Genomic DNA, 260,271 nt, shown 5'->3' on the forward strand with positions numbered 1-260,271 from the left:
ATTTGTATTTAAGTCTGTGATTGCATCTTTGTGGTCATTCTTAAACAGGTTACAAATACAAGGGTCTAAATGAATCAGGCCATGACTAATATTAAAATTACAATGGGAAGTAATTTGTATAATGGCAGATTTCAAAGATTTTGTGATAAGACATCTTTTGATCTTGCAATTACTGAACTACCAATCCAATTTATCCCGTGGTTGTTTTCACTTTAATGAATGAATATTGCATTAGATGTTTGCCCTGTTTTGACAGAATATTTATGCTGTTTGATTCTCACTTCTAGGTCTTTGCTCGATTGTCCGAGATAAAAGGAGCGGCAGTCCATACATGGAATTTTATATATTATGATGTTGCTTTCCCTGGGGCCATTTTTTATTAACATTCCTTTTAGTGTGTTATTATAGGAAAAAATGAGGTTGACCTTAAAGGATTTTAACAATGATTTAATGGTTTCAAATCTGTTAAAATAAGGCAAACTGAGAATGTTCTTAGAAGTTTCTTTCTCCGTGTTACTCACACTATAAAACTTTTTGTGGGCTTTATTATAGCAAATATCTAATATATGTGAAGGATAACATAAATCTTTCCCTATTTTTCTTATGTATTCAATTTCTTGATCCAAATATTGGGGACTGACAATGTGCAATGCTCGTAAAAACGTAGAAGAAAAAATTTATATTTTGATGTTAAGACGGCCTGAATAGAAATGAACGTAAGTTGTTGGTTGGTTTTCTTATAAATGCTGAATTTACATTGAAATGGTTCTCTATGTATCAAAAAATCCAAGAAAGGGAGGCAATTGTCTTTTTCCAATTCTAGAGTAAACTTAATTGATGGTACCTGGTTATTTAATTGAGTGGTGTAACATTTGAGAGAATTTACTTTTAAGGCAAAGTTATGTAGTAATTATGAATATTTTAATACATTACTACTGTCTTATGAACGTAACCCATTGTTCGATTCCTAACAGCATATGTACTATAGCTATATACAGTGGATGGAACCTTGGTTTTCTTATGTTTTGTCTTTTGTAGAATTTTTCTGACAATATTTTGTCTCATGTTTCATACATATCATTCATGTTTCATACATATCATCGTATTTCGTACACTGGGAAACACTCCTTCCAGGGCCCACTGCGTGACTAGGCCCCTTACTGAGCGCCCAAACAGCGCATCCCATGTTCTCTCGTGACCCAGTCTACTTTCGTGTTGGTTGTTTTTATACTTTTTGTGCTTTTTATTCAAGTGCAACTGCTAAATAAACCATCATGGGGCCAAAGAAAGTTCCAAGTGCAAGCCTTCTGCAAAAAAGGGTGAGAAACACCATAGAATTTAAGAAAGAACTAGTAGCAATGTGTTGGAGGTTGTTGCATGCTGATCTCAGTGAGAAAATACCTACAATAAGCGCTGCTGTCATTGAATTTAAGGCCAGCAGAGGCTGGTTTGAAAAGTCCAGAAAACGAATGGGCATACACAATGTGCCCACTTCAGGGATTAAGGACATGTATGTAAAGTGGAATGATGTAAAAAATTTTGTGGAGAATTATCATCCCAACAAAGCAATTGTAATGTGTGTCTCCAACATGTTTAATGACAATGCCATGTTTAACTTTAGGCAAATTTTAAAGAAACGCCAGAACAAATGTCTCTGGACAGTTTTGTTGTGCGACAGGGGTCCATTGACTCTCAAGCTGGTCCTAGTGCCAGTAAAAAACAAAGAGGGGAAGTAACCTCAGATAGTGCCAGTAAAAAACGAAGAGAAGTAACCCAAAATAGGTCCTTGATACCTGAAGTCCTTCTGGAGGGAGATTCCCCTTCCAAACAGTAACCTCTCCTCCTCCCTCTGTCTTGGCACAATCAGATCATGCAGGCATTCCTAATAGGAAAATCCTGCTTTCTGTACTTGCTGAACACCGGGAGGAAATTATGAGCAATCTCAAGGATATTCTCACTACTGGGTGTCAATGCACAGTATCAGAGACACTATCCATGATTCAAGAGAAAATCAAGTCAGTCCTAGATACTGAATTAGATGTAATGCCCCTGTAGTGAATAATGATACACAGGATGCCACCGAGTCGGTCGACGGGCCAGATTGAGATTCTCGTAATCTAGAGGCATAAGGTCCTCTCTCTCTCGATGCAGACAACCAAGAACTAAGTACTCACACAGAAGTTGTGGAACTGTACAGAGTGGAATAGTATACAATTTTTGCCAATGGCCCAGTGCTGGGACTTTGAGGTCATTCAATGCTTAGATAGAAATTGAGAGTAGAAGGGTTTGAAATTTGTCACAAGAAGAAACTGAATGGAGGTACAGTAAAGGTAATGAAAGGTGTTGCAACTAGGGGCCAAAGGGATGATGTAAAAAACCGTAAGTGATACCTACAGTGCACCGCATGTGGTTTTCTTACTGGCCTTAGCCTCAACAAAATGTCAAACACTCAAGTGGTTAGGGGCCAATAGCCTTCAAATTTGTCCCAGAATTCATAGCTAAGGCTTAAAATCCTTTGGATCCTGATAACAGATTAAATTTTTTTTTCATCTCCTCCCTGAGAGATTTTGTTGACTTTTATGTTCTGTTAGAGTTCTGCAAAGCTATCTGAAAAGGACTCGGTATCTCAGACCTGAGTGTCGAAGACTCTGTTAGTATGGGGTGGAACAAGAAAGAAGTGTCTAAGAACACCTTCTCTTTTGACTTTGTGAAGTAATTAGACGTGCATATGTACAGCAATTCTTCTGATGCAGATACCAATATATACAGTGCATGCTCTGGCCCTTCCATTGCCTTTAAAAAGAACCTGTTGGTTCAGAGTCTTGAAGGCTGGTAAGTGCGTTTGTCAAACGTCCTTCACCTCCTGCCTACAGGACATTGCCCATAGGTCCTTGGACACCGTTTCCTTGAGTCCGTTGGTAGCTGCTTAACAAGTTGTAGCTGATCCAGTGCCTCTAGCGGGACAGGTTGTATCTTGCCTAAGATGTTGGTTGTGTTGTGAAAATGAGAGTGAATGGGTTGACTGGCCTTCTTTTCTTTCTTCTTTGCCTCTTTTGTTGGGAAGGGGAGAGATTTGAGCCTTCATTTGCTGGAATGGCTAGATACAGGTGAGTGAACACTCACTCTATTTTCTATTTTATGATTGTTCCTACACAATACAAATTCTGAAAATAGAAGGGGAGAGAGGGATCGACAATAGAAACAAGGTTGTTGGCTACCCTTGGTTTTTTTGTCTCCGACAATTACAGGTTCTTTTCTTCTTAGACACAATGTAGACTGGAGTTCCCATCGTGTCAAAGCCTGGATGTCTGACTGTTGAGTAATCTTTCGCTTAACAGATCAGAGGTATATGACTCCTTCCTATGCTCTAACAATTGACCAGGAAGTGAACCCAGTTGAGCCAAACCTCCAGTTGTTCTAAAGCTTACTATATCCTTCCACCTGATGTCTCCCTATACATAAAGACCGAAGAGCTGTTCCATATATGGAAAAATGACCAATTTTTAATCTATTTATGTTTTTCATAACTAACAAACCCGAGATCTTTACATAAATGGCCTACCTCAAGCCACCCCTCATACAGTTACATGGGCTGGAAGATAACTGGAGACTCACAATTTATGTGAAGGGGAGAAGTCAGGCCTTGCCTACTCTCTCTCCCGATTGGCTGATATATACTGATGCCACCAAACCTTGAACTATTTTCAACTGGATCCAGCTGCATTAGAACAATTTTCTGAATAAGTAAAGACCTCAGGTTTGTTAATTATGGAAAATTACAAATCTTTAATTCATTTGTATTTTTCCTAGTTATCTAACCTGAGGTCATAACAATAGGATAAATCTGATGCCAGCTGGAAACTTGTTAAAATCAATGTAGGTAGGCATCTAAAGCATAGATGAGGAAGTGTATACTGTACCTTTAAACTTCTTAATAATGTCTGAGTTTGAAATGTAAAACTTTCATTGGAGTAGTACGTTCATAAATTAAGTTGGCGAAGTTTTGCAAAAAGCTAGGCATCTACCTGTTTGTGCTGTAATTCCTTGTATGATTAGCTTCTGTTGGGAATGTTATTCCTTCACCAATGCAGGCATTGTGGTTGTTATATGGTTCGACTTGGACCTTTTCACCTTTGTCATTACAATACTGTTCTTCACCACTGGGGGTAAAGGATGGTAATTTTGTACTTTTTTAAAGGTATTGTTCTCTAAACTATGTCAGTGGAGAACCCTGGCTTTCTCAGGATTTTTTTTACCGTAATTAAAATAGATTGGCTTTGATTGCATTTCTCGAGTCTCTTGGGCAAAAAAACAAAAACTTGTTACTGTCATAAGACTCATTGATATGGTAATCAATCATCATATAAAAATGACAAATTTTTATTTAATTTGTATTTTTCATAGCTAACAAACCTGAGGTCTTAATATTAGGATAAATCTTGTGGTGCCAGCTGGAAACTAGTTAAAACAATATAAAATTTTAAATGCAAGGAACCTGTGGCATCTGGCATCTGATATTCAGTTGAGGTGGAAGTGAGTCAGCTGTTTCAAACCAGCAATTTTCTTATTGTACAAGACACTTTGGCTTCTACCCCTCATGTTTTCACAGGGATTGCTCTTTGTATATGGATGAAAAGAAACATTGCTGGGTAATATGAGTTTTAGTGCTTGTCATTAGGTTTATCAGGATTTTTGCACTATATTTTACCTATTTGTATTGAGTGGTTGAATAATACTGTACGATTGATGTTTACAGACCTAACCTACAATGCTAGTAACTGAACAAAGTTCAAAGTAGCTCACTGAATTCTGGAAGTTGTGAAAGTTACACAATTGCAAAAGACATAAAAGTTCCTATTTGAAAATTTCAATCTTAACCCTTTAATGCCGAAGGGGTATAATAAAAATCATCTCCTGTATGCCGAGGGGGTCTCGGAGTGAGCGCTGAAGCGGAAAAAATACTTTTTAAAAAAATCACAGCGCGCTTAGTTTTCAAGATTAAGTGTTCATTTTTGGCTCCTTTTTTTGTCATTGCCTGAAGTTTAATATGCAACCATCAGAAATGAAAAAAATATCATTATCATATATAAATAATGCGATATATGATAGCACGAAAACCAAATTTCATATATAATTGTATTCAAATCATGCTGTGAGCAAAACGGTTAAAGCTAACGAGTTAATTTTTTTCGTTGTATTGTACACTAAATTGCAATCATTTTGGTATATAACACATTGTAAAATGATCAAAGCAACAAAGAGAATATTATCACAAAATGATGCATGAATTCGTAAGGCGCGGACTTAAAAAAATGTTTTTTTTTTTAAATTCACCATAAATCTAAATATTGTTCTAATTTGCTTCAAAATGAAGATAAATGATTGAATATTACTATACTGTAAGAGTTTTAGCTTATAATTGCAGTTTTCGACCATTTGTATTCTAAATGAAATTGTGCACATTTTCATATATAAAACTTTATGAAACGGAGCAAATATTATGAGAAGGCGACGTACGCATTTCGGAGAATCCGCGCGCGGAGGGAAGGAAAGTTTTTTTTTTAAAATTCACCATAAATCTAAATATTGTGCTAGAGACTTCGAGTTTGTTTCAAAATTAAGATAAATGTCTGAATATTACTAGACTGTAAGAGTTTTAGCTTAAAATTGCGTTTTTCTACCATTTTGGTAGTCAAAGTTGACCGAACGTGGTTTTTTCTATTTATCGTGAATTATATGCAAATATTTTGAAAATGAGAAAAGCTACAACCTACAATTATTTTTTTTGTATTCTACATGAAATTGCGCACATTTTCATATATAAAACTTTATGTAACAGCTAATTTAAAATGGTGTAAACATTACAACAATCGGATGTAAGGAAAATTTTTTTTTTTTCATAAATTCACCATAAATCGATATATTGTGCTAGAGACTTCCAATTTAATGAAGGTAAATGATTGAATATTACTAGAATATAAGCGTTTTAGCTTACAATTGCGTTTTTCGACTATTTCGGTAGAGTCAAAGTTGACTGAAGGTTGAAATTTTGGGCACTTATCGTTATTTATATGAAAATATTTCAAAACTGATAAAAGCTACAACCATGGGTTGTTTTTAGTTGTATTGTGCATGAAATTGCGCACATTTCCATATATAAAACTTTATGTAACTGCTAATTTAAAATGGTGCAAACACGATAATCGCACAAAAAAAGTTATGATTTTTTCGGAAGAGTTACTGCGCGGACGTAAGGAATTTTTTTTTTTTTCATAAATTCACCATAAATCGAAATATTGTGCTAGAGACTTCCAATTTGTTGCAAAATGAAGGTAAATGATTGAATATTACTAGAATATAAGAGTTTTAGCTTACAATTGCGTTTTTCAACTATTTTGGTAGAGTCAAAGTTGACCGAAGGTTGAAATTTTGGCACGTATCGTTATTTATATGAAAATATTTCAAAACTGATAAAAGCTACAATCATGAGTATTTTATTGATGTATTCTACATGAAATTGCGCACATTTTCATATATAATACTCCATGTAATATCTAATTTAAAATGGTGCAAAAATTATGTCAGTGACAAAATAATTTCTGAGATGTGTCACTGATACTTTTTAGTGCGATAAGAAAGAAATTCGCGCTTGCGTGCCTGGGTAATGATTGTAAACAAAACAACGCCTTGATCCGTGAGCTCTCAGCATCCCCCAAGGCGCATGATTCAAAAGTTTTTGCCTGGTAGGCCTATAAGTATTTTTCCGCGAATTTTTAAAAACTTTTTTTATCGACATACCATACATCCAATCGGCACCTGACAGATGTATACTATAAGTAAATGTGTAGTTTGGTTTTCACTAAATATATGTATACAAGGGACATTTACTGACATTCTTACTTTTTGTATTGTTCTTGATTTTAAAAACTTATATTTTATATTGTAGACTACATATCTGTACTTTGTCCAATATATTAGACAGTTTATTGTAATACACATTGCATGAATGCAGTATCATGTTTGCCAGGAACTGTGTCCTACGTCATTAGTGAAATGACATTTTTATAATAAAATAAAGTTTTAATTATACTTACCCTGTATAATTATATAGCTAAGAGTTTCACTTGCTGGCAGTTAAAATCCCGAAAATCGTGGGTTGTGCTAATTTTTCTGCTTTGTTTTGGGTAGGTAACAATGGCCCACCCACTTTCGGGGTAAGAGAGAGGAACAACTTTGCAAAGAGCTCAGTTTGTTTAATGCTGTTCAAAATAAATCCATGCTAGGGAATATTATAAAAATGTCATTTTTAATTATGTAACCTACCCAGTAATTATATAGCTGATTCCCACATTGAGGGAAGGTGGGAAGCATGGATAATTCTACCACAACACTTTTATAAATAGATCAAGAATAGAAAGCTTTGCCAAAATTAAATAAAATAATTGTTAATTCTTTACCTGATAAGAGAGTTGTTACAGGATAATACTGCCCCTTGTCACATGTCCTATCATGTAAAGGCGTGGCGGTAAAGCCGTGTAGCGCCTATTACTTTAGTGGGACCTTTGTAGCGAAGGACAATTCCGATGGCTAACAAAGGATCAAAATAATTGCCCTTGACCAGGGCTCTGTACCAACAAATCACCAGAAAATTGTTATCTATATCCAAAACAATTTCTAAATAACCACTAGCATCCTACCAAAGGTACTTTGCACCTCCAGGCTTTCCATAAAAAACATCATACCTTGGGCTAAGGAGAATAACCATTTAGGAACGGTTGCTTCCTACACTTCCTTTCCCAACACCACAACAGATGCAAGAAAAGGACCCAGGATAGTGCAGTCTTCATACATGGTCTCCACATCACGGAGATAATACAATGTAAACAGTGATTTGCATTTCCAAAATGTTGAATTAATAATAGTCGAGAGATAAATTTCTCTTAAAAGCTAATGAAGTGGCTATTGCTCAAATTTCATGAGCTTTAGCCTTGCACAGCAGGAAAACGTCTTCCTGAACAGGCGAGTACGGTTCTTGGATGATGTCCCTTAAGAAGAATGTTACGGCATTCTTCGACAATGGTCTCGATGGGTTTTTAACAGAGCACCAAAGACCACCAAAACCTCCCCAAATGTCTTTGGTCTGTGAAGGTAATACTTTAAGGACCTCACGGGGCATAGGGTCCTTACCACATCATCTTTTCCCAGGACTTCTGTCAAACTAGAGATCGAAAAGAATGAGGTCATGGGTTAGAGGTGGACTTGTTCGTAGCTAAAAACCAAGGGAATAGGAACAAATAACATTCCCTTTCAAAAAGCCCGCTTTCTTATCTAGGGCATGAACCTTGCTAAATCCTTTTAGAGTTGCCAAGGACACTAGGAAGAGGGTTTTCCTAGTTAAGTCCCTCAGACTAATTTCATGCATAGGCTCAAAACGAAGCCCAGACAACCACTTCAACCCCTTATCCAGATTCCTTGGCACCATTAGGGAAACTACGCTTGGAGGTATCAAACGATCTAACCAGATCCAAAATGTGTGAGTTGGACAATAAGTCTAAACCTCTGCAACGAAAAACCAAGGCCAACGTGGTAGAGATTGAGAGGTTCTTTGCTGACCTCAAATGGAACAAAGAATCAGCTATTTGTGTCAGTGGTTTTAGAAAAAGAGACATTGGAATTCTTACACCACTCTCTGAAGATTCTCTGCTTGTCCTGATATACGTTGTTTGAGGACTTTCTTCTACACATGGTGATAGCGTCTGAAGCTTCCTTAGAAAATCTTTTCTTTCTAAGAGTTTCTTGATGGTTTGAATCCTGTCAGGGCCAGAGAAGACAGATGTGGTTGTTTGGGTAGCTGCTTCTTTTGAGGAAGCAGCCTCAGGAAGTCCACTAAAAGATCTACGAGATTGGGGAACCATTCCTTCGATGGCCAGAAGGGGGCCACTAGAATCAGTGAGACATTGCTGTGCACAAGGAACTTGTTCAATACTTGCCTTATAAAGTTGAAAGGTGGAAAGGCATACAGCTCCTTGTTTGACTAGTCCAGAAGAAAAGCATCCACTGCCCACACCTATGGGTCTGGAGCTGGCAAGCAAAACAGAGGGAGACAATGGTTTCCAGAAGTGGCAAACAAGTCTATCATCAGTTTTTCCCACAGTCTCCAAAGGTCCAGGCAGACCAGAGGATCCAATGTCCATTCTGTTGGAAGGACCTGTTTCTGATGACTTAGCTCATCCACTAAAACATTGAGCTTCCTTTGGATGAATCTTGTGACTAAACGAGTATTGTTCTATTCTGCCCAGAGGAGATCTCTTGCCACTTCCTATAGAGAGAAAGACCGATCCCCTTCTTGATTCTTAACACACAAGAGAGCTTTTGCGTTGTCTGCATAGACTGCTATCATTTTGTTCTTTACTTCTGATATGAAGGACTGAAGACCTAAATGTATTATTGCCATTAGCTCCTTCACATTTACTATATGCAAGGACCTTTGTTCTGGGGCCCAAACTCTGAGTTCCACCAAAGAAGGTCCTCTTTAATTTCATGAGTTATTGGAAATGCACATGAGTTTGGAAGCACCTTCCTGTTCCAGCTCACTTTTAAAAAATACCTCAGGGGTCTGAGATGTAGCCTGCTGAGAGAGAAACTGTTCTATCTATGATAGAAACCCCAGCAGACTCCGCCAACTGTTGGCTGAAGACTTGTTTAACAAAAGCACCTCTTCTATCTCCTTTAGGCATGAAGCTACTCTTTTCAATGTCTGAAAAACCTGAAAATTCTGAGAGACTATGATCATTCCGAAATATTGAATCTTCTGACTGAGTCACCTGAGATTTTTGGAAGTTTACAAGGACTCCTGACTCTGAACTAACAGGAGTCTTTCAGAGGGCTTCTGCACAATGACTCTCTGACTGGGCTCTGAGAAGCCAATTGTCTAGATACAATGATATTTGTATCCCCTGAAGATGGAGCCACTTTGCTATGGGAGCCATCATCCTGGTAAATACCTGTGGCGCTGTCATCAGTCCAAAGCAAAGGGTGTGAAATAGATAAACCCTGTCTTTAAAAAACAAACCTGAGATTCTTTCCTTGACTTGGGATGTATGGGAATATGGAAGTAAGCGTTCTGTAGATCTATGGATGTCATCCAATCTCCTGGGCTAATGGACAACAGGACTGACTGGTTTGTTTCCATCCTGAACTTTGTCTTCACAACAAAGACATTCAAGGTGCTGACATCCAGGACGGCCCTCCAGGCCCACTGTTCTATGAAGAAATAGTTGTAGAAACCTGTAAAGTAAAGACCCTGAACAGGCTCTACTATTGCTCCCTTTGCTATAAGAGAGGTTACTTTGTCCGCAAGAGCCGAAAACCTCTCTGATCCTTTTGAATAAGCTGTCTGGTGTTCTAACTAAGGGAGGCTTCCTGACGAAGGGGATAATGTAACCTTCTTTCAGAACTTTCATAATCCATGGTTCTGCCCGTTTCTTTTGCCAAACTTCCCAAAACATGAGAAATCTGGCACCTACAAGCATGCGGAGAATGTTGTCCTCACTTGTGACAGGAACCTTTCGTAGACATTTTCTCGATGGCTCTTGTAGGGAACCTCGTACTTCCTCTAGATTTGGAGAGGGATCTCTGTCTGGCCCGAAAGGGCTGAACTCTTGAAGGAAGAGGTTACCTCAAAACTACCCTTGGAGGAACTCTAGGCCTTTTGGAGGACTGGGCGAGAAGATCCTGCATACTTTTCTTTTCAAGATATGAGGCAATGCTGAAAACCGTTGCTTGAGGGAATAAATGTCGCTTGTCCAAGGGGAAGTACAACAGAGCTGACCTCTGAGAGGCAGTAACCATTTTAGAAGTGTAAGAACACCAGACTCCTTCTTGAGTGTTCCCATTGTGTAGAGAGAGGCCAACTCGTGGGAACCATCCTTAATTCTGTCAATACACAAGAGAACCCCCATCCAATCTGCCAAGAGGTTCTCCAGAAGCAAAGAGCAAGACCTAATCTTGCGGGCCAAGGCACCAACTGACCAGTCAAGAAAGTTAAAGACCTCAAAAACTTTAAAGATGCTCTTTACAAGATACTCCAACTCAGAAGAAGAAGAAAAAATTTTCGCCGAAGAAAAAGCCAAGCACCTGGTTGCATCCACAAGACCAGAAAAGTCTCCTTGTGAAGATGCACAAATACCCAAGGATGGGGCCTCTGTCGTAGCATAAGGCAGATTTCTCCACCTTGAAATTTTACAAGGTATAAAACTAAAAGTGGTCCTACCCTCCCCCTCTTATCTGTAAGCCAACTGTCAATCTCTTTAAAGGCCCTCTTAGCTGAAGAAGGCAAATCCATGATGAACGTCGATTCTGGAGACGGAGGAGTGGTTGGCGTGAAAATAGTCGGATATGTGGCCTGTAGAAACTTTGTTAAAGCCACATATACTGAAGAAGAGGCCTCTTGATCCTCTGCTTCTTCATCCTCTGATGAAACAGGAGAAAGGTCCGCATCTGCATGAGCTTGAGGCGTAATTACCTCCACCAGAGTCTGAGTTGACACAGCCTCTGCAGGAGCTTGTGGTGCCAACGCATCTCCAGGCCCCCAAGGAGTCATGACAGTGGGAGCTTCAACCACCACTGGCGCTAGCTGAACTGTTGTGGGCGTTTGCTGCACTGTCGTGGGTGCTTGAACTGAAGTAGGAGGTTCATTCATTAAGGGGGCCGGCCGGCTAATGCCATTCTTTAAGGACAGGACTTTGATATTCATACCACTTAATAAGGTGACTTGGGACATCTCCAAACCACATATGATTTTTGCCTCTGACCTTCGGTTTTGTGACGCCAGGGCGATTTATCCCGAAAATAACCATTTTTCAAATTCTATCTTCTCCCTTGATATTTAATATTAAGACCTGGGATTACTACCATATATAGACCTGATGTAGACCTCCATTCGAATGAGGAGTTTTTTTTCTAAAAGTAATTTTTTTGATAGATATGAATTTTTCATTATGGTAAAAAAAATAAGCCCTATAAATTAGGAAAACAAAATTTATAAAAAAAAAGACGTAACAAAAATAGGAAAAAAGGGCTTCATTTGATTGTTCTATAATGTCTTTCTGAGTTATATACCAAATTCAAATGTTATAGCTTTAAAACTAAGTGAGAAGATAGATTTTGAAGATCAATAACTATAGTTTTGAGATACGGGCGTTCAAAGTTTTTCCTTGTGTATTTATGACGACAATTTTAATAAATAATGCTTATTATGAATTTATATTTCTTTTTTGTGTATTAATAAACCAAAACTATTTTATTTATCATAATATAATCATAAATGGTGATCCCTTTGCTCATATATCGTAGCTTGGGGGCAATGCGTCAGGCAAGACGGGGTACTCCTTCCTACGCAACTCTCTCTCTCTCTCTCTCTCCCTCACTAACTCGGCTTATTACAGCGAATTTTCTTCTTCTGTGTGTTAGCTAGATGTTTTCCTAGTATTTTCCGTTTTGGCATGATGAAATTCTTGCCGAAACAAAAATACTAAACAAACGTAAATGCAAGAGAATGTCAAGAGGTGAAATTCGAAGTTGTACTCTTTTTTTACAAAGACAATGTTAATAAATCATGATTATTATGAATTTCATATTCCTTTTTGGGTATTAATAAACCAAAACTATGTTATTTATCATAAATTAAGATCCCTTTGCTCAAAGATCGTAGCCTGGGGGACAGTGTAACGTGTGCTTCAGGCAAGACGGGGGCGTTTATTTACTATGCAACCCTCCCTCTTTCTCTCTTCACTAACTACGTTAATATCGCATATATTATGATATTCTGTAATCATATTAGAGCGAATTTTCTTCGTCTTTATGTTAGCAAGATGTTTTCCTTGTCTTTTCCTCAGAAGGATGATGAAATTCTTGCCGAAACATAGAGAAACATATGTAAAAGCAAGCGAATGTCAGAGGTGGAACTCGAATGTGTAGACTACTTGAAGTCTGTGCTCGCACTGAATCATGGTTCAACTTGATACTCCCCTCTGTGACCCAGGGAATCTCTACAGATGCCATTTCTCACAATTTCTTTGACAATAATTATCAAAATTTACGATAACAGAAGAAAAATGTTTTAGGCTTATTGAGTTATGTTTACTAATTACCCTGTAACTACGAAAGTAAGGAATTTTGAGGGAATATTTCATATGTGTATTCTCAATTGCCATATGAAGCTCCATGAATTTTTTCATGACTTTGCATTTTTTGCCCTATACCCCCATATATAAGGGTTCCGGCCGGCCCCCTTAAAAGCAAAATATTGTCCAGCTTTGACTGTATAGGGTCCACTGGTACAGCAGCAGAAGCTGCAGGCACTGAGGGTGCCGATGGGCACTCCTGCACAACAGATGACTGAGGCGGAACTAAGCAAGCAGGCACTTCTTGGTGCTTGACTGAAACCGGTAGCTGGTTTTGAATTAGACCTAAGCAAAGCCTTTCTTTGCTGTTTCTCTCAAACTTCTTTAAATGAGACTTTAAACTCTTCCACTTTCTCTCGTCCCAATCAACACATTCTTTACATCTCATATCAAAGAAACATACTTGCCCTCGACATATGTGCATCATAAGATTCCTTGGTTAGCCTAGTCTTGCAACCTTTATCGCAATATCTAAAGCTAGAAGAACCTATGTTCGACATTGCCAACAACACTAACACCTGTCGATCACCCAAGGATAAAAGCAAAGTCTAGTTCTTTATCCAAAATCAAAATAGCACCTAACTGTTTGCCAAATCAGCTAACACAAGAAAAGAGTACTTCACCAATTGCGATAGCACAATAAGGTAGTCCAAGAAATTCCAGGAATAAGTGCAACCAACAACCATCTACAGCTGTCGGCCGGCAGAAACAAACTGAACTTTTTGCCAAATTGTTTCTCTCTTTCACCCCTAAATTGGGCAGGCCATTGTTACCTAGCCAAAACAAAACAGAAAAATTAGCGCGACCCACGAATTTTGGTATTTAAACTGCCAGTGAGTGACACTCTTAGCTGTATAATTACTGGGTAAGTTACATAAAAACCTATTTCTGATATTATGATTTATGAATTTATTTTAGATTTGTGCAACTATTAAGCGTATATTGTTCATACATGAACAAATCTTTGGTCTTAACAATAGGATAATTTCTAGCGCCTAGCTGCACCCAGTTAAAAAGCAGATGAAAGCAAGGAATCTTGTGATATCTGGCAAAGCAAGTGTAGCTCGGGTGAGGATTGGTCAAGGATGACGCCGCTACGCCAGTCTTTTCTTTGACCGCCTGGGCAAGCGTCCTGTTAACCTCTCTTGGCCTTTTCCCAGTTCATTGCCCGTTTCGCTTGTGTTTAGCGTGTGTGTGTGTGTTTGGCTGATATTATGGCTTCTTCTGCTCCTTCTCGGCATCAGCGTATGTTTTCCATGTTCTCGTTTTCTGGCTTCGACAGCAATTGACCCTCACATAACAGTAGGTGTTGTTCTAATTTTTGTACTATCACGAATCCTTGCACGGAATGCCGGGCATGGCCTAAGGAGCAGTGGAGGTCGTTTTATGGCAAAAGAGAACATCGGAGGGCTTCGACTCTTCCTACTTGGGGAGGTTTTTTGCCTCTTCCCGATGTTTCGTCTCCTACAGTAGTCAACCCCCATAATAGTGTTGTTCCTGCATCTCCTTCCTTTTCTTCCATTGATTCGTCGATGGAAGTATCGGGAGGCCACCAGGCTAATGTCTCCTCTGATCCACCTTTCTCAGCCATGACGTCATCCCTGCTGCCCAGTTTGCTACATCTCCCTTCCTTGTCATTGGAGCCTTCTCTGGCACATCAGTCTGAGGTCATATGCCAGGCAGTACTTCAGAGGTTGGACTCTGTATTGGATGTGAAGTTGGCTGCCTTATCGGTTGGGAAGACTGGTAGGAAACGTGTTGCTTTGTCCCCGCTCCTGAGAAGAGTGCGCATAAGAAATCAGTGCTGTCTTCCTCTCCCTCTTCCCCCTCTACGCCCCGTTGGCATATCAAGCGTTGGAAGGCTAAGGACTTTGCCCTTCCTTCGCCTACGAGGGAAGAACAACATGGGCGTGTTCCTGAGAGTGCTGTTGTTTCGGGCAGTGTTAGTGCTCCTTCCCGTGTGCGATCTGCAGGGGATGCTTCGTCCTCTGCCTTAAATCATGGGCGTGTTAACCTCCCCCCCGTCCGTGCGCATCGCCAGCATATTGCAACCTCCCCCGTCCATGCACATGCGAGCGAGTTGCAACCTCCCCCGCCCGTGCACATGATGTAAGTGCTCCTTCTTCTCCAAGGTGTATTCATCGCTGTAAGGATCTCGAGGTGCCTGTCAAGAGGTCAAAGGTAGTGAGCGCTTAGTTGGTGCAGCAGGAATGTTTTCCTGCCTCTCTCACTGGTGCTTCCAAGAGTTCGACTCTAGGGGATTCTCCTTCGATCTCGAGTGTTTGGTTTCCCCCCCCATCTCACGTACGTACGTCTGCCATGCCCATGACCATTCATGGACATGTTATGGAGGAGTAATGATAGTTTATATTCGACAACATCTCCAAAGGTTGTGTGAGAGAGAGAGAGAGAGAGAGAGAGAGAGAGAGAGAGAGAGAGAGAGATTGGTGGAAGAATGAATGGGAGTGGTTAAATGGCGGTCGGAAGCATGTCCATTGTGGCGCTCTGTGGTAAGTCAGTGGAAGTCTGTTACAAGAGTCGTAAGCAGTGAGGCGTCTGGTGAAGTTAGTGTCGGTTTGGTGTTTAGTTGTTTTGGTGTTATTTGATAGATATTTTTGGGTGGTGAAGTTGTTGTGCGTGTGTCTGTCTGGTTGTGGTAAGGTTGAAGAGGTTTATGGTGCATTTTCGGTGTCTGTGAGTGGTGGTTGGGGCAGTGTTGGTTTTGGCGGGTTGTTGTGCTGGGGGAAGTCGTGTGGTTGTCATGTTCTTTCAGGCTGTTGGTGTTCGTCTGCAGTGATTTGTCGGGTTATTGAGTTTTTGTGGGGTTGTGGGTCCGGGTGGTTGGTTTGTGTTTGGTTGTCAGCGGTGATTGTGTGTCAGCTAGCCTATAGCCTATATCCAGTGGACAGCACAGCCTAGCCCTGAGTAGCAGAAGCCAGAGGTGAGTACCTGTTTGTGTTTTTTTGTTCTGTATGTAGGTATGGGTCAATTGTCCTGCTGTATTTTGTAGTGTTAAGAGGAAAGTGTGATTGAGGGTGGGTTTGGTAGCCAGACAGGTTAAGTTTATGTGGGGGAGATTTGCTGCTTTCTCATAAGCTTGTTATCCCGCCACATTATTTTTTTGGCGCCCGAACAGGGACTGCTGGTGTGGCAGCTGCAGGACGATTGGTCTAGGCCAGTGTGTATGAGTGGTGAGAAAGTTTGGGATGGAAGGATTGAGTGAGGTGGAGAGGCTGAAGGAGGAGTTGAGGTTGGAGAGGGAAGTAAGAGGACAATTGGAAGTGGATAATGAGAGGTTAAGGGTAGAGTGTGAGGAGCTGAAGAGTGAGTTAGAGGAAATGAGAGGAATGCTAAGGAGTGCAAAAGTGGAAATGAAAGAAGAAGTGAAAGAAGCGGAAGAGAGAATGGTTGAGATAATGGACGAAAAATTCTTACTGATGATGAATGGGGTTCATGGGAGAGGGAGCTGTAGGAGGTAGGCCTACTAGGTCTTGTGATTGGCCAGAAGTGGTAAAGACAGTGACCTTACCTTACAGACCTTACATCTTGTTCGGGTTGCCCCAGGACCCTCAGTGTGAGGCACCTCTAATGTCTACCAGAGAGTTGCTAGTACATCTTCCGGTATATTTTGCATCTTCCAATCTTGGATGGTCTGGGATGCAGTTTAGATATTTGTCGAGCTTATTCTTAAACACATCTACGCTCACTCCTGATATATTCCTCAGATGAGCTGGCAACGCATTGAATAGACGCTGCATTATCGATGCTGGTGCGTAGTGGATTAATGTCCTGTGTGCTTTCCTTATTTTTCCTGGTATAGTTTTGGGCACTATTAATCTACCTCTGCTTGCTCTTTCTGATATTTTTAGTTCATTAATCTACCTCTGCTTGCTCTTTCTGATATTTTTAGTTCCATGATATTTTCTGCTATTCCTTCTATCTGTTTCCATGCCTGAATTATCATGTAGCGTTCTCTTCTCCTTTCTAGACTATATAATTTTAAGGATTGTAGTCTTTCCCAGTAGTCAAGGTCTTTAACTTCTTCTATTCTAGCTGTAAAGGACCTTTGTACACTCTCTATTTGTGCAATATCCTTTTGATAGTGTGGGTACCATATCATATTGCAATATTCAAGTGGACTACGAACATATGTTTTATAAAGCATAATCATGTGTTCAGCTTTTCTTGTTTTGAAGTGCCGTAACAACATTACCATTTTTGCTTTACATTTTGCCAACAGAATTGCTACTTGATCATTGCATAACATGTTCCTATTCATCATCACACCAAGGTCTTTAACTGCTTCCTTATTTGTGATTGTCTCATTATTAGGTCCCCTATATGCATATAGCTTTCTTTCTCTGTCTCCATAATTTATTGATTCAAATTTATCAGAGTTAAATACCATCCTATTTACCTCTGCCCAATCATATACTTTGTTAAGGTCTCTTTGTAGAGCGTTCCTATCTTCATCACAAGTAATTTCTCTACTTATTCTTGTGTCATCTGCGAAACTACTCACTACCGAATCCTTAACTTTACTGTCTATGTCTTCAATCATAATAACAAACAGTATTGCAGCTAACACCGTACCTTGCGGCACACCGGATATTACCTTGGCTTCATCCGATTTCTCGTCGTTTGCAATAACTATCTGTTTTCTGTTGTGTAAAAATTCTTTTAACCATCTTCCTACTTTATCCACGATATTGTGTTTTCTAATTTTCTTCGCTAATATATTATGGTCTACTTTGTCAAAAGCTTTTGCAAAGTCTAAATAAACCACATCTGTTTCATTTCCGCTTTTCATATTTTTGAATATGTTCTCACGGTGGACTAACAGTTGGGTTTGTGTACTTTTTCCGGGTACGAAACCATGTTGTCCTTTATTAAACAAATTATTTTTTATTAAATGTTTCATAATATTTTTCTTCATTACCCTTTCATACACTTTCATAATATGTGATGTTAGACTCACAGGCCTATAATTACTTGCCTCTAGTCTTGATCCACTTTTGAAAGTAGGGGTAATATATGCTAATTTATGCTCATCATAAATCTTGCCTGTATCTACACTTTGTCTTAATAATATTGCAAGTGGCTTTGCGATAGAATGAACTACTTTCTTTAACAAAATAGCAGGCACTCCATCAGGCCCTGCAGCAGCTCCATTTTTAATTTCATTAATAGCCTGCACAATATCAGCTTCATTAATATCTATGTCAGCTAAATATTCACTATTTTCATCCCTTACTTCTATATCATTATCTTCATTATCTATTCTAGGGGTGAATTCTCTATTATATCGTTCTGCCAATATGTTGCAAATTTCCTTTTTTTCATTCGTTAATCTCCCTTCAATTCTTAGAGGGCCTATTTCTATTCTTCTTTTATTCATCTTCTTTGCATATGAGTATAATAGTTTGGGATTTTGCTTGATATTTAATAGGGTTTTTTTCTTCCAAGTCCCGTTTTTCATTTTCTTTTGATTGTATAATCTTTTGTTCTGCATTTTCTATCTTACTTTTTAGTTCTATAACTTTCCATGCATTTTTTTCTTTTGCAAGACCTTTTTTCCACTTTCTGATTTTCTGGAACAAGATCCTTCTGTCTCTTGGTATGCATGACTGATGTTTACTTTTCTTCTTCGGTATATATTTATCCACTATTTTCTCTAATATTTTATATAATATCTCCGTATTTACCTTTATGTCATCACTTAAGAAAATGTTATCCCAATCTTTGTTTAATTTTTCATTTATTTCTGACCATTTTATAAGTTTTTACTGTAGAAAGTTGTATGGTTTTCCATATCCTTCCCACTTTTTCATTTCTTGCTTATCTCTGTTTTCACTTGCTTTGGAATGGACTGTTAATTCTATGACATTATGGTCTGAAATTGAAATACTCGCATTATAAACTATTATTTCTTTAACATAATTCATCTCGTTCACAAATACTAGGTCTAAAGTATTTTCCTTTCTTGTTGGCAGGTGATTTATTTGTTGAATGTTGTATTCTAGTAGCATATCTAATAGCTTTTCGAATTGCCTCTTATCTTCTGCACTACTATTACTCTCTTTTTTATATGTATAAGTACATCCACAATCTCCTATTCGTTCTTCCAGTCTACGAAAGGAAAGTTGAAGTCTCCAGATAGGAGAATAGTCCAGTCCTTGTGATTTCTACATATATCATCCAATTTTTCAATTATTAAGTCAAACTCTTTAGTATTAGGAGGTCTATATATTACTATGTTCATTAATTTTTCAGATTCAAATTCTACCGCTATTAGTTCACATTCTGAGTTACTATATTTCTCATATATTTTTCCTTGTTTTTTGTCTTTCCCATATATTGCGGTTCCCCCTTGATTCCTATTTTTTCTATCTGATCTATAAGTTTGGAACCCTTTTATTTGATCATCATTCCCAGTCTCTTGGGAATACCAGGTTTCACTTATATTCATTATATCTATTTTCTTTTCAATTTGGGTTAGTTCTTCTAAGTACTCTATTTTTCTTTTTGAGTTACTCGTAACTAAACCCTGCGCATTCATCACTATGATGGTTTGCGTGTTTTCTCCTTCATTTAATATTGGTAATAATAAGGAAGGATTTTTCCCATGTCTCTTTCCTGTTCTGGTATGTTGTTCTTTTTTTCATTTCCAGAAATTCTGACATTAAAAAATCCAACTTTTCCATAATATTTGTTCTTCCTTCATCATAATTATTCATTTTGTGTCTGATCTGCAATTTTCTCCATATCTGCAATATCCTCTTGCATAATAAAAACAGTTATTATCTCTTGAGTAGAATCTTGGAGCTGATGCATTGAAATTTTTTGCTGACACCTCTGCATATCTCGTTGATGGCTTGCTTTTTTCTTTACCTGATATTCTTCATTCCTCTCTTTATTTGTTTCTTTCTTATTTTGGATTTTATTACTTGATTGGTTATTTATTTGATTATTTTTCATGGCTACAGGGTGCATATATTTACATTTTTTTGTCGAACTTACATCCTTTTCCTTCTTTTAGGTTTTTGCATATTTTTGGATGTAGATCTCTGCAATCATCCTCATATCCATCTAGGTATGCACATTTACCATATATTTCATAGTTGTGACATATCTTAGGATGTTTGTAGTAACATTTTTCTCCAAATCTGCAATTCCCTCTTTTCAAAAGGTTGCAGACTTTGTCTTTTTTGTATATTTTTTCCTCTTTCCCGTCATTGTGTAGATCTGGGTAGAGCCTCTTCGGCATTTTCTTTTGTGTTGTCATATCGTAATTTATTTCTTCGTAGGTATGCTGCTTTATAGCCTCATATGTAGTATCAATGAGTATCTCTGCATCCATACTTTTATCTTGTTCTTTGTTTTCCTTATCTTTTTCTGTCATTTCAGTTTTGTTTACTTCTCTTACGTTTTCCTCTTCTTCTTCTTCTTCTTCTTCTTCCTCTTCTTCTTCTTCTTCTTCATCCTCAACTATTTGTACATTCAATCTTGATTTAATAACATTGGAAGAGCGAGTGGATGAAACTACGAATGACGAAGGTGACTTGTTTGTGATAGGTAAAGGAAAGAAGGGAAAGAGACAGGATAAGGATAAACCTGAGGACAAGAATAAGAAGGGGGCTGAGGAAAAGAAGACGACTTAGGGAAAGAAGGGTAGTATGGATGACGGACAGGATGAGACTAGGACTGAATACATTGGGGGAAGGGCTGAGAGTGATTTGGATAGCGGTGAGTGGAAACAGGTGGGTAGAAAGAAGGGTAAGAAGAGCGTCATCAAGAGCAAGGATGTTTTAGAAGTTGATTCGCTGTATTCGGACGAGGTTAAGAGGGATCAGAATGTTAATAGTGAAAGTGAGAGTTGTGGTGCTCTGTGGCAAGTCAGTGTGATTGAGGGTGGGTTTGGTAGCCAGACAGGTTAAGTTTATGTGGGGGAGATTTGCTGCTTTCTCATAAGCTTGTTATCCCACCACAATGTTGAGTCATCTGTTGAGGTAAGTGATGTTCCTAGTGTTGTAGTGGGTTTGTCTCGGAAGCCGACGCATGGACCCAGCCCAGACAGGTTAGTTGGGTTTCGGGCTGTTTGGCTGCTAACCCTTCCGTTAATTTTGGTGGGGAAGGAGCCTACACATCCTTCTCATCATCAGTCTCCGTTGCCGGAGCAGGAGGAGGGAGACATGCAAGAGTTTTTGTCTTCCTTTTCAGAAGTTGTTGATCTCATTCGTGGGTTTAACAATTTGGAAAGTAGGACTCAGGCTCGGTCGTCTTACACTCCATCTTGCTTGGAAGCCTTGGTGGGAGCTACTTATGACCCCAAATCATCTCTTCAGTTTTCTTTGTCGGGCCATGTTCAGTCGGTCTTGCAGAAGGTTAACACCGCTCTACCAAACTACTACCTCTGCCTTTCACGAGACATAGGAAGTACTATGCTACGAGCTCTGTTTTTTTGTTGTCACTCCATCTTAACCCAGACATCATTCGCCTGAAGCCGGGATTGACTTTGGAACAGGTGAGGCCGGTGGCTCCGTCTTTGTCTCCACAAGATGCCTCAGCATTGGAATCTACGGTGGCCTCCATGTTGCAGACGGTTTCTTGGCTGGACTTCTGGTCTGTGGTTATTGCCAAGATAGCTTCCGAAAGGTTCCTGGAAGGGTTGGTGAGTGCATCCTCGCTTGCCAGTCTGTTGCAGTCCGGGGGCAAGGCGTTTTCATATTTGGCTCACCTCAGTGCTAATTTATGGGCAAATCTTCTTCTGATTAGAAGGGACGTGGCTTTGTCTAGGATGGAGAGATCGCTCGACACCGAGTCCTTGCTGGCATTGAGGAACGGAGATCTGTTGGAGTCCCAATTTTTGTTTCCTTGGACAGAGCTCGAGAATGCAATAGACCGGTGCCGGGCTGACACCAAAGACAGATTGGTGCACCAGGCTGTGTCTAAGTAAGAGTCTCGTCCTCGGAGACGTCCGGCTCCTCCTTCTCCCCCTGTCCAGAAGCAGTCAAGGAGATCATCGCCTGGTAGGCCGTCGAGGACCTCAAGTTCGGCAGGGCCTTCCCGTTCGACACAGCCTAAGTCAGAAGATCAACGCCCTTTTCGCTCTCGTTCCTTCAAGCCAAGAAGAAGGGGCCCAAGGGGCAGAGGTAAAGGGGGCCGTCAGTAGGTTAGGTGCCTCTCCCTCTCCTGCGCCACGGGTGGGGGGTGCCTGGCGCGCCATTGGGCCAAGTGGCAGAGTTATGGGGTGGAGAAGTGGGTGGTAGATGTCCTTCGGGTGGGATACCTACTGCCATTCGACTTCTCTCCTCCTCTGTTGGACAAGCCGCAGCTCAGGAAGGCATATCCCCCAGATTCTCTGAAGTTCTTGGCTCTTTGGGAGGAAGTGCAGAAAATGCTGGACAAGGATGCGATAGAGGAAGTAGTGCGTCCGTCCCCGGGGTTTTACAGTCACATCTTCTTGGTGCCCAAGGCATCGGGAGGATGGAGGCCTGTGATTGACTTATCCACCTTGAATCACTTCATCAGAAAGACACTGTTCAAGATGGAGACCCAGAGCTGAGTGTTGGCAGCCGTGAGGGAAGGCGACTTCATGCTGTCGATAGACTTAAGGGACGCATACTTCCAAATCTCTGTTCATCCCCCATCCAGGAAGTTCCTTCACTTCTCTCTTGGGGACAAGGTCTTCGAGTTCAGAGTCTTGTGCTTCGGGCTGATGACAGCCCCTCAAGTGTTCACAAGGGTCTTCTCTCTTGTGTCAAGTTGGGCCCATGCTCAGGGGATCCGTTTGCTGAGGTACCTCGACGATTGGTTAGTCTTGGTAATTTCCAGGGAAAAGCTGCTGCAGGACAGGGATCGTCTACTTCTGTTCTGTCTGTAACTGGGCATATTAGTCAAACAAGAAAAGTCGAACCTTGTACCCACTCAAAGGATTCTCTACCTGGGCATGGTCATCGATACAACAGTGGCAAAAGTTTTCCTGTCGGATCAGAGATTGGAGAAGTTGTGGGTGGTGGCGCGCAACTTCCTGTTAGAGTCACATCAGTCAGCTCATCTGTGGCAGGTTCTTCTGGGAGTGTTGTCTTCCCTGGAGAAGCTGGTCCCTCATGGGCATCTTCATCTTCGGTCTCTGCAATGGAGACTGGGAGAATTCTGGTCTCCGGCAGGGGACTCTCCCCTGTTAATGGTTCCTCTGTCTCTGGAAGTGAGAGAAGACCTTCATTGGTGGTTGGATGACCAGAATCTGTTGAAGGGTGTCCCTCTGCGTTCTCTTCCAGCGGACTTCCTTCTGTTCATGGACGCCTCCCTCGCAGGTTGGGGGGCTCATTTAGGCAGCCTCATCGCTTCAGCCGTTTGGAGTTAGGAGGACAAGCAGCAACATATCGTCTTGGAGTTGAAGGCCTCTTTCCTGGGTCTAAAGGAGTTTCGGGGGAAGGTAGAGGGTCATTCTGTCGTTCTTGTGTTGGACAACACCACGGTGGTAGCCTATGCGAACAAACAGGGAGGCCTGGTTTCACGTCAACTTCACGCCTTGACCGTCGAGCTTCACCAGTGGGTGGTCAGCAATTGGGTAGAGCTCTCACCCAGGTATATTCCAGGGAAACGGAACGTGGTCGCAGACAAACTCAGTCGCTGGGATCAGATCCTAGGCACAGAGTGGTCCCTTCATCAAGTGGTGGCAGACAACCTTTTCCAGATTTGGGGGAGACCCATGCTGGACCTTTTTGTGACACACTTCAACAGGAAGCTGGAGGTGTTCTGTTCAGTGGTTCCAGATCCTTTAGCATTGGCAGAGGACGCATTCCAACATCCCTGGGACAACCTGGAGGTGTATGTCTTCCCTCCGTTTTCTGATCCATCAGGTTCTGAACAGGCTGATGAGTTCACAGGGTCTCAGGATGACTTCGGTAGCCCCTCTGTGGCCTCAGGCAGAATGGTTCCCAGATCTGCTGTTGTTGTTGTCAGAGGTTCTGAGGGAGATTCCCCCTTGGTGACATCTGTGTCAGCCCCATGCGGAAAGGTTCCACCAGTCAGTAGAATCCCTGTCTCTTCACGGTTGGAGGCTATCAAGTATGTCCTCTGAGTGAGAGGCTTTTCTCAGAGAACAACTGGGCATATGTCCAGAAGTCATAGAAAGTCGACCTCCGTGGTTTACCAAGGCAAATGGGCGATCTGTGATTGGTGTTGTAAACGGGGTTTTTCTCCACTCGCGACCTCTATTCAGCGAATAACAGACTTTTTAACCTTAGATATGAGAAATGTTTGTCCGTTTCTGCCATTAGAGGCTACAGCGCGGCCCTGAGTTTGGTGTTACGCCTTAGGGTGTTGACATCTCCTCTTCCTGGGAACTTTCCCTGCTAGTTAAGGGGTTTGAGCAGCCAAGTTCTCCTAGAGAGCTCAAGCCTCCGACGTGGGATGTTTCCTTGGTTCTAAAGAGTCCATATGAGTGAGCCCTTGTATTGCTCACCTGACAGGAACCTGACGCTCAAGACAGTTTTTCTTCTGGCTTTGGCATCTTCCAAGAGGGTAGGAGAGCTCCACGGTCTGAGCTATAAGGTGAAGCACACCAGGGGTTGGGGGTCGATGTCCTTCGAATTTGTCCCAGAATTCATGGCCAAGACCCAAAATCCCACTGTGCATGATGACAGGTTCACTTAGTTTTCCTTCATTCTTACTGACTGGACTTTGGGTGGGTGAGCTCAAGAGCTTTTGTTGTGCCCTGTCCAGGCCCTGCGTTGCTATCTTAAAAGGACTCAGCACCTTAGACCAGGCTGCCGCAGTCTTTTTGTTAGTACAGGCTGTACAAAGAAAGAGGTGTCTAAGAATACTATCTCTTTTTGGATACAGGAAGCCATCAGACAGGCATACTTGACTCTTGATGATTCCACCACCACATCTGTGCAAGGTAGAGCACATGACATTAGAGAGAGGTATTGGTCCCTCTCTGGCTTCCAAAAAGAACTTGGCTGTACATAGAGCGCTGAGTGCTGGTACTTGGTTACATCAGTCCATGTTCGCCTCCCTCTATCTTAAGGATGTTGCCCACAGATCTGGGGACACATTTTCCCTGGGTCCTGTGGTGGCTGACCAACAGATTGTGTAATTCATGGTTGCGCTTAACAGGGCACCTTTGTATTTTACCTAAGATGATTGTGTAGATGAGAGAATGAGTGAGTTGGCTGGTCTCCTTCTTTCTCTTGTACCTTTTCTTCTTCCTTCGGGCGGTTTAAGGAACAGACACGTCATTCGCTGGACTGGTCTGATACAGGTGAGTAAGGTAGTCATACTGATAGTGTGGTCGTGCAATATACAAATATCTTACCCACTATTTGGTAGCATATGCTCCACTTCTTGGCAAGGAGGGGTTTGGGTAATACAAACCCAGGTGTCTTGATTTGTTATTGGACAGTCAAAGATTCTCTTTGGTTCCCTATACAATGGTTATGCCATATATCATTGTATGTCACTCAGGTTCTGAGGGGTTAGATATAAATTTATCTAGCTTCTCAACGGGCTTCAGTCCCTCTCCAAAATCCATTCCTTTTGAGAGCTGGACTGGTGGGTAGTCTAGGATGTCTTATACCTCCCTCCAAGTATGAGTCTATCCTATTGTTAAGACCGGAGGTTTGTTCGCGTATGAGCAAATGAAAAATTTTCTAAGACAATTTGTATTTTTCTGGGCTCAGCTCGTGTCGCTGCGCGAAATATCCTTTAATCTATTATTTCTAGGTAAATGTACTAACACATACCAGAGAATAAATAAAATAAAGAAAAAGGTCAGTATAACTGACTCGCTCACACTCCAGGAGGGTGTCGGTATGAACACTAGGCGAGTGAGACCACTACCACGAGCCAAATGCCAATAGAAATCTCCCACTACAAAATCCCTCCAAGAGGGAGCCGACCCACAGAGTGAGCAGCTCGTACTACTACTACTACTCCATCCCATGCTGCCGACTGCTGCGCCTCTGGTGGCCATCCTTTCAAGTTAGCACCCACGAGTCGGTTGTGATATTTTTCCTCTCTGTGTTTTTTTTGTGCCCTTTCATTGGATTTTCTATTATGGAGCGTGCAGCTATCTGCAGCAGCTAAGTTAAGTACTCAGTATTTACGGTTAGTTGTTTTTCCCGGCCCTGAGACAGTATTTGCCGTTTTTTAGGTATAAATACGATCTCGGGGTCGGAAGCATGGCAGCATGTTCTGCCTCGTTATGGGTTCGTTCTTGGGTCTCCCATACCTAGAACATCCCCTTATTTATCTTCGCTCTTTATGATTATCCGCTTTACTTAGGGTACGGTCTACTCAGGTTTGTCATGCATGCATATTTACCTTACGTAGGCTTCTTCTATCCAGACCACCCTAGTCCAGGTTCTTAGTATCGGCCTCTGACTAGCTTTGAGTGGTAGACTTGCCTTCGGGTTAGTCGTACACTCCTGGATTTTTTCTCCTGCTATATTGTTTTCTTTCTTTCATTTAGTTTATTTATATAACTGTGTATTTTATTATTGTTAGGTTAGTTAGGCGTCTGGCTTAGCCTAGGACCTGGCTCTTTGAGCCCATACTACCGCTCATCAGTTCGGTTGCTTCCCTATAGCATCTCTCTGATCAGTTGTTCGGGGCCAGTGGGCTTTATTTGCCTCCGCTTTTCAGTTCTGTATGCTTCCCGATAGCATTTCCTGATCAGTGGTTGTCCCTAGGCTTAGTTGTCGTGTTTGGTCTTACCGCCTCGTGTCACTTCGTGATCACGGGGCCAGCCAGACGCCTGTCCAGTCATTCTTCCCCCCCCTCCCGCTCTTCCATAGAGTCGGGCGGGGGCGGGTCGGTCTGCCCATGCTCGCTCCTCATACCCGAGCCTGCCCCCTCCCTCTCTCCCCTCAGCGGAGGGGTTAGGGAGTCGGGACAGACCCAGACTGGTCTCGACCTCTCCGGCTTCTCGGTCCGGCCGGTTGGTGCGGAGTGGGGGGTACTGGCCTTGCCCAGCCCTCCGCGCTACCTTGTCGCTCCGGGCTAGCTTGAGCCTGTATGTCTTCTCGCTCTTTCCCATCTTACTAGGGCTCCTTCCTGATCGGAGTCCTGGTATCCAGCGGAAAAGTTGTTAGTCCACCCAGTAGGGTGGACCGGAGCATACAGTGGGTCTCTTACTAACCTTACCGTTTTGCTGAGTTACTACACTCCGCTACGCACTGGACTTAGTCCGGTTTGCTTGGGTGTTAGGTTTAAGTTATCTTTTAAGTTTATCTTAAGAACCTTAAACCATCCCCTCCCTTACATATCTTACCGATCTCTCCGGATTATAGCCTATTCAGGCGATGCAGGGAGGGGTTATGCCCAAATTTTTTCCGAGCTCCGGCATGCATCGGAGCTCTTCTGTCCTTTAGACTGTAAGTGATGTTTTTTTTAAGATACTCATGTGTCCTCCCCACTTACAGGCCACCACTGTGAGCATCCGGGATGTTCCGCCACACTTCAGGCCACCCTTGTGGACACGGAAAAAAAGAAAAAAAGTTTGCCGGTCCCATGATCCATGCGCGACTCCGCTCGGGGACATCCAGGTCTGGTACCATGAGACGTGTACCATATGTTACGATCTGGTGGGAGCCAGCTTTTGGAAGGGGTAAGTTTTACATCTCCAGTAGCTGCTCCGCTCCCTTTTAGCGCTTAAGTTTTCATCATATTAACTTAAGGCGATTATTTTAAGTTATACTTTTAAGTTTTAGTTTTAAGTGATTCTTGAAATCTAAACTACGCCTCTCTTCCAGGCTCCGGCGGTAAGAGATACCGCACTGGCTACCCTGCGGGCCTGGGTCGGCGGTTTTTGGGAAAAACGCCGCCAAAGGACAGCCCTACATCCTAGAGAAGCGTTGGCAATTACTAATCTTCCCCGGAGCAAGGCGACAGGATACGTCGACCCGGTAGAAGCGGATCCGACTATCGCCTTCATCCAACAACAGCTGGCCACCTCATTAACTGATCAGACCAGGATATCTCTACGGATGTCGCGACCCTAGATATTAATGTAGAACCTATGGTAGGTATAGACGACCTGTTTGGTCGAGGTAGGTACGGTGGACACCCAAGGGTCACCCTTGGGCGTAACTGTTTTCTTCTACTCCTGCAACCTCTCCATCCTTCCAAGGCTTTACGGTGACGATATATATTCTCCTCCTGGCGCTTCGGTTAGACCTAAGGTCAAGTCTAAGGTGATGACTTTGACTAAGACGTCGTCGTCGTTTAAGAAGACGACTTCGGCTTCATCCTCCTCCCTAAGAATCCTCCGGCTGGGAATCCCGGAGCATCCAGGTCTAAAGCTTCTAGCTCCGGCTCTAAGTCCTCGAGGAGTAAATCCTCCAGAGAGAGTCTCGCACTCCGGCAGAATCACCAGCTCCGCTACCTTTGGTTCCGATTCAGAGCCTCCCCTCCACCTCCGCAGCAGCTCCGGCTTTGGACTCCAATGCTGGCCTGTTGCACAGGTGGGTGACCTGGTTGGGTCCTTAAAGAGTAGCATGGAGCAAATGATCTCTCGTCTGTCGGACAGGATTACTTCCCAGATCATCCATTATAGCCGGGCTAAGAGAAGCTCCTCTAGCCTCTCCTCCACTGTCCAAACACGTGGATCCCAACTTCCTCCGTATGACTCACTACCTCAGTTCTCTATGAACAATCCGTGGAGAGTAGCGTCATACGCCCCCTTCCAGGACGGTCTCATCTCTATACCGGAATTTGGGACTCGAAGAATAGAGGACTTCGAGTTCTTCCCGGAAGACCTCCAGCCTCCGTTCATAGGCTACGCAAGGCTTACGCCGTCGGCTATGGTGCGGGACGATAAGGTACCTAAGGAGACAGTCCTCTACTCACGAGACCAGGCTCAGAGAGAATGGCTCAGGTGTTTAGAGACATGGATTGTTCTAACACCAAGATACAACCATTTAAGAGTCCCTTTACCATTTTTACAATGGATGAGAGTACCCCGCTCCCGTTCCTAACCAAGATCGCGAGGTCGACCATCCCAGCGGCCCAGAAGGGGGAACCTATACCGCAGTTGAAGGAAGCGGATCCCACTTCTCCGTTGCTCCCCTCAGTTGGAGAATTGTGGGAAGACTTGCCGAATACATTCTCAGCTGGCAAACTCAAACCGGACTGTGCTATGGAGCATTTGGTGAAAAGCTACCCAGGCTCCCAGATAGCCTTATTCAGGCTGAGTTTGATGCAAAATCGCGTCTAGCCAGATCCATCAATTCTATGGCTATGTCTGAGGTAGCTACCATGGCTTATGGATCAGAACCGATTTTAAGCTCATGACCAAAGCCCTGACTCAAACGGTACAGTCAGATATGTTTGAGTTTGCCACTGCTCGGACGAATTGTAGGAAGCATGTCCTACAGAGGCAACCATTCGGCATGAACCGAATAGGTTACTCTCGTCTAGCATCTGGGAGCTGATCTCTTCCCAGAAGCTATGGTTTAAGGAGGTCCAGTCAGAGGCTACCAGGTTAAACCAGAGCCTTAAGGATCGTTGGGGCCTTTCGGCTAAGAGGAGGCAAGACCTGACTCCTAAAGGTAAGGGACAAAAGAAACCCAAAGGCCCAGGGCGTTTCCGGAACCTTACCAGAAGAAGCAACTACGCTTTCCTCAACAAGTTCAACAGTACCGTTAGTGCAGACAGCCCAACCCTCCACTTCTAAAGGTCAATCACAGCCAATTTATGTGATATCCCCTCAGCCTCAGCCCTCCACCTCTTACGCCATCTCTCCAGCTTACAATCAAAGCCTTCGAGAGTCAAGCTTCTCGAAGTAATGACCGCTCGGGTAAGGGAGGTAGAGGTAAGCGTTCCTTTCGTGGGAGAGGATCGGGAGGCCCCTTTAACAGGGGGACAAAAGCACTTCAGAGGAGGCCGAGGCGGTTACCAGAACCAATGAAGAACTTCAGGTAGGAGGGAGGGGGCTGTTTCACCTTCGCCACCGTGGAACTTCAGCCAATGGGCTCAGAGCATAGTGTCAAAAAGGTCTGGGGTTGGAGCTGGTTGACGAACCCACCTCCATCCAGACCTTTCCGTCACTTCCTTCCAAGGAATTGACAGAGTACGCAGACGATCTCCTTCAAAAGGAGCTATAGCGAGAGTCAAGAGATTAAAATTTCAAGGTCGCTTGTTCAGCGTGCCAAAGAAAGGCTCACAAAAAGAAGGGTAATCTTAGACTTGTCCCGCTTAAACTTAGCCATCCGCTGCGACAAGTTCAAGATGCTCACGATCTCACAGGTGCGGACCCTACTTCCCGTGGGGCCGTCACCACCTCTATCGATCTTACAGACGCTTACTATCATATCCCTATTGCAAAAACACTTCCGTCCGTATCTGGGTTTCAAGATAGGAGACCAGACATTCTCCTTCAAGGTAGTTTCCATTCGGACTCAACGTGGCACCCAGAGTGTTCACGAAGCTAGCGGAAGTGGTAGTGCAACAACTCAGATCGCAAGGGATCATGGTAGTAGCGTATCTCGACGATTGGTTGATCTGGGCCCCAACAGTCGAGGAATGCAACAGAGCTACTCTGAAAGTGATTCAGTTCCTGGAATATCTAGGCTTCAAAATAAACAGGACCAAATCAAGACTCACTCCAGAGTCAAACTTTCAGTGGCTGGGCATTCAATGGAATCTAGCATCCCACCACTCTGTCGATTCCATCAATCAAAAGGAAAGAAATAGCAAAGTCAGTCAAGCAATTTCTAAGTCACAAAACTAGCGTCAAGGAGAGCCCAGGAAAGGATCCTGGGTTCTCTCCAGTTTGCATCAGTGACAAACGTCTTAATGAAAGCCAACTGAAAGACCTAACCAGAATCTGGCGCTCCGCGACGCAAACGTCAGGTCCAGGGACAAACTATCCTCAGTGCCTCTGATTCTAAAGAATCGACTTCGGCCATGGGCGAGAGTCAAGAATTTATCAATGTCAGTACCCCTTCAGTTCCCTCCACCAGGGGTCACCATCCACACAGACGCGTCCTTAAGCGGCTGGGGGGGAGGGTATTCCCAGGTCAAAAGTTCAAGGGACTTGGTCACCTCAGTTCCGTCAGTTCCATATAAACGTACTGGAGGCAATGGCAGTGTTCTTGACTCTAAAAAGATTACGCCCACCCAAGTACTCCCACATAAAGCTAGTCCTGGACAGCGCAGTGGTAGTACATTGTTATAAACAGAGGAGGCTCCAAGTCACGTCATCTAAATCACGTCATGATAGCCATCTTCTCCCTGGCAGACAAGTTCAGTTGGCATCTTTCCTCCACTCACATAGCTGGAGTAAGAAACGTCATAGCAGACGCCCTATCCCGATCAGTACCCCTAGAGTCGGAATGGTCACTGGACAACAGTTCGTTCCAATGGATCCTTCAAAGAGTCCCAGGGCTACAGGTGGACCTCTTCGCATCACAAGCGAACCACAACAATACCGTGTTATGTAGCCCCCAACCTGGACCCTCTGGCCTATGCCACGGACGCCCTGGCTCTAGGACTGGAACAACTGGGAGAAGATTTTACGTCTTCCCTCCAGTGAATCTCCTCATGAAAGTATTGAACAAAACTCAGGTCATTCAAGGGTCAAGTGGCTCTAGTAGCCCCACCCCAGACTGGCCGAAGAGCAACTGGTATCCTCTAATTTTGGAGCTGGGCCTTCGTCCTCTTCAGATCCCCAGTCCCAAGCTCTCCCAGTCAGTGCAAATGAAGACTGTGTTCGCTTCCTCAGGGATTCTCAAAACCCTAACTTTATGGATTTCATGAAGTTTGCGGCAAAAAGAGATGCGAATATTGACCCTCAGAATATTCTATTCTTGGAATCCGATAAAAGGGATTCGACTTTGAGGCAGTATGATGCTGCTGTCAAAAAGTTAGCAACCTTCCTGAGAGATTCGGATATTAGAATCATGACAGTTAATTCAGCTATATCCTTTTTCAGATCCTTATTTGAAAAAGGTTTAGCAGCTAGCACGATTACGACAAACAAGTCGGCTTGAAAAAGATATTTCAATTTGGATTTAACATAGACTGACGGATTCCTACTTCTCGTCTATCCCTAAGGCATGTGCTAGGCTTAGGCCTTCTGTAAGGCCTACGTCAGTTTCATGGTTCTTAAACGATGTCCTAAAACTGGCTTTCCGAAACCGATAATGAGCCACATGCTTCGTTTATAATGCTCTTAAGAAAAACCCCAAAAACCCTATTGCTTATTAAGCTTAAGCTTCAGGAGCAAGAATTTCAGAACTGTCGGCTCTATCCAGAGACCCGGATCATATTCAGTTCCTTCCCACAGGAGAAGTCCTACTTTCTCCGGAACGTAGCTTTTTAGCAAAGAATGAAGATCCTTTGATGAGGTGGGAACCTTGGAAGGTACTACCCCTTCCACAAGATGTATCTCTTTGCCCAGTTACAACCTTACGAGCCTTTCTGTCTAGGACCTCCTCATCTTCTCGGGTCCCCTCTTTAGGAGGGAAAAAGGTGGAACTTTATCCATTAAAGGCATCAGGCAACAAATCCTGTACTTTATTAAGCAAGCCAATCCTGACTCTTTACCCGAAAGCACATGATGTCAGGGCAGTAGCCACCTCAATTAATTATTTCCAAACATATGAACTTCGATGAGTGAAAAAGTATACTGGATGGAAATCGCCGACAGTGTTCAACGTCCACTACCTTAAGTCCTTGGAAGCTCTGAAATTCCCCAGCAGTAGCAGCGGTAACATAGTTTCCCGACTCTAGCTAGTTTGTAGTAGAAGATTCAGTCCGCCTCCTTTACACCTGCCTCACCCAAAGTTCGTCTATTCCTACCTGGTTCATTTGCATTCACCTTGTGTCTTAGCTGCTTTTTGTGATAGTGGTAGTGGGTGCCCCTTATTGTCTGAATAGGGACACTCACAAATGATTATAAACATTGATCTCATGGATGTTTCCCCTTATTTTATGCTAGGGGATACATCATATTATAATGATTACGGGTTTTGTATATTAAGTCATATACATTCCTTTATATATTATTATTGTTGATTGTTTTTATTAATTGCTATTATACTTTTGATACATGCTGTTACACAGATAACATTGATACATGTAAATAATTTTACCTGTACATATGTAATTACCTTATGTTTAACAAACATGATTAGATTAAGGGTATTTAAGCATATTTCTATTTTTATACCCCTGTGTAATGTATCTTTTAGCAATTAATAGTCTATTCATATATATTTTATCTTTTATTTGAGACCTATTCTGATTTATTTTATTTTTATTATCATTTTATTACTTTTGTTTACAATCTTGTGCTATTTCTCTGGTACGATTTCGCGCAGCGACACGAGCTGAGCCCAGAGGAAAAGGGATTTTGAACGTAAGGAAAAATCTATTTCTGGGCGATTGGCTCGTGTCGCCAGCGAAATCCCACCCTACCCATCCCTTCGCCCAAGATTGTCTGCTAACTTCAGGATGGCCACCAGAGGCAGCAGCAGTCGGCAGCATGGGATGGAGTAGTATAGTACGAGCTGCTCACTGTGGGTCGGCTCCCCTCTTGGAGGGATTTTGTAGTGGGAGATTTCTATTGGCATTTGGCTCGTGGTAGTGGTCTCACTCGCCTAGTGTTCATACCGACCGACCCTCCTGGAGGGTGAGCGAGTCAGTTATACTGACCTTTTTCTTTATTTTATTTATTCTCTGGTATGTGTTAGTACATTTACCCTAGAAATATAGATTAAAGGATATTTCGCTGGCGACAACGAGCCAATCGCCCAGAAATAAGATTTTTCCTTGACGTCAAAATCCTTTAATAGTTACAAACCTGAGGTCTTAACGTTATACTGCCCGCCTCTAGCCGCCCCTCTTTTTGTTAAGTCATCCCGAGTTGGGAAAGACGGGTGTAGCGGTGTCGTCCTTGACCAATCCTCACTCGAGCTATGCATGCATTGCCAGATATCACGAGATTCCTTGCTTTCATCTGCTTTTTAACCGAATCCAGCGAGGCGCTAGAAATTATCCTTGTTAAGACCCCAGGTTTGTAGCTATGAAAAATGCAAATTGTCTTAGACAATTTGTCATTTTAACAAGAGTACAGAAGCCTAGCAGTCTGAGGCTCAGCATGATGAATTGTATATTTTATTTATAAAGAAGTCACAACAGGATGGGAAAAAAGTACCTCCTCTTTTTTTTCTTATAAGACATTTGACATAGAATTAGTAAGGGTTATGAAAATTATAACCTCTGCACTTTCATTGACTTCCTTCTGAAATTTGTATAGATTATTAATTTTAGGATGTGTTTATATGCTTGATTCACTGCAGATCCATGAAATGTTTGTTAAGCATTGTAGACAAGGAACTGTGATTTTTTTACTACAGGATGATGGGTCCTAATTTTGGATTATATACCTAACTAATAAAATGTACATTTTAATTATGTTTATTTCAAGGATGGATATTCACATGAGTCTGAATTTCATGTTGCAATTTAATTGTGCTTTATTTGCACTATTTTTGGCAAAAAGTAGCTCTGGATTATTATTGCAACGCTTTCATTGTGGTGATTATTATTCCAAGTACTAGTTAAACTAGACCACCGAGTCATTCACACAAAGTTCAGTGCACACTTTGAACAGTACCCCCTGCAGTCATGTAAATAATGTACCACAGGTACTTTTAATTTAGTGTTGTAAAAGAATCATAATTGAGTTTACCCTAAAATGTTCAGTAAGTCAAGTTTGTATTTTATAAATCACAGTACAGTATATGCTAGATCTCAGCCTTGAAAAATTAACAGGAAATGTTAACAAAATGTCAGCTATGGCCATATCAAACCATTGCCCAAGATTTCTTATTATCACTGAAGCCCATCTTCTGGACAGCTTCACATGAAGAGCTATTACAGACTGGCAAATGTGTGTGAGCTGGATTAAGCCTATTTTAATTTCTTTTAAACTAGACCTTGACATTAGACATCAGAAGGTTTTTTAATTTATAAATGAACTAGATATTGCAAATTACATTTAAACTTCTTGGCAGGTATGCAAAATGTGGTAGTTTTAAAAATGTCTTGATGAGTTTTACTTACTCTTAGTTGCTGTTGAGCTTTTACACAGTAATTTGTATGGTTATATATTGATCACCATTGCTGTACATTGTTGTGAAAGATAGTCATGCAAACAGACAAGTTGCTTCATCTCATGTTTTATAGTTCTCTCTAATAGTTAATCTCTGTGATGGTAAATCCCCTCCCTCACATAGAAACATACAGAAACTGCCACTCTCCAACTGGTTTTACTTTTTCCAACATCCTTTATATGCTGTTTTTCTAAACTGACAAACTTCAATTATATGCACCCGAAGACTAAGTGGGAATACACTTTTTTGTGCTTTTACTTTCACATTTTTCATGAAACTGCTTCATTTTGTATGGTGAGGGTGGCTCATTACTTCAGTGTTTCTTAAGAGTTAGCATATGGGATAGGATTGTGTGATATCTATTGTTCATGTGTAATTTATTTGTATTTCTTGTAATCAGTCTTCACAGAAGCAGGTAGTATATATCACTTCTGCTGTGATAGTATATATCACTTCTGTGTACATACCAACTTTATATATTTTTTTCAACTTATGTAGTGTCTTGGCAGAAAAAGACCGCTAGTATAGGTATTGATGGATGGATGGATGTATGAGTTTTAGGGCAAAAGCCCAGGCACTGGGGAGTATAGGTATTGATATATTAATGTAGGTGTTATGCATTTGCTCAGTCTTGATTAGGTTGCAGGGCTAAGAGTATTTGAGAGAGTACCTTATTAGCGTTTGGCTTGTCCAGTGGTGCTCGGTCCAAGTATGAGAAACTTATGATGCATATATGTTTAAGGAGAAAGCCCAAGCCAAGCACTTAGGCCAAGATGACCATTCAATGCTAAGTTTCAGTAGGTAAGGAAAAAGATCCAGGTCAGAGATCCCAGTCTTTGCTTCTTAGTCCAGGAAGATTGGTTATAAATCAATTGGTATCCGAATCTTTAGATTCTCCCATTCCTCGCAGACAAGACTGGACAGAATTGGCCCAACCTGTGCAATGCTTGAAAATTGAAAGTGTCCGGAATTTTCTCTAAAACTTCATGATAGAGGGAAGATTGCCAGGACCATGTCAAGCTTGCTGGTTACCTACTCTTAGACCAGTGTTCAGCATAACTGGTTCTGCAGAGGTTCACATTTGGAAGTCACTTCAAGAGGAGAATGAGATTCTACAAAGCCAGAGGCTTTCAAGGAGGACTTGGCAATACCATTTCTTCATAGTGCAGCTGCTGGTCATCCTGAAAGGAGTTACTCTTTTTGGCCCTCTAGGGCTCCATAAGACAGACTAACCAATAACAAAGACCCCTGTCTGACTACTCTTGCAAAGGCTTGTATGGTGCAAGAGTCAGGCTCTTTAAGAAAGTCACATCCCATGCAGGGGGCCTGAGTTACCAGGGAGGGCAAGAGCTTTCGAAGCCTCTCATCAGTAAAGCAGTCTCCAGCTAGGAGGAGATATCATCATCTTTCAAGTGCAGGACTAGGCCCAGAGCAGCCCTGTAGCCCTTAACTGCTGAGACAGAGAGAAGCTTCTCTCAGCAAAGAAAGACAAGAAAGTCAACTACTTACTGAATAGTAGCTCCAACGAGAGACTGTCTATGACACCAACCACGGAAGATGGCCCATTTCCCCTGGTACACAGACACCGAGGATTGACATAGTTATCCAGACATCTATGTTGCTATGCGGCAAGAAAAACCTCTCACTCATAAGAGATGCTGGATAGTCTCCAGCCATGAAGTGAAAGGGACTCCCCTGACTGGTGGTTCCGTTGTACTTGTGGTTGGCACAGAAGGTTGTGCCAGGGGGATTCTCTTTCGGTGCCTTGGAGAGCAGAGCTAGCAGGTTCAGATACCATATGGCATGTGGCCATTTTGGAATCACCAGGGTCATTCTGAGATTCGGGGTGATCATTGCCCTATTGATCACCTTGTGAATCAGACAAAATGGAGGAAAAGTAGACAAAATGGAGGAAACATGTACACATTAAGTTTGTCCCATGGGTGCTGGGAGGTGTCCTGTGCTGCAGCCTGTGGTCTGGCATGACAACAAAAAACCTGCTGCTTTCTGTTGTGCCATGTGGCAAACAGATTGAGAGGTCAACCCCAAAGGTTGAACAGTCTCTCCGTAATGTCCGGGTGAAAGGACCACTCTGTCCCTTTCACCTGACCCTGGCAGCTAAGCTTGTCTGTCACTACATTCCTCTTGCCTGGAATGTATCCAGCTGACAGCTCTACAGAGTATGCTACTGACCACTCATGCACCTGGACTGTCAACAAGTGTAGCAGAAGAGACACTAGGCCTCCTTGCTTGTTGACATATGCCACTATTAAGGTGTCGCTCATCAACACCAGAGTGCCCCGTCACTTGATCCTGAAACTCTTGGCTACCTTGAGCTCCAGAATATTGTGCCTGTTGTTTCAGCTCCACAAACCTGAAATCAGCAACTCTTTCAGGTGTGCACCCCATCCCTCGGTTGATGCATTCAAGAAGAGAAGCATCTGTCCCACTTCCTCTGAGAGAGGAATGGGGAGTTTCTTGCTGGAGACCAGAACTCCTTCATTCTCCAGTGAAGGAAATGAAGGTGAAGCCGCCCACGAGAGACCAGCTTCCCAAACGGTGGCAGGTAACATAACAACTTGCCACTGGTTGCTTCTGTTGATACAAGAACAACTGAACCTGCTGATATGCAACGTCTTTGAAGAGAAGGAGTGTCATCTACGAATTCACATGCTCAGTGGATGGATGCCACCACTCTTATATAGGGATGACCACCACCAGACTCTCCAAGCGTCTCTCCTGCCACCTTCAAGAAGGGGCCATTTTCATTCATTATAGGGAAAAACATAACAGGAGACCAGAAAGAGCTGAGCTTATAACAAACATAGAAATTATTGACCATGCACCGGACCGGAAACGCCTACGTTATCTGGAAGCATTACACATATTAGCGAAAAAACAAACTATCAACACAGTAAACGAAACAGAATTTCTTCCCACCATCATAAGAAGAAATAGCACAAGAAACCAACCAACTCCGTATACCGCCACAAGAGAGAGAGGAGAGATCGAGGGGGGAGAGACAGAGAGAGAAAGAGAGAGAGAGAGAGAGGAACAAGCAGAGAGAGAAAGAGAGGAACAAGCAGAGAGAGAAAGAGAGAGTGAGAAGGAGCGAACGAGAAAGAGAGAGAGAGTAAGAGAGAGAGAAAGAGAGAAAGAAGCAGAAAGAGAAAGCGGGAGAGAACAACCAGAAGATATGTCAACTGCACAGCCTGCCGCCCAGGAGGTGGGTACCCCAACCAACACCCAACCGACGCTAATAACTCCATCCAGACCACGCAGATCTGATCGCCTCGGGGAGAGATTTCATTATCATCCAACGACCAATTACAATCCCTGCCCACCGATTGTACACGACCTTGCTTGCTATGAATACTTGTAAAACGTATCTTAATTCACTTTACTGTAAACTCTCATAGATGACTGCCTGTGCGCTGTCGACTCGTTAGAGGAATAAACCTAAGACAAATGAAAATCTTTACATGTCCTTAGGAAACTTAATACATCAGCTACATGCTGACGAGAAAAAGATAATAAGAAGAATTGAGAAGATTCTATATAAATTAAATGCCGTTGAAACAGCTATTGTATTCAATGCTACTGCCCTCAGAGAAGGCCTTCTTCCTAATAATAATAATAATAATAATAATAAAACTGTAATTACAAAATTTGTATGTGGTAGTATTTTAAGAGATAAAAATAACCTTTCCATTTCACTTACGTGAGGATAATTCCTCTCTCTTACTGAAATGAATAATAATAATAATAATATAACAACAAAATTCTTCCCTTCGTCTTTTTCTGTATATATTTAAGCAATGTGACGGGAGGGGAGAGAAACAGTGCCATATAATGGTCACCGATTTTAATGGTTTTTATGCAATTTCTCTCTCTCTCTCTTACTGAGATGAGATCATTTTTATGGTATATGTATGTAATAAGTTTATTATTAATATTTTCCAATAATAATACTATATGTATAATAATAATACTAGTAGTATAACTGTAATTACAAAGTTCATGTGAGAGTATTTTAAATACAATAATCTTTCCATTTCACTCTTAAATACTGTAGGACAACCCCTCTCTCTCTCTCTCGTCTGCTCTCAGGGCTCAGTCTCTTCTCGTCTCTCTCGTCTCTCGCTCTCCTCTCTCCTCTCTCTCTCTCTCTCTCTCTCTCTCTCTCTCTCTCTCTCTCTCTCTCTCTCTCTCTCTCTCTCTCTCTCTCTCTCTCTCTCTCTCTCTGCTGCAAGTTTTACAAGTACGTATGTAATTATGTAAGTGTTTACATATATATATGTGGAATATATGTGTTATTCCACATATAAAAACTAAAAACTATGATGTTAATTAAAACAATGACCCAAGGGGTCATATAGGTGCTTGCAGGAGTGTGATAGGCAAAGATAAGATAATGTAGGCTAAGCCTTGACGTGTCGTATCAATCAGCATCCTGGTTTGTAAGTCATCTGTGGTCATCAAATCTATTGTTGTGTGAACTGTTGACAAAGCTTTCTGCTTGAGAAACCGTAAGACCTATAACCACAGACCGTCTGACATGACTTGTAATCTATGTCATCTGTGTGAATGTTCGTATGTCGACCTATTGTCTGCTCACCTATGATCTGTAAACCAAATTGTATGTCAGACTTCAGTTAGCATTCTCCATTGGAGGACCTGACAAACCTTATCCACACTTCACGATATAAGATAGAAGAATACACCTATTTTTGCACTCTGCATTTCAAACACTACAACCTTACATCAGAAAGAAGATACTGAATGAACTTAAAATTATCATCGAAGTCCAGGATACTCCAACAAGGATGGGGAGTCATACCGACCTTTAAGGGTACTAATGTTTAGGATTACTTTGAAATTATATTAATACAATCTCTAAGATTAATACAGTACTATGATAATAATTTAAGGTAAATTTGATGTAGGATGTGTTTGTATTTATTAATTCTTTTATCTCTCTCTTTCAGCAAAAGAATTGATAGACAGACAAACAGATAATTGTTCAGTCCTCTCTTTCCCTCTTCTCTGGAAAATATATATGTATTTATGGGAGGTGAAGGAGTGTTGCCTATAGAAGTTCATTTCAATCTTTTGATATCGTAAGGCGTTATTCTCTCTCTCTCTCTGTTATTGGCTGTTTATATATTTCTAAAGATAAAATGTTTCAGATGACTTTGAAATGATAATACCAATTCAATGGTATAGTTGATGTAATATGATACTTTAAGTATACATTTGGTATTTGAACTTTCAAGATAGGCAGATATAGGCATTTTTAGAGGGGAGTTCTAACTATTTGCGGGTTTGAGCTATTCGTGGGGATGCCTGGTACCCATCCCCCGCAAATACGGGGGGACACTGTGCTGGTATTGGAGAATGCGAACAGGTGAGTAGATTGTACATTTGTGTAAAGAAAGCAGGATTAGGCCAGGTTAAAATTCAAAACCACTGCCATAGCAGTGGTTCTTGATCCAGTTGACATGGTTACTGTGACAGTAGTGACAGTGACCAAAGTAGTGACTGACCGAAGCAGCAGTCACTGGAGTAGCTTGAGAGGCCCCCTGGTGGCTGAGCAAACTCCACACCGTAGCCACACCTGAGAACCTAGAGTGCAAAGTCTCTTGAAGCTCCTTAGTCCCTCCAGCACCTGCCAAAGTCAGGTAAGTAGAGGAAGCCTCTCTTCGCTCCAAAGAAATTACCCCACCTACAGACGAACAGAGATCGTCCTGGTCGCCTGTCCTCCCAACAACAGCTCCCCCTTGATGAAACAAGCAAAGACAACAAGGAGAAAACACTCCCATAGGAGTGACAACAACGCGTGGGAATTTCGCAGTTAGTAGAAATGAACAAGAAGGATCGGCAACTACAGGAATTGTCAGGACTGTGTTACCACCAGACAAAGCCTTGGAAGCCTTGTCTTTTTTTAACTTTCTCTGCAAAAAACCCTCACTGCACAAAAGACCAGTCACAAAACTTGTCACAAGTACTTTCAGGGTTACAGTCATGCTCTCTGCAACTTGTGCAAAGAACATAAGGGTCCAGATCAAAGGATGAGCAGTAATGATTACAAGGTACTGGCTTTCCACTTATCAGGCTTATCACTTGGTTTATTGGTTTGCATAATTTTTCACAAAAACACAAATATACACACAGAAAAATAAGAAACAATCCCATTGGGAATGTAGAAAAAACCAAGCAAAATAGCAGGCAGGGCAGAGGCTAAAGAAGAGTTCTGCATCGCACAATAGCCAAAGGCAAAGTAAATGCTTACCATCTGGGTGTGCAAGACTCCTGCAGTTGGACGGTAGTTAACTACATAAGCACCTTGTTTCAAAGTTAGCTGTGCTGAAGTAAATTTCTTATGTAAAGACTGATAGTTATATATTGTGTAGGAACAAATATGTTGTATCTTTCAACAGCCAGCAAAATTTGCCACTTTCTTGGAATACATTAGCAAAAATAGTACAGTACTAGGATGGTGACTGTATGGTTAGTGGGCATATAAAAATCTAATATGGTGTTAGGCTTTAATTCATATTAGAAGGCAAAAAAAGGCACATCAATATTGCGTAAAAATCTTCACATATATCAATATGAAAGTTTGATTGCTGGAAGAAACTTATTACTCTATACTATAGTACTAGTGCTCAGGACAAAATTTGTTCATGTGCCTTTTCAAATTTAATAAAAACAGAACCCCTCAACTCTGATTTCATCAATATCTATGTAAAGTAATGAAATGCAATACAAATATTGTACCTCTACGTATATAACTTGATCATAAGGCAATACAAATACTGTACCTGTACGTATATAACTTGATCATAAGGCATTACAAATACTGTACCTGTGCGTACATAACTTGATCATAAAGAAGATATTTTCAATATCTTCAGAATTTAGTTCTCAACTACAAACCTACCTAGAGAGCTCAAAAATATTATTTAACTAGCCTCAAGAATTTACTGGAAGAATGAATCTCCAGTTAATAGAATTATACTAAGAGATACAACTTCCCAGTTCTATGATACAAATTACTGTATATATATGAATATGCAAAAGCAAAACACTTCCAAAAGAATACTACTGACCAAATACATTCTTGACTGGTTTGTCTACTCAACTACATATATGATTCCATTCTATATTTTCTCTTGACTAAAGGCGCAATGCATTTTCTGTAAGAAGTCTTACCTTTAATTGTAATTTTGTCCTGCAATAAAAGGGCACTTGTTACTGACATGGTAGCTGATACAATTCTGGACCAAACCAGCTTATTGTGATGCCAAAACAACAGTACCTCTAACTTCTTATGGCAGTCCATGAAAAGGTTATTTTCTCAAGTTTAATGATTACATAAAGAATACTCAACTATGCTGTGATTGCATTGTATTACATGATTAACAATATTAAAAATATCACAAAAGCTCTCATTACTACTGCCCACTAGAATTTCTAAAACACACTTAACTGTACCATGGACTTTGGTACATTGTTAATGCAGTGGAGCTAGACCATTCGGCACCATGCACAGTTACTGAAAATAGTTTTCTATCTGTTCAATCATTTTCAAAAGCACATTATTATGTACATATCAGTCATTGAGATGAAGTCCATTCGTACTAAGCAAAGGCAGATGCTACAAAATGTATTTTCGAATAATTGAAACCTATTATTTGGTTTCTTAAATCAGACTGAATCTGCTTAAAAAAAATCTACTTGTTTACCACAACCACATAACTTCTGTTTCTACCAGAAAAATTAAAAATGTCAAATGTAGTAGGTTAACATTTGTGCTGTGTAACATTTTGACAATTATAAAGAAACAGTATAAATCTTGTACTTTATACATTTGTTAAACATAAATGCTATTGAAAAACATCTTTATTACTGTTCAGTGTTTCATCTTAATTAAAATAAAACCTTATTGCTTATTATATTTTGAACACAGTTTTCCCTTATGTCTAGTGCTTCACTATTATTTATAGTAAGGCACACATTTCTTTTTGGCACAAATAGGTAAAAGTATACTTTCTCTTCACTTTCTTACCTGCTTACAACTACATTATAGTATCTCATGAGACTTCTTAACTTCAAATATTTTGATAAATCAAAAGTAATATTTTTATATTATTGTAAGGTACTAAACTTCTATAGGTTTATATACTATTAGTAAGAAATTTGTTAGAATAAAATATAACTATGTATGTATCAAGTTTTTCATCTTGTAAAAAAAAGAAAAAAAGTGATCATGCGCACTTCTCAACATTATGTAAGGAAAACAAATTAGTAAAACCCTGACAGTTAAAAACCATAATTGCTCTAGTACATTCAATTGTCATAACAAAACACTATACAGCAACTTTTTAAAAATATTTAAGACTATGATTTTAAGAACCCATGCTGTTCAGTAGAATCTGTAATAACAATCATTTCTTCCAAGTGGATGGTTTTTTGGCACTGTCATTTATAAATTTACAGATTGAGATTATACAGACACAATGTCACTTAAAGATTCTAGATATTTGATATAATGCACTGATCTTTCACTTACATGTGCTTTCTAGTAGCATATAAATTGGGTAATAAAAGGAACACACTTAAATTATGAGACACAAGGATCCACACAATTTACTGTACATCAATATCGTCATGATTTGTAATCAGCTGGTACTTGGTATTTAAAAGCTGCCACATTAAATTTATGATCCTTGTAATCTCAGCAGTGTTAAAGCTTCATAACTGTGGCTTAAATGCTGACTGAAAAGAAAGGACATACCACAATAATTTGATTTAACAAAAAAATGATGTATTCTTACACTTAATACTGTATAGATAATTTGTTCAGTATTTAAATTTAGTAAAACTCTAGATGACAAGACAATTAAAATACACAGATGGAAAGCTGACAGCTTCTTCAGTTTGTATTCTTGTATCGTGTGAACAGGTTGTATAGGACCCGTAATGTGGACTTCAGATCAGCATTTACTATATCTGAAAACAAGATTGAAAAAAATATAACAAATCAAACCAATACACAAAGAATTCTGTGTTACAAATATCTCAGTTTATAAAGTAGTTTTCATGAAACCAAAGGGTCACAATTCTAAAGTACAAGGGCTCTCCCAACAGATTTTTTTACAAGGTGAAAATTTGGGCATGGTCTGCTGAAGAGGTTGGAGAGTAAGATATGAAACAAAATAGAATGGATAAAAATTAAAAGGCACAAAGGAATGCAACTTGGGCATATAGACACTGCAGGGAACCTTGGATATAATCTAAATTTTGCTCAACGAAGCACCCACTGCAAAGATATCTACCATAAAACAACAGAAAATCTATAGTTTGCTTCCATGCACATCTCATATCTTAATGCCTATGTCCATGATCCTACCACAGTAAGGGAAGAGGCACCAAAACACTACTTTAATGTGCAGCTACTTAGTTGTATCTCATGACAATAAAAAAAATGCCAGTCTGTAGAACAAATATAAGCAAAGAACAATATCATGTCCCGAACAAAATAGTCCGTGCTGATCTAAGTCCAGTACATGTACAAATCCCTAACCAATTACAACTATTAATTACCCCAAAATTCAGCATTTGTACTTAGAGGTTTTCAACATACATTCTGATGAGAAACTAATGTATTTATCAGAGAACTTTCTTGTCTGTTTCCTTCAATAATTTCCTTGCAATATATTAATGATAATTTTATTTATCAGTGTACAAACAACTATAAATCAACTGGGAAAAGTGGGTGACAATTTTGTCTTGCGTATCTTTATAGCTGCACTGAAGTCCTCAATATCCTCTGTGATTTTAAACACCAAGCATTCCCCATAACTGAATACTGTAAATGTTGTTTGAGTAGTTCCATCCAATAATGCGAAAATGACAATTTTTTTTATTAATTTGCATTTTTCATAGCTAACAAACCTGCGGTCTTAAGATTAGGGTAAGTTCTGGTGCCACCTGAAAACTGGCAAAAAACAACATAAAATTTTATATGCAAGGAATCTGTGGTATCTGGCATCTGATACATAGCTGAGGTGGGAGTGAGTCAGAGACCACGCTTGAACCTAGAGATGTATTTCTTCCTTCCAACCCAGGATAAGACAAGAGGGATAGCTAGAGGTGGGCAGTCAATGTTGAGAACCTCAGGTTTGTTAGCTATGAAAAATATAAATTAATTAAAAATTTGTCATTTCTTCATACGTGGAACAAACCTTCGGTCTTAGCATTAGGATAGACTCACACTTGGAGGGAGGTATGAGAATCCTGAACTGACTGGAGGTTCAGCACGCCTGATCGCTCTTCTTAGAAATGAGGATTCTAAGGAAGAGGACCTAAACCTCTGAGATGTTAGATATGTGGGTATCTACCACTCGGTCCACTGGGTTTAAACACTACAGTGTAACATGTTCAGATTCATGGAAGTCAAAGAGAACTATTAACTGTTCAAGCAACAAACCATGTCAGCCACATGAAATGTGTTTGTCACCACTCCTCACTCCCCTTGCTGGAGAGAGGAGTAGGAGCTACTGAGAAGCAGATTTGTATGTTGTATGGAACATAAAAAGTGTTGTAACAGTATGAATGCAATGCTCACCTACATCAAGCCAGTTCTAGCATATGAACTGTCTATTCTTTAAACAGCCTGTAGGCATTGAAGAAAGGAAAAAAAGAGAAAGAAAGAGACCATCCATCTCACTCATTCTCTCATCCACACTATCATCTTGGGCAAGATACAAACTGCCCCACACCAGTGGCACTGAATGAGGTATACAACTTGTTGAGCAGCCATCACTGGACCAAAGGAAAAAAAGTTTCCAAGGACCTATGGGAAATATTCTTCAAGTAGAAGGAAGTGAATGTGGTCTGACAAAGCCAACAACCAGCATTCAAAATCCTATGAACAGACAAGTTCTTAAATGCCAAGGAGGAACTTATTTCTCTCATGTCGTGCACTTCTGCATGCACAGTATTGGTGACAGAACTTGACGATGAGAAGTAGGCTTGCCTAATCATCTCGTGTAGATAAATGAAATGGTATTCTTGGGCACTCCTTTCTTGGCTTGGTTCCTGCTAACAATAAGTCTATGACACCTAGGTCTTAGGTGACGAGTCCTTTTTACAATACAATACAATGCAGTGCTCTGATGGAGCAAAGCAGTAACTCTTGAGGGTCATTGTTAAACTCCTTAAGGGAAGGAATGGAAAATGAGATAAAACTGTCATGAACCAAGGGATTTTGGGTCTAGCCACGAATTCCAGGATAAATTTGAAAGCTAAAGACCCCCAACCCTTAGTGTGTTTAAGTCATAATTCAGACCATGGAGCTCTCCAACTCTTTTTGAGGAAGCCAAGGCCAAAAGGAAAACTGTTTTCAAGTCAGTTCCCTGTCTGATGATTGATGCAGGGGCTCTAAAATAGCAAGAGTGAGACTATTCAGCATGAGAGTAAGGTCCCACATAGGAGGTTTTGTTTGAGTTCTCTAGGTGAATAAGACTGCTCAATGCTCTTGAACAACAGAGAATTCTCAGGATGAAGTGATGTCTACATCTTTCAGACGAAGAACTAGTCCTAAGGCAGCCCTGTAGGCCTTGACAGACAGAAGTTTCTCTGCTCTGAGAAAGATCAGGAAGTTCACTATCTGCTGAACAGAAGTTCCAAGCGGAAAGAAACACCGTCGATGACACCAACCACAGCAGATGGCCCATTTGCCATTGTACACAGCTTATGAAGATCTCCTGAGGTAGTCGGACATCTGAGTAGCTGCTCTGTGAGAAAGATCTCTCACTTGTAGGAGAAACTGGACGGTCTCCAGATGTGAAGACATAAGGACCCTAACAATTGGTGGTAGCTCTCCAAAAGAGGCTGGCAGAAAAGGTTGTGCTAAGGGGGGAATCTCTCTCGGCACTGCGGAGAGAAGAGATGAAAGATCTGGGAACCACTCTGCCTTGGGCCACCAAGGAGTTACTAGGGTCATCCTGAGATTCTTGGAACCCATTACTACTTTGTTCAGGACAAGATGGATCAGGCAGAATGGAGGGAAAGCATAAACTTCCAGGTTGTCCCAAGTATGCTGAAGGGTGTCTTCCACCCTAGCGAATGGATCTGGGACCACCTGACAGTAGACCTCTAGCTTTCTGTTGAACCATGTTGCAAAGAGGTCTAACATGAATCTTTCCCAAGTAGACAGAGATGATAGGATAGCCCTAGGGGATGTCCTATGAAAAGATGCCCAATGCAGATGCATGCTAAATACTTTACTGTCAACGTGTGCACTGTCAAAGAAATTCGTACCGTAGACAGAAGAGATGTCCCCGCACTGCCAATGGAATGTACATTACCAAAAGAGATGTCCTATGATGATAGGACACCAAACACAAACCCCAACCCTCTTCCTTGACTAAGGAACCACCATGGTGACGTTCCTGAGCAACATAACGCAAAGCTTAAAGACAGATCTATATTCACGTAGAGACAAGAACTTGGATATACAGTTGGGCCCTGCTATTTGCGGACTCTCCTATTTTCAGATTTTTCTATGGACTGCACATACTAATTATTCACAGAAAACTCACCTTTTCACAGTATTTTTCACTGGGAAATATTCACAAATTACTGTATTTCTGGGCCTAACCTGTGTCGCCCCGTGAAATATTCCTATAGCACTCATTTCTAATGTATAAATATTGCTAAATATACAAGAGAAAAAAGCTATATGGTTATGCCAGTTTCCTGGCTCGCTCACCCTTATTTAAGGGTGTCGGTATGGAAACTGGGGCGTGTGAAACCACTATCAGAGGTCCCCTGCCATTTAGTCTCTTCCTTTCTCAATATCCCTCGTCTGCAGAGGAGCCGTTCCAGGCCATCTACCGCCCGCTACTGATACAACTAGCGTCTTGTTTATCATTCCTTCGATAGCACTGTTAACGTTTGCACGTGTTGTGTTTTCGCCTTGCGAATTTGCATTTATCTCAAGATGTCTGAGCGTCAAGAAACTGATGTATCCAAGTTGAGTACTGCAATTAATGTTTTGTCATATTCTAGGGTAGCGATGGTCATTATAAGTATGTTTACTTTGGTTATTTAGCAGGAGCCTACATGATGCCGCTCCTAGGTCAGCCATTTTGCGCATCGCTACTAGCAAATTTCTTACGCTCATGACGACCCCCAATTGGTCTCCCATACTAATTGGTGTCGCCCTTTTGGATAGATTAGCAGTTCCTCAGATGTTAATACATATTTATCCTGATGTTATATATTATGTCCTGAATGTGGGGGATACTAGCCTACCGAGCCGACCCGCATGCTCTCGGAAGGTAGCCTAGGTCTGGGATTCCTGTTATCCATCCTTATGTTGGTCTTCCAACCAATGAATTGGTTTGACACGGTGTATTTATATTCTACTTAATAAATTAGCCTCATGACAGTACGTGAGCCACCCTGGTCTGCCTGGCCAATTACGGTTATAAAAGCCGATTTGGCGGGTTAGGCTAGCTGCTCAGAGCCTTCCTGACCGACCTGATCAGATCGTTTCTATTTGCGAAGGTTAGGCCAGCCACTCGAGAGGACTCATTGCCCCCCCCCCCCCCCCCTCTCTCTCTCTCGTCTCTCTCTCCTTTTCCACTACCCTCTCCCGTCCCACTCGCGTCAGGACTATTTGCATTACATATTATTTTAGTAATACTGAATTATGTATTGTTTTTTGCGCGTATTACATGATACAGGAGGCCTATACGCCTTCTGTCCCTGATCAGTTGGGCCAAGACTTATCGCGTGGTTGTCCCATCTCGCCGGTAGTGTCACCAATTGATCGCGAGTGGGCCACCCCTCTAGTCGACCTCCCTCCCCCTGTACCCACCTCGGTGGGGTGACACGGCTCGTCTCACGCTACTCCATGTAGCCGACCCGAGCTTCTCATATATGGGGGGGGGTAGGGAGTACGGTCGGGGGGAAGGTCCACTGCGTCATACTCAGGGTGGATGGTACGGAGGGGGTGCCCATCCTGGCGAGCCTTGGTTGGCCACCTGGCTCGTCGGGATGGTATACTCCGCGTGCCACTAGCGTTTCCTAGCCGCAGTCCTCTATCCCCAGACCTATCTTCCCGCCCCGGCGGGACCGGGACCCCGACTAGATGGTATCGGGTATGCGAATAGCCACGATCCTTTATCCGATCAGATACAGGCTTAGGTTTACCTATTTTCCCTGATCTGTTCTCATGGAGTCGGACCAAGAAATAGAAGATAGCTTGGAGGAAGGAGATACAGTAGTACCTCGAGATACGAAATTAATCCGTTCCGAGGCGCCCTTCGTATCATGAGGTTTTCGTATCTTGGACCACATTTACATGTAAAATGGCTAATCCGTTCCAAGCCCTCCAAAAACACCCCATTAAATTTCATAATAAAAGCTAAATCGACCTATAAACAATGAAATACTACAACAATTTGGACCATTCAATACCTAAATTAAGACTAAAAATGCAAAACCTGTAAATAAAGTGTATATTGTTCTAAAGGGTCAATAATACAAAGTGTAAAAAGTCTGTGGACCCTTTAGAACATTATATATACTCTCGTGATAGAGAGTTTTTCCCTACTAAAGTGTATATTAGTGTACAAGAAATATTATTATTGTAACGTAAAATGTGGAAGCTTACCTTTCGAGTGAGACTACGTACATACGTAACTATCCAAGGAAGATTGCTTCTGCCTACGTAACTTTTTTCACAATGTTCCTGTGTGAGCCTTTTCGGGGGGGTGTCTTCTACAAATGATTGCACTTTATGAAAAGTGGCTTTAATTTCTGCCGTTTTGTTTTTCTTTTGTATGTATGTACGTACGTACGTACTTTAAAAAAAAATTTCACAATGTTCCTGTGAGCCTTTTCGGAGGGTGTCTTCTACAAATGATTGCACTTTATGAAAAGCTGCTTTAATTTCTGCCATTTTTTTCTTCTTTTTTTTATTTCTAACTTTTTTTTTTAACTTTTTTTACTTTACTTAGTTTCAACTTTAGTTTTTTGCACCTCATGACTCTGTTGGCCCTGGTGTCCATCAAAACCCTGTTCAACCAAATGCTCTCTCTGCAACTGATTTGGGTACTGAATGTTCGGCTGCTGACCTTCAACATAAACTGAAGTGCCTTGATTATATATGTACACTACACACATTGACGATCCCGAAAACGAATACCGGGTGCACACTAATGCTGGTACCGAGTGGTCAAGCCACACCACCACATTTACATAGTAGATGTATGATGGGAGGGACGCTGGCCAATAGGAGAGAAGGATTTCATGGCCACGACTAGCATCAGGAACCAATGGGAGAGCAGGAGGATGGTGGCGAGTCTACTAGTATACTAAGATGGCGGCGCGTGGCGCGATTTTCAAAATTGTTATCCGGGCGAATCTCGGACTTTTCAGAAACCTTTCGTATCTTGAAAACTTTTCGTATGTAGAGCCGTTAAATTTTTTGTATTGGCTTTCGTATATCGAGTTTTTCGTAAGTTGAGCCTTTCGTATCTCGAGGTACTACTACTGTACTGCGCTAGGATGTTCGACAACGGATAGAACATTTTTAGTTTCGCGCATGTATGACTATTTAGTAGTTTTAATTACTTTAAGCTTAAGATAATTTTAACTCATTACACTTCGGGTTCATTTACTACGTCGGGCATATTCACCCCGCTGGGTATTCAGAACCGAAGTACCATGTTATTATCACTAGCTCCCTCCCCCGGGTTTCAACCTCCTTGGTTTTTTACTCCGTCCCGCACCCCGGTGGGGACGGAGAGTGGGCTTGAGACTCAATCTTAATTGACTAGATAACGCGTCTCCGGTGCCAGCGGAGCCAGGCCGGGTTCATCCTTCCTCTGCTCTGTCTGTACCAGGCCTAAACCTTTAGTTTCATGACAAAAACAAGAACTAGGGCCCGGAGCTGGTGAGATAAGAGTATTTATAAAATCCTAGTAGTAGAAATGCATTCCACTGGAGTCGACTCCGGTGACAGTAGAGTTGCGTTGCATGCCCCTCCGGATACATCTCCGGTGGGTTTAAATAGTGATACTCATGTATCATTCAACTTACAGATGGTACGTTGCCTGGAGACGGCATGCACGGCCATTCTCCAAGAGCCGTGCGGAAATGAGGTGTGCCGGTCCCATGCCGGATGTGCGGTCCTGGTGGACTCCCTGCTGGTGTGGCACCCATCCGGGTGCGAGATATGCTACGGGCTAGTGAGAGATCTCACTACTGAGTCGGTATGTACCACTCTCAGAGTGATACAATGAGAATTATATCGAATAAAATCATATTGATACATACTAGACTAAGTAGGTAGTATCCAGGTTAGTCATTGATATAACTATCTCTTACAGAACCCTCAAGCCGTCAAGGATACGGCTTTGGCAACCCTCAAGGTCTGGGTCGGTGGCTTTGGCAGGAATGTCAAAGCCAAGCAGCCCTACATGCTGTCCGAGGCGATGGCCTCACTCATCTACCCCCAGGCGAAGAGGTCAGCAGCTGTAGCAGCGGAGTTGGCGGCCCCCATCATTGCCAAGATCCGGGAGGAAACCCAGGCCTTACCAGAAGACGTGGAGGGCTTCGGCGAAGAAGTGTTGGGAGAAGTGGTGGCCATGAATCTGGACCGCGAGCCCATGGTTGTTGACAGCCAGGGTGAAGGTAAGAATGTAGGTGAGGCAGGTAGTGTAGGGGCTAAAGGCTTGTCCTTTAGCCCATCTCAATCTTCTAATTCTTCCTTCCAGGGATTCACCGGGAAGCCCAAGACTGTTAGGGACCAGTCGGGCTCGGTGATCCCTAAGATCAAACATTCAAAACACTTTATTGGCTATTAAGAAGTCTTTGCCGAAGCCAAAGTCTAAGACTAGCTGCGCCAGTACGCCATCGGTTCCCAAACCAGTGGCGGACTCAGCAAGAGCTACTCCCCCTCAACAGGGGTCGAGAGCGAGAGGTCCAAGAGCTAGACCCCAGGAACCTACCTTCGACCCGGCGTTTTTCTCCTCTGTGACGATGGAGCAGATGGGGAACTCGGTGCAAACCAAGTTCCAAGTAATTGTATCTCGGCTGTCCTCCAGTCTTGAGGCGTCGGGACAACTGATTCAGTCCCTGACGGAGAGAATGATGAATCAGGAGACCCTAGTGGCGGGTATCCAGGAAAACCTGGCGGCAGGACAACCCCAGTCCAGATAGGCTAGACAATCCCTGGTAATGCCGGACTCCTCAAAGCTGCCCCCATTTAATAATAACAATCCTTGGAGGCCAGCGGCTTACGCCCCGTTCTTGGAGGGTATGCTAACAATAGAAGGATGTGGAACCCGGCTGTTAGAAGATTTCGAATTCTACCCACCGGATCTCCAGTTCCCCTTCATGGGCTATGCCCGATTGACGGATGAGGCAATGGTAAGGGAGTGTGTCAACACGAAGTTGACACCCCACAAGAGCCCCTTCACAATGTTCGTAGTGAGTGATAACACTCACTACGAAGTGGCCGAACTAACGCTGCAAGCGGCCACAGACGATAAGCCTATGCCACAACTCCGGGAGACAGATTTACCTTCCCTTCTGCTCCCCGGAGGCACAGAGTGTTGGGCAGACGCTCCAGCAACTTTCTCGGTGGGCAAACTTAGTCCGGACTGTGCTACAACACAGTTCAGTGAGCGGCTACCCAGACTTCCAGACACCTTAGTCAAGGCTGAATATGACGCGAGGTGCAGGCTAAGCAGGTCCCTCAACTCCGCCACCATGACAGAGATGACGTCCCTCGTATACGCGGATGAGCCACTTTTCAAGGTTCTGACGAAGTCATATCTTCACGCTGTACAGTGCGATCTTTATGACTTCGCAGTGGCTAGACGGAACTGCAGGAAGCACATCTTGGCGGATGCTTCCATTAGGCATGAGCCCAATAAGCTCATCAAATCCTCGATCTGGAGATCGAAGCTATTCCCTGAGTCCGTCGTTAATGAAGTTCTCAGGGAAGCAGCAAGAGTGAACCAGAGCCTGAAGATACGCTGGGGACTCATCATGAAGAGGAAGTTTGAGTCCTCCGGAACACATCCTAGGGGCAGGAAGAGGACAAAGAAGTTCCAGTCCTTCCAGACCACCCAACCCCAAACGGTGGTTCAGGCTGTCCCGGTGGCCCAGATGAACCAGCCTTCCACCTCAAAAGCACAACCGCAACAGCGATTTGTGCTACTGAGCCAACCCACTCAGCAGCCCCAAACCTCGACTACCTTTGAAACCCAAGGGGTACTTCAAGGGTATAATAGATTCGCCAGAGGTAGCCGAGTTAGATGTGCTTTCCGGCACAGGGCTGGCGGAAGGGCCTCTGCCCGAGGCAAAGGCTTTCGGGGAGGCCGGGGAAGCCGCCCATCTACCAACCAGTGAGGCTCCCCAGGTAGGAAGGAGGCTGTACCTCTTCCGGAACCGTTGGAGTTTCAGCACTTTGGCCCACAGCATTGTATCAAAGGGTCTGGGATGGAGTTGAAAAGAAGGGCCTCCTCCATCAACCATATTTTACCAGAACCCAACGGCAGACTTAATAGAATACACCCAAGATCTGCTTCGAAAGAAGGTAGTGTAAGAAGCCAAACATTTGAAATTTCAAGGGCGCTTGTTCAGCGTTCCAAAGAAAGACTCACACAAGCCAAGAATAATCCTAGACTTGTCCCATCTAAACTCATTCATTCATTGCGACAAGTTCCGTATGCTGACCGTTTCGCAGGTGCGGACCTTACTTCCCCGTGGGGCCATCACCACCTCTATAGATCTTACAGATGCCTACTATCATGTCCCAGTAGCAAGACACTTCCTCCCCTTCCTAGGCTTCAGACTAGGAAAGCAGGCCTATGCCTTCAAAGTAATGCCATTCGGGCTCAACATAGCGCCCAGAATATTTACAAAGATAGCGGAAACGGTAGTCCAAGAATTAAGGACCCAAGGGATAATGCTAGTAGCCTATCTAGATGATTGGCTCATTTGGGCCCCGGACGCCGAAGAATGCCGGAAAGCAACAGCCAAAGTGATAAGTTTTTTGGAATACCTGGGATTCCAGAGAAACAGGAACAAATCCCGGCTGACTCCGGCACCACGCTTTCAGTGGTTGGGGATACAATGGGACCTAAACGCATACAACTTATCAATTCCGCCAGCGAAACGCAGAGAAATAGCGAAGGCTACAAGACAATTCCTCAAGGGCAAACAGACGTCCCGGCGGAACCAAGAAAGGATTCTAGGTTCACTCCAATTTGCATCAATTACGGACGTGCTGTTGAAAGCCAAACTAAAAGATATAAACCGGGTCTGGCGATCCAGAGCAAACAGGAAATCTTGGGACAAAGTATCCCAGATCCTGCCAATCTTACGGAAGAGACTCCGTCCTTGGACAGAAGTCAAGAGCCTGTCAAAATCAGTACCATTACAGTTTCCTCCCCCAGCCCTGGTAGTTCACACGGATGCCTCCCTAAGCGGCTGGGGGGGGATACTCCCAGTACAAAAAAGTACTAGGGACTTGGTCAGTAACATTTCACCAGATGCATATCAATGTACTGGAGGTCATGGCAGTGTTTCTGACCCTGAAGAAACTCTCGCCAGCGAAGAAAATCAACATCAAACTAGTACTAAACAGTGCGGTGGTAGTCCACTGCATAAACAGAGGAGGCTCCAAATCGAGTCATATAAATCACGTAATGATAGCAAGTTTTGCTTTAGCAGCAAGGAACCAATGGCACCTGTCGGCCATGCACCTAGCGGGAGTAAGGAATGTGGTGGCAGACGCATTGTCAAGGACAACTCTGCTGGAATCAGATTGGTCCCTAGACAGAAAATCATTCAAATGGATCTGCCAAAAGGTGCCAGGGCTTCAGGTAGACCTTTTTGCCACAGAATCCAACCACAAACTGGCATGTTATGTGGCTCCCAATCTGGACCCTCTGGTATATGCCACGGACACTATGGCAATAGACTGGAATACTTGGAAGAGAATTTATCTTTTCCCCCCGATAAATTTACTGCTGAAAGTTCTGAACAAACTCAGATCCTTCAAAGGACAGATTGCACTAGTAGCTCCCAACTGGCCCAAGAGCAATTGGTTCCCACTTCTAGTGGAATTGGAACTCCGACTCCGGCCCCGGCGGATCCCCAATCCAAGACTAACACAGTTGGTACAAACGCGACTGTGTCCGCTTCCTCAGGAATTCACAAAGCCCTAACTTTATGGACTTCATGAAGTTTGCGGCGCAGAAAGATGCCAACATTGATCCTCAAAACACCCTGTTCCCGGAATCAGACAAACGAGAATCTACACTGCGTCAATACGATTCAGCAGTTATGAAGCTAGCCACCTTTTTGAAAGACTCAAAGGTACAGATTATGACCGCAAATCTGGCAGTTACCTTTTTCAGAACCTTGTTCGAAAAAGGCCTAGCAGCTAGTACTGTTACTACAACCAAATCTGCCGTAAAGAAAATATTCCAATTTGGATTTAATATTGACCTGACAGATTCGTATTTTTCTTCTATCCCCAGAGCTTGTGCTAGACTTAGACCAATAAATAGACCTCAAACGGTCTCTTGGTTTTTGAATGATGTACTCAAGCTAGCTTCAGATACGGTTAACGAATCATGTTCTTATATAACCCTTCTCAGGAACACGTTATTCTTAGTAAGTCTGGCATCAGGAGCCAGAATATCTGAACTGTCGGCTCTCTCCAGAGAACCAAATCACATTGAATTCCTCCCGTCTGGAGAAGTACTGATTTTACCAGATCGTAAATTCTTGGCTAAGAATGAGGATCCACAAAATAGGTGGTCCCCATGGAAGATTGTCCCACTTCCACAGGACTATCTCTTTGTCCAGTAAACACGCTAAGATCCTACCTAAACAGAACTGCCAAGAAGTCTTCAGGCCCTTTATTTATTAAAGAGAATGGTGGGACCATCTCCTTAAAAGGAATCAGACAAAAAATTATCTATTTTATCAAACAAGCCAATCCGGAATCAATTCCGCATGTACATGATATCAGAGTGGTAGCTACTTCAGTTAATTACTTTCATCATATGAACTTTGATGATCTCAAAAAGTATATGGGTTGGAAGTCGCCGACAGTATTTAAACGCCACTACTTAAAATCCTTAGAGGCCCTTAAATTCCCGGCAGTGGCAGCAGGGAACATAGTTTCCCCTGACACGGCCTAGCATAGTAAATATCTAGTCTTAATATCCTATATTAGCCTATATCTCTCCTTAGTTCTTTCTCTCCTACCTGCCTCGTTAGCATTCTTGACCTTTGCTTTGGTTGTTTACCGGGTTGCACAGATTGACCTTGTCTTCACCTGGACTGCACTTATGATCACTCTTGATTGTAAATATTGTTATCTAATTGTATGTATGTATGTATGTATGTATGTATGTATATATATATATATATATATATATATATATATATATATATATATATATATATATATATATATATATATATATATATATATATATATATATATATATATATAAAATTCCTGTATCGGGGTTTGGGATTGATCTAATCCTATCAGATTTGGATTGTATAACCTTCATTATTTATATAAAGACAGTAGACTTAAGGATATTATTGAAATCTCTGTAGGATTAAGAACTTTTATTAAATCTGTAGAATTAACCCTCTTACACCGAAGCCCTAAAAATCAAAACCTCTCCCGTATGCCGGCGCCAGTTTGGAGTGAAGCCGGAAGCGGAAAAAATATTTTTTCAAAAAATCACAGCGCGCTTAGTTTTGAAGATTAAGAGTTCATTTTTGGCTCATTTTTTTGTCATTGCCTGAAATTTAGTATGCAATCATCAGAAATGAAAAATAATATCATTATCATATGTAAATAATGCGATATATGTTAGCAAAAAAAATAAAATTCATAGATAATTGTATTCAAATCACGCTGTGCAAAAAACGGTCAAAGCTAACGAGTTACTTTTTTTTTCGTTGTATTGTACACTAAATTGCAATCATTTTGATATATAATACATCATAAAACAATAATAGCAACACCGGAAAAATATTATCACAAAATGATGTACGAATTCGTAACACGCTGACGTAAAAAAATTTTATTTTCAAAAAATCACCGTAATTCTAAATATTATTCTAGAGACTTCCAATTTGTTTCAAAATTAAGACAAATGATTGAATATTACGATACTGTAAGAGTTTTAGATTAGAATTTCAGATTTCGACCATTTCGGACGAGTTAAATTTGACCGAATGTCAAAATTTTTATATATATATTTTTTTATATGCACATATTTCGGAGATGGAAAAAGCTACAACCTTCAATTATTTTTTATTGTATTCTTCATGAATTTGCACACATTTTGATATATGAAACTCTATAAAATGGCTAATATGAAAAGGAGCAAATATTAGGATAATGCGATGTACGTATTTCGGAGACTTGCGGCCGCGAATCGGCGTGCGGAGTAAAGGTAAATATATTTTTCAAAAATTCACCATAAATCACAATATTGCTCTAGAGACTTCAAATTTGTTTCAAAATGAAGAAAAATGACGGAATATTACTAGGCCGTAAGAGTTTTAGCTTACAATTGCGTTTTTCAACTATCTCGGTAGAGTCAAATTTGACCGAACGTGGTTTTTTTTCTATTTATCGTGATTTATATGCAAATATTTTGAAAAAAGAGAAAAGCTACAACCTTCAATCATTTTTAGTTGTATTCTACATGAAATTGTGCACATTTTCATATATAAAACTTTATGTAACAGCTAATTTTAAATGGTGCAAACATTTCGACAATCGCACAAAAAAAATTCTGATTTTTTCGGAAGAGTTACCGCGCGGACGTAAGGAAAATGTTTTTTTTTTTTTTTAATAAATTCACCATAAATCGAAATACTGTGCTAGAGACTTCCAAGTCATTGCAAAATGAAGGTAAATGATTGAATATTACTAGAATATAAGAATTTTAGCTTACAATTGCATTTTTCGACCATTTCGGTAGTCAAAGTTGACCGAAAGTTGAAATTTTTGCACTTAACGTTATTTATATGAAAATATTTCGAAACTGATAAAAGCTACAACCATGGGTTGTTTTTTGTTGTATTGTGCATGAAATTGCGCACATTTCCATATATAAAACTTTATGTAACGGCAAATTTAAAAGGGTGCAAACATTAGGACAATCGCACGAAAAGATTTATCGGAAGAGTTATCGCACGAACGTAAGGAAAAAGTTTTTTCATAAATTCACCATATATCGAAATATTGTGCTAGAGACGTCCAATTTGTTGCAAAATGAAGGCAAATGATTGAATATTACTATAAGAATTTTAGCTTACAATTGCGTTTCTCGACCATTTCGGTAGAGTCAAAGTTGACCGAAGGTTGACATTTATGCACTTATCGTTATTCATATGAAAATATTTCAAAACTGATAAAAGCTACAATCATGAGTATTTTTTTGTTGTATTTTACATGAAATTGCGCACATTTTCATATATAATAATTCATGTAAAGGATAATTTAAAATGGTGCAAAAATTATGTCAAAGTGACGAAATAATTTTTGAGATGTGTCACTGATACTTTTTAGTGCGATAAGAAAGAAATTCGCGCTTGCGCGCCTGCGTAGCGATTGTAAACAAAACAACGCCTTGATCCGTGAACTTCCAGCATCCCCCAAGGCGCGTCATTCAAAAGTTTTCGGCTGGTAGGCCTATAAGTATTTTTCCGCGAATTTTTAAAAAAACTTTTTTGAGCCGACGTATGATACGTCCAATCGGCATACGGGAGACATTTTGACTCGACGTTTAATACGTCCAATCGGCGTAAGAGGGTTAAGAAACTTTTATTAAAAAGTACCTTAGAAGTAATTATATAATTTTAATTTTCCTAATTATATAATTTTAATTTTCCTTCCAGTAACTGGTTTACTCTAGATTTCCAAGCTGGTGGGGCCAATTCTCTGTTACTATTTCACGGGGTGACACAGGTTAGGCCCAGAAAAGGGATTTTGACAAAGGAAACCTGTGTCGCCCAGTGAAACCCACCTTCTATCTTCCACACCCTAACTGGCCCAAGCTTGGGTGCTATCTACAGGAATGATAAACAAGACGCTAGCTGTAGCAGTAGCGGGCGGTAGATGGCCTGGAACGGCTCCTCTGCAGACGAGGGATATTGAGAAGGGAAGAGACTAAATGGCAGGGGACCTCTGTTAGTGGTTTCACACGCCCCAGTTTCCATAGCAACACCCTTAAATAAGGGTGAGCGAGCCAGAAAACTCTGGCATAACCATATAGCTTTTTTCTCTAATATATTTAGCAATATTGACACCTTAGAAATGAGTGCTATAGGAACATTTCACTGGGCGACACAGGTCACTGCCCAGAAATAGATTTTTCCTTTGTCAAAATCCCTTTTTCATATCATTTTCATTACTAAAATGCACTTTTTGTGATAAAACTAAAAAACTTGGGTATAAACAATTTTAGAGTTTTTTTGTTTTAACTATCAAAATAGACAGCACTAAGCATTTTTTGAGGGGTTTCACATATTTGCAGATTTTAGGCTATGGTGGAGGGTCTGGTATCCATCCCCCACAATTACGGAGGTCTACTATATATAGCTAGGCTAGGTTAGGAACTGTACCCAACCTAACCTAATCCCAAACAAATGAAGAATGGGAAAATCGTTCTCTTGTAGAAGTCATGAACCAGAAGAACGTGCTCCAGGATATTGAAGAGCAAGTTTGATAAAGATAGGTTCGAACTAGCTAGGCTAGGCTAAGAACTCAACTACTTAGGCTAGGCCAAGTAAGTCACCCATCCTAATCCCACTAAGTTCCTGAAAAACAGGAGATACTTCCTCGTCCTTCTTTAGCCGAGAATATCCAGAGGTGTTCTCGGAGCCTTTCTTGATCTAGACTCTAGTACCTAACCAGATCTAACTCTGAGAAGTAGATCAATGGAGTTATAAAATAATTCCAAGTTAACCAGGAAAACACCATGTACGATCAGAATTAATTGATTCCTGCTTCCTAAGAGTAGGGTGGATGGGTTCTACAGAACTTCACTGTAAATGAACCATATTGATTAACGTTAACTACCTTGGCACAGGGAATTAAAGGTTAATAGTCATGTAGGTACAATCCAAATTTGAATATTAACAATAAAACAAGAGAATTCTTCCTACCTGAGAAGGGTTGAAGTCTTTGGTTGGACACAAAGACTGTCAATTCCCACAATGGGTCTAATTGAATGAATTCATTCCACTTACAGAAAAACCTCACCAACCTACATTATGAAGGACATAAAAGTTGGAAGATCAATTCTGTATATAGATGACATAGGACGTCCATCAGCCAATCAGCCGTTACTATGGTAACATCCATTGGCCGTTACCTACATGACCAAAAGGCACTACACAGACACGTTGTATAGAAGTAGGCAATAATTTATACTAAGAACAAAACAACCATGTGCTTATGCATCCTTTGTCTGATGTTTGGTGGAACCTGTGATCTCCTTTTGTTGTGCAAAGTGAAAATGCTTGAGAAAAATGACTCAGTCTTGTCTCTGCATGACCAAATAGCCAGATTTGATGCACAAGATTGATTCTGGATGGACTATGACATACACCAAGAAAATACTGAAACATGAGAGACAACAGTGACTAAGGAACAGTCAGAGTCCTGACACCATTCTGCTGATGTAAAACTTCAAACTGTACATGTCACTCATTACATAACATATAATGTATAAGTGATTTACTTAGCAGAGTAACCAAGGAATTGTTGTTGTCACAAAAAACATTTATTATTATTATTATTATTATTATTATTTTTTTTTTTGCTCTTATCACAGTCCTCCAATTCGACTGGGTGGTATTTATAGTATGGGGTTCCGGGTTGCATCCTGCCTCCTTAGGAGTCCATCACTTTTCTTACTATGTGTGCCGTTTCTAGGATCACACTCTTCTGCATGAGTCCTGGAGCCACTTCAGCGTCTAGTTTTTCTAGATTCCTTTTCAGGGATCTTGGGATCGTGCCTAGTGCTCCTATGATTATGGGTACGATTTCCACTGGCATATCCCATATCCTTCTTATTTCTATTTTCAGATCTTGATACTTATCCATTTTTTCCCTCTCTTTCTCTTCAACTCTGGTGTCCCATGGTATTGCAACATCAATGAGTGATACTTTCTTCTTGACTTTGTCAATCAACATCACGTCTGGTCTGTTTGCACGTATCACCCTATCTGTTCTGATACCATAGTCCCAGAGGATCTTTGCGTGATCGTTTTCTATCACTCCCTCAGGTTGGTGCTCTAACCACTTATTACTGCAAGGTAGCTGATGTTTCTTGCACAGGCTCCAGTGGAGGGCTTTTGCCACTGAATCATGCCTCTTTTTGTACTGGTTCTCTGCAAGTGCCGGGCATTCGCTTGCTATGTGGTTTATGGTTTCATTTTTCGTATTGCACTTCCTACATATGGGAGAGATGTTATTTCCGTCTATCGTTCTTTGAACATATCTGGTTCTTAGGGCCTGATCTTGTGCCGCTGTTATCATTCCTTCAGTTTCCTTCTTGAGCTCTCCCCTCTGTAGCTATTGTCATGTGTCATCGCTGGCTAGTTCTTTAGTCTGTCTCATTTATTGTCCGTGCATTGGTTTGTTGTGCCAGTCCTCAAGTTTAACCAGATCACTGAGTTAACACTGTGAATAATTGTACTAGACTTTATAATATTGCAACTTCTTAAAATATAACAACTGGATAATGTGTGCACACTGAATAAAACTTACCTTCAGGACGAGCCTTTGGTTTAGCTAAACCTGCATCCATCATAAGCTCAAATGATTGAACTACATTGTGCAATTTCTCTTCAAATGTCTGAAATATACAAGTAATATGTAACAGTTTCCATTAAGTTAAAATGTTAAAAAAGAAAGTTATGGAAGTTGTATATATGTAATTCCAACTAAATGTCTCATCTAACTTCTCAAATGCCGTAGGAATAAACAAATTAATGAGGCAGATGAAAAGATTTTCCTCCTATAATCCAATGTTTTCACCCATACAGTACATGACTAATAACTGAACTTTAAACCAGTAGGCTCAATTTAATTTCTACTAAAGATGTTATTTATACTGGTACTCTGCACACACAATCAGTACTTTTATCTAGGATAGGAATGAGTATTTGGAGTACATCCTCACATCTTACCTTTGGTGTTAAGAAGAAGTGATGCAAAGGCACAAAGTAGCCCTCTAACAGGCCCATCAAGAGACAAAGATACACTCCATCACTAAACTCTGTCTCTAGCTCCCCAACCTCAAGATTGATCTTGTTCAACTGCTTATTGACAAAGGTGATAAGTGACTGGAAATGAAGACATAATGAATTATTATTGGTGAAAGACATTTCTATAGTTTGCAAAATTTTATTAGGATCAGAAATTTGTACCAAACATGCTACTTCTACTGTAGATCCATAGCTTAATTCCTTCCGTTCAGGCTAAAAATACCTAGCAGAAATAATTTACAGTAACCCTCCAAAGCTCTCAGAAGTATTGTACGTACTATTATACAAACAATCAGTCCTGCAGCTTCCAATATTTTAAAAGTGACTATTTACACATGATTCTCCTACAACACCATACACTAATAAAGCAGTAATGTGGTGTGGTATAATGTTGGCAATATTACTGGTTATTTCTCTAGTCAATTCTGCTGATGTATTTCCTTTATTTATAACAAGAAATATTTTACCATAAAATATTTTCAATAAATCCATTCTTTCTGACATTTGCATTCTCATTTTTTATGATGACTACAGAACTGAGTTATTTAGTATGTTCTGTAAATTACCATTCTCAGATCTGAAAAGCTGTATTAAGAATTACGTACTTGCCCTTCATATTTCAAAACTACAAAGTACTGCAATATTAACCAAAAATTTCAAGATCTTGGTTATCTGTGTTTCATTTCCTAGACCTTAATATTCAGGATACTGACTTTTAGAACTGTTCCCATTTGACTTTCACATACTTAGAGTTGAAAGCCCATTCTGATTTCCTTTCTTATGTCTAAAGACAGTCCAATGCTTCTTGTAGATCTGCTAAAATTACTTTGCTTACTATTGCATCAATCCCTACATTATGTCAGGTTCGGGTTGTGTGTATCATTCCGGACTTACAGCGCTTGACTCATGGCACTGTTAACTACAATTTTTCAGCTCAATAAGTGGATTTATGGTGCCATTACCTACTTTATGGCACTGTAACCAGGACTTACAGTGCTATAAGTGTTGTAATTGCTATTCATTCTCATTATAATTATGATGATTCGGGTTAAGACAATTTTCATCATACAACACCCTGCTGGGAACAGAAACCCCGTTGTAACCTGGGGTCTGCCTGTAATCTACATTGCTTACCATTTGCTAACATAATTTTTCCTTCTTATTACAGCTTCTTTTAACCATCTACTACTTGTGTCTCCTAGAAAAAATTGTGGCTTGTTTATCAAAAGCTTTAGTAAAGTCTGAATGAACAGCATCCTTAATCTCAAGTACCATTTGCCAATAAGTTTTAAATATGTCAATGGTGTCTGATATTTAGAAAAAAATCCACATTATTATATAATACGTAATTACATAATTTCATGACTTAAACAACACAAAACCATCACTACACTTTGCAGCTTGACCAAGGAGTCACAGTATAAATGCAGACCCAAATGATTCATGGATTGTATGTACTCAACAGTCCCTACAGCAATCCCTATGAAAATAGGGATCAATTTTGCTATCAAATATAATGAAAATAAAGCACAGTAATTGTTACACTTACTCTTTTGACAACCTGGAGTTTGTCTGGGGCATGATCAAACAGTGTATCAAAAGCATCACGTTCACATCTTTGACCCAAGTCATCATAAGTGCCAGTCAGTTCTTCATTCACTATGCGATGATTAAGTTGGCCATCACGTTTCTGTCATTAGAAGATAACTGCATGAGTTAAAAATATAAAACTGAAAATCTTCTATAAGGAAAGTAGAATTTAGTATTAGCTGAACTAATAATGTTATATTAACATTTTTTTAAAATTATGAAGTACACTGTAGAATACACCAATAAGCCCCAAAGTAGGGGTGAAGCTCTGAAAAAAGGAGAACTGGGCAAGGAATGCTCTATGACCCCAAAGATACCCTAATATGCATTTTTTAAAAATCAAAATAAATTTTACCCAACAACTGTGGTACTCTAAAGTCCAAATGCATCAATTCACATTAAAAGAAAACTGTTGTTATCCTGCAGTACTGTCACTTGAACATCCATGTCTCATGTAAGAAAAACTTGTTCTTTTGTGTTATCTGATCAATGAACAAGAAAGTCACCTTGGGAGGAAGGCACTCCTATTATAAGAGATGGATTTATATGACACCATTAATTTCTATCAAATTATCGTATGGGCTGGTGTATAAGCTGATTTGGGTTAAAAGTTAACCCTCAAAATTCTAGTGTAATTCTGGTTTTGCATATATTTCCCATTTAAGACAACCCCAAAAAGTAATGCAGCACCACCACATGACAAATGCATAACGAACACAATATTGGCAGATTTGCAGTTTAACTTTTTGATAATAAAAGATTAGCCCACATAATTAGTCCAAATAAATTTATGTAGTACCTTACCTGTCGGTATCACTCAAACACTACACGATAAACATGCATCATGTAGCAAAACCATGAGGCCAAACCCTTCTGAAAATGCAATTCTCATGATACATGAGATATGAAGTTATGTTATGGGGATAAAATTTTAAGGGTCGCATTATCACAAGTATTTACAGTCCTTTTGATGCAGTATATTTTTTGAGTTTACAGAAAATTTTTGTCGGAAATAAAACATGCTAGTATATTTATAGTGCAAGCTTCAGTTCCGCAAGTTTTCAGTCTGAAAACCCTAAGGATTTTGGATAAGAGACTGAGAATCTGTACTGAGGCAATATAATCTCTATGTTACACAGATTTACTAAATATGAGTTCAGAAGGAAATTATTGTGGTAGGCTGTGAGAGCTATGACAGGTGATCTGCAACAGGTTTTAGGGAGGCAGTTTCCCTTGTTTCCCCATCAAAGATAAAGGTTCACATTTTACATTTGCCATACAAATCGACCCCTAGTTTTGGAGGGATATTTTTTAAACTTCAAATCTTGACTTACTCACTGATATATATGGTACATTTATTTCACAATAAACCCATTACAGATAGGCTTTGACTTACAACATGTGCAATTTATGGCAATCATTAATTATGAAAGAAACAAAGAAAAAAGAAAAAACTATTAAAAAAAGTTATACAAATTTGCTAAACATCATGAAGCTGGCAGCACTTATGAGCAGCAGTCCCAACCATGCATGTAAAGCAGGCCAAACACTATCAATCATGTACATATATCCAATATAGTGCTCCCCCACTTTTACACGGTGGAAATAGGTTCCAGAATCTGCTGCAGTAATGCAATAAATGTGGAAATGCAAAATTCCCCTCTGATAATGCTTATACACCAAATACCTAGTACCCTTTAAACTAAAATGTTTGTAACTGTCTATTTTAACATTTCATTGCTTTATTTGATAGTTAAAACAAAAATTTACCTTAAATTATCATACTCAAACAATTTCATCTCTCAAATAAATTATTAATACACATTAAGCCATCATCCCTAAGAGCCCTAAGTAACCTTATATTACAGTACTCTCCTATTACTGTTACTAAGTAGGCTATATTTTAACAGTTCATTGCCAAATTTGACAATTCCAACAAAAATGTACTACCTCAAAGTATCATCCCAGAACACTCTAATATCATTTCAAAGTCATGTTGCAAAATTACGTATCAGTCGACAACTGTCATTCTTAATTATCCCCTACCATTCAGACACATTTTCTTTAGCCTACTTAACTTTGCGCATCGCTCTGTGCCTACATTTTATGTGCGTATATTGATATTTTCCGGTGTAGCAAGACGATTTTGAAATTATATTTATGGTGCAGGTACCTATTTTAGGATAGTACTATTGTGTACAGCATATCTTAAATACATGGGTGGTTTAGAACGACAGGACCCGACCTCCACAGAGCATGCTACGTTCGTACGTCTTATTACTTTCGTGATTAATACATACAAATACATTTATGATTAAAAAAGGGATTTTGACGAAGGAAAAATCTATTTCTGGGTGATTGGCTCGTGTCGCCCTATGAAACCCACCCTATATTGTTTTCCCCCCCCATGCAGGACAAGATGTTTTTAGATTAAGGATGTCCGCTAGGGGCGCTGCTGTCCGTGGCGTCCTCTAGTAGTAGTAGTAGCGGCTGCATCGCCCGTTGGTATCAGCTCTCTCTTACGGGGATTCTGATTGGAAGTTCTAATTGGTGAATGTCTCGTGGTAGTGATTCCCACTCGCCCCTATTACCATACCGACACTTCTTTTTAAGAGTGAGCGAGTCAGTTTTACTGACATTTTCTTAATTTTGTTTTTCTCTGGTAATTTTAGATTAATTTTACCTAGAAAGAATGATATTAAGGATCCTTTCATAGGGCGACACGAGCCAATCACCCAGAAATAGATTTTTCCTTCGTCAAAATCCCTTTTCTGGGCTCAGCTCGTGTCGGCCTATGAAAGAGTACCAGAGAAACAGACAAGATGGGAAAAAAGGACAAATGAAAAGCAGTTGCAAAACGATGGATATAATATAAGTAAATCAATTACAGCATACAAACTAAGTACTTAAACTAACTTATTCTAAACAGTAATATAAAAGAACGTTAGTAATGTAAAGTACTTAAAATACAGTAACCACAGTAAAATACAATGATGCAGTGTAATATAAACAAAAGGGATTTACTTAGAAAATTATTTACAAAATATACAAACACATTGTGTCCTACCCTAGCATAAAAATAAGGGTAGGTACACTGAAGTACACCATCAGTACAAGTGTGGATGTCCCTAGCAAAAAAATAAGGGACAATCCACTATTATGATTCAGCGGCTAAGGCTAGGATATCCGAGTAGCATGGCGATAGGGTGAGGCATGTTGGATGAGGTAGGTAGAAAGGAGACCTGGATCTGTACTACGACTACTATACAGTATCAGGAGAAACAATGTTTCCCGCTGCTACTGCTGAAAATTTTAAAGATTCCAAGGACTTTAGATAATGACGTTTAAAGACTGTCGGGGATTTCCATCCAGTATACTTTTTAAGATCCTCAAAGTTCATATGTTGAAAGTAATTAATTGAGGTGGCTACTCCCCTGATGTCATGTGCTTTTGGAAATGAATCAGGATTGGCTTGTTTAATGAAGTAAAGGATTTGTTGCCTAATACCTTTTACTGATAAAGTACCACCTTTTTCTCTCATGAAGAGAGCACCTGAGGATCTTGAGGAAGTACGAGATAGAAAGGCTCTTAAAGTTGATACTGGGCAGAGAGAAGGATCTTGGGGAAGTGGGATAACTTTCCAAGGGGCCCACCTTGCAAGAGGATCCTCATTTTTGGCTAAAAAGCTACGATCCAGAGCAAGTAGAACTTCTCCTGATGGGAGGAATTCCACATGACCCGCATCCCTGGATAGAGCCGACAGTTCTGAAATTCTAACTCCTGAAGCTAGGCTTAATAAGAATAATGTCTTTCTAAGAAGCATTATGAATGTACAAGACGAGTTGTCAGTATCTGAAGCTAGTTTGAGGACATCATTTAAGAACCATGAAACTGCAGTAGGCCTTTGAGAAGGTCTAAGTCTAGCACAGGCTTTAGGGATAGACGTGAAATAAGATTCAGTCAGATCTATCTGAAAACCTAATTGAAAGATCTTCTTCAAAGCCGATTTATGAGTGGTAATAGTGCTAGCTGCTAAACCTTTTTCAAACAAGGATCTGAAAAAGGATATAGCTAGATTAACTGTCATGGTTGTAGTGTTTGATTCTTTCAGGAAAGATGCTAATTTTTTAACAGCTGAGTCATATTGTCTAATGGTTGACTCTCTCTTATCTGATTCTAGGAAGAGAATATTCTGTGGATCAATATTAGCATCTTTATTAGCCGCAAACTTCATGAAGTCCATAAAGTTAGGGTCTGAAGAATTCCTGAGGAAGCGAACACAGTCCTCATTTGTACTGATTGTGACAGCTTGGGATTGGGAATCCGTTGAGGTCGGAGGCCCAATTCCAGAAGAAGAGGATACCAGTTGCTCTTGGGCCAGTCCGGTGCAATCAGAGCTACTATTCCTTTGAAAGTCCTCAGTTTGCTTAGGACTTTCAAGAGAAGATTCACTGGAGGAAAAACATAAATTTTTCTCCACTGATTCCAATCCAACGACAGGGCGTCCGTGGCATAAGCCAGAGGGTCCAGGTTGGGGGCCACATAGCAAGGGAGCTTGTGGTTCGCTTGTGAGGCGAAGAGATCCACTTGGAGACCTGGGACTCTCAGGCATATCCACTGGAATGACCCGTCGTCTAGAGACCATTCTGATTCCAGAGGAACTGACCGGGACAGAGCGTCTGCTATCACATTTCTTCACCCCTGCCAGGTGAGTGGCAGACAGATGCCATTTGTGTTTGTTTGCTAGGGCAAAGATGGCTATCATGACATGATTCACATGCTTGGATTTGGACCCTCCTCTGTTGATGCAATGAACTACCACTGCACTGTCCAAAACTAGCCTTAAATGAGACTTTCTCGGGGGAAGCAGTCTCTTCAAGGTAAGAAATACTGCCATTGCTTCCAGAACGTTTATGTGGAGCTGGCGAAATTGAACTGACCAAGTCCCCTGAACCTGTTTGAACTGAGAGTATCCCCCCCACCCGGACAGGGAGGCATCCGTGTGAATGGTTAACACTGGAAGGGGATATTGAAGGGGTACCTGCTTGGCTAAGTTCTTTACTTTTGACCATGGACGGAGTTGATTGCGAAGGATCTGTGGGATTACTGACAACTTGTCTCGAGATTTGGTGTTTGCTCTCGATCGCCAAATTCGATTTATATCTTTTAGCCTTGCTTTCAGGAGGATATCTGTTACTGAAGCAAACTGAAGGGACCCTAGGATTCTCTCCTGGTTTCTCCTTGATGTTTGTTTGCATTTGAGAAATTGCCTGACAGATTTTGCTATTTCCTTCCGTTTGGCCACTGGAATTGACAGATTGTGGGAAGACAAATCCCATTGGATTCCCAGCCACTGAAAACGAGACTCCGGGGTAAGTCTGGATTTCGTTTTGTTTATCTGGAACCCCAGATGTTCCAGAAAGTGAACTACCTTTTTGGTGGCTTTGAGACATTCCTCGACGGTTGGTGCCCAGATCAACCAATCGTCGAGGTATGCTGCTACCATGATTCCCTGAGTTCTCAACTGCTGTACAACCACTTCTGCTATTTTCGTGAATACCCTGGGGGCTACATTCAGACCGAAGGGCATCACTTTGAATGAGAATGTCTGATTTCCTAGCCTGAATCCTAGGAATGGGCGGAAGTGCCTGGCTATAGGGATATGATAGTATGCGTCTGTAAGATCGATGGAGCATGTGACGGCTCCACGCGGAAGTAAGGTCCTTACTTGCGAGAGGGTAAGCATCTTGAACTTGTCGCAACGAATGAAAGAGTTTAGCTTTGACAAGTCTAAGATTACCCTTCTTTTTGTTGAGCCTTTCTTTGGCACGCTGAATAAGCGACCTTGAAATTTTAGATGCTTGACTCTCGCAATAGCTCCTTTCTGAAGGAGTTCCTCCGCGTAATCTGTCAATTCCTCTGATGGTATTTGGTGGAATGATTTGATTGGAGGCGGATCTTTGATCCAACTCCAACCCAATCCTTTGGACACTATGCTCTGTGCCCAATTGCTGAACCCCCACCTGTGGCGGAAGAGGAACAGCCTCCCTCCTACCTGGGGAGCCTCATTGTTGATGGGCGGGTTGACCACCACGCCCTCCTCTGAACTGTCTGCTCCTTGTCGCCCTTCCTGCGCCACGCTGGCGAAAGTAACCTCTCGCCCTACCTCTCGGTTGTTTGTTCAAGGAAGTGTAGCCTTGAGCTTCATACGTAGGGTTGAAGGCCGGCGAGATTGCGTAGGAGGTCGACGGCTGTGATTGAGGAGACAACAGGAGGATGGGCTGGTTCTGTTTCGAACTAGCAGGTTGTCCCTGTTGGGTAACCGGGACGGCCTGAACAAATTGCTGCTGTTGCTGGTGTTTCTGGTACGGCTGGAACCTTTTACCAGCCTTCTTCGGTTTCTTACCAGCAGTGGGGACGGATTCTTGTTTCCTCTTAGATGAAATACCCCACCTAGCTCTAAGGCTCTGGTTGAGCCTAGCAGCCTCGTGGTGCACTTCATTAACAGCGGACTCTGGGAAGAGATCCGCTCCCCACATGCTAGAAGCCAAGAGTCTATTAGGCTCGTGCCTAATAGTGCACTCCTGCAGAACGTGCTTTCGGCAATTCCTCCTAGCTTGGAAGAAGTCGAAAGCATCTGTCAGAACCGTCTGAAACTGGGATTTGGCCAAGATCTTAAACAGCGGTTCCGTCGCATATGAGAGAGCAGCCATTTCCGTTATTATCAGAGAATTGAGGGACCTGCCAAACCTGGTTCGCGCGTCGAACTCTGCCTGAATCAAGGAATCAGGCAGCCTTGGCAGCTTCTCGCCGAACTGGTCCATGGCGCAGTCCGGTTTGAGCTTACCAAGCGTGAACGTAGCTGGCAAGTTCTCCCACAATTCTCCGAAAGCCGGGAAGAGCGGAGAAGTAGACTCCGCCTCCCTTAGCTGTGGCATGGGCTCATCCTTGAGGACTGCCTGAAGGGTCTTCTCTACTATTTTCGTGGCGAACGGAAGAGAAGCCTCCTCTTCCGTCGCAAAAATAGTAAAAGGACTCTTATAGGCCTGGAGCTTAGTGTTTGTGCACTCCCAGTCCTCAAGGCAGTGAACCCATTCCCGTTGGGCATGATCCCTACTGTATAGAACAGACTCCCTAGAGATCTTGTCTTCCCTAGTAAGAGCCGTTACAGTCAGCCTAGCATAACCGATGAAAGGCTGCGTCAGACCCGGAGGGTAAAACTCGAAGTCCTCAATCCTCCGAGTTCCACACTCCGGGATAGAGATCATCCCATCCTTAAATGGAGCGTAGGCAGCTACTCTCCATGGATTCTCCATAGAGAAAGCTGGCAGAGAGTCGTATGGCGGGAGCTGGAGAATGCCAGCACTTGGCACTGGGGAGACTGGAAGAGGGACCTGAGAGAGCCCAGCTACTCGGTCCTCATTCTCTCTAACCCTGTTAGAGAGATCCTGTATGGACTGGCCTGATTGAGACAGAGTGCTCGACAGTTGTGCGAACATCTGCTCAAATCTCGTCCCCAGGGCGGAGACTTGCGAGCCAACCAACTCGCCCACCTGTTGCATCACCACTACTGAGAAAGCAGTGGGATCAAAGGTGCTGGGTCCCGCTCCTCCCACCGGCGTTGCCGGAGTGGAAGCGGTGGAGGCAGGAGAAGGCATTGGCTCGGCGGGAGCGCGAGCCTTCTCCTTAGAAGCCTTGCTTCTAGAGCTCTTCGAGTGAGAAGAACTCGGCTTGGCCTTCACCGCGTCGGCGTAGGAAGTCGAAGACTTCCTAGCCGAAGAAGACGAAGACGACTTCCTAGAAGTCGTCTTAGATAGAGTCTTCGGTTCTCTCTGTCCCTTCACCTTTGGGGGTACAGAGAGAGCGGGAGAGCGGGTAGGGATCTCAGATCCCACAAAGCCTTGAAAAGAAGCGCTCGAAGAAGGGACAGGAGAAGATCCAGGAGCACCCAAGGAAAGACCTTGGGCGCCCGACACACCTACCTCAACCAACAAATCCTCTGCCCCTACCGCCATAGGCTCGATGTTTAGGTCCAGGGCAGCGACGTCCGGGACCGACTCCTGAGAAGCTACGACCCCGAAAGATTGCTGGAGATCTTGCTGGATGGAGGCTATGAGAGGGGCTGCGGACAAGGGGTCAACATACCCAGTTGACTTGCCCGCAGGGAAGATCTGGACGGCCAGCTTCTTGTCCAGGATGTACGGCTGGCCTTTGGCGGCGTTCTTCCCGAAGCCGCCCACCCACGCTTTCAGGGTAGCGAGGGCGACCTCCCTCACACCAGTAGCCTGAAAGAAAGGGCGAGATGAGCTTCTAATGGCGGAACGGGGTTAACAAACTTATGACTAAGAGTTGTTAGTAAAATGATAAGGAAGCCTATAATGGACTTACCCCCTCTCCCAGCTGACCGACTAGGTCGTAGCAGATGGCGCAGGCTTCCGGGTGCCAGACGATCATCTCGTTGAATGACGTGGCACAAGGGGCGTGAGACCTGCACTCATCGTGGCCGCAGGGGTCGTACAACGTCGCGTTGCACGCCGGGACCTGACAGTTGGTAGCCTGTAAGTGGAAAGATACATGAGTATCAGGAGAACACTTACAGCCTAACAGTTGCTCCGCTGGTGCCGGAGCGATAAAGTTAGATTAAACCAGAGCCCCGCCATAATACGTGTGGTAACAAGGTTGGTTGGATGTCCTAGGCTATAGCTCCGCTGATGGCGGGGACAACAGAAAGAAACCAACCAGGAGTGGTGGTAAAGGGAAACCACGACGGAAAATGGCGGGGATGGTAGACATATGAATAATAAAATTAAACAATTCATCGTAAAATTAGGGTATATCCTTAAAATAACAATAATATCAAACCTTTCTCCACCCGTCTACTAGAAGAGTGCCCGGGTAAGAAGCAAGCTCCCTTCCGGTAGCGATGGAGAGATGTAAGGATATAGTAGGCAAGCAACCGACCACTAGTAGTGCCCACCCCGCCCGCTGGCGGAGCCAGTAATCTATAACCAAAGGTGCCCCGGCTGCGACGGAAGGCTCCTTTCGTTATAGAAAGGGAAGGTGGCTGAGCAACTGGGGAGGGGGGGAGAAAGGTCTCGGCGTAACACGGCGGGAGAGAGAGAGGGGGGGGGGGGTGGCCTACTCCTCCCCGCCTCAACGACTACCCGCTCGGAGACCCGGTACCTCATGAGTGGTCGCCCTATACCCCCCGCTGGGAGGAACCCCTGGCCACCTCAGAGAGGGAGAGAGAAAGGCGACTGAGGTTGTCATGACAACCAAGGGGTCCCCCAGCACCTCCCTATACCAGGTAGGGAGGGCAGGGGCAGGGTAAGGTGCGATGGAACACGTGACCGCAAGTGGCCTAAGCCGCGAGCAACACAACCGTGGGAGGGCCACGTGAACCAGGCTGTACCAAACCATGGAACATGCACCTAGGCTAGCCTAACACCCTAAATATAATAAAATTACATCGAAAAGATGGAAAAGACACTTTTAGTAAAAGAAAAAGAAGCCCAGGAGGAGGCAAACTGTTCCAAGAAACAGAAGCCTACTCGGAGCCAGCGATAGCCGATGAAGAGCAAGAGCCGGGATGCTGGGCAGGAAAAATAATAATAGCCCTAAATACCAAACTAAGAGAAATGGTAGGGGGGCTAAACTAGCTAAAACTCGATGTAAAAGACAATGAACGTAATAAAGTAAGCCCATAAGTATAAGAAGTCCCAGTATGGAGGACCGGGAATTCTTAACGAGGCAGCATGGCGCCACCACGAGACAACCGGGAAACCGTATACGACCTATTAGGAGGAAAATACTGGTTCCCGGAAGATAAAAATGTAGTAAAACATTACTTATGAGTTACTTAACTTAGCCGTTGCGATGGCAGAGCGCTCCATAATGATGAAGAGGATAAATCCCGAAAAAAGCACAGCACAGAAAATAATGCGTCTGGACGCTAGCGCTAATGATTAAGGATGTCCGCTAGGGGCGCTGCTGTCCGTGGCGTCCTCTAGTAGTAGTAGTAGCGGCTGCATCGCCCGTTGGTATCAGCTCTCTCTTACGGGGATTCTGATTGGAAGTTCTAAATGGTGAATGTCTCGTGGTAGTGATTCCCACTCGCCCCTATTACCATACCGACACTTCTTTTTAAGAGTGAGCGAGTCAGTTTTACTGACATTTTCTTAATTTTGTTTTTCTCTGGTAATTTTAGATTAATTTTACCTAGAAAGAATGATATTAAGGATCCTTTCATAGGCCGACACGAGCTGAGCCCAGAAATTATATTGTTAAGATACAATAAAGTTTGTTCATACTTACCTGGCAGATACAGTGGTCCCCCCGTATTCGTGGGGGATGCGTACCAGACCCCACCCCCCGTGAATAGTTAGAACCCGCGAATGTTTGGAACCCCTATGAAATTGCTAAAAACAGCCTATTTTGTTAGTTAAAACTCAAGAAAAACCCACTAAAAATTTTCATACTTGGTTTTTTTAATAGTTTTATCACAAAAAGTGCATTTTATGATGAAATTCATCAAAAAAACCAGGAATTTGTGGATATTTATCATAGAAAAATACCGCGAATGCGCGAATTTTCCGCGAATAATGCAGGGAAACGTTCCCCAGAGAAATCCGCGTATGTGTGAGTCCGCGAATCTGGAGAACGCGAATACGGGGGGGTCCACTGTATATATATAGCTGTATTCTCTGAAGTCCGACAGAATTTCTAGAACTTACGACACACGTAGTGGGAGATAGGTGGTTAGTACCCATTCCCCCCTTCCCGACCGCTGGGAGGTGGTATCAGGAACCATTCCCATTTTCTATCAGATTTTCTATCTCCACTGTCTCCTGAGGGGAGGTGGGTGGGTACTTTAAATATATATATCTGCCAGGTAAGTATGAACAAACTTTATTGTATCTTAACAATATCATTTTGTTCATGAAACTTACCTGTCAGATACAGTAGTACATCGAGATACGAAAGGCTCAACTTACGAAAAACTCGAGATACGAAAGCTAACACGAAAAATTTTACTGCTCTACATACGAAAAGTTTTCAAGATACGAAAGGTTTCTGAAAGTCCGAGATTCGCCCCATAACAATTTTGAAACTCGCGCCGCACGCCGCCATCTTAGTTATAGTAGACTCGCCACCATCCTCCTGCTCTCCCATTGGTTCCTGATGCTAGCCAAGCCATGAGATCCTTCTCTCTAATTGGACAGCATCCCTCCCATCATGCATCTTCTATACGTACGTGTTGGCGTGCCTTAGCTCGGCCACTCCGCACCCGAAACTTTACCGTACGCAATCGGCATTCGTTCGGTCCAACGATTTCGTTTAGTAACGTAAATTCGTTAGTGATTTCGTTGCAGTACATATTATCGTGTTGTGCTACTTTATCGTGTTGTGAGAACCTAATTAGTATACGTACTACATATGTAACTTAATTACGTACAGTACATAGAGTCATGGGTCCCAAGAAAGTTGCTGAAGTTCACAGAAAGAAGAGAATGCTTTCTTTGGAGACAAAAATGGAGATAATAAAAAAGTATGAAGCTGGCTTGTGGTTCAGTGTGATTGCTAAGGAATACGGCTGAAATCCGTCGACAATAGGCACCATCCTTAAGCAGACGGAAGCCATCAAAGCAGCTACACCTTCCAAGGGCGTGACTATTTTGTCCAACAAGAGGAGCCATGTGCATAATGAAATGGAAAGGCTGCTTCTTGTATGGATCGAGGACAAAGAAATCGATGGCGATACGATAACCGAGACGGCAATCTGCCAGAAGGCCAGCACTATTTTCGGCGATTTGATTGCCCAAGCCGAAGACGACGGCGGAGAGGGGACATCAACGGCAACCCCAGAGTTCAAGGCTTCTCATGGGTGGTTCGAAAAATTTCGTAAATGAACTGGCATCCATTCGGTGGTGAAGAAATTGAAATTATGTAAAGTATAAAAAAGTAAAAAGAAATGTAAAAATCAAAAAAAGACAAAATAAATTTTATTTTAAGTTTTTTGTAAAGTTAAGTGTTACAGTTTTGTTAATGTGTTTTGTAAAGTTTAGTTTGTTTTTCTGACATTTTTTTATGTGTTTCGTAAAGTTAAGTGTACGTATCTGCCGTTTGTCCTCCTCCTCCTCTGCCGCCACTTTCAGAGATAGCCTCACTCGAAAGGTAAGCTTCCACATTTTACATTACAGTAATAATATTTCTTGTACACTAATATACACTTTATTTACAGGTTTGGATTTTTATTCTTAATTTAGGTATTGAATGGTCCAAATTGTTGTAGTATTTCATTGTTTATAGGTCAATTTAGCTTTACAGGTACTATCCGACTTACAACCTACTCGACATATGACCACTCGTACTTACAACCTTACTTCAGACAGTTGACCATTGAGTTACTTGGCACTGCGCCATCTTATGAGAACTCTCATCACTCAGGCATGAGAACTCTCATCACTCAGGCAGCATCAGTTTGAGTTACCCTGCCCTATCTGCAGCATCATTTGGTATTAACTGTACTGTAGACTGAATTGCAAACCAATTTACGTAAGAATCGACTTCTGACATGCATGCAAGAACCTAACCCCATTGTAACTCGATGCCTGATTGTACGTAATATATACTATTACATAAATGATTAAAATGTATTAGTAGAAGTAAATTATGGTAAAAAGATTGAAATAATGATTGTACATTACATTACAGTACTAAGTAGGCACTTATATAGCAAAGGTTTGATGGTACACCCTACCCAGTATGTTGGCCACTTTCTAAGGTTCGACTTACATCCATTCCGACTTACAACCAGTGGGTCGGAACCAAACTTGGTTGTAAGTAGGATAGTACCTGTATTATGAAATTTAATGGGGTGTTTTTGGAGGGCTTGGAACGGATTAGCCATTTTACATGTAAAATGTGTTCCAAGATACGAAAAACTCATGATACGAAGGCCGCCTCAGAACGGATTAATTTCGTATCTCGAGGTACCACTGTATATATATAGCTGAATCCGACCTTTGGCGGTGGGAGAGACAGAAAAGGATTTTAAGAAACATATACATGTAGATGATTGACATCTTGGTTCCTTACCTGTTAGCATAGCTGACTTCGTGATTACTGCCACCCAAGCCTGCTTCTGCTTAACTAGAGTTACCAGCAAGGTAGTGACCTGTGTAGTTGGTGCGCTCTAGATGATCTGTCAACGGGGACGTGACCACAATGTGACTAGCCCATGACCATACTTATGAGGGCAACGAAGCAAAACCACCACCTAAGCTAGCCTAACAAAATAACTCCCACATATAAAGGCTAACGGAAGGGAAGTCCGCATTCGGCGGCCGACACTACAACCAAAAATCAATGCAAAGATTAAAAAACTCACCTACCCTTTTCTATGGGAAAGGATGAGTGCTACTTCCTGCCCCCAAAATAGTGTCTGCGGCGACGTATGGCCCTAGAGAGTAACAGTTCTTGTACGTCGTTCTCACCTCCCGCAGGTAGTGCGAGGCGAACACCGAGTTACTCTGCCAAAAGGTGGCACTCAAAATGTCGTTGAGAGCCATGTTTTTCTGGAAGGCTACCGAGGTCAAAATAGCCCTCACCTCGTGGGCCTTCACCTTTAACAGCCTCAAGTCACTGTCATTGCATGATGAGTGCGCCTCCTTTATGGTGTCCCTCAAGAAGAATGCCAGAGCATTTTTAGACATAGGCATATCTGGTCTCTTGACTGAACACCATAAGTTCTCAGAAGAACCTCTACAATTCTTCATTTTCCGCAGGTGGGTTCTTAGAGCCCTGACAGGACACAGGACTCTTTCTGGCTCTTGACCAATGATCTCCGCCATACCCTTAATCTCGAAAGACTTAGGCCAAGGGTTGGAAGGATTTTCGTTTTTCGCCAGAAACGTCATCCCCAAAGAGCAGACTGCATTATGCCCTTTGAAACTGACGTGCTTACTGATCGCTTGTATTTCGCTAACTCTCTTGCCGTCGCCAGAGCAGTTAGGAAAATAGTCTTTCTAGTTAAGTCTCGAAAAGACGCAGCGTGAAGTGGTTCAAAGCGACCTGACATCAAAAACTTAAGGACCACGTCTAAGTTCCAGGAAGGCAACTTATGGAGAGGCACCTTGGTGGTCTCAAAAGATCTCAAGAGATCGTGAAGATCTTTGTTATTCGCTAGATCCAGTCCTCTATGGCGAAAGACCACAGATAAAACGCTTCTGTAGCCCTTAATTGTCGGCACTGCTAACTTTAAATCTCGTCTGAGATAAAGGAGAAAGTCGGCGATCTGGCTCACAGAGGTCGTGGTAGAGGAAACGCCCTTCTTCTTACACCAGCTCCTAAAAGCTGCCCACTTCGATTGGTACACAGCAATCGATGAAGGCCTCCTTGCGGTGGCGATAGCTTTTGCCACAGGTTTTGAAAAACCTCTGGCTCTGGCAAATTTCTGGATAGTCTGAACGCCGTCAGACTCAGAGCGGAGAGGTTTTTGTGGTACCTCTCGAAGTGGGGCTGTTTGAGTAGATCTCTCCTTGACGGAAGCGATCTTGGAAAGTCTACCAGGAAGGACATTACCTCTGTGAACCAGTCTGCTGCGGGCCAAAAGGGGGCGATCAACGTTAACCTCGTCCCTTCTGAAGCTGCGAACTTTCTCAGCACTTCTCCCAGTATCTTGAACGGGGGAAATGCGTAGAGGTCCAGGCCTGTCCAATCCCAAAGCAGGGAGTCTACTGCCACTGCTCCTGGATCCAGAACAGGGGAGCAATAGAGAGGAAGTCTCGTTGTCCTCGATATCGCAAAAATGTCCACTAGAGGACATCCCCAAAGACTCCACAGCTCCTGGCATACCTCCTGGTGGAGGGTCCACTCCGTCGGCAGCAGTTGTCCTTGCCGACTGAGGAGGTCCGCACGGACGTTCTTGACTCCGGCGATGAACCTTGTGAGGATCGTGACTTCTCTTGCTTTCGCCCATAAGAGAATCCCTTTCGCCAGAGCGAACAGGGAGCGAGAGTGCGTTCCTCCTTGCTTCTTTAAATATGCCAGGGCTGTGGTGTTGTCCGAGTTGACCTGGACTACGCGACGGGAGACTTTGTCTTGAAAGAACTGGAGCGCCAACTGGATCGCTGCCAGCTCTTTGATGTTGATATGCCAGGCTACCTGTTCCCCTCTCCAGGTGCCTGACACTTCCTCCCCACCTAGTGTTGCTCCCCATCCCGTGGAAGACGCGTTGGAGAACAACACTAGGTCGGGGTTCTGAAGCTTGAGGGAAATTCCCTCTGACAGCTTCAACGGATCGAGCCACCATCTTAGATGGCTTTTTACCTCTTCTGAGATAGTCAAAATCATGTCGAGGTTGTTCTTGTCTGTCCAGCTGTCCGACAGGAAGAACTGAAGAGGTCTGAGGTGCAGCCTCCCCAGGGAAACAAACTTCTCCAGTGAGGAAATGGTCCCCAGCAGACTCATCCATTCCCTCACCGAGCACGAATCCTTCCCTAGAAAGGCTGATACTTTCTCTAAGCCTTGTTGCTGACGTTCCTGGGACGGAAAAGCTCGAAAAGCCACTGAATCCTTCTGAATCCCCAGATACACGATGGACTGTGTTGGGGTCAGATGTGACTTTTCGAAGTTTACCAGTAGTCCCAGGGACGTAGCTAAGGTCAAAGTCGTTTGCAGGTCCTCCAGGCACCGGGTTTGCGAAGAGGTTCGTATGAGCCAGTTGTCCAGATAGAGAGAGATCCTGATGTTGTTGAGATGGAGCCACCTCGCCACATTCTTCATCAAGATGGTGAACACAAACGGGGCCGTACTCAGTCCGAAACAAAGAGCCCTGAACTGAAATACCTTCCCTTTCAGGACGAACCGAAGGTACTTCATTGATTAGGGATGTATCGGGACATGGAAATAAGCGTCCTGAAGGTCGAGTGATACCATCCAATCTCCAGGTCTTAAGGCCCCAAGAACTGACCGAGGTGTCTCCATCTTGAACCTCTGCTTTCCACAAAGAGGTTCAGATGACTTACATCCAATACCGTCCGCCAAACTCCCGACTGTTTTGGAACCAGGAACAATCTGTTGTAAAATCCTGGTGATTCCAGGTCTAAGACCTGTTCCACTGCTCCCTTCTCGAGCATCTGCTCGAGCAGATCGAAAAGTATCCGTCGCTTCTCCTGACGATACGATGGAGACAAGTCACTGGGAGTTGTACATAGCGGGGGCGGCTTCACGAAAGGGATCTTGTATCCTTTCTCTAGGATGTTGAGAGACCAGATGTCCGCCTCTCTCTCTCTCCAGGCTTCCACGAACAACCGTAGCCTGGCTCCTACCAGCGACTGAAGGACGGATCTCTCATTTCTTGCCCCTAGAATTAGCAGGGGCTCTTCCTCTAGGAAGGCTTCTTCCTCGGGGGGAAGATCTAGCAGATGTTCCACCACGAAAGGCCTTTTAAGAGATTGACTTCCTGAAGACGTTGAAGGGCCAGCAGTACGTCGTGACGATTTTGCCAAAAGATCTTGCGTGGCCTTTTCTTGTAAACTGACAGCCAGATCTTTTACCATAGCCTGGGGGAAGAGATGGCTCGAAAAGGGAGCAAACAACAGTTCTGCCTTCTGCGAGGGAGAGACAGACTTAGCTGCAAAATTGCAAAATAGCGCTCTCTTTTTCAACACCCCTGCGCAAAAATGAGAGGCTAACTCCTCCGAGCCATCTCTGACGGCCTTGTCCATGCATGGCAATACACTGGACAGCTCCCAGAGGCTAATAGAATCTGGTTTACGAGACTGGTTGTTGAGCACGCCCAAACACCAGTCTAAGAAGTTGAAGACTTCCAAAGAACGGAAGAGGCCCTTCAAATGGTGGTCAAGCTCTGAAGTCGTCCATGACACTTTTGCCGAAGCAAGGAGTGACCTTCTAGGAGCATCCACGATGCTGGCAAAATCCCCTTGAGCCGATGCAGGAACCTTCAGGCCCATGTCTTCACCTGTTTCGTACCACATCCCTGCCTTACCGCTAAGTCTAGACGAAGGCAGGGCAAAGGTGCTCCTCCCTTGCACTTTCCTTGACTCCATCCAAGCGTTGACTTTACGGAAAGCTCTCTTGGTAGACAGGGATGTCTTCATCTTGACAAATCCGGAAGTCTTGCTGGCTTTCGAAGATGAAAATTGCGAGGAAGGAGGAGGAGGAGCAGAGGGTAGAAAGGTATCGCCGAACGAGTCACGGAGAAGGTGAGCCAGGACTTGATAATCTGACGAAGCAGACGTAGAAGGTTGCTCTTCATCAACATCATCAGAAGAACAGCTTAACTCCCCTTCTTCCTTACCAGACTGCACCACCGAAGGAAGGGGCAAAAGACCTTTAGACCCGAGTCTCATTGCAGAACGGTGTCGAGAAGAAGAGGGCAACGCACTAGAGACAGTATCTTTCACTGCAGCAGGATCAGGAACCAAATCGACTACTGCCTGTGGTGAAAACGAACGCTGTGTTGCTCGATGCAGAGAAGCATCAATAACAGCATCGGGAAAAGCATCCGAGCGTCGACGAACCTCTGTGTCAGCGTCCATACGAGCGTCCTTACGAGTGTCCAGCGAAGCGTCCCTACGAGCGTCTAGCGAAGCGTCCCTATGAGCTTCCCGTGCAGCGTACCTCCGAGCGTCCAGCGAAGCGTCACACCCCGCGTCAAAACAAACGTCACATTGGGCGTCAAAACGAGCAGTTCGATGCGCAGCAGAAATACAAGAAGCACGCTCCTTACTGCGCGAAGCAGCTGGCACTGAAGCCTGTCCAACAGGGGCAACGTCCTCATCAACAAAAGCGTCAAGATCGGAACACCGAGCGTCCCGCAGAGAAGAGAGGGGAGCGTCCAAAGGAGCAGGAAAGCAATCCTTGCCCCGAAAGCGATTACGTTGCTCTCTCTCCAAGGGAGAACGTGCCAGAAGATGTTTACCGTCACCTCTAGAAGAACACTGGGGAGTAGAACAAAGTCTAGAGGGCGACAACCCAGGAGACGGAGAAGAATGAGGAGAAGGCGAGGGAGACTGTCTGGTCCTCTTAATCGGCAGTCTGTCATCCTTCCTACGTCGTGGAACTGCCTCCTTCTGCTTAAGCAAAGCAGCAAGCTGTTGCTGCATAGCGAGGATGATTTCTGTCTGAGAAGGCTCCTTCTTAGGAGAAGAACTGTGCCTGTGAGAAGACGAGGGGTGAGGGGACGCCTTCTTCCTTCTCACAGGAACCGCCCTGGATCTAGAGCGACTGGGGCGCTCGCAGGCGTCATCGTCGGATGACGTCTTAGTCTTCTTCTGAGGCGGAAAAGCGGCGCAGCTCTCCGGCGAAGACCGCAATTCAGACAGAACATGACGTGAAGCGTCCTGCTCTCGGAAGGTCCTCTTCAAAGGCCGCGAATCTGAATGAGATTCCCACCCCTTGCGCGGGGAGGACGTGTCGGAAGACGAAAAACAATCCTTAAGAAGACGTGCACCAGCACGCTCCTTAGCAGCCTGGGAAGCGTCTACAGGAACTGCTGAAGGGACGTCAGATCGGTGGGGGATCCCCGTAACCCTCCTTCAGCCTTCGACATGCCCTCTCCCTGAGTCCTGGGAGTCCAGCAGAGGTCCCAGCCTAGAGGCGCTATAGGGCTGATCTGACGGCCCCTCCACTTCACTAGGGGCACTATCACTGCACTTCACTTCACTTTGCCTATTTTCTAAGGCAAGCACTTTGGATTCTAGATTCCGTAACGAATCCAAAATAACAGAAAGGGCATTACCCTCCACAGACACCACCTGAGGGCCCGAAGGCAACACTACGGGGTTAGGAGTTGCAAACTCTACAGGAGGGTTAGAAGGAGAAACATTACTGCCCTGTCTGCTAACCGACTTGCTCCTGGAGGAAGACCTCCTGATCCTATCACGCTCCAACTTTCGAACGTAGGATTCATACGCCTTCCATTGGGAATCAGTCAAACTTTCACACTCCATGCAGCAAAAATCATATGCACACATTTGTCCCCTGCAACTCTTGCATACTGTGTGAGGGTCCACCGAAGTCTTCGGTAGCCTCACCTTACATTCATCCTTACTACACACCCTGGCGCTAGCCGAACTAGACCCAGACATCTTATTAAAGGAAAAAACCAAGCCAAAATCCAAAACAATCCACAATCAACGTGTGCCTAGCTACCGATCCAAAGTCAAAACACCAAAAATCAATAGGATACTCAAATAGCCAGGTAGTTTTCCAAAATCCTGAGACGGAGGTATTGCAAACAGGTGTTTACAATACCAGCGACAGAGAAAATCTGATAGAAAATGGGAATGGTTCCTGATACCCGCCTCCCAGCGGCGGGAATGGGTACTAACCACCTATTTCCCACTACGTGTGTCGTAAGTTTTAGAAATTCTGTCGGACTTCAGAGAATACAGCTATATATATATCTGACAAGTAAGTTTCATGAACAAAAAATGATTTACTACAGTAAGTTTTTGGTTTATGTCACATTGTGGTTAGTCCTTGCCACCTCCCAAAAATTTTTCAAATTCTTCTCTCTCTCTCTCTCTCTCTCTCTCTCTCTCTCTCTCTCACACACAGTATGCATATAGTTCTTGAGAGAAAACAGCAAAATATCTATAGCATTATTTCACTTACAGAATCCATTTATGTTTATTGTACCAATGTAATCACCAAAAAAAAATTTAAAATCCGTCTGAATTTCTTACGTAGGCAACTTAAAACCTCCAGGCTTCAATATTGTAGCAATTTTTCTCTGACGACGTATAATCTCTCTCTCTCTCTCTCTCTCTCTCTCTCTCTCTCTCTCTCTCTCTCTCTCTCTCTCTAATGAAATATGAATTACTGTATCACAAACTTTTATGTACAAAATTAGAATAATAATTCCATTAATAAATTAGTTTCTTTTGGCTACTAAATTATTTCCCTAAATAATTCTTTCTGTAATAAGTGTCATCAGCTGATTCTCAGTGTGTAAACAAAAGACAAAAATACACTTTGATTACTGTATTTTGCTGTATTTATACATTATTATTACAGTACAGTAATGTAAATTAGTAGGTAAAGTAAATAATTTTTGTATCGTAAATGTACTATTTATTCACAAAATAGAAATTGTTTTGTGCTTCAGCCATAACAAGAAAGATCTCTCTCTCTCTCTCTCTCTCTCTCTCTCTCTCTCTCTCTCTCTCTCTCTCTCTCTCTCTCTCTCTCTCTCTCTCTCTTTATTGTATGTCAGTACTGTACAGTACATATCCTTTTAATGAAAATAATATCAATTATTGTACCATAAACATTAACAAATCCAGCAAGTTCAGACAGATCATGGAGGTTGGTTGCCATATTTTTTGCTTTACAGATTTATTGTACCACATTTCCTTACATGTTTAGATGACTGATTATCAAACACGTTATAAAAGTTCACAAGAGAATATTTTATAATTTTATCACGATGTTTATCTAATCACCATAAAAAAATATTTAAAATCTGAACTTCGTATCTATATGGCTATGGAGAGACGATCTGCTTGTTTCATTTGACAACATCTCCGAGGGTTGAGAGAGAGAGAGAGAGAGAGAGAGAGAGAGAGAGAGAGAGAGAGAGAGAGAGAGAGAGAGAGAGAGAGAGTTTTGCAGCTGGTACTGCTATTAAGATTGTGTACTATGTGTTTGTGTTCTTGGTGGATGGATGGTTAACGATTGTATTGGCTGTTGGTGAGTTCTGGGTGGTCTGCTGGTGTGGTTTGAGTTAGTCGTTATGATTATAGTTTTGGAAAGTCGGTCAGTCTGTGATTAGAGCCTGTGATGGTCAGTAGTGTCAGCAGCAGTTTATGAAGAGTATTGAAGGCATTGATGATCAGTTATATTGTGTGTTTTTTTGAGTTACTGTTGGTATTGTATGTTGGAAGGTTGTTGTGCCTGTGTTGTTAAATTTGTTGTGCTTGTGAGTTTCTGATGTGTATAAGCTGTTGTAGTTGTGTGTACCAGAAGTTGTTAGGGGGGTTGTGTTTGTATTAACTTGTTGTGTTGCTTTTTTATGTTGTTAGTGATTGTTTGTGCAGTGGTCTTTTGTTGTATAGTTGTTGAATTGTTGTGTGGTTGTAGTCCTCGGTTGTTTGTTGGTGCATTGTGTTACAATGGCATATCCAGCGGACAGTGCAGCTCCTCATTGTGTGTGTTAAGTATATGGCGAGTACATGTGTTTTGAGTTTTTGTTTTTTAGCTTGTGATCCCGCCACATGGCAACTCTTACATTCTCGTCCCAGCCATAGTGCTCTTGAATTCTCGTCTCCAGGCGGTCACTGTGCTTCAGTGTATAAACACTTCAATTCTCTCTCTCTCTCTCTCTCTCTCTCTCTCTCTCTCTCTCTCTCTCTCTCTCTCTCTCTCTCTCTCTCTCTCTCTCAAACAGTAGTATACATATACTTTAATAGAAAACAACAGCAAAATATCAATGAAACATTATTTCACTTACAGAATCCATTTATACTATGCTTAGACTTGGAAGTAAAATCCAGAGTTCTCTCTCTCTCTCTCCCTCTTATATTTTAATGAAAAAATACAGTAGTATATTTTCAAGAAAAAATTATATTTTTATAATAAAATAAGGTTTTGTATATACTTACCCAGTACATAATTATATAGCTATTAGTTTCCACATACGGCAGCCTAATTCAAATTTCGCAGGTAGCGCTTCGATTGCCCAGTGTAGGTATACAGTGCTGTCCCCCAGCGGCAATACTAGGAATGACTTAGCTAAGCATTTAATTCTGTTTTATGCATAATGTCCATCAGAGGGAGGGGGGTGGGTTTCGATCATATAATCACTAGGTAAGTATATACAAAACCTTATTTTATTATAAAAATATCATTTTTATATATGAGACTAATCCAGTAATTATATAGTAGCTGATTCCACATTGAAAGGAGGTGGGATCAAGAACATATTCTACTACAAAGCATTATGTAATGTCATGAGTTTGAAATACAAAAGTTGCTAGCACTGAAAAAAAAATGCTTGTCGATCTAGTCAGTTAAGTGAGCTATGCAGATAAATACTGCCTCTTATGGCTACCAAAGCATGGAAGGTGCCTGCCTTTGCCCTGGGCACAGTACCAAAATAAAACAACCAGAAAACATTGACACCTACACTGAAATAAAGTCAAGACCCATCCACTGAGAGTGGTGGGTGCTCCAGGTACACTGTACCCACAAGCTCTCCAAACTCAGCACCTTACTGAAAAGGTGAAGTGATAATAATAGGAGAACATCTTGTGCTTCCTTCCACAATGCCATGCCAATCCCTAAAATGGTCTATAGGTATTGAAATATTTCGACACACTTTAAGCCTACATAAAAAATACAATAAGTGAAGATCGCTTACGCCTCTGGTAGTTCAATAGCAGAATGGGCGTGAAGTCTGAAAACTAAGGAAGTTACATATAAAACGGAAGACAACACGTTTAGAAAGAGGAAGAGACGGGTTCTGGGAGGAAATCTTTTTTAGAAATTAGAAAATTAGAAAAATTAGAAAAAAGCATATGGAAGACAAAAAAAAAAAAAAAAAAATTGCTGTGTTTGTTGGAAAAATCATTCTGAATCACTGCAGTGGCCTATAGATGAACTGCAATGAAGCAGAAGACTTACAGACTTCTGTTGTACTGTAGAGTAAACAGAAACATGATAATGAGTCTAATGAAACATATCTGTTTGATGATTCTCAAATTGGTAAATGTAGAGCACAAAATAGGAACCATAAGCAAGAATCCAGAGTCAACCAGAGACTTAAATCTGGGATGGCCGGGCAAAGATTCAAATTAGAAGTTAACCCTTGACAAAGGAGAAACAATACCAAGATGAAAAAAAAAAAAAAAAAACTGTGCTAAGGCAATACTCTGCTCCTCACTGACAACGTAGGTTGAGTTGCCTGGTACCACATCCATCTTGGAATGCGTTCGTCTTAAAGAGCTATCGCTTACATGACAGATACCATTGAGCACCTACATGTTACCCAACACAAGAGGGAAACAAACCCCCTTGTTTGGTGATAATATTAACCCTGTGGTGTTGTTGCCAAAACAATACCATTAGTCATTTTAAAATTAAAATCAGAAACACTTGGGAGGCCCAAAAGGCGCTGCCCTGAGGTTTCAGGTTAATTAAGAGAAAGTACTATTCATCTTGGACACACACCTGAAGAATTAACTTACAGGTATGCGCCTATCACTCGGACATTGCAACTGATAACAGATGCACGTCGAGAAGAGAATATACAAGTATATTCGTAGGCTGCTGTTGATCGAGCGGCAGCCTAATTCTTCTTCACTTCGAAGAGAAAAAGAATAAGGACTGGAAGCAGACCTCCATTCTCTAATGAAGACAACGAAGGTGAAGTTATCCTGAAGGGAAGCTTCTATGGCAATAACAGGACACCGAAGATGACTAGTTCATGCCGACCTGCTTGTCCCCAAAAAGGGAACACTGGAGAGATAAAAGATCGAACCAGGAACATAGGCTCTCACATCTGAACTCTGGGGAGTGTAATCCATGGAGTTCTTCTCATTCCTTCGTCCTGTCCAGTGTAACCCAGGAAGTAGAGGAAAAAAAAAGAGAGGCGGATGACTGTTCTTGGCCGCTCTTCTCGGAACTAGCGGGAGCAGGTGATAATGCACACAATCATCAACTTGCAGTGATGATAGCAATCCAAAGACAGGAAAACGTATTAGCCTCAGCAAAATAACACTTCCTGAAGGAAAAGCAAAGGTTTCCCCCACAAAACAGAGGATTCTCTTCCTACAACTAGTTCATTTGCGGAAATGCGAGAGTTGAGTAGAGTTGACTGCACCAAAAGTTGGCGAAAACTACCCACTTCTCGCCACGAATCTGTCTTCAATGTGATCGAAACTTCCTGAAGAGGATTACACAGAGAACCTCTTCCTAGATTCTTTTCATGTCCTGATTTAGTGGTGGGACAGCAAAAGATCCCCTAGTGTCAACGAAGATGAACTGTTTCGTCGGGCGTCCAACAGGCAGCGCCAGACTACCAACAGCTGGTGCCAGGTGCGGCGTGGAAGCACTGAGCGAGCTGGAGCAAGAGAGTGGATGGCTCAGATGGCACAGAATGCCTGAATGGGGACTGGCACTCATCAAAAAATGCCCAATACGAGAGATTCAAGTGCCTAGGCACCAATACCTGGTGCTCATCATGAGAATTGATACTATTCTGATGAGCTTCTAGGATGAAATTATTTGAGAAGGCTCAATATACCAATGTCAGAGCAAAGTTCTGATCCAATTCCTCTTCAGCAGATGACAAGTCTGTATCGACACCTTTAAGAGCATATGTGAAGGTGAGTGAGTCAACAAAACTGGCTGCGAATGCCTGGGACAGGATTGGCTATTGGAAGAAAGAGGTCACTTATGATGCTTCCAAAATCTAGGTGCTAGCATAGGCACATTCAATACTAACACTATAATTAGGTAAAGTAAAGGGATTTTGACGTAAGGAAAAATCTATTTCTGGGCGATTGGTTCGTGTCGCCCAGCGAAATATTCCTTTTCGGCTGGCAAACTCAAACCAGACTGTGCTATGGATCAGTTTGGTGAGAAGCTGCCTAGGCTCCCTGACAGCCTCATTCAAGCTGAATTTGAGGCCAAGACTAGGCTCGCCAGGTCCATTAATACCATGGCAATGACTGAAGTAGCGACGATTTCTTACGGTTCTGAGCCGCTCTTCAAGCTCCTCACCAAGTCACTGACGCAAACAGTCCAGTCTGACATGTTTGAGTTCGCTACAGCCAGAACTAACTGCCGGAAACATGTCCTCCAGGAAGCAACTATTCGTCATGAGCCGAATAAGTTGCTTTCATCCAACATCTGGGGGGCAGACCTCTTTCCTGATTCGATGGTAAAGGAGGTCCAGGCGGAAGCAACAAGGCTTAACCAAAGCCTTAAGGATCGTTGGGGTCTCACTGCAAAGAGACGCCAAGACCAAGCAGCAAGAGGTAAGTCTCAGAAGAAACTGAAACGTTATCAGCCTTACCAGAAAGCAGCAACGCTTCACCCAGGCTGTTTCGGCTGTTCCTTTAGTACAATCAGCCCAACCCTCTACTTCTAAGGCTCAATCACAGCCCATCTACGTGATTTCCCCCCAGCCTCAGCCTTCCACCTCCTACGCTTCTCCCCAGCCTTCAACCAAGTGTTCGAAGGCCAGGCCTTTCAGCAATACGACCGCTTTGGCAGGGGAGGCAGAGGTAGGGGATCCTTTCGTCAGAGAGGATCAGGAAGGTCTCTCCAACAGGGGAAAACACTTCCGTGGAGGCCGCGGAGGTCACTCAACCCAGCAGCAGTGAGAGCGGCCGAAGGTAGGAGGGGAGGCTGGGTTTCTCTTCCGGCATCGGTGGGGATTCAGCAGTGGGCACAGAGTATTGTGTCGAAAGGCCTGGGTTGGAGTTGGGTTGCGGATCCTCCTCCATCCAGACCATTCCTTCAACTTCCATCAAAAGAAATGACGGAGTATGCGGAGGACCTCCTTCAAAAAGGAGCAATAGCGAGAGTAAACAGATTAAAGTTTCAAGGTCGCTTATTCAGCGTTCCAAAGAAAGGCTCACAAAAAAGAAGGGTAATCTTAGACTTGTCCCACTTAAACTTGGCCATTCGCTGCGACAAGTTCAAAATGCTGACCATCTCGCAGGTGCGGACCTTACTTCCCCGTGGGGCCGTCACCACCTCTATCGATCTTACAGACGCATACTATCATATCCCTATTGCAAGACACTTTCGCCCTTATCTGGGCTTCAAGATGGGAGATCAGGCGTTCTCCTTCAAGGTAGTTCCCTTCGGTCTGAACGTGGCACCCAGGATGTTCACGAAGTTGGCGGAAGTAGTCGTCCAACAACTGAGGTCTCAGGGGATAATGGTAGTAGCGTATCTCGACGATTGGTTGATTTGGGCTCCAACAGTCGAGGAATGTCACAAAGCCACACTGAAAGTAATCCAGTTCCTAGAGTATCTGGGATTCAAGATAAACAGAACAAAATCAAGACTCACCCCGGAGTCCAACTTTCAGTGGCTGGGCATTCAATGGAATCTATCCTCCCATACTCTGTCGATTCCATCAGCCAAGAGGAAAGAAATAGCGAAGTCAGTACAGCAATTTCTAAAGCAAAAATATGCTTCAAGGAGAAGCCAGGAAAGAATCCTGGGCTCTCTCCAATTTGCCTCAGTGACAAACATCTTGATGAAAGCCAAACTGAAAGATCTAACCAGAATCTGGCGCTCACGAGCAAATGTCAGATCCAGGGACAGGTTGTCATCAGTCCCACAACTTCTCTTTAATCTGATGAATACTGAGCACCAGTCACTAGATACCTTTCCAATGGCATTCAGTCGTAACCTAAAATTGTATGACAAGTTTGACCGAGGGGGGAAAACCCCATCTGACTCCCTTCAGTCGAATCAGCTGAGTCGCAAGTCGAATGTCGACTGAAAGTCATATCAGCTGAGTTGCGAGTCGAACATCGATTGTGTGTCGAATCAGCAGAATCGCGAGTTGAACATCGACTGTGAGGAGTTAGAAAAACATGACTGCAAGGGAAGAAGTTTCATCGACTGAAGAATATTCTTCAGAGGTTGAAAGACCAAAGAATCACATCATCGACGCGATCTAAGAGGTGCCGAACCACTGAAATAGGAACACCAGTGGACTAAAAGATACGCCTTTCCAGTGGCATTAGGTCAAAACCTAGAAACGCATGACCAATTCAACCGAGGGAGGGGGGGGGACCAACTCATTATTCATCCATCAAGAATCCTTTTCAATGGCTATCTGCCAATACCTGAGACAAGCTACAGGTTCGACCGAGGGGGCAACTACTGGGACTCCCTTCGACTACCAGTATGTCTTCTCCTCGGTGCAGAGGAGCAGGACAGTGACTTTAAGTCTAGGAGATCCAAGGGGCCAGATACTCACCTCCTCTAACACACATGCAGAAAGACGCCTTTCCAGTCACTTTTTGTCGATACCTGGGACCGACAACAGGTTCGACTGAGGGAGCGACTACCTGTACAATAATAACCTGAATTCACAATAGCGTGAACTTTTCATTGGAACCCAACTGATTATCATACGCGAGTTCTTCACAATAGCGTGAACATTTGCAAATCCTCCAGAAACACTGCAAAACTCTGCAAAAGTGTTTATGTTTGATTTATTATGTAAATTTTTAAAATATAAAGCTTTTCTATATAATATGTTATTAAAAATGTATTATAGAGGACCCCCTGTATTCGCATTCTCCGGATTCGCAGACTCACGCATTCGCGGATTTCTCTCGGGGAACATTTCCCACATTATTCGCGGAAAATTTGCCTATTTGTGGTATTTTTCTATGAGAAATATCCAGAAATTCCTGTTTTTTTTTTCATCAATTTCATCATAAAATGCACTCTTTGTGATAAAATTATTAAAAAACCAAGTATAACAATTTTATTGGGTTTTTCTTGAGTTTTAACTAACAAACTAGGCTGCTTTCAGCATTTTTATAGGGGTTCCAACTATTCGTGGATTCTAATTACTCGCGGGAGGAGCGGGTATGGTACGCATCCCCCGCGAATACGGGGACCACTGTATTTATATTTTTGTGCATGCATCAGTATGATACAAAGGTAATTACAGCACCTACCAGTTAGTGCATATACATACTTTCACAAGAAGTGATACCCATTCACAAAGTTACTGCACTTTTCAAAGATAATATTCTTTCAGAAACTTTTTTAATTTCTGAAGTATGTGTGTACTTATATACTACAATTAGTTTAAGTTTTCATGCCTTTAAGTGTAAAATCAGTATGGAGATTTTGTGTATGCTATGTATATTTTTGAAAATATATACAAAGGCAGTACATAATTCACAGTGTTTGTCACTATATAAGACCTCCATGATTAACTAGTAAAACATATCAGAGACATAACAGTTGTCGTTCTGTAAAATTACTTTCTTAACCTCGGAGAAAAGTGCTGTTACAATCAGTATGTACTATGTTACATAAGTACAACATATACTTTATGTATCACTAAAGGAAATTCTGGCATCTAGGCTTGAAAACATTCAAAATGTATAAATAACATTAGCATTTCATATAGTCAGACATGTATCTAAAAATAACGTAAATGTATGTATACTTCTTAAAAAAATAATTTTGTATCAAAAAGTCATTTTCACATTACAGTTCAAGGCCAATCGGACTCTATTAATCTAAAAACACTGCTTTTATTCTCCAATCAGTGATAAATGAATATTTACAAATATATGAATCAGATGCCTATATATTTCTAAATAACGTAACCTAAAAAAAAAAAACATATATTTATATCACCGAGTAGTTTTCATATTATAGTCTTAAAGCAAATTTTACTCTAATATAAAAGAAAATGTGCAAATAACTGATTACTCAAAAATAAATCATTAAAAGAATTATCAGGAATTCAAAGTACAGGCAGTTCCCGGTTATCAGCAGACTCGGTTAATGATGATACAGTTTTATGAGGCTTGTCTAGTGCCATAAAATCGGCAATTTATGGTGCCCTAACGGGGCCAAGTTTCGGTTATCAGGGCACCATAACATACCTAACAGAACGCCATTAACCAAAACTTGGAGCAATAAATCACGGAGTTTTGGTTAAGTAATCAATTATGTGCCCCGCTAATTGACTCGAGTGGCCTGTGCTCCAGTCCGCCAAGCGACCTGGAGGCTAGCAGCTAAGATGTGAAACATTTACAATTATTGTTTGAGAGAGAGAATAACATTTCTGATATAAAAATAAATTACATCTTAGTGCAGATCTTTTTACATAATTCCCCTCTAGGATAATATGAGTTTATTCTATAAAAAAAAATTAGCCACTTCCTATTTCATTTAAGTAACGAAAAAAATTTGTGAAATTTTGATTTTTTTTTTTTTTGGCCAAAAAAACTTACCCTTTTTTTCTCTTTTCAGATTTTGACCTCTATGGGTCTGACACCTTTTCTGGCAGTCACATATTGTAAATAGTAGGTTTACGAAGGATTCCCTCAATTTCTGGGCTCAGCTCGTGTCGCTGCGCGAAATATCCTTTAATCTATTATTTCTAGGGTAAATGTACTAACACATACCAGAAAATAAATAAATAAAGAAAAAGGTCAGTACAACTGACTCGCTCACCCTCCAAGAGGGTGTCGGTATGAACACTATGGCGAGTGAGACCACTACCACGAGCCGATTGCCAATAGAAATCTCCCACTACAAAATCCCCACAAGAGGAGAGCCGACCCACAGAGTGGGCAGCAACTACTACTACTCCATCCCATGCTGCCGACTGCTGCGCCTCTGGTGGCCATCCTTTTCAGTTAGCGCACACTGTATACACGTGCCCTTTTTTACTCTGTGTTATTTGTGCCCTTTATTTTGGATTTATTTATCATGGAGCGTGCAGCCATCGCAGCAGCTAAGTTAAGTACTCAATGTTTATTGCTATTTGGTTTTTTTTCCGTCCCTATGAGCCCGTATTTGCCGTTTTTAGTATAAATACGAAACTCTAGGTCGGAAGCATTGGCCAGCATGGTTCTGCCTCGTGGCATGTTGTTCTTGGTCTCCCATACCCAGAACATTCCCTTACTTTAGTACGCTCTATTTTTAATCATCCTATTTGTTTTAGGGTACAGTCTACACGGTTTATGTCATGCATGCATGTCTTTTTACCTTATGTAGGCCCCTTCTATCCAGACCCTAGCCACGGCTCTTAGTATCGGCCCCGGCTAGCTTTGAGTGGTAGACTTTCCTTCGGGTTAGTCGTACACTCCTGGATTTTTTCTCCTACTATTTTGTTTTCTTTCTTTCAATGATTTATTTATTTTATATTATGTTTATGTTAGTGTAGGCGTCTGGCTTCACTTAGCCTAGGTTATGGCTCATAGGGCCCATATGCTACCGCTCTTCAGTTCGGTTGCTTCCCGATAGCATCTCTCTGATCAGCCGGTTGTGTTTTCTAGGCCTTATTGTTTCATTGTTTTGTTGTTACCGCCCCGTGGTCACTACGTGATCACGGAGCAGCCAGACGCCTGTCCAGTCATCTTCCCCCCTCCCGCTCTTCCATAGAGCCGGGGGGAGGGTTGGTCTGCCCACGCTCGCTCCGCATACCCGAGCCTGCCTCCCTCTCCCCCCCCAGGCGGAGGGAGTAGAGGGACGGGACAGACCCAGACTGGACTCGACCTCTCCAGCTTCTCGGTCCGGCCGGATGGTAAGGTTGGGGGACTGGCCTTTCCCCCCTCCGTCGCTACTCCGTCGCTCCGTTACTAGCGCGAGTCTGTGTGCCCTCTCGCCCTTTCCCACCTTACTGGGGCTCCTTTTCTACCGGAGCCCCGGCATCCAAGTGGAAAGGTGCTAGTCCACCCCGCAGGGTGGACCGAGGCATACAGTTGGTCTCTACTAACCCCTCCGTCGCGCTGAGTCGCGACACGCTCCGCCACGCACTGGACTTAGTCCGGTACGTTCGAATTTTATAGGTTTAAGAATCTGTTATGTTAAACTAGTAAGTTTATCTTAAGCTACCTTAAACCATCCCCCCTCCCTTATCTGCCTCACCGGATCTCTCCGGGGTTATAGCCTATTCAGGCGTTAAGGGAGGGGTTATGCCCAAAATTTTTCCGAGCTCCGGCATGCAACGGAGTTCTTCTGTCCTTTAGCCTGTAAGTGATAGCCTTTAAGATACTCATGTGTCTTTTCACTTACAGACCACCAACTGTGAGCATCCGGGATGCGCCGCCACACTTCAAGATCCCTGTGGACATGAAGTTTGCCGGTCCCATGCTCCATGTGCGACTCCGCACGGGGACCTCCAGGTCTGGTATCACGAGACATGCACCATCTGTTATGATCTGGTGAGCCAGCTTTTAGACGGGGTAAGTATTCCAACTCCGTTAGCCAGTCCCCAATTTGTTATAGTTCTTAAGTTTTCTAAATTCAATCTTTCTTAAACTTAAGATAAAAATACAAGGGGTTTTTGTATCCCCTATAATTTTAAGTTAAGCTTTTAATTTAGTTTTAGTTTTAAGTTTAATCTTAAAATCTAATAAATACCCTCTCTTCCAGGCTCCGGCTGTGAAGGATACCGCACTGGCAACCCTGCGGGCCTGGGTCGGCGGTTTTGGGAAGAACGCCGCCAAGGGTATGCCCTACATTCTTGAGAAGAGGTTGGCGGTACTGATCTTCCCCGGAGGCAAGTCAACGGGCTACGTCGACCCAGCAGAGGCGGCCCCGACTATCGCTTTCATTCAACAACAGCTCGCTGCCTCGTTGACGGATCCAGGCCAGGACATCTCCTCGGAAGTCGCGACATTGGATCTTAATATCGAACCCATGGTAGGTGTAGACGACCTGTTGGTCGAGGTAGGTACGTTGGACGCCCAAGGGATGCCCTTGGGTGCCACTGGATCTTCTACCCCTGCAACCTCTCCATCCTTCCAAGGCTTTACAGGTACAGAATTGTATACTTCTCCTGATGCTTCCGTTAGACCCAAGGTCAAAGGTCAAGCAGTAAAAACCTTGACTAAGACGTCGTCGTCGTCTAAAAAGACGGCGTCGGCGTCATCTTCATCTCGTAAGTCTCCGGCTAGAAATCCCGGAGCAGAGAGGCCTAAAGCTTCTGGGTCCGGCTCTAAATCCTCTAGGAGTAGATCCTCCAGGGAGAGATCACACACTCCAGCGGAGTCAACAGTTCCACTACCTTTGGTTCCGGTTCAGAGCCACCCGTCCACCTCCGCAGCAGCTCCGGCTTTGGATTCCAATGCTGGTCTATTGCAACAAGTGGGCGATCTGGTTGGTTCTCTGAAAACCAGTATGGAACAGATGTTCTCCCGGTTGTCTGATAGGATCAACTCTCAGGACAACATTATAGCCGGACTGAGCCAAGCTCCACTAGCTTCTCCCCCACCTTTCAGCACAGGGGGAGCGCAATTGCCTCCGTATGACTCTCTACCTCCGTTCTCTATGAACAATCCTTGGAGAGTAGCGTCATACGCCCCCTTCCAAGACGGGCTTATCTCTATCCCGGAATGTGGAACTCGGAGGATTGAAGACTTCGAGTTCTACCCGGAAGACCTTCAGCCTCCGTTCATCGGCTACGCCAGGCTCACCGCCTCGGCCATGACTCGAGACGATAAGGTACCAAAAGAGACAGTCCTCTATTCACGAGACCAGGCTCAGAGAGAATGGCTCAGGTGTCTAGAGGACATGGACTGTTCCAACACGAAGATACAACCATTTAAGAGTCCTTTTACGATCTTTACAATGGAAGAGAGTACCCCGCTCCCTTTCTTGACAAAGATCGCTACGACCACCATTCCAGCAGCCCAGAAGGGGGATTCGATGCCTCAGCTGAAAGAAGCGAACCCTACGTCTCCTTTACTTCCCTCAGCCGGTGAGTTGTGGGAAGATCTGCCCAACACTTTTTCGGCGGGCAAAACTCAAACCAGACTGTGCTATGGAGCAGTTTGGTGAGAAGCTGCCTAGGCTTCCAGATAGCCTCATTCAGGCAGAATTTGATGCCAAATCTAGGTTAGCCAGGTCTATCAATACCATGGCCATGACCGAGGTGGCTACCATTTCCTATGGTTCTGAGCCACTTTTTAAGCTTCTCACCAAGTCTCTGACTCAAACGGTGCAGTCTGATATGTTTGAGTTCGCCACGGCTAGAACAAACTGTAGAAAACATGTCCTCCAAGAAGCAACGATTCGGCATGAACCGAATAAGTTGCTTGCATCGAGCATCTGGGGAGCAGACCTCTTCCCAGAGGCGATGGTGAAGGAGGTCCAGGCAGAGGCTACAAGACTAAACCAAAGCCTTAAAGATCGTTGGGGTCTTACGGCCAAGAGACGCCAAGATCAAGTGGTCAAGGGTAAGGCTCAAAGGAAACCCAGACGTTTCCAGCCTTACCAGAAGAAACAGCCACGCTTTACTCAGCCGGTTCCAGCTGTCCCGTTGGTGCAAGCAGCCCAACCTTCTACCTCCAAGGCTCAGTCGCAGCCAATTTATGTTATTTCCCCCCAGCCTCAACCCTCCACCTCTTACGCTCTCTCTCCAGCCTTCAATCAAGTCTTCGAGGGTCAGGCTTCCCAGAAGTATGACCGCTCGGGTAAGGAGGCAGAGGTAAGCGATCCTTTCGTGGGAGAGGATCGGGAGGGTCCTTTAATAGAGGAAAAGCATTTCAGGGGAGGCCGAGGAGGCTACCAACATCAATGAGGACTTTCAGGTAGGAGGGAGGCTGTTTCACTTCCGCCACCGGTGGAATTTCAGCAAGTGGGCGCAGAGCATTGTGTCAAAAGGCCTGGGTTGGAGTTGGGTAGCGGACCCGCCCCCATCCAGACCTTTCCGCCAACTTCCATCCAAAGAATTGACGGAGTATGCGGAGGACCTCCTTCAGAAAGGAGCTATAGCGAGAGTCAACAGATTAAAATTTCAAGGACGCTTGTTCAGCGTTCCAAAGAAAGGCTCACAAAAAAGAAGGGTAATCTTAGACTTGTCCCGCTTAAACTTAGCCATTCGCTGCGACAAGTTCAAGATGCTCACGATCTCGCAGGTACGGACCTTACTTCCCGTGGGGCCGTCACCACCTCTATCGATCTTACAGACGCTTACTATCATATCCCTATTGCAAGACACTTCCGTCCGTATCTGGGCTTCAAGATAGGAGACCAGACATTCTCCTTCAAGGTAGTTCCTTTCGGGCTCAACGTAGCACCAGGGTGTTCACGAAGTTGGCGGAAGTAGTAGTTCAACAACTAAGATCGCAAGGGGTTATGGTAGTAGCGTATCTCGACGATTGGTTGATCTGGGCTCCAACAGTCGAGGAATGCCACATAGCAACACTGAAAGTGATTCAGTTCCTGGAATATCTAGGCTTCAAGATAAACAGGACCAAGTCAAGACTCACTCCAGAGTCAAACTTTCAGTGGCTGGGCATCCAATGGAATCTATCCTCCCATACTCTGTCGATTCCATCAGCCAAGAGGAAAGAAATAGCGAAGTCAGTAAAGCAATTTTCTGAGTCACAAACTTGCGTCAAGAAGAACTCAGGAAAGGATCCTGGGTTCACTCCAGTTTGCATCAGTGACAAACATCTTGATGAAAGCCAAACTGAAAGACCTAACCAGAATCTGGCGCTCACGAGCAAATGTCAGGTCCAGGGACAAATTATCCTCAGTCCCTCAGATTCTACGGAATCGACTTCGCCCATGGGCGAAAGTCAAGAACTTATCGATATCAGTGCCCCTTCAGTTTCCTCCTCCGGGGATTACCATCCACACGGATGCTTCATTAAGCGGTTGGGGAGGATATTCCCAGTTCAAGAAAGTTCAGGGAACTTGGTCACCTCAGTTCCGTCAGTTCCATATAAACGTACTGGAAGCAATGGCAGTGTTCTTGACTCTAAAAAGGTTACGTCCGCCAAAGTACTCCCACATAAAGCTAGTCTTGGACAGCGCAGTGGTAGTACATTGTATAAACAGGGGAGGCTCCAAATCACGTCATCTAAATCATGTCATGGTAGCCATCTTCTCCCTGGCGGACAAGTTCAGTTGGCACCTCTCCTCCACCCATATAGCTGGAGTGAGAAACGTCATAGCAGATGCTCTATCCCGATCAGTACCTCTAGAGTCGGAATGGTCACTGGACAACAGTTCGTTCCAATGGATTCTTCAGAGAGTTCCAGGCCTACAAGTGGATCTCTTCGCATCCCAAGCGAACCACAAACTCCCATGTTATGTGGCCCCCAACCTGGACCCTCTGGCCTATGCCACGGACGCCTGGCCCTAGACTGGAACAACTGGGAGAAGATTTATGTCTTTCCTCCAGTGAATCTTCTCATGAAGGTACTGAACAAACTCAGGACATTCAAGGGTCAAGTGGCTCTAGTAGCCCCAGACTGGCCGAAGAGCAATTGGTACCCTCTAATTCTGGAACTGGGTCTTCGCCCTCTTCGGATTCCCAGTCCCAGGCTCTCCCAGTCAGTGCAAACGAAGACTGTGTTCGCTTCCTCAGGAATTCTAAAAACCCTAACTTTATGGATTTCATGAAGTTTGCAGCGAAAAGGGATGCGAATATTGACCCTCAAAACATTCTCTTCTTGGAATCGATAAAAGAGATTCAACTTTGAGACAGTATGATGCTGCTGTCAAAAAGTTAGCAACCTTCCTGAGAGAATCAGATATTAGAATCATGACAATCAATTCAGCTATATCCTTTTTCAGATCTTTATTTGAAAAAGGCTTAGCAGCTAGCACCATTACGACAAACAAGTCAGCCTTGAAAAAGATTTTTCAATTTGGTTTCAACATAGACTTGACAGACTCCTACTTCTCGTCTATTCCCAAGGCTTGTGCTAGACTTAGACCTTCTGTAAGGCCTACGTCAGTATCATGGTTCTTAAATGATGTTCTAAAGCTGGCTTCAGAAACTGATAATGACACATGTTCATTTATAATGCTCTTAAGAAAAACTCTATTTTTATTAAGCTTGGCCTCAGGAGCTAGAATTTCAGAACTGTCGGCATTATCCAGAGACCCGGATCATATTCAATTTCTTCCCACAGGGGAAGTGCTACTTTCTCCGGAACGTAGTTTTATAGCAAAGAATGAAGATCCTTTGATGAGGTGGGAACCATGGAAGGTAGTACCCCTTCCACAAGATATATCTCTTTGCCCAGTATCGACCTTACGAGCCTTTCTGTCTAGGACCTCCTCATCCTATCGGGTCCTCTCTTTAAGAGAGAAAAAGGTGGTACTTTATCTATTAAAGGCATCAGGCAGCAGATCCTGTACTTTATTAAACAAGCCAATCCTGACTCTTTTCCAAAAGCACATGATGTCAGGGCAGTAGCCACCTCAATTAACTATTTCCAACATATGAACTTCGATGAGTTGAAAAAATATACTGGATGGAAATCGCCGACAGTATTTAAACGTCATTACTTAAAGTCCTTGGAAGCTCTGAAATTTTCAGCAGTTGCGGCAGGTAACATAGTTTCCCCCGACTCTGCCTAATCTCTAGTAGAAGATCCAGTCCTCCTTTCTACCTGTCTCACCCAACAGTTCGTCTATGCCTGCCTTGTTCATCTACGGTTACCTTGTGTCTTAGCTGCTTTTATGATGATATGGTGGGTGTCCCTTATTTTTTTGCTAGGGACACTCACAATCGATTGTATATATTGATCTCTTTGATGTGATCCCCTTATTTTTATGCTAGGGGATACATCTTATTTACAATGGTTACGGGTTTTGTATATTAAGTCATATACATTCCTTCATATATTATTATTATTGAAGTTTGTTCTGTTCAAGTTATTGTCATAATTGCTTTAGAGTTCTTGGTACATATCGATACACAGATACTACTTTTAAACATATATTCCATGTAAGCCCTGTATATATGCAAATTACGTTAATTTAAGAACATTATTAGCATTAAGTTTAATTTAAGCAATATTTCTAATTTTGTATCATTGTGTATATGTATCTTTATTAGCAATTATATTCTTTTCTTTTATTTTATCTTTTATTTGAGACCCTTTTTGTTTTGTTGAATTTTCTTTACAATCTTGTGCTATTTCTCTGGTACGATTTCGCGCAGCGACACGAGCTGAGCCCAGAAAAGGGATTTTGACGTAAGGAAAAATCTATTTCTGGGCGATTGGCTCGTGTCGCCAGCGAAATCCCGCCCTACCCATCCCATCGCTCAAGATTGTCTTTGCCCCTTAAAACCCTCTTTTTCCCCAGGATGGCCAAACCAAGAGGCGCAGCAGTCGGCAGCATAGGATGGAGTAGTAGTAGTTGCTGCCCACTCTGTGGGTCGGCTCTCCTCTTGTGGGGATTTTGTAGTGGGAGATTTCTATTGGCAATCGGCTCGTGGTAGTGGTCTCACTCGCCATAGTGTTCATACCGACACCCTCTTGGAGGGTGAGCGAGTCAGTTGTACTGACCTTTTTCTTTATTTATTTATTCTCTGGTATGTGTTAGTACATTTACCCTAGAAATAATAGATTAAAGGATATTTCGCTGGCGACACGAGCCAATCGCCCAGAAATAGATTTTTCCTTACGTCAAAATCCCTTTTTTGTGTGTATATATAGCATATTTTGTATTTTATGTAAATATTTTTGTAAATAATTTTTTGCACATACTTTTTTTGTAATATATTTGTAATAAATATTTAATTTGTAGATGGATATAATTTGTCTTTTCAGTAGTATTTGGCAATGGTGAAATTGATTTTAGAAATATTAATAATAAACTTATTGCATACATTTACCATAAAAATGATCTCATTTCAGTAAAAGAGAGAGAGAGAGAGAGAGAGAGAGAGAGAGAGAGAGAGAGAGAGAGAGAGAGAGAGAGAGAGAGAGAGAGAGAGAGAGAGAGAGACCATTAAAATCGTTGACTATTATATGGCACTGTTACTTGACATATTTGACAGCTTCCCAGCTCCGAGCGTCACTGGAGTTATGAGAAGGTAGGGAAATGGATGCAGAAAAGACAAAGGGAAGAATTTTCATTTGAAATTAGTTATATTATCATTATTATTATTTGAAAATATTAAACACATGCATCTACCATAAAATTCTCTCATCTCAGTAAGAGAGAGGAGTTATCCTTACGTAAGTGAAATGGAAAGGTCATTTTTATCTCTTTAAAATACTACCATATACAAATTTTTTAATTACAGTTTTATTATTATTATTATTATTATTATTATTATTATTATTATTATTATCATTATTATTATTAACAACTGAAAATATCAATAAACATTTTACATGCTAGTACCATAAAAATTCTTTCATCTCTGTTCTCTCAGAGAAATACTTATAACGCTCCCAGCGAAAGATATCTTGTATGGCAAAAGGGAGAGAGAGAAAGAGAGAGAGAGTTATCCTTAATTAACGCTTAAATGCCAAGCCTCTATTTACAAAAGTGTCTGTTGTATGCCGGCGGCGTTCGGGAGTTAGCGCCGAAGCGGAAAAAAGTTTTTTTCAAAAAATCACAGCACGCTTAGTTTTCAAGATTAAAGAGTTCATTTTTGGCTCCTTTTTTTATCATTGCCTGAATTTAGTATGCAACCATCAGAAATGAAAAAAAAAATATCATTATCATATATAAGTATTGGAATGTATGACAGCGCAAAAAAAAATTTTCATATATAATTGTATACAAATCGCACTGTGAGCAAGACGGTTAAAGCTAATGAGTTATTTTTTTTTTCATTGTATTGTACACTAAATTGTGTGATTTTGGAATATAACAAATTGTAAAACAATCAAAGCAACACAGAAAAAATATTATCACAAAATGATGCATGACTTCGTAATGCGCGGACGTAAAAACAAGTTTTTTCTAAAATTCACCATTAATCAAAATATTGTGATAGAGACTTCCTGTTTGTTGCAAAATGAAGGTAATTGATTGAATATTACTAGACTGTAAGTGGTTTTAGCTTACAGTTGCAGTTTTCTACCATTTCGGTCGAGTTAAATTTGACCAAAGGTCGAATTTTTTCTATTTATTGTGATTTATATGAAAAAGTTTCAAAACTGATAAAAGCTACAACCATGAGTTATTTTTTGTTGTATCCTACATGATATTGAGCACATTTTTATGTATAACACTTTATGTAAGGCCTAATATAAAACAGTGCAAAAATTACAACAAGGTGACTAAAGAAATTCTGAGATTTTCAGCAGTGTTACCGTGCGCCGAGGGAAGGAAAAAGTTTTTTCAAAAATTAACCAAAATCAAAATATTGTGCTGGAGACTTCCCGTTTGTTGCAAAATGAAGGTAAATGATTGAATGTTACTAGAAAGTAAGCGTTTTAGCTTAAACTTGCATTTTTTTACCATTTCGTTCGAGTCAAAGTTGAACGCAGGTTTAAATTTTGGCACTTGTCGTGATTTATATGAAAATATTTCAAAACTGATAAAAGCTACAACCATGAGTTATTTTTTGTTGTATTCTACATGAAATTGCACACATTTTCATGTATAACACTTTATGTAAAGCCTAATAGAAAATGGTGCAAAAATTACGACAAGGTGACTAAAGAAATTTTGAGATTTTCAGCAGTTACCACGCGTAGAGGGAAGGAAATTTTTTTTTTTTTAAATTCACCATAAATCAAAATATTGTGCTAGAGACTTCCTGTTTGTTGCGCACTTGCAAAAGTTCTGCAAAACACAAATGCATCAAGAAATCGCTCTCTGACGATGCGTCGCTGATATTGTGTATTGCGAGAAGAAAGAAATTTGCGCATGCGCAGCTGGGTAACACTTGTAAACAAAACAACAGCGTGATCCGTGAACTCCCAGCATCCCTGAAGGCGCGTAATTTAAAATCTTTCGCAAACTAGGCCTATAACTATTTTTCCACGAATATTTAAAAAAACTTTTTGTAGTCAATGTACCATACATCCACTTGGCACCCGACAGACAATTCTAGTCAATGTACAATACGTCCAGTCGGCGTTTAAGGGTTAAAAGAGTGAAATGGATAGATTATTGTATTTCTTTAAAATACTATCACATAATATGAATTTTGCAATTACAGTTATATTAATATTATTATTATTTTAAAGTATTAATAAACATATAGTACATGTACTATAAAAATTCTCACATCTCAGTAAATAAGAGAGAGAGAGAGAGAGAGAGAGAGAGAGAGAGAGAGAGAGAGAGAGAGAGAGAGAGAGAGAGAAATTACATGAACACTTAGTGGCAACAACACAACAGCTCCTCCCCCTCCTGTCACATTACTTGATATATTTGACAGCTTAAGTACCTGGAGTTAGAGAGAGAAGACTGGGATTTCCTTCATTCTTACATAATATTTTAAATTTATAAACTAAAATGTAACTAATTCACTATAGTATTTTCTTTAATGAATTGATATCATTGCTGTTTACATTACTAATAATATTTATCATACAAAAAAAAACATACATCTCCGTAGGAGAGAGGAAGAAAATTATAATTTTTATTTATGTGTGATATCATTTAATCTTATTAAACTTACTAATACAGTATTAATCAATATTAATATTTGAAAATTAGTAAATCATTTTTGTACCATAAAAATTTATTTAGTCATGAAATTAATTTAAAAATACACTAATTAGTGATTATTTTTGTCGGAAAACCCCGCAAATAGGCAAATTCCCTGCAAATAATGGGTGGATATGGTCCAGAGAGAAATCCACGAATCAGTGAGTCCACGAATCTGGAGAACGCAAATAAGGGGGCCACACTGTATTCCCGGAGAATATATAAATATCCAGCTTGATGATAATCTGAATTATGTAACGAGCCATGGGTTTGTATATTGTATAAGAACAAATATTCTTACCTGATCTGGAATCCTTTCTAGATCTTACTGCTGCCAGAAGTTGGATTCTATTCAGGGAGCAACACTCTATCATGTGTGCAGTGAAGAGCAGCCTTGTGGAAAAACCACTTCAATTCAGGCACACTGAAACAGCATCAGCTTGAAGGGACCCTGTGCCTGGGTCTGAAAGCTGGTGCAACAAATGCTCTAAGATGATGCTTCAACCTCTTTAAGATAGCACACAGAAGAAGCAATCATACTAAGCAAAAGTTCAATAAAAGATAAATCTTTGCCAAGCTAAACAGAGACCTGGACAACAAACTCAGCCTTAGCATGTTCAAAGAACTTGTCACAAGAGTCTTTCTTTAAAGGAATTAGATAGGCAAAGAAAACCGAATCTTCAACTAAAGACGGTTTAAGCGCTGGTAAAGCACCTGTATCATTAAGAGGAAGCTCTTCGCGACTTCAAAGAACCAAAAAGATGAGAACTACTAGACTTTAACAAAGCATTGTGTGCCAGACTACAAAAAAAATTATGAAATGCACTTGAATTGCATGAGGAAACTTGGATTCTTCAAATACTTAATGGGCACTGAAATACTCAAAGATAACCGAGACCTATTCTCTACATGGCCTCTTTTATCCACTAAATGAGGATGAAGCAAAGCACAATGCTCCAGCAAATGTCAACACACTGAAGGAGATTCCTCTGATTTCAACTCTTCTTCCATCAGAGGAGGAGTTAGGGTGACTGTGGGGGACAGCAAGCCACTACCTGCAACAAATCTGTAACTCAATGAAAGGGAGACAGAGAAACTTAGTCTGAAGCGATTCAACTAAGTCGACACAAGTCAGTTGACCTAAAGAAAATGAAGTGCTGCATGGTGCCAAAGAAAACAAGAAACATTGGGATGCAAGGGGAAAAGGAGCAACAACCAACACTCCCACCATGTCCATATGCAACTCCAAAGAATTGAGAGCATTCCCATACAAGACCTCCTTAGAAAGCTTAACCAGAAAAATATCTAGCCTGGAAACAATAGAAGATACTGTAACCATGGTATGACTGGAAAGAGAAAAGTTATTAGAGGCAGAAGGAAGAGACTCTGCTATAGTTGAAGATACAGCATGTAAGGAATGAACAGGTGCAATTTGGAGAGAGAGGAATAGTAGACAAGGATTTAGAATCAGATATAAAAGTAGAAGAGATTGGTTTAACAGTCAATTGGGTCAGTGTAACATCAGAATAAGTACAACTCACTACAGCCACATTATCATTAATAACACTGTCTATGCTTATATAATTACGTAGCCTTATTGGCGCTAAAAACCTCACAGTAGATGCCAATGATGGTAGAAGTCAAATACATTTTGAAGATTAACGTTTACCAAAATGATCTTTCAGCTAATGCATTAAATGAGACTCCGATTGTGAAAAACAAGAAGCAGGTGAAGGAGGGCACAGAACTTAATCCCCCCCAGAACTGACCTGGTTCCCTGGCAGCAGACTCTCAACTGTCACAGGGTAGTCCTACATGATCGCACACACTGGGGGGACCCAGAACAGGTCCCTAACTTAAATTTAGAAAAACATTTTATCGACCAAAATAAGGTTTACCTCCTGTCCTAACTTATCAATATGCTTTTCCTGAACCGAAGGGGAGCAAGAGCATCATAACCTTGGAGTGGTGTAAGCCAGGTCCGGTGTAACTTCCCTTCTCTTCCTATATTAACAAACTTAAGCATAAAGTCCTTCAAAAATCCCTACTTTCCTCATCTATTCTCAAAATCATGTAACACCCTGCAGCTGGTACAAACAGTGGGTCTATCTACCTCAAATATCAACATTCTGCCGACACAGTAATCATCCCTAATGAACCAGTCATTTTTGGATTTGATTCCATTGGGCAGCTTCCTAAGAAAAATAAATGTATAGTTCCGTAAAAGTAGCACACAAGTAAAATCATAAAATATCAACGAGCCCCTATACTCAATGGAAGCAAGGAGAATTCTAACAAGAGCTAAGAAATTCAAAACACACCTGTTGGAGGACAGGTGTACTAGTTAGTCATACGGAGTCAGCAATTCATCCTAAATAAATGGATTCTCGTTACATACCTCTGTTGGTTAAAAGGAAGAGGCAATACTATCAATTGCATCTTCCTAAGCTAACTGGTTGATACCAAACAGCTACTTGGTCTTACTCTACATACCTGGCATTCTTCCACATTGTTCACTAAAACTAATGACTGCATAACTGTCATCAAGGGACTAGCATATAGGCTGTATACAATGCAATTTCATGATTCAATGTAAGAACACATAATCTGTAAACAGTGACTTACAAAATAAATAACATTTAAGCTACAACAAATAAAAAAAATTTTTCTTAAATTTCTCCAAAAACAAGTTTTGCAGCTACAAACCTGGACAATAACAACATTAATTATGCAATTTTCAGGCATTCTGATTGGAGCACGAAAATGTCGGGCCAGGGCCACAAGTAGATGGAGTATAGCCACAATATTCTTGGAGTGAATGGATTCAACTGACCATTTGTGAGGTCCATACCGAGTTACCCCAAGAATCTGTAAAAGATGAATGAAAAACCCAGTCATAATCAATATTTAAAATTCAATGGTCATAACATTTAAAATTTAATTGTCATCATGCAATTGTAGTCAACACCCCCAGGGGATGTGTACCACAACCCCACTACCTAATAGCTAAAATCCACAAATACAGTACAATCTTTTAAATCTGGGAATCTTGGGACCAGGCCACTGCTGGAGCACAGAAAATCCATCCCTAAAAACCGGAATCCAACCCAATCAATCACATGATTTTTGTAAACAAAAGTTGTTCGGTCAGTCACCTCAATTTGGCGTTGTTGCCATGCCCATTTGTTCAGGAAAATAGTAAGAACCACAACTTGAACTTGAGAAGATTATTGAAAATTATATTATGAAAGAGGCATTTGTGCGACAACCTTAAAATCCTGCCAAGATTTTTAATAATAGGCTAACCCTTTAAGTGCCATAGTTGTGCCAATAGTTAACTACCGTCACAACTATCGACAAACATCGACACTGTAACAAAACATCTGTAATAATGGTAAAAACCATAGTTTATTCAAGTGAATCACTAGCAATACAACTTTTGATATTGTAAACAAAACAACTGTAATTACAGCAACTACCATGAATAATCACCATAATTAAACATTAGGATGAGTGAGCTCTCACTTTCTTACAGGTGTACAATCTCTATCTGTAATTCTAAAAACCAAAAAGCTCTATAAACCTAAATATTTTCTAGACAAAATAATAATTTGAAAAAGTTGAACATATAGCTATTACAGAATATAAACATTGTCATCGTACGCCATTTGCATTTGACATTGTTTACATTCTCAAAATCTCGGCTGATTGAGTACTTGGCTGGTAGAATGGATGTAATTGTAAATTAACAAAGTTGGGTTTAAAACATGCACAATACTTAATTGTATAAGTGTTAAGTTCTGAACATCAATTTTGCCTGCTCTGTTATATTCATTTTTTTATAGTGGCGGCAAATAACATCAGCAATCGGCCATTTCTTGATTTGGTTGTTTATGTTGGTACTGGTTTACAATCGCTTCATCCTCAATTAAAAAAACTGGAATATCTTAGTGGAGGACAGATTATCATCATAAGTATTATGAGAGAGAGAGAGAGAGAGAGAGAGAGAGAGAGAGAGAGAGAGAGAGAGAGAGAGAGAGAGAGAGAGAGAGAGTGAGTCTGTTGCCCCAGTTAGGTTGCTACACTGACAGATTTTAATAAAACCCTTGTTTTACTATATCTAATCATATTGCATGTATTTTTACCATATTATCGAATTATATGAACACAGCAATCTTCCATTTGCATTCTGGTTTTGTTTACATTCTTGAAATAATCAACTGATTCCACTTGACCGTTATGAACACTGACTTTAGTTGCCAAATGGAATTTAAATTACAAAAGAAAGCTGGGTTTAACAATTGCAGCTACTTTACTTATAAACATAGTAAATTAAGTGAAGTTCTGCATGTGTGTTGTTGTCAGTTTCTGACAGTGCTTTTGCCTGCCAAAAATTTTGCAGTCTGCTCATTATTCATAGTTACCAGTTGTGCTTGACTTACGAGCCTTGTTGTGTACTATGGGGCAATATTTTCTTGGTAGTATTTTATAATCAAATTAAAGGGTTTTGCGATATCGATAGTTCCCGGTTATCCTTAATATCAGAATTCTTTCCCATTTTAAAGGAATACATTTATTAGGATCAATGGGTATTGCTCTGCTGATAATGGTATCACATTCATAAAGCATAAAGAGGTATGAAAAGTACCTATTTAAAAAAAATATTTTATGAATTTTTTTTTTATAACATAACACGTACTGAAAGATATTTTAAGGTGATTTTGTATAGTACAATATTCTAGTAGACCTTATGATGGTTTGTTTACATCTGCTCATGCCACTAGCTGGCGATGTAACTTAGCGAATTTTCTTAAGCTTAGGATAACAGACATAATTTGGCTTATTTTTAATATTTTACCAATTTCCTATAATAATTAGGCTTAATTTTTAATGTTTTATTATTAGTAACAATAATTGTGTCTACCCCTTACAGTACAAACTAGGGGAAACAACTGCCTTGAGGCCATCTTACTCAGGCAGATCACCCTTATTCACTCGATATTTAATTGGTGAAACAAGAATACAGTTACATCTTTAAGCATAACATTCAGAAGACTGAAGTTTCGTCAACATAATGTGATACATGAAAGCGCCATACGAACTAAAATAAGCATGTGAGCTCTTCGTAAAATACGTTTTCAAGGCAGTTTTTAAATCCAATATGGCGTCTTTCGCATCCGGTCCCTTTCGTAACCAGCATTGATACAATGTCCTTCCCAGCCTTCCCAGCGCTCATTTGAACAATATTAGCGTATATATGTAACATTTATTGATATTACTCAAGATTGCAGGTGTTTGGTCAGGCTGGTACTTACTCAAGATTGCAGGCGTTTGGTCAGGCTGGTACGATAATATGAATTCGTTAATAAACTAAAACACATCAGAGACGTAACTTAGAGTTGTATTAGGTGTCATTCTGTAAAAATTCCACTTTGTTAATCTGAAAAAAAATGCTGGTACAATCTGTATTACTGTACAAAATATACAGTAATAAATTGCACTAATATGAAACCCCAAATCGCATCGTCAAAGTATCTGGCATGGGTGATGACGTAGGCTCCCTAGACACACGTCATTGGCTAGGAGGAATAGAGGCAACCAATCACAGAGCAGGACAACAGCCTTTGTTGGATGCTGGGATGCTTGCTTCATCTCAGGCCTCTTGGCGCCAGTTCAACCCGTTAGTCTTGGTAGTACTGTTCACATGTTGAAAATTTTGTGCTTTTGTTACATTTTACATTATTATTATACGCACTTTAACCATCAAGATCCCTAAACGTCAAGTACCTTCTAAGGCTTCTAGCAGTCGTCCTGAGAAACAGAGGAAGATGATGACAATAGAAGAAAAAGTTAGTGCTAGACATGTTGAAATCTGGAGACTGCTTCAAGCATAGGATGGCAGTCGGGGATGAATGAGAGCTCCGTACGTTCTATCAAGAACAAAGAAGCAGAAATTCGGAAAATGGCCTCCAAGGCCTACCTAAATAAGGCGAAGCAGGTTTTGACAAAGAGAGACCCAAACATAGTGAAGATGAAATCTGCCCTTGCAGTATGGATAGAAGGCTGCCATAAAAAAGACATCCCATTGCAGGGCAACGTGATTCGGGAGAGGGCTTTGCAGCTTTATAAGATTGTGGAAGAGGGTAGTACTACAGAAGAGCCACAGCCAGGAACGTCGTCGACATCACCAGACAGTGAAAGTTTTCAATCCAGCAGGGGATGGTTTGACAAGTTTTCAAAACGGTTTAACATCAGGAGTGTGAAGCTGCATGGAGAGGCTGTATCTGCTGATGTCGAAGCTGCAGAGAGGTATCCAGAGACCTTCAAAGATATCATCCAGGAGATGGGATACAGGCCTGAACAGGTCTTCAACATGGATGAAACTAGACTTTTCTGGAAGAGAATACCATCAAGAACATACCTGATGAAGGAAGAGGCCAAAGCTCCTGGATTTAAGGCCCAAAAGGACAGGGTCACTCTCATTGTATGTGGGAATGCTGCTGGCCACATGCTAAAAATGATATTGTTATGATACAATAAAGTTTTATGCATACTTACCTGGCAGGTATATATATAGCTGTATTTTCTGAAGTCCGACAGAATTTAAAAAACTTCCGACACACGCAGTGGTCGGCCAGGTGGTTAGTACCCATTCCCGCCGCTGGGAGGCGGGTATCAGGAACCATTCCCATTTTCTATTCATAATTTTTATTTCCACTGTCCCCTGAGGGGAGGTGGGTGGGTACTTGAATATATATATATCTGCCAGTTAAGTATGAACAAACTTTATTGTATCATAACAATATCATTTTGCTCATGAACTTACCTGTCAGATATATATATATACTAGTTGAACCCCACCGTTGGAGGTGGGAAGGGACAGAATAGAAGGATTTTGGGACACAAATGCATGCAGATGATTTACATCTTGGTTCCACCTGTTAGCATAGCCGACTTCGTGATTACTGTCACCCAAGTCTGCTTCTGCTTTACTAGAGTTGCCAGCGAGGTAGAGACCTATAAAGCTGGTGCACTCCAGATGATCTGTCAACGGGGGCGTGACCACAATGTGACTAGACCATATTGACCATACCATGAGGGCTAAGAAGTAAAATAAATATATATATATAATTATATATATCACCACCTGACCAACCTAGCCAAAGTTAATGTGTGTTAACTAAGGCTTCAGAGTTAAGAAGTCGCCGTTGTCAGCGACTCCACAACTAAATCAAGAGCTCTTCCTAACCATTTTCTACAGGATAGGATGAGTAGTACTTCTTGCACCCAAGATTGTGTCTGCAGACACGTATGGCCCTAGCGAGCAGCAGATCTCATATGCCATCTTCACATCTCGCAGGGAGTGTGAAGTGAACCCAGAGTTGCTTCGCTAAAACATGGTACTCAGGATGTTGCTGAGTGCCATGCTCTGTTGAAATGCTTCCGAGGCCGCGCCCTCACCTCGTGAGCATTCAGATAAAAAGATTTCAAATCTTTGTGCAAACACAATGAAGGAGCATTTTTTGAAAGAACTCCTTAACCCTAAAACCAGGGTGTACTTCGATATGGGCAAGTCTGGTCTTTTTCGGAACACTGCAGATTGCCCGACTGACTTCGACTTTCTTGATTTTAAGTAGATAAAACTTGAGAGACCTGACAGGGCACAGGACTCTCTCTGGCTCCTGCCCACTAACTTGTGCCATCCTTGCTTCCAAGATCCTGGCCCAAGGACAAAAAGGGTTTCCATTCTTAGGCCATAACAAAAGGCTTAGAGAGCACACCTCCTTGTGTTCTCTAAAGCCAAAACTTGTGACGATGGCTTAAAATCTCACTAACCCTCTTTGTCGTATCTAGGGTGGTTAGAAGAAGGCCTTCCTGATCACATACAAGAAGTTAACAGGCAGGAGAGGTTCGAATGCTTTGACATCAAGAACTTCAGACTACGTCTAAGTTCCATATTGAAAGCTTCGATCCGGAAATGCACAGTCTGTACTAAAGTCAGGTGAACGACCAGTTGACCAGTCAGACGAATCAAGGACAGCAAGGCTGTACCCTGAAGACCAAAAGGCACTATTCTTAGCTGAAGGATGAGTGTCTGGACTGCCTGGGCGATTCAATCTAAGCAAACCTTGGGGGTGTATCAACGCAACCCAACGTCGTCCGCAATCGACTTCGTCAATAAGAAACTCAGGGCTACTATATGTCGCCTGATCTCGCACGAGTGTCTGACTCCGAGAAAACAGGCGAGACAAAAAGTAGATGGTGAGCTAGAATCGAGATTCCACAGACCTCAATGATCGTGAAGGTCTTTGTTGTTTGACAGATGCAAATCTGTCAAACAACATTCTCTGTTGTCTGTTCGCACTGGCAGAATTTTCAAAACTCTCGGCAACCGCTAGACCACTGGTAGTTCAGGTGATCTCCCCCACGTTCCCGTGGCGCTGGTACTTGGAACTATTCCCGTTTTCCTCAGATTTTCTCTGAACCCTGTCTCCTGAGGGGAGGAGGGTGGGAATTTAATTATATATACCTGCCAGGTAAGTATGCATAAAACTTTATTGTATCATAACAATATCATTTTTATGCATGACACTTACCTGGCAGGTATATATATAGCTGATTGACACATTTGGAGGTGGGTCACAGACAGCAACATCGTCATAATTCAAAAATTAACTAATTTTTAAAATTATTTATTAAGTTCCTTACCTGCTAAGGTAGCTGACTTCGTAGGTCCTGCCTCTTAGCCTGCTAAACCTTAGTAGCTCTCAACTAGGATGTGACCTGTTTGTTGAGAAAGCTAACAAGGGTCTGACAACTGGACGGGACCAATTTGTTGACAGGAAACCCTAGCCCTCTCTTACCAGGGGCATTCATGCTAGGATAAGTTAGACCACCTGAACCACACACAAAGCTAACGTAACACATTACACTTCACATACTGAAGAGGAAATAACCCTCTCAGACAACCATAAAAAGAACACCACTTAATTAAAATACCTAGCATGTTAGTAATCTATCGTTGCTGCCGTCGATCGAGACGATTCGTACGGACTTTTGCAATCCTGTAACGAACCTCTAGATGATCGTTACATTCTACGCCTGTTGTTATAATAGGCTCTTTCTCGTAAACTCGAGCAGGGACCGAGAGAAGATACTTCTTAAGATATGAGAGAGCTGTGGAATATCAGAGTTGATGTGGACCACTGGTTCCAAAAACTCGTTTCGAGGACTGGAGGGACGACCGAATTGCATTTACTTCTTTCAGATTAAGATCCAGGACATCTGAAACACTATCCAGATGTCCGGCACCTTCTTTCTATCATGACGCACTGAGAGATGTTCAGAATAATTCCTAGATCTTGAATAACATTTCAGTTTCCCGGTAGGAAAAAACTGTGGTCTGAATTGCAGTCTATTCGGGGAAACAAACTTCTTCAGGAAGGAAATGGTCCCCAGCAAGCTCATCCATTCCCTCCCCGAGTATGCTTACTTCCCTATAAGGCTGCGCTTTGCCTAAGCAGGAGAGCATATAAAAGTGCAATGTTGCGGTAGACTCGTAGTTCTATACCGTGCGGTAACGAGCACCGAAAGGATTAAGAGATAACTCTGTTGAACATAGTAAGGCAAAACTAATGCAACGTTTATTCATTCACGTAAGAAATCCCCTCAATCTTAGGCTAAAGTCCGTGATTGTAGGACAGAGATACAGTTAGTCAGTCAATCCCGCAGGAGAGACGTAACCGCCAGCACAGAGATACGGTTAGTCAGTCAATCCTGCAGGAGAGAGAGACGTAACCTACCGTGCATGACAGCGCACGATCTGTTACTGGCTCGGTTGGAACTTGGACAGTCAGACACAGCAGCAGCCAGCAGCTTACGAACGTCGTCTCTTAACTTTATGTCTGGGTTGCCAGCTACCCTATTCTACGAAGAAATAGGTCCGTTATTTTTTGAACAAAAAGAGACTCTCAAGCTGGTATATTTAAGCGAAACAGAAAACGCTAAATATATAGATGCGTTTGTGTCGTCAGAACACTACCATACAACGGTAAAAGATAAATCGGAAACTCCTGGAAGGCTGCAGGGAGTGACGATTAAATGTCCTTAAAATAGTAGACAATAGACCTCTCGGTTGCCATCCGAAGAGGTAACTACAGCAAGCGTGTATGACTTGAACCAACCAGTAGTAAAATAACGCAAGGCAAAATATTTTATTATATCACAATAAAGTTTGTTCATACTTACCTGGCAGACATATATATAGCTGAATTCGGAAATACAGCTACATACATATCTGACAGGCAAGTTTCATGAACAAAACTTAGAGAATCGAAGCAGACAGCTCAAGCTTCTTAAGATACTGGACATAAGCGTTCATTGACGTAGTCTACAAGTCTATTTCTTGTACGAGTCTGCGAATGAGGAAGGAGAGCTCTTCCGAACCTTGTCCTTATTCGCTTACGCAATATCAAGTTAATGAGATGTTTGTCAATGAGAACTAACCCATTAATGGTACAGAGAGATATCTTGTCAATGAGGGGAGACCCACTTACTTGACAAAACGATAGTATATTGTCAATGGGGGAAAGTCACTGAATTGACAAAACGTAATCCAGGAAGTCGAGCCTTTTATTTTTCGATTCCCGTCTCAAACAAGGAAGGGACAAGAATCCTGTTAAGAGACTGGGCTTACGGTAGGTAGAACGACGATGCTCAATCGGCATGGAAGTCTCGACTAGAAACTAACAAAATCTATCATCTGAAAAACCCTTTCAGATGGTCTAAAAAGCTTTAAATTTATTGGCAGTATGGCAAAGGAAGTCCTGTCTTGCGCTTTCCTGAAGAGCGTCCTTTTGATGAGTGCCTTTGCAAGAATCCTACTGAACGTTGCCGAAAATCCTGACGTTCAGGACGTCGAGCCTTTACATAACCCGTAACTGTCTTATCTCAAAGTCTTGACTGAGGTAGAGAAAACGAGATCTTCCCTTGAGCTTTCCTTAACTCCATCCACCTTTGCGAAAAGCAATATAATATTGACAGAGACCTCTTGAATTCACGAAACCCGAGGTCTTGCTGGGTTTCGAAGACGAAGTTCTGTTCACTTTCTTGAGGCTCAAATCTTAAACAAGAGCTTGAAGAGTTCAACAGAAACGTTCTGGTGCGCGCTCGGCGTCCACTGGCGAGGACGCTCGGCGTCCTGGTGCGCGCTCGGCGTCCACTGGCGAGGACGCTCGGCGTCCTGGTGCGCGCTCGGCGGCCACTGGCGAGGACGCTCGGCGTCCACTGGTGAGTGCGTCCATCCGAGCGTCCTGTTCAAGCCGATCGTCCAAATAAGCGTGCAGAAAAGCGTCACGCTCCTGACAGGCGTCAAAACAAGCGAGAGAAACTGACTTCTTTTTCCTATTTCTTGGTGGAAAGAAGTACACGTGATCAGGCAACTTTCGCCTTCTTACTTCTCACTGAAACACATAACGAGGGAGAGGGGACGTGAAGCGTCCTCTTCTATAAAGCTTCTTAGAGGGCGCGAGTCCTTCCGAGAGCTCCAACCCTTGTGCGGGGAGGACGCCTCGGAGGACGAGAAGCAATCCTTCAGGATTCGTGCATGTGCACGCACTTTGGCAGTCTGGGGATTTTCATCAGAAACTGCCGAAGGCACGCCAGATCGGTGGGGTTCCCTGTAACCCTCCTTCGGCTTTCGACATGCCCTCTCCCTTGGTTCTGGGAGTTCGACAGAGGTCTAGACCTAGAGGCGTTATAAGGCCGATCTGACGCACCCTACACTACACAAGGGGCACTGTCACTGCACTTAGCCACTTCACTATTGCTCTCTAAAGCAAGCACTTTCGATTCTAAGTTACGAATCGAAATAGTATAAGAGAAAGGGCAATAACCTCTACAGACACTGTTTTAGGGCCCGAAGGCAACATTACAGGGTTAGGCGTAACAAAAACAGAAGTAGAACTCTTCACAACAATGAAGGAGAGCGATCACCTCTCGCAGACATAGTCATAACCCGTAGGCCATACTACAGCGTTAGGCAAAATAAAGTCTACCGGAAGGTTAGCAGTATCACTACCCTGACTTTCGTAATTGATTAATTGCGTACATACTAAACAAACTTTTTCCTTACGGAATTAGACACGTTTACTGATTAATTGCGTACATACGAATCATACTTTTTCCTTACGGATATAGACATGTTTACTGATTAATTGCGCCCCCCAAGTGCGGAACTACCGAAGCTTTCGGTAGCCACACCCTATCTTTGCAGACAACACCCTCTGAAACTAGCCTAACTAGATTCAGATATCTTATGCAAAAATGAATCAAATTCAAATCAATTTAAGATAGCGTATGCCTAGCCACAAATCCAAGTAAATAAATTAAAAGACAATTAGGATACTTAGCGGCAAATGAAGTTTCCAAAATCCTAAGCCGGAGGTACTGAAAACAGGTGTTTTCAGTACCGGCGACAGAAAATTTATGAATAGAAAATGGGAATGGTTCCTGATACCCGCCTCCCAGCGGCGGGAATGGGTACTAACCACCTGGCCGACCACTGCGTGTGTCGGAAGTTTTTTAAATTCTGTCGGACTTCAGAAAATACAGCTATATATATACCTGCCAGGTAAGTGTCATGCATAAAACCAGGCTTTATTTATAAGTCTGCAAAGCCCAGGGCCCTCAAAAACAAAAATAAGAATACCTTGCCTGTTTACTGGATGCATAACTCCAAGGCTTGGATAACCAAAGTCTTAACATCTGACTGGTTCTACCAATGTTTCAGCCCTGAAGTGAAAACCTACCTTCCCAACTTAGACCTTGATTTTAAGGTGTTGCTAATCATGGACAATGCTGGAGGGCAACCCCATAGATCTGTCTCATGATGGTGTGCAGATTGAATTCCTCCCTCCAAACACCACTTCCCTCATACAACCTATGGACCAAGGAGTGATATGTGCATTCAAGACCCTCTACACACGTAATGCTCTGCAACACCTGGTGAATGCAATGGATACAGTGGAGGACTTCATATTAAAAGAATATTGGAAGACATTCACCATTGTATCGTGCCTTTCAATAATTCAGTCTGCCCTCCAAGACATGAAAAAAGAAACACGGAATGCATGCTGGAAAAAGCTGTGGCCAGATGCAGTCCACAACTACAAGGGCTTCTTGCCGGAGGAGATACATAATGCAGCTGTCAGTATGGCTGCAAAACTGGCAAAACTGCTTGGGGATGAAGGATTTACGGATTGCACAGAAGTCAACAATATTATCAATGCCTACTCTGACAACCTGACGGATGATGACTTGCCTGAGTTGACCAAGTTAGTTAGTGAAGAGGACGAGGAATCGGCAAAAGAACAAGAGGATGACGAGGGTCTTTCAATTGATAGTCTTGGGATAATCCTTAGGACACAACAGGAGGTCCTAACCCATGTAGAAGAGTGGGATCCACAATTTGAATGTGCTCTGAAGGTGAAAAATGCCATAGAATAGCTATGGAGACACACAGAAACCTCTAGCAAACTATGAAAAAGCAGCAGCAGCAGCAGCAGAGCAAAATAACTTGGTTCTTCACTCCAAAATCCAAACCTTTGCAAGAACCTCCAACTCAAAGTACCTGTAGCAGCCCTGGCAGAAGAATTTCTCTATCAGAAGAGGGCTCTGAGGAGCTGTAACTCCTCTAGTACACTGAGCAGTCATCTTCATCTTCATTCATCATACTGCACAGCTAATTCATCACCATCTTCAAAAATCAACATTCATCACTGGTGAGTACCCATACTTCCTGTTTTTTTCTTTTTTATTTACTGTACAGTCCAATAATTTTTAATGTGCATAAAGTATCTACATACGTACGTTTTCTCTCTCTCTCTCTTGTTCATAATTAGCTCTTACAGGTGGAACCAAAACAGGACCAGGGGAGCTGAAACAAACATGATTAACTGAATCCCTACATCAGCTAAATCATAGACTGTACTGTAACTATTTTTACGCCAACCAGTTATTTCTTTTTTAAGGGTAATCTATCAAACTGACTTTTAAATCAAATTACAGTAACTTTAATTTCATTTAAAATTAGCGTATTACTTAGGGAGCATGATTAGGGTCATATTTAGAGTTCAGACTCTAGAGGCAAGCATTTATTAGCATTTTTAGAGACCGTGCCAAACTTACGCGAAACTTCCCCTTGCATGAGGGGGTCTGGAACTAACCTCACGTAAGTTAGGGGTATTACTGTATTTTCAAATTACTTATCATGAATACGTAATAAATTTATGTAATTCAATACCTTACACTGATGTTTAACTATTCATTTCAAAATTATCCAGCGCAATATTCTTCTTTCCTCCCGAAAAATCGCGAGTTTCCTTGGAATCGAGAGCGATCGTCATCATCGTTTAAGGTTGTTGTGAAGAAAGTCTCCCCGTGTCTATGGGTATGAGTGGTGTTCGGATTTAGCACATGAAATGGAAAGTTTATTGACACAAGTGACTCCGCAAACATCGAGACAGCGTCAATCTTCTACAAGTAAGGTGTTTTAAGAAAAAATTTAAAAAGCGTCATGGAGGTAAGTTTGGACTGTGCATGGGTAGACGTTCATTAACCTCTGTTCAATCTTAATTATTATGTACATTATTTTGTACTTTGGGAGAAAATTCTTATTTCGAGAGGAAAGTAGAGGTCTCGAAATGTTGCTTCCACGACCAATGACTCATGACTGGTGTCCATCTCCAGTGTCAGGATGTATTAAGTAGGTTTTCTGGAGGGTGGGTCAATAAGCGGGCAAGACTGGCCTAGGTAGTCCACTTGGTTGTTCCTCCTACGTACCTAGCCTAATCTATGGCATTCGGTCAACCATTGGTAACATGGCTGCATTGGGTGTACGTAGGGCAGTTATTTTAATACAGTATAATATATTTAAAAATGAAAAAAGTGCACCTAATATGTTATGTTATTTAACACTGAGCTTATTTAATTGTAATTTATGTGTATTTATGTGTAATGTTTTGTATGTTTTTTTTTTTTACTTTAGTTTAACCAGACCACTGAGTTAATATTAACTCTCCTAGGGCTCGTCTGACGGATCTGATGGATTAGACATGCTATTTAAAATCTCTATAAATTATTATCTAAAAAATATATATTTACTATCTGGAATATTAATTATCATCTAAAAAATAAATATTTACTATCTGGAAGATTAATTATTATCTAAAAAATAAATATTTACTATCTGGAATATATTATAAATTACTATATAAATATTATATTTTATCGTATAAATTATTAAATTTAAGAAATTTTACAATATTAAAAAGTGAAAATTTGTCACTTTCTGACAATATTTCTTTAAAAGAATATCTTCTAAATAATATGTCTCTTTGGATTCTATATTTTGAACAGATTTTAAAAATATGTTTTACTGTTATTTGTACATTATATATTTCGCACATATAGGTGTAGGGGCATGGGGGTTACTCATTAGGTAACCATGTGTCAGTTAGTGTGACCAATTCTTAGCCGTGTCAATATTACTGAATTCTTGCGGCATTTCTGATAGGATGATGGCCACGGGTCTACAGTTTCTTTTATTTCTCTTAATTTATTGTTAGGATGGTTTTTCCTCCAGTTATTTTGCCTTTTTTTCTTAATCATCGATTTACTGTGTCTAATATAATCTTCTAGAGGCAACAATTCTGCTGATATTGGGAGTGTTCTAGCCTCTTTTGCATAGGTGTCTGCTTTTTCATTGCCTTCCAACATAGAGTAACAGATATCTTTTGCCTTTTCATTTCATATAATGTATGTCTAATCTAATTTATAATTTTTGTTTTTTGGAGTATAAGAGCTTATTGCATTTATTGTTAATGCTGTTTTTATTGCTAGTAATTCAGCAGTGAACACTGATGCTTTGCTTTGTAAGGAGGCTTGGATCTTTATATTGTTTCCATTAACAGCAAATCCAACTCCAATATCATCTCTGGAACCATCAGTATATATATGATTATTATTGTGTACCTTGATATGTTCTAGACATATTATTTCATAGTGAGGGGGTTATTCAACTTATTAATTGGTATTGTACATAGTTTGTTACATATCTGGGGAGCACTTATCAACCGTGGAGGCATTATTTTGTTAAAATGGTAAAATGTAATATTATGAAGATCATTGTCATTAAATAATCTATTAGCTCTAACAAGGAAGAATGGGATAATTTTTGTATTCCAGAAAGAAACAATCTGGATCTTTAAATAAATCTTTGGTTTTTGCTGGACTATTTACAATTTTTAAAGCTCTGCACATTGTTGTTAGTATTTTGAATCTATAAGATAGTGGCATTTCTCCACTTTCTATAATCAAGGATTGGACTGGAGAAGATTTGAATGCCCCCCTGGCTAAACGAAGCCCAAGATGGTGTACAGGATCTAGCATTCTGAGAGTAGTCTCACTAGTATATTCTAATATTGGTAGAACTGTAATCTTATGAAGTTTAAATAGTTTCTCTATCACACCCCATGAAGTGTGAGCAATTCTTTTAATAAAGCTTTCAAGGCCTTTGCTTTGGTGTGTCTCACATGGTCCTTTCAGTTCAAATGACTGTCAAAATATGGACCTAAGAATTTGACTTCTAGATAAAATTGGATGGAAGTGTTATTCATGGTAAGAGCTATAACTTGATTTCTGAGCAAGCGTTGATCCTTATAAAAAGTTATTGCTTGTGTTTTTTCAACAGAAAATTTTAATCCAACAGATAATGGCCATTGTTAAATTTTAGTTATGGAGATATTTAAAATTCTTTGGATATGGCATAAGTTGTTTGAAGTGTAAAACGTGGCAAAATCATCAACATATAAGCTGTTGTTTACATATTTGGAAGTATTTTAACAATATTATTGATAGCTAATGCAAATAATGTGCTGCTTAGTATGCTGTCTTAAGGGATGCCCTCTTTTATTTCAAATGTTTCTGATAATACTGTTTCAATTTCAGTCTGGAATGTTCTTTCAGTTAGGAAATGTCGTATGAAAATTGGGAGTACACCCCTTAGATTTGTCATGTAGAGATTTTAAGATTGAATAGCTCCATGTTGTATCATAAGCTTTTTGAATGTCGAATAAGACTACGGCAGTAATTTTCTTTTGTACAAATCCTCTTTTGATTTGATCTTCTAGTGATGTTAATGAGTTTAAAGTTGAATAATTTTTCCTTCTTCCAGATTGGGTTGCTGCTAGAACTTTATTTTTCTTTAAATACCATATAAGTCTATTATTTACCATTTTTCCATGAGTTACAAAGACAACTAGTAAGTAATATAGGTCTATAATTATTTACTGATGTTGGATCTTTGCTGGGTTTGGGTATAGGAATTACAACAGCATGTTTCCATGCTTTGGGAAGTAGTTTCTTTTTCCATAGGTGATTATAAAATTTTAATAAGTATTCTTTGGCTTTAATGTTCAGATGTATAAGGAGTTCAAGAGATATTATCCTTTCCTGGGGCAGAGTTACTGCAAGTTTTAAATGCAGCATCAAATTCTTCTAATGTAAACGGGACATTGTAGTATAATTGTTGACTTGTTTCAAAATTAATTATATGTTTTTCTTCATTCCTTTTTCTGATGCAATAATGTTCATCTAAATTCAAGCTATTGCCTATTGATTCTAGGTGGAGACCTATTATATTTGATATTTCTTTTAAATCATGAACTCTTTTCCCATTATGTAATATTGGCGATCTAGGTGATCGACTATATTTGCCATTAATTTTTCTAAATCTATCCCACATATGTTTAACAGTGTCACCTGAGAAGTCTGAGACATAATTATCCCAAGATGATTTCTGATTGCTAATAACTTTTTTCCTGAATTGAGCAGATATCTTATTCAATAAAGGTTTGATATAATCAATTTCCATAGCTATTAATACTAACCCTTTCCATGTATGTATATCTATTACTTTTGTGAGTCCTAGGGGTTATAATTAATAATATATTTAATATGTTCGTTGTGACATTTCTTGGAATGTGAAGACTGTTCACTTTTAACTTCCCATAGAGACAAGAGTCCGAAGCAATGGCCTGATAAAGCTGATAAATCATTAAAGGGATGGCATGATACGAAAAGTGCATAGTTAAGCAGGTCAACGTTCGTGAGTTCATGGGGGTTTGTTCAAAGTGCCTTTGGGAAACTGGTTGTAGCCAGTAACGTGGGGCGTTGTCGAAGTGTGCATTCATATGTACGTGTGCGCTTCTTCCGTTGATAATGGTATCATTAGCCAAGTCTATGGGGGAGACTTTCAGAGACGTCTGTGGGAGAAAGGCAAGATGCCGGGAGAGCTCTGCGAAAGTTTATCTGTATTAAGTGTGTAATCTTCTGGGCTGCAATGGGTAAGTGTACCTTACTTTAGCCAAAGGGGTGGCTTGTTGTCTGTTTGACATTTGTAAGAATGTTTTAATCTTTAACTGTGTCTTTAAACTTGTGTGTACCTACGAGTGTGTTTCTCCTGTCTTTGTAACAGACGATTCTGGCAAGGGGGGACCAAGAGTCCCGTATGGGAGGAGAGACAATTGGTGTGACAAATTACTGATTAAGACATTTTAAATACTGGGGGGTTAACTGAGTTAGTTAGTCTGTGAGACTTGAGTTATTATCTTTCCATTGTTAAATAAATGTTATATTTTTCCATATCTTTGTCTCTAATTTGATGACCTGTTAGAATGGAGAGAGAGAGAGAGAGAGAGAGAGAGAGAGAGAGAGAGAGAGAGAGAGAGAGAGAGAGAGAGAGAGAGAGGTCGCGAGTTGAGGCTATGCTGTTGATCGCTTGGAGAGAGAGAGAGAGAGAGAGAGAGAGAGAGAGAGAGAGAGAGATTGTGTGTATCAGTTTGCCTACCGCTTTGGTTTCACGCATACCAAATATAAAAACGAGATTAATATCTCATTTACACTTTTATTTAATTTGTTAAATCTTTGGTTTAGTCTGTCTAAACGTCTACTCATTTTGTGCTAGTTTGATATTTTCTGAAATTTCTCTAGACAGCCATGGAACAGGATTTATTTTGGGCTAACAAGTTGTCATTGGTATTGATTTATTTCCAGAACTAATTATGAAAGCTGTAAAATATGAATGAATTTCATTGTGATCATTGTTACTTTGGAAAGGGGAAACATTTTAGGTAACTAAATTATACTTTTCCCAATCAGCTTTTTTAAAATTAAATTTTGGTATAAATTGTTGATGATTATCTTCAAGACATGTGATTACGATTGGGTAGTGATCACTGGTATAAAGATCATCCAGAGTATTCCATTCTAATCTGTCTACTAATGAAGTGGAACAAACTGACAGGTCTACAGATGATAGGGTCCCATGAGTTTTTGAAAAGTATGTTGGGATTTCATTTTCATTCAAACAACAATAGCTGTAATTAAGTATTAGATTTTCTATGTCTTTACCTGCTCTATCTGCGTCCATGGTACTGGCATCGCATAAAGGGTGGTGAGCATTAAAATCACCTAAAACCAAAATTGGCTCATTGAACTGTGATAAAATGTTAGATAATTGAGCCATATCATAATTTTCATTAGGTTGATTATATAGACTGCAGACTAAAATGCTAGATTTGTTTGTCATATGCAGGCAAATTGAAGATATTTGAAATGAATTATTATTAACTGTAACTTTATCATAGGTCATACGATTATGACGTTTTGCTGTTCCTAACTTGCCTTCTCCTGAAACGGAGGATGCCATAAGTAATTACATATTGATGGGACTGGATTATTAACATGTTGTAAACATATGCACATTGGTTCATGTTGCTTCAGGAGTCTTTGCATTTCACCAAAGTGCATTTGTGTTTTCAGACCATTTATGTTTCATTGGATAATAGTATAAAAGAATGGAATGAAATTTAGAAGATTATCTTGCATAGTTGGTTATATATATACGTATATATATTTTTTTTAAACCATGGGTAATTATTCACTTAATTAGCTTTAATTTTCTTTTTGGTTATTTGACATTTCTTTGTTATCTTCTGATTCAGTTGTGAATTTAATTTCTTCTTGTTTGGCTAAGAAATTGTCTAATACTGCTATTTTACTCTTACGATAGTATTGTAAGTATCTAATACACGTACAATCTTTAGTGTAATTCAAGCTGACTTGAAACATTATCTTTTCTAGCTAAGGAATTCCTTATCACGTTTATCAATTTTTCTTTATTTAAGGGGACCGGCCGGAACCCTTATATATGGGGGTATAGGACAAAAAATGCAGTCATGAAAAAATTCATGGAGCTTCATATGGCACTTGAGAATACGTATACAAAATATTTCATCAAAATTCCTCTTACTTTCATAGTTACAGGGTAATTAGTAAACGTAACTCAATAAGCCAAAACATTGATCCGTACAAGAAAATGCAATATTTCTTCTGTTATCGTAAATGTTGAGAATTACTGTCAAGAAAATTATTATCAATGGCATCTGTAGAGATTACATGAGTCGCAGAAGGGAAGTCAGTCAGCTACCAAGTCCCAACATGATTCAGTGCGAGCACAAACCTCAAGTAGTCTACACGTTCAAGTTTCACCTGTGACATTCACTTGCTTTTACGTATGTTTATCTTTGTTTCGGCAAGAATTTCATCAGGCCAATGAGAAAAAGACAAGCAAAACATCTCACTAACATACAGACGAAGAAAATTCACTCTAATATGATTACAAAATATCATAATATACTCAATATTAGCGTAGTTAGTGAAGAGAGAGAGGGAGGGTTGCATAGTAAGTAACGCCCCCGTCTTCCATGACGCACACGTCACACTGTATCCCAGGCTACGATCTTTCAGCAAAGGGATCTTTATTTATGATAAATAACATAGTTTTGGTTTATTTATACCCAAAAAGGAATAAGAAATTCATAATAATCATGATTTATTAACATTGTCTTTGTAAAAAGAGAGTACACCTTCGAGTTTCACCTCTGACATTCTCTTGCATTTAAGTCAGTTCAGTTTCTGTTTTAAAAACCAAGTATCTTGGCCAAGTGCCATATCCAAGTAATGAGTTAAAGTGTACCAATGTATGATCTGCTCTGTATTTAGGTCGTCTTATTTCGAAAACTTGAAATTTTCACTTTTTTCGTTTGTTGCTGGAGGAATTTCCTTTTGTGGCATTGAGTATGGTTCCATAGTTATTATGTTTCATATGGGTATAGATCTGGAATCATTGTTTACTTCTTTATTTACACTTTCCTGAGCCAGTACCAAGTCCGATCCAGGGTGGTCAAGAATGGGGGTTAATGTATCATCCATAGATACAAGTACAGTATTATTTCAGCCAGGTAGTCCTCCCCCCACCTTATTCCTATTTAAAATGGAGCCCCACAAGGGATGGATGTGTTATGCGACTTTAAGTGGCCACCCCTAGAGGCTACAACCAAGTTATACACATGGCTCCCAGAGTTTGAGGCGTCATCAGTCCGTCGAAATCTGACCCAGCTCTGGGAGCCATGTTTGACATAAGACTTTCCCCTCGCTCAGGCACGTCAGGTACTAGAATTCTACGGGAGGAGAGACATGTCAGTCCTCTTCACCCTCCATGAAATTAGAGGAGCAGTCAGAGCCGTAATCCAATGTAGGTCCAAGGTTGTCGACTAATGTTCACTTCTGATAGGGGAAGAAGTTAAGGATTGAAAATAGGAAAAGGCTCAAAAGTGGACCGAGCTTAGTCTGGATGCTCAGAACTGGCCTGTGTAACATGGTTAGACCTGCCAGGATAGGGCACTACTCCACTACTGTAGGCCAGTTCATCCTTGCACCACATAAGCCCCACCACCACATCAAGGTGCCGGGCCACTGGTAGGGATGTTTTGTATAAAAAGGTAAGGTTAGGGTAATAACTGGTGGTTAAGAATGGATTAATCCATTTTCAGTTATTTCTTATGGGAAAAATTCCTTCAGATCTTGACTAAATCGCACCTCAGTGCTTCTTCTGGAGCAGATTAGGATCAAGGTCTGGGGCTATACTGTACAATTAGCTTTAATTTCTTGGACCCCCAACTTTACCTGTTCTGCTTAAGCATCTCAAACGCTTACTGTAGGTTCTCAAGATAACCTGTTTTAAATAATTATCCCCATAAACTGTTTCCTTCATTACCCCCTAAAGAGGAATAGCCTGTAGTTTTCATCCCCGGAATCCTTGGTTTTGCACAAGTAAACCCAAACCAGACTCACTAAACAAAGCTTAAGGTCCTCATTATAGAAGACAGGTTAAGGACATTGAAGGGTGCTGTGGTACAGTCCTGGCTACTTGTTACTTGAATCTCCACAACAAAGCAGGTGCGAAAGTCAACCTAACTGATGTCCACCTTTCGGTGTGCTTGACTTAACCACAGTGCATGAACCTAGGAGTGGCTCACATGAAAGCTTGGCAGGACTCTAAGAGAACTGGGGAGAGTTCCCAGTTAAGTTTAAATAACTCTTAGGACACATGTTTGATGGATAGGAAGTCTGCAAATCACTTCTGCAGTGAGAGGGGGACACTCTTAAGTAAATTTTGTCTTCTTGGATGCTCACAGCTTGACCAACACCTTCATAAAGAGGCTGAACTGTGGAAAGGTGTACATGTCAAGAATATATTTGGGATGAAGCATTGTCTCTGCCAAAGGTTGGTCTAGCTGGGCTGGGCTAAATATGGTAAGCTTGTGGCACAGACTCATCATACAGTTAAGTCAATGGCATGCTCCATAAATACCAAAGAGCCTTGTACATCACCAGATTCAGTGACCACTCTGATGGAAAAGCCTGCTTTACCCAGTTGAGACTGTCCACACTATTACATTTCACCTTCAGAGGATGAACCTTAGAACTATGCCAATGTCATTTGCCTCAGTACTGACAAAAATGTCTAATGCCATCTGACAGCCATAAATTGTGTTGCCTTCATTTCCTATGTATGCAAAGCCAATGTCACTGTGTTGACAGTCATGACACAACCTTTCCGACAAAGAACGTTTGGAGACTTCAGAAAGCTTTTAACTCGAGGAAGTTGGTGTCTTCTTCAAGGCTTCTATCGCTTAATGATTTAACAGGTGCACTCTCAAAGTATGACTAAACCCATCTGGGAAATATATATTCCAGAGAGGGACAATTAAACTCTTTGTAGAAGGGAAAATTGTTTTAAAGAGTTTATCATTCTATTTAGAAGTTTTAGCTAAAGAAATGTCTACAATTATTATTACCAACATAGATAAACCTTTCAGCTAAGGATGTCAGCAATAGCTTACCAAGCAGCACCCTACCATCTACATAGATTTAGTGAGAATATGTTAACTAGACTGTAGCTGATATTGTCTGTAGCATATAACCTAGGATTATATACCCTTAGGGGGGAACAAAAATAACCTGGATTAGGTAGTAACCGAAATTAAGGTAAGATTTAAGGACTTATCCTGTTAGGCTATGGGTCTAGGCAATAGCTTAAGTTTACACCAATGACCTTAGGATTAGATAAAAGGATATAGTAATTTTTCCTGTTTTATATAGCCTGTATACTTAAGCAGTGTCTTAGTACTGTAGACTATAATGTGCATACCCTTAAAAAGGGAAGTAAATAATCTAGACTGATTAAACAGTAACCTAGGCTAGGTAATACGCTAGCCTAGCTATAGTAGACCAAAAACAGTTAATTAATCAGGATTAGACAATAACCTATACTAGGTGTTTTGCCTAACTGTAAAGTTTCACATTAGTAAGTTACGGTTTTATATAGTAGACCAAAAAAAAGTACATAAACTAAATGGGCTACGAGGTATAGTAGCCTATCTTGAAGGCTACAAAGTACACCTGGTGTAATTTACCTTTAAAGGTAAATTAATTAATCATGATTACACAGGTTTGACTATAAAATTTCACATCAGTGAGTTTCACATTAGAAAATTACTGTTTTATATAAAGTAGACCAAATCGCCTAGGTCTAGATATTAACAATCTGGGTTAGACAAAAGATGTTAACCTAACTATGAATTTACATGCAACTCTCTGTTTTTATATAGCTTTTACACTTGATCTATCTTGAATAATCTGGATTAGGCAATACCCTCTACTAGTCTTTAAGAGAACAATTTGGGGAACATCCTATTGTTGGTGTACCAAGTGGTAGTTTAGCCAAATAGCCTAGGACTGGACATAAACAGTATCCTAGGGATAATTGAATAACCTAAACCCATTCAAAACAGTGGTTTGGGCTAAGTAAACAAATTAGTGCATAGGATATTAGTTCAAATGGTATAACAATTCAAATCAAAATTTTACACAGTCAGTGCAAAAGGACTCAAACAGCCATATACGGCTGTCAAAACTAACTTAAACCTCAAAATATAATATAATAAAAAACTTGTAGTAAGCTACTGGCAGGAAGTTTTAAGGATGAAACTGTTCATTTTATACTGTCCCATGTTCCTAGGGTTCAGCAGAACTAAGGAAAGGGAAAATTATTTCTTTCCAATAAAACTCTGGCAGCAGATATGTAACCCCTTTTTTTCAGATAAAGATTAATGTTTGGGTCAAAACCCAGTAACATCAGTCCCCCAGTATCTTACAGGTGTTTTATGTTTAGGCAAACACCCAATAATATCAGTCCCCACTACCTCCCAGGTTAACCCCACAGAGGAAGTGGAGGAATTTTTACATGGAGAAACATTCTTACTAAGGAATGTGAAGTGGCCACTGCCACTGAAATGACCGACCCTGCTGAACTCAGATGGATCAGGGACACAAATTTTAGGTAGCCATGGGTGAAACCTTCTAGAAGGAATTCTATCTCCCTTTGCAGCTATCTATGCTGAAGAGGATCTTTCCCCAAAAAGGGATACTTGGATCCACCTGACTCTGACTGAAATTACTATAATTTTGGTGGGGTATTGTAACTTACCCAAGACTTCTGCCCCTTTCGTAACAGGCAGCTAAGCTCAGTTGTTGAAGCTCAGTCTAAATGTGCAAGCTTCCCCAAATGGGCTACACAGCTTGCAGCATTTGATCAATTCCATAAGGAAATTATAAATATCAGATGATGTCACTGGCCCAGAACAGCAATGTATGAAGGGCATGAAGCATGATTCTGAAAAAGAATTGAATTTAGTCCAGTACACTTCCAAGTGTAAAAGTACTGCATCCTGCAACCCAAAAGTGTGAGGGGATCCAAATGCTGCCCAAATAAGGTTTAGTGTTGGAATTCAGACTGGAAACCACTAATATGTTAGTTCTGAATATAAAACTTCAAATCAAAACATGACAGGGGCTCCAATACTCATCCCTGATGATACTAATAATCCTTGGTTAGACGCATCAGAGCGCATTTTCTCTCCCAATAGTAAATATCTAATTAATAAGAGAAAAACTATATGTGTGAAAGACCACTAACAGAAACTGTCTTCTTAACTGTGTTTATAACACTAAGAGCTATAGAAGACACCCTTTACAAGGACCTAAGTTGCTCACAAAGGAGTCCCAGCCTTTTGTCCCTTCATTTTCAAAATGATTAATCTTGTAAAGACAGATTTTCAGAATTTTGTAGCGATCAAAAGACCAGAGGAAATGGCAGAATTAAAACCATTTGCCTTGGTCATTCCAGTTCCAGAAACCTCCAAGGAATGGGCAATGCTACAGCTCCCTTCTGAAGGGGAAAAGCCCCCTTTATTTATAGCTACACAACAATTTAGGACCCCTATAAGAAGAATCTCAAGAGGCAACTGCCTCGGCAGAATTTCATACTAGGATCCACCTCTTTAGTATTATAACCTATACTACCTTGCTGGAAGTTGTTCCAAAATAATTGTTGTTGTCATGGTCAAAAGTCTTGTGAGAACCCTGTGGCAAATATTCTATGACTTTTAGAGTGGCGCATAAAAGTGTGAATGGAAACATTGGAGGTCTCCAACTAGTCACTTCCCAATGTAACTTCATTACTACATAATAATCCTTTTCGTAAGGTCCTGTTCGAGGAGTCTGTTGTAGTTAAAATTTTAACAAGCAAGCCCAACAACAGAATTGTACAAAAGTACTCTCTTTCGTGAAAACAGGAAATTTAGGAAACAAGAACCCAAAACTTCCCCTTACCCAACCCAAAAAGGCTCGCTTAAAAAGGTAAGCCTTCAGTAACCCCTTAAAGTCTTTTTCCTCAAAGAATAGGTAGGTGTTTAAAAGGGATGATGCCTCACAAAAGGAAAACAACAGCAAGATAATCTTTTCAACAACGTCCAAAGACCCTCTTAAAGGAAAAACAAAAGCAACAAACGGAATGCCTACCAAGGGCAGAGGCAGAGAAAGAAGCAGATACCAATAGGAATGGTAAGGTTGGGGGTCGACTTCAATAACACCATAGGACATTGAAGTCTTCCTTTGAGGACACAGCATTAATTTTAGAAGGGCTGGGGTGGAAACAGTCTTATCCCTTTCCTCTCATATAAAGGGGGTCTTCCAAAAACCAGGCTCCTCTCTGGGATGTTATGTGCAGAAAGGCCCTGTTAATGGGAGCCATAGAGAAACATGTGGATACATATTCCCGCCAAGCACGTCTCTCTAACTGTCCCCAAAAAGGACTCTTCTAAATGAAAAGTGATCCTAGACTTATCAACATTGAACAAGCACATTGCCAAATTTTCTGAATAAGTGCTTGCCAAATTTTCTGAATAACTACTGTTGCCCTAGTGTGTTCAATTGTTCTAAAAAGGACTCACACAACTATAGATCTGTAAGATGCATGCTGGCACATCCCTATCGCTGTTCCTTTCTGCCCCTTCCTAAAGCTCTGGATAGGAAAAAATATGTACAAGTTCAAAGCCATGTCCTGTGGGCTAAACATTGCCCTAAGATTTGACAAAGTAACGGTAGCTCTTTGAGAAATCAGAAATACAACTGGAGGCCCACAAAAAAGTCTGTTTGAAAAACCTAAGAGCAGTGGTCAACTGACTAGTCAAAAGGTTTTATGATGACTATGCAAAATCCCACCTCACAGCCAGCAGATACTTTTTGTAGCTGGGACTCTGTTCGGATACTCTCGCGGCTCGTCGTCCTCCCTATCATACTCAAAACAAAATAAGGCGTCGTCAAAATGTGCCTTGTATAGCTCAAAGTTTCCAAACGGCAATTAGAACGTATGACAGGCTTGTTACAATTTGCATCAATAATAGATCTAATACTCAGATTACAACAAATGAATGTGAACAAATTCTAGCTTTCATGTAACAAACAAGATGTGAAACTGACCTTATCAAAAGATTTTAAAAGTTGGGAAGATACTTCGGTCTTGATCCCGGAAGGAATCTCTGGCAATACAGGTCACCCTGACTCCTGTCTGTATGAATGACAATACACACAGATGCCTCACTGAAAGGTTGCGAGGACGTTGGGAGGATCGTTAGGTGGCAGGGAGGTGTTCAGCTAATCTGAAGAATTATTGTATCAATTTCCTGGAGCTGATGGCTGTCTTTTTGTCTCTCAAAAAACTCAAACCTCCAGAAGAGAGACATTTGGTTGGTTCTAGACAACATGATTGCAATGCATTACATCAAGAAGTCAGGATAATACTCACCTCCTCTCCATATAGTAATGCTAGCCATCCTTCAATGAGGCAAGCAAGAAGTGGTACTTGTCTGCCATTCACCTTACAGGATCTCTCAATGTAATAGTAGACTCCTTATCAAGGAAAATGACAGCCTAAACAGAGTGGAGTTAGACAACCACATATGAGAATCACAGACTGCCAGGCAAGCAACAGCAAGAGATGCCTTCCTACAAGACTGGAACAAATGGAGGATGATATACCCTTTTCCTCCATCGTTTCAGATTTCAAAGGTGCGGAGCAAAATCCTAACCTACTACAGAAGAGCTTTCTTAATAGGCCCAAATTGGCCAAACAGGCATTGGTTTCTATTACTTTAACAATGGGCGAAGAGATAAATTCCAAAGCTGTCTGCTGTTTTATCCCAGTCAGTAGGAGGGAAAGTTGTTTAAGGATCCTCCTCTCTAAGCCAAGACCTCCATAGGTGGATTTTCTTAAATATTTTCTATACCGTGAAAATTATTCTCCCAACATTGCTAGGTACCTAGCGCAAAAATTAGACTTCATATATCTGGCAATACCAGTATATATGGAAGATATAGTTACATTATATCCATACTGAAAGCTCAGTAAAAAATTCAAGGGGAAACAATTTTAAAATTTCTTATGCTTTTTAGAAGACAAATGGCTTGCATTTACAAGAATCATGGCATACAAGGCAGCATTAACATAGCCATTGTTTTATGATTTCGTGATTTGACTCCAGTATATAAGTTGTCACTTCCCTTCCGGGTCCTTTGCACTGCAAAGATCCGCTCTAAAAGGGTTCCAATCACCTAGTCTCTAAACAAGGTGCTTAGACTTCGCTCAGCCCCTCAATTCAGTGGACCTGATACAACCACAATTCACAAGCTACAATATGCGAGCTTCTAGATTGCATTAGCATCAGGAGCTTGTATTAGCAAACTGGGCTCTCTTAGACAGGGACAATACATCAAGCAAATGGCTGACAATCAATTATTATTGTCCTTAGGCCTGTTAATCCAGGCCAAGAATGGGATTCCTTTAAGAAGGAAATCTTCTATTCTATTGTAAATAAACTAGAATTAGCAAAATAAACATTATGTATGCCCAATTCAAGAACTTAAGGTTTACCTAGAGGTCATGGCACATCCCAAAAGGTCTGACTTTTCCTACACTCTGGCAACACTTGCCATGAGCTCAAACAAATTCGACTACACTGTGTATCGGTAGGTGGCAGGGATAGTCTTGCTCCATACGCACTACAGCGGCAAACCACGGGTCTTCCTAACATGCGGGTATGCTAACTTTCAATGAGGAAGGTTTGACAATACTGCATCCATACCCAGCATACTTAAGTAAGTCACCACAGAACTTCACTTCACCCTAAAAATGTGAATTCACAGTTAATTTCTTGTTCTTTTCTACCAAACCTAAAGGTATTTGGAATAAATAATGGGGCCTTGAAACTTGACTGTGGACCAAAAATGTTTTTGAGTTGTCATGATTAAAATTCAAGAGCTTTTTGTCACCTGTCAATTTCTTTGTAAAGCTCCTTGAGGACGAGTCAGCGACTACACTATCAAATAACAGGTTTTGACTTAAACAAATCCTAATTTTGGTGGTCGCTGTTAAGTCCACAAAACCCTCCCACTTCCCTGACGAAAAGACACAGGATTTGCGTAAGGGTCATTCTGCACTGACCAACAGAGAGGAATGGTAGCTTGGTCGGATTTTGGTCGCATGTAGACAATATGACAGTACAATAGCCTTTAACCACCACTTCTTCTTCTTGCAGTTTTGACGCAGGTAAACTGGGTATATTAGTGTTTGCTGAGGATAAGAGAAAGTGCCCTCTTATCCTAAGTCTATTTATACTTTATCACATAATATAATATTTATAATTACAACACAATACCCAGCCACAAGAACAGCTAAGAGAATTCTTTGACATTAGTCTGGTCACCATGGAGCTCTGGATAGACCATGAAAGGGGTAATCCCTTGAGGATTCAACAGTGACTACCAAAATTAGGTTTTTCTTACGTCAAAACCTGTTTTATAATTAAAAGAATTTATAACACAGTATAAAGATGCACCATTATTTATGAATGGCACTTGAAAATGAAAACTAAGGAATCTCAAAATCATGAGTTAATGGTCAATAAGAATTAACAAAATATACATACATGATTAGCTGCATTAAGAACAATACGAAGCTTTTGTTTCTGGCCTTCCTCGCTCTGAGTTACTTCTTGCACATCCAGGGGATTATGTGTAAGCTTTTCTGTTAGAAACAAAAGCAAATAACATTGGAATAGTCAAGTAGGCATTCATTTTCAAGGCTAATTACTATAACAAAGATTTTCAAAGTATAGTTGTTGACATTCAGTTCTTGAGTTCAGAAGTTGGGCTTACACTGCCTGTCAGCTAGTACCAATGATCCTTTCAAGAACCATCTACCAAAAAAATGAACATTTATAATAATCTTCTCCATAACTATAACTCATGTCCTCTAAGGAAAGGTTTTAGAGCATACAAAATTACTCAAAAAAAGTAGTAGCCTAAATAAATATGAATAAATGTTTTTGCAAATTCCAAATTATAAAGCTGAATCTTTTATATGGATGACCTTTAATGGCAGCTGGTCTGGTCACTAGTGCCTGATAATACAGGGTAGTTTTAATGGCAGCAGGTAGGTGAGTGGTGGGGTACCACACACTAAGATGTCAGTAAGTGGGAGATATGCCCTTCGGTGATGCCTAGGGTCACCATTAAACCAACGGTGGTTCTGTTAATTGTATCAATCTGCTTCATCGTTGCCTTAAGGAAGATATTGTCTCTGTGGTCAGAGTCCCAGGCTCCACTGCAAAGGTTGATCCTATTATCTTGTTGTTTTGCCAGTGAAGATTCTACCATCTGACATTTGTATCAACAGTTGCTTTTGTATAAAATTCATGATGAGTTCCAATCCATGGTATGGTTCGTGTTATTTATATGATGGAAAATTGCCGAACTATGTCCATCTCTAATGTGCACTTATGATGAGTTAATCTTTTCAAGAGAGATATTCCTGTGAATCCATAGTATGTCATACAATGGATTCACAGGAAAATCTCTCTCAGTTAGATACGGACAACATAGTTAAGCAATTTTCCATCATATACATAACACAAACCATACCTTGGATTGTAACTCATCCTGAATTTCATACAAAAGCAGCTGTCGATACAAATGTCAGATGGTAGAATCTTCACTGATAAAACAATAAGATAATAGGATCAACCTTACCAATGGAGCCTGGGACTCTGATCACAAAGACAATATCTTCCTTAGGACAACGATGAAGCGGATGAAGACAATTAACAGAACCAACGTCGGTTAGTGGTGACCCCAGGCATCACATATGGGCATATCTCCCATTACTATATGTTTCACCAATGTAACTTCTTCTGGCATTCATTACATAATAAGGGTGGGTGCCAGTCCACCAAAATATTGTCCTTAGCTTTAAACCAGAGTGTTTTAACCCTTAAAACGCTGAGCCGGTATTTCCAAAAGTGTCTCCCGTATGCCGGGAGACACTTTTGGAAATACCGGCTCGGCGTTTTAAGGGTTAAAACACTCTGGTTTAAAGCTAAGGACAATATTTTGGTGGACTGGCACCCACCCTTTTTACCGAAGGGGTAAAAAGTTTTTTTTTTTAAATCACAGCACGCTTAAGTTTCAAGATTAAGAGTTCATTTTTGGCTCCTTTTTTGTCATTGCCTAAAGTTTAGTATGCAACCATCAAAAATGAAAAAAATATCATTATCTTATAGTATAAATATTGGAATATATGACAGCGCGAAAAAATTTCATATATTATTGTATACAAATCGTGCTGTGAGCAAATCGGTTAAAGCTAATGAGTTCATTATTTTTTCGTTGTATCGTACACTAAATGGCAATGATTTTGGTATATAACAAATTGTAAAACGATCAAAGCAACACAGAGAAAATAATATCACAATATGATGCATGAATTTGTAACGCGCGGACGTAAAAAAAAAGTAGTTTTAAAAAATTCACCATAAATCGAAATATTGTGCTAGAGACTTCCCGTTTGTTGCAAAATGAAGGTAATTGATTGAATATTACTAGAATGTAAGTTTTGTAGCTAATAATTGCAGTTTTCGACCATTTCGGTTGAGTTAAATTTGACCAAAGGTCAAATTTTTTCTATTTATCATTATTTATAAGAAAATATTTCAAAACTGATAAAAGCATCAACCATGGGTTATTTTTTTTTGTATTCTACATGAAATTGCACACATTTTCATATATAAAACTTTGAAATGGTGCAAACGTTACGACAATCGGACGAAAAAATTTCTGATTTTTTCAGAAGTTACCACACGGGCGTAAGGAAAAAGTTTTTTTCATAAAATCATCATAAATCGAAATATTGTGCTAGAGACTTCCAATTTGTTGCAAAATAAATGTAAATGATTGAATATTACTAGAATATAATAGTTTTAGCTTACAATTGCGTTTTTTTACCATTTCAGTAGAGTCAAAGTTGACCGAAGGTTGAAATTTTGGCACTTATCGTTATTTATATGAAAATATTTAAAACTGATAAAAGGTACAACCATGGGTTGTTTTTAGTTGTATTCTACATGAAATTGCGCACATTTTCATATATAAAACGTTATGTAACGGCTAGTATAAAATGGTGCAAACATTACGACAATCGGACGAAAAAATTTCTGATTTTTTCGGAAGTTACGGCGCGAACATAGGAAAAAGTTTTTTCATAAATTCACCATAAATCAAAATATTGTGCTAGAGACTTCCAATTTATTGCAAAATAAAGGTAAATGATTGAGTATTACTAGAATGTAAGAGGTGTAGCATACAATAGCGGTTTTCGACCATTTCGGTAGAGTCAAATTTGACCGAAGGTTGAAATTTTGGCACTTGTCGTTATTTATATGAAAATATTTAAAAACTGATAAAAGGTACAACCATGGGTTGTTTTTTGTTGTATTCTACATGAAATTGTGCACACCATCCATATATATATATATATATATATAGATATATTAATATTATATATATATATATATATATATACCTATAATATAAAACTTAATGTAACGGCTAATATAAAATGGTGCAAACATTACGACAATCGGACGAAAAAATTTCTGATTTTTTCGGAGTTACCGCACGTAAGGAAAAAGTTTTTGTTATAAATTCACCATAAATCAAAATATTGTGCTAGAGACTTCCAATTTGTTGTAAAATGGAGGTAAATTATTGAATATTACTAGAATATAAGAGTTTTAGCATACAATTGCGTGTTTTGACCATTTCGGTAAAGTCAAAGTTAGACCGAAGGTTGAAATTTTGGCACTTATCATTATTTATATAAAAATATTTCAAAACTGATAAAAGCTACAACCATGGGTTGTTTTTAATTGTATTCTACATAAAATTGCACACATTTTCATATATAAAACTCTATGTAATGGCTAATATAAAATGGTGCAAAAATTATGTCAAAGTAACAAAATAATTTCTGAGATGTGTCGCTGATGCTCTTTAGTGCGAGAAGAAAGAAATTCGTGGTTGCGCACCTGGGTAAAGATTGTAAACAAAACAACAGCTTGATCCGTGAACTCCCAGCATCCCTCAAGGTGCGTGATCCAAAAGTTTTTGCCAAGTAGGCCTATAACTATTTTTCCGTGAATTTAAAAAAAAAAACTTTTTGGCGTCAACATTTCATACGTCAATTCGGCAACCAACAGACAATTTTCGTCGACTTTTGTTTAATACGTAAAACTCGGCGGTTTAAGGGTTAATGGGATTTTCATATATATATATATATACAGTAATACTTTGGGTTACGAACCGATTAGTATACGAATTTTTTAACTTACGAAGTGACGACCTCATTCTGGAATACGAATTTCACTTGGAATACGAATGCTGCGAATTTCCATCATGGGAGGCGGCCGCCTGATTTGTTTACATCGGATGAGCGTGGGATCTGCGAACGCATTTTTTTCGGCCAAAACTTAACGCCTGCTTTGTTTACATCGGATGAGCGTGGGATCTGCGAACGCATTTTTCGGCCAAACTTAACGAGGGTCACGTGACTTCCTCCTACGCAGCCATTGACCCTTTTAAACCATAACTCTTTCAATATCTCGCTGGCGTAGATTGAACGCATCTGTCCGTGATACGCTCTCAAATTTGCTTAGTGATTTGCGCACGTGTTGTGGTTTTCCGTAATAGTGCTTATACATTACTATTACCCAAATACTAAAGACAATGGCTCCCAAGATGACGAAGGCAAGCAAGCAAGAAGGAAAGCATAAGAAAGAAGGAGATGATTACAGTCGAAATGGAGAAGGAAATTATCCAAATGCATGATAAAGGCGAGTGCGTGAAAGACATTGCAGCATTCTTCAAGCGGTCGCAATCAAAACGATCTGCACTATTTTGAAGAAAAAGGAAGAAGTTAAAGCCAGTAAAGCATCAAAAGGTGTCACAGTATTGACGAAACAACGGCCTTATATTCTCGACGATGTAGAAAATTTGCTCATAGAAAAATATTTTTTCAAAATTGTGAAAGACAACATAGTGTTGCGTAAGCGTAAAATTAGTGATCGTAGTGAACGGTGCTCTCTAGAGAAAGAACCAGAAAGTCTTCCAGAAGTGTTCACGGAGGGAGATTTCCCCCCCAAGCCCTAACCCTCTCCTCCTCACCCTTCCCCTCCTCCCGTCTCCGTCAAGCCAGCAGCCACACTCGCCAAAGGTAAAGTTCAGGTTTTACTGTGCATGCATATTAAATCTAGTGTTTATATTTAATTTTCATTCTTCAATTTTATAATTTTATGTAATTCCTACACGAATTTTCAACCTTAGTGAACAAAAATAAATGGAAAAATATGAATTGAAATGGTTATTCATGGTCGGGTGGAACGCATTATTTGCTTTTTATAACATTCTTATGGGAAAATCCATTTGGGTTTACGAATTTTTTAGGTTACGAAGCAGGTTCTGGAACGGATTAAATTCGTAACCCAAGGTATTACTGTATATATATATATATCTATATATATATATAGATATATATATGTATATATAATATATATATTATTCGCGGACGGACTCGCCCATTCGCGGATTTTTCCGACAAATATAAACACTAATTAGTGTATTTTGATGTTTATTTTCATGACTAAATACATTTTTATGATACAAAAATTATTTACAAATTTTCAAATATTAATTTTTGATTAATACTGTATTAGTAAGTTTAATAATTTTAATGTATGTATGTTTTTTGTATGATAAATAAATGATTTACTATTTTCAAATATTAATATTAATTTTTATAGCAATAATATCAATTCATTAAAGAAAATACCATAGTGAATTAGTAAGATTTTAGCTTATAAATTTAAAAAATTATGGAAGAATGAAGGAAATCCCAGTCTTCTTTCGCTAACTCCAGGTACTAAAACTGTCATACGTATTAAGTTAAGTGACATGAGGGGGAAGGAGCTGTTGTGCTGTTGCCATCAAGTGCTCATGAAATTCCCCCCCCCCCCCCTCAACTCCCTCTCCTCTCTCTCTCTCTCTCTCTCTCTCTCTCTCCTCTCTCTCTCTTCTCTCTCTCGTCTCTCTCTCATTTATCGAGACTCGAGATTTTTTTTATAGTACTTGTACTATATGTTTTTAATACTTTCAAATAATAATAATAATAATAATATTAATAATAATAATAATATTAATAATAATAATAATAATAATAAAAATAATAATGATAATAACTGTAATTACAAAATTCATATTATGTGATAGTATTTTAAAGGAATACAATACTAAAACTATCCCATGTCACTTTTAATTAAGGCTAACTCTCTCTCTCTCTCTCTCTCTCCTCTCTCTCTCTCTCCTCTCTCTCTCTTTTAGCGAGATGAAATAATTTTTATGGTACTAGTATAAAATGTTTATTGATAATTTCAGTTATTTAATAATAATAATAATAATAATAATAATAATAATAATATAATAATAACAATAATAATAAATAATAATAATAAAAACTGTAATTACAAAATTCATAATGGTAGTATTTTAAAGAGATGAAAATTACCTTTCCCATTTCACTTGTAAGGATAACTCCTCTTTCTTACTGAGATGAGAGAATTTTTTATCGTAAATGCACGTGTTTATTTTATTTTCAAATAATAATAATAATAATAATAATAATAATAATAATAATAATGAGATCTGACTTGAGTAAACTGAAAGAGATGGCAGAAAAAAGGCTAAGAAGCAAGAAAACAAGGGAGGAACTCAACGAGAAATACAAAGTACAAGAGAGGGGACTAAACAACACAATAGAAGATGTAAAACAGAGGCTTAAGGCCAAAGCACACAAGATCCAATGGTACATGAACAGGAATAAGGGATACCAACAGAACAAACTATTCGGAACCAACCAGAAAAGACTATACAGCCAACTAAGAGGGGAAGACAACCACCCAGAAATTTCCTGAAGCGAACCAAGTAAGAGACTCTGGGAAAACATATGGAGCAATCCGGTATCACACAACAAACATGCAACATGGCTCCAGGAAGTCAAGGAAGAAGAAACAGGGAGGGAAAATAAAACAAAGATTCACAGAGATCATGACAGACACAGTCAGACACCAAATAAAGAAAATGCCAAACTGGAAAGCCCCAGGTCCCGATGAAGTCCATGGATACTGGCTCAAAAACTTCAAGGCCCTACACCCACGAATAGCAGAACAAACTCCAGCATTGTATCTCAAATCACCAAGCACCCAAATGGATGACCACAGGAAGAACATCCTTAGTACAAAAAGACAAGAGTAAGGGAAATATAGCCAGTAACTACAGGCCTATCACCTGCCTACCAATAATGTGGAAGTTACTAACAGGTATCATCAGTGAAAGGCTATACAACTACCTAGAGGAGACAAACACCATCCCCCACCCCCACCACAGAAAGGCTGCAGAAGGAAGTGTAGGGCACAAAGACCAGCTCCTGATAGACAAAATGGTAATGAAGAACAGTAGGAGAAGGAAAACCAACCTAAGCATGGCATGGATAGACTATAAGAAAGCCTTCGACATGATACCACACACATGGCTAATAGAATGCCTGAAATATATGGGGCAGAGGAAACACCATCAGCTTCCTCAAAAATACAATGCGCAACTGGAATACAATACTTACAAGCTCCGGAATAAGACTAGCAGAGGTTAATATCAGGAGAGGGATCTTCCAGGGCGACTCCACTGTGGGGTCCCCACTACTCTTCGTAGTAGCCATGATCCCATGACAAAAGTACTACAGAAGATGGATCCGGGTACCAACTCAAGAAAAGAGGCAACAGAATCAACCATCTGATGTTCATGGACGACATCAAGCTGTATGGTAAGAGCATCAAGGAAATAGATACCCTAATCCAGACTGTAAGGATTGTATCTGGGGACATCAGGATGGAGTTTGGAATAGAAAAATGCGCCTTAGTCAACATACAAAAAGGCAAAGCAACGAGAACTGAAGGGATAAAGCTACCAGATGGGAGCAACATCAAACACATAGATGAGACAGGATACAAATACCTGGGAATAATGGAAGGAGGGGATATAAAACACCAAGAGATGAAGGACACGATCAGAAAGAATATATGCAGAGACTCAAGGCGATACTCAAGTCAAAAACTCAACGCCGGAAATATGATAAAAGCCATAAAACACATGGGCAGTGCCAGTAATCAGATACAGCGCAGGAATAGTGGAATGGACGAAGGCAGAAACTCCGCAGCATAGATCAGAAAACCAGGAAACATATGACAATACAAAGCACTACACCCAAGAGCAAATACGGACAGACTATACATAAAACAACACGAAAGGAAGGAGGGAGAGGACTACTAAGTATAGAGGACTGCGTCAACATCGAAAACAGAGCACTGGGGCAATATCTGAAAACCAGTGAAGATGAGTGGCTCAAGAGTGCATGGGAAGAAGGACTAATAAAGTAGACGAAGACCCAGAAAATATACAGAGACAGGAGAAAGACAGACAGAACAGAGGACTGGCACAACAAACCAATGCACGGACTACATGAGACAGACTAAAGAACTAGCCAGCGATGACAATTGGCAATGGCTACAGAGGGGAGAGCTAAAGAAGGAAACTGAAGGAATGATAACAGCGGCACAAGATCAGGCCCTAAGAACCAGATATGTTCAAAGAACGATAGACGGAAATAACATCTCTCCCATATGTAGGAAGTGCAATACGAAAAATGAAACCATAAACCACATAGCAAGTGAATGCCCGGCACTTGCACAGAACCAGTACAAAAAGAGGCATGATTCAGTGGCAAAAGCCCTCCACTGGAGCCTGTGCAAGAAACATCAGCTACCTTGCAGTAATAAGTGGTACGAGCACCAACCTGAAGGAGTGATAGAAAACGATCAGGCAAAGATCCTCTGGGACTATGGTATCAGAACGGATAGGGTGATACGTGCAAACAGACCAGACGTGACGTTGATTGACAAAGTCAAGAAGAAAGTATCACTCATTGATGTCGCAATACCATGGGACACCAGAGTTGAAGAGAAAGAGAGGGAAAAAATGGATAAGTATCAAGATCTGAAAATAGAAATAAGAAGGATATGGGATATGCCAGTGGAAATCGTACCCATAATCATAGGAGCACTAGGCACGATCCCAAGATCCCTGAAAAGGAATCTAGAAAAACTAGAGGCTGAAGTAGCTCCAGGACTAATGCAGAAGAGTGTGATCCTAGAAACGGCACACATAGTAAGAAAAGTGATGGACTCCTAAGGAGGCAGGATGCAACCCGGAACCCCACACTATAAATACCACCCAGTCGAATTGGAGGACTGTGATAGAGCAAAAAAAAAAAAAAAAAAAAAAAAAAAAAAAAATAGACGTAGTAATAATACAATAACTAATTTCAAATGAAAATTCTTCCCTTTGTCTTTTTCTGTATCAATTTCCCTACCTCATAACTCCAGTGACGCTCAGAGCTAGGAAAGTAACAATGCCATACAATGGTCAACGAATTTAATGGTTTTATGTAATCTCTCTCTCTCTCTCTCTCTCTCTCTTACTGAGATGAGATCATTTTCATGGACATGTATGTAATAAGTTTATCATTAATATTTTCCAATAATAATACGTACTATAACTAAGTACAAAATTCATATCTATTTTAAATACAATAATCATTCCATTTCTCTCTTTTAAATACTGTAAGGACAACTCTCTCTCTCTCCACAAGATACTTGTCATACATTTGGTGTTTCTATTTCTTCCTTTTATCTCTCTCGCTTTCAGCAAAAGAATTGATAGACAGACAAACATAATTGCACAGTCCTCTCTTTCTCTCTTTGGAGAAATATATGTATTTATGGGAGGGGAAAAAAGTTGCCTACAGGACGTTCAATTTTCAAGTCTTTTTGAAACTGTAAGGGAGTTATTCTTCTCTTCTCTCTCTCTATCTCTACTCTCTATCCTCTCTCCTCTCTCTCTCTCGCTCTCTCTCTCTCTCCTCATCTCTCTTCATCTCCTCTCTCTCTCTCTCCTCTCGTGCTATTGGCTGTATATTTCTAATGGTAAAATGTTTAAGATGACTTTAAAATGATATTAATAATACCAATTCAATGGTATATTTGATGTAGGATAATACTTTAAGTAGACATTTGTTATTTGTGATTTCACATACAATTGCTTCCTTTGTAAAAAGAAAATGGGTCTCAAATAGTAACAGTATGAAAGAAAACGTGCATGACTGAATACTTATGGGAGGACTGAATTATTTTCACATACGTAACTAAGTCATGCAGTGCGTACATAGTATGTATTTTATGTATAACCATAAAATGTAAGATTTACTTTAAAACAGTATTAATAATATTTCAAAGATTAATATGAACCATAATAGGATATTTTATGTATATTTGATGAAGGATGGTCATTTTAGGGATACTTTGGTGTTTGCATGTTCAGGATAAGAGTTTATGAGCATTTTTAGAGGGGGGTTCCAAACATTCGCGGATTCTAACTATTCGCGGGGGGGGGGGGGGGGGGGGGGGGGGGGGTCTGGTACGCATCCCCCGCGAATACAGGGGGACCACTGTATATATATAATATATATGTATAATATATATTCATAATTTTACAAAATAAAGTCTAAAAAAGATTAAAAAGAGCAGTAAATAAGAAGAGAGACTACTAAAAACACCAACCGTCCATGATCAGAAGTGAAGATGGAATGAGTTACAGTTGAATCAACAACTATGCTTGAGTCACTTTGTCGTAATTTTTGCACCATTTTAATTTAGCCATTACATAGAGTTTTATATATGAAAATGTGCACAATTTCATGTAGAATACAACAGAAAATAACTCATGGTTGTAGCTTTTATCATTTTTGAAAAATTTGCATATAAATCATGATAAATAGAACAAATTCAACATTCGGTCAAATTTAACTCAACCGAAATGGTCAAAAAACACAAATGTAAGCTAAAACTCTTACAGTCTAGTAATATTTAATCATTTACCTTCATTTTGCAACAAACGGGAAGTCTCTAGCACAATATTTAGATTTATGGTAAATAAAAAAAAAAACTTTTTTACGTCCGCACGTTACAAATTCATGTATCATTTTGATAATATTTTTTCTGTGTTGCTTTGATCGTTTTACAATTTATTATAATACCAAAATCATTGCAATTTAGTGTACAATACAATGAAAAAAAGTAACTCAATAGCTTTAACTGTTTTGTTCACGGTGCGATTTGTATACAATTATATATGAATTTTTTTTTTTTTGCGCTGTCATATATTCCAATACTTATGTATGATAAGGATTTTTTTTTTCACTTCTGATGGTTGCATACTAAACTTCAGGCAATGACAAAAAAAGGAGCCAAAAATGAACTCTTAATCTTGAAAACTAAGCGTGCTGTGATTTCTTGAAAAAAAACGTTTTTTCCGCTTCAGCGCTCACTCCCGAACCCCGCCGGCATACGGGAGACACTTTAGGAAATACCGGCTCAGCGATTAAGGGTTAAAGATACACTCGAGCATCTGGATTTAACTGAAATGGGAGGGAATAAAACCCTGTTGTTCGGTGATAATGCAAATGCTGTCGTGTTGTTGGGAACTATACCACTAGTTATCTCAATCAAAACCAGTAACTCTTGGGAGACTCAAAAGGCTGTCCTGAGTTCCAGGTTAATTATCAGAAGGTACTATTCATTTCGGTCACATACCAGAAGAGTTAACTTACAGGTATACACCTACTACTTGGACAATGCAACTGATAATAGAAGCATGTCAAGAGAGAAATATACCAGTATATTGTATGTTCCTGTAAATCACTCCAGCCTAATTCTTTTCATTCGAGGGACCAGTATAAGGACTGGAAGCCCACCTCCTTCATTCCCTAATGAAGAGAGCGAAGGTGAAGTTTTCCCAAAGGGAGACTTCTATGGTGATAACAGGATACCAAAGACGAGTAGTTCAAGCTGAACTGGTTGTTCTCAACACAGTAGCACTGGAGAGGCCTTCAAAACTCTTGGTGCTATCCATCCTGAACGGATTATGTATGTTCAGTAAAATCCTAAGATGGAACCGAAAACATAGTCTCTCGGATTCGAATTCCGAGGAGTAGACTCCATGGAATTCCTCTTATTTCCTTGTCCATTCCGGTATAACCAGGAAGCGATGGAAAAAAAAAAAAAAAAAAAAGAGGAGGATTGACTGTTCTTGCCCGCTCTTCCTTGAACTTGCGCTGTTCTCACTCTGTTAAACAAAGCATTCATTCCTACAACAGTTTCGTTCGCACAAACATGAGCGAAGGTTGATCAGAGTTAAATGCAGTTAAAGCTGGCAAGAACTTGCCACATCTTGCTACACATCTATCTTCTCCGTGATCGAACCTCATGAAGAGGACTACACAGAGGACCTCCTGCTACCTCCTTCAGATGCCTTGTCCCAATGGACAGCGACATCGAACTTGGCACCTGAAGAATAGCCATTCCTGGCTTTCACGGGTGGGTCGGAGCCACCAACAAGGCTCAGTCCCTTCTCTCATCCTGCGCCACTATCGTGATGGAGAGAAGACTACCTATCACTAACTGTGGATGTATGATCCAACTTGGGGGTTGTGCACTCGGACACACCCGTACATGAGTGTGCCCGACGCAGCCCCGGTTCCATGAGCACCACACTTGGAACCAGAGACAGGAGAACAAACCTGGGTTCGACAAACTCCTGGGTCTCCCCGAAACACCATATTTGTGGATAGCATCCAGATTCCCGCTCCAGAAGGAGCAGTTGAGCCGAAGATAGCCAATTACGTACTTTCCCTCCATGGAAAGGGTGCAGACCCTTAGAAGTCTCAAAGCGAGACTTCGTAAGGGACAGAGAATACTTTCCTCTTTCTAGGACGTGGAAACTTTCAAAGAGGAAGGTTAGGAGACGTCAGATGACAAAGATAAAAGATGATGATCCCTTGAAAACTCGCTGCAACACGGGAAAGGAGGGCGCTATGTTATGGCAAGGAACTGCACTGATCAAGAGCAGAGGGTTCGTTTGCTAGAGCCGAGCACTCAGATCAGTAGAATGAGCTGTCTGGTCGAGCTAAGCAGAGCCGATCACCATTACATAATTATGAGTGGTAATCGTCAATGAAGAGCTATCACTTCTTCCAAATTAACTATTCTCCTTCGAGGCCGAAGCTCCCAAGAAGAAGCACAAGAGGGATTGTGTGTTTGCTGTCCTACATGTTCGGACCCTAAGGTCCAATACACAAGGACGGTACTTGACCATTCACCCAGAAGGTGTTGCAAGCAGTTCCAAGCTCTACATAACTCCAAACCAGACTGTGGAGCAGACTCATCTGTGCTGGTCAAGACTCGTCTTGCCATCCAAGCACTCGTAATAGTGAGTGCTCGGAGAGCATTAGAATTCATAAGAATTCCCACGCTCAGCGAGGAAAACCCGACTCATTGTATGACAATAATTGGGCACGCTTTTTCTTGCCCTGGTATTCAAAAATATGATGAAGCCGAACACTCGGCAAGTGCCAACAAAACCAAGGGATCCAGCCACTTGGCGTGACCCCTGATTATTGTAATAATCATCAGAAATGCCTGTTGCCTAGTGTTTGGAAATCTCAGAAAACCAAATCACCCTGCGAATACTAGCAATTCCAAGGAATTTAATGGGTTAGCGAGACTCCCAATATTCGTAATAACAATTACCAGGAATGTCTGTCTCGCCAGAGTGTTTGGAAAATACAGAAAAACCATAACACTGAGAATGCCAGAAATTCCAAGGAATTTGAGCATTCAGCAAGATTACTGGTTATTGTAGTAACAATTATCAGGAATTCTCGTCTCACCCAACTGTTTGCAGATCGTAGAAGACCAAAATACTCAGAGAGTGCTAGAAATTCCAAAGAATTCTAAACGCTCGGCGAGACCCCCGAATTTCGTCAAACGATCATCGGGGTAGGGCCCCTCCTCAACTCCTGTAGAAATCGAGGAGGAACAGGCATAAAACTAGTCTTAAAAGCGAGCATTTAAGACTAGAATGAAAATTATATTTTTATGATAAAATAATGTTTTACGTATACTTACCTGGTAGTTACATATAGCTGTAGTCTCCGACGTCACAGCAGAATTTCGAATTTCGCGGCAGCGCTAATTGACTGGTTAGGTGATTCCCGTAACCCCTCCCTCTACCGGGGAATGTAGAACTACCACAACTAAACCTCAGAATTTTGATGCCTACCTGTCCATGTGAGGGGAGGTGGGTGGGCTCTAATGATGTAACTACCAGGTAAGTATACATAAAACATTATTTTATCATAAAAATATCATTTTTACGTATGCAGCTTACCTGGTAGTTACATATAGCTGATTGGCACATTTTGGAGGTGGGACCATGGCAGCTAACCATGTTTAATGAGGAATTTCTATTGGAATTTAGTAGTTCTCTTTTAGTCCTTACCTTTTAAGATAGCTGACTTGAAGGTTACTGCCTCTTAAGTCTGCTGATCTTGAAAGCCTTGACAAAGTACATGGAGCCTTGCGTCAAGCTATAGACACGTACCCAGCATTGGCGAGGTATATGGAACTGTGCGCCAAGCTATATATACGTACCAGCATTGGCGGGGTATATGGAGCTGCGCACCAAGCTAAAGAAGTGTACCAGCGTTGGCGTGATATATGGATCCAAGCGCCAAGCTATAGACACTTACATGTAGTCTAGGACTAACCGTGGACTGACATGCGATAATTATACGTCTGCTCATGGAGCCGTACACAATAAACAATAAGGACAACAACAACATGGGAATCACCTTCACCTAAATATTTTTACCCTTTACCTAAATGGACTGTAGGGTACCACTAGTACACTTCCGTACCCTCAGACACCCTTAAAAAACAACACCAAAGATCAAGTTAAAAATTATTAGGAAGGATTGACTTCCTTTCTTCCCTTACCCAACACTGTGCCAGTTACTACAAAAGGTCCCAATGTGGAACAGTTTTCGTACACTGCTTGAATCTCTGTTAAATAATGTGTTGCAAACACTGACTTACATTTCCAATACGTCGCATTGATAATGGCGTCTAAAGATAAATTGCGTTTATACGCCATAGAAGTTGCAACAGCTCTGACTTCATGGGCCTTCACTCTAGCCAGATCAACCTCTGGCTCTCCCAACTGAGAGTGAGCTTCAACTATTAAATCCCTCAAAAAAAAGGATATTGCATTCTTAGATAATATCCTAGAAGGATTTCTTACTGAACACCAAAGATTGTCTGACCCTCCTCTTATTTGTTGAGTCCTGTGTATATAATACTTCAGGGCTCTTACTGGACATAATGATCTCTCTGGTTCTCCCTCTCCTACTAACTCTGAGAGGCCCTTTATTTCAAACGAACGAGGCCATGGTTGTGAGGGTGACTCGGTCTTGCTAAAAAGCCAATCGTCGATGTGCATATTGCTTTGTCTTGTGCAAATGCCACTCTTTTATCGATGGCGTGAATTTCACTTATCCTTTTGGCCGACGCTAGAGCCACTAAGAATAATGTTTTCCTAGTGAGATCTCTGAAAGCTATCTCACTTAACGGTTCAAACCTCGTAGATAGAAGCCATTTGAGCACTATATCTAGATTCCAAGAGATCACCTTATTTCCTTCCTGTTTCTTTGTATCAAAGGATTTTAATAAATCTGACAGTTCCTGATTGTTCGAGACATCCATTCCCCTATGCTTGAATACTGAGGATAGCATGGCCCTGTATCCTTTGATAGTAGGAGTCGAGAGTTTCCTTTCTGTTTTAAGGAAAATAAGGAAGTCTGCCATTTGAATTATAGAGGTTTTAGTAGACGAGACTCCATGCTGTCTACACCAGGCCCTAACAAAAATTTGACCATTTTTGCCTTGGTAGACCGCTGCTGAAGATTCTCTCCTTGGCCTGGGCAATAGCCCGTGAAGCTCGTCTCGAAAACCCCTTCTGTCTGAGGGTACGCTCGACAGTCTGAATGCGGTCAGACGTAGAGTGTGGATATTCTCGTGAATCTCCTGAAATGAGGTTGTTTGAGTAAATCTACTCGCTCTGGAAGTTTCCTCGGGTAGTCTATTAGAAGGTCCAGGATCTCCGGGAACCATTCTCTTGCTGGCCAGAATGGAGCTATTAACGTCATTCTGACATCTGCGTGTTGCCTGAACTTTGTCAATACTGCCCTGATCATTTTCATTGGAGGAAAGGCATAGAGGTCCAAGTCCGACCAATCTAGCAGCATTGCGTCTAAAGCAAACGCTTTCTTGTCGGGTACGGGGGAGCAATATATTGGCAATCTTGTTGTCTTTTCCGTGGCAAACAAGTCCACTAGAGGTCTTCCCCACAGATTCCACAACTGCTGGCATACCTGTAAGTGCAGAGTCCACTCTGTAGGTAGTACCTGATTTCTCCTGCTCAACTCGTCCGCTCTTACATTGTATCTCCCCTGTACAAACCTGGTGGGCATTCTTGTCCGATTTTCTTTCGCCCAGATGAGTAACTCCCTCGTCGCTTCGCACAGAGAGAAGGAGTGAGTCCCCCCTTGTTTCTTGATGTAAGAGAGAGCTGTGGTGTTGTCGCAATTGATGACGACCACTTTTCCCTGTACTTCCTTGGCAAAGGCCTTCAATCCCAAATGTATTGCCTTTAGTTCTTTTAGATTTATATGCCACTGTCTTTGACTGATTGTCCACAAGCCTGACACTTCCTTCTTTCCCAGCACCGCTCCCCATCCTTGCTCCTAGGCGTCTGAGAAGAATGCAAGGGTTGGGGTTTCAGTGGCCCAAAGAGACAGACCCTCCTTGAGTCTTTTTTCTACCCTCCACCAAAGGAGATCTTGCTTTATTTCCTCCGTTATTGGAAAAACAAAGTGTATGGGACTCTCTTTCTTTCCCAACTTGCTCTGAGGAAGTACTGAAGCGGTCTCATGTAGAGTCTTCCCAGAGTTACAAACTGTTCTATTGACGCTAAGGTCCCCAAAAGACTCATCCACTTGTTGGCTGAGCATGTCTTTTTTGCTAAAAATTGATTGACTTTTCTCAGGCATGAACTCACTCTCTGTTCTGACGGAAAAGCCCGAAAAGCTACCGAGTTCATCGTCACTCCAAGGTAAGTTAAAATTTGGTTCGGAATCAGATTGAGATTTTTTTTGAAATTCACTAGAAGACCCAGCTCTTCTGTCAGTTGAATTGTCTTCTGCAAATCCTTCACACACCCTTCTTTCGACTGTGAACGGACCAGCCAGTCATCTAAATAGAGCGCTACTCTTATTTCTTCTAGGTGTAACCACCTTGCTACTGATGAGAGGACTCTTGTGAATACTTGTGGCGCTGTGGATAGCCCAAAGCATAGGGCCCTGAACTGGTATGTCCTTCCCTGAACCACGAATCTTAGGTACTTCCTTGAGTCTATGTGAATTGGAATGTGGAAGTACGCATCCTGTAGGTCTATGGAAGCCATCCAATCTCCTTGACAAAGTGCTGACAAAACCGACTGGGTGGTCTCCATCGAAAATTTTGTCTTGCTCACAAATTTGTTCAGGGCACTGACATCCAATACTGGTCTCCACCCTCCCGAAGTTTTTGGGACAATGAATAGGCGATTGTAAAAGCCTGGGGTGTTCTGATCTTTTACCAGCTCTATCGCTCTTTTTTCTAATAGAGCCGACAGTTCCTTTCTCAACGCGCAACATTTCTCTTAAGTTTGACGAGTAAACTGTCAAAACTATCGGTACCTTTGACAGAGGAGGATGTTTTACAAACGGAATCGAATATCCTTCCTTCAGTACCGATACTGTCCATGGATCTGCTCCTCTTCGTTCACAAACTTGCCAGAACTCCTGGAGTCTGGCTCCGACTGGTGTGTGAAGGATTCCCTGCTCATTTCTTAGAAGTTGTTGTCTTATTGGGCTTAGGACCGAACCTAACTCTAGGCCTCGATCTCTTCAATCCTCTTGTTGGTGCTCTGCCCCGAAAGGGCTTCTCCTGCTCGGCAACTGGCGCTGGGCGTACACTCGAAGTCGTCATGCCTTTCGGCTTCTTGGCCGACTGAGCTAAAAGGTCTTGAGTTGCTTTCTGGACCAGAGAGGCAGAAATTTCAGACACTAAATCCTTAGGAAAAAGGTTACACTTATCAAGTGGAGCGAACATAAGCGCCGACTTCTGGGTTCTTGTTACTCCCTTAGATGTAAATGCACACCAAAGCTGACGTTTCTTGAGGATCCCCACAGTTAATAAGGAGGCGATTTCAGTCGCTCCATCCCTTATTCCTTTATCAATACAGGACATCACATTGGAGAAGTCACTAAAATGTTCTTCTGACAGGTTAAAAGACTTTGCCTTTCTTCCCAAGGCGCCAATCGACCAATCCGGCAAGAAGCTTATTACTTCCATAGACTGAAAACCACCTTCAGCAAATGATCTAATTCGCAACTCGTAAAGAAAATCTTCGCTGAATTCAAAGCAGAACGTCTGGACGAGTCCACTAGGCTGGAGAAGTCTCCATGGGAGGAGGCAGCACCTCCCAGGGAGAAGGCTTCCCCAGTTTTGTACCAAACTCTGCTCTTAGTTAAAAGTCTCGGGAAGGAGGGAAAACAAAACACGGTACCTACCTTGCTCCCTCTTTTCTCGCAACCACTCATCCATCTTTTTCAAGGCCTTTTTAGCTGAAATAGACAAAACCAGCTTAATGAAAGTCGAAGAATCTGGTTTAGTATCCCTAGCATACTGGGATTCAGGTGAGGCGGGAGTGGCTGGCGAAAAAGATTCTGGAAAGTTATCTAGGAAAAAGTTGAGTAATTGTTTGTATGCTGACGACCGAGTCTCCTTCTCGCCTTCTACTGCTTCTCCTTCTGACGCTCCTGCTGATAAATTGTCCTCCACTTGTTCTTGATCCACTGGACAGTCTAACTCCTGCTCCACCAACTGTAGTGGCTCTTGAGACTCCGGTAAAGTTCTAATTAAAGAAGGCATAGAAGTAAGAAGTGGTTGCTGCTTCTTACCAACTACCCCCAAAATATTCTCTAATTTTTTATTCATCTCTACTAAGAATCTATTAGAATGCCCTGAAGCACCCAAAACTTGACTTGGTTTCGTAAACTCTCTCTGTTCCAAGTCAATCAAGTCAGGCGTATGGCGCCTGGCGTCTGATACTACCGTATCAAAGCGCTTGGCCGAGTCCGAATCCGTGCGTCTAGTAGCTTGGCGTTTGGCGGCTGCTTCTTGAGAAGCCAGGCGCTTTGGCGTCTGGTGTAACGCAGTTGTCGTGTCATCAGGCTGGCGCTTCTCTACTGGCGTAAGCTCCTTCTCTCACCTAGGTACATCAGACTGGCGCTTATCAGTCACCTCGCGACTGGAAGACTTATGCTTCCTCCTCTTCTTCAACATCCGTCTCTCTACTTCCTCAGAACTCGAAGAGAACGCTTCCGGCGCCTCCCAAAAACTACATGACGACTCTTCCACAGAAGCCGTGATCTTCTTCTTGGGAATTGCGGCTGGCGAAACTTGTCTCGTTCTCTTTAGTGGACGAGATTCGTCCTTAAACCTCCAACCTCTGCGAGGCGAATCGTTTGCGCTCGAAGAAGACCAAAGACACTTCTGCGATACTCCTCAAACACCTTTATAGCATTGCTCTTCTGCCTCAGCCGAACTTGCGGCAGAATCGCCTGAGGGGACGACTGCTCGGATGTCAACTCCGCTCGTCTCCCTTCGGCTTTCGGCATGCCTCCTCCCAATGTCCGGGGAGTTTGGCAGGGGCCCAGGCCTAGGAGAACGAGAGGACCAAACAGCCGCCTCCTCCACTGTACTATCACTTAACACAACACTTTTCTTATTCTTATCTAGCATCAAAGAATGCACAGATTCTCCTAATTTATCCATTGCTGCCATAAGCACGCTAAATCTTAAATCCATCTGTTCCCGTAAGCTGGCAACGGTGTCGGGTTCGGGAATAACGGTGTCATGGTCAGGTAATATGTTAGGCGGATCTGGGTTAGACATAGAACAAGGAAAATCCTGACTCTCTAATTCCTGAGAAGCTAAGGAAGAAGTCCTAGATGAAGCTTTCCTTAATTTATCTTTTTCTAGCTTTCTCATATAACTCTCCAACTCCTTCCAGCCTTTATCAGTCAAATCCTTACATTCATCACATGTTACACTTTTGCTACAGTTCTGACCTCTGCAATTAACGCACAAAGTGTGCGGGTCTAACCTAGCTTTAAGTAACCTGGTTTTGCAACCCTTGCTGCAAACCCTAAAGTGAGATCCCAAATCTGACATTTTAAATTTAAACCTTGATGAAAATCACATAATTGTTGCCCATCTGGCTAAATAAAGATAAATAGCAACTGCCGAAAGCCAAATCACAAAGAGTACGTCACCAAATTGATGAGTATCCGTCGTGAAAAAACAAAGAAATTCCACCAAACAAAACCGGTGTTCCGGTTGCGACGGCAGAAAAATTCTGAGGTTTAGTTGTGGTAGTTCTACATTCCCCGGTAGAGGGAGGGGGTACGGGAATCACCTAACCAGTCAATTAGCGCTGCCGCGAAATTCGAAATTCTGCCGTGACGTCGGAGACTACAGCTATATGTAACTACCAGGTAAGTTGCATACGTAAAAGTAAAATTTAATAGAATATAAAATCGAGGCTCCCAAAACGCAAGAACCCATAGGGGACTGCGAATTGAAATCCGTCCAAAGGACAGAAAAAGCCATGGAGACATAGTCTCCAGTTTTGACATAAGATCCTTCTTCAACAACGTGGATGTATGTCCTGTAGGACCCTAAGGCCCCTCCAGGAACGTAGTCCCCCAACGCTGAATCGTATATGACTGTTTTCAGGAAGGCTGGGTTGTAACGTTACGAGGATCCCGAGGTGATGGGACCTCCTGAGGAGTAGCAGACGATGGAAGCTCCGAGGACGGGTACTGAGACTCAAACGTCTTTGCTTTTTGTGCCGAAACACTGAAAGAGGGAGGAGGAGAAGATTCTACAGGTACGTGCGTGCATTTCTGCATGAGCAGAAGCGCGTGCCAGTACGGGCATGCACACAGGTTCCGAAACCGCGTAAGCATGTGTAGGCATGTAGCGTAGCCTACTGGTGCATGGGAGAATGCCTAGAAAAGCGCACGTTTGAACACGGAGAGCATTGATGCTCTACAGGTGAAAAAGCGTGTCTTGGAGCGTATGTGGAAGACAAAGAGGAGCGCGTCTGGCGCGTGATGCTGGAGAACGAGAGCGCCTGCAGGAGCGTTTAGATGAACACTCTGGTGGCACGAGTTGGCGTGTGTGTGCAGTGGCGCGTATCGGTGAACACTTGTACTGCTGATGAGGCAGAGGTGAAGCAGTGCGTTGGGCAAAGTGCGCTACAGGTGAGCGCTGTCTAGACAAAACATGCATATTCACGCGTGCTGTCGGAGCGCACTGTACAGGAGCTACAAGGCGTGCATCAGGAAGGTGTTCTTGATGTGTAGCAGCACGCACAGATGTAGAAGGGGGGCGCATATTGGTGCATTGCCCCCAAGAGGGAGAGACAGTCTCTCAGTGACTCTCTCCAACGAAGGCTCCTGAGTGCATGCCGAAACATCACGCACTGCAGGGCAGCGTGCAATTAGCAAAGCCTCCTGTGCATGTGCCATAGCGTCGCGCACTGAGGAGGATTGTATATCCAGCGAAGGTTCCTTTGTGGGTACCATAGCATCGCGCAAAGACGAGGAGCTTACAAGTGAAGGTCCAGCAGGTACCGAAGGAGAATGCGCATCTCTGAGAGAAGTCTCTACTGCCTCTCTGAGAGTCACTGCTGGTTCTCGAAGAAGGTGTGTCACGAGGAGTCTGAGGACCCCGTCCAGAGACAAGGTGAAGCTGCAGGGCTCACATCCCCAAAGGCAGGCAGATAGGAGGAAGAACCTGGCCAGCATCGAGAGGAAACCCCACAGGGCAGGGCTCTGGGGGCTGCAACTCAGAGGGAAGGGTGTCATTTCTGACAGCACAGGTGGTTGAGGCTGACTCCTCCAAAGAGACTAAGGAGGGAGACGCAGCCCCAGAGGAGATTGCTGTTCAACGGCAGGCCAGGAAGTCCCAACGAAGGCCACAAAACACGAGGGGCGTCATCAACATGAACTGAAAGGCAAGGCACATTCTTAGAAGGGTCAGGCCTTCCCGTTTCATCATATGAGTTAATTCGTCGCTCTCATGCGCCTCACTCCCAGAGCAATGCGACGCCGAAGGTCCCGATCGATGAGTACCCAACGAGAAAGCAGGTCTGGGTCACTTGGTCTTCGAGGAAGAACTCGAAGGTGAAGAATCCCTCTTCCTCTTTTTACTTCACCGCTGGTGATACTCAACCCACTGGGCAGGCGACCAGGTACGACACTCCTCACAGGGGGATTCCCATATATAACAAATGCCCTCTGCAAGAAGGACAAAGTGAGTGAGGGTCTCTGTCAATCCTGCTCATGAAAGTTCCACACCTCCAACCAGGGGCACCTGGGCAGGAACGCATAAACACCTCATCAGTCATACTCACATTTACCTAGAAAAAGAAAAAGAATGTGATAAATATTTCAATAAGACAACAAGAGAAAAAGAGAAGAGGTCTTTCCTCACTGCCAGCTGTAATCAAAGTGACTACTCAGTGAGCCGGTGGGAAGGCAGTGCTTCCCCACCGCTGGGCAGGTAACTACCGGCCCGGTAGTTAACTACCTTGGTATAAAAGAATGTATTAGCTGGTAGTTTCAGCTGAACTGCAATCTATCCTAAATAAAGGATGGAAGGTTTGTATACAGTGTAGTAACAAACCATAATTAGTGAATAAACAGTGTTGCTCTATAAAAAAAAGCAAATTAGTGATAATTTTAGAGATATGGTCCAGAATTCATATCCATGTGACAAATGATACAGATTTTGTCCAGGATGAGGTCCCTCTCACAGGGGAGGCCCAACAGTGGGAGGAGCAACACTGGTCCCCACAGTGGTAACTTCGCTGGGATACTCATCTGGATGTATACCATATCCTTAATGTCTAAAGAGTCATCAGTCCATCGAGATCAAACCCACCACCAAGGGCGTGGTTTAATATAAAAATTTCCCCTCGCTCGATCGCGTCAGGTACCACTTTAGTTCTATGGGTGGAGCAGCATAACAACCCCATCCTCCTTTAAAGTTACAAGAGCAGTGGTTTCCAGGGTAGTTAATGAGACAGCAAGATGGGAAGGTGAAAATTTATAAGAAGAAGAGGTCCCAAGGTTCAGTTGAATCCATAGCAGAGAGTAGGCATAAAGGAGTATAGACTCCCTGCATTGGAGCCCTAAGCCCCCAAACCTCATCACAGGGTTGGGATCAGGGGGACTTGGTCCTGAAACTCTGGAAGGGCTACAAAAGATGCATTGAGTTCCAGGACATTGATGTGAAGGTGTCTGTTCTTCTGGTCCCACACCCAAAACTAAAAACTCTTCCAGGCGCGTGCCCCTCCCTCAGTCGATTCATCCAAAAACAGAAGCATGTCGGGAGGGGGAGTGCCCAGCAGCACTCCTATTAAGAGATTCCTGTCATCTAACCGAAGAATAGGAAAGGAAGGTCCTTTGCCGAGGACCAAAAACTCCATCCTCCAATGAGAGAACGTAGGTGAAGTTACCCATTAGGGATCAACTTCTCCAAGGACAACAGGTGATAGAGGATGACCTGCCACTGCTGAACAAGTAGTTTCTGCCATGAGAGGATCGTCTGCATTGCCTCTCTGAACCTGCTGATACATGAGTCTGAAGGGAAAACTGTTGTTACTGCCATATTCATAAGCATGCCCAGATACTTTACCTTCTGTTTGGGTGTGAGATCTGACTTCTCGAAGTTGATCACCACTCCCACTGTTGTGACAAAAGTCAAGAAAACGCTCTCCGTCCTGAAGCAACTGTAGTAAAGAGCTCAAAAAACCAGCCAATTGTCCAAGTACTTCAGAAGACGTGCATCCTGCACGAATGGGCCCAAACCGAGATCAGTGTGAAGCAGTTGAGAGCCCGAAACAACGAGCTCTGAACTGGAACACTGTCTCCCTGAGGGTACAGCAGAGGTATTTGCCAGAAGACCAGTGAATGGGTATTTGAAAATGTATCCTTCAAGTCCACAAAAAGCATAAGGTCATCCTCTCTGATGGAATCGAATACTGAACACACTATTTCCATTTTGAACCGGGTCTGGAAAATGAAACTCTTCAGGGGAGAGAGGTCAATGACCAGTCTCCACCACCTGTCACCTCCACTAAGAACAGAAGATTGTAAAAACCTGGAGACCAATCCTTCACGACTTCCACAGTACCTTCCTTGAGTATAGCATTCAAATCTTTCCAAAGGATGAAGTCCTTCTGCAAGTTGGGAATGTAAGTCAGGAAGCAAACTAAATCAAGGGTGAGGGGTGGCAGAGACTTGAAGGGTAATATATACCCTACCTGAAGGGCATCTACCAGGTCTCCACTCCATATCACTGCCATGTTGCCCAATGGGCCACCAGGCACCCCTGCACCATGAGCAGCAAGCTGGGGGGAAAGCTGCCCGTAGTGTCCTTCACCCTTCTTCTTGCCTTCACCCCCTCTCCTAGCACTGGTGGGGATTGCAAGGGATGTGATTCCACTCCTTTCTCTCCCAAGGCAGAAGAATGACCCGAATGTCGGGCTGCAGTGCCACATGAAAACCTGAAGTCTTGGTCACTGCCTGGTGAACAAGCCTGTCATTGTTCTTGACACTTAGCCTGTGCACCAGGGCGTCCACCCCTCCTCTAGCAAAGAGGGAGGTGGAACCCAGTACCAGTCTGTTCCTAAGAGCCAATGCCTAGAGATTTGAGACAACAGTGTCTCGCCTCTTCAGGACTAGGTTCACTTACAGGTCTGCCATATGATGGGCTGGGTAGGTGATGGCCCTACCTTCAGACAAAATCAATCTCCTAAATATAGAGTCTTCTTTGGGCATACAGGAACCCAAAGAAGAAGATGTGATTTTGGCCACCGACAATGACCAGAGGTTGATCCAAAATACTGTCTGGAATGCTACCATAGCAGTCAATTCTAGTGCCACTGCCTCTGATTGCAAGAAGGAGACCTCCTCCACAGGGAGTCACTCCAGCAACAAACCAGGGCACTGACAAGTCAGGTCACAGTCAACCTGTTTGGTCGGCAGTGGGCTCTCCTAGAGAATATAGTATTTCCTCTGGCAACTAGAGGAGGAGGAAGCGTCCTGCATGAGCAGCTTGAACAAATTCTCTTGCTCAGAAACCAAAGAATTCACTTGGTCCCTAGCCCCTTCAGCAAACCTCAACCCATCAAGGCTCTGGGTGCCTTCTGGGATCCCAAGAAAGACTTGATGGCTCACGAACAGTCCACAGCAAAAACCAAGGTCTCTTCCTAGAGATTGTTATGATTCTATATCAAACTAACGATCTCAAAAATTGCCTCTACTATAACTTGGGGATGTCCTAGTCCTGGGATGTAGAACCCTCCGGACCTTCAAGGTCACAGGCTTCCCAAGTCACTCCTTCCATGGGAGATGGAAATACGCCAGAGCCTCCTGAAGATCCTATGAACACGAGTGAATGTCCTGTCTGGTCTGAGGACTGACCCAGGAAAGTACACTAATGTGAACCGGCTGGGACTGCATCGAGGACAGTCATGGTCCTCAGCCCTAAGACCTGTCTGGCTTCCGGCTTCTGGAAAACCCTGAGGAAGTGGAGGGGACATGTGAGGGGTTGCGAGCACCTTTGCTTAACCTGTCAAAGACCAAAGTCCCAGCAGATGAGTAAGGCCATGGGTGGTTGTCAACATGATGTGATAACATCTGCATGGGTCAGGAAGAGTGGCCCTGCGCACACAAACAAGAACGGGGCTGTCCTATGAGCATGCTCCAGTCTTCTTAGAAGCCAGAGCTTCTACAGGAGAAAACTGAGGGCGGGGGGATCCTCTTGCCTTGACCAGGTAACCAGGCTGGTTGGGCCAGGTCATAATCTCGGGACCCCTGGGCCATTCTATTTGAAGAGCAGGAGGAGGGTAAGGAAGGACCTGCCCCTCTCTGCTTACCTTCTCTCACTGTGCTTGCAGACAGGCTCAGGTCCAAAGACTGGGGACCCTTACCAGACCAGGTAGGAAAGCTACTGGGACCAGTAATGGCGCACTGGGGTTGTGGAGATCACCTGGCAATAGTTGCAGTGGTTGCTCCCACACGCTTGGCAGTGGGAGCAGCAGCGCACATGGCACAACTATCAATAGACCAAGGCCAGTAGCCCTCATTGAGGGAGAAGGCTGGCCGCTGGAAGCTCTACAAGACTTCTTGAGGATGGGTGAGGCTACCTTCTTTTCCTCTGCTAGATTTGGAGGAAGGAGAGGAGGCAACAGCACTCAATGTTGAAGACGAAGACAATGCCAACTTCCTTCTTTTCTTCAACTTCTTCTTCTGGCCAAGGGTGGCTTTGGACAACAGCATTTAGAGGACATCACCCAGCCATGAAGTTGACACCAGCACCTGGGGATACATCACTGAAGGGATGTGCGGGGTTGCCATCAATGTGGAGGTGGTTGCCCTTGAGCCAGTGGATATCGTAAGCATAGAAATTGTCATGGTTCCAGTTGAAGCAGTCACAGGCAGGGCTGGCACAGCCTTTGGTTAATAAGAGCAGCCAAATTCCCCAAGAAGCCTAAGGATGGCCAGAACTCCCTAAGCGTCCCGCATAAGGACAATTCCTCCTCCTAGTGAAGTGAAACTGCTGGAGAGGAACCTTACTTGGTGGTCACCCCAACGTGGCTCTTTACTGACAAACAGTAAGAGTCAGTAAAGAGGAAACTGTTCCCTTAGTAGTGGTAAGTAACAGAAGGTGAAAGTTTGGCCAGAGGCAAGTAGGAACCAGAAGAATCTTCAGTGTCATCAGTGGAGTATTGCACTCCGATGACACTGGAGAAACTTTATTCTCTCTCTTCTTCTTCCTAGAAAATTTCACCTATTGTTCTGAAGGCCAAATGAACAAGGGCTAGATTGATTACAGCACACACACACAAGGAATGAGGATCTACCTCGACAGAAGAAAAGAACTGTTTACAGGACCTGTCCTTCCCTGAGCAGTGCTGCAGGGTTAGCAGTTTCCTCTCTACGTATGGCTTTTGAAAATCTGGGGTTTGCACACTTTATTATACCAATAATATATGATAAGCAAACAAACAGAAAGAAACGCATGAAAACAAACAGCAGTCACTGAAGGGATGTGCAGGGTTACCAAGGATGTGGTGGTCGCTCTCAAGCTAGTGGATACCATAACCATAGAAATCATAATGGTTCCAGTTGAAGCAGTCACATGAAAGCCTCACACAACCTTCAAGTGATCAATGAGACCAGTCACGCATGGCTCCTAAGGATGGCCTGAGCTCCCTTAGCCGCTGGGGCTCCATAGTACCTGCAACAAAGGTTAAACAAAGGTTAGGGTTAGGTGAGGCAGTCTCCCCACATCATAAGAATGAGCGTCCCGCTGAGGACAACTCCTTCTCCACGTGATGCGAAACTGCCAGAGTGGAACCTGGCTGGTTGTCTTCCCACCGCCGACCCCTTGGTGGCTCTTTACTGACATAGCAGCAGGTGGAAGCTTGGCCAGGGGAAAGAAGGATTACAGCACACACACACACACACACACACACACAAGGAATGAGAATCTACCTTGATAAAAGAGAAGCACTGTTTACAGGACCTGTCCTTCCCTGGGCAGTGGCGAAGGGTTAGCGGTTTTCTCTCTACAGATGGCTTTTGTATATCAAGGGTTTGCACACTTTATTATTATAATCAATAACATATGACAAACAAGCAAACAGAAAGAAAAGCATGAAAGCAAAAAACCGTCACTGAAGGGATGTGTGGGGTTACCAAGGATGTGGTGGTCACCCTGGAGCCAGTGAATACCATGACAATAGAAATTGTCATGGTTTACATTGCAGTCACATGATGGCCTCACACAACCTTCAAGTGATTAATGAGACCAGTCACACTCGGCTCCCTGAGAGACCTAAGGATGGCCAGAGCTCCCTAAGCCCCTGGAGCTCCATAGTACCTTCAACAAAGGTTGGGTTAGGTGGGGCAGTCTCCCCACATCATGAGAACGAGACTCCCCTTGAGGACAACTCCTTTGAGTGAAGCAAAACTGCCAGAGAGGAACCTGGCAGGTCATCTTCCCCAACCCAACCCCTCGGTGGTTCTTTACTGACGTAGCAGCAGGTGGAAGTTTGGCCAGGGGAAAGACGAAACCAGGGAGAATCTTCAGTGTCATCAGTGGAATACTGCACTTTGATGACACCAGAGAAACTCCTTTCACTCTTCTTTTCCCAAGAAAATTTCACCCAATGTTCTGAAAAACCTGACACTCTGAACAAGGGGTAGATTGATTATAGAAGGAATAAGGATCTACCTTGATAGAAGAAAGGAATTGATTACAGGACCTGTCCTTCCCTGAGCAGTGCTGAAGGGTTAGCAGTTTCCTCTCTAAAGATGGCTTTTGTAAATCAGGGGTTTGCACACTTTATCATATCGAATAACATATGATAAGTAAGCAAACAGAAAGAAAAGCATGACAGCAAACAGAAGTCGGGCAGAGAGCGCAACAGACGTCTTCACTCAACCGTGGCCGAAGGCAAAGTGGAGTGCAGACCAATGAGAGGATGGGGCTTCCCCCTACCATCATTAGTTAACGACCTTGTTTGAAAGTTAAAACTTCCATTCCAGCTAGCCTTCGTAAGTTAAATACTATGTAAAGAACTTGGGTTTCTGTTTTTGTAGGAACAAAAAGTGTTCCCACTACTGTGATCATCCAAACAGTTGAGCCAAATGGGAGAGGGGGAACCCCATGAGTGAGGCAGTTTCATTCAGTAGTTACCATCATTATCTAGGCAGTAGGAATTTTGGATTTACTCTAACGTATATGTAATGCTTTGTAGTACTTTGCATAAACAAAAGAGATTCAAGCTTTCACAAATTATTTCAAATAATGATGCCTTAAATAAAATCAAATAAATTCCATTCATTGCCTTGGTTTCTTTCATACTTACCAATCAGTTTATGAAAGACCATTCCATCATAGAGATCTTCTTCTATGTGTTTTACAATGATTCGATCTGGTGCAAGTTCATCATTAATCCAATCTATCAAAATGGCAATAAGTTCCTTTAGCTTCGGGTCTTCATATGACCTTGGTTCTATCATCGACCTTTCTTCATTATCGTCTGTGGAGGTAGCGTAAAGATAACATCAAAATTAATGTATGGCCTTGTACACTTCTTCAAAAAAGAATCCTCAATGTCATTCATAGTATTTAAGGATAAGTAAGGACTGATTACAAAACAGAGCACTATAAAAATCATTAAAAACCATACCTAAATTATAGTCATCTGGAGGAACATCAACGGAGAATGGGGACCCAGGGGAATCTATTGCATACTTGCCCTCTGTCTGTACTTCTTGCACTGTTGATACAAAAAAATTAATTTTAACAAAGCATGGTTACTTTTCCATCTCCCAAAAAGGTCCAAACAGGACAAATACTGGAGTCACTTATATGAGTCCCACAGTTCATAATTTGTTTTCATATACATATATCATCGTCTGATAAGCTCCACTACATTAGTATTACAAAGCACTGCAGCATAAAGCATTCAGTAATCAACATTAATAAATTAATGAAGAATACTTGGTTATAAAAAATTACATGTAAATTCTAAAATTACAGTTCATCAATAAGAACACAACATAATGCAAATTCCTTATCAAAAAATGTAATTAATATAATTTTTCTTATTTAGAAAATTTAGTAAATAGGTAAGTCTGTGGACTTCCAGATGTTACTACATCATTCAAGGAAAGGTCTAGTCTTTAAAACTTTAACATAAAGTTGTTTGTTGATTACGTGAACTCCAATGTCCCTTGTGAACACAGCCTTCAAATTATCATGGGTATGTTGGTATCTCCCTAACTCTATTCTGGTCATAATTGTTAAAAAAGTCCAGACTCAAATTTCTACACGACAATAAATAACTGAAGTTGAAAACATAAATAAATACAAGTAAAATTAAAGGCTGGCAGCATTTCACAGGGAGCATGGAAGTCAATTATCTAGAATAAAATACAGAACCATGAATCTTTGAATGTGGATTTTTTTGTTGTTGAAAATACTATGATGCTTCTTAATTAATTATTATATACTTCAGTTTTAGTATGTGTGCTCATACCAGAACTACTGTGAATTGTACTTCCTAGTTCACAGAAAATGGTAATAGGTAAAACTGAGGTAATTGCAGTAATTGTTGAGTGATGTGCCTTGCTCATTTTTCTTAAAAGAGCACTTAATCTTAATACAAGCATGAAAGAACACACAAGCTGTATACAATATATGGGAGGTTTTAAGATATAAAATAGCCTATGCAATGTTATTTCACTGATTCTAATTATACTATTATGGATTTTCATACTACTCTTGTACTATTATAAAATACAAACATAGCAATCCATGTTTTAGTTTAGAAATCAGCTGAGGGCTATTATGACGTAAGTATTTTGCCACATTGAACTCAAATCAGAGCGATTATCTTGTTTCTAGTGATCTAGTTAGCATAAATGAATCTCTAGATACTCAATTTATATGGGACAAGGTTATTTTACATTATATGAAGTGTTTTCAAGTCGAAATATGATTTGAATATGTATCATTGTAAACAAAACTTTTCTGGTGTCAACCTGTGTCGCCCTATGAAAAATGCCTGTTATTCATTTTTCCCAGTATAAATAGCTCTATCATATACCAGAGAAAAAAGCTAACATAGTTATGCTGAGGTTACTACCCCCAGCGCGATCACCCAAGGGTGTCGGTATAGTATAGGGGCGATGTGTTACCACATACCACAGGGCTTCTGCCATTTAGAAGATTCCCTTCAAAATCCCTCTCTTTTGGTGGGAGCCGTTACAACGGAATCTCACTACTCGTCCCGGCTCGCCACTACTACTACTACCGAAGCGCCATCTTTCATTCCTGTTATAGAGCCGTGCGCTTAAAAACAAAAATTTTTGCTATCCCTTTTTTCGATTGTATTCGCAATTAAATAATCATTATGAGTGCCCAATCTTCTGCTACTTCGAAGTTGAGTACTCCAATTTGGTTTTTTAACATATTTAAGTTATATTAATTATGCTATCAGTCCAGGCGCCTCGAAATATAAATTGGGGACGCCGACGACTGGGCAGCCATTTTGTGCGTCGGCATAGCAACAACAAATTACGCACGGCATATGTAAAATTATATATGAGGCTTAGCTTTGCTTATAAGATGATCAAAAGGTGTTATTTCTGTTAAAACAGATACTACTTACATTTCATAATAATAAGGCTTAGGTATTGATACAACAATGTCTCGGGTGGGCTGTGGAGAACATTCTCGAATCTACGCTAGTCTTATTGAGGTAACCATATTTGATCCTTAACGGATACATGGTTCATTATCTCTAGTTAGCTTAAATTATTAAGCCTAGTAACCTTAAATCTATTTTTTCTCGTTATTGTAAGTTAGGTCTATAAATGACTTTACTAATACGATCAGGGAAATTGCCCATTTACGAATGGGAATTTAAGTTATAATGTCGGTTACGTAGATTAGTACTAGATATTAAGAGATAATTTCTATGCATTTTGTGATATATTGTTGTATTTAGATCAATAAATACCCAAAGTAATAGTATATATTGTGTGCTTGGCCTACCTGGATAACCTCCTGACCGGGTTGGACCACTTTCGATCGCGACGAGCCCCGGCCAGTCAGCGAAAGTAGGCTATTTAGCCTAAAAGTGGATCTACTTTAGATCAGGGGTAGAGCCAAACAACATAAACTATTGCTTGCAAACCTCTAATCTCAGAGATTGAATAAAAGATATTATTTCGATAATATCTCTACTATATGATCTCTGGAGCCTCGGCGAACAGACTACTTCTAATCACTGTGATTGGAGGCAGGGTAGAATATGATAGTACTCGAAGTTCGGCATTGCCGGAATTCAGACTGAACAATTCCTAACTTTGGCAATTACAGTGGTTCGCCACGTCTTTTCTCCGACATCGGCGAAGTTCGGTGTTTCGGCATAAACATACCTCTGAAAGGAATTTTCAGTCTATACTATTATACTTGAAAACTTATTAGCCTTATTACATAGGTCGGTACCGAATTACTTCGGCAACGAAGTACTTCGCCGACAACTTAATGAAGTGTATATGTATAAGCTTTATTATTTAGTAGTGAGCTACTTAGTAATAAGTCGATAATGGAATACTTCGACAACGAAGTATTTCCCCGACAAACCTAGATAAGCAATATTTAATATAAGCATTATTATTTAGTAGTAAACTACTTAGTAATAAGTCAATAATGGAATACTTCGGCAACGAAGTATTTCCCCGACAACCTAGAGAAGCATATATTTAATATAAGCATTATTAGACTAAGCTAATATTATAAGATAGTCGATACCGGAATACTTCGGCAACGAAGTATTTCTAGACAATCTAGTTAAGAATATCCGGGAAAAATTAAGGCATATACGTCGACACGGAATATTTCGGGAACAAAATATTCCGCTTACAAAACTTACGAGTTTTATGATCTGATTATTAATAATTACTATTCAGTCGACAACGGAATAGTTCGGTACGCCGAAATTCGGCAACGAAATACTTCGCCAATAAATAAAATGCATGATTTTTCTAGAAAATACCTGTCCTGTATCTCTAAAAACGAAATATTTCGGCCACGAAATATTTCGTCGATGGTCTAACAATAAACCATCAAAAGGAAGATTACTCATTGAGTATTTCGCATTACAGGTGGTCCGTTGCCAAGCTGAGGGATGCCACGCGTCTCTAGGCAACGACTATGGCCACGTAGTATGTCGTTCGCCACTCCAAATTTGGTGCAGTACCTTGGATGACTACGTGGCCTGGCACCCGGACGCTTGTACCGTCTGTTACGAGCTTGTTTTGTTGTTGACTGATGAACAGGTAAGGATGTTACAGAATTATCTTATATACTGAGAATATAGTAAGGAAATTTGTATACTGTTCTGGTCCACCACTAAAACAAAGATTGCTTTACAGGCGGACAAGTCGATCGTCCACGGCGCGAGGGCGTCCCTACGCAAGTGGGTGGCGGGGTTCGGCAGATACGCACCAAAAGGCCGGCCCCATGTTTTGGATGCTGGCTTTTGCAAGAAGATCTTTCCAGGCGCCACCTTCACAACTGCGGTGCCCAGGGACGTTGCCGGACCCCTCATTGAAGCTATCCGCATTGAGACGACGGCCGCTTTAGGGGAGAAGCAGGACTTTACGGAGGAAGTGGCGGCGATCGACCTCAACGTCGAGCCGATGGTCACGGAGGACCAGATAGGTGGGGAGGTAAGTAGGGCGAGTTCCCATCCTTCTCCTTCTCCTTCCCTGTCTTCAACTCCATCCTTTAAGGGTTTTTCGAAACCCATTAAAGAACAAGGAATGCCCTGAATCCTTCACTAACCAGCTGCTAGCTAGGATTAGTGGAGTAGTAGATCAGAGGATAGATGCACACCTCAGATCAACACCGAACATCTCAAACCAGGCTCTCTCGTCATTGACTGAGAGAATCAAGCCCATTGAGGAGATGCTCTCAAGCCTCTTTAGATCCGGAACACCAGCTGTATCAATGATGGTTCCGGATACTTCAAAGCTTCCCCCCTTCGATAAGGAAAACCCTTGGAGGTTGGCCTTAAATGCTCCCTTCGTAGAAGGAAGATTGACTATAGAAGGGTGTGGAACAAGACCAATAGAGGACTACGAGCTATTCCCAGCCGGTATGAAGTTTCCGTTCCCGGGTTTTGTCAGACTAGCACAACATGCGCTAGTCAGATAGACACCAAAATACCAAAGAAAAACAGTAATCTTTCCCAGGAAACAGGCCCAAGCTGTCTGGGTCCGTTTCCTAACAGAACTGAATTGTGTCAATACCAAATTGACACCACACAAGGGAAAGTATACAATGTTTGTTACCCCAGATGGTCTTCCGTCACCATGTACAACCAAGGTGGCGGAGTTGTCATTGCAAGCAATCTATAATGACAAACACATCCCAGCCCTGAAGGAAACAGAGCAACATCTTTTGCTCTTTGCCCTCAGGAGCAGACATGGGTAAATGCTCCGGTTACGTTCACGACTGGTAAACTAGAACCGGATTGTGCTTCGGACTTGTTCTCCGAACGACTGCCCCAAACTCCCCGGACATTTGATCAAGGGTGAATTTGAGGCAAGGACAAAGTTAGCCAGGACTATCACTCCGTCACCTCGGCGGAGTTGCTAGCCACAACATCGAAGACGAACCAGTCCTTCAGGTCTTAACGAAAAGTCTTTACAGACTCATTCAAATCAGACCTGACTGAGTTCGCAAGTGCCAAGAAGGGCTTGTAGGAAACATGTTTTTGGCTGAAGCTACAGTCAAACATGAACCCAATAAGCTCATTAGATCATCCATTTGGGAAAAGGGGAAAACCTCTTCCCCAAAGAGGAGATAAATTCCATATTGCACGAAGCCAGCTAGGGTTAACAAAGTCTGAGAGTGAGGTGGGGTCTTCCTACGAAACGCCAGTTTTGATGTGTCTCCTCATCAACAAGCACCTAAAAAGAGGCGAGAAGGTATAACCCTTACCAGTACGGCCCGTCCTCATGGATATATTGCAGGCAGTGCCGTCCACCTCAAAGGTAACACCACCACAACAATATGTATTTGGTTCAGCCATTCTCGGAACCCATCAACCTTCGACTTCATCGCAAGTTGTGGCTTCCCCAGCATATAATCCTGCAAGAGGTGCCTTTCGTACATATAGCAGACATGCTGGGAGTAGTCGAGCCAGAAGAGGCTCCAGACTGCGAGGTGGAGTCAAGGGTAGAGGATTCCGAGGAGGTAGAGTAACTAGACCAGATTCCAACCTTACATCTCCCAGGTAGGGGGGGAGACTGTACTTGTTCAAAGGTCGATGGACCTTCAGTCCATGGACCCACAGTTTAATATCAAAAGGTCTAGGCTGGGAAGTGGAGAAGGGCCCTCCCCCTCCAGTCAACTTCTTTCAAAAACCAACGAGGACCTCTTAGAATATACAAAGAATCTTCTTTAGAAACGTGCCATAGAGGGTGAGAGCATAAGATTCCAAGAACGATTGTTCAGTGTCCCAAAGAAGGACTCAAACAAAAGACGGGTAATCCTGGACTTGTCTCGGCTGAATTCCTACATTCACTGCGACAAGTTCCATATGCTGACAATCTCACAGGTACGGACCTTACTTCCCCGTGAGCCGTCACCCACCTCTATAGATCTTACAGACACTTTACTATCGGCTTCCAATAATCAGAAACTTCTCTCCATACCTAGGATTCAAGCTAGGCAAGAAAGCCTCCTCATTCAAGTAATGCCCTTCGGACTCAATATAGCACGCAGGGTATTCATGAAATTAGGGGAGACAGTAGTTCAGGAATTGAGGAAGAAAGGAATACTTTTAGTAGCCTACTGGACGATTGGTTAATTTGGACAAACAACGAAGCAGAATGTCAAAGGTCAACATCCAAAGTACTGGAATTTCAAAAATTTTCTAGGCTTCCAGGTGAATATGGCAAAGTCCAGACTGACTCCACAATCCCAGTTCCAATGGTTAGGAATTCAGTGACCTGAAGAAACACATGGCTATCTCTACCGTCCAAAAGGTCAAAGAGATAGTAAAGCTACAAAACGCTTTGTTGGAAAACGACGGTCCATCTCGAAGGGAACAGGAGAGAATCCTAGGCTCCCTTCAATTTGCATCAGTGACAGATGTTCTACTAAAAACCAGATTAAAAGATAGTAATCAGGTTTGGAGATCAAGAGCAAAATCTCAAATTCAGAAACAAAGTTTTAAGAATTCCAGATATTCTAAAGAGACTTATTCCATGGACGAAACAAGGAACCTATCCAATCAGTTTTCCGCTACAATTTCCTCCCCCATCTCTGATCATCCACAGATGCATCCCTGAGCGGCTGGCGGGATATTCACCCCTCAAGAAAGTTCAAGGGACATGGGTCACAAACATTCGATTCAATTCCCTATAAATGTATTGGAAACGATGGCAGTGTTCCTGACATGAGAAAATTACAACCGTCCAAGAAGATCCACATCCAAATCGTATCGGACAGCTCTACAGTCGTCCATTGCATAAACAGAAGAGGATCCAATCACAGTAAATCATGTAATGATAGTCAATATTCCTATTAGCGGAAATGAACCACTGGCATCTGTCAGCAACTAGCCTGCTATGTAGCTTTCAATATAGACAACATGCCTTCGCGATCGATGCAATGTCTTTAGATTGGAACAAATAGGAAGAATATATCTCTTTCCACTAGTGAACCTCCTCTTGAAGTTGCTTCACAAGCTACGATTATTTCGAAGCCAGTTGGCACTAGTGACACCCAATTGGCCGAAGAGCAATTGGTATCCACTTATCATGATGAAACTCAAACCTCAGAAGATTCCATCCCTGAAATTAACACAAACAGTACAAACGCAAACTGTGTCAGCTTCCTCAAGATTTCTGAATGCCCTACTTATGACTTCATGAAGTTCGCGGCACAAAAGGAAGCAAAAATATATCCGTTAAACATTCTATTTGTAGAATCGGATGAGAGAGATTCTACAATTAGACAGTATGACTCCGCAGTTAGAAACTAGCTATGTTTTTAAATGATATAAATGTACAAGAGATGGATACTAATCTTACCATTTCTTTCTTTAGATCATTACATGAGAAAGGCCTAGCTGCCAGTACTATTACCACAATTAAATCTGCCCTAAGAAAGATTTTTTCAAATAGGTTTCAATAATTCTTAATTCTTATCCAGCACTATTAAGAAAAACATTTGTTTTTTGTAGCGCTAGCCTCGGACGCTAGAAATATCTGAATTATCAGCACTTTCTAGAATCCAGGGCATGTGAAATTCTGAAATTCCTTCAATCTGGGAAAGTTTTACTTTCACCAGATAGACAATTTTTTAACAAAAATAGGATCCACAAAATAGGTGGACTCCTGGGAAATTATTCCTCTTCTAGAAGACGAATTATATGTCCTGTTCATACACTTGAAACCATTTACGCAGGAACATCTCAAAATACAACGGCTCTCGTTTTTTTTATTAGAGAAAAAGAGGGCACGATAACTTCAAGAGGAATTAGGCAACAGATTTCTTTATTTTATTAAACAAGCCAACCCAATCCAGTTCCACATGTCCATGATATCCGGCAGTTGCCACATCAACTAATTATTTTTATAATATAAAGTCTGAAGACCTAAAAAAAGTACACAGGTTGGAAGTCCCCAACAGTGTTAAGCAACCACTATCTCAAAAATTTACAGGCCCCAAAAATTTTTTAGCAGTGGCAGCTGGTACTGTGGTGGTTCCTGAAGAACAAACTAACGGTTCTCCTTAGAAAACCTTTGAATAGACTATTCCTTTAACTATCTCCCTCTGCATGACCCTTCTACCTGCATGACTCTCTCACACTCTCCACCATACCTTCTTTGCCGGACCGGGCGAAACGTTTGTTGTCGATCTCGTTACCGAATTAGTATATAAGATTGCACAATATGTATATATTGGCTATTAAGTATTATTGTATTGCCTTGATTGGTCTGTAGATACATAATTAAGACCAATAACTTCATATTATGTACAATTTTAAGTATTATATAAGTATTTACTATTAAGGTTTAAGAATATATTAGAAATAATTTCTTACAGATAGTAAGTTAAGATTAATAGTAAACTATTTATAATTTTTTACTCTGAATGTCATTAACCTGGTTTTACATATAATTTTACACTAAAAACTTGTAGCATTCTCGGTATGTTTTCATAGGGCGACACGTCGACACCAGAAAAGGGATTTTGACGTAGGAAAAATCTATTTCTGGGGAAGACCTGTGTCGCCCTATGAACCCTAGCCCTATTAACATTTCTTCCCACCCTGACTAATCCAAGTTTATAGATCTAATCAGGAATGCAAGATGGCGCTTCGGTAGTAGTAGTAGTGGCGAGCCGGGACGAGTAGTGAGATTCCGTTGTAACGGCTCCCACCAAAAGAGAGGGATTTTGAAGGGAATCTTCTAAATGGCAGAAGCCCTGTGGTTTGTGGTAACACATCGCCCCTATACTATACCGACACCCTTGGGTGATCGCGCTGGGGGTAGTAACCTCAGCATAACTATGTTAGCTTTTTTCTCTGGTATATGATAGAGCTATTTATACTGGGAAAAATGAATAACAGGCATTTTTCATAGGGCGACACAGGTCTTCCCCCAGAAATAGATTTTTCCTACGTCAAAATCCCTTAATTATTGTTTTTGTTGGTAGATGGTGCTGGGGGCATGTTTACTGTATAAAAAAAATCTACAGATTCTGTTCTCTGTTCTCACTTGATTACATAATACTATGAGCTTTATGCACAGTAATACCCCGAACTTACGCGAGGTTAGGTTCCAGACCCCCTCACGCAAAGAGAAGTTTCGTGTAAGTTTGGTATGGTATCTAAATATGCTAATACGTACATAAATGCTTACTTCTAGAGTTCAAAAATTAAATATGACCCTAATCATGCTCCCTCAATATTAAGCTAACTTTTAAATGAAATTAAAGTTACTGTAATTTTATTTAAAAGTTCGCTTATCACCCATAAAAAAAGAAATGAATGGTAGGTAAAAATATAGGAGTGCATACATATGTGCAAGATAGTTCTCTCTACTTTGTCCCTATTTCTTTAAAATACTATCACAAATTTTCTAATTACAGTTGTATTATTATTATTATTATTATTATTGTTAATATTTGAAAATATTAATAAACATAGTACATACTACATGAACCCTAAAGATTCTCTCATCTCAGTTTGTCAGTTACAGAGAGAGAGAGAGAGAGAGAGAGAGAGAGAGAGAGAGAGAGAGAGAAAGAGAGAGAGAGAGAGAGAGAGAGAATTATTATTTTTATTATTTAATGTTATTTAATTTATGCATACAAGCTTGAAAAATTATAAATTACATTAAAAAAATTGAACAATCAGCTTTGCAGGATTTCTCCAGAATTAAAAAATTGGCATTTGTGTGTCTGTGAAATACTCATGCATGATAATTATTTAGGTTCCAATGAAAAGTTTGTGCTATTGTGAATTCGAGCTACGTACTTGAATCACGTACGACTGAGGTATTAAAACAGTAAAATGTGTTCTTTCATGCCCAATAGTTTTGATTTAAACAAGTTTCTCTCAAATTTTATTTTTGGGCTCAGCCGTGTCGCTCCCGTGAAATATGTCTGCTTTAGCACTATTTCTAGTACTAGCAACCTTGGTAAAAGGTTGAAATACCCGATTCTCATAGACCGGGTTAAAAGCAGGCGACACTGAATACAGTGGGGGAACCTGTTGGCTAGCCGAGCGCGAAAGAAGACAAATTGATGCTGTTGCCGAGGCTGAGCCTTAGAAGATGAAGGTTGGGGAACTTGCTGAATTAGAACAGCTTGTAGCACAGGATGCTGTTGCGGAACTTGGAAGGTTGGTACCTTTCTTTGACCCTTCCTAGCCCTAAACTGGAGGGGAAGAAGACTCTAATTTCCTTTTGAAAGGAATGCCCCAACGCAATCTGATGCTTTGATTAAAACGTGATGCCTTGTTCTGAACCTCTTTTACTGCCGAAGCTGGGAAGAGATCTGCCACCCAGATTGAGGAAGCCAGAAGCTTGTTGGGTTCGTGCGTGATCCTAGCCTCGGATAGAACACTTCCTGCCATTTCTCTTAGTAACTGCAAAGTCGTACGAGTCACATTGCATGCTTAAAAGTAACTACTCCGCAATGACCTTAAACAGCGGTTCATGAGCGTACTCCAGAGCCGCCGTCTCCGTCATCACTAGAGAGTTAAGAGACCTTGCAAGGCATGTCCTAGCATCAAATTCGGCTTGGATCAGTGCGTCTGACAGAGGCGCTCACTAAACAAGTTGATTGCACAGTTTGGCTTAAGCTTGCCTTCCGAGAATGTAGCCGGCAAACTTCCCACAAATTCTCCCTACCTGGGAGTAGCAATGATGTGGGATCTGTCTCGCTAAGCTGAGGCTCTTCCCGAGTCACTGCCTGAAGGGTAAGTCCTGCTACCTTTTATGAAAAAGGTAAGGAGTTCCCGTCATCAGACGTAAACATCGTGAAAGGGCTTTTAAATGCTGTTACCTTAGTATTTGAGCAGATCCACTTCTAGGCTCCATATCCATACTTGATGAGCCTGATTGCTAGAAAGGATAACAGTCCCCTTGGAGACCTTGTCCTCCCTAATCGAAGCTGCCTCCATAAGCCTAACATAACCTATAAATGGTGGCCATAACCTTTCGGGGAAGAACTCGAAATCCTCGAGTCTATGTGTACCACAACCTTCTGCAGTCAACATCCCGCTGACAAACGGAGTGAAGTTCACTACCCTCCAAGGATCACCAGGGTGGAACGGAGGGAGCGTGGACACGTCAGGCATGCTCTGACCTTGCACCAAGTTACTAGGAGGTGCCGGAACTGCCGACTCCTGTCTGAGACCTGTAATCAGGGAGTCCTGTACACCTAAACTTTTAAAAACACCCTTTCAAACCTTGCTGCGACTGAACGACTAAGCTAGCAAGACCACTGACCTGATTTAAAATATTCGTGTTGAACAGGTCTTTGCCGACTAAAGGGGAACCTTCCAGCCCTCCCTACGGTACCTTATGAGGTATCTGATCTCAAGACGTTGAAGGGATGGGACTTGAGGGGCAATGGGAAGAGTTCTCTCCTTAAGGCCTTGGATTTGCAGACTTAGAAAGAAATCTCAGCCTAGGTTTAATATGTGTATGAACCTCTGGCACCTGCCCAGGCCTTGGGTTTGTGTCTGATTGGCTTTTAAGCAAGGTTTTACCCGAAGGTTTTCTCTTTAATCTAGGAATCACAGAGAAGGAATGCGACCTGGAGGGGGCAAACCTCCTGTGAAACCCATGAAGGAATTGGGAGTAAAGGGAGAGGAAGAATCAGAGTCACTCCGAGGAAAGACCCCGGTGACCAACCAGGCTAGCTCATTAAACACTGTTACCTGTAACCATATCTAGTGTACCGGGCAAATCCTCACTACTTCAAGTGAGACTACTTCCAAAGCAAGGTCCGGCAACTCTGCCTCTTGCTGTTCCATAACTGAATCTTGAATTGATTTGATAATTGGTGCTGCGACTTTTGGGTCAACGTATCTGGCAGCTTCCCGGCTGGGAAGGCTGCCATATCTTGAGGTAGAATATAAGGCTTAGCTTTCCCTACGTTCTGTTCAAAACCTCCAACCCAGATCTTGAGGGTGGAGAGTACAGCATGCTTAACAGACTGCTCCGTCTGTAATGAAAGGATTGTGTCAATTTCGAGTAAAATCTTTGAACATTATCCTTACATATGTGATTAATTAATGTAATTTAATTTAAAGAAATTTTTATTTATTTATTTATTTATTTATTTTTTTTTTTTTTTTTTTTTTTTTTTTTTTTTATTAATTTTTTTTTTTTTTTTTACACTACTTTCCATCACAATATGCATAGAACAAGCAGTGCGGTAACTTACCGAACAGGTAACACCTGTTGTACAAGTCGTAGCAGGCAAAGCAGTTTTCCGTGATGCCAGACTACGGAACCAGTAAGCAATACTACTGCGCACGGGCATGGTTCCGGCAAACATCATGGTTGCACGGATCCTGTAGACCGGCAACCAGACACTGAGTGGCCTGTAAGTGCAATATATAAGAACAATTGCACACTTAGGATTATTATGATAATAATCATATGCCGAGCATTCAGGAACTGAAATAATATATATTATATAAAATATATGTATATATTTAGGACATATATTTACGTCCCGGGGACTGTGTAATAATTAAAACACCCGAGCTGTATGACCCGGGGTGGGGGGTAAGTAAAACACGAAGTAATACCCGGTACGGCCACATGACCTCGCAAGTTCCGTGGCAAAAAGAAAGAAAATATATATATATATATTCATATATTTACGTCCCCGGGGACTGTGTAAGAAATAAAAACCACCGGAGCTGTATGACCCTGGGGTGGGGGGTACACGGAGTAGGGACCGGACGGCCACATGAACCCGCAAGTTCCGTGGTTCAAAAACGAAAAAGAAAATAAATAAAAAATAAAAAAGAGAACTAAAAATAACAAATATCATATCTCCGCCTACGAAGAGTAACTTCCGTAAACATAGCCCTCAACGACTACCGGAGAAGCCGGAATCTAAATCCGCCTTATGCGGAGAGGGAATGTTTTTAGGCGGTATGGATGTAAGCTCCGGGAGCTGAAAGAAGCAGAGCGCAACAAATCCACGGATAAGCCGAGGCTGCATACGCAAAGCAATCATCAACTCCGGATGGCGGTCGGCTGAGAAGCGCCCCACGCCACCAACCTAAGGTCCTGGAGGACCCTCTACATCCCCCCCCCCTCCCCTCCGCTGATGGGAACGGCTGTCAGCGACAACCGAGGCGAGAGGAACACCCAACTACTGGGGGCCCCACGTGTGGGGGAGGGAGGGGGGGCTGATGGGGTGACGATCACGGGAGCAGCGTACCCTCGCAAATAAAAAGATCACGAGGAAAAACGCAGGCATAGCCTATGTAGGCTAACCGACCCTAACATCCAAAACATATACATAGAGAAAATAAACTCAATTACTTAAAGCTAAAAGAAAATCATGCTTTAACACGGGGGAAATTAAAATAAACTTACGTAAAATGTAAAACCGCAATGAAGGCCACTCGATAACGGTGGGCGCAAAAGGGAAAAACTACTTGCCTACTGACAAAACGATAAGAAACGGCAAGCTGACGAAAAGAAAAAAGGGAAAATTCTTGAATGAAATAAACCAAACTTAAAAATAACAGGGGTGGGGGGGACAGTGGATAGACGGCGAAGCACGAAATAAAGAAACGTGCTCGAATGAAGACCCCCATGAAAACATGAAAATAATGAAAATAACGAAACATAAACGAAAATAGGATCGACTAAAAACTGCCACCCAAGAAATATCACATGTTACAAGCAGAGAGGAAGACCACTCGAAATCGGTACAATTCAAGGACCAGCCTTAAAGGCGACTTGCCGCCCGCCCGCTACTTATAAGTGACGCCTAATAAAATGCTAAATAAAGGCAAAACGAAAGGCAAATTCACTCTCTAAATATTGAAAAAGGGCGGAACCAGTACTTAACTTGGGTGAAGAGGTAGATTGACGATCCGTAACCAAGAATAAAAATAAAAGAACAAATAGCTATATTCGAACGTACGAACACGATATGGCTATTGAAAAGTATGACGTCACAGACGCCTTCAACGGGGTAGCTAGGTGTGACCTATGGGTCGGCTCCCAGTATTTAGGGTCTTTTGATGAGGAAAAGGCTAATTGGAGGGGTTGCTGTGGTAGTGTTTAACACTCGCCCCAGTTTTATACCGACACCTTTTATATAGGTGAGCGAGTCAGAAGCTTCTGACATGTCCAATTTAGCAGTTCTCTGGTATTATAGCAATATTTTACTAGAAATAGTGCTAAAGCAGACATATTTCACTGGGCGACACAGCTTCCTCGCCCAGAAATAGATTTTTCCTACGTCAAAATCCCTTTTAAGGTCAAGGTTGATAGTACTACATATAAACCGAAGTTTGAATGAGTTTCATCCATGTTGCTGATGAACGATAATAGTCGTTAGCAGATGAACATTGTTTTCTCAGCTTCAGCTACAACTCGTAGCTTAAATTTAGCAGTATATGTCCTTGGCGATCTTTTCTCCACAGTGATTAAAGATATAGTAATGTATAAATATATCAATCCCATTCTACTTAACCCTTAAACGCCGAAGCGGTAAAAAAAAAATGTCTCCCGTGTGCCGGAGGTGTTTCTGAGTGAGCGCGGGAGCGGAAAAAATATTTTTTTCAAAAAATCACAGCGCGCTTAGTTTTCAAGATTAAGAGTTCATTTTTGGCTCCTTTTTTTGTCATTGGCTGAAGTTTAGCATGCAACCATCAGAAATGAAAAAAATTATCATTATCATATATAAATAATGCGATATATGATAGCACAAAAACAAAATTTCATATATAATTGTATTCAAATCGCTCTGTGCGCAAAACGGTTAAAGGTAACAAGTTACCTTTTTTTCGTTGTAATGTACACTAAATTGTGATCATTTTGGTATATAACACATTGTAAAACGATAAAAGCAACACAGAGAACTTATTATCCCAAAATAATGCATGAATTCGTAAAGCGCGGACATAAACAAATATTTTTTTCAAAAATTCACCATAAATCTAAATATTGTCCAAGAGACTTCCAATCTCTTTCAAAATGAAGAAAAATGATTGAATATTACTATACTGTAAGAGTATTAGCTTACAAATGCAGTTTTCGACCATATCTGACGAGTTAAAGTTGACTGAATGTAGAATTTTTTTATATGTATTATTTCATATGCAATTATTTCGGAAATAAGAAAAGCTACAACCTTCAAATATTTTTCACTTTATTCTACACGAAATTGTGCACATTTCCATATATAAAACTCTATGAAATGTCTAATATGAAACGGAGCAAATATTCCGAGAATGGGACATACGCATTTCGGAGATTTGTGGCGGAGAATCCGCGCGCGGGAGGGAAGGAAGTTTTTTTTAATTCACCATAAATCTAAATATTGTGCTAGAGACTTCGAATTTGTTTCAAGATGAAGATAAATGACTGAATATTACTAGACTGTAAGAGTTTTAGCTTACAATTTAGCTTACAAAGTTGACCGAACGTGGTTTTTTTTCTATTTATCGTGATTTATATGCAAATATTTCAAAAATGAGAAAAGCTACAACCTTCAATTATTTTTTGTTGTATTCTACATGAAATTGCGCACATTTTCATATATAAAACTTTATGTAACGGCTAATTTAAAATGGTGCAAACATTACCACAACTGCACGTATGATTTTTTCGGAAGAGTTACCGCACGGACGTAAAGAAAATGTTATTTTTTTCATAAATTCACCATAAATCGAAATATTGTGCTAGAGACTTTCAATTTGTTGCAAAATGAAGGTAAATGCTTGAATATTACTAGAATATAAGCATTTTAGCTTACAATTACGTTTTTCGAACATTTCGGTCGAGTCAAAGTTGACCGAAGGTTGAAAATTTGTCACTTAAGCTTTATATGAAAATATTTCAAAATTGATAAAAGCTACAACCATGTGTTGTTTTTAGTTGTATTGTGCATGAAATTGCGCACTTTTTCATATATAAAATTTATGTAATGGCTAATTTAACAAAATGGTGCAAACATTACAACAATCGCATGTATGATTTTTTTCGGAAGAGTTACCGCGCGGACGTAAGGAAAAAGTTTTTTCATAAATTCACCATAAATCTAAATATTGTGCTAGAGACTTCCAATTAGTTGCAAAATTACTAAAATATAAGAGTTTTAGAAAGTTGACCGAAGGTTGAAATTTTGGCACTTATCGTTATTTATATGAAAATATCTCAAAACTGATAAAAGCTACAATCATGAGTATTTTTTTGTTGTATTCTACATAAAAATGCGCACATTTTCATATATAATACTCCATGTAACGGCTAATTTAAAATGGTACAAAAATTATGTCAAAGTGACAAAATAATTTCCGAGATGTGTCACAGATACTTTTTAGTGCGGCAAGAAAGAAATTCGCGCTTGCGTACCTGCGTAACGATTGTAAACAAAACACCTTGATCCGTGAACTCCCAGCATCCCCCAAGGCGCATGATTCAAGAGTTTTCGGCTGGTAGGCCTAAAAGTATTTTTCCGCGAATTTTTAAAAAAGTCTACGTAAAATACGTCCAGTCGGCGTTTAAGGGTTAATGTCATTTGTAGCATAACTGTGGTAATTTTTTACTGTTGTGCTATAGTTGAAATGCAAGGAAAACAGCTGTTGTTATCTGATTCAGTTATTCATAGCAAATCAGCTGTTTCTCATTCAGTTGTTTAAGGCTGTATGCATTTACAAAAGTACAGTAATACACCGAACGCATGCGAGGTTAGGTTCCAGACACCTCGCATAAGGGGAATTTTTGTGTAAGTTTGGCATGGTCTCTTAAAATGCTAATAAATACTTACTTCTCGAGTTTGAACACTAAATATAACCCTAATCATGCTCCCTAAATATTAAGCTGACTTTTAAATGAAAATAAAGTTACTGTAATTTCATTTAAAAGTTAGCTTAATACATAACCCATAAAAAAGAAATAAAATGGTTGGTAAAAATATAAGAATTTGAAGATTACATATATTCAACATAGTAGTTCTCTCTTCTTTCCCCTTTCTGACCAGCCAATCTATTTTTTGAACTCTTCTCAACCACTTTTAAGAAGTACTTTTTTCTGTCTCTTTCTCTTTGTTTCTTAAATTCCTTTTCTAGAACAAACAGTGCTTCTTATTTGGACTAACAAAAATGATATTGTAATGATACAATTAAGTTTGTTCATACTTACCTGGCAGATATATATATAGCTGTATTTTCCGAATCCGACAGAATTTAAACACTTACGACACTTACGCAGTAGTGGGAGTCAGGTGGTTAGTACCCATTCCCACCACTGCTGGGAGCGGTTATCAGGAATCATTCCCATTTTCTATTCATAATTTTTATTTCCACTGTCTCCTGAGGGGAGGTGGGTGGGTACTTGATTATATATATCTGCCAGGTAAGTATGAACAAAATGTTATTGTTATTATACAATTAAGTTTGTTCATACTTACCTGGCAGATATATATATAGCTGTATTTTCTGACGTCCGACAGAAATTTCAAACTCGCGGCACACGCAGTGGCGCCAGTTGGGGGTATTAACCCATTCCCGCCGCTGGGAGGCGGATATCAGGAAACCATTCCCATTTTCTATTCATATTTATTAATGTCTCTGTCTCCTGAGGGGAGGAGGGCGGGCACTTTAATTTATATATATCTGCCCAGTGTTAAAGTATGAACAAACTTAATTGTATAATAACAATAACATTTTGTTCATGCCACTTACCTGACAGATATATATATAGCTGAATCCCACCTTCGGATGGTGGGAAGAGACAGAATAGGATTTTTTAGGAAACTTAAATTAAGTAGATGATAACATCTTGGTTCCTTACCTGTTTTTGCAAAGTAGACTATGTGATTACTGTCACGTAAGGCTGCTTTTGCTTAATCACAGAGTTTGCCAGCCAGGTGGAGACCTGTAGGCTGGTGCGCTCTGGATGATCTGTCAACGGGTGCGAGACCTCAGCGTGACAAGACCATCGAGGCCATACAAATGAGGGCAACGAAGCAACTGACCACCACCTGACCAACTATTCACAAAAACCCCTTAAAACTAACTAAAGGATGGGAGATCTTCACATAAGACTCACCACAACCTAAAAACACAACAACCTAACCTAAACCTAACTAGGGATAGGGAAAGAGCGACTTCCGGACCCCAATACTGTGTCCGCAGAACGTATGGCCCCAGTGCATTACAATCGTCATAAATCGTTCCTCACATCCCTTGAGGTAATGTGAGGCGAAGACGGAGTTACTCCTCCAAAAGGTGCAATCAAGGATGTCCTTGATTGACATGTTCTTTTGGAAGGCAAGAGAGGTAGCGACGGCTCGTACTTCGTGCGCTTTTACTCGGAAGAGGCTCAAATCAGTCTTCTGGAAAGATGAATGAGCCTCCCGAATGGTGTCCCTTAGAAAGAAAGCAACAGCATTCTTTGATAAAGGTAACTCTGGTCTCTTCACAGAGCACCAGAGGTTACCTGAGGGACCTCTTACCTCTTTCGTTCTATGCACTAGAACTTGAGAGCCCTGACCGGGCACAGGACTCTCTCTGGTTCTTGGGTCCCACCAGACGTTGGGACATACCCTTGATCTCGAAAGTCTTCGGCCAAGGGTTCGAAGGATTTTCATTCTTCGCCAGAAAGTTGGGTTCAACGAGCAGACAGCATTGTCCCCTTTGAATCCCATTAACTTGCTAAACGCTTGAATTTTCACTAACTCTCTTAGCCGTCGCAAGAGAAGTTAGGAAAAGAGCCTTCCTTGTCAGGTTCGAAGAGACGCTGCTTGAAGCGGTTCGAAAGTGCTCGACATAAGGAATTTAAGGACTACATCCAGGTTTCCATTGATGGAGGTCTCATTTGAGGAACCTTCGAGGTCTCGAAAGACTTTAAAAGGTCATGAATATCCTTGTTGTCAGACAGGTCGAGGCCTCTGTGCCTAAAAACCGCTGACAACATGCTTTTATATCCCTTGATGGTAGGGACCGCTAATTTCTGCACATTCCTGAGAAGAGCAGAAAATCAGCTATCTGGTTCACAGAGGTCGAGGAAGAGGAAACTCCCTCCTTTTTACACCATGCCCTGAAGGAAGCCCACTTCGATTGGTAAAAACAGCTCTTGTGGAAGCACGTCTCGCATGTGCGATTGCTCTCGCAGCTGCTTTCGAAAAACCTCTCGCTCTGGCCACTTTTCGATAGTCTGAACGCAGTCAGACCCAGAGCGGAGAGGTTTTGGTGAAACCTTTCGAAGTGAGGCTGTTTGAGTAGATCTTTCCTCCAGGGCAATGTCCTTGGAAAGTCTACAAGGAAAGACATGACCTCTGTGAACCATTCTCTCGCTGGCCACATCGGAGCGATCAGGGTTACCTCGTCCCTTCCGAGGCCGCAAACTTCCTCATGACTTCCCCCAGAATCTTGAATGGTGGGAAGGCGTATAAGTCTAGGCCCGTCCAATTCCAAAGCAAAGCGTCTACCGCGATTGCTTCTGGATCCAGGACCGGGGAGCAGTAAAGAGGAAGTCTCTTGGTCCTTGACGTTGCGAATAAGTCGACCAGTGGACGTCCCCACAACGTCCACAGGTCTCGACAAAACGTCTTCGTTCAAGTCCATTCCGTCGGTAGGACTTGGTCCCGACGACTGAGAAGGTCTGCCCTGACGTTTTGCACTCCTGCAATGAATCTCGTCAGGATATCACCTTTTTTCTCTTTGCCCACAGCAGAATCTCTCTCGCTAGGGAAAACAACGTTCTGGAGTGTGTTCCTCCCTGGTTTTTTAAATAAGCGAGTGCTGTGGTATTGTCCGAGTTATCTGAACAATCTTGTTCTCCAAACTCTTTCGAAGAACTGCATTGACAGAAATACTGCTGCCAGTTCTTTGACATTTTATATGCCAGGCTACCTGTTCCCCTCTCCAGGAGCCTGACTTACTTCCTTCCCCCCTAGTGTTGCTCCCCATCCTGTGATGGAAGCGTCTGAAACAACACTAGGTCGGGGCTCAGAAGACTTAGGGACAGCCCTCTTGAAGCTTCTGAGGGTCCAACCACCAATCTTAGGTGGTTCTTGATTGGAAGCGATATTCTCAATATGGCATTGAGATCGTCCTTGGCCTTCCACTCGTCCGCAAGGAAAAATTGGAGAGGCATGAGTGCAGTTTCCCAAGAAAACAAACCTTTCTAGCGAGGGAAATGGGTCCCCAGCAGACTCCATCCTTCCTCGCCGCGCAAGTCTCTTTCCTTAGAAAGGATGAGATCTTGTCAAAGGCCTAGCCGCTGACGTTCCTGGGACGGAAACGCTCGAAAAGCCACTGAATACCATCTTGAATCCACCCCAGATACACGATGGACTGTGTTGGGTTGGGGTCCAGATGCGACTTTTGCGAGGTTGACCAGAAGTCCCAGGGATTCGCTAAGGCCTAAAGTGGGAAACTGCCAAGTCCTTTCAGACACTTCTCTCTCGACGACGCTCTGATCAGCCAGTCGTCGAGGTACAGGGAAACTCTTATTCCCGAAGAGTGTAGCCACCTCGCTACATTCTTCATTACTACTGTGAACACCATCGGAGCCGTGGTCAGTCCGAAGCACATAGCTCTGAACTGCCATACTTTGTTGTCTAAGACAAACCTTAGATACTTTCTTGAAAGAGGGTGGATCGGGATGTGAAAGTACGCGTCCTGCAAGTCTAAGGATACCATCCAGTCGCCCGGTCTCAACGCTCCCAGAACAGAATGAGGCGTCTCCATCGTGAATTTGTTCTTTTCCACGAAAAGATTGAGCCTGCTTACATCTAGAACTGGACGCCAACCTGACGACTGCTTCGGTACTAGGAAGATTCTGTTGTAAAAACCTGGAGACCCCAGGTCCGCGACTTGTTCCACCGCTCTTTTGTCGATCATCTGCTGAAGGAGATCGAACAATACTCTCTTCTTTTCTCCCTGGTAGGATGGAGAAAGGTCTCTGGGAGTCGTAGAAAGAGGAGGAAGATCTAAAAAGGGGATCTTGTACCCCTGCTCCACGATCTTGAGGGACCAAGAGTCCGTGTCTCTCTCTCTCCATGCTCCCGCAAAAAATTTCAGTCTGGCTCCGACTGGTGTCTGAAGGACATGCTCTCACTTGGAAGGCTTTGGCTTAAAGGAAGCTCTTCCTCGAGGAAAACCCTCTCCCTCGAGGAGCTGCTCTCGAGGGGGGGGGAGCCCCATGAAAGGGAACTTTTACTTTCTTCGGCGGTCGAACCGCAGCTGAAGAGGTTGAAGGTACGGCTGACCGTCTTGGTAGACTGGGCCAAAAGGTCCTGAGTTGCCTTCTCTTTGTAAGCTGTTCGTCAGGTCCTTTACCAAAGTCTGGGGGAAGAGATGGTTCGAAAAGAGGACGAAAAACAGCAAATCCAGCTTTCTGAGCTGGAGTCACTGAACGAGCTGTGAAGTTGCACAGCAAAGCTCTCTTTTTTTTTTTTAATAAAGCCGTTCCAAAATGAGATACGAGCTCCTCCAGAACCATCCCTGACGGCTTTGTCCATACATGCTAACACGCTGGACAGACTCCCCCCAGGACTGAGAAGATTCTTGGACTTCTCGCTTGCAGATCCAGAACTCACAAACACCAGTCAAGGAAGTTGAACACTTCCAGCGTCCTGAGCAGACCCTTCAAATGATGGTCAGTCTCCGACGCGATCCAGGTTACCTTAGCAGAGGGTAAAAGCGACCGTCCTCTGCAAATCCACTAGGCTGGAGAAATCTCCTTGAGCCGAAGAAGGGATACGAACTCCCACTTCATCTTTGGTTCTATACCAAATGCCCCCTTTTCCACTAAGTCTAGTTTGGAGGCAAGGCGAAGGTCGTCTTGCCTTGGTCTCTCCTTCGTACCATCCAATCCTGGAGCTTTTTTAAAGCACGTTTCGTTGAGAGAGGAAGTTTTTCATCCTCTACAAACTCCGGGTTTTTCCAGTTTTAGATGGAACGAAAAACCTGAGAAGGAAGGAGGGACTTGGCGAGCCTGAGGGCTGGAAATTTGTCTTCAAAAGAAGAACGCAAGAGTCGTACGAGGACTTTATAGTCCGAGATAGACGGGGCTGTCAGCAGGTTCCTTTCCTCTTTCCACCGATTTCAGCCGAACTAACCTTAGCTCTCCTTCTTCTTCTAAACGGAAGGGAGGAAAACCGCTCTTTCAGGAGAGGGGGTCGTCCTAATGTTCCAGGGTCTTGGCTTGATCAAAGGACCCCTATCCTTGCTAGAGGCAGCCTTATTTCGGCTGTCTTCTTTATGACGCTTACTGCTCGATGAAGGTAGAGCGTCCTGAGGAGACGAGCGTCCTCAGCGCCTTCGCAGCAGTCTCACCTGCCCGAGAAGCGTCCTTACATTTCTTCTTCGCTGGCATACGTGCCTGTGCGCGTAAACTAGCGTCTGGGGGGTACGACCTCTTGTCAGAATCCCCAAAAACGTCTTTGAAAGGAGGCCTGAAAGTCCTGGCGAGCTTCCTGCCAAGCGTCCTGCCGAGCGTCCTGGTGAGCGTTCTGCCGAGCGTCCTGTCTAGCGTCCTGGCGAGCGTCCGACGAACGCCTGCCTAGAGTCCTGCCAGCGTCCTGACGAACGTCCTGCCAGCGTCCTGCCAGCGTCCTACGAAACCGTGCCTAGCGTCCTGCCAGCGTCATGACGAGCGTCTTGACAAGCGTCCTGACGAGCGTCCTGCCGAACGTCCTGCCGAACGTCCTGCCGAACGTCCTCGTACAGAGCGTCCTCCTCAAAAGCGTCCTGACGTAACGTCCTTCTAGAGGACGAACGAGATCGGCGAATCGCCGAAGGAGAAGCGATCGCGAACGAGACGAAGTAGGTGAAGGAGAAGGAGACTGCTTAGTCCTCTTGACCAGGCAGTCTAAGGTCCTTCCTCCGCTTAGGCTCGACTGCTGCTGGGCGAGTCCTCTGAGCCATAAGCGAGGATAGCTGGTCCTGAAGGGACAAAAGAATGTTCTTCGTTGGGGAAGAATGAACAGAGGAAGCAGGACTGATCCTGTGAGAAGACGAGGGGCGAGGGAGACTGCCTTCCTTCTCACAGGTACAGCTACCTGCTTCTCAGGTATACGCGCCTGTGCACGCAACCTAGCGTCCTCATCGGAGGAGATCCTACCTCTCTTCTGAGGCGGAAACGTCATAAGCGTCCTCCGACGAAAGCGGCGAAAGAGGACGTGAAGCGTCCTCCGCACGAAACGTCCTTTTCAAAAGGACGAGAGTCTCTCCGAGCGCTCCACCCCTTGCGCGGGGAGGACGCTTCGGAGGACGAAAAGCACTCTTTCAGGACGCGCGCTCGTGCACGCTCCTTGGCAGCCTGGGTCTTTGCTACAGGGCCTGCCGAAGGGACGCCAGATCGGTGGGAAGCCCCCGTAAACCCTCTTGCGGCTTTCGACATACCTACTCCCTGGGTCTTGGGAGTCTGATAGAGGTCTAGGCCTAGAGGCATTATGGGGCCGATCTGACGCCCCCTCCACAACACTGGGGGCACGATCACACACTTGCACCGAGCCAGTTTCTAAGGCTTTCACTTTTGGTCTCCAGAGTGCGAAGAGACTCCAAAATCAGAGAGAGAGCATTCGCTTCTCCCGACACAGAATCATGAGCCGAAGGCAACACAGGTTTAGGTTGTTGTAAACACTACAGGTGTTAATGCAGGAGAGATGTTAGCCTTACCTTTGGAGAACTACTCCTGGAGGAAGACCTCCTGATCCTATCGCGCTCCAATTTAAGGCGATAGGACTCATATACTCTCCATTCATCATCTGGTCAATTTCTCACATTCATTGCACCGATATCAATCAAACAATTAAGCCCCCTACAACTCATACATACTGTGTGGGGGTCTACCGATGCTTCGGTAGCCTCACCTTACAATCAGCCTTCATCACACACTCTGAAACTCACAACACTTGATCCAGACATATCTTATATAGAAAAGTCAAATCCAAAATCAAAAAAACGGTCCACTATCAGCGCATGCCAGTTCAACAATCCAATTCAATACCAAAAAAATCATCAGATACTTAAAAACGAGTCAATTTCCCAAAAAATCCTGAGCAGAGATCTGTAAACAGATGTTTACCGACCGGCGACAGAAAAAAAATATGAATAGAAAATGGGAATGGTTCCTGATATCCGCCTTCCCAGCGGCGGGAATGGTACTACCACCTGGCCGCCACTGCGTGTGCCGCGAGGTTTTGAAATTTCTGTCGGACGTCAGAAAATACAGCTATATATATATCTGTCCAGGTAAGTGGCGTGAACAAACTTAATTGTATCATTACAATATCATTTTGTTCATGAAAACTTACCTGTCAGATATATATATAGCTGAATCCCAACCTTTGGTGGTGGGAGTAGACAGAATAGAAGATTTTAGGAAACATATATATGCAGATAATTGATATCTTGATTCCTTACCTGTTAGCATAGCTGACTTCGTGGTTACTGCGCCGTAAGTCTGCTTGTGCTACTAGAGTTGCCAGCAAGGTAGAGACCTATAAAGCTGGTGCACTCCAGATGGATTCGTTCAACAGGGGCGAGACCACGACGTGACTAGACCATTGACCATACAAATGAGGGCAACGAAGTAAAACCAAACCACCTGGCGTAGCCTACCAAAGTATCCCACATAGACTAAGCTAATGGAAGGGAGATCCGCCGCAGGCGGTCAACCCCACAACCATAATACAAGTTAAAAACTCCCCTAAACCATTAAAGGATAGGATGAGCGCTACCTCCTGCCCCCCAAAACAGTGTCTGCAGCGACGTATGGTCCGAGCGAGTAACAATTTTCGTATGTTGCTTTCACCTCCCGCAGGTAGTGTGAAGCGAACACCGAATTGCTTCGCCAATAAGTGGCGCCCAAAATATCTTTGATTGCCAATAATTTTGTGAAAAGCCACCGAAGTAGCAATAGCCCTACAACTCGTGGGCTTTTCACTTTCAGAAGCTCCATGTCACTTTCACTACACTTTTCATGGGCTTCCTTAACCGTACTTCTTAGAAGAACGCCAGTGCATTCTTCGACATCGGAAGATCTGATTTTTTTCACAGAGCACCACAAGTTCTCCGAAGAACCTCTGCATGCTCTGGTTCTCTGCAAATAAAACTTGAGAGCCCTGACAGGACACAGGACTCTCTCAGCTTCAGGTCCTACTAGCTCCGACAACCCTTTGATCTCGAACGTCCTCGGCCAAGGGTTGGAAGGGTTGGGTTCTCGTTCTTTGCTAAGAACGTAGGACTTAAGGAACAAACTGCACTATGATCCTTGAACCCAACATGCTTGCTTATGACTTGAATTTCGCTAACCCTCTTCTCCGTCGCCAGAGCGGTTAGGAAAATGGTCTTCTTAGTAAGATTCCTAAGCGAGGCTAAATGGAGCGGTTCAAATTGACTCGACATGAGAAACTTAAGTACCACGTCTAAGTTCCACGATGGTACTTTCGGTTGGAGAACTTTCACAGTCTCAAATGATCTAATGAGATCATGAATGTCTCTATCATTCGCTAAGTCGAGTCCTCTATGCCTGAAAACCACAGAAAGCACGCTTCTGTAGCCTTTAATCGTGGGAACGGCTAGTTTCGCTTCTTTCCTAAGGTGAAGAAGGAAATCTGCTATCTGGCTCACAGAGGTTCGAGGTGGAGGAAATGCCCTTCCTTCTGCACCAACTTCTAAAGACAGCCCACTTTGATTGGTAAACTGCGATTGAGGAGGGCCCTCCTTGCGGTGGCAATCGCCGTTGCCACGGTCTTGAAAAACCCCTCGCTCTGGCCAACTTCTTGATAGTCTGAACGCAGTCAGACTCAGAGCGGGGAGGTTTTTGGGGTACCTCTCGAAGTGGGGCTGTCTGAGTAGACTTTCTTTCCTAGGGGCAGAGTCCTTGGAAAGTCTACTAGGAAGGACATCACCTCCATGAACCAGTCGACCGCTGGCCAGAAGGGGGCGATGAGGGTCATTCTCGCTCCTTCTGATGCAAGCGAACTTCCTCATTACTTCCCCGAGGATTTTGAATGGGTGGGGAAAGCGTAAAATGTCTAGTCCCGACCAATTCCACAGTAGGGCGTCTACTGCCACTGCTCCCGGGTCCCAGAACTGGGGAGCAATACAGCGGAGTCTCTTCGTTCGGGAAGTTGCGAAAACGTCCACATGAGGACGTCCCCACAGCTTCCAAAGCGCCTGGGCATACTTCCTGATGAAGGGTCCATTCCGTCGGCAAGAAGCTGTCCTTGGCCGATGAGAAGGTCCGCTCGCACGTTTTTCCCACGGCGCCTGACAAACAAATTCTTGTCAGAATCGTGACGTTTTGCGGACTTCGCCCAAATCAGGGATATCTTCGCGATGGCGACAGAGAAGGAGAGTGAGTTCCCCCCTGTTTCCTGAGGTATGCCAAGGCTGTGGTGTTGTCCGAGTTTATCTGAACCACTTTGTTGGAGACTTCCTCTTGGAAGAACCTTAGAGCAAGGTAAACCGAACCGCTGAAAGTTTCTTTTAGATTGATGTGCCAGGACACCTGTTCCCCTCTCCAGGTGCCTGACACTTCTCTCCCTCCCAGTGTTGCTCCCCAACCCGTGGAGGACGCTCAGGAGAACAACACTAGGTCAGGGGTTCCAAAGCTTGAGCGAAAGTCCTTCCGCAAGCTTCTTTGGATCCAACCACCATTTGAGGTGCTTTTTCACTTCTTCCGTCAAAACAAGACCTCTTCTAGATCCTGTTTGCGTGACCAATTGCTTGAGAGGAAGAACTGAAGTGGGTTTCGGAGGTGCAACCTTCCCAGAGAAACAAACTTCTCCAGTGAGGAAATGGTCCCCAGCAAGAACTCATCCATTCCCTCTACCGAGCATGTTTTCCTTCCCATAGAAGGCTGACACTTTGTCTAGGCATTGAAGTTGTCGCCCCTGGGACGGAAAAGCCCGAAAAGCCACTGAGTCCATCTGAATCCCCAGATAGACTAAGGATTGAGAAGGAGTCAGATGCGACTTTTCGAGATTCACCAGAAGTCCCAGGGGACCTCGCTAACGACAGAGTCGTGTGAAGGTCCTTCAGACACCGGTCTTGCGATGAGGCTCGAATAAGCCAGTCGTCTAGGTAGAGAGAGATCCTTATTTCCGCAAGATGGAGCCACCTCGCAACGTTCTTCATAAGAACGTGAACACCATCGGCGCCGTGCTGAGACCGAAGCAGAGTGCCCTGAATTGGAAAACCTTCCCTTTCAGGACTAAACCGCAGGTATTTCCTTGATCGGGTATGGATGGGGACGTGAAAAGTAGCCGGTCCTTAGGTCTAAAGAGACCATCCAATCCCCGTCTTAAGGCTGCAAGCACGGATTGAGGTGTCTCCATCTTGAACTTCTGCTTGGTAACGAAGCAATTTTAGACTGCTGACATCCCAGAACGGGGTGGGCGCCACCCCCCTGACTGCTTCAGCCACTACAGGAACAGAACGGTTGTAAAACCCCCGGAGACTCCGGTCGAAGACCTGTTCCACCGCCTGGCTTCGCGATCATTTGATCTAGTAAGACGTGAAGCACTTTCTGCTTTTCTCCCTGATACGAAAGGAGACAAATCCTTTGGTGTCGAAGACAGCGGGGTAATCATCAGGAAAGGAATTCTGTACCCCTTCTTGACGATGTCCGAGACCAAGCGTGGCGGCACCTCTCTCTTCCATGCTTCGCGAAATGTAGAAGTCTGGCTCCTACCGGTTGGCTGAAGGACTTCCCTCTCACTTCTTGCTCTTGGAAGGAGCGGGAGTCTTTGCCTCTGAAAGAGCCTCTTCCTCAGAGGGCTGGCTTCGAGGAAGAAGCAGATCGAAAGGGCTTCGATTTCTTCAAAGCAGAGGACCCAGAAGACGAAGTAGTAGTAGGCTTCCTAGAAGACGTGCCAGAAGGTCTTGGGTTGCTTTCTCCTGGAGACTGGCGGCTATGTCCTTTACCATAGACTGGGGGAAGAGATCTGAGAAAGGAGCGAAAAGAAGATCCGCTTTTTGCGCTGTGGTGAGACCGACTTTGCAGTAAAATTGCAAAAAAGTGCTCTCTTCTTAAGCAGTCCCGTGCTGAAATGAGCAGCCAATTCCTCAGAAACCATACCCTGACGGCCTTGTCCATGCAAGACAATACACTGGACAGCTCCCCCAGACTGATGGAATCAGAACTCCTGGACCTGGCATCCAATACTCCTAGGCACCAGTCAAGAAAATTAAAGACCTCTAGTGTCCTGAAGAGGCCTTTAAGGTGAAAGTTCTAACTCACTATGCGTCCAAGAGACCTTAGAGGAAGACAGAAAAGATCTTCTGGCGCATCCACAATATACCAAAGTCTCCTTGAGCTGAGGCTGGAAGCTTAACTCCGACGTTTTCTCCCGTCTCATACCACATACAGCTTTGCCACAAAGTCTTGAAGGTGGTAAAGCGAAAGAAGTCTTGCCTGAAGCTTTCCTCTTTTCCATCCAATCATGGACCTTTCGAAAAGCTTGTCTTCGTAGAAAGCGACTTCTTCATTTTCACCAAAGCCCGAGATCTTAGTAGACTTTGGATGACAAAAACTGAGAGGGAGGAGTACGTGGAGAGCTTCAAGGTTGGAAAGTGTCCTGCAAAGACTGACTGTAGCAAACGAGTCAAAACCTTGTAGTCCGTCGAAACTGGAGCCAACTGCTGTTCTTCGTCCACTTCGATGAAAAGCGTCACTAATTTCCTCTTCAGACACTGGAGAAGTCGGAGGAAGTAAAGAAGAGTCACGAGCTTTCTCAAAAGAGAAAGAGCGGCGAACAGGAAGAGTTTCCCGGCTTGCGCTTGCGGAGGTGGAAAACCTGACGTCCGTAGGCGCGCGCTTGGCGTCCGAACCAATCTACTGGCGCCGACTGAAGCGCGCTCGACCGCAACAGGTTGTACACCTGGGCGTCCACTGGCGCGCGCTGAGCGTCCACTGGCGCGCGCCGAGCGTCCACTAAAACGCGCTACGTCCACTGGCGCTCACTTACCTTGCACCGAATCACGCTCGGCGTCCACTAAAGCGCGCTTGACTTTCACAGAAGCGCGCTCGGCATCTAAAGAAACGCGCTTCTTATCAACAAGTTTTAGTAGCAGCGGAAACAACCGCTTCACGAGAGCGAGAAACGAATTTCTCGCCTCCTCTAGAAAAGTGCTGGGGGAGCAAAGAAAAACGAACTCCAGAGGGAGACTCAAACGGAGAGAGAGAAGAGCGAGGAGAGGGAGAGGGAGAACGCCTCGACCTCTTCACAGGAAGATTGTCATCCTTCTTACGGCGACGTGGAACAGTCTCTCTCGAAGAAAAAACATCTCGAAGTTGCTGCTGAAGAGACTGGAGAATCTTGCTTGTAGGTGAAGCCTCCTTTTCTGGGGAGGGGCTGATCCTGTGAGCAGGCGAGTGGCGAGGGGACGCCTTCTTCCTACTCCCAGGAACCGTCACTTCACGCACCTTAGAGCGACTGCGGCGCTCGAAACATCTAGGAAAGACTCCGCCTCCGAATAATCCTTACGCTTCTTCTGCGGAGGAAAAGCAGCAAACGCACTATCAGGCGACGAGCAAAGTTCCGGAGAACAACTTGGACGTGAAGCGTCCCGAACGCGAGCCGTCCTTTTCAGCGGACGTGATGCGGTATGAGAGCTCCACCCCTTGCGCGGGGAGGAAGCTTCAGAAGAAGAAAAGCACTCCTTGAGAAGACGTGCACGCGCACGCTCTTGGCAGTCTGGGTAGGTTCGTCAGAAGCTGCCGAAGGCACGCCAGATCGGTGGGGGTTCCTCGTAACCCTCCTTCGACTTTCGACATGCTCTCTCCCCGTAATCTGGGAGTCAAGCAGAGGTCTAGGTCTAGAGGCGGAATGAGGCCGATCTGACGCACCCTCCACTACACAAGGGGCACTTTCACTGCACTTCTCTTCACTTTTGCTCTCCAGAGCTAACACTTTTGATTCTAAGTTACGAATCGATTCAAGAATTAGCGATAAAGTATTACCTTTCTACCGACACTGTTTCAGGGGCCGGAGGCAACACTACAGGGGTGGAGGAGCATAATCTACAGAAGGAGGGTTAGCAGGAGAATCATTAAAATCTTGCCTACCTGAAACACTCCTGGAGGAAGACCTCCTTAACCTATCTCGCTCAAGTTTCTTAAGATAGGTTTCATACGCCTTCCATTCCGACTCTGTTAATCTTTCACACTCCTTACAACGACTTTCAAACGTACATTCATTCCCCCTGCAAACTTTACAAACAGAATGTGGGTCCACTGAAGCTTTCAGTAGCCTACCTCTACATTCGGACATAGAACAAAATCTAGCGCTAGCAGAACTAGACCCTGACATCTTGATCAAAGAAAAATCAATACCAAATTCAAATCAATCCAAAGTCAATGTGTGCCAAGCCACCGATCCAATTCAGATACCAAAGAAAAAACCAAAAGGGATACTCAAGTAGCTAGTAAGTTTCCAAAATCTGGACGGAGGTGCTGCAAACATGTTATTGTTATTATACAATTAAGTTTGTTCATACTTACCTGGCAGATATATATATAGCTGTATTTTCTGACGTCCGACAGAAATTTCAAAACTCGCGGCACACGCAGTGGGCGGCCAGGTTGGTAGTACCCATTCCCGCCGCTTGGAGCGGATATCAGGAACCATTCCATTTTCTATTCATATTTTTATTAATGCCTCTGTCTCCTGAGGGGAGGAGGGCGGGCACTTTAATTATATACTATCTGCCCGTTAAGTATGAACAAACTTAATTGTATAATAACAATAAATTTGTTCATGCCACTTACCTGACAGATATATATATAGCTGAATCCCACCTTCGGATGGTGGGAAGAGACAGAATAGGATTTTTTAGGAAACTTAAATTAAGTAGATGATATACATCTTGGTTCCTCACCTGTTTGCAAAGTAGACTATGTGATTACTGTCACGTAAGGCTGCTTTTGCATAAAACAGAGTTGCCAGCCAGGTGGAGACCTGTAGTGCTGGTGCGCTCTGGATGATCTGTCAACGGGTGCGAGACCTCAACGTGACAAGACCATCGAGGCCATACAAATGAGGGCAACGAAGCAACTGACCACCACCTGACCAACTATTCACAAAAAAAACCCCTTAAAACTAACTAAAGGATGGGAGATCTTCACATAAGACTCACCACAACCTAAAAACACAACAAACTAACCTAATCCTAACTAAGGGATAGGGAAAGAGCTACTTCCGGACCCAATACTGTGTCCGCAGAAACGTATTTGGCCCCAGTGCATACAATCGTCATAAATCGTTCTCACATCCTTAGGGTATGTGAGGCGAAAGACGGAGTTACTCCTCCAAAAGGTGCAATCAAGGATGTCCTTGATTGACATGTTCTTTTGGAAGGCAAGAGAGGTAGCGACGGCTCGAACTTCGTGCGCTTTTACTCGGAAGAGGCTCAAATCAGTCTTCTTGGAAAGATGAATGAGCCTCACCCGAATGATGTCCCTTAGAAAGAAAGCAACAGCATTCTTCGATAAAGGTAACTCTGGTCTCTTCACAGAGCACCAGAGATTACCTGAGGGACCTCTTACCTCTTTCGTTCTATGCACGTAGAACTTGAGAGCCCTGACCGGGCACAGGACTCTCTCTGGTTCTTGGCCCACCAGACTTGACATACCCTTGATCTCGAAAGTCTTCAGCCAAGGGTTCGAAGGATTTTCATTCTTCGCCAAGAAAGTTGGGTTCAACGAGCAGACAGCATTTGTCCCCTTTGAATCCCATTAACTTGCTAAACGCTTGAATTTCACTAACTCTCTTAGCCGTCGCAAAGAGAGTTTAGGAAAAGAGCCTTCCTTGTCAGGTTTCGAAGAGACGCTGCCTGAAGCGGTTCGAAAGGGCTTGACATAAGGAATTTAAGGACTACGTCAAGGTTCCATGATGGAGGTCTCATTCGAGGAACCTTCGAGGTCTCGAAAGACTTAAAAGGTCATGAATGTCCTTGTTGTCAGACAGGTCGAGGCCTCTGTGCCTTAAAAAACCGCTGACAACATGCTTTTATATCCCTTGATGGTAGGGACCGCTAATTTCTGCACATTCCTGAGGAAGAGCAGAAAATCAGCTATTTGGTTCACAGAGGTCGAAGAGGAAACTCCCTCCTTTTTACACCATGCCCTGAAGGAAGCCCACTTCGATTGGTAAACAGCTCTTGTGGAAGCACGTCTCGCATGTGCGATTGCTCTCGCAGCTGCTTTCGAAAAACCTCTCGCTCTGGCCAACTTTTCGATAGTCTGAACGCAGTCAGACCCAGAGCGGAGAGGTTTTGGTGAAACCTTTCGAAGTGAGGCTGTTTGAGTAGATCTTTCCTCCAGGGCAATGTCCTTGGAAAGTCTACAAGGAAAGACATGACCTCTGTGAACCATTCTCTCGCTGGCCACATCGGAGCGATCAGGGTTAACCTCGTCCCTTCCGAGGCCGCAAACTTCCTCATGACTTCCCCCAAAATCTTGAATGGTGGGAAGGCGTACAAGTCTAGGCCCGTCCAATTCCAAAGCAAAGCGTCTACCGCGATTGCTTCTGGATCCAGGACCGGGGAGCAGTAAAGAGGAAGTCTCTTGGTCCTTGACGTCGCGAATAAGTCGACCAGTGGACGTCCCCACAACGTCCACAGGTCTCGACAAACGTCTTCGTTCAAGGTCCATTCCGTCGGTAGGACTTGTTCCCGACGACTGAGAAGATCTGCCCTGACGTTTTGCACTCCTGCAATGAATCTCGTCAGGATAGTCACATTTTTTCTCTTGCCCACAGCAGAATCTCTCTCGCTAGGGAAAACAACGTTCTGGAGTGTGTTCCTCCCTGGTTTTTTAAATAAGCGAGTGCTGTGGTATTGTCCGAGTTTATCTGAATAATCTTGTTTCTCCAAACTCCTTTCGAAGAACTGCATTGACAGAAATACTGCTGCCAGTTCTTTGACATTTATATGCCAGGCTACCTGTTCCCCTCTCCAGGAGCCTGACACTTCCTTCCCTCCTAGTGTTGCTCCCCATCCCGTGATGGAAGCGTCTGAAAACAACACTAGGTCGGGCTCAGAAGACTTAGGGACACGCCCTCCTGAAGCTTCTGAGGGTCCAACCACCATCTTAGATGGTTCTTGATCGGGAAGCGATATTCTCAATATGGCATTGAGATCGTCCTTGGCCTTCCACTCGTCCGCAAGGAAAAATTGGAGAGGCCTGATGTGCAGTCTTCCCAAGGAAACAAAACCTTTCTAGCGAGGAAATGGTCCCCAGCAGACTCGTCCATTCCCTCGCCGAGCAAGTCTCTTTCCTTAGAAAGGCTGAGATCTTTTCTAAGCCTAGCCGCTGACGTTCCATGGACGGAAACGCTCGAAAGCCACTGAAGTTCATCTGAATCCCCAGATACACGATGGACTGTGTTGGGGTCAGATGCGACTTTTCGAGGTTGACCAGAAGTCCCAGGGACTTCGCTAGGGCTAAAGTGAACTGCAAGTCCTTCAGACACTTCTCTCTCGACGACGCTCTGATCAGCCAGTCGTCGAGGTACAGGGAAACTCTTATTCCCGAAGAGTGTAGCCACCTCGCTACGTTCTTCATTACTACTGTGAACACCATTGGAGCCGTGGTCAGTCCGAAACACATAGCTCTGAACTGCCACACTTTTTTGTCTAAGACAAACCTTAGATACTTTCTTGAAAGAGGGTGGATCGGGATGTGAAAGAGTACTCGTCTGCAAGTCTAAGGACACCATCCAGTCGCCCGGTCTCAAGGCTCCCAGAACAGAATGAGGCGTCTCCATCGTGAATTTGGTCTTTTCCACGAAAAGATTGAGCCTGCTTACATCTAGAACTGGACGCCAACCTGACGACTGCTTCGGTACTAGGAAGATCCTGTTGTAAAAACCTGGGGACCCCAGGTCCGCGACTTGTTCCACCGCTCTTTTGTCGATCATCTGCTGAAGGAGATCGAATAATACTTTCTTCTTTTCTCCCTGATAGGATGGAGAAAGGTCTCTGGGAGTCGTAGAAAGAGGAGGAAGATCTAAAAAGGGGATCTTGTACCCCTGCTCCACGATCTTGAGGGACCAAGAGTCCGTGTCTCTCTCTCTCCACGCTCCCGCAAAAAACTTCTGTCTGGCTTCGACTGGTGTCTGAAGGACATGCTTCTCACTTGGAAGGCTTTGGCTTAAAGGAAGCTCTTCCTCGTGAAAACCCTCTCCCTCGAGGAGCTGCTCTCGAGGGGGGAGCCCCAGGAAAGGGCTTAACTTTCTTCGGCGGTCGAACCGCAGCTGAAGAGGTTGAAGGTACGGCTGACCGTCTTGTAGACTGGGCCAAAAGGTCCTGAGTTGCCTTCTCTTGCAAACTGTTCGTCAGGTCCTTTACTAAAGTCTGGGGGAAGAGATGGTTCGAAAGAGGCGAAAACAGCAAATCCGCTTTCTGAGCTGGAGTTACCGAACGAGCGGTGAAGTTGCACAGCAAAGCTCTCTTTTTTAATAAAGCTGTTCCAAAATGAGATACGATCTCCTCCGAACCATCCCTGACGGCTTTGTCCATACATGCTAACACGCTGGACAGCTCCCCCAGACTGAGAGATTCTGGGCTTCTCGCTTGCAGATCCAGAACTCCCAAACCCAGAACTCCCAAACACCAGTCAAGGAAGTTGAACACTTCCAGCGTCCTGAGCAGACCCTTCAAATGATGGTCAGTCTCCGTAGAGGTCCAGGTTACTTTAGCAGGGTAGATAAAAAGCGACCTCCTCTGCAAATCCACTAGGCTGAGAAATCTCCTTGAGCCGAAGAAGGGATACGAAACTCCTACTTCATCTTTGGTTCTATACCAAATGCCCCCTTTTCCGCTAAGTCTAGCTGGCGGCAAGGCGAAGGTCGTCTTGCCTTGATCTCTCCTTCGTATCATCCAATCTTGGAGTTTCTTAAAGGCACGTTTCGTGGAGAGAGAAGTTTTCATCTCTACAAACTCCGGGGTTTTTCCAGTTTTAGATGAAGAAAACTGCGAAGGAGGAGACTTGGGAGCTGCGGGTTGAAACTTGTCTTCAAAAGAAGAACGCAAGAGTCGTACGAGGACTTTATAGTCCGAGATTGAAGAGGCCGCAGAAGGTTCCTCTTCAACCGATTCAGCCGAACTACTTAGCTCTCCTTCTTCTCTAAACGGAAGAGGAGACCGTCTGACCGGAGAGGGCGTCCTAATGTCGGGTCTTGGCTTGATCAAAGGACCCCTATCCTTGCTAGAGGCAGCCTTATTTCGGCTGTCTTCTCTATGACGCTTACTACTCGATGAAGGTAGAGCGTCCTGACGAGGACGAGCGTCCTTAGCGCCATCCGCGGCAGTCTCACTTGCCAGAGAAGCGTCCTTACGTTTCTCAAACGAAAGGGAAGACCTTTTCGCTGGAATACGTGCCTGTGCGCGTAAACTAGCGTCTGGGGGTACGACTTCTTGGTCGGAATCCCCAAAAACGTCTTGAAAAGAGCCCTGAACGTCCTGGCGAGCTTCCTGCCAAGCGGTCCTGCCGAGCCGTCGCCTGGCCGAGCGTCCTGCCGCCGACCGCGTCCTGTCTAGCGTCCTCCGGTCGAGCGTCCTGACGAACGTCCTGCCTAGCGTCCTGCCAAGCGTCCTGACGAGCGTCCTGACGAGCGTCCTGACAAGCGTCCTGACGAGCGTCCTGCCGCACGTCCTGCCGAACGTCCTGCCAAGCGTCCCGCCTAGCGTCCTGCCTAGCGTCCTGACGAGCGTCCTGTCGAACGTCGTGCAGAGCGTCCTCCTCAAAAGCGTCCTGACGTAACGTCCTTCTAGAGGACGAACGAGATCGGCGAATCGCCGAAGGAGAAGCGATCGGCGAACGAGACGAAGTAGGTGAGGAGAAGGAGACTGCTTCGTCCTCTTGACAGGCAGTCTAAGGTCCTTCCTCCGCTTAGGCTCGACTGCTGCTGGGCGATCCTCTGAGCCATAAGCGAGGATAGCTGGTCCTGAAGGGACAAAAGAATGTTCTTCGTAGGGGAAGAACGAACAGAGGAAGCAGGACTGATCCTGCGAGAAGACGAGGGGCGAAGGGACGCCTCCTTCCTTCTCACAGGTACAGCTACCTGCTTCTCAGGTATACGCGCCTGTGCACGTAACCCAGCGTCCTCATCGGAGGAGATCTTACCCCTTTTCTGAGGCGGAAAAGCGTCATACGCATCCTCCGACGAAAATGAGGCGAAAAGGGGACGTTGGAAGCGTCCTCCGCACGAAACGTCCTTTTCAGAGGACGAGAGTCTCTCCGAGCGCTCCACCCCTTGCGCGGGGAGGACGCTTCGGAGGACGAAAAGCACTCTTTCAGGACGCGCGCTCGTGCGCGCTCCTTGGCAGCCTGGGACTTTGCTACAAGGTCTGCCGAAGGGACGCCAGATCGGTGGGAAGTGGGAAGCCGTAACCCTCTTGCGGCTTTCGACATACCTACTCCCTGAGTCTTGGGAGTCTGATAGAGGTCTAGGCCTAGAGGCATTATGGGGCCGATCTGACGCCCCCTCCACAACACTAGGGGCACGATCACACACTTGCACCGAGCCAGTTTCTAGGCTTCACTTTGGTCTCCAGAGTGCGAAGAGACTCCAAAATCAGAGAGAGAGCATTAGCTTCTCCGACAGAATCAGAGCCCGAAGGCAACACAGGTTTAGGGGTTGCAAACTGTACAGGTGTTAATGTAGGAGAGATGTTAGCCTTACCTTTGGTAGAACCACTCCTGGAGGAAGACCTCCTGATCCTATCGCGCTCCAATTTAAGGCGATAGGACTCATATACTCTCCAATCATCATCGGTCAATCTCTCACATTCATTGCACCGATTATCAATCAAACAATTATGCCCCCTACAACTCATACATACTGTGTGGGGGTCTACCGATGCTTTCGGTAGCCTCACCTTACAATCAGCCCTCACACACACTCTGAAACTCACAGTACTTGATCCAGACATATCTTATATAGAAAAGTCAATCCAAAATCAAAAAACGGTCCACTATCGCGCATGCCAATTCAACAATCCATTTCAATACCAAAAAACCAATCAGATACTTAAAAGCGAGTCAAATTCCAAAAAATCCTGAGCAGAGGTCTGTAAACAGTTGTTTACCGACCGGCGACAGAAAAAAATATGAATAGAAAATGGGAATGGTTCCTGATATCCGCCTCCCAGCGGCGGGAATGGGTACTACCACCTGGCCGCCCACTGCGTGTGCCGCGAGTTTTGAAATTTCTGTCGGACGTCAGAAAATACAGCTATATATATATCTGTCAGGTAAGTGGCATGAACAAAAGGTGTTTTCAGCACCGGCGACAGAAAAATTATGAATAGAAAATGGGAATGATTCCTGATACCCGCCTCCCAGCGGCGGGAATGGGTACTAACCACCTGACTCCCACTGCGTGTGTCGTAAGTGTTTAAATTTCTGTCGGATTCGGAAAAATACAGCTATATATATATCTGACAGGTAAGTTTCATGAACAAACTCTTAGTTATGTGTCTGTTTTTGAACAGGCATTTACAGTTCTAGAAGGTAAAGGTGAAAGTAGATCAATTAAAACTGATCTATGCCACTGCTAACTATGAGAGAGAGAGAGAGAGAGAGAGAGAGAGAGAGAGAGAGAGAGAGAGAGAGAGAGAGAGAGAGAGAGAGAGAGAGAAATTATAATTTTTATTATCTAATGTTATTCAATTTACACAAAAGCTTGAAAACTAATAAATTACATAAAAAAAATTGAACAAACACCTTTCAGGGTTTCTCCAAGATTTGAAAATTATGTTTGCATTCGTGTGTCTGTGAAACACTCATGTATGATAATTAGTTAAGGTTCCAATTAAAAGTTTGCGCTATTGCGAATTCGCACAACACGAATCGCGTAAGATTAAGGTATTACTGTAAAACATTAATAATGGTACTTTTAGCATTCGCTTTTAATTTTTAAACTAACTAGAAGATGGGATAGATAAAGAGATGGAGGAAAAGAGGTTAGCCTAACTAAAAGATGGGATAGATAAAAAGGAGGAAAAGGGGTTAGCCTAGCTAGAAGATGGGATAGATAAAGCCTACTGTAATTTGGTCTCAAAAAATTAACTCGCATGATACACAAGATACATAAAATCTTTTTTCTAGGGTGAAAATTTGGGGGTCATATGATATGCGAGATCGCGTGTTACATGAGTATATGTGGTAATTATCAAGCACCATAAACATCTTAATTACACTTAGTATACCAAAAGGTGGAAGTAGCAGGGCTGACTTCCTAAATTAGGCAGAAAAATCTAGATCTTCCAGGTCAAATTTTTTTAAGTAACGCTTTCCACTCCCTAAAACATGTGTAATTTACATATCATTTAGATCATCTGTGGAAAGCACCATAATTGTGCTTCTTGGGGTACCTTTTCCAGAGAAATGATGCTACATATTAGCATTACAATATGTACATTGAATCTACATCTAAGAGGGAACATATAAAGCCAACTACAGCCAACAAGTAACAAACCAACATTTATCATGAAACAATACTCAAACTGTGAGGAAATCAATATTGAAAGTATGGAAACTTTAAAAGTATCTTAACAATGTAAGTACATACATCTCTTGCAAGTAAAATTGGATAGAACACTTAATATAAGCAATCTTGCTAGTTACATAGCCAGTAAAATAACAAAAGACTGCCTTTTAATATTTTTGTATCACTAATTTGGTCCATCTGCACTTACTACTTAAATTTCTGAAAATATAAGTGGATTTATTTTTATATTTGAAAACCAACAAAGTACATATAGGTACTCATAAATAGAAAGAACTATTAAGTAGTATTGTGTATTTCAAAATGCAAACATAAACATGAGCAAGAGCCACCACATCACTACTGAATGTGTAATGCCTCATGTTATAATCATTACACATATTGCCAGTTGTCATGAACCATCCAGTGATTAGAGGGATAAAGAAGAGTATTACAGTCTACAAGTGCATTTTCACTAGCCATCAACAACTAATGAACTAGCCAAGCAATAATACATAGTCACTTGACACCTTACTAATTCAAATGTACTTAGAATCAAAGTGAGAGTTTGCCCGCTGAAAGATGTTATGTTGTTCTGAATAAAACTAAAGTGAAGTCTAATGCAAAAAAAAAAAAAAAAAAAAAAAAAAGAAAAAACGTGAAATCTTTCCCAAAACAAAAAGGGAAAACTAACATACAAACATGTAAATCAAAATTAATGCACTATAATGTACTTTAAAATCTGTTTTTACAGTGGATTAAAACCAACTGAAAAATCTCAGTTTCAGATTTAAATACTTACAGACTGACTAAATAAATGTTAATTTCAATTATCCTGGTCACATTTCCCAGAACAGGATATTTTCAGTAATGATAATCACTTAACTTCTTACTTTTGTCACACTAAATAAGCTTTCTGCTTAAAGCACTCAACACGAAATGGGACATAAAAAATTTCTCAAATGGGATTTAAATTCATATAGTACATATTCACTATAAAGACACAACAGCATAGTCCTATATCCTCTGACTGTAGAAGACAATCCTCTACATGTCCTTAGGTACAGAAGAAGATTAGAGATCTCTGTCACAGATGTTCAAGAAGATGAGACTTTATTTCTTCTGCACCAAGCTCAAAAAATGTTTTAATTGTTCTGGTAGATGTTGTAGGATGACTTTCTTCTACTTTTCGAGATCGCCTCTGCAGCTGTTCTCGATAAACCCTTTGCTCTGAGGAGTTGGATGACAGTTTGAATCCTGTCAGAGCCAGAGTAGATAATCCTTGGTGGAACCTCAGCATGTGTGGTTGTCTGAGCAGTTTTCGCCTTTGGGACAGTAACCTGGGAAAGTCTGCTGACAGACTCATCAGATCCGAAAACCATTCCCTGAGAGGCCAGAAAGGGGCTACAAAGCTCATAGACACATTCTTGTGTGACTGGAACTTTTGTAACACCTCCCTGATCATTCCTAGGGGTGGAAAGGCATAACTTTCCTTGTGTGACCAGTCCAGAAGCGTGGCATCCACTGCCCATGCCACTGAGTCCAGCACATGAGAGCAATAAAGTGGAAGCCGATGATTTTTGGTGGTCACAAACAAGTCAATCATTGGTCTTCCCCACAATTTCTAAAGATCTAGCTAGACTGCTGGATCCAGCGTCCATTCTGTAGGAATGACCTGGTTGTGGCAACTAAGCTGGTCTGCTAAAACATTTATCTTCCCCTGCATGAACCTTGTCACTAGCTTTGTGTGATTCAAGTGGGCCCAAAGGAAATGGTCTCTCACTGCTTCACAGAGAGAGAAAGAGAGGGTCCCTCCTTGCTTGGAAATATATGAGAGGGCTGTTGTCTGAGTTTACTGCCACTATCCAACCTCAGACTTCTGGAGCAAAAGCTTGTAACCCCAGACTGATTGTTGTCAGCTCTTTCAGGTTGATGTGCCAAGCCTTTTGAGCCGAGTTCCACAACCCTGAGACTTCCCTGTTGCCCAGCAGCACTCCCCAACCTATGTCGGATGCATCTGCAAACAAGTTGAGCTCTGGGTTGAGGGGAAAAAAGACTTTCCTTCCAGTAGTCTTTTTCCTGATCTCCACCAAAGCAGATGCTGTTTGACTTCTAGCAAAATCAGGAACACAGAGTCATCTGAGAAATTTTTTCTATTCCACTGGGACCAAAGGTAAAACTAAAGGATCCTCATGTGAAGTCTGCCCAGCGAAACGAACTGTACAATAGAGGACAAAGTTCCGAGAAGGATCATCTAATTTCTGGCGGAGCACTTTGGGAGAGATAGGAATTTGTCTACTAAGTGAAGAAGTAACTCTACTCTCTTCGGGGAGGGAAAAGCCTGAAAAAGAAGAGAGCCCAGAGTCATTCTCAAATACATTATCCGTTGAGTCGGGACTAGTTGGGATTTTTCAAGGTTGATTAGGAGACCAAGTTCTTGAGCTAACTTCAAAGTCTTTTGTACATCTCCCATGCAGCTTAGTTCTGTCGGAGAGCAAAGAAGCCAATCATCCAGATAAAGGGTGATGTTGATCCCATCAGATGTAGCCAACCCGCCATAGGAGCCAGAACACGAGTGAACACTTGTGGTGCCGTAGTCAGACTGAAGCATAGGGCCCGAAACTGAAAGACTTGGTCTTTGAGACAAATCTCAGGTACTTCCTCGAGTCTGATGAATGGGGACATGGAAGTACACGTCTTGCATGTCTATGGAGACCATCCAGTCCCCTCTGTGGATGGAAGGAAGAATTGAGCAATTTGTTTCTATCTTGAATTATGTCCTCAAGACAAAGACATTCAGCGCACTCATGTCTAGTACTGGCCTCCAGCCACCTGAAGACTTAGGTACCACAAAAGGTCGATTGTAAAAGCCCTTGTTCTGTGGGCCCTCCACTCTCCCGATTGCTTCTTTTTAGAAGAAGAGCAGACACCTTACCGGCCAGAGCGGAATACACAATGGGTTGCTTGATTAAGGGTGGACAGTCGACGAACAGAATAGTATCCCACTCTTAGAACCTCTACCATCCAATGCTCTGCTCCTTCTCTGTTCCATTCTTGCCAGAAACAATGAAGTCTGGCACCTATTGCTGCATGGGAAAGACTGTTCTCATTTCTTAGGAGTGGGCTTGGTGGACGACTTCTTAATTGCTTTGGTTGGAAAGCAGACAGACATTTCCTCCTGACTTGGTTTGCTGTCTCTGTTTGCGACCACAAAAGGGCAACCGTTGAAAGGGAGAGGTAGACTTAGGGGCAAAAGAGGAAGTCTCCCTGGGATGCTTGGATGATTGGGAGAGCAAATCCTGGGTTGACTTCTGCAAGTCAGAAGCGATCCCACTAACAACATCCTGAGGAAAGAGGAATACGTAAACCAGCAGTGAGAACAGAAGAGCGGGTTTCTGGACTGAAGTCACTTCTTTATCCGTGAAGGATCACCACAATTCACACTTCTTAAAGATGCACATTGCAAAGGTAGAAGCGATTTGGTAGGAACTGTTGAGAATGCCTCTGTCTACGCACGAGAGAACTCCTAAGGGGTCGGAAGACACAGATGGAGAAATTAAAGAAGAAGCGTCCTGAATTTTCCCACCAAGGGACCCTACAGTTCAGTCCATAAAACTAATAACTTCAAAAAATTTTCAACAGATTTAGAAAGAGGTGGTCGATCTTGGCCAAAGAAAACATGACTTTCGCGAACATGAAAGCTGATCTCCAAGAAGACTTAAGTCCTGAGAAGTCCCCTTGGGCGGAGGCAGAAACACCCAAAGAGGGAGACTTCCCATTGAAATAATACAATGTCTTCTCTTAGTCAAGCATGAAGGAAGGAAAGAGAAGACTGCCTTCCCTTGTCCTCTCATGTCTGCTGGCCAACTTTTGACCTCACCCAAAATTTTCTTGGCTGAAAGCACTAACTGAGGAAGATCACGAGAATCTGAAAAAATTTTACTCACCTGGAGAGTTGTAGCAGGAAAGGCAGGAGTCGCTAGCTTGAAAAAGTTGGGATAAGTTTTCAAGAGCAAGCTCTTCCTTTGACACAGGAGACAAACAAGGGTCAGCCCTGTTGACCAAAGGAGAAGATGAAATACGAGGAGCCACGGGCGGAATTGGCGCCATGAGAGACTCGGGTGCAGGTGGAAAAGGGAGCTCTGGCGCTAATGGGTGCTCATGCACCAATAAGGGATCCGGAGTCGATATATGCTTGGAAACAGAGATGCAGCTAATAGAAACAGCACATATGGGAGCCACAACAGAATACAAATCACGCTCTGGCATCCTAGGACACTCATGAGTTAAAGCACTATCTTGTACACTATCTCATTCCAGTAACAAAAACCAGACCTGGTACAGCTTGAAGAACCAAAGACTGATTATATATCAGTTTAGTCAGTTATTTAATTTTTTATTGTTATTTTCTGCATTGGTGAAATGTGGTTGGTGCGCAATTTATGGGGAGCATGTTTGATTTTAGAAAATGTCTTGATGTATTTGAGTTGCGTTGTGACATCATAGAATGTGAAGTCATAGATGACAAGATGGGGGCAGCATCGGGTGGGAAGGTAAACAATAACAGAAAGAAGAGGGTTGTTTGGTTGGTAGGAGAGAGCTTTCTGTCTGATAGGAGTTTTGTGTTGTAAGTCTTGCTGTAGTGGTGTTCAAAGTCTCATTGCTTGTTGGTAGTTCTGATATTGGACTTCCTAACCGATCTGTAGCCTGGCCGCAAGTTTGATCAAGGCCTAGATTGAGAACCGGCTCTGCTTCCTCAAAAGGGGCGAGGCTGAAGGGGAGACCGACTTGTAAGCCGTGGCTACCGGCTCCTTCTGTTTCTTGGCTGACTGTTGACAACTCTGTTGTGGGTTTACTCTGAAGATCTGCCAGTGTGTCTCTTACCATGGTCTGTGGAATTGGATATGCCTTATCCAAAGGAAAAAACAACAACGTGGACTTCTGCATGGACATAACTCCCTTAGAGGTAAACGAGCACCACAACTCAATCTTCTTCAGTAGGCCCATAGCAAAAAAAAAAAAAGAAGCTACTTTACTGGAAGCGTCTCTTACTGCCTTGTCTACACACGAAAGCACTCACAACCAATCAGCTGACAGGTCTTCTTGCAACAACGAACAGTTCTCTATCTCTGTTGCCAAAGCACCCAATGTCCAGTCTAAGAAACTAAACACTTCCAATATCTTGAAAATGTTTTTCACCAGATGGTCTATTTCTGGCGGAGTGAAAAATACTTTGGCCACTCTGAACGCTGAGCGTCTGGCCAAGTTCACTAAGGCGGAGAAATCTCCCTGGGAGGAGGCAGAAACTGCCAGGGAGGGAGTCTCGCCTGTTACGTAGTATCTGTAGCGTTTCTTAATAAGTCTTGACAGAGGAAATGGGAATGTAGCCTTGCCAAGATCCCTCTTATCAGCTAACCAATCTTCCACCTCTTTCACACTATCTTGGAAGCGGAGGACAAAACCATCTGAGGAAGTTCTTCTACTGGAGCTTTCCGCATGAGAAAAGTAGAGGCAGGAGCCACTGGCTTCCCTGGAGAGAGGAAATCTGAATAATTCTCTTAGAAGAGAGCCAACAGAGAAGAGTAAGCTGAATGAGGTTGGGTTTCTTGCTCTACTGCTTCATCCTCCGATGGAAAAGGAGAACAATTCTCCTTATTGCCTGAAGGAGCTTCATTCTTCATAAAACTCATCAGCTCATCCAGATGACATTTGAGTGGAGCCAAAGATGCATTTACATATGCCAAAGTAGAATCAGGAGTGGTGTCCGGAACTGAAACGGACACCATTGGTGCCAAGCGCCCTAGATTGGGTGTAACTCCGGGCGCTGAATGAGCCAAAGCGGGTGTCAAGTCAACAGAAGCAGCTGCCAAGCAAGCAGAGTGCGCCGAGCTGCCTGAGAGGGGAGTTGGACTCTGGTGCAGGAGCTACTTGGTCTGATAAGGGTACTACTTGGCTCAGAGAGGCTAAGTGGTGTACAGCAGCAGCCACTATGAACTTGATGTGAAGGGCGTTCGGACAATGATGAATGCCTGTCAGCTAAAAAGGGATGAATAGGCGAAACCTGGAAGCTATTTGTCAGCTGAGGGTCGATACCATCCTCTCTGTACTTCTTAACAGGAGGCGGAAAGCTGTCAGTGAGTGAGGAATGTCTCTTCAGCTACCTAGGGGCTGACAATCTGTGCCGACGACATCTCTTTTCTAGCAAAGACACTGAAGAATCCGACGACAGACATGAAGCACTGAATGAGACACTTTTCCAATGGCACTCTGCCGCTCCCTGTGAACCGACAACAGGTGCGACGGAGGGGGCGGGAGAGTGATCTTGTTTAGGAGACCCGTGGGCCGAACAGCCACCTCCTCACATAACACAACACTATCACTAATCACTGCACTTTTGAGAGGCACGCTCTCCACAAACGACCTGAGAGATGAGCCAAGATCTACTATCACCTTAGCGAGAAACTCAAATTTCTTCTCAAACTTAATATCGAGGCTGGCAATGGTGTCGGGCTTGGAATCACGGGAGCCTGCAGTAGGGGTCACTGGTTGGTAATGAGCTTTCAGCTATAGGTAATTGCTTGGTAAGTTACATGAGTAAAATCCACCATTGAAGCAGATGCTCTGAGTGTGGGGGAGGTTATAGAAAGATTGATATATTTCAAATATTTGTGGGAAGAGGTAGTAGGAGGGTGAAAATTAGAAGTGTTGGTTAATACCGATAGTAACACACTAATGACTACAATAAAATTGAATACATACTGGTATATGTAGCAAGAGATTAAAAATGATATTGTTATGATGCAATAAAGTTTTGTACATACTTACCTAGCAGATATATACTTAGCTATAGACTCTGTCGTTCCCGACAGAAATTCGAATTTCGCGGCACACGCTACAGGTAGGTCAGGTGATCTACCGCCCTGCCGCTGGGTGGCAGGAATAGGAACCATTCCCGTTTTCTAATCAGATTTTCTCTTCCACCTGTCTCCTGAGGGGAGACTGGGTGGGCCATTTAATTGTATATATCTGCCAGGTAAGTATATGTACAAAACTTTATTGTAGCATAACAATATCATTTTTGTACATTCAACTTAGCTGACTGGCACCTTTGGCGGAGGGTAAGAGACAGCTAATTACTGAATAGACAGGAAAACAACATACGTTGTAGGTAATAAATATATAAGAAACCTTGGTTCCTACCTGTGTTGGCGGAAGACTTCATGGCTACTGCCTAGGAGCTTGCATCGCCTCAAGAGCCTCAGCGAGGTAGTGACCTCATGCTAAGAGTTCTTGTTGGTCTGTCAAAGGGGTCTTATCCACTTACTCGACAGAACCTGAGGATCTTTGTCAATGGGGTCTTATCCACTTACATGACAAAACACCTTGCCAAATGGCATCATCAAGGAGCATAACACCGATTCCAATTACCTGATCCTAACACCGGGGTTAGTACTAAGATTGAAAGGAATTATCCCCCAACATCCTTTCAAACAAACCTAAAAACTCAAAACCAAACTTTTTCAGATTAAAAAAACAACTAACTAGTTAAGGATCAGTACCAGCTCCCTGTCCCAGCACAGTATCCGCTGATACATATGGTCCAAGAGAGAAGCACTTTTCGTATGTCACTCTGACGTCCTTTAAGTAATGGGAAGCAAATACCGAGTTGCATCTCCAATACGTTGCTGCTAAAATGTCTTTCATTGACATATTCTTATTAAAAGATAGGGAAGTTGCAACTGCACGTACTTCATGTGCTCTAACCCTAAGCAGCTTCAAGGATTTCTCTTGGCATTTCATGTGAGCCTCCGTTATCATATTTCTAACGAAGAACGCTAGTGCGTTCTTTGACATCGGTCTCTTCGGGTCCCTTACCGCACACCATAAACTCTGACTGCAACCCTGAAGTTGACTCTTCTTTTTAAGATAGAACTTCAGTGCTCTGACTGGACAGAGAGACCTTTCTGACTCTCTACCTACAAGGGGAGAGAATCCCTTGACTTCAAAGCTTCTGGGCCAAGGTTTAGAAGGGTTCTCATTTTTTGCCAGAAACAGAGGTTGGAAAGAGACAACCGCAGAATCTCCTTTAAAACCTACCCGAGAGTCCAATGCATATATTTCACTGACCCTCTTGGCAGTTGCGAGGGCCAAGAGAAAAATGCACTTCCTCGAGAGGTCTCTAAAAGATGCTTTATGTGGAGGTTCGAACTTATTTGAAGAGAGGAACTGGAGGACCACATCTAGATTCCAACTTGGTGGGAGCGAGGACTTAGTCTTTGTAGTTTCAAAGGATCGTATCAGATCATGGAGATCCTTGTTATCCTCTATGCTCAGGCCCCTGTTTCTGAATACAGCAGAGAGCATGCTCCTGTATCCTTTAATGGTCGAAACAGCTAAATGTGATTCTTCCCGTAGGAAGAGAAGAAAATCAGCAATGTCGGTCACAGAGGTATTGGATGAGGACAGCTTCTTCGACCTACACCATCTACTGAAGATTTCCCACTTCGATTGATAAACCCGCAGAGTAGAGGACCTGCGGGCTCTGGCGATCACGCTCGCAGCTTTTCGTGAAAAGCCTCTCGCTCTGACAAGTCTTTCGATAGTCGAAAGGCAGTCAGGGAGAGAGCGGGGAGGTTTCCGTGAAACCTCTCGAAAAGGGGTTGTTTGAGCAGATCTGTCCTTTCGGGAAGAGATCTGGGGAAGTCCACCATCCATTCCAGTACCTCTGTGAACCAATCTCGAGCGGGCCAAAAGGGGGCGATGAGTGTTAGTTTCGTTGCCTCCGAGGATCGAAACTTCCTTAGCACTTCCCCCAGAATTTTGAACGGGGAGAAAGCGTAATCATCTATGCCCGACCAGTCCATGAGAAGGGCATCTATTGCTATTGCTCTGGGATCCTCCACTATGGAGCAAAAGTTTTCCATCCTTCTGGAGAGGAACGTGGCGAACAGGTCTATCTGAGGCTTCCCCCAGAGGGACCAGAGCTTTCGGCAGACTTCGGAGTGGAGGGTCCATTCTGTTGGAAGGACCTGGTTCTTCCTGCTGAGTCTGTCTGCTCTCACATTCTTGGCTCCTTGTATAAACCTCGTCAATAACACAATGCCTCGTTCCTCTGCCCAGATTAAGAGATCTCTCGCTATCTTGTATAGTGAGAACGAGTGAGTCCCCCCCCTGTTTTCGGATGTAAGCCAGAGCCGTGGTATTGTCCGAGTTTACCTGGACTACCACGCCTCTGACCTCCGACTCGAAGTTCTTCAAGGCTAGATGAACAGCCATAAGTTCCTTCACGTTGATATGCCAGGACACCTGTTCTCTTGTCCAGGTGCCTGACACTTCCTTCTTTCCTAGTGTTGCTCCCCATCCCGTTTCCAAGGCGTCGGAAAACAACACTAGGAGAGGGTTCCAAATCGAAAGGGATACTCCTTCGTTCTTTCGTAGAGAGGTTAACCACCACCTCAGGTGGGACTTGATCTCTTGTTGAATGGGAAAGGAATCCGAAAGTTCTCCTGTCTTTCGGTTCCACATCCTTTGCAGGTAGAACTGCAGAGGTCTCAGATTGAGCCTCCCTAGGGAAACGAACTGCTCCAGCGACGAAAGGGTGCCCAGGAGACTGAGCCATTCCCTCGCTGAGCTTCGTTCTTTCCCTAAGAAGGTTGAGACTTTTTCCAAGCCTCGAGTAATTCTGAATCCCCAGATAGACAATGTTCTGGCTGGGGATCATCTGAGACTTCTCGAGGTTCACGAGCAGTCCGAGTGAGCGAACGAGATCCAAAGTCGTTTCAAAGTCCTCCAAACACTGTTGTTTCGATTTGGCCCTTATTAGCCAGTCGTCCAAATAAAGGGATATGTTCACCCCCTTCAGATGAAGCCATCGTGCTAAGTTCCTCATCAGGCTCGTGAACACTTGAGGAGCCGTAGACAGGCCGAAGCACAGAGCCCTGAATTGAAAGACTCTGCCTTGCATCATGAACTGCAGGTATTTCCTCGATGAAGATGTAGGGGGACGTGAAAATAAGCGTCCTGTAGGTCCAAGTAAACCATCCAATCTCCTGGACGCAGAGCAGCAAGAACCGAGTTGGAAGTTTCCATAGAGAACTTCTGTTTCTCTACGAATCGGTTCAGTGTGCTTACATCCAGGACAGGCCTCCACCCCCCCGAGGCTTTCGGTACGAGGAACAGTCGATTGTAAAAGCCTTGGGAGTGTGGATCCTGCACTAATTCTATGGCCTCCTTCTCCAACATTTGGTCTACAAGTTGAAGCAGGGTCTTCCTCTTAACAGGGCCTTGTACTTCGCCGACAGTTCCCTTGGGGTAGACGTCAAGGGAGGCCTGTTTCGGAAGGGGATGAGATATCCTCTTTATAGAGAGGGACCAGGTGTCCGCCTCTCCCAACGCCCATTCTTCCGAGAACTTCAGAAGTCTGGCGCCTACTGGTGCTTGGAGAACTTGAACTTCATTTGGTTTTCTTGGTAGGTCTAAAAGAAGACCTACCTCTCCTTTCCGCTCCTCTCTTCCTAGAGGAGGGCCGGGAAGATGAACTCCCTCGAAAGGGCGGCTTTGGGTTCCGTGGCTCCTTCTTCGTAGCAGGAACAGCTGGCCTCGCCTTTTTGGCTGACTGGACCAGCAGATCTTGTGTCACCTTCTCAGTAAGTGAGTGAGAAATATCTCTCACTAACTGAGAAGGGAAAAGCTGGTTTGACAGAGGGGCGTATAGCAGGGACAACCTCTGTACCGGCGAGACAGCTTTTGTAAGAAAAGAACTAAATACAGCTTTCTTCTTAAGAATTCCTACTCCGAAAAGGGAGGCCACTTCCCCAGATCCATCTTGAACCGCCTTATCCATGCACGCTAGTACACTATTAAGGACTTCAGGGCTCAGGCATTCATTGTCTTGTGTCTTCTTGGCCAACGCCCCAAGGGACCAGTCCTGAAAGTTAAAAACTTCCAAGACATGGAACAATCCCTTGAGGAGATGGTCCATTTCAGACATTCCCCACGTTGTCTTTGCTGAAGAGAGAGACTGTCTCCTCAATGCGTCCACAAGCGTTGAGAAATCTGCCTCTGCAGAAGCTGGGAGGGCGAGTCCCATTGCTTCACCTGTCTCGTACCAAATACCCCTCCTCCCAGAAAGTCTAAAGGGAGGGCGGGTAAAGACAGTCTTTCCCACCTCCTCCTTGGAGCTGAGCCAATTTCCAAAAGACTGCAAAACTTTCTTCATGGAAATGGTTGGGCGCATCTTCAAGAAGGAGGATGATTTTGAGGTCTTCGTGCTTGTGAACAGCGACCGAGGAGACGGAAGGGCGGCAGGACTCAGAGAATCTCCAAATTCTTGGAGCAAAAGAGCTGCCAAAGATTTGTAGTCCGAGAGCCCCGCTCCCTTTTGAGCCTCCGTGTCAGAAACATCTTCTAACTCATGTTCAACAGGAGAAGCATTATCAGCCGAAAGAGAGCACCTCTTATCGCAAGGTGAAGGGCTTCTAGCAGGATCAGACTCCTCCCGACAAGGGAGACTGCCGCCTGTGTGACATCTTGCGTCCCTGCCAGGCGAAGGCTGATCCCGCGAAAAAGCCAAATCATCATCAAAGCCCTCCTGACAAGGATGACGGCCGCCTGTGCGACATCTTGCATCCCTGTCAGGAGAAGGCTGTGCTTGCGAAAAGCTTCCACCAGCAACAGATACATCCTGACAAGGACGACGGCCGCCTGTGCGACATCTTGCGCCCTTGTCCAGAGAAATCTGTTCCTGGTAAAAGTCATAAAGAGGAGCCTCCTGGTTGACTTCTCTGCCTGATTTCATTGGAGAAAATCCTGGCGCCTGGCGCCTATCTGGCGCCGAAAGCTTGGCTCGCTCCTCGCGCCTGGATGTCTCTGTCCACCTCGGACAGTGTCGTCTGTCCGAGATATCCACATCTGGAGCTTGGCGCCTGGCTGGTGTTGTCCGAGTACGACACTTTTGCGTGTCCATATTGTCCGCTTCTGGCGCTTGGCGCCCGGATGGCGCTGTCTGCGTACGATATTTTTTCCTGTCCTGGCTGTCCGCCTTGTCCAGATTGTCCGTATCTGGCACTTGGTGCCTGGTTGTCGCTGTATGCGTACGATAATTCTGCCTGTCCGGGCTGTCCGCGTCTGGCTGGCGCCGTCCGTGTACGACACTTTTGCCTGTACAAGTTGTCCACTTCTGGCGCTGAGCGCCTGGCTGGCGCTGTCCGACTCGGACACTCGATTCTGTTGTCGTTGTCCGTATCTGGCGCCCCACGCCTTAAGCTTCCGTCCGCTCTTCCGTTGTCGTCTCTGTCCTAGGATGAGGAGTAGAGGAGAGGAGCCTGGAGTCCGGAACGCCCACCAGACGAGATCTCTTAACAGGAAGAAATGAGTCTTTCCTCCGAGGAGGGTCCTTTCTTAATACTCCTACCAATGAAGATATCTGTTCCTGCATTTTAAGGAGGATATCTGTCGCAGTTTCTTCCCTTTCCTTATAAGGAAGAGGAGAAGGCGCCCTGGAGGGCATAGGCGATCGTGATCCTAGAGCAGGAGAATTCCATGTTTTCTTGGCTCTTTTCCTCTCGCAGGGAGAATCCTCTGGGAAACGTTCCGGGCTCGAGTCCAGAGTAGGCGCTTTCCAACTCCTCTTAATCGGACGCGATAGTTCGTCGGAACTCCATCCACTTCTGCGGGGAGACGAATCGGATGATGAGAAGCACTCTTTTAGGATGCCTTTCCAATGGCGATCCTTGGCAGTCTGGGACGCTACAGATTCTGCCGAGGGGACGCCTGATCGGTGGGGATTCTCCGTAACCTCCGTACGGCTGTCGACATTCCTTCTCCTCTGGGCCTGGGAGCTTGGAAGAGGTCTAGGCCTGGGAGCGAGACAGAGCCGATCAGACGCACCCTCCACTACACTGGGGACACTTACGTCACTTTCCACAGCCTTACCTTGAAGAGCTTGCATTTTAAGCTCCGTCCTTATTAATGCCGTCTTCAGATTTGCAATCTCCGTAGCAGAATTTGCATTATCTGCGACGGGCGAGGGTGATACTGCATGTGAGGAAGCAATTAATTGGGGGTTAGTTACACTAACTGGCTCGTTAGAGCGAGATCTACTCAAACTTCTAGAGGCAGCTTTTCTAACCCTATCTCTCTCTAACTTCCTTAAGTAGGAATCTAGAGTCTTCCATTCTTCCTCACTCATATTCACACATTCATTGCAAGTGTTAGATCTAGAGCATTCATTCCCCCTACACCTCTTGCATACATTGTGAGGATCTACCGAAGCTTTCGGTAGTCTCACCCCAAACAACCCTCATTCACACATCTTCTAACTTCGCAGTTAGAGTCAGACATTTTGAGAACAATCCGAAGCAAAATCCAAAAAACAGTCCACAAAAGTGTATGCCAAACCACAGATCCAAATACGACACAAAATAAGACAGTCCAGAAGATCAACGGCGATGAAATACGAAAATCAAGTCAGGAGGAACCAACAAAGATGTTGATGGTACCGGCGACAGAGAAAATCTGATTAGAAAACGGGAATGGTTCCTATTCCTGCCACCCAGCGTCAGGGCTGTAGATCAACTGACCTACCTGTAACGTGTGCCGCAAAATTCGAATTTCTGTCGGAACGACGGAGTCTATAGCTAAGTATATATCTGACAGGGAAGTTGAATGTACAAAAACGTATTTTTTAGAATTCTTCTTCTGTTTTATTATTACGTTATGTATACAGTGGACCCCCCGTATTCGCGTTCTCCGGATTCACGGACTCACACATTCACGGATTTCTCTCGGGAACGTTTCCCTGCATTATTCGCGGAAAATTCGCGCATTCGCGGTATTTTTCTATGAGAAATATCCACAAATTCCTGGTTTTTGTTATCAATTTCATCATAAAATGCACTTTTTGTGATAAAACTATTTAAAAAACCAAGTATGAACATTTTTAGTGGTTTTTCTTAAGTTTTAACTAACAAAATAGGCTTGTTTTTAGCACTTTTATAGGGGTTCCAAACATTCGCGGATTCTAACTATTCGCGGGGGGGTCTGGTACGCATCCCCGCGAATACGGGGGGACCACTGTACTTATATTTCATTATAGCTGTCAGTAACTCGCTATCTCCATTAGGTAAAGATAGAATAAACAATAGAAATGAATGGTTATTATACTGTTTGGTAGTTTCATTAGTTGAAGAGAAATACTAATGAAAATTTATGGCTTACTGTGTGCTAGGAAAAATGATTGCTTGGCGTTCGTTCGATACTCGTAAGACGGGTAAGAGCTGAATGTAAACAATTGATTGGAAGGTTTTTTTTTGTTTGTTTGTGCATTATAGTTAATGATTAATTAATAATTATTTGAAATGAGTACATACTGATTATTTATACATTTTATTGGCATATTCTAAGCTTTTAGCTTCTTAGGTTTAGATGTCAGAATCATAGACTAGGCTATAGTAGCAACCGCTAACATAGGCTAGGCTTATTGCTAAGGGACATATGCTAAAGTCCTAATATATGCAGTAAAAATGGGGTTGAACATTACATGCAGTTGGATATTACTCAAGTATGTACAGTATTTTGCCTTTTTGGAGTCATATTTCTTCCGTCGGATCGGCGTCGTAACCCTAGAACATGTGTTTTAGGACTGGAAATATAATTTACTGGGGTGTTTTTGGAGGGCTTGGAACGGATTAGCCATTTTACATGTAAAATATGGTCCAAGATACGAAAACTTCATGATACGAAGGCCGCCTCGGAACGGATTAATTTCGTATCTCAAGGTACTACTGTACCTTGAATAGGCTATTTATTATGAAGATATGCCAATACTATGCCAATAATATATAAGGTGAGAATGGTTTTATTAAATCCATTTATTGTCAGTTAATATCTTAATGGGAGTCGTTTCATGTATGTTGATGATTATCGGACAGCGGCCGAGGCTTTTAGCCTACTGATAAACATCGCCGCATACGCAACACGTTTGTCCCGTGAAGCTGCAATTCATTCCAGCGATATAGCATGAGAAGCGGTCCAAGAAAAAACCTGTGAATGACTGATTCTGTGATTGCTTATCCATGACTACGCAATGCCCCACTGTACAGGAGTTTAGAGAAAAGGGTGGTTCAGGTCATGATTATGTGAAGAAAGATAGAAACAGGGTTGACCAGGAGAGTTTTCACCACCTAGAAGCACAACCTACACCATCATCACAACAGCAGTTTTCTCCTGAGAATATTCGACCATTCCCAAAAGCAGGAGAGAGGAAGGGGACAGCTAAAGGCAGAAAGCAGGAAAGATGCATGATTGCAATGGACACTCCAGGAAAGCTTGAATGTAAACAGAAAGAACAGAAGTAAAAGGCAAAAATCCCAGCCAAGTAGGAAATGAATTTTGGAGATGATACATTAAGAACATCTCAAAGCAAGAAAAAATACTAAAAGGTTAGACACAGAGGGCCAAACCAGTGATGAAGATCCTCATCATCAGAGGAGGGAAACTTTGTTCTTGTTGGAATAGATCCAGTAAAAGGTAGTAAAGTCTATTATGTAGGTAAATCAATCAGCAATTTAGACGAGTATGATGAATTTCAAATTTCTTACTTAAGAAAATTACAGAAATTTGCTACTAATAGTTTTACATTTCCATAAATTGAGGATAAAGCTACTATTGGTAAAGAGGCAGTAGTAACTGGAATGCTTCCAAACCTAGTTCAGCATAGTATCAAAAGAAAACGGGTATTTCAAAGTTCGCTAGATCAACATTTAATAAAAATTTAGGCACAACAAATGTCATGTATTTTAGTTACATTTTGTGTTTGGTATTTACTCATGGAGAGAAAAAATATATTATGGTTATTTAATCATTGGCTGGCGAAGATATTTTATTTAGTATTTGTTTTGAAGGAAATGATATTGTTAAGATACAATGAAGTTTTATACATACTTGCCTGGCAGATATATACATAGCTATAGACTCCGTCGTCCCGACAGAATTCAAAACTCGCGGCACACGCTACAGGTAGGTCAGGTGATCTACCATTCCCGCCGCTGAGTGGCGGAATCCAGACCATTCCCGTTTTCTGAGCCAGATTTTCTCTTCCACCTGTCTCCTGAGGGGAGGCTGGGTGGGCCCTTAATCGTATAAATATCTGCCCAGGTAAGTATGTAATCAAAACTTCATTGTATCTTAACAATATCATTTTTATACATGCAACTTACCCGGCAGATATATACTTAGCTGATTGACACCCTTGGTGGAGGGTAAGAGACAGCTATATACATACAAAAATAAAAAAATTTAATAACGGGAAACAACAATTGTTGTAGGATATCAATCCTTGGTTCTTACCTGTTTGGGCAGAAGACTTCATGATTACTGTCATTTAGTCTGCATGCCTCAAGAGCTTCAGCGAGGTAAACAACCTATGACCGAACAGCCCTTCTGGATCATGTCAATGGGGGCTAGCCCGCTTACGCAACAGAACCTGCATGGATCGTACCAATGGGGCTTACCCACTTACATGGCAGAGCCTGACCTGTATCTTATCAATGGGGGCTAGCCCTCTTACATGACAGAGCTTTAGGCTTTACATAATGCACAACGAGGAGACCAAAAGTTAATCCCGACCGCCTGACCTTCCTAACCATGTTAAATCTAGGAACTGAAAGGGGTTATTCCTATACCCTCTTCCAGTCAACCATAAAAACCAAACACCATAATGTTAAAATTACATAAACTAAACTAATTAGGATTAACCTCAGCTCCTCCTCCCAGCACTAAATCCGCGGAAACATACGCTCCCAGAGAAAAGCACTTCTCATAAGTAACTCTCACATCCCTTAGATAATGAGAGGCGAACACCGAGTTACACTTCCAATACGTGGACTCTATTAGGGCTTGAAGGGACCACGTTTTATGAAAAGCCATTGAGGTTGCTATGGCCCTCACTTCGTGTGCTTTCACTCTGAGGAGCTTAAATTGTTCTTCACCACATTTAAGATGCGCTTCCTTAATAATGTCTTTAATGAAAAACGTAAGGGCGTTTTTTGAAATCGGTCTTGTCGGATCCTTGACCGAACACCAAAGACTTTCTTGCGTACCTCCCAAAAGAGACTTTCTTTGTAAATAAAATTTTAGCGCTCTTACTGGACAAAGGGTCTTCTCCTGTTCTTCCCCCGTAAGAGAAGAGAGTGCTTTCACTTCGAAGCTTCTAGGCCACAGTTTTGATGGGTTTTTGTTCTTGGCTAAGAAGAGAGGCTTAAAAGAGCAAATTGCAGCCTCCTTCTTAAAACCCACTCTGCCTTCTAACGCTTGAAGCTCACTCACCCTTTTTGCCGTGGCTAAGGCGAACAGGAAAAGAGACTTCCTTGTCAAATCTCTAAAAGAAGAATTATTGGCAGGTACAAATTTTTCAGACATAAGATAATGAAGCACTATATCCAAGTTCCAACTGAGATTCTTATTATTCTGACTTTTTGAGGTCTCGAAAGACCTAATAAGATTATGTAGGTCCTTATTATCCGACACATCCAGACCCCTATGCCTAAAAACCAAGGCCAGCATACTTCTATACCCCTTGATCGTAGATACAGCTAGGCCACACTTTCTTCTAAGGTAAAGAAGAAAATTTGCAATGTCGGTTATAGAGGTACTGGAAGAGGATACCTCATGCGTCCTGCACCATCTTCTAAACACCTCCCACTTCGACTGGTACACCCGTAACGTGGATGGTCTCCTGGCTCTTGCGATTGCTTTTGAAGCTTCTCGAGAAAACCCCCTCGCTCTAACGAGTCCTTCGATAGTCTGAAGGCAGTCAGACTTAGAGCGGGAAGGTTTTTGTGATACCTGTCGAAGTGGGGTTGTTTGAGAAGATCGTTCCTTAGTGGGAGCGATCTGGGAAGATCCACCATCCACTCCAGCAACTCTGTCACCCAATCTAGGGCTGGCCAAAAGGGGGCGATCAAAGTCAATTTCGTTCCCTCTGAGGAGGCGAACTTCCTTATTACTTCCCCTACTAGTTTGAAGGGGGGAAAAGCGTACCCGTCTATTCCCTTCCAATCCATGAGGAGGCCGTCTATCGCTATTGCTCTTGGATCTGCGATCGGGGAGCAATAATTCTCCAACCTCTTGTTCCAGTTGGTTGCGAACAAGTCTATGTTCGGCCTTCCCCATAACCCCCATAACTGATCGCACACTTGAGGGTTGAGAGTCCATTCGGTGGGGAGTACTTGGTTTCTTCTGCTTAGCAGATCCGCTCGAACATTTCTCTCTCCCTGAATAAATCTCGTTAGCAGAGAGATGTTTCTCTTGCGCCCAAAGCAACAACTCCCTCGCTGTCTCGTAAAGGGAGAATGAATGGGTTCCCCCTTGCTTCCTGATATACGCTAGGGCTGTCGTGTTGTCGGAATTGACCTGAATGATCGATCCTGAGATCTGTTTTTGAAAGTGCAAGAGAGCTAAGTGAATGGCTTTCAACTCTCTTTTGTTTATGTACCAGGACACCTGAGCTCTTTCCCAGGTTCCCGACACTTCTTCCGAACCCAACGTTGCTCCCCACCCTACATCCGACGCGTCTGCAAACAACGCTCGGAGAGGGCTCTTTATGTGTAAGGATATTCCTTGACCGAGTTTCTTCGGGTCTAACCACCACCGAAGATCTTGCTTGATCTTGTCCGTGATCCTGAATGATTCTTCGAGGTCCTGGGAACTCTGATCCCAGTTCTCCTTCAGATAATACTGAAGGGGTCTTAGGTGCAGTCTCCCTAGGGAAACGAACTGCTCCAACGAGGATATGGTTCCCAGCAAACTCATCCATTCCCTCGCGGAGCAATGCTCTTTCCATAGAAACACTGACACCTTTGTAAGGCAGCGTTCTATTCTCTCTGTTGATGGAGACGCTAGAAAACCCCGAGAATCCATCTGAATCCCCAGATAAACTATGTTCTGCTGGGGATCCAGCTGGGACTTCTCGAGGTTGACTAGGAGTCCCAGTGACTGCGTCATCTTTAATGTTACCGAAAGGTCCTCCAGACACTGATCCTTCGACTTCGCTCGTATTAGCCAGTCGTCCAAATACATCGAGATCCTGATTCCTTCTAAATGTAGCCAATGCGCCACATTCCTTAGGACACCCGTGAAGACTTGAGGGGCCGTCGACAGTCCGAAGCAAAGCGCTCGAAATTGAAAAACTCTTCCCTGTGACATGAATCTGAGGTATTTCCTTGATGCCGGATGAATTGGCACATGGAAATATGCATCTTGAAGGTCCAGGGATACCATCCAGTCCCCTGGACGAAGAATAGAATGTACAGAGGAAGAAGTCTCCATCGAGAACTACTTCTTGATCACAAAGACGTTCAGCGCACTTACGTCCAAAACCGGCCTCCACCCGCCCGAGGCTTTTGGTACCAGGAATAGACGGTTGTAGAAACCTGGTGAATGGAGATCTTGAACCGGTTCTATTGCCCTCTTCTGCAACATAAGTTCTACTGCTTGCAGGAGAGCTTGACTCTTGACAGGATCTCTGTATCTCGCTGTTAACTCCCTTGGAGTTCTTGTTAAGGGAGGATATTCCCTGAAGGGGATGAGGTATCTCTCGAGAGGTAGAGAGGGTCCAGCTGTCCGCCCCTCTCTTCGCCCAGACTCTGGCAAAGTTCGAAAGTCTGGCGCCTACCGCTATCTGGAGGACTTCTTCTTCATTTTGCCTTCCCGGCGGGTCTCCTGGAAGGTCTTCCTCAAAAGGGCTGCTGAAGAGGTGCTTTATCCTTCTTTTTGAAAATTTAAAAGGAACAGCAGGGCTTGAACCTCTTGTACTGTGTCAGTAGATCCTGTGTAGCTTTACCAGCTAAGGATTTTGCTATATCCCTTACCGTGTCCTGTGGGAAAAGGTGGTTAGAAAGTGGCGAATATAGCAAGGCCGACCTCTGTAGAGGAGATACTGACTTGGACAGGAAAGAACCGTACACTGCTCTCTTTTTCAAAACTCCCGATCCAAAAAGGGCAGCCACTTCCACCGAACCGTCCATCACCGCTCTGTCCAGACAAGATAATACACTCGATAATTCCTCCATAGTGACAAATTCGGGATCTTGGGCTCTCTTCGCAAGGGCTCCCAAAGCCCAGTCCATAAAATTGAATACCTCGAGTGTCCTGAAGAGTCCCTTTAGGAGATGGTCCAGTTCACACATCCCCCACGTAGCTTTTGCTGATAGTAGAGCGCGCCCTCCTTGAAAGATAATCTACTAAAGGAAGCGTAAATCTGCGTCTGCAGATGAAGGCAGTCCTAAGCCCATAGGTTCCTGGGTATCGTACCATCTTCCAGGTTTACCCGTCAACTTTGAAGGAGGGCATGAAAAAACAGTCTTGCCCGCCTCTCTTTTATTCTTAAGCTATTCTCCAAAGCCTTTGAATGCTGGACGCATTTTTACAAATGAGGATGCTTTTGGAGACTTCGTGCTGGATAACAAAGATCCTGGAGAGGGCGGATCCGCTGGTTGAAGCTTATCTCCGAACTCCTGCAACAACAACAAAGACAATCTCTTATAATCAGAGACTACTACATCCACTGGTAATTCTTCATCCGAGACTTCTTCTAAGTCTCCGGCTGTAGGAGATCCTTTCGGAGAAGAGCGGTTCTTAGTAGTCGAGGGACTTCTGTCAAAAGAAGAAGAACGTCGCCCGTGCGACAAATTCTTGCTACTACAAGGCGCAATAGAGCTCGTAAACGCATGAGGTCTCCTCTCAGGAACCTGTTTCCTACCAGGTGAAGGGCTCCTACTCTCAGAAGAACTCATAAAGTGCGAAGGGGTCTTACTCCGACCTAAGCTCCTACAAGGTTCCTGGCGCCTGCTCGACTCCTGACGCCTGCTCGACTCCTGGCGTCTGCTAGACTCCTGGTGCCTACTTGACTCCTGACGCCTGCTCGACTCCTGAAGCCTGCTTGATTCCTGGCGCCTGCTTGACTCCTGGCGCTTGTCGTGACTCCTGGTAGTCTCTTGACGCCTCTCACTAGACTCCTGGCGTCTGGTAGGCTCTATGCGCCTGCTATATTCTTGGCGCCTACTAGGCTCTGTCAACTCCTGGCGTTTGAAAATATCCTGCTTCTTAGGCTCTTGACGCCTATCCTGATCCTCTGTAGAGGAGTCCGACTCCTGACCTCTCCGAAAAGACGTAGCTGATCGTTTGCTCTGCAAGCGGCTACCGCTGGGAACTTTCTTCCTATACAAAGGAGAGGATCGCTTAAAGGGAGAACGAGAGAGTCTCTCAGGTGACGAGCGCCTGCTAGAGTGAGAAACCTCTCTTCTACCAGGAGAAGAAAACTTCGATCTCTTCACTGGGAGGGAGGAGTCTTTCCTTCGAGACGAATCCGTATGTAGAGCGCCTACCAGGGAGGATATTTGTTCCTGTAGATTAAGCAGGAAAAGTTTAGTCGGGTCTTGAGGCGCTGGAGACGGTCTTCTCGCCTTCTTACTACTCGAAGGAAAATTCTCTGGAAAGCGCTCAGGGCTCGAATCAAAAGCGTCTCCTTTCGGCGTAACCCACGATCTCTTCAGCGGACGAGACTTCGAAGCAGAGGCTCCATCCACGCCTAGACGAGGAGGAGTCCGACGCAGAAAAACAACTCTTCCAGGATGCCTTTTCTACGGCGGCTATCCAAGGCAGCCTGGGTCGTTACTTTCGGATCTGCCGAAGGGACACCTGATCGTTGGGGATGCTCCACATCCTCCCTGCGGCTTTTGACATTCCTCCTCCCCTGGTCCTGGGAGTTTGGAAGCGGTCCAGGCCTAGGAGCAATGCGGAGCCGATCAGACGGACCCCCTCCACCCCCTGCCACTACCTGGAGTCACTGTATTCACTGACACTCTTACCTTGTGTTTCCATAGCTTTAAGCTGATCCTGAAGCTCCCTGATCGAGGATCTCATTCTTTCCATTTCTGAAAATGAATCCTTAGATTCAACGCAGGGAGAAGGGGCTGAGGTTATGGGAAAAACATCATTTAGCTTGTTAGTTTCTAATTCAGGCTCAAAAGAACAGGATCTACTCGAGCTTCTAGCTGAAGCTTTCCTAGCTCTATCCTTCTCTCTTTTCTTAATATATAAGAAGCTAAATCCTTCCATCCTTGCTCCATAAGCCCTTCACATTCAGCACAAGTTCTATCAAATGCACATTCAGAACCTCTACATTTAATACAAAGTGTATGAGGATCTACCTCTGCTTTAAACAACAACCTTAGTTCTGTCATTCGTCGCCCTTGCACACAAACCCTAAAACTTAGGTGTTACCTTAACTTCAGCCATATTAATAGAAAAAACCAAATCCAAGTCCTAATCCAGTCCAAAATAAGCGTATACCAATCCCGAGAACAAACAAGAGTACTTCACCAAATGAGTCCAACCAATTCTCGGCAAATGAGCAGAATTCCAATCAGGAGAGACCAAACAACAGTTGTTGCCGGCCTCAGCGACAGAGAAAATCTGGCTCAGAAAACGGGAATGGTCTGGATTCCGCCACCCAGCGGGGGGAATGGTAGATCACCTGACCTACCTGTAGCGTGTGCCGCGATTTTTGAATTCTGTCGGGACGACGGAGTCTATAGCTAAGTATATATCTGCCGGGTAAGTTGCATGTATAAAAACAACATTCTTTAAGCCAACTTCAACATTTACTCTCAGAAAACATCATGGATTTCAGTTACATTTTCTGTCTGCCAATCACCAAAGGAGAGAATAATTTTTTAATTTGATTTTGAGTATTTCAGTTAAACATTTCGTATGGTATTTATATTTCGTTTATCATCTGACTTGAGGGTAAATATCAATTATAATAATTGTCTGAATCATCCCATGCTCTTGTCCAAATCATCACCACTGGTAGGGTTGATTTGGATATTTTGGAAATTTTTATTTGAAGATATATAGCTTCAAGTATAGTAAAGTATATGACTTACCACATTCACTTATAATGTAGGATGCTGAGGCTACACATTTACATGTCAACAACATCTCTGCTCTTCAAACTCTTACTTCTACATAGAAAAAAAAAAAATAAAAAAAAAAAAGTGTCCTAACCATCACCGTTCTTCCCTACCCCAGGTTAAGAACCAATGTATTAAGCAGTTCCCATCTAACTAGGGCCAGCGATCCATTCTGAAGTCATCTGCCAGACATTGTGACAAAGCACTCAATGCCTTAACCCCATTCATTATCCTGCTGCCGATAATTTCTAAATTTCATCCAGAGCTACGCCACAATTTACATAACTGATCAAACATTTACCTAAAGAGATGTCAACCTCCAAGGCAATAAGTGGTCTTACACTGACTGATATCAGGGCCCAAATCCTGGTACTACTAACTGGGCCAGTAGGACCTGATTTCACACAAGGTATTTACATAACATAGCCTATTAATAATTTTAATTTTTGAAAGTATACTTTACCCTACAAATTCAACCCAATTTTCCCATTAGTTATACATATAACTAATAATTAGTTATACTTATAACTATATTATTAGTAATTACAAAGGTGCAAATTTCAAGAAATGTTAAGGCAGTTGTTTCTTGGAGAATAGATTTCATAATTTCTTGGAAAATTTTTTAATAATTTTCACCTACATTTACTACTAGTAATCAGTAATTTTAGAGATACAGGCCTTTTGCCCAGTTTAACAATAATGGGAGGGTGGGGTGCAACACTGGGACACAGCATTCTTGCTAGGGATGGTTATGATATATCCTGTCTATTTCAAAACTAATTTTTGTATTCCCAACCCAAACCCTAAGAGGTTTTCCACTGTGGGCCCCATTATTTGGAGGGGTATTAAAACTACCATTTTCACATTGAAAAGAAATTCAAAATCAGGAAAACCATTCTTATCACTTTGAACAATAGTCCTGACCTTTTACAAAAATTGACCAGACAGACTGCTTGGCTCCAACAATGAAGGTCTAAAACATAAATCGAAAGCTATGATTTCATAAAAATACAAAGATTCTTTTATAGTTTGGGTATAAATTAATGTCATATTATTAACAATGCAGTAAGACTGAACAAAACTATTGTGCCCTGGTTCCTGCCAGTTGCTAATGGAAATATTTACAATGGAAACATTGACTTTTTTTTATTTATGATATTTTCCATCTTTTGCTCATGTTTTTACATTAATCCACTAGGGGCTGGTACTAGGGTAAACAACCGAGTGGACTGGCCAATTCGCTGACTACCGCGGTTTTGGCCACCCACCGAAAAAGTACTTTAACACGTCCTGACACCGTAGATGGTCATCAGTCATGAGTTGTTGGTGGTGATAACAGGAGCTCAAGATCTCTACTCTTCTTTCAAAGTATTTTCTCCAAAGTTAGAAATTAAGGCCATATTTTAAGATTTAAACAGAGGGTAATGAAAAGTGTGGCCAACTCAGTGCACACTACCCCAAAACGCTTTCAAAATTTTTACTTAAAATTAAAAATGTTTAGAAGATTGGCGCCATCTCGATGTTTGCGGAGTTGCTTGTGTCAACAAACTTCCCATTTCCTGTGCTAAATCCGCACACCATTTGTACCCATAGATGCTGGGGCACTTTCATCACAACAATCGTAAACCCGACCTCTAACCAGTAGTACTTATGTAAGGGGATTATGGCATTCTTTGTGGCGTTTTGCGCTCTTCAATTGTTTATTAGTGTTGTCAATTGGTATGTGTTTACCCTCCAAACTGAGTACAAGACTTACGCAAAACCGGGGAAATAAGTGAAATTAGAGTATCTATTTGTAGTATATATACATATTACAGCAATTTTATCATTACTGCATTACTACTATGACAACTAGAATTCATGGAAACAGTTTGTAAAGGCATCGGCGTATGTGTGAAGCTCCACTAGATTGGCAATGATGAGTCTTTTTGCTATCGTCTGCTTGTACTTCAGAAATATCTATAATTTTTCAGGGTTAATTTGGTTGCAAAAAAGGGATAATAGACATGAATTAAATAAACATTTTCAAGTAAGTTGAACTAAATAATGAGTAAAGTAAACAATTAAGGGAATAAACCTCATGAACAGTGTAGTCGTCTGCTGCTCGTAACTGTTTGTGGAGTGAGTGCTTAGAAACCAGGAACAGCAACATGGTTCAAGTGCAATGTGGAGTGAATTAAGACCAAAATGTGTATAATTACAATCAAATAAGCACGGTGGAGTTTCAGTTGTGATGGCAGTAAGGATAAAACCACCGATTACAGGGTAAAAATGAATTCAGTTCAAACCATGGCCCCGGGGATAAAAAGTTTCATACTTTCACTAATAGTATAGGCAACAAAATGTTGTTTTATTGTGCTGATTACAAATGCAATCTTGAGTAAGATCAATAAATGTTACATATATAAGCTAACATTGTTCATATGAGTGCTGGGAAGGCTGGGAAAGATGGTGGATTATCTGTGGTTAGAACGGCCAGCCATACGATTGCTGTCATATTGGATTTCAAAACTGCCTTGAAAACATATTTTACGAAGAGCTCACATGCTTATTTTAGTTCGTATGGGGCTTTCATATATCACATTATGTTGACGAAACTTCAATCTTTTGAATGGTATGCTTAGAGTTGTAATTGTATTCGTTTCACCAATTAAATATCAAGTGAATAAGGCCTGGCCAGCGCGATGACGATGGATTGTCTGCAGTTGTTTACCCTATACATAGGAGGGGGGCAGTAGTAGTCTTCAGTTTTACCAACAATGTTCCAGGCTAACCTAAGCTAGGCTACCTATTGCTTTTTTTCTCATATCCCCATTTCAGAGTTCAAACCATACTACCTAGGGTAAAATACCGCATGGACTGGCCCAACTCACCGACTACCACGGCTGGCCACCCTCCGAAAAAGTACTTTTAACGCGTTCTGACACAGGAGATGGTCATAAGTCACGAGTTGTAGTTGGTGAGAGAAGGAGCTAAAGACCTCTACTCTTCTTTGGAAATAAGTATTTTCTCCAAAGTTAGAAATTAAGGCCATATTTTAAGATTTAAACAGAGGGTAATGAAAAGGGTGGCCAACGCAGTGCAAACTTCACCAAAACGCTTTCAAAATTTTTACTTAAAATTAAAAATGTTTAGAAGATTGGCGCCATCTCGATGTTTGCGGAGTTGCTTGTGTCAACAAACTTCCCATTTCCTGTGCTAAATCTGCACACCATTTGTACCCATAGATGCTGGGGCACTTTCATCACAACAATCGTAAACCCGACCTCTAACGAGTACTTATGTAAGGGGATTATGGCATTCTTTGTGGCGTTTTGCGCTCTTCAATTGTTTATTAGTGTTGTCAATTGGTATGTGTTTACCCTCCAAACTGAGTACAAGACTTACACAAAACCGGGGAAATAAGTGAAATTAGAGTATCTATTTGTAGTATATATACATATTACAGCAATTTTATCATTACTGCATTACTACTATGACAACTAGAATTCATGGAAACAGTTTGTAAAGGCATCGGCGTATGTGTGAAGCTCCACTAGATTGGCAATGATGAGTCTTTTTGCTATCGTCTGCTTGTACTTCAGAAATATCTATAATTTTTCAGGGTTAATTTGGTTGCAAAAAAGGGATAATAGACATGAATTAAATAAACATTTTCCAGTAAGTTGAACTAAATAATGAGTAAAGTAAACAATTAAGGGAATAAACCTCATGAACAGTGTAGTCGTCTGCTGCTCGTAACTGTGTTTGTGGAGTGGGTACTTAGGAACCAGGAACAGCAACATGGTTCAAATGCAATGTGGAGTGAATTAAGACCAAAATGTGTATAATTACAATCAAATAAGCACGGTGGAGTTTCAGTTGTGATGGCAGTAAGGATAAAACCACCGATTACAAGGTAAAAATGAATTCAGTTCAAACCATGGCCCCGGGAATAAAAAGTTTCATACTTTCACTAATATAGGCAACAAAATGTTGTTTTATTGTGCTGATTACAACTGCAATCTTGAGTAAGATCAATAAATGTTACATATATACGCTAACATTGTTCAAATGAGTGCTGGGAAGGCTGGGAAACATGGTGGATTGTCTGTGGTTAGAACGGCCAGCCACATGATTGCTGTCATATTGGATTTCAAAACTGCCTTGAAAACATACCTATTTTACAAAAAGCTCACATGCTTATTTTAGTTTGTATGGGGCTTTCATATATCACATTATGTTGATGAAACTTCAATCTTTTGAATGGCATGCTTAAAGTTGTAATTGTATTCTTGTTTCACCAATTAAATATCAAGTGAATAAGGCCTGGCCAGCGTGATGATGATGGAATGTCCGTGATTGTTTACCCTAGGACACTTTGCACTCAAAATGATAAACCAAATACAATTGCAATGACACCTAGGATCACACACACCGCTCTTTTCTATGAATAGCCTAGTGAGTACCTACCTAGATACCTAGTATCTACCTATAGCCTAGGTAGTAGGCTAGTATGTATGTATAGCTACTACCTAGGTATACCTACTTAGCTACCTACCTACCTATTTCTTGACTACCTAGAGACACCATACCAATTGAAAAAAAAAATGCATTGCTACCTCAACATCCTACATTTTACCACTATCATGGAACATTTAATATGTCAATAGTTATGTGATGGCCATGTTAACAATACGTGATGTTAAAAATAACTTAGCCTATGCTGACCCAGTCTATGCCAGCTGCGAAGACTTTGTTTAAATAAATTTCGAAGAAAATAAGTGTCCACCCTAGACTAACCTACTTACACCGATATTTAATTCATCAATATATTTAACAAGTTTTTACGTGCATAAGTAAGGTATACATCTTAGAATAGCTCGTAAAAACTGAAGTATTTCAATGTGTAGGTGTCATGTAAAAGAATGAGTCACCCCTCAAAAGTAAACAAACATGACACCTGGATATTACACTTAGATATTTACCTTATTCAGACACATTAAATAATTATAAATTTCAACTCACAGTAACTTACCTTCTTTAACTTTCTTCTTTCGGCCTAAAGTTCCTATTTTGTCCCAAAAAGACTCGTTTGACTCATCTTTTCTCGGAGTGTGCGGTCTAGGTGACTTCGGTCTTTGAGAGGCCATCTTGAGAGTGCCAACTTCAGCCTCGCCTTCTCCTGATAAGTCAAAAGAGAAAGAAGAAAAAAAATGCCGCCAAATTCAAGATTATGTCTTATGCTGTTATCATGTTATGTTCCTCGTCCTAACCTTACTCGTTGAGATATAAAAGTGTAACGTCGCTCTTAAAATTCCCTCCGTACTTTATTTCGGGTTACATTCTTAAGGAAGTGCTTTAGTAATTGATATTCATCTCTATATAAGAAAATAAGTCCACGTGACAGTTTGTATTACTGTGCTCATTCGTGGATAACCATTTATGCAGAAAACTTCCACAATATTAGCAGTTTCATGAGTCTACAAAAGGTTCATCATCATCAAGTCGAAGACATTCACGCTGTGCTTTTCATCTCTAATTTTGCAGGCACCCAAATCATTCTTGGATAATAAGGCCCTTCCTTTCGCATACGTTCTACAAATCACATACCGAAAACTTTCTTGGTATTCCTCTTCTCGTCCCCATTAACACTTCTCCAGTGAAACACTTAAACCGGACACGAGCCAGCTTTTACTTAAAAAATAAAGTCTATCCTCCATTTTTATATGCACAGTATAAAATTAAACCACTTTAAAGCACTGATGATATATATATATGATATATATATATATATATCTATATATTATATATATATATATATATATGTGTGTGGTGTGTGTGTGTGTGTGTGTGTGTGTGTGTGTGTGTGTGTGTGTGTGACACAGTAAATTTATACAGCTACATAAAAACCTGACAAGGATTTTATATCAATCATAAGAAGTTTGTAAATCGAAAAATGTGCTTCACAGTTATCAGTACCTACAGTTAACATGCCACATATATAAATTCCTTACATTCACTATCTGGGAAAGCTGGATACTAACAATCCTCATAAACGCCGGTACATACTGTATAACTGACCTTTTCGTATACCCAATATGGCATCAGTCGTCTCAGGATCCGTCACCACTATGTTGGGACCGAAGCTTCTTCCTCGGCCGTCACCACTGCTGGTGCGGTTGCCTGCACCTGCTGTTGCCCCACCTGCGGCAAAGTCGAGATCATTGAGGCAAATTAGAATGGCACCCCGACGTCAGTAACAAATATAGAGTGGGAGTGCGGGAATGACTTCACCCACAATCCGTCTAGATCGCTTGTCATGCATCCAGACCCAGTATTCTGTACATTGACATGGGAGTCATTTAAAACAAGTTCAAACCATTCAATTAAAAATATATTTATCTGAATGACAGTAGGGTGAAAATGATGAAAATGATTAAGAGGTATTTCCTTCAGTATTTATTAAGTCGGTTTCATATTCATTTACTATAGTGATAACGGTTGTTTGGGTCTGCAAGTTTCATTGATAAAGGTTGTTTGCGTCTGGATGTTTCATTGATAAGTTAATTTACTAATGAAACTAAGACAGGGTACCGTTTCCTGTGGTGTAATTTAGAGAAATTGTGGTTTTAGAAAAGAAAATCTAATAGAACAAAACAACATGATAAATCATTCCTTGTCTGCTTTCAGTTACCTGATGCTTACTCACCTCATCAACAGATTTATCGACATATCGACAAGTAGTGTGCTAAGACAGAACCAGTTGCCCTTTTTGTTCCTTTTTAATGGGTCTCCAAATCATTACCTAACTTTAAATACGCACTTGACATTAAAAAATTGAAAGTAATATATATATATATATATATATATATATATATATATATATATATGATATATATGTATGTATATAATATATATATATATATATATATATATATATATATATGTATGTATGTATGTATATATATATGAATAACTTGATCACGAAGTATATAAAACGAGATGCTATGTATAAATAAAGGTTTTTTTTTTGCCACGAAGGAAAAAAATGAAAAAACGAGTTGGCCGAGTACTTTCGGTCCTATTCGGACCCTTTACTGAGGCCGAAAGTACTCGGCCAACTCGTTTTTTCATTTTTTTCCTTCGTGGCAAAAAAAACCTTTATATATATATATATATTATTATATATATATATTATATATATATATTATATATATATATTTATATATCGATTTTTCTGCAACATGAGAATCACAAGAACAATCATACAAAATACTCACATTCTTGCAGCTCAGCTCATAAGAGTTCATTACAAAGACTGAAAAGAAATTCACAATTCCATACTGTATGTACCTTTATTATCAACATGGACGAACTGCGTCGTCTTGGGCATGTAGTCCACTATCCTGGGCGGAGCTGGCGAAGTGCTCGGAGATGCTATGGAATAAATAAAAGAATGTGGATTTGCACCTTTATTTTCACTCTAGCTTTATTCACCGAGGATGCTTATGTACTGCCTCTGATTTTATCTGATTTCCCATGAAAGACAAATTCCTTCCTAATTTCTAATTTACAAACATTTTTGGATGGCTGAGAGTCTCCTATATAACTCTGTAACATTTCTCCGTTTTATTCATGTAACTGGTAACTGCACAAAAAGTAAACTTGATAATCAGAGTTGGTGGTAGCCTAACAGTACTATAGCTGTCGCAATACCAGTGTTATCATGCGTAAATTTATACATGTATTGAATCAGTATTACAACGCACACACGTGTATGGCTCAAATCAATGTTACCAAGTCATAAAAGAAAAATCATGCCAGTCATTTTCTTCCAATGTAAATAAATAACGGTAGCAAACGATGTCAATTCGGCATTAATTATTGTAGTTTTGTAACTCCAGGTTACAGAATTATGCCAGTCCTTAATTGGTACTCACCATCGGTTGACGAGCCCCCCGAGAGAGCTCGCAGCTCAGCCTCGTCTTCCGAAGTGTCTGACAATTCATTTGTCCTCGGTCTCAGCAGCTGAGCCTCTGCAATGGGAACATGGGGATACAGATACAATGAGAGAGAGAGAGAAACTAGAAACAAAATGTTTACCAGGAAGATGGCTCAATGGTTTTGATATGGACTTAATGGGAGAAGCAAGAAAGGGAGCATATGGTACGTGCAAAAGACAGACAAGAGACTATGTTGTCTGGAACCAATGGTTGAATGATAATAAGGGCACGGTTGAGCCAATTCTCCAGTATGGAAGCAAAGTGTGGATGGTTTCACAGCGTGTGAAGTAGCTAACGTTGTGGAAGTTTTACTGCATAGAACCAAGGGCGCTAATGGGTTAAGATTAAGCAATTAAAGCATAAATGTAGCAGTTACTTTTGTGTTTATTTTATCTACAGATAATGGTTTATTATAATATATATATATATATATATCTATATATATATATATATAATATATATATATATATATATATATATATATATATAGATATATAGTATATATATTTATAAAACCATAACCATATGACTGGAGAACAACATGGAAAGAAGGTCAGGAGCATTGGCATAGCTGAAAGAAAATTCCCTGTAAAATGAGCTCCGAAGGTAGAGATACTTTTATCAGAAAGCGTGAAGGAAATTACAGCTGCATAGGTTAATGTCGACCAGAACTTCCAGTACGAGACAAGAACAGGATACTGGATGTAGTATGCGCATGTTCTCACACTCCCGTGCATACAAAATAAACATAATGATGTCAGTGTGTATTTCGAGATTACAGTATCAATCATCATAATACAGAAAAATATATCAGTGATTTGTGCTGCTTTAGCCTGTTTGACATTAGTTCAATATATGAGATCTTTCCAATAGGTAATTATAAAGCGAAATTTTTTTTCCAAAGATAACAAAGAATATTATTAAGTCCGGTTACTACGATTATATAGTAAACTCAAAACAAAACAAGATTTTACTCTTACTCTGAGGCAACAATTAAAAAAGGACAGACCAACCCAGATTAGGCGGGCAACTGAAGAAAGGAAAAAGGAGCAAGTTGCGATAAATTTGAGTTAATATCCGTTACAGAAGGATTATAAAAAGTGCCACTTGATGTTAGCACCCTTCAGTCGCATGACGAAGTGCAAATGACATTACCGATCCTCTTTCGTCATTTAATCTATATTGACAGATTTCTCTCAATGGCATCTTGAAGTCTTTTAAGAGCATTTTCGTGATTCTGAATAATTCATCAATAACGACAAGATGAAAAATGACTTTTTACTCTGCAGCTTTGCATCAGGTAGCTCATTTTATTGCTCAAGTATTCGTCACTCACCAACTTGTTAAAGTAAGGGTAAGCAAAACCAACTAAGAAAATTATTATGATTATTATATTATTATTGAACAAACATGCGTATAAGTATGAATGAAGCCTTAAAGCCATTCGTTCGGCTTGCAAAACAAGCTTCCACGGAGTGGAACACATCTATGAGATAAACAGAGATAAATAATAAAGAAAACAACATTAGAAACATCTCAACAAGCAAGTAAATGCACACAGATCTGTTTGGTCACTTTTGTCAGATACATATGTAGCAGTATTAACCACAATGATATCTCCACGACAGGTTGAGGCGTATTCAAGATATATGAGGAATTCGAGAAAATCGAGAAACGGTCTTTGTTTTTGTAACGAAAGCGTTGATAGATTTCAGACAGAAAAACGAACTTCCCTCTTGATAACATCTGTTACGGAAGGCTACCCAGGAACAAAAATATCCCATGAATGCTAGAATGTTGCCAACTTTACCGCAGAGGCGACACTTACGGCCATGGGGAACATCAGGTGAGATTGAGCCCGAAGGCGACGGGGTGCGGCTGTGGGTCGCCAGTGGTGAACTTATCCGGGACATTTTAGGTATCCCGTGAGTGACCTCTGTTGACCTCGGATGTTATATATTCAGTACCTCTGAAGTCTCGGCTTGGTGGGCTCGACGGCGCAGAGGATTCTTTTGGACGAGAAAGAAACATTGTGATGTTAGTTTTTAGTTGTCAGCTTACGAGATTGAGTTTTGAATTTTTTCTTTGCTCTCTTAAATGTGAAGTGCGCTCAGATCATAATATAGTATCAGATGTTTTATATCCTACTATGAGATTCAGGGTCTCTGTAACACGGTTTTTTGGACTTTGCTCCTTGTCAAAGCATCGGATGCAGCTGAAAGTTGACATATGTATATTTTACAACCACACACAAATTTTGTCAGCATTATCAATAACCTAAACCCGATAGTTTTAATTTTTATAGAGTAAAAATGATCTAGCCGACGCCATGGCCATTGATTACGAGCCAAGAATCGAAAAACATTCATTACGTAAGCAAGGTAAACAAACACCTTTTGACGAAATGTTGCCCCGCCCATCCACTAGACAAACTCATTCTCCTTGTTCCACCGGCTCTGAAACCCTAAGACTTTATGAATGGCGGAACGATACATAGATGTGGGTGGGGTATCTGTGCTAGTGTAGTATACTACTGTAGCAGTAGTGCCGCAACAGTAAATGCGTATTACACATGAATTAAACGTTTAGGCCAACTGCTGGGATCCTTGAGGATCATTTAGCACTTCTTACAACTACTCGAGAAATTAGTTTTTATAGCCAGAAGTTAAATTTTCTAATCCAACAATGCCCATGGTAGCCTTCAGTGTTATCCTGAATTATAACGAGGCGAAAGTGGGTGGAGCTTCATGAAGTCATCGTTCTGACGATAATTATTGGTGAAGGTTTAAAGCCAATATACGGTACCGGCTATTTTTTTTCAATAAATAGGTAGATAGCCAATAAATAAGAATTGCTTGACATTGGATATAGTAGTTAAAAAATCAAGCTTGTCTACTATGCTTTTGATAATTACTAACTATTCCTTCCATCTTGTCAATCTGATTGTGACCTATAAAGTAGACTGTAATTTCTTAGGAAACTTATTTTAGGAGTTAGACTAATAATCAAAGTGTTTTTGTATTTATTAACATATTTTGTTGGTTTGGTCATAAGGACAATTATCAGTGGAGAGGTTCCAGAGTTCATAAAGGTGTACTGCTTTGCTTGTATTTAAATTTGTATGTCATTGTTGCCAGAGGTTTAGCCTTCGTTACGTATAGCCAATCATCCATCGAGAAAGAGGGAAGAAATGCTGTCATAAGTTACGTAACGAGTGCGTTCGAAACCTTTTCTCTGAGTAAGTTGGCCCGTCTTCAAAAAAAGTCACTTTTACATTATAAGTACCAAAATTATTCAACCTACGTAATGCAGAATACAGTCAAAATTTATGTGTAGATATAATATGTATTCTGAATAAGCGTTATATTTATGAAATGCATAGATAAAAAGTTATTGCGAAAAAACCGTGTTACAGAGGCCCTGAATCTCATAGTAGTGTCTTTTCTCCTAAATGTGCCTCCTTACTCGAGGCTTTGCTTCCAGATGAGGACATCAGTCAATAACCAAATGCCCTTACATTTTTCTTGTCATCACCTCTAAATTCATCATCATAAAAATTCTTTTTTATCACAATAGAAAGGGAAAATATTTTCAACAATTAATTTTTATCTTTTCCATAGTCTAACATTATTCTTGTTATGTTTCTGTTCCTTTTGTAGCAAGGTTTCTATAAAAATTGTTCGCAGCTTAGTAACTTCTCATTGATAAATTACTCAAGATCACTTGAGATAAACCATATTCTAGCGCCGATAGTAAGAGTCGCTGTGACTGCAGATTACGTGAACAATCAATTCAACCCTTCGTTTTCAAGGTCTCCCTGAAAATCGTTATCTCTGACCATTCATACACCTTTTTTTTCCGCTATACCATGCAAGCTCATAATTCTCTAGTTTCAGAGCCTTCTTTACGATATTTCCCCCGCCCCCAACCCCACACCTCCTAAAAATGAGATTATTTTTCTTTGGACGATATTTACATCCTTCCATTTAACCAATATTGTTTAAAGAGTAATCTAGCCTTATCTTTATTGAGTTCTTTTGCTCGCTGTGTTCATTCCTGAAGAGTTATCCTCGGATGGCACGGGAGAGGAAGAAAGGAACTGTAGGCTAAATAGTTTGGCGGCAGACTGAGGTATTGGAACAAAAGGGCCTTCATATCCAGAGGCACCAGAGACTGCTCATCTCGCAAGTGCATATTTTAACATTATAATTTGGCGGGCGACCATCAGTGAAGAAACATTGTCGCCTAGTAAGATTTTTTGACTACTTGGCGACCAGACAACCCACAAAATTGACAGTAATGATTAAGAAATGGAAAAGTTACCCTTGCAGTAGAGTTTGGTGTCCGTTTTCATTTAATGACATGTTTTTTTTTCATTTGTGTCCTTTTTAAAGATTGTACCACAATGTTAAAAATTGAAATAAATTTCTCTATTATTGAAACACTACTACTTATTATTAAATTCCCTTTTTCAACCTGTATACAACAGTACTGTTGTAATAAATCTCTTTTTATTTTCATGAGGGAGGGCAAGGGCTGAGCTACGGTTGGATATAATTTTTTAAAACAGGGTTTGGACATAAAATGATCCTATTTAATACTAAAATTTTGAGTATCTACAGCTTTGATTTTTATAATGGAAATGCGTTCTATTGCCTTCAACTCTCACTCAAAGTTTTGTCTCCGGGCTCTGCCTCGGACCCCGCAGGGGGAGGCCCCACCCCAGACCTCCTAGTTTGATGCCTGGCGCCTACGGCTCCCGTCAGTAGGCAGTAGGTACTGTAGCATATATTCCCTATATTACAAACCATAATATCCATCTGGTCGCACAGTGAAATTTCCTTAAAATATGCACTGCATCCCCCAATCTGCAATTAGTGGCGTTAGTGAGGCAAAAAGAAAGAAAAAAAATTGTACATTATTGTTACAAAAACTTAGTGAGAAAACTACGTTAAAATGCATTTGAACAAGTGTATTAATTAATGTGGTTCTTGAGATGTTGTCTCATCCAAGGAACAACTGCACACAAACAACGAAAGACAATTTATTGCTTGATCTTGGGGTCTTGGTCGTTGTTGGACCTGCAAAAATATTTAGAAAATATATTGCAAATATTCACGAAACATGTCGTGTTCACACAGTGATGCTGAAATCATTCTAATGAATCAACGATTATGGACATTATATGAGACAAGTTATCCAAATGAATGTCCAGAGATCACCAAGTGTCTCATAATGGCATGAATGCGCACGATTTAGGCTTTCAATTTTGTGTGCTTGCGTGGAGTATGTAGTAAGTGCTTACGTCGTTTATGCTCGAGTGCCGCTCATTTCTCAGAACGAAACTGGGTGAAGTAGCTCAATTCCTTATTTATTCAGTAGGGGAAAAAATCAGGATCGACTATCTTTTCTTCCTACTGACGGATGATAATTATAGTACGACTGCAAGATGTGAGAGTGGCATGTAAGAAAGATGTGCAAACCATGAACGAAGAGCATTTTTATCGACACTTTCTCTTATCACGAATTATATGTGCAAATGGATGAAATTTCTTTGGCAGTGACTGCTGCAATGGTGACGCCAGTTTGTAATATCGAATTGGGCAATCAATCGTCGAGACACACGTGTGAATCTAGAATAGCCTTACCTTACCAGTTCGGTGTTCCTACGTAAAATTAAATAATTAGCGCTTGCCTAGTCCCATGATTTGACCCACTGAAGTACTAAGCCCTCAGCCACTGGCTCAGACTAAATGTTTTAGCGTTGGCGGACAGGATATGGCGTCAGGATCCCATATTGCGACACGTAGTATCTCAGGTTCCATAACGTCGAAATTTCTATTTGTGAAATAGCATTTTGTGCTTTAGCGTATACGTGATCTTGTTGGATCTTGCCTTGTCGTATCCTGTGTAGGCTACTCATATCAGATACAATCGGCACCAGAGTCTCTCTCTCTCTCTCTCTCTCTCGACGTGGTTCGGAAGTCACGTAAAGCCGTTGGTCCCGTTGCTGAATAACCACTGGTTCCATGCAAACGTAAAAACACCATACAAACCAAACCAAAAATCTCTCTCTCTCTTCGAGAAACGAGACAACTTCTGGATAAATAGAAGAAAAACAATGTTCCTAGAAGTTTCTAAATCCCCAAAGAAGCCTCTATCTCGAATCTTCTTCCTCGCCTCTTACTTTCTTATAATCATCTGAAAATCTACTTTCGTCCACATCTGAAATATCTCATAAGTTGTCATCCTATTTATGAGCAAATGAGATACCAATCAAATGCAAACAAAGAGACGAAGAAAGCCTAACATGGTCTGGAACATAACACGCCCTTTCCCTGTAGTGTAACTGACGTGAAAGGAATCAGCCTTCTTCTTGCCAGCGCATATTGGAATCCCTAAAGGAAAGAACGTATTCATTCATTTCATTTTGAATTCCACGATTTGTAGCAGAAAGCATATTCAGAAGTAATCAGATGCAGAGAAGTTAAGAGGTAATTTGATTAGTGAATGCGAACAGTAGACGATATAACTGTAATCTGTACTACTATATGGAATTCTTTTGCTTTCCCGGGGTTTTACGTCACATTCAACAGAGTCTATTGTAAAATTATGTACAGTCATTAATGAGGGATCATGGGCCTTCTCGAGTTCTGGGCGTGACGGCAGTCTGGGTTGGGTATGTGGGTCAGCCGGATCAAACATCCATGAACGTCAGAACGGTGTAACCAGGAATCACCTGGGTGTAACCTACTTTATATTTTTATCTGATGCAGGATTCTTCGACTTTTGGGTTCTTTTAGCAGAATATCCTACTTTGCATGAGCAGTGATTGATAGGCTTATATACGTACACACACACACACACACACACACACACACATATATACTATAGATAATATATATATATATATATTATATATATATATATATATATACACACACGCACGCACACACACACACACACTTTTACGGGCATAGTTTTCCTCTTAAATAATTTTCTTAAAGCAATACGAATTTCTGGTGAAAATTACGCAAACTTCCTTCTTCCATTTATTGAATTCTGTCTCGACAGCTTTTCGCCTGATGGCATTATCAAGCGACTACTGACATACAATCTTTTTTTTTTTTTTTTTTTTTTTTTTTTTTTTTTTTTTTAGATGAAGCCAGCCTATTCGGCCTATTTATATCATCGTGTGGGAAGAATGACCTCGAGGTATGGGGATATATAGTACTGGTTGGTCAAGGGATTAACAGCTTAACATTTCAGGACGTTGTTTTGGGTACAAAGAACATGAAAACTTGAACGCCAACAAAAGTGAAAGTTTAAACTTGTGGTTAACTAAATGTGCTATAAATATGTGTTAAAAATTTAGTATAATGTTGCATTTTGGTTTGCTAATAAAAAAATACATATAGAAATACAAGAACAGATACAGAAATCCAACTACAGAAACAAAAATAAATAATATTGTATAGCGTATGTAGAGTTACATATAGACAAATGTTTGTGTATACATAAATGTGTATGGTATTAAATTTGAGCGTTTGTGTGTGCGTCCATATAGACCAAGCTGATTAACGGTGGAGGTCCGTGTCAGGCGGGGTCTCGGCGAATTGAGCGAGGAGCATGTTACTTGGCCTTCGTTGGACGCTCTCTTGTCCTAGTTCCGAGGGGAGCAATATGCCCGGTGGCTTGGGGCCATGCTGTCTGGTCCCTGTTGGCTCGCGCATTCCTTCTCCTGCTGGAGGGGAGTATATGATCCGACTCTTGTTGAATATTCGGGGTCGGTTTCTGAATAGCGATGCTTACCGCTTCGGCTATAAGAGGCGACCACAGTTGTTATCCTCGCTGTGCACGACCTGGGTGGTTTCTGTCAGCTCTTGTAGAGATGGGTTCTTGTCGTGAATATTTATATAATGTTGATGAATGGCTGGCCCCTTGATTTCTGTGAGCCGGGAGACGTCTCCGAAGGGTCGTTGTAGTGTGCCTGCCCGACGTTGCTTTGGCTGTGTGTTTTTCACATCTCTTCTGGATAGGGGTTCATTTACCAAACGACCTGCTCTAAAACAAAGAACTCATTTATGGTGGTACGTCACATCAGCTAATGCTAAAGCACTCTCTGTTTGAATACAAATTGATACTTTATTTCATCCTCTCCCCCAACCATCATCATATCTTACTCAGTCACAGGAAATGATGATGTCGATTGTTTGAAATGTTTGACACAGCTGGAATCACTGAAACGAGTTTGATCACTGATCGCCATTAATGATATCCTCCGTATAATGCAAACAAACACATTTCGCATTTTAGAACAAAAAATCTTCATATCCAGGTCGCTCAAGCATTTGTTTTTTACAGAAACAAAGATAACAACATATTTTTAACGGCCTTTAGCAGAAATAAGGAACAATAATATACATATTCGTTAAATGCTTATAAGCATATATATATATATATATATATATTATTATAAGCATATATATATATATAGATATATAATAGATATAATATCTATTTATAATAAGTGATATATATATATATAACTTAAACATTCTGGTAAACAAAAATTCTTTTTTTACATAGAAATATATTTTGATATATAATTGTGGATTTTTAACAATATTTTTATTGTGAGAGTAGAGTGATCGTCATAACACTCGACTCATTATGAATATCAGTTGCCAGATATCCTAAGAAGTCAACAATCCCATCACTGCAAATCTTGTTTCGGCGTGGGGCTTCATATAGTATTGCTTCTCGCACAAACTTTTTGAGATTAACCTTAGGTTTCTGATCATACATATGTAGCTGACTTTAAAGAAGAGATTTTTTCCACTTGGCGTGTTGTTGTGTAAATGATACTTTAACCGATAATTTAGATGTTACATGATCGAGAACTGGATATCATCGGTGCATTGAGTAACGTTACTTGTTGTTCGCTACACACACCACACTCTTTGCGGGAAATCCTCGTTGCATTTAGCAGTGGAGTGTATTTTACGGAGATTTTTACAGTTTGGTGTTACTTTTAGTCATTTACCCTACAACCTCTCCACTCAATTATGTCATATCTAATTCTGATACACATTTAGGATTCGGGAAAGAGGGACAACTCTAATTATGTTAAACCGATGGATCATCGTTTTGTTTCCGTACCTTTGGAAAACGACTTAAGGATTTGCATCTTGTGTATTGCTTCCCACGAGAAGTATGTTAAATCTGTCAGTAAATTCGTTTCTTATTAACGAGTTTCTTCGAAGAACTATCTATGGTTGTCAAGGGTGCTTTTTCCATAAGTAATCCAGTTTTCTCTGAACTGAATCTTAGGCAATGATTTTTCATACAGTCATCATCTGTATTAACTGTTAACTTTTGTAATCTTGGTTTTTGTTACATTTGCAATACATGGAAGGAGTCGTTTGCACAACAAACTTCCTTATACGAAGAGAGATGGAAAGGAAAGCCATTTCTAGTAACTTTACGTTTTGATATATTGTCGCTTAATGAATACCCTCACTTAGTTTGTATATTTAGTATCTTATGCCAATATGCAAGCGCCTCCTGTCAGTCCCTTCTCGAAGAGAACAGAATGTGGAACGCTATCAAAGGCACACTCAGCATCTATCTAATGAGCAAGTTGCGCCAAGGAGCCCCACTGTTCACGATGTCAGTTAAATCACAAGTCATTGAAGCAAATATTCCTAAAAAATCCTTTCCATGACTTATATACACAAATTTCATATATTGCAGCAACAATGATTGTCAATAACAAGACGTATGTTGTTCACGCTTTTCTTTTCCCTGAAAACATACATTGAAATGTACATAATAGGCAACTGATATACTCCTCGTTTTTCACTTCTCTGAGAATGGCCAGAGAGTCCTTGTTATTCGGAACGTGATTCCAGACAGCATGTTTTCGTTTCAGATGCAACCTTCCCACATCATATTCGTGTCTGCTACTCTGTCGTAGGGAGTTTGAGGAATATTTTGTGATTGCTCATAGAATTACTATAGATCTTAACAGGGTCTGCTGTTGGCCTAATTTGGTTAACTCTCTAGTTATACGAGTAACTTCATTATTCACTCACCTTTGGAAACTTCTTTCAGTTTCTTTTGTAGTTGGTAATGCCGTATCGATTCCCCCGTCCATTCCCCGTCCTTATTTTTAATGGCAACTTATAGGGATCTGTTTTCCCCACCCCATCCGCCCCCACCCCACCTCTCTCCTTCTCCACGTCTACGGTCTCGTTCTAAAAGCCTCTTGCTCTGTTTATTCACAAGTTGGCGGCAATTTTTCCTTAAATACCCTCTCTACGTTGTCAGTCATCTTTGGCAGTTCATTTCCCGTCTTGCTTAAACTTATGTTGTTGCCCATGCAGACTTAGACTGCCCTCGAATGGAGCAGATGAAAGTTGGATCATTAGGCAGTGCTTTTCTAATTCGTGCAGTGTCATGAGCGCCCGCAGCATATTCTCCAAGAAGAGGAAATACACACACACACGCATAATATATATATATATATATATATATAATATATATAATATAATATATATAGATACATCTATATATATATATATATATATATATATATATATAGAATATATAATATATATATATATATATATATATACATATACTACGCTGCCAATGATTTAAGTGAAGGAAGATGCGATAAAGACAAAATACAGCGTTATTGTAAAAAAACTATTGTTTTTTTTTACATTAGTTCCATATACTGGTCAGCTGAATTCAAATATTTCTGGAAAGAGCAATGCAATTGCATACTGTATACAAATTTTATACTACAATACATGATGATACATTTACTTTATTTAAAGAATATATTGCAAAATGGAAGGAAAACTAAGTGATGTAGTCAAATGTAATATGTGTGTGTATATATTATATATATATATATATATATATATATATATATATATATATATCATATATATATAGATATATATATATATATATATATATATATATATATATATATATATATATATTATATCTATATATATATATATATATATATATAAGGATTTCCGGATTTGGGGGGAGGGGGGCAAGTGCCCTCTCTTGCCCCTATGTGTGGGTGCCCATGTGCAGCGCTATTTCTTACTTCTCATAAATGTTACAGAATTTGAAAAATTAGTCGGATAAAGAGGTTCCGATCCGTGGGAACAACAATTCTATCTCTCTGCAGAAGGAATTAATGACCTTCCAGAAACTTATTGGTGATTTGATTTGATGACGCGTCTCTTCTAAACGCAAACTCCCCCAAAACATCTTTCAAACATCTTTCTGAATGGACATGAATTCCAATCAAGTTTCAGCGATGGCTCTGGTTGTGTTGGATCCCCTCTCCGGATCTTGATGGAGCTAAGAAGGCAACATCCGCAGGTCCTGTGGTAGTTTGAAAGGACTTCTCCCGATTTATCACAGAACTGAAAAGGTTTCCAGGCAATAGCTGCTGTTATACTATAAAAACTTTTAACCGACTACAAGCTTCAGAATTCTTTTGCCATCCAACTTGACCTCCCCTTAAAAGACTAAAGCTTTTCCCGCATCAAATAACTCTTAGGTGATGTTTGATTTCAAACCTTATAGTCTTCCGTTCCTTTAGACTCAAGACGCTTGAAGACCATCAACCGAGATCCGAATGGTTTAGAAGTGAAATACAGTACTTATAAATAATAGGACATCTCATATAATTTTTTATCTTTTGGGGCTATTAATATCCCACGACTTTCGTTGCTGTGGTAACCATATCAATCAGTCTGAGCAAAGTTAATAGTAGACCATTTCCAGACGCACATTTTAAGGTATTTAAAATATTCGTTTTAACATCGTCCGCCGAAGATTTTCGCAGGCGATACCGCAAAATGAGGCTCATGTCCGATTATTTTACCATAATTATAACAGTTTTCGTACTCGTATTTCGTACGTTCCCAAAGATAAAAAATAAAAGGAAACATTAAAAATACTCACAAAAATAGATAGATAAATAAATACAAACTATTGTAGGCCATTTGGACATGTGCAATTTCTAATTTGAGAACCTGACGATGTAGAAACTGCGATTTTGATGATGGGACGTGAAAGGCCATTGGTGTACGTCTGAAATCCTGTCGAACAACAGGAGTCGAATTTTGGACAAACAACAACAGCAGAAGCAGCAGAAGCAACGCGTTTCCCGGGATTCCCCTGAACAGTCCCGCTACGGTTGGGTGGCGTGGAAGTGGCAGAGTTTGTAATTAAGGTATAAATTACTTGGCTCCCCTGGGCACCATTACAGTCACACGCTGATTGCAAATTAAATGAAATGCACACTGCTTGACGCCCGGGGTTTATGGGAAGTAGAGAGAGAGAGAGAGAGAGAGAGAGAGAGAGAGAGAGAGAGAGAGAGAACACTACGAATAGAAAAAGAAAGTTATTGGTTACTGGATTTGTCAAGAAGATATCGTGTCATTTTGTTAGGAATTTAATTTCACATACAGAAAGCAACAAACAAATAAACGACTGAACTCAAGTGTAGCATGCCATTGTCCTTATTTATGAAGAGATGCGACCGACTGTCAAATCTTCTTTACGGAACAAAGAAAATATTGCAATAGGAAAAAATCGGATACTTTCGGATAAAGTCGAAAAAAATTCCAACAATTCTTATCCGACAATATTCTTCCTTGAATTCATGGAAGGACGAAGTCGTCCGGAGAGATTCTCTAAACACTTTCATAAAGTTTTAATGAAGTTCGCCATTTTCCTTAATTAAATTCTTCCATCTGGTACATCTTAATTAAACCATTACAAAAGCGAACAGGTCGTTGCATACTTTTGGTCTTTTTCCACGAGGACATTTTTGAAATATTCTGGTGTCCTTGGAATAAGCCTCTCTCATTTACCTGAACAAAGACGTCATACGTGCGAAGAAAGACATTCGCAAAATATGAATTGGCGTTCTAATGAGAATATTAACTTATTTAACTTAGTGGCCGATGGGAGAGACAACCTGAAGTGTTTTCTAGTTCATAGTAAATGGAAGCGGTAAAAAGGTGATGAAATAGAGTGGGGTTTAATCCCACAAGAAAATATTGTCCTTTAGTCTTTAAAAGGATAAACGACTGGATAAACCGAAGGTGGGGTGTGGGGGGGGGGGGATATCAAATCTTGGCATTGGAGGGGAAAAGTCAGTCCCTAACTGCGTAACTTTAGGATGAGTGAAGTCTTAGAACAGATACAAAAAATGAAGATCATCTTACAGGAGGACTCTCCTTACCACGAGCTAAATGGAACAATGACCAGAATAATATCTATAGAAAAGAAACAAAGGTTGAACCACCTTCCAGCGCACGCAGCGAGAGAGGGTCTGCGGAAGAAATAAGCATTAGACGTAGTATCTTTGATCCTCCGCCCAAAGCGGAAACCAAAAAGGAAATTGAGGACATCAAAGCAGACTGTATTCTCTCTTGGTTTTCTCTGACCTTGTTCCTTAATTATCATCTGAAATTTCTGAAATACTTGTAACGTGAATTGGAGAGAAAACACTACTCAAATGGTTAAATCATTCTAGCTTGATTTCATACGTTATTTTCGTCATTGACATTTCCAAAGTTCTTAATAGGTCTTGTCATCCCTATTTTAACTACTGTTCTTGTAGTTTTGGTGCATCCATACTTGATATTCTTTCCACCAGCAGCGCTTTCGAAGCACCTCACGTGATGCACTTTATGCATTACAAAAGGTGTTTTTATAGCCTTTTACTTTACCTCCATTACTGCTTTCTTTCTACTGCCTTGCTGTGCAGCCTCTTGAACTATTACTTCCTAGTGCAAGAGTTGGGTGTTCTCCCAGTTCCACCTGTAGATCCTTGCATTTTATCTTTATTTTCTGGATCGCTTTATCTTGTTGTCCAAGTACTCAAACTCCCTCTTTCCAATCATCAGCGCTGGATGGCCGAAAGTGCCCCAGCGCTTGGCTTGACAGCCTGAATTCCATCAAATATGCTTATAAAAAAATCAACTGGACGGATTCAAAAGCAATTTGTCTAACCAACAGCTCCGGCCGTCTCCCTTCTATTAACCCTCTTTCTTTAAGATAACGGTCTATTGAGCCAAATCAGTTCTTCCATCTATCAGTGACCTTGTATGATAGCCACTACATCACTACACTCCTTAACTATTCTGTCGAGATCTACTCTTCCCATATTGCTCCATAGGATAACTTTATTTCTCTTAAATGCCACCCATTGGAGTTTTTGTGTTTGCCATATTTTCAAGTTTTGTGGCCTTCCTTTTTATCAGAATAGACTCTATTGATTAAACAATGAATCGTTTGGGAACTGTATATTGAATGATAAGAGCTGATTGTGTGAGTAAAGTAGAACTTTAGTAGTACTATGAAGAGGTTAGCAAAGATTAAAAGATGGATATAGTATACTGAAAATATTTGATCACGCAAAACGAATAGGAGTTACTGGTGACTGTTTCTCATGGGGAAGACCTAGTGAGTTGGTAATTTGGAAGAGGTGCTAAAGAAAATGGCCATCATCACCAGTACCACTGAAATGCTAAAGTGCATGAGAAGCAGATGACGTATTAATAAAGTAGCTCACATTTGGCAGTTCTGATTTTCCGAGCTGCATTTTGGATTCAAAACCCAGGGATTTTCGAAAAAAAAAACTTCAGACTGAATTAATGAAATAAAGTTTGGAGGGTTATTGTAATGAAAGTTGCTGTGATATAATACCTCAAAGAATCACTCACAAATAGCTTTGTCAGACTACATCTGATTAGATGCCTTTCTTTCTAAGTGGCTGAGTTCTCCTCCATGGGTACCAGCTCATCTGTGTCCACTGCATCCATCATCTGTTTCTAGGAGGAAAAATGACCCTCATCATGAATGGACACAGTTAATTGAAAAAAATTGACCTTTCGATGTCGAGTTGCCAGTTTTCGGCATGTTATCTCTCTTGAAGAATACTGCAGAAAAACAATTACATTACCAACTAGTGAGTTTATTTGTTACCATGATCCACCTTGAGTCAGCATTTTATTCCATCCATAATGTTGGTCCTTTGTAAATATATCCACTTGTAAAGTCACTGTCTTGATTATTTCTGCAGTAATTGGAAATAATCTTTTAGATTATTTTAAGATTAATCCTTAGTCTAGAGAAACATTAAATAAGAATGAATTCCCTAATATTAATCCATCACATGAAATGACTAAGGTTATCCACATAAAATTTAAAATGTATAGAACAAGGTGCAACTCAGGTCCAGAATCTGTAGTCACATGTTCCTTGTTATACCATAAGATCTGAGCTTCTCTGCTGGATCTAGATTTAGCGGCCAGGTTTGGCAGCCAATCACAGAATGCCCTCACAGTTGCGTGCTTATACCTCACTCACATCACCTGTCACTAGCTCTTGGTCACATGCTCAACCAACTACCTTTAACCACATTTCTTTCCACATGTTATTTCAAAAGCAGGTCAGATCCCCGGAATGAATCGGTATATTTGACCTTCCAGTACCTTTGCAGTGATTATTTATTCCTAAAGAAAGCAGTGAATTTGATTGAGTCATTAGAGATAGGATAAAGACTCCCACCGAGTTGTGACCTGAGTTAAATTAATGGGAATTCTGACTTGCTTCCATTGTGTGACTGGTTTCACCACACTTGCGCTATATGTATTACTTATTCCTTTCATGTATCCTTTTTTATAGACAAGTTAATATTTCAAACACTAACATGTTATATTTTCTTTTGTCCGACATCAAGAATGTCTAGGTAGTTGTTCCTTTCCCAGCATATTTTCAAGAAAAACCATTCTATAGCTCATCCTTCTGCAAGGTCTCAAATCCTTTTACTAATACCTTCCAGAAGAAGCCTCCGGCTTCCTCTTGTTACAATGTTAGATGGTTTTGCACTGTTGACGCAGGAGTAGTAAGTGATCTCCTCTGTAATTTGGTTACTTTTTTAGCAGACAGATTATCAACAGGTGCACTAATCCATTCGACTTTCTTTAAAAAAACAAATCAGGAACTATGTATTTGAGTTTCTACCCACATTGCCTCTCCCATATAATTTGGTGACCCGTTGAGTTTTTTCTAGCAATGAATTTCTTTGTGGAGCTGGGCAGATTTCTAGTTACATGTCAGTCTTGCTCAGGTTCTAGCCCACGTTAACCTATACTGACTTTCAATCATTCAACACCATGGCAGATATCCTCGATATGACCTGGGAACCCTGCTGCTAACTTATGAAATAATTTATTTTCATTCTTTAACTGAAGACTTTGGCTCTCCTGTTTCCTGTCTTCAAGTCATCTCTAAATAAATACAGTATAGTGAACAAACCCTCATTTGAGTGAGAGAACCCTCTTAACTTTAAATCCCTTTTGAAATCTTAGAAGTTGTTCAGCTCAAAGTTACCAAAGCCTTATTGCTATTATAAATACTGATCTAGAGTAAAAATTGATTGAACATCAGTATAATAAGAAGAAGAGACCAGATAAATATTTGTCACTTCAGTTTGAAGGTTGGTTGTAAGGGTTCTGTTATCTGACATAAGGAGCGAGATCACTGAATATGCCAGTTTATCTGAGAGTATCCTGATAGTTGTAGAGATGCCCCTGAGCTGGCAAGGTAGGAGGAGGACGTTGTATTGACAAAGATAGCTGCTGTGAGTCATAAATAATCAGGGATTAGAGAAACTTAACCAGATTCGTGGTGAGCGAACCAGATTAGCCACACTTTTAATTCACTGGCGACTTTCCACAAAGCTAATTAACTTAATTTCTACCATCTCATTTAAGAGCTTACTATAATTATTATAATCTAATGAAAGAAAATGTACTCTGAATTTTTTTTTGTTCACTGGAAACCTTTCAGTAAAGTAATTGGAATATCATTTCCAAATTCATTTAGTTTTAATGAGGTACTTAAATGCATATCTCTTATGAAATTATTCTATTTGTCACTATGGGAAGGGCGGTTACCAAAAATCGTTGTGTATGGTTTATTATGTCGACTATTTTTCCATCTAGGCACAGTTTCACAGCCATTGCTCTGTCACTTGTCCTTTTCACGCTTATTATGCTGTCTTTTAGACTTTTTAATAGAATTATTCCAACTCCATTTCTCCCTTCCTTATTTGCTCTGATATGTAGAAATCTATATCCACATCCCAGCTCTCTCGCTTTATTTCCCCTCCATCTAGTCTCCTGCACATGGATGATGCTTATCTTTTCTTATCCATCAGATCTACTATATCTCTTCCACTTCCAGTCATCGTTCCCACGTTCAAAGTTCACACTCTCAAAGCTACCACAATCTCTCTTCTCCTCACCCTGCTCATTTTTTGGATTCGCTTCTTTGACTGGGTGTGCCCACTAACCAGTAGCCCTTGCCCATTTATCACAGGGGACAGGCGAGGCCCCTGCACTTCGCCTATGTGGGACGCCCTAGCACTATTTGATTTCTGATGAAAGTACACTGCCATATTGGTTTTGGCCGGATGCTGCTCTGATGCGTACCCTCCCCGTTTATCCAAGCTTGGGACCAACACTGAGTTTGACTGGCTTGTCCCTCTCAGTGGCTGGGTTGGCTGGGTTCCTTTCGACTCTTGATATTCTTCTTGAAATTCTATTCTCATATTAACAAAATCTTTTAGATACTGTTTTGACATACCATGAGACATTTGTATAGCAATACAGGGAATATGAACATGACAAACTAATGTATAACTTACTTTCATATGCAATTTTGTCTGTTTGACTACTCAATCCCGTTCAGCCTGCCCAGTAGTTCATTTACTTTTTCATTCTAACTCAAAAGGACGTATACTGGATATCATTGTTTCTAAATAGCTGAGAGATTCAGCCTCATCAATCCTCACTTAATCTAGTGTTATTTGATCACTTCATTCATGAAATGCCTTTGTTACTTTGTTTTCCTTGGATTTGTCTTCAGTCCCATCTCTAAAACTATATGATGCATTCTGTCTGGAAAGCTTTGTAAATGTTGTGTTTTGCTGATTACTACTTGTTTAAGGTTAAGTAGTTATTTTTCCAGGACAATCGTTTGTTGATTGTTCCCTTGTTGTGGGTGTTGCCTCGTTACCAGTTGGTGTTTGTTTTTATTGCTTAGGTAGTTTACATCTGTAATTTTGTCTTTGACGGCGGCAGTCAGGTTCAGAGCAGCAGAGAGTCAGAGTCTTGCAGCATAGCAGTAAAGATTATTTTTGGATGGACAGCAGGTATTATTTACCCGTGGTCATCAGTTTATTAGATTTGTTCCTGTTGGCAGCCAGTTGCTGCCTCTATGGCTTAATGGTGGTCGTCTGCTTGATTTCACCCTTGTCGATACCAGTGACTGTCTCAATATCTCTGCTGAGATTGTCTGTGTATCCATATTAATTTTGCTGCCTGTGTATTGAACATTATGTTGCTCGAGTATTATGGATATACTGTTTATGTATTATGTTTTTTGCTGCTTGTCCTTCCATTTATTATACTGTTTACCTTTTTATGCTGCCTGTTTATAGATCAAGTGTCTTGTTCATTTATTTGAAGTTTATTTAATAGGTTTTTACATCTTAATGACTCATTTATTTGAGCGTGTTAGTTTCTAAACCTGACTCACGTGTACAATTGTAAATAATAAAATAATATTAAGGGAATTTTTGTGGTTTTGTTCTGCTCCTTTTTTTTGTTTGTCACAACTACTGTCAATCATTCCAGTCCCATTCTTTTTTCCATTTAAGATCCTGCAGAACCAAGTGTGATTCGTAACTCTTCTAGTTGTTGATGGCTTATCCAAGTCCCACACCATATTAATAGCAATCTCAAGACACCCATTATTAAATTAACAGTTTATTATCAGATGTATTTGACATTGCAAATTCTACATTCACTGTTTGATCTCCCATATCATAGCGTCGATTTAACATAATGATTTTAAGTTTTTTTGAAAGATTTCAAATCCTCAGTCTGACTCAGCTTAAAAGGAAGTTTTATAATCTGGGAGCTGCATATTTAAAGGCTCTGGAGCCTCATACTAAGGAACATCTGCAGTGACCCACTTTGCCATAGCAACTGCCACTGTAACCCAACACAGGTTCGCCACAGTGCCAACAATGGTGTTGGCCCACACCCCACCAATGTGACTCCTTCAGTGGTGATGGGCACTCGCCCCCAACTGCCAGCTCCTATTAAGTCAGTGCCAACTCCCTTAGGTTTGTGGTGGCACCTCTGCCTGCAATGACCCCCAACTGCTAGGTCCAATTCAGTCAGTGCCACCAGGTTTGTGGTGGCACCTCTTCCTGCTCCTGCACCTGCAATGACACTATCTCCATTGATAGTGTTTGAGATTATTCCTCCGGTATCGACCATTGCAAGTTCCAGACCTGTCATTACTCCTGTCGAGCCCTCTGTGGCCCTTTGTGGGGACCTAACAGCTTTCCTGCTTGAGCTGATGAAGAAGTCGAGTAAGAAGAGGTCTTGTCAGATGTCATCGTCTGCCGCCTCCTCTCCTCCCTCTTCAAAGGCTTCCCTACCTAAGAAGAGGACGATAACCTCTCCACCCACTAAGAAGTCTCGTCACGGGACTTATAGGGGTCTGCCTCCTCCCACTCGGGAGGCAGTTGGTTTTCTCGTTGGCTCTCCTACTCTTTTGGGAGCAGAGACCGTTGAGCTGACCCCAGGGTCTAGTGTTGATGGAGCTCCAGGAGTGTGAACCCTGGTACAAGCTCCTGTCTCTTGTTCTAGGGGTTCTGCCCCTAGGACTGGAACTGTGTCAGGGACTTGCTCATGAGCCTCCACGAAAGTGCAACCCTCTAAGGAGGGATGTAACATCCAAAGTCAGTGCCAGGGATACTTCTGACCATCCCAACCTTGGCGTAGGGCAAGAGAGGGGGTCGCCCTCTCCTGTGAGTGCTAAGCCAAACACTTCATCAGGTACCAGGAAGGTTGTCATTGTCTCACAAGACAAGGAATCTGGAGAGGCTAGGGGAGGTCCCCTTTGCAGTCCTCTTCATACAAGGTTTCGACCTCGAAGAGGACTGGGATGCAGTGTGAGGACAGTGCAAGTTCTCGCCAACCAGTTGCTTGCTCAAACCTGCAGACTCTCCCTTGCATTCAAGCAAGTGAACTAATGTGATGGGGGGGAGTGCACCAACTGGGAGGAGAGAACCTCTACACTTTCCACAGGGAAGCATTTTGCCGAGGTGAAAACGCTCTCCTTGAATTGTATCGCCTTCATCAACGTGGGTTGGTGATTGCACGCGACTTGCTTCACCTACTAGCACTGCCAACAAGGTGAGCAAGAGTATCTGATACTCATTTCCTGTTCCCTCTACACTTCTCGGGTTATACCGGGAGGAACTTTGAGGAGCGCTCTCCTCAGCAGCGAGGCCCTATGTTCCTGGTAAGGTTTTAGGGCAACACCGGACATATACCGATGTTATTCAGGATGGATCTAGGGGGTCTGGCGAGGTTCTCCCTCCTGTAGGGAGAGGAGATTGGGAGGACTGCACTCTTGAAGGACTCAAGAGTCCTTTGCTTAGAGATGTGAACACCCTCGAGATACAGTGGACTTTTGGCGAGATCATGGAGCTGATTCGTCAGCACAATGATCTTGTGGAAGCGACCACGGCCTCTTCAGTAAATCGCCCTTCTTGTCTTGAATCCTTTTGGGGTCCTGAGAAGGAACCCAAGGTTTCGACAGGGTTGCCGTGGTCTGATCTTGCTGACAGTATCTTGGACCAAGTGAATATTTTGCTTCAGGACAAGAGAATTCACTCCCATCCCATTGTTTTGACAAGATGCTTCCTCCTCCTCTACCTCGCCAGAGGTAGAGCTTGCTTCTGACGAAATAGGTTGACCCAGACTGCAGAGAGTTTATCTCTCTTGTAGCAGAAAGCAGTGAACTTGGAGGCTACTGCTATTACAGCCCTCCAGGCAGTCTCCTGGCTAGATCTGTGGTCCTTCTCAGTATCTAAGGTTGCTGCCTTCTCTGGAGCTATCACTTCAGGGGAGGACTCAGCCTTTGGGAGACTGTGTCAGTCTGGAGGTAGGGCGATTTCCTACCTGGCCCACCAGACGGTAAACCTATGGGCAAACCTGGAATTATTTTAAAATAGATTTTTAGATTCATTTGAAAATGCGTCTGTACTTGGTAATAGTGAAGCAACACATGTTAGAGGAGGCAGGCTTGATTATGCTATCCTTTTCAACATGCCTGGAGTACAGACAGACTTCTCTGTTGTAACCACTTTATTTAGTGATCATTTTGCTCTTAGAATTAATTTTCATTTAGAAAAGATTCCACTTATTAACAATAGAAATCGATATGTATTACATGATAGGCAGAAAGATGATTTCATAGAGAAAGTACGGGACTGGTACAAAGAGTATAAACTGTTAGGTAAAGATGAAAATGTTTTCCTTGATGACTTGCTAGCAGTAATAAAATTAATACTTTACAAACCACAGAAAAACACCAATGCTGTCAGTAATCATAAACCTAGGTATCATAACGATAAAGTAGTGAAAGGCTGGAACGAGTTGCTACGAAAATGCCACAGAGAATGATCTAAAGACCATAATAATATGCAAAATAGAGAAACGATGGTTACAGTGGCAGACATGCTACAGAAAAGAGACAAACGGTTAGAAGCGAGTATTGGGAAGTTGTTTTACTGGACATCTCCTTTTCAAAATCATTATATATATAAATAAAGTAAAGAGAGTGAAAAGAAAGACTAATGCACATACTAATGCCAGAGGAAAAGCAGAGGCATTAGCCGCCAAATGGTCGTATGTGTCGAGCTTAGATTCTCTCCCTCGAAATATACAGGAAAGCCTTAGGAAGTTACAGAAGCAAAGACAGACTGGTTTGTATGCAGAAGAACTTACTGGATGACACCTGTATTCCTTACACCAGGGATGAAGTGTTGAATTGTGTTAAGAAGGGGAAGTCAACAGCTCCGGGTAAAAATGGCATAACATGTGATGTTATAAACTGTCTTATAACAATGGAGAACAGTCCTCTTTTTGCGTTATTTAATCTATCATACAGTAATGGTAGCTTACCTATTAAATGGACAATTGCCCTTATGATACCTGTACCTAAAGGAAATGATGATTATGGACCTATCTCCTTGACTTCTTCTTTATCAAAAGCTATGGAACGTATGGTTCTAAATAGGCTATTGTATAAAGTTGACGTGATCCTTTCTCCGAATCTTTATGGTTTTTTTAAGGAACAAGAGTACCTCTGATTGCATCTTAAAAAGTTTTAGTACTGCTCGTGTCAACTGCAGAATGTTATAGATTTAAAGGGGGCCTTTGATAAAGCCAATAGGGATGTGATATTGGAGTGTCTCGTTAAAAAGGGTATAAAAGGCAAGCTACTGACGTGGATTTCACAATATTTGAGTAATAGAAGGGGAACTGTTATGTTCCAGGGTTACGAATTGACTGAAAAGTATTTTGAACTTGGTACTTCACAAGGGGGTGTGCTCAGCCCCATGCTTTTTAATATATTAATGGATGAAATTGCGAGTTACGAATTGCATGGAAATTCAGAAGTAATCATATATGCAGATGATATTCTCATACAATGTAAATCAGATGAGACTTTGAGTATTGTGTTGGCTGAAATATCAGATATTTGTATATCTTTGGGTCTTGTGGTGAATGAAAGTAAAACAAAATATCAATCACGAATGGTAAGTGATAAAGAATTCTGGCTGAATGGAGTAAAACTAGAAAGAGTAACAAGTTATAAATACTTGGTATGTATGTCGGTTTTGGTAAGATATGGGATCAAATTACCTATGTGAAGAATATATGTATATCCCGGCTTAAGCCTTTACGTGTATTTGCAAGTGCTACATAATATAAAAATATGGAATGTTATTCCATATATGAAAACTAAAACTATGATTAATTAAAACCAGTGACCCAAGAGGTCAACCAGTTTGCCTGCAGGAATGTGATCAGACCAGATAAGATAAAGTAGGCTAAGATGACGTGTTGTATCAGTCAGTGTCTGGTTTGCCGTCATCTGTGGTCATCAAATCTACTGTTTTGTTAACGGTTGTCAAAGCTTCCTGCTTGAGACAACCACGGTGACCTATAACCTAGAAGGCCTACATGACTTATAATCTATGTCATCTGTGTGTATGTTCGTATGTTCGAGCTACTGTCAGCTTCCTTTATGATTTGTAAACCAGATTGTAGTCAGACTTGAATTAGCCAGCATCATTGGCAGACCTGTACATTTTTATCTGATCTTCACAATGTAGACTTAGCAGAATATAGATATTTTCGTACACTGTGTTTCGACATTAGAACCTCACATCAGAAAGAAGATACTGAATGAACTTAGAAATTATCATGAGTTTGAAACATCTCCGCCTTCATACCCAAAGAAGATACTGACTTAGAAATTATCATCGAAATCCAAGACACTCCAATGAGGATGGAGAGTCATAACAAACTGACCTTAGCGTAAATTATCGCAGGTCTAAATAACCTCACAGGGCGCCTTATTATACAAAGGCATCAGCCCTACATATTGTCTAATTATGGTAACGGTGTTGGTATTCCAATATTAAGGTCTGTATATCTTACCACTATTAGAAGTATAATAGACTGCTCAGCTCCAGTCTTATGTTGTTATACAGATAAAGATCTTCGGTCCTTGGAATTGTTTTTGGGGAAGATATCTCAGTACCCTAGGGATAATGTGATTCATGCGTACTGTGATGGTTCTGTCACTGGATGTCGAGCTGGTCTTGGTGTTGTAATTGGAGAATATTTTGAATTTGGGGTTAGCACAGAGGAGAGAATATCTAAACGTATTGTTGATCACAGCTCATCTACCACTGCTGAGCTGTTTGCTATTTATGAGTGTTTGAAATTTGGAATAAATAAGGAAAAATCTACAATAGGCTTTGTTGACAGTCAGAGTGCTCTTTTGGCTTTAAATGCTAAAGTACCTTCTGATGATGGAATAGTTACCAAATTCAAAAAGTACGTTTCTGTCATAAAAGTGTCAGGCTACAGTGTGAAATTCGTCTGGATACCCTCACATTGTGGTAAATACTTTAATGATGTTGCTGATGAATTAGCTAAACAAGGGTGTAATAAAGAATCTATAGATTACGCCACTTCAGTTAGTGTGAGGAAAATAAAGTCACACATGGCAAGAGTAGGGGAAGGCTGGAACATTGAGAAGGCTAGGGCAATCATGAGTAATGGCAGTAACAGTATGTCTCATTATGATTATATTAGTAACAATACACATTCCACTTATGGAAAGTCTTCAACTAAATGTGATGGAATTGTTATGAGACTTAAACTAGGCTATAAATACTATTGGGAATATAAGAATGGAGAGGGTACCCCTTGTAAATTTTGTAACACTGCTAATTCGCACACACTGTACCACTACATTATGGAATGTAGTTCTTTGGCAGAATTTAGAAAACTTAATAATAATTGCTTTGAGCAAATGGTGTGTTTTTTCATTAATAATAATTTGTACAAGAATATTGCACAAAAATTTTAAAACATTGACAAAAGGTATTAGAATTGATAATTTACTTTATTATTGTTTTTATTTGTAGAATGTTTAGTGTTTGCTGTAATATTGTATACAACCGTGTACCCTAGAACATTTCTTATTTGGAATTTGATGTGAAATGGAAGTGGTTATTTTCTGTACATTAAAATAATAATCTTCCTTTTATGTGAAAAGGGGGTATAAAATGTATTCTGTGTAAATTTAATTTTGGTTATTTCGAACATTTTAAGTCAATTTGAAGTGCTATTGTAACATTCAAATTATTTATAACAGGTATGTATTTGATTTAGTATATTTCTACTGAAATTGAGGACTTTACTAGAATGTCTGTTGTATGAAAATTATTGCTATGATTAAGTATTGTGTAACTTTTATCTTGTGAAATAGTCTTATAAAGTTTGTGTGAATTCACTTTGTGTAATTTCGAAATTATTTATGTTGAAAGTGTTTTCATTTGTTAAAACTAGTTGTAACTTCATGGTTTTTTGAGTGGGCTGTCTAGCAAGACTAACAGCTCCTTTTGACGCCTTTTTATGCCAATAAATTTTTTGAATTTGAATTTGAATTTGAATGTCTCAACAATGGCAAAAATATCGATTAAATTTTCAGTTGTTAAGTCTCTAATCTGTGGTGTTTTATTTCCTACAGACTCGATATTCCCGTAAACACAGTTCAAACTTCATTAATGAGTATAACCATGATCCGTGTTAGAAGCAATCCTCTTCGTCTCATAATCTAAAGCTTTTGGATTCACCACATGATCACATTTTTTATATGTGTCCCTTACAGTTTATACAGGATGTCATAGGACCTCTGTCCTATGACATCCTGCGCTTTTCCCACAATTTTTTCTAAATGACCATATCTTTGACAATAGCAGTGAGTGATGACGTGATACCTGTCTCTCACCGTGTAGATGCTCCATGTCAGCTTCATTTTGTCGCCATTATCATGACCAGCATTCCTAACCTCAGGCTCACACTTCAATATCCAATGAAACGTCCCTCTAGAGGCTGGCTTTGTAAGCACAACTGATATCTTCAATTTCGGAGATTTATTGCAAATAACTATTTCTCTCAATCATGTATTGCAAATCATGATCTTAGGCTTATATTTTCCAATCTTCTTAATGTCAGTTCCCTAGACATCATCGCTAATTTTATTTGCAGCCAAGTCTCGAAAAAGTTCACCTGCAAAATTTAGAATGGCTTGCCCTTGTTTCGTCGACCTAGTATCAATAATAGGGATACCAATTAAAGCATTTGCAACATCTGTGAGGTCCCAACGAGAAAGAACTGAGTACTAATTGATTATTACCTGGGCACGCTTGTTGTTTTGTTGGAAAGTAAGCAGGCCTTATGCCAGTACGGGCTCTTGCTCATAGAGCAGCCAGTAGATCGTATTGAATATTTTGCAGGTGGAAAGGTGATTTTTTAAGGATATGTGGTGAGCCTTTGTTATGATATCAATGGAATATGTAGGTGAAATGATAGGATTTTCAAAAGTGAAATGAAAGGTGAACAGTCAAGGTTACAAACCCCTTTAAACCCTAAGGTACCCATCAGTAGGAGAGAAAGATCGATAGTAGCGAGTCCTGGCGAGTCAGATATAGCCAGTAAGGAAATCGAAGAGAAATGATCGTCGCAGAAAAAAAGGAAAAAAAGCACAACTCTATGGAGTTCAAGTACCATTTTTCATTACTCGAAGATAGAAAAAAAAAACACCGATCGTTATTGGTAGAGATTGATGATAGAAAAGTGAAAAAATTATCAGTATTAGAAACAGCAAAACAGAAGTTAGCAACCGCTTAAGCAGTAGTTTGGGTGACAGTTGAAAAATCGGTCGTACTCGTTAGACGTGAGGCGGCCGAAAACGGAGGGCCAAGGAAGATTGTTAAGAGTAGAAAAAGTGGTTAATTGACAACCAAATAGTTAACAACTAATTACAGGTGGCAGTGGTGCTGTAGCGGTATGTCGGTGCGAAGATATCTTCTGGGATACTGATCTCTATATCTTGAACTTCGTGGGTGAGGGCAACTAATGTTTGCTCTTCCTCTCCAAAAGGACAGTAAGCAGCTCTATATATAAATGAATAGAACTCTTCGTAGGTGAGCAGGAACTTACTTATTTCGAACTCTCCCGCGAGAATGACGTCGGTTTGAGTGTATCCATCAGCACTCAGATGCCTTTTATAGGTCTGGGTTTTAATGTCCCTCTGTAGGACTGGCACTTCTTCTGTTTGAGTTCCTGCTTCGACATGCAAAACAGGAACTACTGGTGGTGTATCGGTTTACATGACTTCTGCCCCATCTTCAGCTATCGAATCTTCGGTCTGGGTTCATGTTTCGACTAGCAAAACAGGAACTACTGGCGGTGCGGGGGTGGGGGGAATGAGCTTAGGAGTCGGGGAGATATGCATAAGGATAGGGGAAGATCGTTCGAGGGTCATGGGAATAACCTTAGGGGTCGAAGGGGTGATTTTAGGGGTTGGAGGAGGTTGGGGAGCAGAGGGTTTGGAGGTAAGGAATGGATGAGGGGTTGGGAATGTCAAGTCTGGGTTTAGGAGGTTATTAAGGGGAAGGTTGAGGAGTTTGAGGTGGAGGAGGCAGATTCGCCCTCGGGTCGATTCTAGGCTTGTTTGGAGGTCTTCTTGGGGGCGATGGCTGGCGGTCTTGAGGTCTTGCTAGCGGTGTGGGGGATGCCCTTCATCATCCAAATCTTTTCCAGTCTGACAGGACATCCCTCGAACCATGCTTGGTGTGACTGTTTGCAGTCTGGGCATCGGGCTGCAGTGTGGCCCTTTGTCTCGTGACGCTGGCTCCAAATCCCGCAGACATGGTCGGCCGTGCACTCCTTCTTGTGGTGTCCAAACCTCAGGCACTTAAAGCACCTCAGAAGTTTAGGAATAAAGGCTTCTGTGCGGTATTTTCCGAGGATCCCAAGGTCTATGAAGGCTGGTATGTGTCCCTTGAAAGTGGCTTCCACCTTCAAGGTTTCCTCTTCTTCCATCTTTTCTTTCTTCACAGTACATCGGCGGAAAGGCCAGGAAATTCTACATAAACAGATACATGTGAGTCTTGCTGCTTAGCTAGGTGAGATACAAGATCG

General features: G+C 41.9%; 1 protein-coding gene across 1 annotated transcript; it reads right to left on the reverse strand.

The window, feature by feature from the left end:
• Positions 1-41,848: 41,848 nt before the first annotated feature.
• Positions 41,849-238,322, reverse strand: LOC135201660 (beta-parvin-like). The gene is made up of 14 exons (XM_064230771.1): positions 238,204-238,322; positions 234,384-234,564; positions 232,493-232,588; positions 231,906-231,989; positions 230,634-230,756; positions 229,588-229,734; positions 163,028-163,117; positions 162,704-162,877; positions 134,182-134,279; positions 107,099-107,260; positions 64,224-64,364; positions 62,597-62,752; positions 62,175-62,262; positions 41,849-44,329 (listed from the first exon to the last, which is right to left on the reverse strand). Exons 2-14 carry the CDS (start codon positions 234,466-234,468, stop codon positions 44,253-44,255), a joined length of 1,521 nt encoding a protein of 506 aa, XP_064086841.1. The 5' UTR covers positions 234,469-234,564; positions 238,204-238,322; the 3' UTR covers positions 41,849-44,252.
• Between the last annotated feature and the right edge of the window lie 21,949 nt (positions 238,323-260,271).

The sequence above is a fragment of the Macrobrachium nipponense genome, chromosome 28 (genome assembly GCF_015104395.2).
Source record: "Macrobrachium nipponense isolate FS-2020 chromosome 28, ASM1510439v2, whole genome shotgun sequence".
Taxonomy (NCBI): Eukaryota; Metazoa; Arthropoda; class Malacostraca; order Decapoda; family Palaemonidae; genus Macrobrachium; species Macrobrachium nipponense.

What these genes read in the sequence shown, in the direction of transcription:
- LOC135201660 (XM_064230771.1), bottom strand. Translation starts at nt 234,468, where the DNA reads ATGTCCCGGATAAGTTCACCACTGGCGACCCACAGCCGCACCCCGTCG. An exon ending in CATATTGGGTATACGAAAAG is followed by an intron (nt 229,735 to 230,633) that starts GTCAGTTATACA and finishes TTGACTTATCAG; the next exon opens with GAGAAGGCGAGGCTGAAGTT. An exon ending in ACTTCTTCTTAACACCAAAG is followed by an intron (nt 62,263 to 62,596) that starts GTAAGATGTGAG and finishes TGTATATTTCAG; the next exon opens with ACATTTGAAGAGAAATTGCA.